This window comes from Cnephaeus nilssonii (genome assembly GCF_951640355.1).
Source record: "Cnephaeus nilssonii genome assembly, chromosome: 10".
NCBI lineage: Eukaryota > Metazoa > Chordata > Mammalia > Chiroptera > Vespertilionidae > Cnephaeus > Cnephaeus nilssonii.
In genome coordinates this window covers 19,699,354-19,949,117 of record NC_137081.1, presented here as the reverse complement: position 1 = coordinate 19,949,117, position 249,764 = coordinate 19,699,354, and the positions used below count along the sequence as shown (strand labels likewise).

General features: G+C 41.2%; 7 protein-coding genes across 16 annotated transcripts; 4 read left to right on the top strand and 3 right to left on the bottom strand.

The window, feature by feature from the left end:
* Nucleotides 1-12,459: 12,459 nt before the first annotated feature.
* On the bottom strand, nt 12,460-100,321 carry XRCC5 (X-ray repair cross complementing 5). 3 transcript variants are annotated; one of them, XM_079782329.1, is made up of 21 exons: nt 100,213-100,321; nt 96,085-96,198; nt 94,157-94,340; nt 93,184-93,232; nt 92,136-92,258; nt 88,610-88,801; nt 87,164-87,278; nt 86,335-86,473; nt 79,938-80,050; nt 75,883-75,945; nt 73,785-73,922; nt 73,018-73,108; nt 70,145-70,278; nt 68,856-69,052; nt 56,907-57,000; nt 55,409-55,478; nt 28,562-28,671; nt 26,200-26,296; nt 24,391-24,458; nt 15,002-15,076; nt 12,460-14,243 (listed from the first exon to the last, which is right to left on the bottom strand). In XM_079782329.1, the coding sequence occupies exons 1-21, from the start codon at nt 100,231-100,233 to the stop codon at nt 14,229-14,231; spliced, it is 2,202 nt and encodes a 733-aa protein (XP_079638455.1). In that variant the 5' UTR covers nt 100,234-100,321; the 3' UTR covers nt 12,460-14,228. The 3 variants fall into 3 exon arrangements, with proteins under 3 accessions (XP_079638455.1, XP_079638454.1, XP_079638456.1); XM_079782328.1 differs by lacking the exon at nt 100,213-100,321 and adding an exon at nt 100,052-100,206; XM_079782330.1 differs by lacking the exon at nt 100,213-100,321 and adding an exon at nt 99,794-100,041.
* Nucleotides 100,322-103,806: 3,485 nt separating this feature from the next.
* LOC307106268 (transmembrane protein 169) lies at nt 103,807-117,828 on the bottom strand. Of its 6 annotated transcripts, XM_079782608.1 has the most exons (4): nt 115,196-115,208; nt 112,694-112,773; nt 109,142-110,889; nt 103,807-106,917 (listed from the first exon to the last, which is right to left on the bottom strand). In XM_079782608.1, exons 3-4 carry the CDS (start codon nt 109,410-109,412, stop codon nt 106,295-106,297), a joined length of 894 nt encoding a protein of 297 aa, XP_079638734.1. In that variant the 5' UTR covers nt 109,413-110,889; nt 112,694-112,773; nt 115,196-115,208; the 3' UTR covers nt 103,807-106,294. The 6 variants fall into 6 exon arrangements, with proteins under 6 accessions (XP_079638734.1, XP_079638737.1, XP_079638738.1 ...); XM_079782611.1 differs by lacking the exons at nt 112,694-112,773; nt 115,196-115,208 and adding an exon at nt 117,734-117,828 and having other exon boundaries at nt 109,142-109,575; XM_079782612.1 differs by lacking the exons at nt 112,694-112,773; nt 115,196-115,208 and adding an exon at nt 117,734-117,821 and having other exon boundaries at nt 109,142-109,506.
* Nucleotides 117,829-117,899: 71 nt separating this feature from the next.
* On the top strand, nt 117,900-145,163 carry LOC307106265 (peroxisomal trans-2-enoyl-CoA reductase-like). Its single transcript, XM_079782601.1, has 8 exons — nt 117,900-118,065; nt 124,013-124,146; nt 124,469-124,634; nt 127,424-127,505; nt 127,973-128,069; nt 134,047-134,157; nt 141,690-141,801; nt 144,667-145,163. The coding sequence occupies exons 1-8, from the start codon at nt 117,942-117,944 to the stop codon at nt 144,750-144,752; spliced, it is 912 nt and encodes a 303-aa protein (XP_079638727.1). The 5' UTR covers nt 117,900-117,941; the 3' UTR covers nt 144,753-145,163.
* LOC307106263 (AT-rich interactive domain-containing protein 1A-like) lies at nt 129,250-132,196 on the top strand (the record flags this gene model as incomplete). The annotated part of the gene is given in 6 exon segments (XM_079782599.1): nt 129,250-129,318; nt 129,320-129,934; nt 129,937-130,983; nt 130,987-131,172; nt 131,176-131,860; nt 131,863-132,196. Coding segments are annotated over 6 exon segments (2,700 nt in total). The 3' UTR covers nt 131,961-132,196.
* Nucleotides 145,164-155,427: 10,264 nt separating the features above from the next.
* Nucleotides 155,428-158,535, bottom strand: LOC307106480 (transmembrane protein 169-like; the record flags this gene model as incomplete). Its single annotated transcript, XM_079783067.1, has 2 exons — nt 158,196-158,535; nt 155,428-156,050 (listed from the first exon to the last, which is right to left on the bottom strand). Exons 1-2 carry the CDS (start codon nt 158,464-158,466, stop codon nt 155,428-155,430), a joined length of 894 nt encoding a protein of 297 aa, XP_079639193.1. The 5' UTR covers nt 158,467-158,535.
* Nucleotides 158,536-166,066: 7,531 nt separating this feature from the next.
* On the top strand, nt 166,067-208,708 carry LOC307106267 (peroxisomal trans-2-enoyl-CoA reductase-like). Of its 3 annotated transcripts, XR_013814099.1 has the most exons (9): nt 166,067-166,202; nt 169,948-170,081; nt 170,404-170,569; nt 173,345-173,426; nt 173,854-173,950; nt 176,335-176,445; nt 184,924-185,035; nt 207,018-207,108; nt 208,664-208,708. XR_013814099.1 is itself a non-coding variant. In XM_079782605.1 (8 exons), exons 1-8 carry the CDS (start codon nt 166,079-166,081, stop codon nt 203,064-203,066), a joined length of 912 nt encoding a protein of 303 aa, XP_079638731.1. In that variant the 5' UTR covers nt 166,067-166,078; the 3' UTR covers nt 203,067-203,145. The 3 variants fall into 3 exon arrangements, 2 of the variants coding, with proteins under 2 accessions (XP_079638731.1, XP_079638732.1); XM_079782605.1 differs by lacking the exons at nt 207,018-207,108; nt 208,664-208,708 and adding an exon at nt 202,981-203,145; XM_079782606.1 differs by lacking the exons at nt 166,067-166,202; nt 170,404-170,569; nt 207,018-207,108; nt 208,664-208,708 and adding an exon at nt 202,981-203,145 and having other exon boundaries at nt 169,956-170,081.
* A 2,877-nt stretch (nt 208,709-211,585) lies between these two features.
* On the top strand, nt 211,586-240,120 carry PECR (peroxisomal trans-2-enoyl-CoA reductase). The gene is made up of 8 exons (XM_079782600.1): nt 211,586-211,774; nt 218,775-218,908; nt 219,231-219,396; nt 222,180-222,261; nt 222,726-222,822; nt 224,643-224,753; nt 236,843-236,954; nt 239,611-240,120. Exons 1-8 carry the CDS (start codon nt 211,651-211,653, stop codon nt 239,694-239,696), a joined length of 912 nt encoding a protein of 303 aa, XP_079638726.1. The 5' UTR covers nt 211,586-211,650; the 3' UTR covers nt 239,697-240,120.
* The last annotated feature ends 9,644 nt before the right edge of the window (nt 240,121-249,764 follow it).

Genomic DNA, 249,764 nt, shown 5'->3' with positions numbered 1-249,764 from the left:
TCATGGCAGAGGTCTATAGAAAAAAATGTGGAAAATGTGTGGAAACTGCAGCTGAATAATTATAAACTATTTCTGTCCCCTACCAAAAATTAGTTTACCTAAAAATTGATTTTTGATGTTGTCTAGATAATATTCTGGCTGAATGAAAGCCTGTACAATAGAAAGTTGGCTATTTCTAGATATGGAAGAGTTCAGAAAAGACATTGGACTTACTCCAACCAAATTTTATAGACAAAGGGCCAGGTTCCATAGGGACCACAGAGTCTTCTCCTTCTAGAAAACGAAAAAAAAAGTAAAAGCTTACCCTATTTATTAGGACTAGACTATTGGCCCTGGTTCCCAGTGAGTTGTGCAGAGTGGGGGTTCTAGTCATAGCCCACAAAACTTAGGATGACCCCACAATTCTGAAGCCTTGTCCCTATCTATTGGGAGAGTCAAATCTGTGACATCTTAGAGCACAAAACCACCAAAATTCTGGAATTTTTATGAGATAATTTACTACTATTTATTTTACGTATGAGATCCAACATGTACAACAGAGGACAGGGGCATGGTCTGGACACAACAATAACCACTTCCTAAGAGTCATGATGTGCTTTGTAAGCAGAGTCCATTGTATTGCGGGGGTGAGAGAAAGGAGGGACAGGACACATTATGCACTCTTCCTCATCACCGTTTCTCAAATTACCTGTTTATCCATGAATAATAAGCAATCAAGGATAACTTTTGCCTGTAAGAGTCTGATCCTGTAGCAGTGGTGCAAGGGTCCGAAGCCTTCTTCCCCCCACATCTCCATCCACCCCTAGTGAAAAAAAGGCATGTGGAAACTGGGAAGTGCTTGGGGTGCTATGGACAATTGGGTGACACTTTAAGACAACTCTAAATGGTGAGGATCTAGGGCTGGCTTCACCTCAGATCTGAGTCTGGGGTCTGGGCCACATTGGGTTGTCAGCCAGCTGGTTGGCCAAGCATCCACTTGTCCTTCCTCATGCTGCCTCTTTCCCGCTCTAGCATGTCTTATCTATTCCTCACCCCTTGCCCATGCCCAACCCGATGAGAAGTGAAGCCCTCAGCACCCTCCTGGACCCCTGCCACTCAACTGATACGAGCTACTTATTTCTGGGACAGGGTGAGGTTAAAAGAATGTGCAGTGGAAATATCTGTTTATGTGGTTAGAATTTTAATAATCAGAATGAATTCATGTAATATTTATGTAATTAACAAAACTATGGTACATATATTGAGTGGTACATTGAGGAACCATTGAAAACAATGATTAAAAGCTCTTTACTTGGAGGAGGTCCTCGCTCATTTTTCCTAAGAACTTTTCTTTGAATGAGGGGCAGCCCTGCAGGAGTGGAATAGAGGACTCCTGGGGGCTTCCACGTTTCTGTGTTCCCGTGATAAGGAAATTTACACTTGAGAGTTTATTTGCTGATCTATCAGAGGGAGGGCAAGGACAGGGAGGAAGGTCTCAAGTTGTACTGAAGACCTGGCCTCCCACACCTTCGCTGGTCTCCACAGGCCTCCAGACCAGAGTTATTCTGAAGCAGCCCCTGGAGCTCCCAGAGATTGAGTTTTTGCTGCCAGCACAGCCGGGAGGAGCTGCCTGCTGAGAGGCACTGAGTGCAGCTGCAGCCAGGCGTCACAGGTGAGCGTGCCGCCTGCTAGCCCAGCTCTGCGTGCGCCCAAAAGAAGCTGCAGGCAAAGCTGGCCAGCATGGAGCCAGCAGCATCCAGGCTGCAGGCAGTTGGTTCTATCCCCTTTCTGTCCTACCTCTCTCTCTCACCTCCCTAGGCAGCAGCCGATTGATGCCTTCCAACAGCAGATGACAGAGTCTGCTGCCAGCGTCCCCTCCCCATGCTCACACCAGGCTTAGGAGCCAGTCGGTCCTCTGCCCAGGGACCTGTCAGCTGGAGATAGTCACTGAAGGCTCCTGCCTGTCCAGCCAAATGCCTGAAACCTCCAGGCATCTTCCTGGCCTGCGAGCCTGCCAGATGTGAGTCTGCAAAGTCAGTCAAGGGGACTGACAATGTGGAGAGACTCAAACAAACATGGTGGGGGCTCTGAGGCAGATGGAGACACGAAGTAATCAGGCAGAGTAAACAAACATCAAATGAACAAAGCCTTCTTCAGCAGCAACCACAAAAGAGAAGGTAAAACAAGAGACACACTCTTTTTCTGTGTGTATTGGAAATTTTTCATAATGAGATTAACAAATAGCCCTCATGACGTCACCCTCTGTGCCCTTGTGTGTGCCATCTCTCTGGCCTAGGCACCTCCTCTCCTACTGTCTGTGCATAAGTCCTACAGCTTCCACACGCCCCAGTCCAAACACCACTTTCTCTAGGAAGCCTTTCCTGATGCATCCTCCTTCCTCCACCACCCACTGGAAAGTAATCACACCTTCCTCTTTATTTCATTTTGATAGAACCGTTTTGATAGCAGCTATTCCATTCTCACTTATAGTTACCTGCATGCTAATCCCACCAACCAGCCTCAGAGTGCCTTAAAGGCAGGGAGTCTCGTTCATTAATACTCTATCTTCTGCACTATCACGTGGTCTAGAACAACTGGAGCTGATAAATGGATACACAGATCAATTGTTCATTTCATAAACACGTATACGTGCCCTAATATAGCAGGCACTACACTAGGCAATGAGGTTAACAAGACAGATAAGACAGTGGACTCATTGGCTTCATGGAAATGGAGGCAGCCATATAAACAGACAATTATAGTGAAGAGTTATTGGTGCAATCATGAAAAGTACATATAAGGTAGAGAGGAGGGTGGGAAGGAGAGAGGGTTCAATTCTAAAAAGAAGGTTAGGAAAATCTTTTTTAAAAAAAGAGGTGGTGCTAGGTTCAGGTTTATGGAAAAGCAGATGCAAAGAGAGGGTTAGACATGTGAGGGATTTATCTGTGGAGGGAGCAGAAGGCAGGAAGAGCCCTCAGACCACACTGCATGCCTGCTACCTGTGAGAAAGGAAGAGAGGATAGGAGGAGTCTCAGACTGCAGGGCAGTTCCAAGAAAGGTTTGGTCTGACCAATGGGGAGTCCTTGGACCAAAGCTACCCACTGGCAGAATCTCATATCTTACTGGACGGGGCCCACCGTGCTCAGGCATGGCCTGGGAGCAGCCCACAGGAGCCACGGCTTCGACATGAACATGGTGGCAGACCCAACAGGGCAGCAGCTGGGGGCATTGTCAACAACACTCTCTGCACTGTGAGGTATGGCTGCACATTTTCATAGCTTGGCTTCTAAGTAATATCAGCAGGCATATAGGTGAGGGAAAGTGGGAGAAGGCAAAAGGGAAGATGTTCCAGGATGGGGACCTGCATAAGAGAAGACTCCAAAGCAAGAAACAATGTGGATCATTAGTGGGCATGAACGGAATGTAGGCCGGGGTGTGGGGAGGGATGGTCAGCTGGTTGGAACAGTTCCGTCATGGGGGGTATTGCATGTGAGCAGTAGGGAGTTATTGACGATCAGGAGGGATCAGAGCAGCTTCAAGTTTTAAAAGAGGTTCTGGTGTTGTGTAGGGATGAGAGCTCAGAGGGGGGCAGGTGGGCCAGGCAGGTGACCCTAGCAATGGACTACAGCAGTGGTGCCATAAAGGAGAGGAAGAGAAGGATGAGTGAATGGGAGGATAGATGAATACAGAACTAAATGAGTGAATGAGTGCAAGTGATTAGACTGTGCTCTCATGGACAACTCCACTGTACTCAAATCCCTGAATTCTGCTCTTCGTGGGGATGGAAATGAAGCAGCTACTATAACTCCTTCCTGCTGAAGAGTTTCCATTAGGTGAAACTATGCCCTGATATATTATCAAGGGGGGAAAGTCTGTCCAACATCCTGCTCTGCGGAAATGTATTAACACCTGCCCACCCTCACCTGCGCTCCTGACCCAGGCTAGTCTCAGGAAGGCATGGACACGACTCTGCACCTAGCGGAGCACAAATCCCCAGGAGGCGAGGCCATCCTTTTCTGCTCCATTCATTTTCAGGGCCAGATGGTGTTTGCCTCATTGACTTCCACTGCTGATGTAGGCTTGTTTGCTGGTTTTTCACAGGTTGCTTCATTTCCTTTATTTCAATTCATTCTTCCACTTGCCCCTCTTTTGTGCTCTGTGTCACGTTCATCACGATGGCAGGGAGACAACTGGAGCTCTCAAGCAGGTGGATGTTTTTTTCAGGGGGCTGGCCAAACCTCGTTCCCACAGCTCAGCCCTCCCAGCTCTAGGGAAACATCCGCAGGAGCCCTGAGAACAAACAGAAAGCTCAGTTTTATTGAAAAACTGCTGATTAAGAAAGATGGCAAGGGCACCAACAACAGCCGTAACCAAAAAGATGTCTGCTGCCACCTTGCATCAAGACTAAGTCTAAAATGCAACTTCAAGGTCATTCCTCATCCAAGTGCTCTGTTTGGTCACCAGCAAGGACAATCAGCGTATGCACCTGCACTTACCATGCCTCCGAGCTTCAGGTGCCTTTCCCCAAATCTAAAGACTCCATCCTTCCTCCAGCCAAAGATATCCTCTTCCACCTTGAAATAGTTCTACTTTGTGCTGGTACCAACATTCCCAGCAGTCTCTGTTACATATGTCCACAGCCCTATCCAGTTGTGGCTAGTTGTTGACTTGGCTTTGGTCTAAGTTGAACACATTGAATATTAATTAGGGTTTCAGTTCTTTCTTCTTCCCCAGACTCTCAGATTCTCAAGAGGGAGAATGAAGACTTGCTCCTCCGATTGGGCCTCCAAACATCTGGGGAGTGAGCTGTGGAATGTCTGTAACTTGCAAGGCCTGACTTCTAGTTCTGCTCTGCTCTAGAAAGTGATCAACAATGGAAAAACAAAAACACACACACACCTGTCTTACATTTTTCACTACTCCTGTGTATCTTGATCCATGTCATTTGCCTTTCTTGGACCTCCTCCCTGTGTTTATGAAATTATGTAACTGTCACACATTTGGATTTAATGGATTCAAAGTGAATTGTTCCAAAACCTTTTATTAACTAGCACATGGTTCCCTAGGCCCTGACTCTCTGCACTGTGGTGGTGGTGGGAAGGAGGGAGGAAGGAAGGGAGGGAGGGAGGAAAGGGAGAGAGGGAGAGAGAGGGAGAGAGAGGGAGAGAGAGGGAGGGAGGGAGGGAGGGAGGGGGAGAGAGAGAGAGAGAGAGACAGAGAGACAGAGAGAGAGAGAGAGAGAGAGAGAGAGAGAGAGAGAGAGAGAGAGAGAGAGAGAAATTGAATTAGCGGAACTGAGAGAAAAAAACCCAGCAAGTGCCAACTGGCAGCCTCTCTGGATCAATAATATTAACGATTTCAGAGACTTCCAAAGAGCTACTGCCAACTCTTTTGGCTTTTTTCAATACTATTATCACTATTACAAGGACACCCCAAGGCCCTTTTACTTAAAGCCATGACAGAATGCCCCAAATGACAGCACTGTTGATTTCTGCCTTCAAGGGCTGCAACCTCAATGCTTCAGAGAGGTGGGTGGTGGGGCTAGACTTGGCTGTAATTTGAAGGTCAAGGTTTCAGAGGGAGGGATGGCAGTCTCCTGAGAGTTTGTTTTGTCTAGTAGCCATGTGACCACTTACCCTGCCTGACCCTGAGAATTTCCACTTGCCTCTATGAAGACGTTGATAAAAATCAAGGCCTTCACTGGAAAAACAAGGTTGTGCCTAAGTGCCTCTGCTCTGGCAGACGTTCTGGTTCCACTCTCTGCTCTGTCGTTGACCACGTCCTCCTCCAAGCCCTCCATCTCTTGGGGCCTCTATCTCCTGTGACTTGGGGTGTGGGAGCGGGAAAGCTGTCTAATGATGAATGATTGCTGAGAGTCTGTGGCGATCATTCATTGTAGGAGTAGGGAAGCCAGAGGGAGGGCACATGGCTCAAGGGAGAAGACAAAGGCCTGAGGAATCTGTGAAAACTAGTCATTCATTCATTCACTGAACATGTACTTCCTGAAGGCACACTCTGCATCAGGCATTATTCTAGGTTCCAGACCAATGCAGTCTAAGAGGAATTTCATGTGAGCCACATCTATAATTTTAAACTTTCTAGTTGCTACATTAAAAGAGGTTAAAAAAACCCAGGTAAAATTAATTTTAGTGATGTTTGTTATCCCAATATACCCTAGGTATTATTATTTCAACATATAACCAATATAAAATATAAAGTACTAATGAGGTATTTTATGTTCTCATTTTCATCCCGAGACTTTGAAGTCCAATGTACATTTGACATTTCTGGTGCATCTTAAATAATGGCTCCATGGGCTGTGACACCTGAGGATCTGGACGTGGAAGGAGCAGAGACAGCTAATATTTATTGAGTTCTCATTAGGAGAGAGGCATCATGCTAAGTACTTTCTGCACATTAAATAATTCCATCCTACAGCACAGCTAATAGTCACTATCTCCCACTTATTACAGAGATGAGGAAATGGAGACCCAGGAGCTCGAAGTTGTTCCAAACCATATGGCTGCTGAGTGGTGAGCCAAGGACCTGGTCTGTCTGGTGACATGTACTTGGGCAGATATTTACTATCCTAGTTACTGTGTCCCTTTAAGTCAGGCAGCCCATGTGAATCTGTAAACATGTTTCTTAGCTCTCAGGGCTGTTGTGGGGGATAAAATCAAACCATTGTAAGTGGTATGAACTGCCGGCTCTATCTCACGTAGACACCAGGAATGGGCACTTCCCTTTGAATCCTTCAATTTAGGTTAAAGCCATCTATAACCTAACAGACACTGTCACCCTTTGTGGCGGGGGGGGGGGGGGGTGTCCTCCTTGTCCCTGGGTCTTACAGAGTCCTAAAAGGGGATCTGTCTGGCTCCACGGCCACCTGCCACTGTCCCTGTGTGCCATGCAGGGTCTGGTGGGGTACTGGGCCTCTCCCAGCTGGAGCTGTTGGTTCACACTGAACTTGACCTTAGGTTACACCACAGGACACCACCCTCCACAGTGGGTTCTTCAAGTCATAGCTCAGGGGTAACAAGTGAATTTAAAATTTCAAACTTTTGAGCCCATCTTGAAAAATCAGGATATTTGACATAAAAATTGCTATTTATAATGCCTCAAAAAAATTTTTTAAATAGGATGACACTCAGTCTGGATTCTTACATGGCTACCACTGAGTAGCAATGGTCTCTTTCAGAGGGGCGTGTGCTACAGTGGACACAGTCCTTACCACTACCTACTGGCTGGCCCCTGCCACTAATGAAGATTCGAGGGTGTTTTAAAAAAATATATTTTTATTGATTTCAGAGAGGAAGGGAGAGGGAGAGAGAGATCAATAATGAGAGAGAATCATTGCTTGGCTACCTCCTGCACGCCCCCTAATGGGGATCAAGCCTGCCACCCAGGAATATGCCCTTGACCAGAATCAAACCCTGGACCCTTCAGTCCACAGGCCAACGCTCTATCCACTGAGCCAAACCAGCTAGGGCAAGATTCAAGTTTTCATTTGTCATCACACATGTGCCATTGACCCAGCTCTCCATGTAGGTCTCTACAAAATGGACCACACACAGGCTGTGTATGTCCTAAGAACAGCAGCATTATTGCTTTATTTACTCTTTTCTTACCTGGTCCCTTCCAACACCTGCCCTGCTCCTGGGTCCAGTCCCTCAGCCACACACACAGCCACTCTCCTCTCTAAAGGCTCTGTGCCAGGGCAGATTGCGGCATCCACTTGTAGAAAGAACCTGCAACCTCTAAGCCTCTTCCCAGCTTTGAAGAGCCTTTGAAATGCTAAGCATTCATTCTGTTCTCCAATGGTCCAGTATCAGTGGGTGAAGGTACTTCTGAAGAGCCAACCTTCAGAAGCCCAGCAGTCCATTCCTCCTCTGCCAGGAGCTAGGGAAAAATGACCGTGCAGCCGAGTTGCCGTCCTGAGGAGACCACGCAGTAAGGTGGCTAAGAGCACAGATTTGGAAGCTGGACTAACCTAAATCTAAGCCGGCTTGCACCCCTTACTGCTTGGGTGAGCTTGAAAATTTCACTCCGTGTCCCTGCCTTGTGTCAGGACCTGGCACAACCAGTGCTGTGTGGTTGCTATCATTCTTAAAGTGCAAATCAAGTTGTTAGCAGCTCGCTCCACTGTGACATTTAATGGGGAAGCCTAGCTCTTGTAGTTTCTGGTTTCATAGAGACTAAGGGCACGTTATCCCTTTTCCACACCAGTAAACGTTCATGAGGATGTGCTCCAAGGAAACAGGCCCACCCAAAGTCCTGTTTACTCTGCCGACGGCCCAGTTGAGAGGGAGACCTACAGCCCAGAGTACAGCAGACACCTGTCCCTTTGCACAGGTGAGGAGGCCCCGCAGGGCAGCAGGCATGGCTCACTGCCCAATCCCATCCCCAAAGTTCAGACTGCAACAAAGGCGCCCCCACATGAACAGTGAAGGAGAAAAGGGATTCTGCTCTGCAGACAAAACACAAATGCCACCCCAAAGGGCATGATAAAAATAGCAGGGGACTCAGGCCAACTGGACATTGAGCAGGCTGCTTTGAGTGACAGGTGAGCAGGTTGTGAAAGGGGCTTCAGGTGGCCTGGAAACAATGGAAGAATAGGGGGCAGGAGTCAGGAGACCTGAGTTCCAGGCCCACCTGGCCTACTGTCTAGCCCAGTGGTCGGCAAACTGCAGCTCGCGAGCCACATGCGGCTCTTTAGCCCCTTGAGTGCGGCTCTTCCACAAAATACAACGTGCAGGCGTGCACGTACAGTGCGATTGAAGGAGTACCCTAATTAAGTTAATAACAATGTACCTACCTATATAGTTTAAGTTTTAAAAATTTGGCTCTCAAAAGAAATTTCAATCGTTGTACTGTTGATATTTGGCTCTGTTGACTAATGATTTTGTCGACCACTGGTCTAGCCGAATGGCCTTGGGCGAGCCTTCCACTATGCTGGTCTCAGTCTCCTCAGCCAATGAGGGGACAGACCAGGTGTGCATACTGTCCCTTCTGGCCCATCCCTCGGCTTCTCATACTGGAGTGGCCATGCTTATTACATGTTCTGACTGACCTAGTCCTGACATAGTTCACTGTAATCCCCAAAGCAAGAACTGTCATTAAGATCCAGGCCCTATAGCAGGTGCTGTTTAGAACCTCGAACCTTAATTGGACTCAATAAAGGCTTTCCCCCGCTTCATAGTGGTAGCTTCTATGCTGAGCACCCCACACTTAATATTTACTTATCCATTCTTCCATTAATTCAGCATTTATTAAACTCGTGCCACTTATAACCGGGATGAATGAGACAACACAGGGCACAAAATCCAGCAATGTACCCACAGGGCATGACTTTGGACCTCTGAGAACTGGTGTCAAAGCATCCTGCCATGCCCCTGCTTAAGAACGCATACCATGCCGCCCCCCCCCCCCCCCCCCCGCCTCCCGTGTCACCCTAGCTTCCTGAGACAGGTGGGTGCAGAGGGTACCAGAGGGACAAGCCAATTTACAGCACCACTTAAAGCACCATCACGGCTTCTTGCTCTGGACTGAGTCACAGTCCCCTTCCCTCTCTTCTTACAAGGCAATGTATGGTCTGAAATCAGAACATTTCCACAGCTTTTCCCCAAACTGCACGTATCCTGGGCTCTGGTGTCAGGAGCCTCTTCTTTTCCCAGAAGCCGAGACGGCCTCCCACTGACAGAGCCTGATAATAAATGAGTTCATTACCCTGGCTGCTGGGGCCCATGACAGCCCATCTGCTGGCGTGATTAATTAAAACTCTGACTGGCGATGGAGGCGCCATCTCAGGGCAGGAAAGCAATTATTCGGAGCATCTTCCAGCCCAACTTTCCTGATGGATCCTAGAGAGGGACACTGGGAAGGGAGAGCAGGGTCTTTCCGGGCCAGTGCCACCGCCTTCCCTCCTTAGGTTCCCCGCAGAGTCTCTTCCTGGGACGGCCACTAGAATTAAGTGGAAGCGAGTGGTGGGCCAGATCCTCAAGTTCCCAAGTGCAGCAGGGGAACATTCCTTAGAAGAGGGTTTTTCCCCTCCTCCAGGAGCGAGGAGTTTTGGGTTCAGAAGAGGGATTCCCCCTGTCTTTGGACCCACGCTCAGGAACTCCCCACTTTCCACCTGCATGCGATGTGCTCGTCATCCTCTTGCCAGTTGAGTGTGAAGCAAGGGTGGGAGGCCAGGCCTCAGAGTCTCCAGCTGTGTACAGAGTCCTGCATTGAGGGGATGTTGGTGCGTTCCTGGTCATAAACAAGGCTACTTTGGTCCCAGCTGTCTGTGACAAGGTGTGCTCATCTCTGTCAGGACCTAGAGGAAAAGGAACGTCGCAAGCTCTGAGGAGACTCCACCACCTCTGGGAAGACAGAGACACAATGTCTGTCTATTTTGTGCTGCCCACAGTCCTGGGATGGCAGTGAGAGATCCAACGTGGGCTTTTCACTTGAATAAAACCACAGCAGGGACCTCACCACCTAGAAAACCATCAAGTTTGCCTTTGGTCTATGGAAATCCTGTGCCTGTTCTTCACCTTTCAGGCCTAGGGCTCTCCTACTGCCCTGGAACAAAACTCGCCCTGGAGCAGCATCCACACTAAAGGATAAGTACCTGATAACAGGTTAAACTATTATATTTATTTTATATATATAATATATATATTTATTGTTGACACTATTACAGATATCTCCCATTCCCCTCTCCCCTTTCCATCCCTCCTCCCAGCCCCAGGTCTTCATTACCCTATTGCCCATGTCCATGGGCTATGCATATAAGTATAGAGATTCTTTGGTTTAACTCTTCTCGTCCCCCCAACCCTACCTCGAGGTATGTCTTGCCATGCCTCCCTGGGTCTTACTTTATTGGTCAATTCATTTTGTTCATTAGATTTTGCAAATAAGTGAGATCATGTGATATTTGTCTTTCTCAGTTTGGCTTATTTCACTTAGCATAATACTTTCCAGGTCCATCCATGCTGTCCCAAAGGGTAAGAGATCACTCTATTTTATAGCTGCAAAGTATTCCATAATGTAAATATCCCACAGCTCTTTTATCCATTCATCTAATGATGGGCACTTGAGCTATTTCCAAATCTTAGCTATCCTATATAATAAAAGCCTAATATGCAAATCAACCGAACAGCAGAACGATCGGTCGCTATGTGACACACACTGACCACCAGGGGGCAGATGCTCAATGCAGGAGCTGCCCCCAGCCTGCAGGCCCCAGGCCAGCCAAGGTGGGTGCCAGTAGGGCCCCCCCCCCCCCCAATCACCCCGCTGGTTGCCCCACAGATGGGCCCTGATTGCCTAGGGACCCTACCCGTGCACAAATTTCATGCACCGGGCCTCTAGTTGTAAATAACACTGCTATGAACATAGGGGTGCATATATTCTTTCTGGTTGTTTTTTTTTTTTTGGGGGGGGGGTTAGGATATATTTATTAGGAGTGACTTCATTTTAACAAGGACCAAAGCCTTGAGCTATGGGAATGAGATGGGTGCACTTCAGAACCAGAACCAAACAGTGGAGGGAGCGAGCTTTTGGGTCTTTGGGACCTCCCAGAAATGAACTGCTATACCAGCAATTTTCCACCAGTGTGCCACAAGGATTTTTAAAACATGCAATACTTGACTATTTAATCAGGGGCACTGACCTCCTTTCCCTTAGATTGTCAAAAAAAAAAAGAAAAGAAAAAAAAGAAAAAAAAAAAGACAATAGCCATGTGGTGTGAATGAATCAAAATTATACCTATTTTTGGTCATATTGGCATATATGTTATTAAAAAGTATTCTTTTTGCTGTGCTGCAGAACTTTAGTAATTAGTTTATGTGTGCAATTAGATGGAAAAGGTTGAAAATTGCTGTTCTAAACTAATACACAAGGCTAGCCCCTCTCTTTTTCTATATCCTCAACACTAACTTTACTGGAGTTAGCATCATTTCATATTATCTCACCAGGAAGAAAGTAGGGTTCGGGGGTCCTCCACTGACTCTAGACTTAACCTTTTGCACTCAGATGTCGAGTGTGACTCGACACGGTTAGCATCGGTAGCAGCTCGAGAAAAAAGCAAGCGAGTGCAAAGGGTTAAGAGCCCTTCATTACACGGCCCTAAAAAGTCAGAAAAGACATATACAAGGCAGGACCAGACGGACACTTCCCTCTGCTTTGTTTGGAGGTTATTGTTTAATTCTGTGCACTGAGCACTCTTGCCTCACTGACTAGGACTTAATTTGGTAGGAGAAAAGAGAAAGGGGAGCGGTGAGGCGGGAAAGGGACAAAGGAAGAATCCTTGCTTTGTCCCCTGCAGCCCTGAGATGCAGAGACCACAGCCTCCAAGCTACCCAGGAGGAGCAACCAGACAGCCTTTCTGCCCGTGTCTCACCAGACACACAGAGGGAAATACTGCCCAGAGTAGGAGGGAAACACCAGGAGATGGTGCCCAGACTTGGTCACACATGGAATCAGCTGGGGATCTTTACTACTGATGCCGGCTCCCACTTTCTGACCCAATCAGCAGGCTGTGACCTGGGCAGCAGTAGTTTTTAAAGCTCCGGGGGTGATTCTATGTAGAGCAATGTCTGGGATGTGAAGCCCTGCCTGAGCCTCCCAACCAGAAGCCTCTGGGATTCTCACCAAGTGTGGGCCCCAGCATCCAGGCAGAGCTGCAGGGAGCTCAAAGGCACCCTGCACACCTGCAGCCCTCTGGTTACCTGGCTCGATGGGGTTTCCTGCTCCATGGGGCACAGGCAAAGACAACACAGACAAGAGCTCTGCAGGGGGCTGCAGAAGACAGGAGGTGGCTGATTGGAAGCACTTTCAAAGGGTCCAAGAGGGACGTACGTGGCTGAGGCAGGAGGTAGAGGGAAGGGTGTGTCACGGTGAAGCAGTGCCCCACACAATGCCGTAAAGGCAACATGAAAAGACAGGCCACATGTCTGGGATCAGACACTGCCCATGCATGTGGTCTCTTTCCTCAAAACATAAGAATTCATGAATAGGACACAAAGACACATACATATCAATAACAGGTAACATTTATGGAACACTCTATAGTTTGTTTCATATCCACATTCTCAATAAATGCAGACACAGATTTTTTCTTCACAATTCAGCAGCCTGACCCTTTCCACTCACACAGGATGTATGATCACCCCTCAGAGAGAGGCTCAGGTCACCGGCCAGCAACGCTGTGGCGGGTGTGCGGGGCCAGCCAGCGATCACCCTGCAGAGGGAGGCCCAGGCCAGCCAAGCGATCGCACCCCTGCCTGTCACCCGCAGAAGGAGGCAACCAGTGGCGGGAGGGGGGGGGGCAGTGCCGCACAGATGGCAAGCAGTGGCAGCAGTGGGGGCGGGGCCAGCTGCCAGCAGCCGGGGGAAGGAAAGCCCCAATAGGCCCTGATCACCAGCCAGGCCTAGGGACCCTACCCAAGGGGTCCCGGATTGTGAGAGGGTGCAGGCCAGGCTGAGGAACACCTTCCCCCCTCGGCCCCCCCCCCCCATGCATGATTTTCGTGCACCGGGCCTCTAGTGAAATGATAAAATCCTAACTACTGTGGTGAATTTCTTTTTTTTTTTTGGGGGGGGGGGGGGTCACTAACACGTCAGAGGGCCGAAAGAGCATCTTTTCTCCGTGAGGACACCGTCACTCGCTGCTTAGAATGGGTACGCAGGAGACTGCTTCCCCTCCCACCTGCTTATGGAAAACCACCTGCACAGGTGGGACTAAAAGGCTTACATAAAAACAGAAATGGGTAGGACCTACCCTACCCAACGCTTTCCAGACCCAGCTTTCTGTTGTAGGAAATGAAGGGCATCCGTGATCAGCGTGAGCTGTGACTGCTGAGAGGGACAGGCAATGGACCACACCTCCTGCGAGGGCTGAGAAACTCACCCAGGCCTGCCGTGGTTCTCGATGAGAGAGCTTCATGAGGGCTGCCACCCTTACCAACGCCCCAGGTCAGCAGGAAGCCCGTTTCCAGAAACTTCAAAGCGCATGTGCTATATACGGAGATCAGTAAGACCACAAGCAACAACACAGCAATCAGAAAACAAGGACACTTTATAAACGTGTGCGGGTCTAAACATCCCTCATGTGTATGTGCTCATTACACAAAGAATTAGGAGGTTCCTTCTGCGCAACCTCAGAGACTGTCTCCAGAGCTTCGGTCCCTCCAGGCTGTTCGGTGTAGAGGTCTCAGCACGACAGTAATGACGATTCGTGTCGATCCCCACACGTCCAGGACCTAAATCAAGTCCAGCTGCAACAGGAACAACATGTTCAGAAAGGAGCTGGGCCACTGCAGGCCACTGCTGCTCTGGTGAGTTTAATGACGATGGCTCTCTTCGCTGGCAACACGCACTGACGTGCATTCTTGTCCACCACTAACTATTTCAGGAGTTAAATACCAAGTATCTCCTCACTGTAATGCTAAGAGCTTCTCCACGGAAAGCTGACAGCTGTTACTGGATGGCTGTCATGTCATGTGAGCCTTAAAGGCAGAAAGTTCCCACACCTGAAAGATGGGCACAAAGGCCAACACCTGTACACAGCCCCAGGCACCGCAATGGGAGGAGGTCCAGAAACCCCCCAATGCCTGCCAGCCTGTCTTGCTTACATGAAGTTAAGTGAGAACATTTAAGAATTAGGCTTCTTAAAGGCTGTTTTTTTATTTGTCAACCCACACAAATCGCACGCTGTATCGCTTACTTAGGCTGAGAGCAATTTCAGGAACTGGGTCATTTTGCTATCACAGGAGTAGCCTCCCCGGCTCTCTTAGTCCTTCAAAGAGGAGGATTAAATTGGATGAACTATGTCACTAAAACCACTGAGCACAGGGACTCCCACTATGAAATCACCTGATTAAATCTATGATGGCAACAAATAACAGTGTGGGAGCTTCCGGTGTGTTAGGAATGAAAGCACAAGTAAGAAACGAGGCTATGACCAGCAGCCTCTGTGCTACACTCACAGGTCAGACGACTTCCAAGATTAGCCCATTTGTGTGAAAGTACTTACTAAATCATCCACATCACCACCTTCTTCAAAGAGGGCTGCTCTCTCTTCATTTGGATTTTCTTTGGGGGCCAGAAACTGTGAATATAAAGGCAGTCATGATACCAAATGACATTCCTCCTCTTGAGATGAAGATACAAACCGCTAGCAGGGCCACAGGCAAACCTGAGACCTGCTACTGATGGCTCCCAACAAGCGTCATCTCGCTATTTGCTCCTTTGTTTGTCTCTGGGTGAAAGACTAATTCTGAGGTTGAACTGTCCACACTAACTAGTCACCAAGAAAGTGCCTGTGAAGAGGGAGACAGTGACCCTGTGGAGTCCCACGTCAGGCAGGGAAGATGCCTGATGTTCCCACTTGTGCTCCCAGAGGAGATGTGCGGTGTCATTAGGGTTAAGAAAAGAACCAAACTCCCTAAACCAGTATGCCTTGGTCTCCTTTGAAGGGATCATAAAAATAAAGGGTCAGATTTAAAGATTATAATCCGCTATTCTCCAACTCCTCTCCTCTTTGGGCAAAAGAGGTAAAAGGAAGAATTTCTTGTCAATGATATGAAACAAATAAATGGGTGAGCTTGGAGGTTATTCAATTCATTTTCTGGAAACACATTTGTGTTAGAAACTGTTTGAAAATAAGTGGATGAGAAAACTTCTTGTGTATCCGTCTGCTCAGCAGCCACGCTCCAGACCTGAAGCTTCTGAAAGGCAGAGCCACAGCAAAGCCAGGGCCTGAAAAGAAGTCTGCAAGAATCTGGTAATAAAACTCAGACTTTAAAAGGGTAATGAGAGCCCTTGAAAATGATCTGCACACCCCTGCTCTCATCCTGTCCCTCCGAGAGATAGCAGTGGGGACTCTTTTTCTTCAAGGCACGTGGTAACCGCATCTAAGAGCTAGGTTTTATCAACCACTTATCTATGCTAACACAAGAAGTGATCTTCTGGCAGCGTTAAGTACTTAAAATGGCAGCAGAGACGAGCCTGCAGGAGCGAGTGCTTTTAAAAGGGGAGGTGGGAGGTGAGCACGCATCCCATCAGCATTCCTCGGGTCAGTGTACACAGAGCACGCGTGTGGTGCGCAAACCCGCCCGCCCACTCTTGCTCTCCTGCAGCTGCCTCCACCCAAGAGGGAGCAGTGTAGTTGTACTTTCCTCACTTCCTCAACATGAAAAAATGCAAGAATTGCTTTCCCTATGTGTACATTCCTGTTATTTTTATGGTGCAATGGATATAATTGAGGCCCCTGAAACCTAAAACTTATAGACTCAAAATATGTCTCTTCAACAAGTCACCCTTTAAACATGAGGCTGTGCACAGCAAGTCTTAGAAAGCAAGTGCTGCACGCCTTCCATTCCCCACGGGCAAAAACTCCCACACAGTTAACCAAATGGGCACAGTGCAGAACTGGGCGGTGCCCTTGTCAGCACCCTGGACAGTGCCGTGGCAGCTTGTTTTTCATGCAACCTCCCCTGAACTTGTAACCCACAGTCAAAGCAACCCCACTATTCATTATCTTCAAGTCAGACCGAGAGATTAAGGGATTTACATTTTTCTAAAGACATTTATGGATCTTTCCATTGCCCTTTGTTGACCCTAAATTGGACTGTGTTCAGTGCTACAGTCAATGGGAAAGATAGAAAATGCTAGCAGTAGGGGTACAGTCTAGAACAGAACTGTAATGCAGCTTCCATACCATTAATCCTATTTATTTATTCTGGCTAATTATTAATGAAGATATCTGAGGGTCAAATACAGATAAATAAGAAATCTACATGTGTATTTGCATATGGTTTATGTCTAAAGATTATATACTCTGTTCTATCGTAGATTCCCAAATTAATCTTTATTTAAGATTCTAATTATTATAACTATTAAAAAAGATTTTTATTTTGTTTCTTTTCTCATTTCCCCTGTGTCAGTAATTTAATGGCTAAAGGATAAGATATCTGGTTGGGTGAAGAGAATAAAAAGTAGAGCTGTGTCTTGCTCTAAACCTCTGTGAAGCCACAAATGCCCAGCATCTTCCAAATACAGACAAACTGCAGGCCAAAGGCTCCACCGGCCACTGCATCTTCCATTACCCCTTAGGAACCTGGTCCATGGTGGGTGCTTACTGAGGAAACCAGAAAATCCCTCATGTTTTTTGGCACACAGCCCTAAAAAATCCATATTACCATCCTCTCCCCACCTGCAAAGCCCCTTTCACGCTGCAATTAGAGGATAAATTGAGACAGGACTATCTGCACAGTAGGATGGAGATCTATATAATTAAACACAAATGGCACATCTCTGAGACTAGGCCAAATTCCTAGGAAGAGAGGAACAGCAGCAAACAAACTTTCATCTCCATCCAGTGCGGAGCATCTGCAAGTGAGTGTCCTGATAGAGCTGCTCAACATTTCTGCGTAAGCAAATTGTGGCTAAAAGCTGGGCTGCCGTCCATTATCCTTCCCAAAGCCCCAGGCAAGGCTGATCTCTTACATGTATCACTCCTCCTCATCAGAGGTTTAAACTACCAGTGATTTCCAAGCTGCACAGTGACAAGGAGGTGAGAGACAGAGCAGAGAATTCAAGGGTGGGCCTGCTTTCTCAATAAAAGCAACAGATTCTCTGAAGGCAGCAAAATGGGTAGGCATCAACTCTCATCTTTTGTTGTGCTCTTTCCCTCTGCAAGATGCTGAAAAGGTAGAAAATAAATAGAAAGGGCACGTGGGTGACACACTCCTTCTTCCTCAGACCACCGTCACTCACTTGGGTCTCCCAGAGTGTCCTTACTCGGAGATCTTTAGGAGATGGATAAACTGTTACTTGTCAGGTACACAGAAATACAATCCTGGCCCCAAGCAGAGAAATGGAATCAATAACCTTTGTACAGAAATTTCCAGTTCTATCCCTCCGTTGAACTAGAAACTAACAGCCTCTGCTCAGACTCTCACCAATCCCCAAATCAAAGGCACATGGTTTCCATAGGGCTGATTCCAACATCAGCAGGTGATTATATACCCATAATCCAGATGTATAAAAGCAATAAATGTCAACAACAGTAAAGAAAGCTAAATTAGGCAGCTGTAAGAAAGCAAGTGCTAAAAAGCTATCCTCCTCCCCACAATAGAACTTGTACCAAATAATTATTTAGACTAGCTCAGCCTCTCTGAATTCCAAGAGAAATGATAGTCCAAAAGCCATTGGGATTAATCCCCTTCCCCATTGTTTTTAATATGGGGTAGAAAGAATGGAGGACTGGGGGTGGTCCTACAACTGGCTTCCTGGGCAATGACTTACCATGAGATCTCAGACAGATCATTTTACTTTTCAAGGCCCTAAGTTTCTTCATCCATAAAATACAGAGTTGGCACAAGATCAGTATTTCTCAGGTTCTGCCCCCTGGGCACAGGTGCTCCCGATCTGCCACTCCTATCAACTGAGGAGCACCACCTTTACCTGTTCCACATATCAGGCTCCCTTGTAAGCGTTCAGTTTAAAAAATAAAACTCAGCTAAGAGATCATTAGGATTCTTTCCAGCTGAGTAAAATTTTATGCAACATAAGCCAATGTCCTTGCCTTAGTTAAGAACTTGGCTTGTTTAGATTCTTCTAATCTAGGGCTTCTTGACAGTGTAATTATCAACATTTGGGGCCAGATAATTCCTTGTTGTGGAGCTGTCCTGTGCACTGTAGGATGTTTCAAAACTTGACCCACTGGGAGCCAGTAACACATTATCTACATTTCTCAAAGAACCCTCTGTTGTAACCACCAAAAATGTGTCTAGTCTGCCAAATGTCTCCTGGTTGAGAAGCATGTTCTCACCCTAACACAGCTAGCAAGAAGAAATCTAAAAAAGATAAAGAAGATAAACTTCAAGTGGGAACCAGCCTATCCTGACCTTTCACAAGGCACTGAGCTTTACTGACTGTGGCCTGGAGCAAAGGACTTCCCAGATGCTCCTGGAACCTGCCAGGATAAACAGCCACCCCTACCCACCACCACACCCAGAGGATAAACTGACGGATGAAGGGCAATAAGAGCTGGCTAAGACTTTACCAAACATCAAATGTCAATGGCATGTCTGAGAATAACCACCAGAAAGAGAAAAAAGTGCACTGAAAGAATTGACAGGTTATAATAACAATAAAAATGAATGTAAAAGTGGTAATATTTTTGTTGAGGCTTCAAAATGCAGTGAGAGTATAGGTATACCTAAAAGAAAGTGACCACTTATATCTAACTTTAGATATAATAGAAAGTCATGGAAGAACTTTCCATTTCTGCAGCATGGCTGACTTATCTACATTTCTCAAAGAATCCAAACATCCACACATTTCTAGAATACACCTGAAATTGCTGCCTCGCACAACTACTTCAAAACTACAACTAAAAGACAAAACGGACATCATCCAGAACCACAGGAAGGCTGGCTGAGTGGAAATTCTACAACTAGAAAGGAAGAGAAAAGCACACTGAGACTCAGAGGAGATGCAGAAGTAAAGGCAGAGGTACGGAGGCACGTGCGTGGAGAGGGCTGGCAACTGAGGATGCGGCTGGCTTTTTCAATCCGCAGGGAGACACAAGCTCGCGACTGCTCTAAACTCCAGTTCCGGGCGAGACTCTAGGGACCCAACTCATATGGGGAGAAACTGGACTGTCTGGCAGCGGGCGGAACTCAAGGGCAGCTTTCTCTCAGAGATGTTTGCAGTGATTATCGAGGGACACTGAGACCCGGGGGCCTCTCAGGGCAGGGCTGACGGGAAGCCATTGCTGTTTGCTCCGCCCTGAGACCCCGCCCCACCCAAGTGTGCACAGAGGCTTTTGCATATGAATGGCCTGGTCCTTTGAAATCTAAAATTAACTAACAAACTGCAGCTGAGTCAGAGAGACTCAGAACATCCAAAAGAAGGCCCAAGGCCCCATAGCAGCCTGCATTGCTTCACAGCTGGGTCTCATCTGGGCACCTCCAAAACCCAAACAAAGAAGAGGAATCTGCAGATCTCTCCGTAGCTCCTGCTGGGTGGCCTCAGGCAGAGGCTAAATTAGTACCCAGTGGTCAGAGTGGGACCATCCAGATTACAACTCCTCAGATCCATAAGGGACACACTCAGGGGGCAGACTCAGTGAGCACCAAAGCCCCACTGAAGCAAGTCTTACCTCATAAGGGTGTCTCCAGCACAGAAGTTCTCTCAGTGTAGACACAGCTGATCCTAACAGCCAATTGTTCTGGAGGTCAATTCCTCCCAGTGATACCAACAACAATCAAGGCTTAACTACAACAAGACTGTGCACACAGCCCACAAAGGGGTGCACCAAGAGTGTCTACCTCAGGTAACTGGGGAGGCTGAGCCACTGGGCCCTATAGGACACCTAGCACACAAAGCCACTCTTTCAACACAGGGAAGCAGCCAAAATGTGGAGACAAAGAAACAGGTCACAAATGAAAGAAATGGAGGAAAGCAAACTACAGGATATAGAGTTCAAAACCATGGTTATAAGGTTTTTCAAGCCAATAAATTTAGCGAGACCCTCGAGGATATGAAAAAGGACCAACTAGAAATTAAGCATACACTGACTGAAATAAAAAATAATATACAGAGATCCAACAGCAGACTAGAGGATAGCAAGAATCAAGTCAAAAATTTGAAATACAAAGAAGCAAAAAACACCCAGCCAGAAAAGCAAAAAGAAAAAAGAATCCAAAAATATGAAGATAGGGTAAGGAGCCTCTGGGACAACTTCAAGTGTACCAACATCAGAATTATGGCGGTGCCAGAAGAAGAGAGAGAGAAAGATATTGAAAACCTATTTGAAGAAATAATGACAGAAAACTTCCCCCACTTGGTGAAATAAATAGACTTACAAGTCCAGGAACCGCACAGAACCCCAAACAGAAGGAATCCAAAGAGGACCACACTAAGACACATCATAATTAAAATGCCAAGAGCAAAAGACAAAGAGAGAATATTAAAAGCAGCAAGAGAAAAACAGTTAGTTACCTACAAGGGAGTACCCATACGACTGTCAGCTGATTTCTCAACAGAAACTATGCAGGCCAGAAGGGAGTAGCAAGAAATATTCAAAGTGATGAATAGCAAGAACCTACAACCAAGATTACTTTACCCAGCAAAGCTATTATTTAGAATTGAAGGTCAGATAAAGAGCTTCACAGATAAGAAAAAGCTAAAGGAGTTCATCACCGCCAAACCAGTATTATATGAAATGCTGAAAGGTATTCTTTAAGAAGAGGAAGAAGAAGAAAAAGGCAATGATAAAAATTATGAACAACAAATACATATCTATCAACAAGTGAATCTAAAAATCAAGTGAATAAAAAATCTGATGAACAGAATTAACTGGTGAATGTAATAGAATCAGGGGCATAGAAAGGGAGTGGACTGACAATTCTCGGGGTGAAACGGGTGTGGGGGGTGCGGGAAGAGACTGGACAAAAATCGTACACCTATGGATGAGGACAGTGTGGGGGGATAAGGGGATGGGGTGGGGTGGAAACTGGGTGGAGGGGAGCTATAGGGAGAAAAAGGGGGAACAATTGTAATAATCTGAACAATAAAGATTTATTAAAAAAAATAAAAAAAAATAAATGCACTGTGAAGATTGCTCTTCAACCTCACTAATTATACTCAAGTTTCCTTAATTGATTATTTGAAAAGTGACCAAACTTAAAACACTTGCATAATAAAGGCAGCATAAATGACTATTTTAGTACACAGTCAAAAGTGACCATACTTCCCTAACCTGGCTAAGAGAAATAACTGACGCATGTCTCTCCCATTAAAATGGAAAGGAAACCCTGCCAGAAATTTCCAGTCCTATCCCTCCGTAGAACTAGAAACTAACAATGCACCTGTGCACCAAAGGGTAGCCAGTTTGATTTCCAAACAGGGCACATACCTAGGCTGTGGTTTGATCCCCAGTTGAGATGCTTACGGGAGGCAATTGATCAATGATTCTCTCTCACATCGATGTTTCTCTCTATCTTCCTCTCTCTCTAAAATCAATAAAAACATATCTTTGGGTGAGAATTAAAAAACACACACAAAACCCACAAGGAACCAGCTGCCATGAGCCAGAATCTCTCTCAGTAGTTCTCCTCATTATTGTCTGTATATGCACTCTCACTTCTACACTTCTCTTCAAAAACCAACAGGTGCCATTTAAAAACATTTCTAATACAAAAGATTAAATCTTCACCCTGAAAAACAAAGGTTCATATGACACTGAAGCAGGTACAGAATCATCATCTTGCAAACAAGCCAGTGTGCACAGGGGAGTCTGAATACTGGACTCGACTCTACTGTCCACCATGTTTTCTCTCTAGTCAAGGATGAGGTGTTCAGAATTACAACCAACTGAAATCAGTTCTGCTGATATTAGAATCATGTGAGGACACCAACCCAGACATAGTCATTAACTGAAATTCCTCTCTATAGCTACATTATCAGACAGCAAAATTCCTGATGGGGAGGCAACACAGAACAAGCCTCAGACAATTTGCAAGAAGCATATGATCCCCTTCCAGGTGTCTCTCTGCTTTAACTTTAACGCACTGGATCCACTGGGCTGTGACACTTCCGTGAGGAAAACTACCCTTTTAGATCAGTGTCCCTTCTTCTTCTAATAACTGTAATATGTACTCAAGTCTCACCTAGATAATAGATATTTTAATGCAATAGTGACTAAAATTAAAGTATTTGTATTGACTAATTTTATTTGTTTAGCAAAAACTGATTGACAAGCCTTCAGGCTATGTGGTGGTTAATTTTAATTTTAAGTGTTAACTTAGCTAGGCCATGGTGCTCAGCTGCTTTGTCAAATGCCCGTCTAGATGTTGCTGTACATGTGGTTAACATTTACAATCAGCTGACTTAAAGTAAAGGTTCCCTCAATAATGTTGGTAGACTTCATCCAATCAGTTAAAGGAATTCTGCCTTAAGACTGTAAATAGAAATCCTGCCTGAGTTTCCAGCTTGTTGGCCTGCCCGACAAGTTTCAGATCTGCCAGCTTCCACAATCATATGAGCCAATCCCTTAAAATAAATCAATCTCCCTTCTACCACACACATTCTACTGGTTGCCTCTGTGCAGAGCCCTGAATGATACAACCCAGTTAGAGGGCGAAATATCAGCAAGCCATTGTATAAAGTAACAAATAGAAATAAAACACAGCCGCTGAATGACATACTCTCAAGTACTGGCAGCCTCATAGTACGGATTATGGCAGAGAGGGTGCAGACAACCCCTCCTGAGACAATAATCAGCATCTTAGCGTTTGCTTCTAAAATTCCAGCATATTATTTCCTGAAAACAAAAGGCTTTTGCCAGGCAAAGTGCTTTAAAAAATTCCTGCATATTTAGACTAACTGTTCTTCCAAACAACATTAGAGTTTCTACCAAATCACTCATAAAAATTCAAGGTGTTTTTGATTTGGCCTAAACTTAGCCGTAAGATGAATATTTCCAGCCTTGTTCCTGCCATTCCCTTAACAGATTCCTGTCTGCCACTCCAGACCAAGCTCTCCCTCCACGGTACAGTGTTTTCTGAGTCTCACTGCCTCCCTCTGCTACCTGTAACTGCTCCTTTCGGTTTCAGAGGACAGGGGTGCTGTCTTACCATCAGCACAGTGCCTAGCAGACAGCAGAGGCTTAGGACACAACTGGCAGCGGCCAGGCGCTGTGCTGACAGGACTGGGTAAATCAGTGACAGAAACTGAAGCTCAATGCTATGAACCATACACTTTTGAGCTATTCAATTTAATTCCATTAAAATTTTATCAAAAACCTAGGTATAATGAAGGATTATTGACCTACATAGCCACACCTATTTGACTCACAGCTGAATCAGATTCAGTACTCATACACAACAGGGAGACCTTGGCCTAACTATATGGGTCAATACGAATCTCCTGGGTCTCACACATGGGGTCTTTTAACTTACCGAAAACTTCTAGATGTGCCTTATGCCAGAACACCAATGTTCTGCCACCTTGCTGCAAAATTACAAATTCAAAACCATGCCTAGGACCCATCTCAGACAAAAAATATCTTGGGGTAGGGGTTTGGCCATCAGTATATTTTGTAAAAAAATAGCTCCTCAGCCAACCAATGTGTGGCCGGAATGGGGTCTAGGTATGCACTATGGACGTCAGCAGCCCTGGAGCTACTAAAGCTGGGGTCACAGGAGAGTTCTGAAACATTACCACAGTCTACGGAACACTAAGTGAGATTATAATTTCCCCCACAAGGATGCTGCAATTTGCCTGTTAACTGAATAAAAATGGGTACACTAAAAATAGTTACCCTCAAAAATGTAACTTCTTCAAATAAGAATGGGTAAGAAAATAACGTTCACTGCAATAATTGATCTAAAGATAGGGAGCAGTCAGTACCTTTTTGGCTTCCTCAGCCGTGACAGAGCTTCCAGGGGCTTCATCTTTGGTGATCAGAGTAATTCCATCTAAAAAGTAATTCAGAGTAAAATCTAAGTACAGAATCAACCCCGGTCCCACCTTCCTTTCCACCATACCTCTTCCCATTTAGAACTGGAGATTTTTAAAACTATGATTGTGCTCTTCTCTGTAAGGAATATAAAACTATAAAGACATTTCATTCACCTAATTCCTTCCATCTTACATTACCCTTTCTCCTAGTTTTGCCTGTGTAAAAGTCACATCGCAAATGCTCTGTGAAGCCTTCCTTGCTTAAATCCAGATAGAAATAATCTCTCCTTTAGAATTCTCAGATCACTTTGTTCATGCCTTTGAAATGGCTCTCATCATATCTTACCCTGTATAACTTACCCTGTATAAATTTCATCTCTTCTATTGGGATGCTACACTTTTCTCTAGGGCAGGTTTTATTCATCTTTATATTCCCCTCAATGTAGTACACAGAAGCTCAGTAAATAAGTGATAACTGAATGACTGTATGCTCTGGTACCCAATATGGGAATCTGCAGACATTTTGACTTCCAGGAGTGTTACTGGCTATTGATGGAACAGCAGGAAGGCCAAGGTCGGGAGGAAACATCTCTTACAATGGCCATGTCTATCATTTAGCACAGCACATCAATTTTAGCTCAGTGAGAGCAAGTCAAGGAGAGAAAATCTACCCTTTAGTTTTCTCTTCTTCCTAAGATTTTCTCCTGCCTCAAATGGCTAATGCGTGAAATACTTTCAGAAAAGCACATGCATTTAATATCCATTTGTACCTAGAAATGGCACAAGTCATGTGTATTCTCTCAATAGGATATAAGCTCTCAGAAAATATGTATCTTGTGTATGTCCTGTAAGTTTCTTTTCAGCAAACAATATGCTGGAGGCATTCAATAAATACCAAAACCAATCTCTTTCATCTACCAGGTCGGCAGCAGAGACACAAGAGTGATTTGAGGAAGCACCATTTGCCACCTATTCTAATTGCTTTTGCTCCCGAGTGTAGAAGTTAAAGGGCTGAGAAATGAACTGTCAGGGAAATGGTTGCCTGTGTGATGAAAAGCTGCCCGTTAGAAGCTGGATAGATAGGTATGTAACTCCTTCCCACAGAAATGCACATAAAGCAGGCTGAAGGTAATTCTGGGGCCCTATTTCAAGTGAAAAGTTTCATACTTTTTAACATCATTGTTTTTAATGGCTTGTACAGAATACTTGGGTTCTGAAAAAATATCAAGTCTGCTTAAAAAAGTGGGCAAAGGGCATGAAGAAAATCAAACACAAAGCTTTAAAAAAGTGTATTACCTTCTTTCTAGGTTTAATTTGCATTGGTCACTGTAAATAACTGAGGAACTGAGTGGCCAAATTTGGTGCATGAAGATGCTGGTCTGCTGCTATGAGAAGCCCAACAACATGGTAATGAAAAGTAGCAGGTGAGGCCAAGGAAAGTGCCATGGGTCCAGCAGGACTCAAAGTATCTCAGAGTCTGGGGAAGGGGGCAATTCTACCCTCACAGCTTCCTTCATCTAACAGAAAGGTGTGATCTTTGAAACAGGCCAGGCTACAGTTTCATGTGGGACTTACATGCATACTTATTATTTACCTCTTTGTATTTAGGCTTATTAAATTATATTTTTAGTTCATTGAATCCTGAGCTGTTCCCAAATACACATCAAAAGTCATCACACAACACAATATATATATATTAGAATTTGTATTTATATTTAGAAAAAATAGCATCAATATTTGAAGAAAATGATAGCTTACCCTGAATGATGATTTCCCAGAAATGATTTAATTGTTTAATTTCCACTTTCTCTTGAAGGTCTTTCAGGAAATTGTTAAAGCGCTGAGCTTCTGAAAACTGTGGGGGCAAGTCAGAGCAAATATAAAAATAAGTCCTCCCAGGCCAAAGTACTATATATACTGAATTAGTCATTTATAACAGACAGTATATATATTACAATTATACATATATGTGTATATTTATACATGTTAAATATATGTTATATATTTGTATATAGTATTAAATATATATAATATATATCTATAATATACATATTTCTTTGGTAAATGGAAAACTGTTATTTCCAATTTCAACTTCGTTTGATAGGAACCTGAAATCTTTCCATCTGTGGAAGGTACAGAACCTTCCAAAGCCACACAGTTTTTTAGTGGCCTGGTACTTTGTTTTTTAACTTTTAATATAGACATATTCAAACAAAAATAGAGAATAACTCATTGAACACTCATATACCCATCACCCAGCTTCAACAATTAGCAGCTCGGCCAATCTTCTTTCATCTATACCTCCACCTGCTCCCACAACTCAGACTGTTTTGAAGAAAATTTCCATCATATTATTTCATCTATAAGTATTTCAATACACAATATCTAAAATATATAGATTCTTTAAAATGTAGTCATAAAATTTAATAAGAATTCCTTAATAGAAGCAAATAACCCATCAGTATTTACATTTCCCCAATCTATACTAATAAAAGGGTAATATGCTAATTAGACCGGGTCGACCAGCCATCTTCCGGATGTCTGACTTCCTTCCGGACAAAGCCATGGTGGTGGGGGCCAAGGCAGAGGCAGTTAGGGGTGATCAAGCTGGCAGGGGAAGGCAGTTGGGGGCGAGATCAGGCCGGAAGGGGAGGGCAGTTAGGGGAAAGATCAGGCCAGTAGGGGAGGGCAGTTGGGGGAAGGATCAGGCCAGCAGGGAAGGGCAGTTGGGGGCAACCAGGCTGGCAGTGGAGAGCAGTTGGGGGCAAGATCAGGCCGGCAGGGGAGGGCAGTTGAGGGCGAGATCAGGCCAGCAGGGGAGGGCAGTTAGGGGCGATCAGGCAGGCAGGCAAAGAGGTTAGAGGTGATCAGGCAGGTAGAGGCAGGCCAGCAGTCGGACATCCCCCAAGGGGTCTCTGATTGGAGAGGGTGCAGGCTGGGCTGAGGGAACTCCCCCCACCCCTGTGCATGAATTTCGTGCACCACCACTAGCTATTCCATAAAACATTAAAAACATTTTTTTACAATTAGAAATGTCTTTACATTAAGATTAATTGATATAATTTTAACGTCTCTTTTGATTCTCCTCCAACTCTTTTTTTATTTTTCCTTTTTTTTTTTTTTTTTTTTTTTTTTTAAGAAATCTATCACCGGGTACTTTTAAGGACAAGTTGTGGCAGGAGTGCATAGAAATGTCTTCAGACACCATCTAGCCTGGGGGAGCAGTGTTACTTAAAAGCAATATTTTTTTACTGCCTTTTTCCACCTAATGAAATCTTTCTCCACCCGACTGAGTCACCTCCGTCTTCTTCTGACTCTACTCTGCCAAAAGTTTTTCTTTTATCTGTAGGGCATTTGGGTCACCTACTACTAAATGTCTTATTCTATTCTAACTGTAATCATTGTCCCATTTCTTATTCTTTGCAAGTATCTAAACTACTCAAGAATTATACTGCTCATTCATTCAGCAAATATTAATTAGTACAAGACATAAGAACTACAATTGTGCCTCCTTTTATAATTTAAACTTGCTTACTCTTGCCTAGAGCTTATGTATAAAAGCCTAGAAATAATTTGGAAGATTTTTTGAAGTGTTTTATAAACATTTCCAATAAAACACACCAACAAAAACCCACACAAAAGGCAGGATAGAGGTACTGAGTAATTAATTTTCAGTGTTCTTTTACACCCTGGCATTCAGATCCCTACTCCTGTCTTCATAAAATCCTTTTCAACAATTACACAATATATATTTCCCATCAATACCCTTAAATAATTAGTCCACCCTTTACAATAATGACTGGACCACTAGGGGTACAATGGAACTCTCCTGTTTGCCTAATAGAAACCATACAGCCAGGGCTATAACATAACAAAAAGCTCATTCCCAGGGATAAAACATTCCACTCTTCCACCCCTTATTCCCCCTCAGAAATGACACTGACAGTAGGATGAGTTAGTCATCTCCACTTCTCTTGGCATACATTGCTATTCATAGTGAGACTGATTGTTTCCAAAGCCCAGGATCCAAAGCCCAGGCTTATTTGTGGGTGCTAGATGTGTCTCCCCTGTGATGATGGCCAATGGTTTAGGGTGAGGAGACAGGCTAGGATAGTATTACCTGAATGGCTTCTTCCCTGAAGGCTTTGATGCAGTCCACGCTCTTCATAAAATACGGTGTTTCGTTAGTATCCAAAAACTGTTCAATGTGACTTACAAGCTGGCGACTCGCTAGAACACAAGACAAGTTTTATTTTTCTCTATTCAAGTGATGCTTGTTAGAGAGAATATATCCTTCTGTGTGGCTATCTTCTTTTCTGGAGATGCAAAATGCTGATTCTAGATGTCTTTATTTGAAAAGTTTGGGTGGTACTTACTGATATTTGTCAAGAAATAAAATTTAATTTCTAAAATGCTTAGAATTATAGCTAAATGTTCCATTTGGGACTTCAAATACTAAATTGTTGGGTTTTAAAAAAATTATTGGTTTTGCTTTTTATTCTCCCTTCCTTAGAATTTAGGAACCATTGGGGTAATTTAAAACTGCCTTTACAGATATATTTATAAAAGATAGGTCCTCTAGTCCCTCCCCTAATTACACTTAAGATAAATGTCAAACAGAGCAAGACAGTGGAAAATAATGAGGCAGGGACACCTCATCTTCTACTAATCCCAGGTCAAATTAGAAAAGACCAGCCTCGTCTTAATTTAATAATATCCTTTAGGATGGGAAGTCATTGCTACAGATCTTCTGCCCTCAGCTTAACCCAAATAATCTCTATGCTGTTCAACAGTCTACAAGCCATAATAAACACTTAATAAACAATAACTGTCAGCCAGCAATGTCATAAATGCTACAGAAAGAGAAAACACATTAATGTTATCATTTCCAAGGTGGACTGAAATTTGGGGCTGCCTTACAAATAGACAAACAATTCTTCAGTATAAAAGCAGAGAAAAATAGAAACACAACGTCATCAGAAAACTTTAAGTTGCTGAGCAGATTAAAACTGACCCTTATGATCTGTGCAGAACAAACCACAGAGACATGCACCTTCATGGCCTAACGGCTCCTTCTCACTCAGCCCCTGAAACCACTCCCTAGGGCTGGCAGCAATTTATGCTGAATGGTCAAGATGTTCTAAGACTGCGTGTCTGCCGTGGTCATGGCCTCATCTGAGCACTCTAACAGTTATGAATGTGTGCATACAATACTAATGAAAAGTACTTTCAAGGCTCGCCTGTAAGGACCACTAACTGAATCACAGTGACCTGACCAATGCTAGATGCCTTATGAAAGACAGGAAACTCAGTGCCGCCCACTTATTTCCTAAGGCTCTTGCAGCATGTGGAAAGGATTATAAACTGGATGAAGTATTTTCCAATATAAAAATTCTGCAGCAAGAGAAAATATGCCCGGTAACCATTTCATCTCTTCTACCAACTAGGAGATTATGATCTCCATTATAAAAAAAGTACTTAATGAACTTGAGGGATTAAGGAAACACTTCCTTGCAATTTTGAAAATCTTTACCAATGTATCCTGCAGCAGCAGTAAATTAATATCCAACAGCAATTCAAAGGAAAGAAAGAACACTCGGATAGGCCTTTTTAAACAAGGTAAACAATACAACCCTGATTAGTAGGCACAGCAGAAAACCATCGACAGAAGCTCAAAGCAACAAAAGCTATCTCTCTTTTGCAGCTTGGAAAGGTGAAGGAACAAATGTTTGATATTTCCTATTCCACTTAAAGCAGGCTTCTTTATCAGACAGTTTGATATAAAGTTCATTCAGAGTTATATATCTGGGCACAAATAAGAGCCTTTATAGGTCAATGGCAGTAAATCCCAGAGATTCCAAGTTTCTCATTTCCTTTGAATGAGAACGAGGGATCTTTCAAGCTATAATGTAAATGTTCCTCTATGCTTGATTTAGTGATCATTTTCATTAATTTAAACCTGGTATATATTTATTGTGTAACTGCTACGTATAAGACACTATGCTATGGTCTGTGGAAGATTCAATTAAGTTGAAGATAAGATTCTTGTTTTTAAGGAGTTCACACTCTAATAGAGGATATAACACACATACACAAAAATAATAGACGGTAAAAGTGAAGAATGTTGTGGGAATATATCAATTGATCTGAATTTTTAAAAATTCATGAATTAACATGTGGTTTTTTTTAGCTGGCAATGAGAAATAAAATTTAGCTGTCATATAGCAGGAAACAGATTGAGCAGAAGTCGGAAGAATAGAGATGGGAAAGCACATGTTATGTTTGAAGAAAACAAATGATCCAGTATATGGAGTCCATGGACAGACATACAGGAAGAAACAAGAGAAAAGGGAGCTGATGAAGGAGGCTAAGAAGAAAAGGACAGGAGATGGATAAAAAACAGGAGGCTATGGCGTCACAGAGACTAAGAGAAGAGAAGCTTGGAATAGCAGGGTTGTCTGCTGTGTCATAAGGTATTACATAAATAATGTTACATACTATCTATATATATAAGAGCCCAGGGACTGTTATGGTGGAATGACCAGAACGACCAGTCATTATGATGCATACTGACCACCAGGGGGCAGACGCTCAATGCAGGAGCTGCCCCTTAGTGGTCAGTGTGCTCCCACAGCAGGAGCACCACTCAGCCAGAAGCTGAGCTCACGGCTGGCGAGCGCAGCTGCGGCGCACAAGCCTCTCTCGCCTCTGGAAGGTGCAATCTCCAGCAAAAAGACTGCAGTCCCAATGCCTGGGTGGTGGGGGTGTAGACGGAATGACCACAGATCAGCCACCACCGGCCCCTGGAATTCTCCCTTCAAAGCCTGCGGCTGCCTATTGCCCTCTGGGTCTCTGGATGCAGGCTTGGGAAAACCCCACAGAGGCACTTCACGCACATACTGCCTGGGCCAGCCCCCATCTCGAGAATGAGCGCCGGTGAAGTCCAGCCCAATGACAGACACCCACGCATGTCTGTGGGCAAGCCCTTCGCAACTTCCACCTACCACCCGGCCCCGACCCCATCTCCCAGAAAGGTTAGCGTCCTGGCACCGAATACCGGCTCCTGGATCCCTGCAGAGTGCTAGTTGGCTCCAGTGGGCGGAGGGGCACCAGCAGGTGTGAACCCCCACACTTGGGCCATGAGTTGCATGAAAAAATCACCCCCTTCTGCATGTACAATCTACTGCCGAACAAATGCAGCATGGAACATTTGCACGTGACCAGGATTACCTTGATACTGACGCTGGCCCCCTGGAACTCCCCCTCGGGCATCAGGGCCAGGTTCCACTCCTTAGCTATCGCCATGTGTGCAACTGAAATACTAAGAACACACCTTACCCTGGACTGCAATCCGCCTCTCCCTCTTTCCTTCCTACCACCCCAGATGCCACTTCCAAGCAGACTGGTCCCCACCTCCGGAGAGAGTCCCGGAAAAAGTGAGAAAATCCCAATCTGATGAGCGGATCTCCTATGCGTGTCCACGGTGGAGCCCATGACACCCTTCCTGGGCCTGGCCTGCATCCAGGCTCCCATGTTCCCCCCAAATCCCTGGCGGCTCCCGCGGGCAGGTGGGCCCACGGATGGTGGCTCCCACGGATGGACCCCTCCCCCCCCCCATGCGGTGCTGGTACCCACCCCGAGGACACCCACAGCTCAGCCAGAACTTGCCATGAGGCACATACCCCATAAACCTACAGGTACAATCTCCGGGGAACGGATGAAGTGCAGATACTCGGAGTAACCGGGACGAGCCTGATATCGCCGCTGGGCTCCTGGAACTATGTCGTGGGCATTGAGATCAAATCTCATCTCTTACTTATTCCCTGAGCTACAGAGGAAGGCAGCAATATAAAAATGGCCACAAGGTGGCGACTGACAATTGGGGTAAAAGTCAGAGAGATGGATCTGAAGGGTGGGGGCGTGGGTGAGAGAGCACCCCCGCCCTCCAAGATCCCAAACTTTGTAGTGTTCACCTCTAAGCGTCTCTTATCCGGCTCCGAGTGGTGGAAAGCATCCAGCACAGCCCAAGGTGTTCACTGGGGACCTCCTGGCCAGCAAGGCGTGACCCTGGCCGCAGAGGGGACATTTGGAAATACTTTTTCAGGAAGCTGTGGGGAGGAGGACAGACTCCCCACCTGACTTCCTGGTGGTTCAGGGGTCATGGAAACTCCCCGGGCACATGGTCCCAGGCTCCTGATTTCCTTTTAATGTGCACGAATCTGTGCACCAGGCCACTAGTTACAGCATAAAGACTGCAAGGAAAGAGTAGTTGAGATTAAGGACTGAAAATTATGGAATCCTCAGACCCAGGAGTCTATGCAGCAACTAAATAGGTACTGAACTGCTTTGCAAAAACACAGCTTTCTGACCCATTTTATCTTGAAGCATGATGGAACACACACACACTTGCCATCTTACAGAGAAAAATATCCAAAAGAAAAAAAATATTCAAGAGAGACTAAAATAAAGCAAATAAAAAAGCCAACAACCCATTTGCAATAATGATAGGGGAAAGAAGGAATTCAAAGAAAAGGAAGTAGAAATGTCAAGACCCAGTTTCTATTTAAGAATGAAGTTTTTAAGTACTGTATTTTCCGGCGTATAAGACGACTGGGCATATAAGACGACCCCCAACTTTTCCAGTTAAAATATAGAGTTTGGGATATACCCACCCTATAAGATGACACCCAGCGTATAAGATGACCCCCGACTTTTGAGAAGATTTTCCTGGGTTAAAAAGTTGTCTTATATGCCGGAAAATACAGTATTTCTGGGCTTATTTGGATACTAGTGGCCTGGTGCACAAAATTCGTGCACTTGGGGGGTGGGAGGTCCCCCAGCCTGACCTGTGCCCTCTCACAGTGCAGGAGCCCCACGATCAATTGCCCAAAAAGGTAGGCCCCGCCCACCCCTCTGGGGCTCCCGGATGGATTGCCACAAGAGGTAGGCCAGAGCCAGGGGTCCTGCCTCCGCAGAGAGCATGGGGCCATGGGACCCCCAGCAGAAGCCGCGTGGAGCAGCTGCCAGGACCCGCCCCCATACCACACACACAGCACCAAGCCCTGCCCACCCTGGTGATGGATTGTGACAGCGTGAGGGTGTGATGACCACCTACGCTTTTATTAGTATAGATAGTTTTCTTGTTTGCATATTAGACTATTCTATGCTTTCCTCCAGAAGGTTCAGGAACACAGATAAACATAGCCAAACTTTCGACAGACCCAATGATTACAAAGAACCAGATTTTTCCCTTCTAGAAACAATCGGTCACATAGTCTGAGCATCTGACCCATGATTCTGAATTCTGTCCCTCTCCCTAGACTATTTTGAGTTTGCTGACTATAATGAATCATTTAACACTAGCGAATACATATGATGCTTTAATACATTGATTATGAGAATGGAATGTGAATAACAGACTTCCCTTCCCAAATATAGTGGCATTTCATATTTTCCTGTCACTTTTAATAAAAGTAAAATTCAGAAAAGGCTAAAAATAATATCCTTCACTGGCTAAATTATGCTTTGACTCCCCCCTTCCTCTCCATCCTACAAAAAGGAAATGCTGATCATCAGGGTGTTTTTGGCTGCTTCTACATCAATTATAGGGCTAAGGAATAGTCTGCCAGTGTTCATACTCAGTAAATCACACCGCCAATTATTACCAAAATGGTTTTCAGAATTAGTCAAAGGCTCAGTAACACTCATTAGTAGCTAATATAAAAAATGGCCCAGTCAGACAAGATCTGTCTTTTATCTCAATGAGTCTTCAAAATCAAAATGTCTATTCTGAATTTCAAAAATGTCTGTTTTGGATTTTGAGGTTTTAAATATGGGCATTATATATTAACCCAGCATCTTATAAGTACAGACTGCTGATACACAAAATTAGTCTCAAAACAATAATACTGTAGTGTTATATTAAAATGCTATCCAGATTCAGAAGGGTTATGTAAGAGGAAGTTTTCTTGTTTAATCTGAAATGTATGTTCTGCTTCTCTAGAGAAAACATTCAACACCATCCAAAGGCCTATACACTGAATCACATCTCTTCTAGTCGTACAGTCACAAGGACCAAAACACCCGGGGCCACATGCTTGATAGCCTCTGACTTACATTCACTCACCACCTCTGCCCTCTGCCAAGATGTTTCTAACAAAGTGAAAGGAAGTCATTTACCGTGGGTTCTTCCCTCCATCAGTCAGAGTCACAAAAGCAGTAGGTTCACTCATCTGTCACACACTACACATAAAGGACTGGAAAACTATTTCAAATGATTGTGCTGAACCCAAGCATCATTCAAGATGTTTCCCAATTTAATTCTTCTCATCATCTAAATGCTTCACATGAATTTTGCTTATTGAAGAAGTGCACATTTTGCAGTCAGCAGTTAAATCATTTTTAAATGTTAAGAACAGATTTACATAACCAAGTATAAGATATCTTTATAAACAAAATGAAAAAGTGACAATAAATGTCAAGCATCTAAATAAAATAAGCTCCTTGTCAGGTCAGTCATTAAGAGAATAAAAGGAAACATTATCTATCAGCAAATAAAACTCTAAGCAAGTAGTACAATCTGCCACCAATTAAATCTATATGTAAATTATAACCACTGTTTTAAATCAGAAACTTACAAGAAACATTTGCCTGATAAGAAAATGAGTCTCTTCTAGCACAGGCAACTAAAACAGAAACGGATCACAAACAGGCTTCCTTATGTCTCTTTACTATCCTATCCTATATAATAAAGATTTAACATGCAAATGGTCGTCACACCGTCCTCACGCCTTCATGCCTTAACGGCTCAGACACTCAACACTGAGGAGAAAGGAATGGGGACCAGCCAGGCACAAATGAGCTCATGAGAGAGGAATGGGGACCAGCCAGGGTGTGGTCTGGAGAGGGACAAGCCACCCGCCTCGAGGTCCCGGTTGCCAACAGCTGCGCCTGCGGCCTGGGAGAGGAACAAGCCACCTGCCCACGGTCCCCTGCAGCTGTGGCCAGCCTGGGCAAAGCTGGCTCGGGTCCTGGGTGCCTGTGGCTGACCAGAGGGAGGGATGCCCGGGTCCCGAGTGCCTGCGACTGGCCAGAGGAGGGAATCCTAGGTCCTGTGTGTGGGGTGAGGCAGAGGTGGTAAGGGGCAATCAGGCCAGCAGGCGAGCAGTTGGAGCGATCAGGCAGGCAGGCAGAGTTGGTTAGGGTTGATCAGGCAGGCATAGGTGGTTAGGGGCGATCAGGAAGGCAGGCAGAGGGGTTAGAGGTGATCAGGCAGGCAGGCAGGCAGGCAGGTGAGCGATTAGGAGCCAGTGGTCCCGGATTGCGAGAGGCAGGCAGATATCCCCTGAGCGGTCCCGGATTGGAGAGGGTGCAGGCCGGGCTGAGGGACTCCTCCCATGTGCATGAATTTCGTGCATCGGGCCTCTAGTAGGATATAAATTGGCCACTGTGGCTAGAGGCTGTGTCAGGACTCAACAAGAATAATAGAAATCACTGAATATTTAACCCAGAAAGTTTAATGCAGGCAATTATTACACAGGTAACTAAAAGCTATAATGACAATTGAGAATGGTGCTACAACCCAAAGATTAGGAACAGCAAATAGCCCTTAGCAGACCTTTGGCAGTGTGTGGAAGAAGAGGAGAGGGAAGCAGAGGGGAGAAAAAAGAAAGAAGAGTGTACCTAGGCCTCAGGGGGTTCAAATTTAACACGTTTGTACTTAAATTTGTACTTAGAGAGTTACACTATGTAGGCTTTCCACAATTGGGTCCCACCCAATTACAAAGAACCAATGGGAGCCAAAACCATGAAGAACTGCCTAACACATCGGGTGGGACCCAATTGTAGAAAGCTTACATATTGTAACTTTATAATTAAGAAGTATAACTGTCCAATGGGAGCCAAAACCCTGGAGGATTGACTAACACATAAGGGAGATGCTGCCTAATACATAAGGGAGAAAGAGGAATACCCTGACTCCCCACCTCCCTTTTTCCTGCCCACCAATCTCCCACCAGGGTCTTCCATTGGCTGAACCCAGTAGGAAACCAGTAGATGTAGAATCCTGGGAAATGTAACCTGCTCTTCCCTACTCCTCCCTCCTCTGGTGCACAGGGAAAGGGTGAGGAGTGGGCCTAGGAGCAAGGGGTTCAATGTGTTATTATAAACCTACTAGAGGCCTGGTACACGAAATTCGTGCGGGGGGGGGGGGGGTTCCCCTGCACCCTCTCCAATCTGGGACATCCCTCTCACAATCCGGGACCGCTGGCTCCTAACCGCTTGCTTGCCTGCCTGCCTGATCACCCCTATAACTGCCTCTGCCTGCCAACCCAATTGCCCTTAACTGCCCCCCCCCCCCCGCCAGCCTGGTCATCCCTTACTGCCCTCCCCCCTGCTGGCCTGGTCGCCCCTAACTGCCCCCCCATGCTGGCCTGGTAGCCCCTCACAACCCCCCTGCTGGCCTGGTCGCCCCCAACTGCCCCCCCTGCTGGCCTGGTTGCCCTTTACTGCCCCCCCATCCCCCCCCGCCCCCCCGTCAGCCTGGTCACCCCACACAGCCTGCTGTTTAGTTGTTTGGTCATCCCTCACTAACCCCCCTGCCAACCTGATTGCTCCAACCTGCTATTCAGTCGTTTGGTCGTCCCTCAGTAACCCCCCTGCTGGCCTGGTCGCCCCACGCATCCTGCTGTTCGATCGTTACTATGAGGGCGCCCTGACCAATTTGCATGTTACCCTTTTATTAGTATAGATAGAGATGGACATCCCATTTAATGCACTGAATATTTCCAGGAGATAGAAATTAAGAAGGTATTCTTTAAATAATAAGGGAAGATAAAGTGTATAGATTTTTTTCTTTTTTTCCAGCAAGGTAGGATACAATGAAATTTAGTAAGAAGTTATTGAAAAGGTTCACAAGCATATTTAAAGCCATTTAAATGTTTTTATATTTCTACAAAAACAGTTATATAAAAAATATGACTTTCATTTCTACTTCAACATCTTTAGAACTACATACGCTTCCCTTTCCTCCAGGTTTAACATTTGAAACACAGCAGAGTTGCCACACTGTGTAGACTATGATGATAAACCAGAGGAACTAGAAGTGACTGAATCTTCCTAGGGCAGTGATGGGCAACCTTTTGAGCTTGGTGTGTCAAACTTCGCCAAAAAACTGAGCATAACTCGGGTAGTGTGTCACTTTGAGGAAAAAACATTATTTCGCAAATGTTTCATCCTCAGGAGCAGCAAATGTTTCATCCTCGGCATGCGGCCGCCTCAGCGGCCGCGTGTCAGTGTCATCAGAAATGGCTACACGTGTCAGTGCTGACACGCGTGTCATAGGTTCGCAATCACTGTCCTAGGGTGTCATGTCCTTTTGGACGTCAAATGTATTACTTCTTCTAAAAATTTAAGTACAAGAAGAAGGTATCTAAATATTTTCCCTCTAAATGACAAAAGATATGCCAATTAATTTCTTAAATATCTTTCTGCTTCCATTCCAAAAGAGTTCAGTTCTAATATCCAGGAATGTTTGCTTCCTTGGTCTAATATTTTTGTTTTTCGTTTTTGTAGTCTTTAATGAAAGCCTTATTGGGGAAAAAGAAGTCAATGGGTGGCAACAAAAGAAACTGAGAACTAAGAAAAAGGTAGAAGCTTTTGAACCTGAAAAGGATATTCAAATGTTATCTTGGTTTTTTTTTTTTTTAATATTTTTTATTGATTTTTTACAGAGAGGAAGGGAGAGGGATAGAGTTAGAAACATCGATGAGAGAGAAACATCGATCAGCTGCCTCCTGCACGCCCCCCCACTGGGGATGTGCCTGCAACCAAGGTACATGCCCTTGACCAGAATCGAACCCGGGACCCTTGAGTCCGCAGGCCGACGCTCTATCCACTGAGGCACACCGGTCAGGGCTGTTATCTTGTTTTTAAGCAGCTTGCCTGTGAAGGTGACACAGCTCTGTCCTGCTCTTTGCCCCTCGCCTGTCCTTTCTCCTTTTAGAAATTGTTCTGTCAGATTTCAGCCTGGCTTCCTCACCTGCCAGGCAGGAGGAGTCCGTGGATACCACACAGAGAACACCACAGCCATCATATTATGCATGACCAGCAGTACAGGAAATTGCACTAAGGTACATGAAGTGCTGACCACCTCAGCCGTACAGATACAGCCCTGGTTGTTTATTATTTTTTTCTTACCAATAACTAAAAAACTCAATTAAAACCTCACCATTTAAACTCCACAAGTTCAATTACAGCCCATTTTTTTCATGCTTAACGATTTTCTCATTAAATGCTGTAATTTCTTACAAATTGCACTAATAAAAGTTAAGTCCTGCTGAGTATTTTCCCCCTTGGTAAATGCAGCCTTTTCATTGATGTGTTAAATTAAAACCCCAGGCACAAGGACAGAGTAAATGCAAAGCCTTTATTGTCAGAATCCACTCCTGCAGACTATGAGTTCTCTGTTTTATTTTTGTTTTTATTTGAGCTAACTGTGAGTCTCTTGGTCTTAGCATACTCTAAAAAATAGATGATGGTGTAAGCAATTGAGAAAGTAGAGAAATGGCATCCAGTTAGTCTACTGGTTGTAAGCACACTTCATGTAAGAGAACATTATGAAAAGTCTTTTTCATTCTGCATGAATAATATTTCTCATCTTAAATAACTTGGTGTATAAGACCAGATCTGTTCCCAAGTCAGCGGGAAAAATTTATTTCCTGGTCAGTGGGTGGGTTTCATGACATTCTATGCTCTTTAATTTTTTATTAAAAGCATTCAATCTAACCATTAAAGACCCACTGCACATGTCCCACAAAACCTGAAGGTTATCAATTAACATTTACAGGGCATATAGCAGTTAACTAAAGACCAAAGAAAATCCATTCTAGTGTAACTAATTCCCCCAATCCAGAAAGGATTGCACTTAAAGTACAAAACTGGGACATGAGGCTAGATAAGAAAGAAACTAAAGGAAGATCTTCTCATCAAATGAGAAGGTGATTTCTTCAGCTTGTTTATGTAATGCATATGCCATATGCTTGAAAGTATGTGGTGGGGGTGGAGGTAGGAAGTAGAGAAACAGAGAAAGAAGGTCTCCACAATTTTCTAAGGTCCTAGAATTCTAAAACTTGGCAAAGCTCAGTAAAATAAAAGTGAGATAGAAGAATTAAGAACCTCACCATCTAAACCTGATCCCATTCCAGATGGGCAGTAGGAGGGAGGCGAATGCAAGATGACAGTGTTTGGTTCTGTAGAAATTCTACAGTATCTGTCTAGCTTCATACCTGAGTGGATGTCATCAAGCTAATGCAGAAAGTAGCAGAAAAAAAACAAGTAGCCATAGTAACAGTGCAGCCAAGAAGAGATGCTCCGGAACAGGAGACCAATCTGGCAATGGGCTCCAATTAAAAGCTGGTAATTGAATGGAACTGAAATTCTTGTATTAGCTGAAGAGCTACAGTGAATGATGAGCCAGACTCCTCAGCAAGGAGAGAAGCAGGTGGCCACTGATTGACTGTGCTGTCGTGGATGATGGAGGAGCAGGAGGCGGCATACAATGCTTTATGAGACCTCAAAAATGTGACTAATTCCTTAAAGGAAATATCAAGTACCAGAAATTTTAAAACAACTGTACTCCATGTGGTAAATCTTTCTAAAAATTGATAAATAATGATGTCCAGTGTTTATACTAGTATAGAACCTTTCCTTTAAGGACCCTCTCAGATCCTTTTTTTTCCCCATTTAATTTTTCCCTCTATCTTTTTCTGGTTTTGTGAAGAAAGTTACATATTGTAAAGCTCAAAATATAGACATGTTATTTTTCTCTACTTCTTCTTTGATGGGGCTAAAATTTATGAAATGATCTTACCTGAGAATTAATTCTGCTGTAATTCAAAAATTCAAATTGTTATTATTCCCAAGCACTGCTTTGTTAAAATCAACAATGGAAAGAAACAAAAAAAAATTACTATTAGCCAGAAGTACTTAGAAAAGGAAAACAGATGGAGGTTATTTGACAGCAGGCTAGCAGCAGCATCTTTGATAATGAGTCATACTACAATAAAACTACTACTCGGTATTGGCATCCCAGGATATGTTAACTCTTAAATCACAAGCATCTCTTTAGAATGGGATTTGGGAGTGAGAAAAAAGAATGGAGCTTTGTGGAAGGAATATCATGAGCAAACATACAGAAGTAGGAAAGCCACTGTCACAAGGCTATTAGTAGGAATACAGTTTGGTTTGGGTTCAAGGTTCACAAAGGGGACCTGTGAATGAATCTGGAATGGCAGGGTGGAAACGATAGTGGAAAGCCTAGAATGGGGCATTAATTTTAAAGACATGGGGAATAATTAAGAAGGGATGACCCATAATCAAATTTGTGCTATAAGAAGCTAAATCTAGACAACATATAGGATGAGGTGAACGAGAACAACTCCAAGGATAATTAATATAGAAGAATGCTGTAACTGTCCAATGTGAAGTAATGAAAACCTGAATTAGAATAGTGGTAGTTAGGATGGAAAGGAAGAGACAGATCTAGAAGATGATGAGAAATTAGGAGAGAATTAGAAATGGGTACAAAGTGGTAAGAATTGATCAACAGTAAATGGGAATGGGGGGTCCCAAAATGTGCTGCCAATGGCTATAACCTCAAGTTATCATACCCTAAAACAGTGGTCGGCAACTGGTGGTCCACGGACCACTGGTGGTCCGTGAGGTCTGAAAAGTTGGTGACCGCTGTCCTAAAACAATTAACCATCTTGACTAAAATAGAGAGCATTAACAGGGTTATTCTAATGAAGAAAGAGTAAGAAAGCAAGGTAAGGAATGTGGATATCAGGAGGCTTTGGAAGAGAGGGGAACAATGAAAGAGGAGACTTCCCCCTTTTAACTTTATGTACAACTACATTACTATTTTTTTTCCAATGAGCACATACTTATTTTTTAATGAGGAGAGGCCACAGGAGCAATTAAATCATCTTGTGACATACAAGAGGCTATCATATAAGTAGACAATAAAGAACTGTTTCTATTTCTAGTGAGTCCTAAATGGAAAGACATTTTTCATGGGTTGGTATTTATTAATGATGAAGCTCAAAATCCTTGTAGTTCATTGATCTTTTTTTCTTTTATTCTTTCTGAACCACTTACTTTTTTCTGTTTATTACTCATATACTTAAAGGGTAGTATTAAAAAGGGACCTTATAAAGTATTTAATTTCACCCACTGCTCTCATGAAAGTCTACCAATTTGAACCAGTTTTGCTACAGGCAAATTTTATTTTTGGATTGTAGATTCAACCCTCCCTGTAATTAAACACATTTAAAATTCCAATATATGAGTCTTGCTGGCTGCATCATAGTCCATCTAAGGAGTAATTAGAAATGGGAACAATTACAGAACAATCCAACCTTAGCTATTCCATATATCTTCTTCTCAGTGTAGTAGATAAATAATGAATCAAACAAAATAAACCCTGAGAAATGGCACCAAAGAAGAAACAAATGAAAGGAGGGAATAATGAATCTAAAAAATTTCTAAATCTATACACACTGATGTAAGACAAAAATGCCTATTGTCAAAAAAATAAAATAGCATTCCTATTGTCACTAAAATGTAAATTGGGTTTCATTACTCACAACTAATCACCTCTATGCTCTAACAAGTTCCTGAAATCTACACAATTTTTCCTGTACTGAGTGAGCTTGTCATTTACTAATGTAAATGAATTTCTCCCATGAAGCAGAGGATTCTGAAATACAAACATAATTTTGCGATACATGTATCTAGTGTGTTTTTTTTAATTCCCATACCTGATGACCTTTATTTAATGTATACTTTATTACCTGAACTGACAATGTTTTCTTTATTGGTACTCTGTAAAAATTCACTTGGGTCTCTAGATTTTTGTTTAGATAGGTGAGGCAAAAATTATAAAGGTCTTACTAGCCCACAAAGTCTCAAGATGAGTAACTTTCTATACTCAAAACATCATAGAGAACAACTAGACAGAAAATCAACAAAGATATAGATTTGAACAAAGTATCAACCTAAATGGCCTGACATTTACAGAACCTTCAACTGAACAACAGCAGCATACACATTCCTTTAACGGACATATGGAACATTTCTCAGAAAAAGACTACATGCTAAGCCATAAAACAAGTCTCAATAAATTTAAAAGGGTTGAAGCCATCCAAAATGTTTTTCAATTACAACAGAGTTAAATTAAAAATCAATAACAAAAAGAAATTTGGGAAATCTTCCATATTTGGAAATTAAACTACACTCTTCTAAATAATCCAAGGGTCAAAAAGTAATGACAAAAGAAATTAGAAAGCATTTTAACTCAATGAAAATGAAAATACAATGTACCACAACATCACAAATTATGATGTGCAGCTAAAGAACTGGCTAGAGGGAAATGTGTAGCTTTAAACAACTATATTAGAAAAGAAACAAGGTTTCAAATCAATAATCAAAGCTTCTAAAGAAACTAGAAAAAGAAGCCCAAATTAAATCTAAAGCAAGCAAGAGGGAGGGAATAATAAAGATAGATTAGAATCAATAAAATTAAAAAATGATAATGGGTAAAATCAATAAAAGTTAGGATCTTCTATAAAAGATAAACAAATTCATTGTTAAAGTTAATAAATGAAACCTCATCTAAAAGCTGAGTTGGGAAGGCCTGTAGAGGGAGCTCTCACATAATACTGCTCAGAGTCAATTACAGCCTCCAACAGGAAGAGACTACCTTGCACGCCCAAACAGGAAGTGCAGCTACTTTACTACTCCAGCAGGAAGGAGGATTTTTCTTTGGCTCAGCAACAAGCCCAGTCAATGGAAATACCACAGCTCAGCCAACAAAAAGCCATTGTCACCTGAACTCTTTCCTTCCTTGAATGAATTTTTTTTCTCTTGCAGATGACTTTCCTTGTCCCACCCTCCTTTCTATAAAAGTTCTGTCTTGTTTAACCCCTAGGAATATCTCTCTGCTTGCTAGATGATGAGATGCCAGCTGGATTCTTGACTCAGTTAACAAAGCCAATTAGATCTTCAAATTTACTCAGTTAAATTTTGCTTATTACACTGATAAAGGTTTAATCTCCAACATCTACAGGCAGCTTATGCAACTTAATAAAAGGAAGATAAATGATCCAATAAAAAAATGGGCAACGGACCTAAACAGAATATTTTCAAAAGAAGACAGAAGGAAGGCCAAGAGACACATGAAAACATGCTCAAAGTCACTTATTATCCGAGAGATGCAAATCAAAACAACAATGAGGTACCATCTCACACCTGTCAGAATGGCTATCATCAACAAATCAACAAACGACAAGTGTTGGCGAGGATGCGGAGAAAAAGGAACCCTCGTGCACTGCTGGTGGGAATGCAGACTGGTGCAGCCACTGTGGAAAACAGTATGGAGTTTCCTCAAAAAACTGAAAATGGAACTCCCATTTGACCCAGTAATCCCACTCCTGGGAATATATCCAAAGAAACTAGAAACACCAATCAGAAAGGATATATGCACCCCCATGTTCATAGCAGCACAATTTACAATAGCTAAGATTTGGAAACAGCCTAGGTGCCCGTCAGCAGATGACTGGATCAGAAAACTGTGGTACATCTACACAATGGAATACTATGCTGCCATAAAAAAGAAGGAATTCTCATCATTTGCAGCAACCTGGATGGAATTGGAGAATATTATACTAAGTGAAATAAGCCAGTCAATGAAAGAAAAATACCACATGATCTCACTCATTTATGGATAATAAAGAACATTATAAACTGATGAACAAAAAGAGAGTTACAGAGACATTAAAGCAACAAACAGACTTTCAAATTACAGGGGGAAAGTTAGGGAGAGGGGGGGTAGATAAGAAATCAAACGAAGGACTTGTATGCATGCATATAAGCATAAACAATGGACGCAAAACTCTGGGGGGTGAGGGCATGTGTGGGTGTGGGGTGGGGGGGTAATGGTAAGATATGTACACATATAATACCTCAATAAAAACAATAATAATAATAAAAAAAATAAAAAAAAATTTGCTTATTAACATCATAAACCTTTACTTTGACCAATTAAAAAGCTAAGATACAAATTATCAAAATCAGAAATAAAAGAGGGGACATCACTATCAACTTAGAGAACTTAAAAATATTATAAGGAAAAAATAATATGAACAATATTATGTCAACAAATTAGACAACTTAGATGAAATGAATAAATTTTATAAAGACACAAACTACTACAACTGACTGAAGCAGAAATAGAAAGTCTGGCTAAATCTATAAGTAAAATAACTGAATTAGCATTTTTTTTTTTGAAAAACCACAATTACGATGTTTATTAAACAAAATAAATTTAAAGAAAATTTTCTATTAAAAAACATAATAATCATACCCAAATTTTAGCTTCCCCATCTTCTTTGGTATTGAAATCAACGTTCAGGATATAAAATATTTTATTTTGAAGTTTAGTCATTGGGTCCACAACAAGTTTCCATATAAAGAAAATAGGAAATCAAGTTATCTGAAATTGTCTTATTTGTTGAATAACCAATGGATGCATAAAAGCAATCAGTTATGTGTGTGCAGTGATAAACATCATTAAGCAAATAGTCATTCATACATACATGTATTCTACTGGAAATATATTTTAACTTTTTAATGATTTTTCTGCCATAATTTTACCATGTTATCTGAATAATAATTCAATATACAAGTGCTGCTAGTCACTTAACTAAGGAACTACTCTCCCAGGAATGAATTTGTATTGAAAACCTTCCCACAAAGAAACCATGCCCAGATCACTGGCAAATTCTATCAAATACTAGTATTTTAAAAAGAAATAATACTAATCCTGAAAATGAGGAAAGAATACATCCTAATTCATCCTATGAGACCTATATTTCTCTGGTATCAAAGCAAAAGACACCACAAAAAAACTACATTAAAATATCCCTCATGAACATACACAAAAATCCTAACAAAATATTAGTAAAATGAATTCAAGAACATACCAAAAACCTTATATACCATGACTGACTGGAATTTATCTGTGCAAGAAAGGCCAGTTTAGCAACTGAAAAATCAATGAATATAATATAGCATATTAATAGAAGAATCAAACCCACACGATAATCTCATAGATGTAGAAAATGCATCTGACAAATTCAACATCCATTCATAATAAAAACTCTCAACCAGCCTGGCCAGCATGGCTCAGTGGTTGAATGTCAACCTATGAACCAGGAGGTCACAGTTTGATTCCTGGTCAGGGCACATGCCCAGGTTACAGGCTCGATCCCCGGTGTGGGGTGTGCAGGAGGCAGCCAATCAATGATTCTCTCTCATCATTGATGTTTCTATCTCTCTATCCTTGTCCCTTCCTCTCTGAAATCAATAAAAATATATTTTAAAAAACCAAAAACAAAAAACTCTCAATCAACTTGGAATGGGAGAAGTCTTCTTTAAACTGATAAAAGGAATCTGAGAAAAACTTAGAATTAACATCATATTGATAGTGAAAGACTAAAAGCTTTCCCCCTAAGACCAGGAACAAGGATATTCACTCTCACTATTTCTATTCAATACTGTACTGGATGTTCCAGCCAGAACAATCAAGGAAAAGAAATTAAAGGCATACAAGATAGAAAGAAGTAAAACTGCCTTCATTTGCAGACAGCATGATCCTGTATATAGAAAATTCTAAGGAGTATATAAAAGCAACTAGAATAAACAAGTTTAAAATGGATGCAAGATATAAGATCAATATACAAAAATCAGTATTTCTATATACTAAAAAAAAAATCCAAAAAATAACTTCAAAAACTTCCATTCACAACAGCATTAAAAATAATAAAATACTTGGCAAAAACTTAACAAAAGAAATGCAGGACTTAAACAATAAAAAATACAAAACACTATGGAGAGAAAGTAAATAAGATCTAAATAAATGGAAAAATATTCCATGTTCATGGATTAGAAAACTCATGTTAAGATGGCAATTCCCCCTTCATCATATACTTAGTGCAATCCCTATCAAAATCCCAGTGGGCTTTTGTTTAGCCAAACAATTTTAGAAAAGAACAAAACTGAAAAACATATTACAGTATTTTAAAACTTATTATAAAGCTAAAGTAATCAAAACACTGTATTAGTGAAGGACAGCCATAGATCAATGTAACAGAATTGAAAAGTATAGAAATAACTCTTACATTTATGGTCAATTGATTTTCAACAAGGTGCCAAGGCAATTCGATGGGAAAAGGACAGTCTTTTCAACAAATGGTGCTGGGACAATTGGTTATCCCTATGAAAAACAATAAATCTAGGTAATTACCTCATACCCATTTACAAATATCAACTAAAACTGGATTACAGACCTAAAACTTTCAGAAAAAACATAGGAGAAAATCCTTGTGAGTTGGGCTAGGCAAAGATTTCTTATATAAGACAACAACATGCTAGTCCACAAAAAAAATAATAATAGATAATCAAAATTAAGAAACATCAAAGACATCATTAAAAAGACAAACCACAGACTGTAAAAAATATTTGCAAATCATATATCTTTAGAAGCCTTTTATCCAGAATACATACAGAACTCTTGACATCTCAATAAGACAATCCCAATTAAAATATGAGCCAAAAAAGTAAAAGATTGAAAAGACATTTCACCAAAGAAGATATAGGAATGGCTAATAAGTACATGAAAAATGACCAGCATTGTTAGTCATTAAAGAACTGCAAATTAAAACCACGAGATACCTATACACTGCCAACAGAACAGTTTTAACTGAACATTGACAACACAAGTGCTATCAATAATGTGGGAAAGTAGAACCCTCATTCACTGCTTTTGGGGATGAAGAATGGCAAGTGGCTTTAGAAAAGAGTGGCTATTTCTTAAAAAGTTAAATATAAATCTTCCATATGGCGCAGAAAAATGAAAACATCCAAAGATTTGTAGGCAAATGTTCACAGAAGCATTATTTGTAATAACTAAAAACTGAAAACAATCCAAATATCCATCAATTGATGAATGGATAAATAAAATGTGGTATATTCATAAAATTGAATATTATTCAGCAATAAAAATCAATTATTGATACATGCTATGGCATGGACAAATTTCAAAAACATTGTGCTAAGTGAAAAAAACCAGAGGCAAAAGACTGAATACTGACTGATTCCATTTATGTGAAATTTCCAGAAAAGGCAAATATACAGAAACAGAAAGTGGTCTCTTGGGGTGATAGTGGGGAAAAATAATTGACTACATAAATGATTATGTGGAACTTCTAGGGGTGAGGGAAAAGTTCTTTAACTGGACTATGGTGATGATTGTACAATTCTGTATATTTACAAATGATCACTGAATTGCCTTTAGAATGAGTACATTTTATAGTAAAAATCTACACTTCAATAAACTATAAAAAATTGGCAATAAATACAATCCATTTAGCAAAGAAATTTGTGGAGATTTACCACAGACAGAAGGGAGACACTAGATGTTTCTACTTCAGGATAACTACTAAGGCGCAGATAGTAAACTTATCCTCACTGTCCGAAAGAAACACTATTAGGTTCCAAGGGCAAGGGATTATCAAAGGTAGTTCTCATCTGGGATATGGCTCCTGACTCTAACAGGACTATCTTGAGTGTTATACTTGCCGCTCATTATCACTGAAAGGCATAGAGAGATAAACTACATAAGTTCAGTAATTTAATCGGACAAAGGAAATGAAATGAGCCTGTATTAGTTAAGTTCCCATAACAAAATACCATGGACTATGTGGCTTCAACAGCAGAAATTTATTTTCTCACAGTTCTCCAGGCTAGTGCTGGCATGGTCAGGTTTTGGTGAGGGCTCTCTTTTCCTGGCTTATAATCACCTTCCTACTGTATTCTCAGTTGACAGAGAGAGAAAAGACAGAAAGAGGAGAGGAGAGAAGTTGAGAGCACAAATTGGTATCTCTTCATATAAGGGCACTAATTCCATTATGAGGGCTACACTCTCATGACCTCATCTAAATCAAATGACCTCCCAAAGACCCCATCTCCAAATACAATCACATTAAGGGATAGGGCCTTCACATATAAATTTGTGTGTGTTGGGGGGATGGGGGGGGCGGGCATAGGGGAAGGTAATTCAGTCTACAGAAGGTCCTTTAATCATAACTATTAACTAAATACTTTTCTTCAAATATTTTTTGTCCATATGAAACCGCAAAAAATACAATAAAATAAAAAGTTAACCTTTCTCCTATGTCCAAAGACAACTATGCTGATACTATTTCAAGTCCTGCTGAACTGTGTTCTGTATCTGAACCAAACCCCCTTCCCTTTTCTGGCCAAACAAACATGCATACCAGTTTTTAACGTCTCATGAAGACATGAATAACAGACAGGACTAACCATGCCAAATTACACTTGCCACTTCTTTCTATGTCAGCACATTTTTTGCCTTGGGCTTGCAATTTAAAAGGGGAGGACCAAAACACTTTTATTGTATTGAAGTGGGACTCCAAGCTGTTTCTAAGCTCCTCTTAACACATTTCAGCTGATTAGTGACTATTTTAACAAAAGCCAAACATCCATCCCTAAAGATCTTAATTGGTTAAGAGCTTCTGTTGTTTGCCACAAGTCCCTGATTAAAGCAGTTTGCACATCAGCACAATCTGAAATCAGTTTCCTTTTTCAACCAGCTGGGCTTAAGAAGCAATCTTGAAGCAGCCCAATTCCAGGAGAACCAAGGGCAATGCCCCGGATGACAAGATCTGCCATGCAGGAAGAATTGTAGGATTTATAGGAGGTATAAGGAAGAACCAAGAGTAAGAGAAGTACCTACTTCAACAGTTCTCTGCCTCACAAATCACTCTCATTAGCACACACTGCAAGGGTGAACTCCAGCAGCAAGTTGGAGAACCATAGCCTTTCTCCAAAGCACCCAGTCTAATTTTGTGTTGCCTTTAGAGTCAGCTGTGAGCACTTGCCTTGATGCACTGCTGGCACGGGTTATCAGTGCAAGCCGACTGGTGACCATGTTAAAAGCAGGCTGGAACAGATCCTGTGCGTTTCTAGTTGTCTGGACATGGAAAGCGTTCATAGGAGTTCCACATATTCAGCCAGAGGGGGAAATATCCTTTCTATGTTTAACATAAAAAGGAAAAAATACTCAGCAGCTTTAAGGCAAGCAACTTTACCACCTGGGATGAGAAAACAAACCAGTGGGAGAAAATAGGAACACTGTCATGTGCCACATATCGACGTCCTCTAATGCTCTCAGGAGAAATCTTAGTGTTACTGAGAACACAACTAGAGCAAACAGCCTTTTATGCTTATGCTACCAGTAGGCTCTCTTTCCTAACAGATAGCCAGCTACATTAGACATATTCTGATCTTGAAAGGATTTCAGAAGCTGATTAAGAAAGGGTAGAACCATTTTGGGGAGAGTTGCTGAAAACTGAAAATACTTTAAAGTGGTTAAGTATGATGGTCTTTGGTTTCTATGTCATGTCTTTTTTATTTTTGTCTTCATTTCAGTGATTTCATTTTAATTATTTGGTTCATGAGTTTTACTATGTTAAAATGCAAACTTTAGGGTGTTGTGCCATCTAGTGAAATGTATTGAAGCAACAGTGAAGAAGTTAAAGCCACAAGAGACCAAGAACTGACTAAACCTCTAGAATCTGGAATCTTGTATTTTTTTCTTTCATGATTAGATGAATCAATGCTTTTTTGGGAAAGGACTAAGAAAGTATGTCAAACTGTTAAAAACAAAACTTTTATGGAGGTAAAAATGTTTAAACTTTTAGTTACTATTTGTATTTAGTATCCTTCAAGATGTTCAAGGTATTTGACAGAACGTATTTTTTAAAAATTTTACCATCTCTGTGCAAAACAACAGCTAAAGGCCATATTTTTACCTTCTTATTTCTGGAAAGAGCTATGATCAGTTACATAATTCATACCCAAGATTACATAAATCAGGGCCCTATAAAAAAAAGAAAATACACAGGAAGTTTCTTAGTCCCAACTCTTGAGAAACCACAATTTAGAGCTTGATTCAATGGCAGAAAAATCATCCTATATAATCCTATATAATAAAAGCATAATATGCTAAGTGTCTGACCAATCGACCAGTCGCTATGACGTGCACTGACCACCAGGGGGCAGACACTCCCACTAGTAGGTTAGCTTGCTGCTGGGGTCCAGCTGATCCAGACTGGGCCAGAGGGCCAGACACGCCCTGGAGCCTTCCCTCCATTCCTCCCTGGCCAGCTGGCCCCATCTGTCCCGATCGCTGGCCAGGCCAAGGGACCCCACCCATGCACGAATTCGTGCACTGGGCCTCTAGTATAATATATGTAAGTAAACTTCTGTGAAAATGGGATAGTGCTCTACCATACAAAAAACAACTGAAAAAAATTGTCTATTTAGCTTTGATGAACGATATAATTTTATCACTAATTATACCACAGTCTATCTAGTGTTGGAAGGTTTTGCTTAACTAAATTTTAAGAAATATCCTTTAAAATGGAAAGGATGTTGTTTGATGAATAAGGTAAGTTGGAGAACAAAGGCCAAAAGACTTGAGGATGAGATGTGTCCAAACACAGCGAGAGGAAGAGATCTGAGAGAAAATGAAATGCTTCAGCAGCCACAGAATAAAGTGACCATCATGTAATCAAGCAGATATGTGCACTTTATTGCTCACTTGTACATAAATCTAATGTTAACTATCAGACTCCAAATAGGAGTCCCTACCGTTTCTACTTAGGATGTTTTCTTGACAGATTTGTTTTTTAACCAATCATGCCCCTGTGAATTCAATTTGGTGGAATGGAGCTCCGCCACCCTGTCACTACTCAGAAACCTAATTGATATAGAACCTACAATCTAAGTGGCAAAAGTATGGTTGATGGAAGAATCATCTCATATTATAAAAAGTTACATTCCATCCTTTTATTTCTCTCCAAATATCCATCTTTTCTGGCTTTTAAGGTCCTCAGAGAACCTGTTTTTGATACACTAGGTACCTTTCAGTTACTTTACATAGTATTTCATACTCAGTGGAAACCTGTAAGTTCAAAGCTATCTCAATCATATAGGAATCATTTGGAGGACTGAAGTAATGTGGCTTTTCTTTCTCCAATTTGCTGTCATCTTTTGACCACTTTAGCACTCTCCCTAAGTAAAAGCAGGGAAGGGACAAAGAATTGGAAATCTATGGTGTTCTTCCTAAGAAGCTCTGACGATGAGCTAGTGGAGAAGGGTGTTCATATAAGTAGACTAGAGGCCTGGTGCATGAAATCATGCATGGGTACGGTCCCTAGGCTTAGCCTGCAATCAGGGCCATCTCACCGCCACCCACCCCGGTTCCCTGATGGCCAGGGGAGGGACTGAAAGGTCAGCCGTTGCTGCCCGTTTGCCGGCCCCACCCCCGCCGGTCACCCTCTGTGTGTGGGGCAACCAGCAGGGCGGGGTACTTGGCCTGGTGCTGCCCACATCCCCCACCACCCACCCCAGTGGTTCCCGTCCGCCATTGGCAATGGGAGCCTGCCAGCCGGGAAAAGGGACCAAGAGGTGGTCAGTACACCTCATAGCGACTGGTTGAGCAGTCGTTCTGCCATTATGGTCTCTAGGCTTTTATTATATAGGATAACTCTGATTCGAGGAGTCTGAGAACTCTGTGGACTGAGGTTCTTCCAATAACCTACAACTACAGATCCCAGGTGCACTATGAATTGTGCGTGAGGGAAACAACTCCACTTTCACAATTATTACATATACACCTGTGGTCAAGAATTTTTTTATTGTAAACTGTAGTGATAGCATGTTAGGGTGGGTAAGAAAGGAGGATAGAGACCAGCAGAAGAAGGGCACTTAAGAATCAAAGACAGCTTACAGGAGCATCAGCGGCCAGGAAGAACACATTCCTGGGGTTCAGTGTTATCTCCTCTATGCCAATAAACTTAGGACAAAAAATATCCCTCACACCAAAAAAACAGAAGATAAAATGTGTAGCTGCCTACTTTGGACAACTGATGTCAAGGGAATAGATCACAATTCTCTCAATTTGACTTCACCATTATTAGGCCAGACAGAATTACACCTGTATATTAGTTTATAGCAACAGGTGAAAGGGCCAAGTTCTAAGGGTTAAACAATCTTACTAACGCTTATTGATCATGGTATTGGTAACTGAATTTTTAAAAATAGATATAATGGAGAAAAGAGCAAGGCTTCTCCCTCCCTTGCCCTAGTCAGAGAAGTCCGGGAGGGATAATGATCGATACCAAGGAGGCAGCTGAAAGACTGGAGAACGACTCTAGGCTTACAGGGGAAGTGAGTCTTGGCTCACAAAGGGCCTTGGCTAAGACATGCACAAGCAAAAGAACAAAGGTAGGAAAAGCATCGAGGAAACAAAATTTCTGAAGCTTGAATCCAGAAAGGGAAGGCAAGTTAGGACCACAAAAGAGAAGTAGTTAACAAGTGGGTGGTCCCATTTTCCCATAGATTGCTTTTGTGAGGCCACTGGAGGGATCTAACTGACCAAGTCCTAGACAGAGGCACAGAGGGACATTTCACCATCACAACACTATAGCACTCAATCACATTCAACATCAAAGGACAGTCTACTCACCAAAAGTCCTATCTATAGACACAAGCTTTAAAATTCATGACCCTATAATGTATAAACAAAAACCATGTAGGAAAGGAGGCCATTAGGATTAGGAGAAACAATAAGACTAAGTAGAAAAATCTAGTATTTAAGAAAAAAATGGGTTTGGATCCTTGTGTGATTTGGGGGAAGTTCATCTCCTCCAGTTTTACAGTTTTTCCATCTGTAAAGAGGGGATAATATTACCTATTTGTAACCTATGTGCCATCTAGGGGTCACTGCCCTTATTTTCATACATCTGCTTCAAATGCCCAATTCCATGGCCTCAGGGAAACATGTTTTCCTCAATGTGAACATTCTGAGGAGTTTCTTTCTCATGAGCTCTTCAGACTCTGGCCTCCTGTGCTCTGAGGTGCTTTCTCTGCTCTGCCTGAAATAATTCAAGACCCAAAACTCTGCCTCTTCACCAGAGCACTCAAGCCAAGCATTCTGATTTTACTGACTCTGAGGATCTGCAGTCATAAGCTGGGAACGTATTACAAAACTCTGTGCCCTCACCTAATTCCTTTACCTCCTCTCCCTCTTAGCTTTTATACCTTTCTCCTCTCCTGACTAAACTCCAGTTTGCCTACTTCTATGATGCTAGTAGCTACTCTCTCCTCTGAACTCCAGTACTGGTTAACAACCAAGCCTGGGACAGAGCCTATTTCTACCCTAAGCACTTATCAAAGTAGTTTCCCAATTAAAACAATGGAAGAATTTTCAGCAAATTCTGGCACCAGCTGTTAAAGCTCTCACATTTTCTCCACTTGCTCATGTGACTGTGGGACGGCTCTGTGGGGTAGGTAACTAAGACAAAAATATAACCAAGTGGGTGCACAATGCTTGAACATAGTAGACACTAGTGGCTACCTTCATAATGGTGATGATCCTGGACTCAGCCCCCTGAAGAGAACATGCCTACATCAACCAGGGAGGCCAATCACTTCCACAGGGAGGACCCTTGACTTTGGCCAAAGTAACTGACAACATATAATCAAAAGCTAAGAAGGCCATAACCTTTCATCAAAAACACAAAATCTTCTTCGATCTCAAAACATAAAACACCCATGACCCACATAAAAGAATTACCATGGTGACAGAGCTGGTCTTCCTCAGGAAATTCTCAGAGGTCTGGCCTTTGGTGTTGCTGTCAACAAACTTTGGCCTGGTGGATTACATGCTCTCTCTGAGGCTTAGCTGGTTATGACTGCTGCTGGGCAACAGCACAGCATGTCCAGGCATCTTGCTAGGATTCTCAAACTCGAAGTACTAAGGTACCCTACACCTATGCCTGGCACTATAGATATTAAGCTAAAATGGTGAAGTGTTCTAGACATTTCTCCCCCTAAAACAACAAGATGTGAGAAGAGAAAGTTCTGTGCACGCATTAACACACACACACAGAGGGTGGCTCACAGACAGGCCTGATCCTGGGCAGCACTGATGACTACTACTGTGTACACCAAGCTGCAGGACTACAAGTGCTAGCTGCTACTCTTTAAAAGGCAAGGGAGGGGAACATCCACCCGTGGGCCACATAAGGCCTGAAAAATCATTTGTCTGGCTCTACAAAGGCATTAGGGGTGAGTTAATTAAATGTTTGACCAAATATAGCAGGCTAATTTTTAAGTTGATAATTTTGTATGGCCTTTGTTATAAATATCCAAATGGACCTTGGCAGAAAAAAGTTTCCCCACTCCTGCTTTAAGGGGTGAGTGAACAGGAATCTAAACGCATTCAAGTATATGAATGTCAGTTCAAGACCCTCTATTCATTCTGGAAGCCATTTTAAATACCCAAGCCTAAATGAAATTCTAGGTTATATCTGATAAGAAAACTGTGAGAATGTAGTCAATTTCAGAAGTATTGAATCAAGGGGCAGCAGCAAGGTCTTTCTGGGTTGTAAAGGAGCTCAAACCCTTAAGCCTGGACTAAGAAAACATGAAGATATGACACAAAATTGTTTTATTCCAAGCTCATTCACAGTAACCCAGGAAGTTCAATGAAGTAGAACTAAAAACTCCAAGGTTCTCGCCCACAGTTTTCTTAACAAATTAGTCCTCTGTTTGGGCAGACCTGTACTGAGTTTATCTTCATTGCTCATAATATCTCAATGAGCTCACTAATAAGTAACAACACAGCCACAAGAAAAGAAAACCACTATATATAGAGGTTATAACATTTTAATAAAAGGCTACACTTCTTAATCTCGATTTTAAATCCATTAACCCAATTGAACACCTTCCCTAAATGCAGAGCCAGTGGCATATCACTCACCTTCCTCAAAGCTGGCATTCTTCTGCCTCACCAGAACACGGAAGTTTTCAGCAGGATTCACACTTCCGACCTAGAATACACCCACAGAAAATAACCCTGCAGATCACCCCAGGCAAGAAAAGATGGCTTAATGTCGGAAGTGTCCTCTTATAAAATAAAACCAAAGCCAGAGTGAAGGCCCTTCCTATTCATTTTCATTTCCAGGGTTCTGTTCAAAGCTAGCAGATAGAGTTGCCGACTGTACTTTCACTTACCTCCCTTTATGCAAGCTGACTTCTTTCCAGAGAGGTCAGAAGTATTACTACCAAGCGACTAGCCAGCCCAGCTTGAAGGCTTTATGTGGCAAACTGCCTGTGCATCCTGACACCCAACCAATTAGGAAGGGGAGGATTCTGCAGTGTGAGGCCAGTTCCAAATATCTGTCCTATGAAGATGGTGTGAAAAATAATAGCCTGATGTTTGATTCTCAGACCTTCCCCTTTTAGGGGGGGGGCGGGGGGGAGGGACTGCTGCTAACCCTTTGGCATTGAAGTTTTGGTAGAATATAAAAATGTGCCCAAACTGAAGATATCACCCAACAGTACAAGCAGATCATGTGTCAAGGTTTATTGCAGTACTAGTTTCAAAGATGGAAATCTCTGCCACACTATATGGCACTTTCTGATCAAACTTATGTCTTTAATCTTCCAGTCCCAACCTAAACAGGGCCTAAGTATCATTCAACTTAAAGGAAGAAGACAACAGGGCTCTATTATGGTTGGTAGACTTTGGCACAAAACATACTAAAGTTTCCAGTTTGCTCTGGTAAAGCAGTCAGAAAAGCTCTCTAAACAAATAAGGTCATAATTTTTTCCCTTCACTATAAAACATTGAAATAAAACCCAAATCATTTTTCAGACATTTAGTTTTTCTGAGAGCATTTCTTTTTGAAGAAGGGAAAAGGCATTCCCTAGTGCTGACCTTCCCAGTGTACTTGGCTAGTAAGGGACAATTTTTTTAAGACCCATTGATTCAAACTAATGACAAAATAAGGCAATTATCTTCAAGTTCCAAAAACCTTTCCATTAAATAAAGAAGATCTCAGGTGTCTGAAGGATATTTGGTTTGGAGAAATCCCAAACTTGTGAAACCTGTTCTGAAGTTGTATATCAGAAAGAAGAGTTAGACTCAAATTTTATATACTTGGAGATTAAGACTCATATCATCAACCCCTATCATTTTGACTAAACAGAAAGCTGCAAAGTAAGTCAACAAAAAAATCTCTACAAAAAGTACTCCCACGGCAATGTTCCACGCTCTGTGTATTACATAGTGCTCTGTGCACTGTGTATCATACAGATCATTCTATAGGCAATTCACTGACAGTAATTACTTCCAGGAAGAAGTATGGGATGCCGCTGCATGGCTTACATGTTGGAAGGACTAACAAACACTGATGCAGTCTCCGTCAGCCCATCTTCCTGCAATGGGGAGAGCACGCTGGAAAAGTTCTGCTCACCTTGGTGACCGTGCCTTCAGCCAAGCTGGAGAGACTAAAGTGGGCTTCCCCTTCCTCAGTCTTCAGTTTTTTAGAGGTAGGTCCCTCCTCACTCCTGGAAAATAAATAAATGGGGTCTCCCCTTAAAACAAAGCAAACAATACAAAACCCAGAACTAATGATGTGAAAAGTACGACTTTATTTTTCAAGTGTCAAAAATAAACAGCTGCACTTGATCCTCCTTTACAAAGAGCCTGGCTCGCTTTCCCAACCTCAGAGCTCCCAGCCTGACCCTGACCTGAGCAGCCCTGGCTGCTTCACAGCATAGAGGTCACAGTCAGCAGTTGCATCACAAAGCCCTCTCACAGATGCAACTGCAAGCACAGGTCATAGAAATGGTACATTTCAATAAGAAAGAATGTTCAATAATATCTGCTCTTCAGATATTATTCGCTGGTTTCTGTCTCAGAATTGATAGCTATTAGCTTTCCATGTGCACAGAAGATTTGGGTCTTCCTCATCATGTGAGAGCTTTAGAAACTTCCTCTTACAGCTTCAAAGCTTACAAAATAATCCTTGATCAAATATGCAAGAGCTAATTCTTAGAGAAGTCAAGCTATAAAAAAACTAATTCTGTGTTGGACAGTATGCTAACAGAGTCTAATAGCATCTGTGTGGTGAGGGAAAGATGACTCCAAGGAAGTGTATCAAACATCTTTCTTCAAGCAACATTCTGGCTTTAACAGCCTGTCTAGAAGTCAGGAGGAGGTCAAGTTAATTGCAAAGGAGAAGAAAATTCAAATAAAAAGGCTCTGCCCATAATCTCCCTTAAGCTACTGAACACTGAGATATGAAGATTTCCCTCCCAGACAAATAATCAATCCAGGGAAAAAGCAGCTGTCAAGAAATGGCTGAATGAGAAGGGAAATTTCTAGGATTTAGTATTTCTAAATGTGATGTGTTTTTGTTCAAAAGCCCAACCTTCAGACAATGAGGCATGAAGAAGAGGTTATCCTAAAATTAAAGCAAAGAACAATAAGGCATGAGCTGGCTTATTCAATGCTGTTTCAATAATGAATCTCCTCTTACAGCTAGATGAACTACAGTAATCAGAGCCTTACAAAAACATGAATTAAAAGTTTTAGTACTTGACATCTTTCCCATTCACCACTTGCCTTTTTCCCTTTGAGAAGCAAAAAAATAAAAATAAAAAATAAAAATAGATAGAAGACAGAAGGATGGGGCCCAGGAATCATTAAAAGGGGTGAATCATCCTGAGCTCTTTCCTTCAAATAGAACAGAAACTGAGCACACAATGCCTTGATGGCAAAAATGGAGGAAGATGCATGAACCCAAAGAAGCATGAAATTTCCCCAGAATTTGAGTCCATTCAAAAACCTTGCAGTCATCTCAGTTCAACTTGGCCAGGTGTCTATGAGACAGACAACATGGTACTGCTGAAGATTTGGAAACCAAAGAGCTAGATTCTAGTCTCTGTTTCAACACTCCCTAGCCCTGAAATTTTATGCCTTCTTAAAAATATTGATTTCATATTAATTCTAGTATATCTAGAGTTTAGACTCTAATAAGTTACTAGACTCTCTGATCTTCAGTTTGCTCCTCAGGAAAACACTACGATAAAAAGTACCATGAGTATATCAACCATGTACCTATTCTCTTCCAAAGATACAAATCTATACTAATAAAGAGTAATATGCTAATTAGACCAGGTTGACCGGACATCTTCCAGACTTCCGACTTCCTTCCGGACAAAGCCACGGTGGCGGGGGCCGAGGCAGAGGCGGTAGGAGTGATCAGGCTGGCAGAGAAGGGCAGTTGGGGGCGATCAGGTCGGTGGAGAGGGGGGTAGTTAGGGGCGATCAGGCAGGCAGGCAGAGGCGGTTAGGGGCGATCAGCAGGCAAGCAGGCAAGCGGTTAGGAACCAGGGGTCCCAGATTGTGAGAGGGATGTCCAACTGCCGGTTTAGGCCCTATCTTGGGATTGGGCCTAAACCGGCAGTTGGACATCCCCCAAGGGGTCCCAGATTGGAGAGGGTGCAGGCCGGGCTGAGGGACCCCCCCCCCACACTGTGCACAAATTTCGTGCACCAGGCCTCTAGTTAACTTATAAGATTGTATTAAGAATAATTAAATATGCAAAGCACTGTGCTAAGTTCTCTGAGAATACAAGTTTGAATCACATAAGAGAATTTCTTAAACCTTCCAAGATAAGATTCTTGGGAAAGAAGGATAAGAAGATATAAATTCTAGTTCTTCAGAACTGAGCAGGTGAAGGCAGGCCCAGGAATAAGCAGAAAGTAGTGAAATTTTAATATGATTAATATTATCAAGATTAAATCATTTAATAGCATTATTAGGAATTCTACATATATTGAACTCAGACTGTCTATTTGAAGTGGAAAAGGGCAATGACTCTCATCTTCCTTATGAAGGAGTGGAGCCCTGGGAGGTAGAAATTATCCATGCAGGATCACAGTAGACATACAAATGTTAGGAGCTGCTGCATTTGGATGTTGGGACCATAGGTAATTCATTGTTCCTTCTCCTCTTCTCATTTTCTTTTATAAATATGTATAAATTTTGTAATTCATTTATTTAGCCAAATATTTACCTAATACAATGTGTCAGCCATTAAAACTAAGCAGAACTCTAGATACTAAAAACTAGTATACAAAAATTAATATTCAATCAACACCTTTAAGAAGTTCAGCAAAATAAAAAAGATAAAATATATAAACAGGCAATTAACAAAACATTGTGGCAAGCAGCACATCCCTGTGAGAGGATAGCAAGTCGCTGTGTTGGGCTGGGGCATGAGGTGCATGCTGGGAAGTAGTGAGAGATGAGGAAAGAAAATATCTAAATTACTAGAGGCCTGGTGCACGAAATTCATGCACGGGGGAGGAGGGTGTCCCTCATCCCAGCCTGCACCCTCTCCAATATGAGACCCCTCGAGGGATATCTGACTGCCCGTTTAGGACCACCGGGATCGGGCCTAAATGGGCAGATGGACATCCCTCTCACAATCCAGGACTGCTGGCTCCCTACTGCTCGCCTGCCTGCCTGCCTGCCTGCCTGATTGCCCCTAACCACTTCTGCCTGCCAGCCTGATCAACCCCCTAACCACTCCCCTGCCAGCCTGATCGACGCCTAACTGCTCCCCTGCCGGCCCAATTGCCCCTAACTGCCCTCCCCTGCTGGCCTGGTCACCCCTAACTGCCCTTCCCTGCAGGCCTGGTCCCCCCCAACTGCCCGCCCCTACAGGCCTGGTCCCCCCCAACTGCCCGCCCCTGTAGGCCTGGTCGCCTCCAACTGCCCTCCTCTGCCGGCCCAGTCACCCCTAACTGCCCTCCCCTGCAGGCTTTATCACCCCCAACTGCCCTCCCTTGCATGCCTAGTCCCTCCCAACTGCCCTCCGCTGCTGGCCTGATCGCTAACAACTGCCCTCCCCTGCCAGCCATCTTGTGGTGGCCATATCGTGTCCACATGGGGGCGGCCATCTTTGACCACATGGGGGCAGCCATTTTGTGTGTTGGAGTGAGGGTCAATTTGCATATTACTCTTTTATTAGATAGGTTAGATTCAGCAACTGTGAAGAAATACACTGTTTTCTAGTTTCTCTAGGTAGCTGGATTATGGATCAATACTTCTTTTCTTTTTGCCTGAGTTTTCTCATTCGTATAACAGTTTGATCTTAAGCTGAAGGTAATGCAAAGCCATTAAAGCAAAGGTTTTTAATCAGGGGTCGAAGGATGGCATTAAGGAATGTGTGAATGCCCTGAAAATATACGCAAAGCTTAGTATGTTAGGGTATGTTTCTGGGGAGAGGGGTCAAAGTTTTTTTTAGCAGATTATTAAAAGGGTCCATCACACATACGTATGCATACACACACACACACAGATATTAAGAATCATTACATTAAAGAATTTTAACAAGGGGGTAATGTGATCAGATTTGTTTCTTTAAAAACCATTCAGATACCTACTTAATAAGATATGACATCTAAGCAGACTTTAATATCACCTGTATCTTAGAGTGGGAAAGTAATGTCAATGACTACAGCAAAGGCAATTCCGGTTACATCTTTACTACTATTAAAAGGATATGAAACTGATGAACAAAATAGATCCAAAGACACAGAAGCATGGGACAGACTGATGAATCTCAGAGGGAAGGTGGGGGTGGATGGGGAGAGATTAATCAAAGAACTTGTACACTTATATGCATAACCCATGGACACAGAAAAAAGCGGGGTGAAGGCCTAGCAGTAGGAGTTGGGTGTAGGGCAGTGGGGGTCAATGAGGAAAAAAGGGGGACACCTGTAATACTTTCAATAATAGAGATAAATGTAAAAACAAAACAAAACACTCAGGTAGCAGAATGGACTAAAAAGGGATAAGAGTGGAATGAGGGAAATTAGTTAAGGGGTTATCTCAGGAAAGCAGACTAAACTGAGGTCTAGATAAAAACAATGGCAGTGGGTGATGATAGCAAGAGTTAACCTTTTTAAAATGCTTACCATGAGCAATACTTATATCTGACAAAATAGATCTCAAAGTGAAGGCCATAACAAGAGATAAGGAAGGCCACTTCATAATACTAAAGGGATCGATACAACAAGAGGATTATAACCCTGGTAAACATATATGCACCCAATGCAGGATCACCCAAATACATAAAAAAAACTCCTGGAAGATATCAGGGGGGGGGGGGGGGGGGGATCGACAACAGTACAATCATAGTAGGGGACTTTAATACCCCACTGACATCACTGGATAAATCCTCTAGACAAAAAATCAGCAAAGAAACAGCAATCCTAAATGACTCACTAGATCAGATGGACTTAACATTTCACCCCAAAGCCAAGGAATATACATTCTTCTCAAGTGCACATGGGACATTTTCAAAGATAGACCACATATTGGGTCACAGGCAAAGTCTCTCCAAATTCAAGAAGATTGAAATCATATCAAGCATCTTCTCAGACCACAATGGCATAATATTAGAAATAAACTACAATTAAAAAAATTCAAACATTTGGAAGCTGAATAGCATGCTATTAAGCAATGATTGGGTTACCAAAGAGATCAAAGAAAAATTAAAAACATCCTGGAAACGAATGACAATGAAAACACAACGATCTAAAATCTATGGGACACAGTGAAAGCAATCCTGAGAAGGAAGTTTATAACTCTACAGGCCTACCTCAAAAACAAGAAAAAGGTTAATAAATCATCTAACTCTACAACTTAAAGAATTAGAAAGAGAGCAAGAAAAACCCAGGGTGAGCAGAAGGAAGGAGATAATAAAGATCAGAGCAGAAATAAATGACATAGAGACCAAAAAAAAAAAAAAAAGCAATACAAAAGATCAATGCCACCAAGAGCTGGTTCTTTGCAAGGATAAACAAGATGATGAACTTCTAGCCAGGCCCACCAAGAAGCAAAGAGAGAGGACCCAAATAAGCAAAATCCAAAATAAAAGAGGCGAAAGAACAACAGACCCCACAGAAATACAAAAGATTGTTAAAAAATACTATGAACAACTCTATTCCAACAAACGAGACAACCTAGAGGAAATGAACATACTCCTAGAAAAATACAACCTTCCAAAACTCAATCAGGAAGAATCTAAAAATCTCAATAGGCCGGTAACTATGGAGGAAATTGAAGCAGTCATCAAAAAGCTTCCAGCAAACAAAAGCCCAGGGCCAGATGGCCTCACAGGGGAGTTTTACCAAACATTCAAGGAAGAACTAAAACCTGTCCTCCTCAGACTATACCAAAAAATTCAAGAGGAAGGGACACTTCCAAGTTCATTCTATGAAGCCAGCATTACCCTAATACCAAAACCAGATAAAGACAACACAATGAAAGAGAATTACAGACCAATATCCCTCATGGACATAGATGCCAAAATCCTCAACAAAATTCTAGCAAATCAGATCCAGAATTACATCAGAAAGATCATACACCATGACCAAGTATGATTTTTCCCCAGGATGCAAGGATGGTACAGTATCCGCAAATCAATAAACATGCTACATCACATAAACAAATTGAGAGATAAAAATCACATAGTCATATCAATTGATGCAGAAAAAGCATTTGACAAAATCCAACACCCTTTCTTGATAAAAACCCTCAGCAAAATGGGAATGAAGGGATCATACCTCAACATAACAAAAGCCTTATATGACAAACCTACAGCCAACATCATACTCAATGGGCAAAAACTAAACCATTTCCCATAAGAACAGGAACGAGACAAGGATGCCCACTTTCACCATTCCTGTTTGACATAGTACTGGAAGTGCTAGCCATAGCAATTAGACAAGAAGAAGAAATAAAAGGTATCCAATTGGAAAAGAAAACGTAAAACTGTCATTATTCACAGATGACATGATACTGTACATAGAAAACCCTAAAGACTCCATCAAAAAATTATTAGACTTAATAAATGAATTTGGCAATGTAGAAGGATACAAAATTAATGCCAAGAAATCTATGGCATTTTTATACACCAATAGTGAACTTACAAAAGAAGAGATTTAAAAAATAATCCCATTTACCATTGCACCAAAAAAATTAAGATACCTAGGAATAAACTTAACTAAGGAGGTAAAAGACCTCTACTCTGAAAACTACAGGACACTGAAAAAAGAGATAGAGGAAGACATAAACAGAGGGAAGAACATACTATGTTCATGGATTGGTAGAATCAACATCATTAAAATGTCCATACTACCCAAAGCAATCTACACATTCAATGCACTCCCCATTAAAATAACAACAGCATATTTCATAGACCTAGAACGAACTCTCCAAAAATTCATCTGGAATTAAAAAAAGACCCCGAATAGCTGCAGCAATCCTAAGAAAGAAGAACAAAGTAGGAGGGATCTTAATACCAGATATCAAGCTGTACTACAAAGCCACTTTTTTCAAAACTGGTACTGGCACAAGAACAGACATATAAACCAATGGAATAGAATGGAGAACCCAGAAATTGACCCAAACTACTACGCTCAATTAATATTTGACAAAGGAGGCAAGAACATACAATGGAGTCAAGACAGTCTCTTCAATAAATGGTGTTGGGAAAACTGGACAGATACATGCAAAAAAATGAAACTAGACCACCAACTTACACCATACACAAAAATAAACTCAAAATGGATAAAGGACTTAAACACTAGACGGGAAACCATAAAAATATTAGAGGAATCCACAGGCAGCAAAATCTCAGACATAAGCCGAAGCAATATATTCACCGATACAGCTCCTAGGACAATGGAAACTAAAGAGAAAATAAACAAATGGGATTACATCTAAATAAAAAGCTTCTGTATAGCAGAAGAAACCATCAACAAAACAACAAGAAAGTCCACTGCATGGGAGAACATATTTGCCAATGTTATCACCGATAAGGGTTTAATCTCCAACATTTACAGGGAACTCATACAACTTAACAAAAGAAAGATAAACAACCCAATCAAAAAATGGACAACGGACCTAAATAGACACTTTTCGAAAGAGGACATAAGAAAGGCCAAGAGATATATGAAAACATGCTCAAAGTCACTAATCATCCAAGAGATGCAAATCAAAACGACAATGCAGTACCATCTCACACCTGTCAGAAAGGCTATCATCAACAAACGACAAGTGCTGGAGAGGATGCGGAGAAAAAGGAACCCTGGTACACTGCTGGTGGGAATGCAGACTGGTGCAGCCACTGTGGAGAACAGTATGGAGTTTCCTTAAAAAACTAAAAATGGAACTCCCATTTGACCCAGTGATCCCACTTCTAGGAATATATCCCAATAAACTAGAAACACAATTAGAAAGGATATATGCATCCCTATGTTCATAGCAGCACGATTGACCATAGCTAAGATTTGGAAACAGCCTAAGTGCCCATCAGCAGATGAGTGGATTAAAAAACTGTGGTATATCTCCACAATGGAATACTACACTGTGGTAAAAAAAAAAAAAAAAAAGGAATTATTACCATTTGCAACAGCATGGATGGAACTGGAGAGCATTATGCTAAGCGAAATAAGCCAGTCAGAGAAAGATAAATATCACATGATCTCACTCATTGTGGAATATAATGAACAACATAAACTGATGAACAAAAACAGATCCAGAGACAGAGGAGCATCGATCAGACCATCAAACCTCAGAGGGAAGGTAGGGGAGGGCAGGGGTAAGGGGGAGAGATCAACCAAAGGACTTGTATGCATGTATGTAAGCCTAACCAATGGACACAGATACCAGGGGGGGGAGGGCATGAGTGGGGGAGGGGAGGGCGGAGGGCAATAAGGGGATAAGGACACATATGTAATACCTTAATCAATAAAAAAATAGAAAAATAAATAAAATAAAATGCTTACCATGTACTAGTCACTATGCTAAATGTATTTAAAGTATCTCAGTTAAACTTCACAACAACCCTATGTGTTAGTTATTATTATTGTCTTTTACAAATGAGCAAACCAAGGTTTAAAAGGGCCTGACCTTGTCTAACGCACAATTAGTAAAGGGTCCACAACTAGTCCTCAACTCATAGTAACCACTCTCCTATGCAGCCTCCGGAAAGGCAGGTGTCTGTGATGGCCACTTGACACAGAACCACTTGCCAATTTTAACCTCTATTAAAGGGAAATGCTTGGGTCTGATCCAAATGTATCCGATTCCAAAATCAATGCTATTAGACACTATATTAACCCCAAGTGAAAGGAGTGGGTTTGAGGTAAATCTAATATATCTTGGTAAACCAACTAGATATGGAAAGTAAAAAAGTGATGACTTCCTGGAAAATAGGAGTCATTCACTAAAACAGAGAATAAAAAATAGCATGAATTGGGGTTTAAAAGGAGCATGGAAGAAAAAAGAGGATGAAGTCATTTCTGGACACATTAAAGTTGAAATAATGACAGATACTTAAGATACAGTGGATAGGCTGGAAATCTGTCAGGATGGACAGATACTTAGTAGTTTGTGAAGATGTGCATGTGAAATAATCAAAGGTCCTAGAACGTGCATTGTGAAGGCAACGTGGCACAACGGGTGAGAGTGCAAGCTCTGGAGCTGGACTGCCTGCATTTAAATCCTCACTCCAACATGTAGTCAGCTGTGATCTTGGGCAAGTTTCTTGTCTTCTCTAAGCTTCAGTACCCCCAGCTTTGAGATGGGGGTTATAAAAGAACCTACTTCAGAGGATGGCCCAAAGGATCTAAAAGGTAATACATGTCAAGCAAAGCATTCAGCACATACCTGCGTCCAGTAAGTGTCAGCTCTTTGTGAGGAAGAGTCCTACAGAACATCCACATTTAAGGTTGGTGGGGAAAGAAAGCAGCCCCCAGAGGAATCGAAGCAGGAGCTGTCAAAGATTTAGACAGAAACACCTGGAGAAGCTGAAGTTAAGGAAGATATATGAGTTCCAAGAGGCAAAGAAAAACTGACAATGTCAAGTGCTACTAAGAGGTGAAGAAAGAAAGGGCTGCCGAGCTAAAGTACATTTAAGCAGTTGGTGTCTTTTGGAAGAACAGTTTCAGGGAAGCAGTGGGGGCAGGAACCCGAGACAATGAGTGCCCAATAAAGAATCAAATCAGTAGACTATTCTGCCAATTAGCCTGGCTTATGGAAGGAAAGAAAATGATAGGTAGTAACTAGAGGGGGAAGCGAGAGATTTATTTTATTTTGTTACAGAGGAAAGAAATATAGTGTTAATGTGTAGAGGGAAAGACTGGTACAAAGGGAGAAGCTGAAAATACAGAAAGAGGGAAGAAATTAGTATTGGACTAAGGTACCAGATGAGAAAGGAGATGACATCTCAGGACACAGGTGAAAGGATTAACTTGGGACAGCATGATATTATTATCACTTTGGGTTTTGACTACTGCCCTCCCTTCTAAATAGTTCAAAATGCTTATTAAATTAAATATTAATTTAAGAGATATTATTACGATATCTGTTGAGATGCTGTTTTTAGATGGAGACACTCTCATAAAGGTAAAATTATTTAACCAAAATCACATAAAGAGTTCAAAGCTGGAATGAAGACTCATGATTTCCAGTCCATGGCTCTTTGTGTTGGCCTCTGACACTTCCTGAACTGACATGTGCTCACTCCCCAGTCTTTGACCCTTGCCCCTATATAGGAAATATGTACCCTGGATACAGAGATACTGAATATACACAAAAGTATAATTAGTTTTTAGCAATTTTCTTCTCTTAGGGGAGACCACCTCCAAAGCTGATGGGTACCTTACCATAAAAATTAAGGGTTTTAATAACCTTGCGGAAGGGGCTGAATCTTTCTTATTAAATATAGAAAGTACTCAATAAATATTTGTTAAATGCATCATTTCTGCAGTTCTTAAAAACAAAGATTTCTGAAGAAAGGTAGAGAATGGGAGTGTGAGTGGGTGTGTGTGAGCGAGATAATTCTCAGGCGCCAGGAGACACTCAAGCTTCCAGAAAGAGTGAAGGGTAGGATTAGAGCTGAAGGTGTCATCACAGCAGGGACCAAATCACAGAACAACAGCCACTCGGTTGTTGTTTTTTAAGTCAGCTAATATACATTTTAATCAAGGGGAGAAGGGGAAATGACCTCTTTCTTTCCCACAACAGCAGAAGGTAATCAGGATCAGGAACTGGAGCCTTAACACAGAGAATAGCTAATGACTGTGGTGAGGCCAAAGCAAGGCTGCCATAGGAAGAAAAGGACTTCAAATTTCATTAAACTGTTCTAAAGTCCTAATCCCAAGGGATATAGGTATATGAGGCCAGCAGAGAGAAAGTAAACTTCCATGACAGCCTTTCTATGTAGAAGAAAGCGTGACAGGCTAAAGAGAAACAACTCTCCAGAATGTATCAGGAAAGCACGTGATAGAATCTATCAATCCCATGATTATTATTATTTTTTCAATTCTAACAAAGCCGGGGGTATTAATCTCTAAAAAGCCACAGAAAGTAAAGCTTTCTATTCAACTTGGAAGATAATTCATTAAATTAGCAATTTACAGAACCCTGTGAAGGTTTTTGGAAATTACTCAGTACTCTTCCAATGGGGTATTTACAAATAAGCTTTACTTGTCAATAAAGATACAGCTGTGGGAAGGAAGAAAAAAAAATGTGGACTAAATCTAGATCACAGAATCCAATCTAAATAAATGAACAGATCATTTTGATTTGGGAGGAAATGTCACCAATAACCAAACCTAAAACTGGTAAAAAAAAATCAATGTTATACACCCAAATGATTCTGGATAATAAAAAACAATTTCTTATGGTTTGTTTTTGTTTTGTTTTGAATGGAAATTGATACAGATTCTGAAAAGAATTTGCTGAGGGAAGAAAAAACGTAATAGCTTCCTGAAAGCTTGATTTGATTTGAGAATTATATGAAAAGCATTTTGCTATCCATCAATGCAAACAACTCACTGATGCTTTAACCAAGGGCATCACTGACACAGGGCCAGGTTTTTTCATTCCCCTTCCCACTTTTCCTCCAAAAATCTCACTGACATTCTCCTGATACCAAACCTCCCAAACAAAAAACCTTACGACCTTCACCCCTCTCCTCTCATCCCTAGCACCCTACTTTAGAAAATGGTAAAATTTAGTATTAGATAATCAAAACTGTTTAGCCTTAATATACATATACATATATGTGTGTGTGTGTATGTGTATGTGTTAAGCAAGAATTTGATGCTGATTAAAAAGCCAACAGCCCAGAAGGTAGCTCTCCATTCCAGGTGAATAACAAGAATAAAATAGACCTACAATGCACAGATGAGAAACCAGTATTTTCAAGGCCAGGGTCAAATAACCAAAAGTTTCTTCCTCCCACAACCAACTGTCAGTCCTGGAGCCCCAGTCTATGACTACCACCAATCTTATGTTGTCTAATGTGAAATGCAACCATAGCATTACTTACTTGTCTTGGAAAATGTCCTGAGCAGTCAGTTGATCCTTTTTCTTGATGGCTTCAGTCAGAGGGAATAGGGTCTTTATTTTGGAGAGAGGAATCTCACAGTTAGCTGTCACCTCAGTGGGGGGATCCAGCATATTTAGAACATGCTGCTGAACTGGGGGCAGAGGCTCCTGAGGATGTAGAGCTCTGTGCAGTAGACACTGTGGGGTAAGTACAAGGATTTTAAAATGCAAGTAAATGGCAAAGGCCATTTGACGTCCAGTTGTCAAAAACTTCTAAGAACTTATACTTGATTACACTGAGACTACTAAAGCATTCCCTGAGTCAGGCCTTACATATTAAGCTTTATATTTCTAATTTTAGAACAAAAGTTGTTCCCCCTATCCCCCCTCATTATTTAAAGGAATTATAAACATTTAAAAAAAAACCAGGCACTTTCTCTTGTGTAGAAGATCCCTCAAAATTACAGCGGGCCCTCATATGGACCTGAGCTAGCTAAGGATGTTTTAAGAAGTGAGTTAAGAGGGAGTCGAGGGTGTCTCCATCCACAGCCCCCACCCCCTCAGAAATAGGCCTTCACTGCTCTGTGAGGAAGAGTTTGCCTGAAAAAGCTGCATGTGATCATTTTCAGTTTTGGGGGTTCAGAAAAGCCTATGTCCTGCTGTCACTGAGTTAATCCAGGACTGGAATACTCCTTCCCTTCAACCCTGGCCTATGCCTCCCCTTGCTCAGCATAAGTCAGCTCTCTTTTCAACTTCCCGTTTCCCTTAATCCAATCTACACCTCCCAATTCCTTTGGCACAAGATTCAGAAATTCATATTTCCCTGTATCTTAGTTACTCTTTAATAGTTTCATACTATAACCTCTTTATCTGACCTTTATGCTACCTTTAATTATGAAATTTTTGACAAATGTGGCACTGGAACACTTCTTCCCTAATAGTGATTATTATAAACTTCATTAAAACTCTACTATTTGGATATTTTAAAAAAGGAGAAAAGCCTGGAAAACACATAAAAGGAAAATCGGCTTTTTATTAAGCCCTCCTGAAAAAACAACAGCCTTTCTCCAGAAAGAAATTAAAAGCACCCTAACTTGACTTCTTTCTTTCCAAAAGCTCAGAGTATTTTTCTCTTTTAGTAGAAAGAAGGTGACTTTCTTCCATTAAACATATAGAGCAACTGAGGGGATTACAAACATTTGCTAGTGACTGGTCGGTCAATTACCCTAATTTTTCACTCAATTCTCTTTCATTTAAAAAAGTATGATTGGTTCATCTTTCCTTTCTCACCTGAAATAATCTCTGAAATTGAGGATTTGGGATTTTGGTGGTTGGAAATAAGTCTTCAATGGTGTCCCCCTCTTCATCTTTCTTGACCAAACTCATGGAGTCAATTAGAGCATCGACAGCACTTAACTGTGCCTCTAAAACAAGGATAAACAAAGAAGCAGAAAGAAAAATAGACTAACTCTATTATTTTCCACTAAAACAAATGCTTCCCACTCATAGCTATTCATAGCAATACTGGCAGGTTACACAGCCCTGGCTCTGCCAAATATAGTCTCTAGTTATGCAAATCATTTACCTTGGTCTTGGTTTTCTTTTATGTAAAAATGAGTTATTTAGAGTAACTGGTCTCTTAGGTCCTCCCCAGTTCTACCATTCCGTGAACTTTTGACAATGGAAATCATATCAAAAGCGAGAGAGGTTAGCCCTGGCCAGTGTGCCTTAGTTGGTTGAACATTATCACATGCACCAAGAGACTGCTGTCAGGGCACATGCCCAGTTTTTGGGCTCCATCCCCAGCAGAAGGTATGCAGGAGTCCGCTGAACGATGTTTCTCTCTCTTCGATGTTTCTCCCTCTCCCTGCCTTCCTCTAAAATCAATAAAAACATATTTTTAAAAAATTAAAAAAAGCAAAAGACTTTGTTTCAGTGGAATGCCACACAAACCACAGACCACAGCCACACAAAACCCAACCTGTATATGACAACTCAAAATATTCAGCATTCAATGAATTAATATTAAAAAGAAATTAGTAATTAAATGAGAAAAACATTTAAAAAGCCCTGGCCAGTGTGGCTCAGTTGGTTGGGCATGGTCCCGTGCATTAAAAGGTTGCTGGCTCTATTCCCAGCACATGCCCAGGTGGTGGGCTCAAACTCCAGTAGGGGGTGTGTGGGAGGCAGCCAACTGATGTTTCCCTCTCACATTAATATTATTCTCTCTTCCTCTCTAAAAATCAATATAAATGTTTTAAAAAAGAAAAGAAAAAAGCATTAATTTTATAAGGATTTAATAGAACTTGTATCACAGGAAGAAAACATTGGAGCAGAGTGAGCAGATTCCTTCACAACCCCCCGCCCCGCCCAAGTCAGAAGGGGCCCTTTCCTCTCACAAACCTCATGGCACTAAGCACACTCTGCATATATGCATACTTGTGTTCATGCCTTATTCAAACTCTAAAGATCCTTAAGAGCAAAAACATGACTTCCTTTTCTTTACGACTTTTCTAAAATCTAAAAGAAAGCAAGTGCTCCTCAATAAAAATCGACCTAGTCAACAAAAATGACATGCCCCACGGCAATGTGGATGAAAGGCAACTCTCTCAAAAATGCTTCTACTTAAACTACCATGTGTCACTTTCATGCTGCTGATTCATACAGCAGTTCAGTTCCTAAATGCTGAGGTGCTAATTTTGGATCATCCACAGTCACTAGACAAAAGGTAGAAAAGAGTAAGCGGTTCCTGAAACACCCATTATGCTTTTGTCCGTCACTGCTACAAATTTCCCTTTTGAACAGCTACTACAGAAGGAAAGAGCATGCAGATATTTATCATAAAACTTCCTATCCCATTCTTGGACTTTCTAGGGGACTTCAGGCACTGGCACAGCCATCACCATCGTAAGCTGACTACGTAAGCAACATAGTAGGTGGTACTTGTGTATGAACATGCAGTGATTTTCATTTGCCATTACAAGCTATCAGGCCGTATCAGGCCAGATCACTCTAGCACTGCACACCCCTACATAAATATCTACTTGGGAAATATGCCAAACAGTTTTAATAATACATTTTTCTAATGGAGAAAATGCAAACAAAAATGTCAACTCACAGAAAATAAATCAACAGGTCAAGAGATATTTAATGTTTTAGGTCCTGAGTGAATGGTGTCTGTCCATAATTTCTCAACCAAGTTCTCTTTTTTAAATGTTCTGCTCATTTAAAGTTTGGGATTATTAAGAGGTAGGGATAGACTACTCTAACATATGGACAGCTTCTGCATGTTGAAGTCCTCGCCTGGCTCCCCCATGATGCAGTGGGACTCATTTATAGAAGAAGGGAAAGACACAAGCCCCAGAAGCCCATTTGTTTCTTGGCTTTCCTACTGCACACTTCTCCCAAAAGGTCTAACCAAAGAAACACAGAGAGAAACCAGCTCTGAGAGTCACCTACTATTCCCTAATCCTACACTGACACAGAGAAAAACTTGTAAACTAAAACATCTACTTGTCGTTTTTGTTCTTTGTGGTATGTTCTCTACATCTGGCCCACTACTATATTTTGTTACAACTGTCTTAAACTGTGAGCTCTCTGGAAGACAGGATCTGCATCTGTGAGACTCATTCTGTGCAGCCCCTGACATTTGCAGCCAGATGCTTAATAATGGCCTTTCCACGCCAAGCTCAAAGTAACTCCTGGAAATGAGGAACAGTGCGACTTAAACTGTTACCATGAAACTACAAAGAAAGGGCAAAGATAATTTCCAACACTATCACTCTTCAAGTCAAAGTTATAACATATTTTATGTATGACACTAAAGTCCCAGGTTTAATACTATATGTCAACTCACTTCCGTAAAGGGCAAACCTGCTCACAACTAGAGAATGTACATCCATTTCTAACAAGCTGCTTCCTAGATATAAATCCTAAGTCAGAAGGGGGAACCTAGAGAGTGTTTGGAGAGTTCAGGGCAAACCTATCCTTATTACTGGAAAAACACATGATGAACCACCTTCATTACTGTGTATGATGCTACTTGGACCCAACTAATTCCATCCTGTGAAACCTTGGCCCCAGCCAATGACTGCAGACAGGTGATTTCCCAAGAACAGTTTGTGTTCAGAGCCAATTAGTGAGCAAAATGGAAATAAACTCACCCGTGGGAGTGTATTTCTTATTATTTTTCAATGATGAAAACATGTATTGCCGCAAGTCTTCCATGAAAGGCAGCTGCACATACACCAAACACTAATGAGAAAGAAAGGAGGAAAAAGCAAAAACAATCCAATTAATAAAAAAATATAAAACTGGTCCCAAATGCTGTGAAAATGGCACAACAAAAATATTTCGAAAATCAGAAGGCCCAATGCTGGTGCATGGAAAGTACAGTGTTTTGATTACTGTTATTATCTGTATCTGGACTGATGAGAGGGCACAGTCTTCTCGTGGCCACGTGCAAGTCCCAGCTTGGAGGGCAGAGCCCTCCCAGCACAATTATAGCCAACAGCTATAGGTATAAGCTTGAACCTATGGTCCCCACATGCCTAAGTGATATAGGCTGCAAGTAAACAAAGCTTGATCAGGTGCATATAGTTGAGTAGGATTGAAACTCACGAGAATGTTGTAAATATCTTGACCACGCCCTTACTTTGCCTCGTGGCATCTGGCTATAAAATAAAGACTCGGCTTGTAGTCCGTGGTGCTCTCAGGAAGCTGCGTCCCACCGAGACCCAGCTTTCATTCTTTTGTCTGTCTTTTCTAAGCCTTTCAGCCGCCCCCACTCAGGTTCACCTTTGGCCGTGCCGGCGTGGCACAAACAAGCTGTCCCAAGTGATTCCCACACACATTAACAGTTGAGAAGCACTCTTTAGAATAAAGAAACTGAAGGGGAAAAAATCATGAATAAGAGCCCTGTGGGTTGTACCTCATAGGTGTCCTTGATATGAGGAAAAGCCACGCCAACCTGAGGATTAGATCTTCTGTCGTAAGCATAGCGAACTATGGCCACCATGGCCAATTCATCCAAAGCACGAATCAGGGAGGAAAGGGCCACCGCTGCTGCCTAGTAAGAAAGATGCAGCATTAACACATATCCAACACAGGAGAGTTTTCACAACGGAACCAAATACTCCTAAGACTGTTCCACTGTCTTCCTGTTTCAGATTTTTAAAAATTTTATTTTTAATCCTCACACGAGGATATTTTTCCATTGATTTTTAGAGAGAGTGGAAGAGAGAAGGAGGAGCCTGCAACCAAGGTACGTGTCCTTGACCGGAATCAAACCCAGGACTCTTTGGTCTGCAGGCTGACACTCTATCCACTGAGAAACACCAGCTAGGGCTCAGATTTTTTTTAAAAGTGCACCTTCACCCACTTCAAGGCCACACTCTACCCATTTGCATTTGATCACATTTACTTTACCTCTTCCAGAACTTTACTTCATCATCTAAATCCTCTCTCTTATCACTTCAATCTTCGTTATCCTCTGAATTCATACCCTCACCCTCTACATAAACTCAAGTCTTAGCCTTCCTCAACAAAATCTTCCTTTGTCCCCCTTTCTCCATAAATGACTACATGTATCTTTCTTTCCTTTCACCTCTAAATTCCATGAAATAATCATCTTGTTGTTGTCACTGCTTAGCACAAGATTGTTCTTCAATCTAATCCATCTACTGACCTGACTGTCTTACTGAAATTATCTTCTGAAGTCACCCATGACCTCCTAATTGCTAAGCCCTTGGATCCCATTTTACTTGACCTCTCAGTAGCATGACCATCCCCTTTCCATGCACTTTCCCCTTTGGCTTCAGAGTAACACTCTCTCCTGATTATTATACATTGTGAGCCACTCCTCCCTTGGTTCTTCTCTTCCTCCAACTAACTTGACACTCTGCTCTTGACCTTTCCCTCCTCCTCTTACTCTAAAGCTCTACTTGGGGATTATTTTATCCAGTCTCATGAGTTGATGAATCATAAGTCTGTATATTCAGCTTTAACATTCTTCTAAAATCCAGACTTATATTCAGCAGAAGTTAACAATGCAGTTAAGATGTGTTGACAATATATCCCAAAACTGCATGATTACCAACAGGATCTGATTTAGGAGAAACCCAGGAACTCGGATTTTTAAATTGGAGGATTCACATATTAGAGCCTATTGTGCTCTAGTGAATCTGTGCAGTACCGAGTGTTTTCTCCTAACGTCAAGTGTTCTGATGGAATAATGGCATATCCATTCACTAAATTTGCAGCCAGCTACCCTTCAGAAGTGAAGAGAAAGAGAGGATTAAGAGGACTAGATCTTGTACACCATCATCCTCCCCTTCCCCCAAAACAAGCCTTCTACATCTACTAATTTTAAATACAAATATTTGGAGACCTGCTTCAGTAGTCTTAAAAAGACACTATATTCTAATCTTCCAGCTTAGATCAGCATCTCCAAGGAAATAAGTTCTGACTTGGAAGCCACACAGAAAATATTTACAGAGAGGGCAGGTTTACGTGAGTGTAGGATGCAAGAGTCATGGGTTGTTAGCCAGGCAGAAACCAGCCTGAAAACAGAATCTCTCGGGAAGGTGGGGAAAGAGTGCAAAGAGATGGGGGTTGGAAAAGACAAATTTCTCAATGACAGAAGTGGTCCAGAGAGTCAGTGAAGCTCATCTCCAGGACACTAGAGCCAGTACTAAATGTCCAATATCCATAATAATGAAAATGTCAACCTGACCCCAACCTTTCTTATCATGGGACCCTGAGATCCCCATACTAAATGCATGTGTTCAAATATTTTTGTTTTTAACATTCACCTGCTGTCCGATGGTAGGACTATTTCCTAAGGTCTTGTGCTCATGCTATGACAAATTCATTAGTCACTTCTTCATTTTCAGAGTTAAAGGACAATGAATTTCCCCACTGCCGTTACAATAATTAATGTCATTTTAAACTATAAATGTCCCAAACAATTCACTTAAAATGACAATTTAATTCTGTGACACTACCTCAAAGACCCATTGTCAACTCACCTCATCGTCTTTTGCTGCAAAGACTTTTAGAACTTGATTTCCCATGAAATATTTCCTGTGGACCTAAAAGAGTAAGTGAGAAAAGAATCAGTTATGATCCAAAATAAGTTATACATAAAACCATAATGCCACAGTTTGCTAAGAAATTCCATTCAAAATGTTCTTACTGAAAAACACTGACAAGTACTAGAAACAACATATTACTTAAGATTCAACACAATAAATATATGAGCATTTAATATGCATCAACATTGTTCTGGGCACTATAAACACAACAATGAATAAGATACAGATTGTCCTGAGGAGCTTAGATAAATATTAAATTAACCACAGTGCAGTACTAACATTCAGTGCTACAAGGACACAAGAGTAGTCTTATAATACAGTATTACAGTTTGGTGCCACAAGAGTACATAAGAAGGGCATCTAGTTTGGTCATGAGGGCTCAGGCAAGGCTTCTGCAAATGGTGACACCTAAGTTAAGATTTAAAGGATGTGTTTTGAACTGAGATAAAAAGTCTGGCCACAAATACCCTGGGCAGAGATAATAGTGTGTTAGTCCAGAGTGACATAAAACACAGGAAGTATATTTGGGCAACTGTTTCTGGAGTAGTACATTGCCACAGTTCAAGGGGAAAGGGGGGAAGCTAGCGAGATTAACAACAACCAATCATGAAGTCTCTTATCAGCAAAATTAAGTGGTCCTAAGAGCAATGAAGAACTGCAAAGAGACCAGAGCAAAGAACTCAACAGAGGGGGAGCACTGGAGGGAGGGTAACTAAAGCAAAAATAAACACTATGTGTTCTTTTGCCCCCTTTAGTTACTCATCTATCACAGTATCAAAGGGGTCAAAGATGAGAAAATGAACACTGAAGAGTTCCCACCTGCACCTATTGAATAAGATGAGAAAACTTCCCTCTCATTTAGGGGCCCTCGAGCCTGAAGCTTATTTATAAGAACATGCCACATGCTGAATGAGGCAATGCTTCTAAAATGTTTTGGGTTTCTTTTGCCCTTCCACCTCTAAAGCTGAGAAATTATGAGCACTGTCATAGTAGCTCAAGGCTAAGTCTCAAAGGTATGGGTGTGAGGCCCATGTAATTCAAATTCCCTCCATCTCCACTTCCATTCCCCATTTGAGAGCCATTATTTGAAGAAATATGGGAATAATCCTATATTTTTAGTTTGCTATATTTATATAAATTTGCCCTCCTATTAGAATTTGTAATAGTTCTTGATTGATTAAAGAAGAGCTAATGAAATCTCTTCCTAAGGCACCTAAATGACTTTTCAAAAGACAGCCAGACATTTAGGGGAAGTTCTGGCTAAATTCTTATCCATCTATAATTACATATCCAGAACACTGACAACTTGGAGAAAGACAAATTGAAAGGACTCTTGAAATTTTTAAAAAGAAAAATAATTCACATTTCAAAAAAAGAAAAAAATATCCCAAACCAAAAATCCTATTTTATAGAATGAAAACTTTCACATTATTTCAATCCAGAAATGTTAGTTTCCCTCACTTTAAGGGAATTTGAAAACTATGTGATTTTATCAATTTAATGATAATTACTCATCTGTTACAAGGTGCATGCTTATACTTTCTTAGTTGACAAGATGATGTGTATACATTTGTTAAAATAATACACAAAAGCAGGTCTGTAAAACTTGCTGTTTTACAGACTGTTCAAAAATAAGGCTGTCCATCTGGTGGGCAGATTACAACTGATCAATGGCAGAAGCTTTGGAATCAGAGACCTGACTCAAAGCCCACCTCTATCACCTTCCAGCTAGGTGACCTTGGCCCAGTTATTTAACAGCTCTGAAGCTCAATTTCCTAATGTATAAAATACATATCATAGCATATACCTATGAGGGTCACAAAAGAATGAAATGGGAATTTATATAAAATGCTTAGTATAACGACAGGAGCATTATAATCACTGGATAAATGATAGCTATTATGTTATCTTCATTGTACCTGTCTGAGATTATACTTAAGATAAAAATAGTTTAGAGCTTAAAAACAAAAAGTCTATTTAGAAAAATAATTCATGACTTAAAAGTTAATAAAAATCTTTTTAAAAGGTGAAGGGATTAAGAAAAACAACAACAACAACAAAAAACCTCATAGACACAGACAACAGTACAGTGATTACCAGCAGAAAAGGGGGACAAGGGGAGGTAGAAGAGGGTACAAGGGGAATAAATGGTGATGGAAGGAGACTCGACTTGATAATAAATACACAAATTATGTATTATAGAATTGTATACCTGAAACCTATATAATTTTATTAATCAATACCACCCCAATAAATTCAATAAAAAGTTTCTAAAAAATGGAAAATGTACTTTTTGTCCAGCTCATTCTTCCTTGCTTTGTCATTCACTAAATAGGCTCCCCCAGTCCCAGCCAGGCATAGATAATTTCAATTGTTTGAGTTCTGAATTACACTTGCAGATTTTTTTGGTCTTATTTTATTATTGTTTTTAATATATTTTTATTGATTTCAGAGAGGAAGGGAGAGGGAGAGAGAGATAGAAACATCAATGATGAGAGAGAATCATTGATTGGCTACATCCTGCACACCCTCCATTGGGGAATCCAGCCGGCATGTGCCCTTGACTGGAATTGAACCCTTCAGTCCGCAGGCCAACGCTCTATCCACTGGGCCAAATGATAGGGCTGCAGATGTTTTGAGTAGGTCTTTTCTGCCTGTCTGGAATTAGGAAGGCCACTTTCCAATAGGCCAGTTTGTACAAACAGGTCTGACTAAAGGTCCTGTTTCACTGAAAAGACTCATAAGCACTGCCATTAATAACCACAAATTTTAAGTTTACATACCTCCCAAAGTGAGTTCACTCTGAGAAGTAAATAAAGCATATTTAGTATAATTTGTTAGAAAATTATTAGAGACTCTCAAATCCCAAAAAGTATTCTCACCATTAAAATTTCATCAACTTTAAGTAAATCTTCCCAATTTTCAGCTTATGAGTCTTAAAAATGTATCTAACAACTGACACATATCATGAAAACGATTCTCCCAACTTCAATGAATTATACTAACACTGAATTACACAGGGACTATATACTTAAGCAACATGAAGAAGTTCAAGCCCAATATACTGGGTAATATTTATTTTTATTATAATTCTCAATTGAGTTCATCTAGAATCAACAAAAATCTTTATCCCTATAGAGCCTGAAAAGATACATTTTATACTGATTCATTTTCATTCACCTCACGAATAATTTTATCTAAGATATCCAGGAATCTTTAATAACCCTTTCTAGGGCAGTATATGGTATCCGAGGGCCTTCAGTGAATTACTGCATTTCCCACTGTCTATTTTGTGTATCTCTGCATTGGTATCTAAAAAGCATATGACATGAACAAATTTCACATCTTGGACCTCTCTGCTGGGCATTGAGATGAACGGTGACTGGCATAAATCAATGATATTCTAAGAGGTCTATTGACATTCAAAACCAAGCTAGACCTTCATTCCTATAAACACTCCATTATACATGACAGTTTCGAAAAGGCAATATAATAGCAAAGAACTAGATACTGTTTCTTTAAGGCTACTATGAGCTATGACTGACAGCAAAGCTAAAAAGTGACTTTCAATTAAATCTCTTCTTCTGACTTTTCTCCATCTTGATTTTCTCTTCAAAAATCAAAGATAGTGTCCTGGCCAGTTTTGCTCAGTGGATAGAGTATCAGCCTGCAGACTAAAAGGTCCCGGATCAATTCTGGTCAGGGAGCATATGCCTGGGTTGCAGTCTCCATCACCCCACTGGGGGTGTGTAGGAGGCAGTTGATCATTGATGTTTATCTCTCTTTCCATTTTCCTTCCTCTCTAATCAATAAAATAATATTTTAAAAAAATCAAAGATAGTGACACTAATGCCCAGACTACATTTTAGAAAAACTAAGTTAAATAAACATATTATAAATAAAAGGACCCATCAAAATCACACCATCTCAAATAATAACAAGAAAAAGGTTACTTATTTTGTTCATAATTAGTAAACTAAGTCCTGTACCTGAGAAGATCTACAAAATCCCAAAACAGAGAAACACTTCCCCTCTGATTTGTATTTCATTTGTTCCTCATCCACTTTAGAGAAAGGAATGATATCACTCCCATAGCGAAACCCTAGAGAACAAGAGAAGAGCATCTGTTAAGCATATGGGGCCTCATTCTCTACGAGCTGAAATTAGCCCTCCGCATACACTAACAATACATGCACACTCCAGATCAAGCCTCCATATACCATTCCCTAAAATCAAATTTCTGCCCCTTGTGATGGAGAAGCAGCAGCAGCAGATACACAAACGACATCTACAAAAAGAGTCGATTAAAATCCAATTACATTTTTTAAGTATATATTCTGCAATTTAGTTACTTAATGATTATCCAGCCTAGAGGAAAGAATATAGCAAATGCAATAAACTAGTTATTCTCTAAAGATAAACTATGGTTGACTAAAATATAATCATGATTTGTAAACATAATAACATGAACATATTTCTTCAGAAACCTGGAGAACCACAGAGAAAAATGCCCACAGGAAATTTTCAAAACAAAATGTTATCAAAAATTCATACAAGAGCCTAATGGAAGAAGCCAAAACCTTTCTATTTAGAGACATTCAATTGATAAATTAAATATTTTTCTGCATTTAAATTTATTTTATTTCTGGGATTGGATTGTCTATTTTTTTTTAATTACTTAGGTTGCTCATATAAATATAGGCTCTTGGTTTCTTTTTTGTTGTTAATCCTAATCCGAGGATATCTTTCCATTGACTTATAGAGAGAGTGGAAGAGAGAGGGAAAGACAGAGAGAAACATCAATGTGAGAGAAACATATCGATTGGATGTCTAACCAGGGCCTGCAACCAAGGTACATGCCTTGACTGGAATCGAACCCGGGACCCTTCGGTCAGCAGGCCGACGCTTATCCATTGAGCCAAACTGGCTAGGGTGGCTCTTGGTTTCTAAAAAAAACAAACACAAAGCTCCCTCTCTGTCCAAGGCCTCTGCTCTATGGGAGGTCATGCTCTTTCAATATACAGTGTTATATATTTTGTGGGGAGAAGGATCATCAAAATCCAAGGATTCTGGCTTTGGGTAAAAGGAAAGGAAAAGTATATGCACCTTTACTCCAGGAAACAAAGAAACTTGTGTGTTTGAGGCAGAGTGGTGATCCAGCATTTATTTGTTCCTGTCAATCTGTTGATATCATATATTAAATTTTTAAAATTTTTTTCTACTTTTATATATGTCTTTTTAAAAACTTCCAACAAAAAGTTAACAGGGAAATGTATGGCACATGATTAAGAGTGGTATCAAAACCAAATGTTTTTTTAGCTTCTCTGTCATCAGACATCTTCTTACTTAAATTGTTTAATAGTAACGTGAAAATTCTAATGAAAACTGTTCTGGGTTTTTTCATTCATCTATTTAAAAGGTAAATCAGTAACTCTAACTTTTATACATAGCAAAAAAGATAGAATAGACTACAACATATGACCCTATTCCTTTGCCCACATATACTAGTCCTTCTCTCTAAGAAATAGAACTCTACATATTTGGGAGTAGAGAGTGGAGGACAGGCAAAGGGAGTATGTGAGTAACTGCAAAAAGTTTAAGAGACATAAGTTGCACATCTATGCTCTTTGAACTCAAACCATATTCAACTACTAGAGGCCTGGTGCATGAAATTCATGCATGGAGGGGGGGTGGTTCCCACAGCCCAGCCTGCACCCTCTCCAATCGGGGACTCCTTTAGGGATGTCTGACTGCCGGTTTAGGCCCAATCGGGTACATGCCTTGACTGTCATAGTAAGTCCAGAGAATTTCCTTGGGAGTCTTAGCAAAGTTGGAACCACTTCATTGTTCTATGGGGAGACACTGCAAACCCTCTGTCAGACAGGTCGGGCCTAAACCGGCAGTCGGACATTCCTCTCGCAATCTGGGACCACTGGCTCCTAATCACTCACTGGCCTGCCTGCCTGATTGCCCCCAACTGCTCCCCTACCGGCCTGACCGCCCCCAACTGCTCCCCTGCTGGCCTGATTGCCCCTAACTGCCTCTGCCTTGCCCCGCACCCGGGACCCAGGCTTTCCTCCCTCTGGCCAGCCACAAGCACCCAGGACCCGGGCCAGCTTCGCCCAGGCTGGCCGCAGCCACAGGGGACCGTGCACGGGCAGCTTCGCCCAGGCTGCAGCCGCAGGCACCTGGGACCACAGGGCGTGCAGCTTGTCCCTCTCCTGGGCCGCAGGTGCAGCTGCTGCTGCTGGCACCCAGGACCGCGGGCTGGGCAGCTTGTCCCTCTCCCGGACTGCAGCCCCAGCTGCTGGCGCCCAGGAGTGCAGGGCGGGCGGCTTGTCCCTCTCCTGGGCCAGAGGCGCAGGTGCAGCTGCTGGTCCCCGGGACCCTGGAGCGGGTGGCTTGTCGCTCTCCCAGGCTGCAGCCTGGCTGGTCCCCATTCCTCTCTCCCCAGTGTTGAGTGTCTGAGCCGTGATGGCATGAGGGCATGATGACTATTTGCATATTAGCTCTTTATTATATAGGATTTTAACTTGTCATGGTCTATCTTCAAGTGGATATTATACCACTTCATATCTTATATAGAAACTTCACTTTAACAAAATTTCATTTTTCCCAGACAATCTTTGTGCTATTGTTGTCATGTATTTTACTTTCACAGATGTTATAAAACACCAAAGACAGTAAATGCGTAGGAAAAAATATAATAGAACTTTCTTATTATTTAAGTATATTTAAAGATAATTAACTATTTAAACAAATAATGTATTATTATTATACATTAATAAAAAATGTATTATTACTTGTTTAAATAGTTAATTATCTTTAAATATACTTAAATAATAAGAAAGTTCTATTATATTTTTTCCTACGCATTTACTGTCTTTGGTGTTTTCCATTTCTTGGCATAGATCATTATTTGTATCTAGCAAAATTTTATTTCTGCTTGCAGGATTTCTTTTAATATTTTTTACACTACAAATCTGCTGGTGATAAAAAAAATTCAATCTTTTATATATGAAAAATATATTTTAACTATTTTTAAAAATATTTCCACTCAGTCTAGAATTATAAATTGAGAGGATTTCCCCCCCTTGTGAGTACTTTAATGATGTCGCTCTACTATCTTCTCCCGTACACTGTTTCTGATGAGGATTCTTTTGTAATCCTTATGTTTATTCCTGTGTATAGTGTGTCTCTTTTCTTCTGACTACTTAAAAGATTTTTCTTTTCATCATCGGTGTTGAGCAATGTGATTTTTATGTGTCTTGATGTAGCTTTCTTTATGTCCTGTGCTTGCTATTCACTGAGCTTCTTTGATCTGTGGGTTTATATTTTGCTAAATTTGGAAATTTTTGAATCATTCTTTCTTCAGATGATTATATATATATAAGTTAGGGTCTCTAGAAGGGATTGGGGAGGAAGAGGAGTGAACCAAACCATAGGGTCAGGACCTCGGCAGGCAATTGAGTACGGGGACAGCTAGCAGGACCATCCCTGCAGTGGCCAGTTCATGACCAGCTGCTTGAGACTGGCTTGTTCCTGGGCTGGGGAGTTTCATGCATCTGCTCCGTGCTGCCCAGCAGTGTGGTGCACAACGGGGCTGTGCATAGCTTACGGGGAAGGCATGGCCTGGGGAGTTGGAGCCTTGATCCCACGCAGTAACCAGATCCGGGCATTGGGAATGCGGCCAGTTCTCTGCACCCTGAGTCACCCCACTGTTGCGTCCCCAGAGCAGTTATGGTGCCTCTTCCATCACGGTCCCCTAAGCTCGCAGCAATGGAGGTGTGCTGTCATAAGTTTGGGTGAACGGGACATGGAAGACCCGTGGGTGATAGTAGGCATGAGGTGCTGGCTGGGGAAGCGGTCGTGTGGGTTTGCGTGAAGTGCTCACAGTCACAGCTTTGGAAGCCTCTTTCTTAGTTTCTCAGAGAGCTCGATGGTGAGGAAATGCAGGTCTTGTCCTCCATTGCAGTTTCTGTGGAAAACCTCGCCATTGGGGGTGTCAGAGGGGTTGACCAGGAGCGCCTGCGGCAGAGAGACACCCTTCTCCCGTAACCTCTTTGCAGGCGGACTGGTCGCTGGATGCCCAGGAACTGCTCAGCGGATCCCTGCTGTCCCACAGAGTTCTCTGAGCAGCCGTCCATCTTGCACAGGAAGAAAGGTGTGTGCTTGTGCACGGTCACTGCCCGGTCCCGGGCCGGCAGGGGCACCCTGGCCCTGGATGTGTTCTCCTGCTGGGTTCGCAGAGGTTGGACAATCATTGTCCAGAATTCCCTTGTTTAACAAAGAAAGTTAAGTTCCCAGTGAGGCCCCTGGTTAGGAAGAGAGGGGTTTGGGGAGAGGAAGAGGAGCCGAGCTGTCTCTTCCCCACCCGCCGGAAGGCGCGGAGCTGAGGCATGATCTCCAACCTGCTCACCTGCCCCAGGAGGCTGCTTCCAGAGAGACCATGAAGGCCGGGCTCTGCTCCTGTGTCCTGGTGGGTCTGAAAGGCAGGAGGCAGAGCCGTGCTCTCACCGGTGCCTCAGGGCAGCGGCCTCCTGGCTCGGCAGAGACGGTGGCCCTGGGGTCTGACCACTCCTCAGTGGTTGGAACCGTGTGTAGGAGCCACCGGTGCAGGACCCCCTGGGAGGCAGATACAGCGGGCAAACCATCAGACCTCGGTTGCCCAGGCGACGATGCCAACGTCCAGCCCCGCCCCCGGCCGCTCAGTACCTGTGCGTGTGCGCACTGCCCACAGGCCTGCCATCTTTGTCGGGTTTATTTGCATACTCACTCCTGATTGGCTGTGGGCGCCACGGAGGTACAGTCAATTTACATGTTTGTCTATTATTAGGTAAGATTCCCTCTCCATTGCTCAATCCAAAAGTTTCCCTTTTGCCTAAGATAATCAGAGCTGCCTTTTTTGCTTGCAACCAAAATAATGGGCACCCTCAACTCTAATCTCTTCTCCTTCCAATCTATCCTACACCCAGCAGTCACATTAATCTTCCTACATCACAGACCAATGACAACCTGCTCCTCAAAACTATAAATAATGCCATGCTGCTTTCAAAATTAAGGCTAACCTCTTCGGCCTATCATTCAAAGCCCTTCCTAAGTCAGAATAGCATGTAACAACACAGACTCTGAAGCAGGACAGCCTTGAGTTTAAGTTCTGCTAGTTTGCTAGCTATGTCACTTTGAATACATTAATGAAAGTCTTTTGGTCACAATTCCCTTATCTATAAAATGAAAGTAACAAGAGTGCTTCATTAGGCTGTTGAGAAGATGAAAAAATACAGGCTATCTATGAGATACTACCCTCCTTACTAATCTGTATGTGCCCAATACACCAGCAACCCAACTACTTGACATCACTGAGGAGGCCCTCTACTTTCCTGGTCTGCACCTTTCATCATGCTATTCTTCCTACTATGGGTGGGTCACTACTCTAGGATCAAATGATTTGCAAATGATGGAGCCATAATTCTATCCTAGGTCTGACTCCAAAATTCATGTTCTTAACTACACTACGCTACTGAATGGAATTTTTTTTAAAGAATTAGTAGAGCATGTAGGGTACTGATTACAGTCTACCACCAGGAGAAAGAAAGAAACCATAACCACCACCACCACCACCACCACCACCTTTAACCAATTTCCCCTATTGCCCATACAACACATACAAATATCCACAAACACTGCAACACAGCACCACAGATGAAAGGTATTTTTTTTCAAGGTTTGCCAACTAAAACTATGCTGTGCAGCACATAGTCTGGCAAGACATCTATATAAAGACCCTGGTTTCTAACTTAAAACATCATTTGGTATCTTCTAATCTTAACTCCTGAACATTCAGACACTCTCAGCTAGTTTCTAAGCCCCCTGGATAGAGATGCCATCTAGATACACTATACAGATCAAATGGGTATAGTATAAAAAGGAAACTTCAAAGAGCCTAGCGAACATAAAAAACCCAATAAACACAAATGATTTTTCTTATGCCCTAAATTACTTCAAAAAGCATATCTAGCACTTAAAAATAATCTTAAATTGGCACTCAGAAAAATAATCATCATGGAAGTAAAAACTAAAATAGAGTAAATAAAAAAACTTCAAACTTTAAATTTCAAACTTGAAAACAAAGCCAAGTATTAAGTTCTGTCACATGAGACATTTAAAGCTCAGAGAGATGGAATACCCAAGTGCACTCCTAGGAACCATCCTGCCTCACACCGAACAGAAGAGCTAAAGGATCTATGTCTCATGATCCCCTTAAAGAGCTGTGTCTCCAGACACAGAGAAATATCTCTAAACAATAATAATACAAATCCCAGCCTGCCTCCTATCACCTTGAAGAACAGCTCTTTTAAGCAAAAGTGGATACTCTTACTGTAATACCTTGAATAGTATCTTCTTTTGGAACTTCAGTTTCATCATCGTCATTCAAGCAATAAACGGTTTCTTTTTGTACATCTTCCTTTTTTAGGGTTCTTGCATCCACAATTGTCCAAGACTTTTTAACTTTCTCCTGTAAAATCTTATTTCAAACAATCAAGAAAACAAGTAAATACATAAATAAATGCAGAGAAAGCAAGGATTCCAATTGACAAAAGGTGACAATCTGATATGCTCTCTCCTTTACAGAAAATCATCCATATCAATTAATCTAGCTGAACTGCTTTGTTTGCTCTTACCTACGGTGGAAACTTTAGTTTACTTCATAATTCTTTCTACATTTCATCTTTCCCCCAAGGTAAACCACAGATAAACATTAATATTAGTATGTATTCAAACACTTTCTATATTAAACCCTCAGACCAAAAAAATAAAAGAGGACATACATCTTGTTACCACAGTTTTCATTAAAAAAGGGGAGACGTCTATCAGTAGTCAGAAATCAGTAAGAAAATTTGAAAGAAAACAAAAGCTAGATACTATAATGATAAAACTTTATGCATTCCAGAGAAAGAAAGGCCTGGAACTCATGATTAACAATTATAGAGAGAAAGAAAAAGGAGGGAATCAATCTCCATCAGAGATAATTCATAAAGCTTCCTCTTCTAGCATGCCTTTTCCTAAAAGATAGAGATGATACAAATAGGGAGAGCAGTTAAAGAAGCAGTAAGTACAGTATGGAGTCACCCACTCATGAATTGTCAGTTCCTTATGTAAGCATATTTGTCTGCCAGGTACCATTTCTGTAAAAATATGTGTACCAACTACTTACCGATTTATAAGCCAAAATCTTTATCGACAAATTAGAGCCGATGGTCAGTTGACAGGGCCAGGGCATGGAAGACCTCTCAATTTTCTTAAAGACACACAGTTGTCTCAGACTCTCACTTAATTAAAAAAAAAAAAAAGGCAATCTGTAATACTTTTAACAATAAAGATAAAATAAATATACAATGAAAGCAACAATTTTAAAATGTTAATTGTGCTGAAATGATGCGCTTAGTTTTCTAGAAGGGGAAGTGAACTGTTGTCGATCATAAAGAGAGGAGGAATAGCTGGGGATGGCAGGAATGTGGCAAGTTGGGAGAGAGCCAGGTACAACTGAGTTGGCTTAGTGACAGGTAAAAACAAACATCTCTATCTTCCTCTATTCAATCTTTTCTTTCAACTCAGTCAGTTGTTCTTAACTTTTTTTTTCAGGACCAAGGACATTTTGAGGCTATGATAAAAGCACATTCATAAATAAGTTTTCACACAATAGAAAGCATTCACCAAACTCCCTGAAAAACACGGACCTGAGGATAAGAACTCCTATCTAGGGTATCATGGGGTGGGCATCACCCTATAACATCACTACTCACAACTCTGCAATTCTTATTTAATTCCAATTCTCCCAAATAAAAGGCACGTGTATCTGTACAGAATGGAGAGAGTTAAATAAAGACTCTCCAGGGGATAAAGGAACTTCGAAGTCCATATTTTAGTTTTAAGGCAAAGCAGATAGAAAACTCTAGGTTTCTTACTGGGGAGAGAGGGGAGAACTTAAGGGGTAGCAAACACAATGTAAAGTGTTAGTTCATGAGAACATAAATCCAGATCAATTCTACTTTTATCTGGCCCCCAAACAACAGAGAAGATGACAGATGATATCTGGAATTTGTGGTATTCCCTAAAATAAGGAAAAAAGGAATTAATGACTGAACACATTCAAAGCATACAGTCTAGACCTGTGGTCGGCAAACTGTGGCTCGCGAGCCACATGCAGCTCTTTGGTCCCTTGAGTGTGGCTCTTCCACAAAATACCATGGCCTGGGCAAGTCTATTTTGAAGAAGTGGCGTTAGAAGAAGTTTAAGTTTAAAAAATTTGGCTCTCAAAAGAAATTTCAATCGTTGTATTGTTGATATTTGGCTCTGTTGACTATTGAGTTTGCCGACCACTGGTCTAGACCAGCAGTCGCCAACCTTTCGGACCTCATGGACCACTAGTGGTCTAGACTATGATTGATCCCCTTGGTACAGATGAATTATGTGACATTATCCAGAGATTAAAAAAGATTAGGGACTGGTATACTATTTCTTTAATGAAATCAGAATATTTATTAAAGAACTGCTTATTCAAGAGTGGCCCAGAAAAAGGAAAACATTAGGAAGCCCTATGATCAAAAGAGAAATTTATATAGTACAATTGAAAGTTGTAATCAAGGTTTTCACTTCTCACCTGAAAGAATAAATTTCATCCAGCCCATCTTCACCTTCTAAGGACATCATCACCTTTTTCACCATCCGAATACCTTCTTTTTGCTGCTCAGTAATTCCTTTTAAAGGAAAGGAGGGCCCATGGTTGTCCAAGGGCAAGTTGCCATCTCCTCTGTCCCCAGTTCCATCTTCCTTGCCAATTGGGAAAGGCAAACTATCAGGAAAAGATCAGCATTAGTTAAGAACACAGGCTCTGAAGCTAGGCAATAAACTGGGTCCCAATCCTGTGCCTGTCTCACTAGCTATGAGAAAATGGGTATGTCAACCTCTCTGAGCTTTAAATTTCTCATCTGTCAAATGGCACTTATCTCTTATCCAACATTCTATGAGGATTTTTTAATTTATTGATTTGAGAGAGAGAGAGAGAGAGAGAGAGAGAGAGAGAGACAGAGAGAGAGAGAGAGAGAGAGAGAGAGAGAGAGAGAGAGAGAGAGACAGGGAAGGAGGGAGAGAGAGAGAAACATCAATTTGTTGTTCCACTTAGTTATGCATTCATTGGTGATTCTTGTAAGTGCCCTGACCGTGGATCAAACCTGCAACCTTGGTACATCAGGACAATGCTCTAACCCAGTGGTCGGCAAACTCATTAGGCAACAGAGCCAAATATCAACAGTACAACGATTGAAATTTCTTTTGAGAGCCAAATTTTTTAAACTTAAACTTCTTCTAACGCCACTTCTTCAAAATAGACTCGCCCAGGCCGTGGTATTTTGTGGAAGAGCCACACTCAAAGGGCCAAAGAGCCGCATGTGACTCGCGAGCCACAGTTTGCTGACCACTGCTCTAACCAACTGTACTACCCGGCTGGGGATCTATCAGTTTTAAGTAGCCGAAGCCTCTTTAATTTGGTAAAAACAAAAAATTTATTGGCTTAAATGACCAAATAATTGAAAAGGCAGAGTTGCAGGTGGCCCTAGGATGATTAGTCTCAAACACCATGCAGGTTATCTGACCTTCTGTCTCCATACTTAGTTTTCATTTACTTTTATGCTGGCTTCACTCTCTTAGACAGGCTTTCTCCACATTGCCCCTGAACCACTCAAGCTCACATTACTCAACTCCACTACCAAAAAGCAACTGGTTGTTGCTCTCTCTCAAATTAAAAAAATATATATAGGAATCACTCTCAAATAAAAAATAAAAAAAATCTGATTGCCTCGGGGCCAGATGTAGATGTCAGACCTCTATCATTTTATTTGCTATAATTAAAATAGGGCTTCCTGTTTTAATTTTTCTATGTATAATAGCATGACATATCTGCATATACTGTATTACCTATCAGATAAAGAGCTTCCAGGGAGCAGGGTGTGGGACACAGAGTTTGCATCAGGCTATTGCTATTTCCATAACACCAACCAGGAAAAAGGGAAGAATGATAGGAAAATGAAGGGTCAGGAAAAAGTTATAATAACAGGTCTTTCTACCCTGCATTAAACCAGAAATAAACTTTCTTAGTTAGAAGAACCTAAAAACTAGGTCCAAGGAACAGTCCTGCTCAGAACACAATGCTTCTTTGCCCTGCCTGTATTTTTTCGGTCCACCTAGAATAACCAAATATACACAAGATACACACAACAATAAAACCAAAATTTTACTTCATATGCTGGAGGTTTGTAGCACAGGAAGAAACTACCACCACACACACACACACACACAAATACAACTGGTCAAATAGTGAGCAAGTAGAAGAAAAGGCTGTTTCCCTCTTCAGCATGCTTTACAGTACTGTTCATACGAAGTAAGTCAGAGAAAGACAAGTACCATATGATTTCACTCATATGTGGAATCTAATGAACTAACGAGCAAAATAAAGACAGATGACAGACTCATAGACAGAAAAGGCAGGATGATAGCTGTCAGGGGAGGGCGTTGAGGGATTGTGCTGGGGGTGGAGGAATTGAGCAAAAAAGAAAAAACAAAGAAGAGCCCAGCCAGCATGGCTCAGTGGTTGAGCGTCAACCTATGAACCAGGAGGTCATGGTTCGATTCCCAGTCAAGGCACAGGCCAGGGTTGTGGGTTCAATCCCCGGTGGAGGGGGGGGGGGGGGGGGGGAGTGCAGGAGGCAGCCAATCAATGATTCTCTCTCATCACTGATGTTTATATCTCTCCCTCTCCCTTCCTCTCTGAAATCAATAAAGATACATTTTTTTAAAAAGAGAGAGAAAACTCATGGACACAAATAACAGTGCGGTGATTGCCAGGGAGAGGGGGAGTGTGAGAAGTGAAGGAGGGTATAGGGGGATAAATGGTGATGGAAGGAGACTTGACATGGGGTGGTGAACACACAATACAGTGTACAGGTGATGTGTGTGGAATTGTGTACCTGAAAGCTGTATAATTTTCTTAACCAGTGTTACTCCAGTAAATTCAATAAAAAGAAAAATAAATACAAGTGCAGTATGCTTCAGCCATGTAAAAGCATCCTAAGGTTATGAACAGGGAGCAGAAACCAAGTTGGGCTTTTGAAGTGCTGGAAAAAAATCTCAATTCAATAAGAGAAGTGTCACTTTAAAAGCACTTAATTTCTGTGAGGTATCGTTTTAACAAGTTTCAGTATGATGGGTTATTCTGAACTACTTTTCTACAGAAAGGAGATGCCCCTCCACAGTTCTAAGAGGTACATACAAGCAAGGAGGTGCTTCATTCCCCATGGCAGGCATTTTAAAGCCAAAGGCTTACCACTCTGAGCTGGAGACTTTTTAGTAGAGCTCTCAGTCTGAAAAAAGGAGTGTCCCCAGAAGCCTAATAATTCAACATCCTATAATATCACTCTGCTTTCACCAAAAATAGGACAAGAAAAAATAGGCTACAGACACAGCAGGAAGGATTAGTGTAGTCAAAGAACTTTCATAGAAGATAAACAATGGAAATGCCTACCTGGGAAATTCAAGTTTTTGGGGAGGGATTCTCTCCCCAACAAACTGTGAAATATATTTCCCCTCTCTATTCATATTCCTCATCTCTAAATACACACAAGCAAATTACTTTTCTATACATGTGTGTATCCTTTAGATCTGAAAAACAGTTAGAAATAAGCATTATATATGTTTAAAATGATTCCCAAGTTGACATTTCTCTTTACCCCAAAAATATCTACTGTAAGACACAGTTCTCTTGAGCTGTTTAAGAAAGAACTCCATCAAACTGGTCATTGTTTGGGTCAAATCCTCTAAGTAGGCAAGCGATTAACTGAATATGCTCAAAATTTTCCTTTAATTCCTCAATTCTTTGAGTCTAAGAATAGTGAACCATCTGCTATTAAGCTAAATTCCTGTTTCACTGTGAATTTCATCCCTTTATCACCAAAACTCAGAAGAGTTCCTGGAACATGGAAAGTAATCTGAATATTTGCTGAAGTCAATCATCTGACAGATCCCAAGTCAAAGCAGAGCAAAGACTCCTGGGAACCAAGCACCCTATAATGAGGCCCACTCATTACATGTGAGAGCACAGGGTTTGTCTACAAGCATTATTCTTACAGTCTTACAAGAATTGCAGGGAGATGCTGGATTTCTTCAAGTTATGAATTATAGTATCCAGCTGATCTTTGCTGAATGGGCTGCTGAGGTCAGTGAACACTTCAATATGCCTCTTCTCAAACTTCTTTCCTCTACAAGAGAGAGTTATCACATTAAGAAATCATCCTCCTGAATTAGTTCCTACAGATTCAAATGCACTTCACTTGTTTGCTAAGCAGAAAGAGGCTAAGGAATGAATCTAGATACAGTTAACAAATGTAATTACCTTCCTTCTAGAAGTCCACGTATTCTTGATACTCAGTTAAGTTTCTACCAAATATCTAATCACCTAGTTATAACTCATACTTTTAACAACTTAGGCAAAATTTCTTAGTAATTTGGAATTATGTCCCTCATTTCATAACTCTATCTTCAGGTAAAGATGTGGTCATTGTGATTAAAAAGAACCCCTTCCAGCCTCCAGATAGGCAGAAGGTAAGTAGGGAGCGCTCCCAGTGTGCTACAACGTCAGCCTTGTAAGGGTTCAGTTGCCAAACACCCTGGTCTGATTCCTCTCACAGGGCTAGTGCAAAGAATGTATAAAAATTGAGAAATTATAATACAAATTTTGGCCTGAGATTTTTGTGCAAATCATTATTCCTAAAAGTCAAGGGATGTGTTTGTGTATTCCAAGACACATATTTTAAAAGCACAGTAATTAAAAAGTAATGAATTAGAAAATTGGCCAGAGTTGTTACTATGCATCTAATTTCAATATTGGACCACACTATTTAGTATTTCTAAAAATTTCAGGTAATTAGCTAAGTCCAATAGGAAGGAACCTGTAATAAGCCAAACTTTTATTCCTCCCAGAGAAATTCCCTCCCAATATATTCCTTCCTCCTTTTAAACTTCTATGAGAGTTTGAACTCAACCACTGAATTCTATCGAATGTTTCCTTAGCCACACAAACATGCCATCTGATTAACAATGAATCACATAGTGCACAGAATATATCAAGCCATACAGTTTTTGCAGAAAGGCTCATTTCCAACTCTCTCCAGTTGAGACACTTACACAGTTTCTTGTTGAATCACATCCATGCACACAATGAGTGCATCCAGGACTCAGCTAGTTAAGGGCAGAAGATCTGACCAAACAGTCCCTTTATTCCAAGAATATGCAACTTTTTTTTCCAATAAAGTCCATAGTGTTAGAAACTGTAGACACTGGGTTGACTGTGTGATGATTTCAAAGTACCTGCCCAATGACCCTTCCTCCAAAGTTTATTTCACCAATAATACACTCACATAAGCTATATATCATACTATACATCCTGAAACATATAACCATGAGAAATAAAATAATCCAAAAGGTAATCTAACATATTTCACTCATTTAACCAAAAATGATGATGCCATTTTACAATGACTAGAACCCAATTTTTGTGATTAACAGTCCAATTCTTAAAAATTAAGTGAGCCATAATGTAGCATTTGTAAGTTACTCCCAGCACAGCAGCACCTCCTAGTGATCAGGAAGGCAGTACGAACTGTTACAAAAATAAGAGTAACCCCTTTAAATCAGGGCACCTGTGGAAGAAACAGGAAGTCTCACAATTTGGCTATGGGGATATTTTTGACACAGAGATATCCTCCATCCAGGAAAGCATGGAGAATGCTAATGTTATACTCTTCTAGAAATACCTTCTCTATGTCCAAACATTTCTGACCCACCACTATCAAACCCTCTGCACATCGTTGATACACACGTATACCCCTTGGTATCTTCCCCTTCCTATGCCTCCCAACCTCTCAATATCACTAGTGCAAAGAAGGAGCAAGATTCTATTCTGGAGGACCTGGAATCCAGGCACCCAACCCAATCCAATTAATTTCCCATTGAATCCTAACACACATCACCTCCATGTCCTCAGAGCCAAAAATGCCATTATAGTCAGAGCTGGGACTCAGAGAACCTCACCAAACTAAATTATGATTCCATAGATTAAAGAAAATTTCTTAAGTGTCCTTTGGCTGAAAAAGGATACAGTCAGCTTGTTGAGAACCTGGTTGGATTTTGCTTTCAATGTCCTCCAGCAAGTCAAAATCTGGTAGCATCAGGTGTCTGTGCACTGTGATGTTCTGATACTGATCCTCACAAGCAAGGGCATTCTCGGTGCCATCTGTACCAAAAAGGACTAATGCAATTTCATCTTTGCTCTCAGCAAACACCTAAAGAAGAATGTTAGAAGGTTGAAAACCATATAGTACCACCTGGAAGCCATTAGATACCTATCCTTCAGGGAGAGAGACAACCAGACCTCCCCATGGCAGGTTCCTGGGACCTTCGTCAACAACAGTTCATTGGGCTGGATGGCCCATGGGACAAAGACAATTCCTAGGTTCTAAGCCAACGTTTTCATGAACTATATAGGTACCACCCTTCATTTCAGCACAATTCAGGGTGGGGAAATAGTAGGATGGTAACTGTTCTTAAAGAATTCTAGCAAAATCAGACTCTAATTCTGAATGAAAACTAATTATGGTTAATTTGAAAAGATTTTTGTCTGTCTTTCTGGAATGACTACTCAAGGTTTACATTTTCCAGAGATTAAAAAAAATGTTTCCTGGATCTCATCCTATAGCCCAGGAATTTCACTTACAGGTGTATATACCATAGAGAAATTCTTACACATGTACACAAGGACACAACGAGCAAGAAAATTCACTTCAGCACTATTTATAACAAACAGGGCAACACTGGAAACAAGAGAACCATCCATCAACAGGAGAAGGCAAACAAACATTGCAGAATATTTATACAATGGAATATTACTACCTAGTAAAAAACAAAAAAATTGTGCAATGTTTATCAACAGAAATAAATGTCAAAAACATATGGTTGAGAAAAAAAAGCTGCAAAATTACATGCACCTTATAATAACATCACATAGTTTTGAGAGCTGCACACAACACTAAATATTATTTATGAATATACTTATGTCCAAAAGTATAAAATAAGCATGGTAATAACCATACAAATTCTGAGAAAAAGAGGGGGGAAAAGAGGAAAAAAGAGGATTGGAAAGGGATATACAAAGGGCTTCCCATTTATCTGTAATATTTTATTTTTTTAAGAAAAAAAGAAAAAGAAATATGGCAAAACTTTAGGGTTGTATATTGCTAGACAATGGGGAAATATGTTCGCATTATATTCTCTGCATCTGCCTCTTTTATGAAACATTTCATAATCAAACAAAAAAACAACAACAGTATCTAACACAACAGGCAGTCTTGTTCCCATCTATGATTAAGCCTTTTACATCAATAGGGAGAAAGCTGCATGGGGAGAAAATGAAATTCTGGCATTCTTCGTTTTTGTTTGGTCTGTTAAATTCCCCAGTCTCTTAACAACTCATTATAATCCCTAGTTGTACATGGAGAAAAGGTCCCAGTTGCTGGGGTTCAAACATGTCCAGCACACCAGTGGGACATGTTTAAATGATATCTTAGATGATATCTTTTAAAAAATCATCTCTCATGATTCCATGGGACTCTCTTGAGGCCTGTTTAAAATAGAGATAGCATGTTACCAGCAAAAGGTAATTGGAATAGGCACGAAGTTGTTGAAGGACTTGTTCAAGATCACGAGATTAGTAAATGACATGTTAGAGCAAGGATTCAAACCTAGGCCATCTGGCTCTAGAGACTGTACTTTTAAATATGACTCAACATTGCCTCTTGTGTCTGGTAAAAACTGTAATAATCAGTGGAGGGGCCAAAAATAAGAGAAGGAAAAACTATCAGGCTCTAATGATAGTTGAACTTGCATGGGAGTATATGTAAGAAAACTACTCAAATTCCAGAAAACACTGAGCCTGGACATTGTAAACAGGCCGGTACCTTGTATTACTAAAGTGGAGGCAACAAGCAGCTAGAACATGAGTTACAAGTTCAAGGCCAATCTGGCTCTTACCTGTCGCTGCACAAACATGGTCATCACCTTCTTTGCCAGTTCGAATGGAGATTCTTCACCAGGAAAGGAGTTACTCATGGCAAAGCCCACATCCATACACAGCACAACAGCTGCCTGGAAACAAGGTCCCAAAGAATATTTGAAAAATGTTAATAATAGCCAATAAAAAAGGAAAGAAAAGAGATATGTCCTTTGTTCATTTCACCCAGATAACCTGTACTGATCTTTAGGGGATGCATGATGAAGGGAGAGGAAGTGTTCTACTTAGAGAATAGATGTAAGACATAAATTTTTACTATAGAGAAAGTTTAAATAGTCCTAATGCTTTCTAAAAGCTAGAAAGTATCTGTCAGGAAGGAGTATGCTCCAGGCAGGTGCTGCTCCTTTAGCCTCAGCCCAAGAGTAAACCCAGGGGAAGCAGATTTGCAAACAACCTGTAAGCTTGAGCTAAGTCCAGACCAGTTGAGCCCCAAATACATCAGAAAACTGCAGTTGATCTGCAGAACCACAAGCTTTTGTTGTAAGCCACTGATTTAGGGCATAGTTTTTCATAAAGCATTTTGTGGCAATAGGTGACTACTACAATTTATATATGCAAAAGTGATCACACACTTTGCATTGGTTTATAAACGGAGGATCTAAAATAAAGATCAAGACACCAAATCTATTCTAGTAGCCGACAAAGACATATAAACAAACAATACCAGAACAATGTTCCATGACAGAGATATGCAGTGGGCACTAAAGCACACACAAGGGAGGAGATACAGGAGGGATAAGGAGGCAGAAAAAGCTGCCTGGATATGAAACTTGGGTGAGTCTTAAAGAATGAGTAGGAGTCAGTCATGTAAACAAGGAAGTTACAGATAGAGGGAACCACATAAAGACATCTAGTCATCAGATAGCAATCATGTATGTAGGGGATGAAGAAAATAGGGAAAACATAAACTAAGAGGGATACACATAAAATCTATATTTGGCATCCAAAATTTAACTGAATATGAGTTGGAGACCTGAACAAACAGCAACTAACAATTTCAGAGTGGATTATAAAATGAGTCACTAGTATGACATGGCTACAGCACTACATCCCCCACACCTATCTAATTTCATCCTCCAAAACATTTTAGGTTGTGTCAATGGCTTATTGAATCCCAAGTAAAGAAAAGAAAGGGCTTATGGTGAAAAAAAAGACTGGATTAGCAATCTGGAGACCTGAGATCCAGTTTCCATCTTTATTATCAACTAGTGGCCCAGTACACAAAATATTGCACATTGAAAGGAAATTAAATAGAAGAAATATTTTAATATCGCTATTCACCCTTTCTCTATAATAGAAGTGTCCACCAAATTCACGATCGACAATGATAGATCACAACACATGCGTGTGACTGGCGCCATCGAGAGCTTTATATGTATTGCACATGAGTCAACTTAGCCTTTTATATATATAGAAAATAAACTTGCTTAATTAGACCTGCTTTCTGATTTAGCTAAACTTTTTCCAACCCAGTGAAGCACCCCAATTTCTCTTTCAGGTAACTGTCAGCAACACAGCAGTAAATATCAATACGAAGCAGATTATTATTGTAGATCACACAGGGAGAACAAAGGGTAAAATATTTAACTGCAGCAGTGTTTGATTATATTCTGTGCAGTGAGAGAACCTGAAATCATTTTCAAGGTCCACCATTTCTTACTTCTTGTCAGTTGGGTCATGTTTCTAAGCTTTCTAAATCTCCATTTTCCAGCTAATGAAAAGAAAATAGGATCCCACCAACTCTCCTATCTACCTACTCCAGGACTTCTGTGAGGATCAAATGAGATGAGGCATGGGAAAACACTTTGCTTCATAAACACTTGGTTACAGTGTGAAATGTTTGCACCTGGCTATAAAGCAAGTCATGTTCCTGGGCTGAGGAAACTGCAAGAAGGCTAGTAGCTAGGGAGAGGACGCCGGATATTGCTACGTGACGTCATTACCCTGATGATCGGACACTTTGCATATTAGCCTTTTATATATACAGATTAGCTCCGAGTCCTTGGATTCCCAAGGACTCCCACTTAACTTCACCATTCCCACTTAAACTCACTATTAATTAATGGAGGCAGAAAGCAGCATTGGACTAAATGAGATCTAGTCTTTTCATAGTTAACATTCTTTGACAGTTTCACCTGTGCTTTGTACCAATCAGACATTTGACAAACTGAGAGTTCAGAGCATCACATCTTAAAGGAAGATTATTAAAACTGAATATGAAATGAGCAGGTTAAAGAAGAATCTGAAGAACATGTTATTTGAAAAACAGTTTGAAAAAAAAAAGGGGGGGGATATTTAAGCCAAATGAGAAGATTAGGGGAACATGAGAGTTCCTTCCAAATATTTGACAGCTGTGTTATAAAAGGATTGGTCTTTGGGAGAGATAGATCAGCAGATGGAAGTTACTGGGAGATTGATTTGACTTCATACAAGGAGGAAAAAAGAACATTAAAAGTGATCCATAAAAGAACCAGTTTTCAGAAGCAATGATCTCTTGCCCCTAGAAGTGTCTGAAAAACCTGGATGAGCTCCTATCAGGGAAGTTATACATGATTTCTAGACTTGGTTATATTGCAGGCAACACCTGGAAAAGGAAGACTAAGTTTTTCCCTAGTTTATATTATAAATAGTAAACTTAATGTACTAATATTAAAGATTTCTGGAGTAAAGATAGCATGTTTGGAGAAAAGGAGGTAATAAACTACAAAATTCCTATGAGAATAAAATTTACATCCCATAGTTTCAATGCCTTGAACATAAAAAATATTTAAAAATTTAAGAGTCCCAAAATATGTTGCTGCATTTATTTAATACATTCATAAAAACTACTTTTAAACAAGAAAGCCTTTTGCTAGGAATCAGGTATCCAAAAAGTGGCATTAAAGAGTCTCACAATATAGAACTTCTTGCATGGAAGCAGAAGAACTGTCTATGTAATATTTCAAGTTCCTTTCTGGCAGCAATAAGACTACCAGGAAAGAGAAACTGGGCAGCACAGCAACTAGGTTCACTTATACACCAAAGCAATACAGTTAGAATTTTGCTGCAAGCCCACCTGCCATAAACAGCTGCTCCACTAAAGCTGCAGTTTTCAGCCGCTGAAAGAAGATATACAAAAAAGGGGGGTGGCAACATACATTCCTAATCGTGTCAACATGTCTTAACAGAAGATTGAGGGGGTATAAGGATCAGCTGCTCAAAATCCTATCTTGTTTGTCAGTATTATCAGATACCTCCCATAGGGCCTTGCCTTTGGGTGAGTGAGCCACTCCCTGGAACACATCTCCCTCTAGTGACCCTTCCAGACAACTACCCCTCTACCTATATTAAAGAACTCATTTACAAAATCATTTTAATGTCTGTTGTTAATTTGGAACACTGAAGGTCAAAGATTCCTAGCAACACAGAAATTCTCCAGGACTCTGAAACCAGACCACCTGGGTTCAAATCCAAGTTTTACCAATTATGGATTGGGTGACCTGGGCTAATTAATCACTTCAACATTTTTCATGCCTGTAAACTGGGGTTAATAGTTTTCACTTCAGGGCTTGTTAAGATGAAGTGAGATAGGAATGAAGCATTTAGATCAGTGTCTCACACAGAGAAAATTGTATTATTACAGAGGCAATAATATGACATTTTCTATTCAAGTGATTTTACTCACAGTACCTCTTTGAAGTTTTACAAATCTGTGGAGTAGGTGCTCACCATGGCTAACTACCATTCTCATACAGATTTAAAAAAACCCGGGCTCATAAGTAATGAAGGAGGGTTAGGGGTGGACTAGAGGGGTAAGAGAGGAGTAGCCGATATGGGAAGGAGGTGGGATGGAAAGGAAGTGAGAGAATGGAAGGGCAGAGGAGGGGGTGGGGAGTAGGCAAGGCTCAAATTCAGGTCTTAGGACTCCAAATCTCCAGCTTTTCTCACATTGTATCTCTCGGTCCAGGCCCTGCTGATCCAGCCCATGAACCACCATGATCTCCCCTCTTTCCTCACTCCTTGACACCGCCGTCATCCTATGATTCCTGCTTCTGAAACACCCTTTCCATCATCAGCGCGGGCAACGCGCAAGCCCATGCTTCCTCTACCTTATTCCCGGACCGCGCCATGTTGCCGCTCAGCAGGCGCCCCGGTGGTCTCTTCCGGGCGGGAACCTGCAGCGCCGCAACACAGTTCCCGCGGACTCGGAACCAGGTGAACCGGAAGAGCGGCTGGGAGACTGGGAGACTGGGAGGGGCGGGGACACTGTGCGCCGACCTCTGAGCATGCGCAGATTCCCTGTGTGCGGCCCTGGTGCGGAGGCGCTTGCGGTCTTTGAGTTACCCACGTGTCTAAATACAAACCACTTATCCGAAAGATTCATTTCCCTTTCCTCTCACTGAAATCGACACACACGGCTTTTAATTCGAACTCAAGGAGTTCTTTGAAAACTCAAATATTATTTTTAAAACTTTTTATATGACACGTAAGTAGAATTACTGGAGACTCACCATGGTGAAGGAAATTTGCATGCTTTATGTCCATAATTTTGTCTTCTGTATAGTCTCTCCTTTCTCTTTTCTCTCTCCCCCTATCTCACACCCACACACCTTCCAGTACAGATTTGTCTCCTGGGAGAAATAAAAGAGATTCTAGTACCTGTGTTTGTTTGCTTCTTAGCCATCCTTAGAAACGTCTTTGGAATCACCCACTTCCAGGCAGCGAGGCAGTTGTGGTGCTGAGAATGGATATGGACTTTAAGCACTGCTTTCACTGGCAAAAGGCCTCCCCTAAGGGTGAAGAGGCAAATATTATTAATGTAAATATTAATGTAAATATGTTCAGATTTGTATGCTATGTAATTGGGTGGAAAGAGGGAGGACAAGAGGTTGATGAGTTATGGCTGGTAGAGAGAAAAAGGACATTTTTTTGAAGAGAGATGCAGGAGAGCTACAGTCACAAATGAAGAAAATGGATGCAAGGAGAATGACAATGTTATTTGGGTGCCCCTCATGAGCCATGTCTCCCAATTTGGTTAAGTTTTCCTTTTACTAGTCTAGGCATTTAGGTACCTTATTAGAGCCCTTTTGAAATGATTTTCATTTACAAGCCTACTTCTTCCACTAGGTGGCGATCCCAACTAGGGTGGGGGCCATGTCAACTTCATCTAGATGTGTCCCTTGGGCCTCATCCTCACCCCAACCTCCTCCGTTAAACTATGACCTCCTTACCTTGCCCTAATTAGAACTATTTTTGGCCTTGGCCATTGATTTCCCTAACCCCAGAAAAGTGTGGCAAAGGTGTTTGCAACTTCCTAATGTATGCTTAAGTAAATATGTGACTGTGGAAACAGTCCACCTAAACCAAATCTCCATAAATTAGGGGTACTGATAGGGGGACTTATGATAGATAGAGCACCTGAATTAATCTGAAAAATAATCATAATATTTTTAATCTTAGAACACATATACTTATGTGAATAGGGGGTTAAGTTTCTCATACGTGAATAGGGGGTTAAGTTTTTTCTTAAGTTTCCTTTTCAAGGCCTGTGTGAAGCAATTGATAAGGTGACTCAGCTGTGAATCCAGCAAGCAGAACTGATAAGCATGGTCAGACCGACACACCAGAAGTCAAAACATCATCTCATCAACATCATCTCATCACCTGATGACTAAAGGACAATAGCTGACATCCATTCCCAGACTCACCCTAGCCCCATGGTCAGCAAACTTCGGCTCGTGAGCCACATGCGGCTCTTTGGCCCCTTGAGTGCGGCTCTTCCACAAAATACCACGGCCTGGGCAAGTCTATTTTGAAGAAGTGGTGTTAGAAGAAGTTTAAGTTTAAAAAAATTGTTTCTCAAAAGAAATTTCAATCGTTGTACTGTTGATATTTGGCTCTGTTGACTAATGAGTTTGCCGACCACTGCCCTAACCCTTTATATTCCTGTCCCTTGCACCTTGCAGTAAAACAGGATTTGAATGCTTGTAAACACCCTTTCTTCTTGGTTGGCTGGCCTCCTCCATGAACACCTTAATGATTCAACCTTGCCTTCATTATTGGACACTGCAACAGGCAACCCGAGCTCAAGTGGGGGTCTCCCGGTAATAGTACAGGGAAAGAGTCAAGACATAAGGATTCAGATTAAGATTATACATATACTAGAGGCCTGGTGCACGAATTCGTGCATGGGTGGGGTCCCTTGGCCTGGCCAGCAATTGAGGCCGATCAGGGCCACCTCTCCCTGTCCTGGGAGAGGGAAAGCAGGAGGTTGGCTGTGGGAGCTTACTGACCACCAGGGGGCAGCTCCTGCATCGGGCATCAGCCCCCTGGTGGTCAGTGCGTGTCATAGCGACCAGTTAACCAGTCTTAACAGTCGCTTAGGTTTTTATATACTAGTACTAGAGGCCCGGTGCACAAAATTTGTGCATGAGAGGGGGGTGTGTCCCTCAGCCCAGCCTGCACCCTCTCCAATCTGGGACCCCTCAAGGGATGTCTGACTGCCCGTTTAGGCCCGATCTCACTGATTGGGCCTAAACGGGCAGTCAGACATCCCTCTCACAATCCAGGACTGCTGGCTCCCAACCGCTCGCCTGCCTGCCTGCCTGATTGCCCCTAACCACCTTGGTCTGCCAGCCTGATCATCCCCTAAACACTCCCCTGCCAGCCTGATCAGCCCTAACTGCCCTCCCCTGCCAGCCTGGTCAGCCCTAACTGCCCTCCCCTACAGGCCTGATGTGGGGAACGGGCTGTAAGCTGACACGGTCCTTGCACCTGTAGGGGCTAGCAAGGCTGGCACCCTACCCGCACAGATTTCCCAGGCCTGTTTGGATGGCAACTAATCAGTATAACGAGAGCAACCCCTGACTACAGAGCTTTCCCAGGGTTTGTTTATATGACTGCTATCAGTAGGATAAGAGCTACTTTCATGGCTTACCAAGAAATATGTATCCAACTAGTGAGATTTATTGTAACAAGAAACCTGTCCTTCAACTTATCCCTCCAGTAGTGATTTTAGAGAAACAAAGAATGTTTTCCTTGTGAGTAATTCCCTGCTTAGTGTCTTATGTATAAAAAGCACTGTATTACTAATAAAAGTTGCCAGAGCTTCTCGAGAGTTCTGGACCTCCTGACCCCGCTGTTGTTTCTCTTGCTTTTATTTCTCTTATTCTTTCTATTTCTCAATTCCCACCTCCCTACCTCAGCCCGGTTCAATTGTCAGGCTGGACCTGACAGCCTGATTCCCCCCAACTGCCCTCCCCTGCAGGCCTGATTCCCCCCAACTGTCTTCCCCTGCAGGTCTGGTTCCCCCCAACTGCCCTGCCCTGCAGGCCTAGTCACACCCAACTCCCCGCCCCTGCAGGCCTGGTCACCCACAACTGCCCTCCCCTGCTGGCCATCTTGTGGTGGCCATCTCGTATCCACATGGGGGCGGCCATCTTGTGTGTTGGAGTGATGGTAAATTTGCATATTACCTCTTTATTATATAGGATAGAGATAGAACAGCCACCATATTTACTCTATTTCTGCAAATTGTTGCATTCAAAGCAGTTTGGGAGAAACTCAAAAACAAAGTGAGCAGATTTTAATTATATTTTATTTTTATTTTGTTTTTATTTCAATTGTTTACATCTCTGTAAAAGTGAAACTGGGGAAACAACCCACAGGCTTGGCTGCCTGCCACCATGAAAGCTAATACTCATGAGACAGGTATGGTAAATAAGGATAGAGGTTTATTCAGGTGCCAGCAACCTGAGAAGATGGTGGACTCTTGTCCTTAAAAACAATCTTAGCATCTCAGTGCAGGAAGGGGTTTTTATAAGGAGGGAAAGGAAAACAGAACAAAAGGATTAAGGGGAGGAGGTTGAAAAGTTTTTTACATGCAGACCAGCATAGTCCATTCCATTAAGAATCTCAAAACTAGTCAAGTGATGGTCTGGGTGTATCATCCTGGTTTTACAACTGAAGATCAGCAAATATTCAGGAGCTGGAATGCCTGAAGGTCAGGGTCATCCCTCAATGTATGCCAGCAGACATCTGCAATTTTATTGCAGCAGTAGCATTCCTTACACCCGAAATAGGTTGTTCAATTGTAATGAGAACTTGGCCAGAGGTGAAAGCACATACACTCTGATTTGTTACAGAATACATAACTTTAATCACTAGATTGGTGATATTAAATATGGTTACAAAAGCACCAATGAGCACCAAATTTATCTTCAAAAATGTTGAACAGAATTTTGTTTTTGTCAAACTAATAATAGTTATTTAAAAGGTGGGGTGTTGCCCTGACTGGGTGGCTCAGTTCGTTGGAAGTTCAAAAGATTGCCAGTTTAATTCCAAGTCAGAGCACATACCTAGGCTGGGGATTCAATTCCAGTAGGGGCACATACAAGAGGCACCAGATGGATGTTTTTCTCTCATATCAATGTTTCTCTGCCTTCTTCTGTCTCTAAAGTCAATAAAAATATCCTTGGGTGAAGATTATAATAATTGTGGGGAATCTTCTGAAGGTGGATTTCAGCACCATACGTTAAGCAAATGTCCCTGGCCTTCTGTGGGAGACCATGCCCAACCAGTCTGGTTTGCTTCATAGCAGTTCTTTCAACTTCTTCCTGAGATATGAATAAGAAACAAGTGCCAGCTATTCTTGTAAGGCCCCAAACCTCCAAAAACTGCTTGATCTGTGATGATTCAATTAAAAAAAATTATAAATACACCTTCAGGAATGAATTTGTTTTTAAGTTTAAAATCAATCTAGATTCATCTGCTTTACACTCCCTGGTGACCAGGAAGACAGTCTTCCAGCTCAACAAACATTGGGTTTGTTGTTAAACTCCAGAAAAGTGTGAGTGAGTGAGGCTCTGAGTGAGGTTTTTCCAAACAACAGAAAAAAAACTCTACCTTCTTCCTGCTTGGGCTACCAATCCCTGTTGTGGGGATGAGGGGAAGGCAGTGGGGAATGACAGATGCAATCCCTCCCTGCACAGTCTTTAATCTTAGAGTAAATTAAATATTGCCACCCAGTCCCACCTTCACTACCAGGGGAAAAGGTACACTACTGTGATATAGTTGTACTCAACTGTTTACTCTTCGCTTCTAAAAAACCCTGAAACCACTGACATTACAGTCATTTAATTGCAAAGTACAAGATACTAATATCTATATATAGCTTATACATAGTATATAGAGCTAGTATCTATATATAAAATCTCTAAGATTTAGGCATAAATAAATAAATAAATAAATAAAACTATATTAGCAGTTTGGGATCTGAATATATTTAAATAATGACTGATATTCTTCCTTGCCAATCAAAATAGCCATTCTTCCTTTTCCTCTTAAATTTGCATAACCCCCATATTTACCTAGTGTATAACTGCCAAAAGACTACATTGTGGAGCCTATTTTGCTTGTTAGATCATTTGATGAAGGTCTAGCCCATGAAATGTAAGAAGTATTGAGTGTGACTTTGGGAAGCCTCCTTGAGCACAGAAAATATGCTTTTCTTTGCCCCTTCCTCTATTCTGCCAGAAACATGGACTAGATGGCTGCAGGTGTAGTCAGCACTGGGGTGTGGAAGATAAAGCTTATGAGGGTCATATTTCACCAACGGTAGGGAAATAAAAGAAGCCTGGATCCAGGTAACTCCATCAGGTCCCCTGATGGTCTGCCTCCAGACTTCTTCTATAGAAGAAAGAAGTAAACTTCTATTTGTTTAAACCACTCATGTTTTGGGATGTCAATTATATGCAGCGAAATAAAACTCTAAGTGATGCCTACAAAGCTTTACATTCTGCTACACCATGGTAAATCTGCTTCCTAAATGTTTCACTCAACCCCTATTATTTTATTGGTCCCCCAAGGCCTCCTTATCCTCCCTGTCACACACACATACTCCCCTGAGTTCCAAGCACCAGTAACACCTTCAAGCACCAGAACTGACATAAAACTGAGCTTTTTATCCCAGATGAATGGTCATTTTAGGGCAGGGGATGAAGAAGAGTTTGTCCATTGTATGGCCAACTTTTGTATAAATTGCCTTTGTGTTCCCTGCTCTCATAGAACCATCAAAATAGTTGGGCAGTTCAGTGTGGGCTAGACTTTTCTGGAAGCACTGTGAGGGGCAGGGAAATTGGAAGATGATATACAGGCTACAGGAACCAGAAGAGGAAATAAGATGTTCAAAGTTTAGACAGTGGAAGTTTCTACTTCCTGGGTAGAGTCCTTGTTAGAGAGATTGCCTGAAATATTATCACATTCCAGCAACTCCACAATGCTGTAGGGAGAACAGTCCTCCAGACCCAGCTTGCTGCAGAGCCAGCCACAGAAGCCTTTCTCCATGTCCCGGGCAGCTTGCCACCATGCTCCCCAGGACCACGAGAGCTGAACCACAGCAGCATAGAGGCCCAGGGAAGAGGCCATGGCCATGATGAGCACTGGGTAGAAGAGAATGAGGCAGGGGCAACATGAGATCTTATGCCAGAAGGTCCTCTCCTCATTGTACACAAGGAAGATGTTGTACCAAGTGATAGTGCCATAGTAGAAAGAGACAACGAAGGAGAGGATAAAAACCACAGGCAGGCAGACCAGCGTCCAGAGGACCACGTGGGGCCCACGGTCTGCTGACATCTGGCAGACCTTTCTGCCTTCAGGTGTTGTTTCTTTCAATGACTCTTTAGGCTTGGTCAATTCCTGCAGCTCCTTTTCTGTCAAAGTGACATGGATGTCCACCATCTGACCCTTTTTCTTCCCTCGTGTGATGGTCCCAGTTAATGTGACATAGCGGCTGTCCAAAGGCATGTTCCACATACCTGCAATGCATAAAAGAGGTGAAGTCAAGATGAGAAGAGTGGAAGAGTGGACATTTCATTACAGTGTTGTTCCTTGAGGCTGTGGCTGATGACCACAGTGTCTACTTTAAAAAAAAAAAAAGTGTTACTGATTTTGGAGAGAGAGTGAGGGAGAGGAAGATAGAGAGAAACTTCGATGTGGGAGAGAAACATTCATCAGTTGCCTCCCATATGTGCCCTGACCCGGGATGGATCCCACAACCTAGGTATGTGCCCTGATTGGGAATCAAATCAGCAACCTCCCGGTGCACAGGACAATACTCCAACCAACTGAGCCATACCGGCCAGGGCTAGTGTCCAGGTTTATAGCATCTGTCATGGCACTGGAGACAGTGATTCAATGGTGGACTGAATTGTTTTTCATGTTCCTTCTCCACTTTCTGGGCCTCAGTCTTGACATAATCACTGTGCTTGGAAGAGTGTGAGGAAGTTACTACAGACACAACTTTATAGTGATCTTATTTCCAGCTTACAAGCACTGTGAAAATATTGCTTATTAATATCAACTACTATGCTTCTCTGAGAGGGGGCCTCCTCACAAGCCTGTGGACATCCCAGCCCTTGTTGTATAAGTTTTGTTCACACACACACACACACACACACACACACACACACAACACAAACACCACATACAGACATACCACACACACATACAAACAACACCACTACCACCACCACCAACAACAACCAAACAGCCATCCTTTGGCCACTCTGGAAGTGAGGTTGAAGACACTGAAATAGGGAAGCCCGTGGGCCTTGGTAGGTGAAATGTATTCTGCAAATGAAGGAGGTGGGCACAGTACAAGCTTTAGGTTGGCATGTCTCCAACATCCTGTTTGACTCCTTTCCGGTCAGGGCACATGCCCAGGTTGTGGGCTCAATCTCTGGTAGGGGGTGTATGTGCAGGAGGCAGCTAATCAATGTTCCACTCTCACATCAATGTTCCCTATCTCCATCTCCCTTCCTCTCTCTCTAAACATCAATCAAAAAAATATTTTTAAAAAATCCTTTAGTGACTTCCCCTTGAACTTACAATAAATCCTAAACTGTTTACTATGACCTGCAAGGCCCATTGCGATAAGACCCTGCTGACCTTTCTGACCTCGCACCATTCTCTACACTCACTAACAGAAAATACTCTATTCTAGAAACAAGCAATGGTGTTCCCACCTTGGGGTCTTTGCCCTTGCTGTTCTCCCTCCTCTAAAAAAGCTCTGCCCAAGATCTTTTCATTGCTGATTCCTTCATGTCATTCAGATCACCTCAAACATCACATCCTCAGAGAGCCCATGCACATCCATGTAATCTCTCCCCCAGTTACTCATCTTCCCATCACCATGATTTATTGTCTTGGAAACTTGAACCACTACCTGAATTATATTTTATTTGCTGACTTGCTCACTGTCTGTCTTCCTTCCATTAGAAGGCCAACTGCATGAAAGCAGGGTTGTTGCTTGTTCACTGTGGGTATATGTTTGGAGATGAATCCATCTACACAAATAGATCTGCCTCATCCATTTGTTGTTACACAGTGATGCTCAATACAGACACTCCACAACTTCATTAGCAGCAACAAATATTCTTACACATGCCTCCTTATGCACATGGGCATAAATTGCATGGGGTAGATACTGAGAATTTCCAGGGCATAGGAATGCATATTTTGAATTTAATAAATATTGACAATTTTCCCTACAAAGTGGTTAAAGCAGATTCCACTTCCACTTGAGGTGTATGAGCATATGTACACTTCCTCACATTGGTGTTATCAGATTTTACCCAATTTTTTGCCAGTCTAAATGTGAGGGAATACTATAACTCATTGTTGTTATAACTTGCATTTTCCTGATTATTATGAAAGGCAACTATTATTGTTTCTTTATCTTACATGTATTAAATGATTAGTACAGTATGGCTTGTATTACTAAATTTTGTGTATAAGCCCGTCTCTTTAATTACACTAGAAGTTCCAAAAGGGCGGAGTTCTCCTCCATATTACCGAGAAGAGAACATAATAAGTGCTCAATAAATATTGTCGATTCATTAAATGAAGACTGCACCTTTGTGAAAGAAATGTATCAACAAGAAGAAGTACGTCAGTGATCAAATGCCTGTCTGTCTTCTGGAGGATCCTCATATGGTTTCCTTCCCATGGCTTTAAGCTAGTGGCCCCAGAGAGACTTACCATCATCGGCAGGATAGTCTAGGAAGTCAGCTCCTTCCTCCTCTTTAGGCTGGTCTCCACCTTCTGATTCCCCAGGCTCCTCATCCACTTTCTCACTCTCTGACCTGTAGATGATAATAGATTCTGGGCGGGACTCCTTCCTCTTCTTTTTCCTGCGACCTATTGTGGATTCCCCATCCAGGGCCAGGGCAGCTGCCACGGCCTTCCTCAGAGAGCCATGGTGGGGGCTTGGGAGCTGGCCCTGACTTTCTACTGGTGCCAACTCTTCCATTCTAGTCCTCACGTCTGGTTATTCCTTGTGAAGAGTCCAACTTGCGTGGGCAAATTTACAATCCACACATCCTAGAGCTTCTTCCTGGATGGGGCTATGCAAAGATATCCCAATGATGAGTTCAAGTTGAAAGATAGGAAAGCAGAGCCATCAACGGGGTGAGCTGAAAAGGAATTTGGCAAATGATCCTCAAATTGGCAAGTCTTCACCTCCTTTTACATCTCATAACACTTTATTTCACTTTACGTCTCATAACACTTTATTTCTGCATTTAAAATTTTTTAAAATCTATTTTTATTGACTTCGGAGAGAAAGGGAGAGGGAAAGATAGAAACATCATTGATGAGAATCATCCATCACCTGCCTCCTGTACGCCCTCTACAGGGAATTGAACCCACAACCTAGGCATGTGCCTTGACCAGGAATTGAACCCTGACCTTCTGGTTCATTGGTCGATGCTCAACCACTGAGCAACACTGGCTGGGCTATTTATGCAGTTTTGAGTGCTGCAGAGATACTTTTACAAGGCTGGATTGTAGTGAATAAAATTTTATGTGTTGCAATGATGTTGGTCATTTACAAAAACATATATTATGTACTGGCAAACCCATCAATCTAGACAAGTATAAGGAAATTGGGTGAGGAAGCCTTACAACAAATGGAAGTTAAGAACCATTTTTACTCCCACCATAGATGGAGATTCAGATGGCTGCAACCAATACTCCAGGCTTCTGGCTATTGAGTCAGACATTACAAGCATACTCAAATGGATGAATGAATGCAACTTTCAGTGAGGCACCCAAAGATGGCACAACTTCACCAACCACTTATACCCTACTGTTCTACAGAGCACACCTCTTTCCTGGCTTCTTGTTGGCCCAAGATCCCAGAAAGTTCCTGGGATCTGTCCTACCACATGCTGGGAAACCGGTGGAGAGGATGCACGCTTTTCCCTCTTAACAGTCTTTCTTCTTCCTCATTTGTTTGTTTACAAGGTAAAGAGAGTTTGTGGATTGATTGTAGAATTTTAGCAATCAGGAACAATCTTACACTTTCTCATGTCCAGTGGAAAGACCCCAGGACTCATGTAGCAGATACTTAGGGTATACTTGTTGACCTGATAGTACAGAGGAAAAGGGAAAATACCTATTTAAAAATAAGGTAAGAGCAACTGTTAAGAGAGAAAGGCTTAATTATCTCACCAGCTTTATATACTTTATTGTGCTCTTAGTGTTTTATCTGGGAACTAGGTTCTGAACACTTCTCCTTCCTTTTAGATTCCATAAGCTGGAGGGTAAAAAGAATTTTCTCAGTTCCAAGACTTTCATCTGTAGAATTAAGAGAAAGGACTGCTCTTTTCCCTGGAAGTTGGGCTTCACCCATCCTCATGTCCACTCCCAGTCTGAAGATGGTCAGTGAATGTGATGCTGCACAGGGTGACCTTCAATAAATCATTAGCTCCAGATTCTCAGTCATCCTAGGGGGCAAATAAATATTAAACAACATGCTCAGACTCTAAAACTCATGCTTCAAATAACTGGTTTTAAGCATTCTTGAAGGCAACTTTCCATAATTTTTAACTTCATCTACCACTTTTCCCATACCCATTGTTATACCACTTTGGTCTACTAGCCATCATCTCTTATCTATGGTTCTAATAAAATGTTCCTTATCTTCTGGCTTCTACTCCTGCTGTCTTCCAATCAATTCTTCACTCAGTAGTTAGATAGATCTTTTGAAAGTGCCGGAAGCCACTGCTTTCCCTATACTGTCATAAGAGTGCACCAAGGAATGAGGAAGGTCGATGGACCTTGGGCGTTAGCAGAACTAACATCAAGCACCATTGTTCTGTTGAGATAGTGGTGGCTGGAAGCAATTTCCTGACCTAATAGCCTCAAAGTAAATGTTTACTGAACCTTAATGATCTTTACCTACTTTAGAGGCAGTCTTTCTGCTACCTGTTTGCCATGCTTTACTGAGGGCAAGATGTGTATCTAAAATTGAATAAAAAGTGGATAAGGCCACGTTTCAGTGTGCCTCTCCAAGAGAGAGTCTCCACCTGGCCCGCCATGCCTTCTAAATGCATATGTCTTATATAGTATTTTCATTTGTGCATTGGCCCCACCTTCAGATCCTGAACCCTAGCCATGCAGGTTGTAGCAGAAAGCATTAATACAATCACCATCAATTTCACATAAAGTTTAAAGCTTAAAACCCTCCAGGTACTCTCCACTGTTATAAAAAGAAACCCACATGGCCTGACCCAGCCTCTTCCTATCCTGCTACTCTATGCGCTACCACTTTTTTAATGCTTTATCACACTGGGTGCCTATTATTCTTCAAGAGCACCAATTGCTTTCCCTCTTGAAGTCTTTAAAAAAAAAAATATATATATATATATATATATATATATATATATATATATATATATATATATAGATTGATTGATTTCAGAGAGGAAGGGGGAGGGAGATATAGAAACATCAATGATAAGAGAGAATCATTGATCAGTTGCTTCCTACATACCCCACACTGGGGATCAAGCCTGCAACCTGGGCATGTGCCCTGACCAGCAATTGAACTGTGACCTCCTGGTTCATAGGTTGATGCTTAACCACTGAGCCAAACTGTCCGAGCCCTCTTGAAGTCTTCTTAATGCTGTCTACCACAGGGCTGGTTTGTTGCTCCACCCCTGGCCCTTCACATTGCCATTGCCTTTGTATCCCCCATGGCTTTCCTGACACCAAACCTAAAATAGGCCCCCTGCTCTGCCTTTCATTATTCCTTTTCATTATAGCCTATTTCTTGTATACTACATCAACATTTGTAATTAAGTCTCTTTTGTTATTTTACTTGTTTGTTGTCTATCTCCTCTACTAGACAATAAGCTCTATAAAGTAGACTATAAGCTCATACAATTAAGCCAACAAGTAGGTTTTCAACAAAATATTTTAAGTTACTGTATTAATAATTTTTGGGGGAGTGACATGGTAGCAATTAAGAATTAGCCTGATTTTGTCAAAGACCAAGATTAAGGAAAAGTTTAGTAAAGAGACATTAATAATCTCTTTCATGCTTAATAAGCTCAATTATGGTATAATTGTTAAGTGCTACATCTATATCTATTTTCTTCTTTAATAATGGAGGTTTGTAGCTGGTCACATGACTTCCCCGGTAAAGATAATATTTCCTAGCATTCCTCAAAGATAAGTGTGATCATGACTAGTCTTTGGCCAATGGGATGCGAGTAAATGTGATATGTGCAACTTCCACATCTGTACCCCTCTTTCCTCTTTTCACTTTCTTGAGGGCTGGAATGTGAACTTGATGAGTCATCTTCAACCATACAGACAAGGAAAACCTGTAGGGATGGCATAGGAACGAGGAAGAAGGATTAAGAGCCACCCTCTTCCTCTGGACTGTAATATGAGAAAAAAATATATTTATTTTGTTTTAATCCATGGTTATTTTGACCTCTTGAGGCAGCCACACAGAAATCTTAACCAATACATTGGGATTGCCCATGGTTATTTTATGTCCCAACCCCTGTTCTGTGTTCCAAGTTATCAGCCCCGGGGCATAAGCAGATTTTGATATGCACCTCAGAGTTAGATCATAAAAAGGCATCACCCACTTTATAGTTCAAGCAGTTTTGATTCTTCTGGGTGGGCCAGGAATCCTGAAACCCAGCAGGTCAATACAAAGGATACTACATTGATGCTGGCTCAAGCCCCACCTGGAACCCACTGGAGAGCTCAATACACTGTATGATACTGTTATGGGCTGAATATTTGAATCCCTCTCAAATTCATATGTTGAAATTTTAACCTCTAATGTGATGGTATTAGGAAGTGGAGTCATTGGGAGGTGATTAGGTTATGAGGAGGCACCACTCATAAATGAGATTAGTGTAAGGTGACCAGATTTTAACATTGGTAAAGCGGGACACCATTGAACCATTGACCGGGTCTGTGGGGGGGGGGGGGGGGGGGCGGGTTCCTTGATTAAAAATTTGGTCTATATGGAGCAACAAAAATTTTCATAGAACACAAAAATAGTGTTGTAATATATTTTTAAAAATTTCAACATAAGTACAATTTACAAATATAATAAATAAAAAATTATGTATAGTATTATTTTATTCTTTGGCATATTTCTCATTTGAGTGAATTTTTTTTATTAGATTTCTGTCGTTGTTTAAAAGGTCATGAATTTGCCGTAATGTAAGTCATAAGTGTCACTTTCAAGGCCGGCGCTAGACTTTTTGCCACCACTATAAAATATAAATAATACGAGTACTGTCTGCTAAACTCAAGAAAATTTATGTATTTATGAAATAAATAAGTTACCTAAATTATCTGAATAGCTGATTTGTAATGACATCACTTGTTTAACTAGCTTAAAAGCACGCAGTACGATGTATACCGTCTGAGAGACAGTTACAAAATATTTTCGTCGTTGCCAATCCCCAAAATTGCCATTGTTCATTAAGTCCAAACAATGGTGGTCGAATTCTAACAACTGATCAACAATGCGAACTTTGATAAGCAGTTCTCAATAATCAGTTCTCAACAATTATTTGTTATTATTAAAGTTTAACATTATAAAAATAACAAAAATAATATAAATCTCATATCCTGGCTAAATAGCCACATGGCCGCCGAAAACCATATATTCCCTTCCCGTTCTCCCACCGTTCCCTAGCTTGTCGTGCATTCTTTCCAAAAATCAGGACTTTTTTAAAATGCCGCGGGACGCGGGACAAATTGTTAAAAATAGGGACTGTCCCGCCAAAAGCAGGACGTCTAGTCACCTTAGATTAGTGCCCTCATGAAAGAAACTCCCAAAGTTTTCTTATTCTTTCAGTCATGTGAGGTCAGAGCAAGAAGCTGGACACCTATGAACCAAGAAGATGTCTATGAACCAGTTCCTCACCAGACACTGGATAGGCCAGCACCTTGATTTTGAACTTCCCAACCTTCAGACTATGAGAAAAAAATTTTCTTTAAGCTACTTGTACTTTTATTATAGCACCCTGAACAGATTGAGACAGAGACTCTTCTCTGCTTGTAATGAGCTGGCCAACAGTGCTTTCTTGGAGAAATGCAGGTCCGTTTAGCATGGGTTGCCTGAAATTTCATTTGAAAAATTCTAACTTTAATTTTTGCAATTAGTCTAAATTCAAATAAATTGCCAAATGGACAAGAACCAAAACAAAACACAAATAGGCTGTCACTTTGTCACCTCTGGCTTATAACACTTCCAAATCAGGGTGGCCTGCTCCAATGGTTTAAGAACAATTAGGAGTTGACTTCTTGCACTTTGACCCATATGGGCACATCTCCCTCTTTCAGAGAACTTGAACTGGGGCTGGGTGGGTGGGGTAGCATCATTTTCAACTTAATTTACCACTACAGTGAACTGTCTTGCTCCAGCCTGCCATGCTTCCAATTCTTCTGATTTGTGTATGTGTCACCCAAAGGGCCACATATTACCTGTCTGGGGTGGCCAGACTCTCCCAATAGCATCTTGATTCACCACCATTATGTATAGGAGGCCAACTAGGAAATAAAACTTACCATTTTACCACTGAAAATTACCCTCTCAGGGAGACAGTCTCACCAATGTAAAAATGAAAGGGAATTTGGCTTAGAGGGTGTCAAGTGACTGGAACGATGATGGAACAGCAGCCTCCAGTCAGTTGCTGTGAATTGGCCAGGAGCAAGGGTAGCCTGTTCCTCTGTGGTCACGTGATAGTATTTCTCTTGTCATTGCCAACTTACCTGGTTCTGAAAGGTTCTCACACGGAGACAGGTTCTTTACTGAGGAAGGATCTGGCCATCTACAGAGGAAACCATTCCTGGCAGCAAAAGTAGTTGGTTACAAGGAGCTGGAGCATGTTCTTATTGCAAGATATGATCTTCACTATCTGACCTTTTGTTTGCTCATGGCACACATAGCCTTTCCACCTCCCATTCCTGCTCCGAACATGCTTATAAACTCTACCGAGGCAGGGACACCTAAATGTCTTGTTCTCTGTACTGTAGAGAATAGTACTTGGCACATGGCAGGTGCTCAATAAATATTGGCTGAATATTGTGAACTGGTTAAGAGTTTTATTTATGTAAACCGGGCTCTTACTTCAAGGTGGGATGGAGCTAGAGGCCTCATTGACATTCCTTCTGCATGGAGAGCCTGTGAGTCTGAATGTTGAGAATCCCACAGGGCCCTGTCAGTCTGAGCCAGCAGCTGCTTTGCAGAAGGGAGAAAGTGAAGTTACCATGCAGATGGGGCGGGAAGTTGGGTGAGAAAGAATCTCAGAAGATGAAGGGAGTCAGCGCTAATGGGGTATGACAGGGTGGGAGTGTGGAAGGATCAGGGCCTTGAGGATGCCTTTTTCCCCAGGACAAAGAGGGTAGTGGTGCAGAGTGCAGGGAACAGCCGCACTTGATTCACCAGGGGAGCAGTCAGTGCAGCTTGGCGTGGCTGCCCTGAGGCGAGATGGCTCCATCAGGGGCCAGAGTTGAAATCTGGAAACAGAAAGCCTCTGAGCTGCAGAACTACCACTGGGCCCTCAGGCCTTATGGGGTTAGAGTCTAAACCCTGGCTGAGGTCAGAGGCAGAGGAGACATGCCTCTTTATTTTTAACAAAAGTCCTCTCAGCATGGGCTCTCTTGGACTGTGGAAAACAACTTTCTGATTGCTCATGCTGCCACTTCCTTGTTGCTGAGGACTGGCTCCTGTCATCCTAGGCAGTCAACACTGGCTTGAAGCCAGTGCAGCCAGCTTTTCACTGGAGGACCACAGAGCCCCTCTCCCAGTCCACACAGGGGCTGTGGTGCAGCCAGGCGCACACTGACGCGCCCAGGCAGAGCTCCATGAAGCCACAGGTGCAACCCAGTCATAAAACACACAAAATTATATCTTCATAATAGTATTCTTAAAAGAAACGTCAAGTGTTCCTTGTGAAGAAAGAAAGCCTGGAATTTTCTGGAATAAAGGAAATTCCTCAGAACCAAGTCAATATTCCTCTTCCTGTTAAAATAAATATTTTGTTGTTGGGATTAAAGCACCAGGAATTAATTTTTCTGCAATAGAACTTTGAACTTTACTATATAAATTTAATTCTTCGTTATGGAGGTGACAGTGTCATTCTTAAAAATGTGGTCATAACCACATACCTGATTTAATAGTAGATGTGACTCCTAGATAAACCATCTAGCAAATGGAAAGAGGAAGAGCTTTCTTGCCTTTGGTACTGAGCATAGATTGAAATCTGTCAGTAACAAAGGTTAAGGGGCAAGTGTGTCTCAAAGGAGGTCTGAGAAGGGCCGGGGATGGAGGAAGAGGAAGGAAGATGTCTAAGTGCACTCTCAATCATTCCCAGTTTGCTTTTGTGATTAGGTGCCAACCAAATCTTTGGGGCCAACCAAAGAGTAATGGTATTTGTTTGCTTTTACATAATGTTAATAGCCAGCAGAGGAAAATACAGTACTCTGATAACAGACTTAGAAATAGCATCCTGCCTGGATTGTTAGACCACAGCACCTGACACAACCCCTGGATCTGCCAAGTTCTTAGGCAAAGTCTCTCCAGGCCAGTCCAGGTGTGATCTCACTCTGGTGGGTTGACTGAACCAGGCCAGATGAACAATAAGAAGGAGAATCTGAATAATGAATCACTATGACTGGGCACCCAAACACGGATGAGAAATTTCCCCCATCCTCAGCAGGCTCGCCCCCCTGCATGAGGAATGAGCTGGAGGATAGGTTCTCAAACACACACCTAGGATGCTTTCTTGCAGCAAGCATGCACCCTTCAAGGACTCATGGGTTTACGCAGCCTGGCTGAAATGGATCAGATCTGGAATCTGGTAAAGGTTGCTTCTTCCTTTCATTCCTGAGGGGGAGATGAGGTGGAGATGGGCTCGAGTTAATTTTTAAAATCATTTTCTTGCGTCTGCGGATAACTGCACGGGGGCCCTCCTCCCAGCACCGCTCCTACCCTCCCCGGGGTCCCTTCCTGAGGATGAAAGGATCTGGAAGCGGATTTCTTCCTCTCAGCTGGGCCAGCCCCTTCTCTTCCCAGCCAGCCGCACACAGCATCTGGGGCCAAGCTGCAGCCTCTCTTTGCCCAGATGCCCTGGAGATTTAATTTTAATTAACCGTGGGAGCTATAGCACTGAGGATTGGATTTTTCAAAATACAGCACACTCCCGCCTTTTGTCTGCTTCCCTTCTGCCATCCCCCACCCCCGCCAACACCTCCCATGGCATCGAAATAAAAAACAAAAAACAAACAAACACAAACGAGATGTCTCACCTACACCTGCCTGGGGCAGAGACAGTCAGAGGACAGGGTGTTCTGGAAGCCACTGCCTGGGAGTGGTCTTTCCGCAGCTGCGGCGGCGGCGGCGGGCGGGGCGGGGCCTGGCAGTCACGTGGGCTCTTAGCCCTGCCCACGTCCAAGGACCAGGGGACTCATCCACCCCAATTGGCCCTCCCTGGGAGCACTCAGAGGCTCCGCAGCCATGGCAGTGTGGGCTAAGGGCAAGAGCTGCCTGGCGGCCGGCTTGCTGCAGAATCAGGTGGCGATCGTCACCGGCGGGGGCACGGGCATCGGAAAGGCCATCGCGACCGAGCTCCTGCAGCTGGGTGCGTGAGTAGGACCCGGGGCCCGGGGTCTCTGGCGATGCCACCTGCTGGCAGGGGGCGCTAGGTCAGGTTGCGAAAGTGTGGCTTGCAAAGCAAGGAGGTACAGATGGGGGAGAAATTGTAACTTCTCTGGGTCCCAAGTAGGGAATAAGGAGACCTGTGGAAACATGTATGGAATTAATCATGGAAAACGAATCCTTTTCTGTAGTCTGCCTCATGAGGGGTTAGGACACAGGAGGACTTCATTTAACTTGAAAAGTTTGTAACATTGAGAGGCTCCCATCATCTGAGGTTTCATAACATTTACTGTAAGGAGTGAAGGGAGGACTTTATTTATTTATTTATTTATTTATTTATTTATTTATTTTTGCTAATCGTCACTCAAGGAAATTATCCGCCTTTGGAAATGTTAGAGAGAGTGGATGGGAGGGGGGAGACAGAGAAACACTGAGCTGAGAGAGACACATGGAGTGTCTGCCTCCTGCAGGAGCCCCAACCAGGGCTGGGGATGGAGCCTACAATGGAGGTAGGTGCCCTTGACTGGGATGGAACCTAGGACCCTTCAGTGCACCAGCGGAAGCTCTCTTCACTGAGCCAAATAAGCTAGGGCTACAGGGAGGACTTTGTCAGCACATGAACAAGGAAGTAAGGGAAACCACGAAGGAGAAAACTGATAAATCTATCCACATGAAAATGTAAATCGTCATTGAATTAAAAAAAACAATGTAAGGAAATATTAAAGGCATATGAAGAAAAATGCTTACAATATACAATAAATGTATGACATAAAGAGCTCTCACAAATACATAAGGAAAAGATCTAACACACTGCTAGAAAAACTGGCTAATGATATGGACCAGGTGAACCAAATGGAGGCAGGATAGGGCGAAGCCACCACCCGGGCTGTGGTGCAGCCAGGGGCACACTGACCCGCCCAGGCAGAGCTCCATGGAGCTACTGGTGCATCCCAGTCACAAACCACATGAAATTACATCTTCATAAAATTATCCTTAAAAGAAACTTCAAGTGTTCCTTGTGAAGAAAGAGAGTCTGGAATTTTCTGGAATAAAAGGAACTCAGAACTGAGTCAACATTTCCCTGGCCAGTAGAATGGGAAAACTGACACAGATAGCTGAAATACTGGTTGAGCAATTGACAGCCAGATATAGAAAGTCACCTCCTTAGAGATAACATCTAGGACTCAGTAGTATTGCAGCCCCAGGCCCAGAAAAGCAGCAAAACCAGGTGGGCAATGCCAGGATCAGGAGCAATGACTGAGGACCCCCTGCCCTGGCACTGACCAATCAGTAGAGACCAGGACCCTAAAAGAACACACCTGGAAAACTGATGAATATTCTGCTGAAACCCTCCCCTGAGGCCTCCCCTATGACTCCCACCCGAAAGAGAGAAAAAGCCTCAAGACAACCCTAGCTGGTTTGGCTCAGTGGATAGAGTGTAGGCCTTGGTCAGGGTGCATGCAAGAGGCAACCAATCCATGTGTCTCTCTCACATCGATGTTTCTCTATCTCTTCACCTCCCTTCCACTCTCTAATAATCAATGGAAAAATATGCTCAGGTGAGGATTAATTAAGAAAAAAAAAAAGGGCTCAAGACAAAGTACTCAGGGTGAGCTCTCCCTCAGAGGAGCATGAGCATGCCATTCCCTTCCTCCTTTTCTCCTCCCATCTAACTCTAAGTGACCCCAGGAGACTTGCAACCAGGGGAGCAATGGACAGTGGCAACACCTCCCAGGCTAACCCCCTGAACTTGTCTCCAAGGCACCCTTTTCTCCTCCTTTCCAGTGAGCTAGGGCAGCCCAGCGTGGGCTCTCCTGCTGCTTCTTCTATCCTAAGTCCTTCATTGTTTCACTGTTTGCAGCTTTAATAAGTACCCTCATAGTCACTTGGACTCATACTGTGAAATCTTTCCTCCACGAAGTCAAGAACTCACACACTACCAGCCCTCCCTGGGCAGACCCGCTCAGGACCAGGTCCCCGGTCCAGCCATGAAGAACTTTAAATAGGCAATAAGTACATGGGAAGCAATGAACTTTATTGGCAATAAAATGCAAAATAATAAGATCACATTGTTTTTCTAACAAAATTTTTAAGCATCGAAGAAAATAAAATGTTGGAGTGAAAAGGCTGGCAATAATGTAAATGATTAGAAGCCTCCTAAAGGGCAATTTGAAAAAAAGAATCCAGAAGCTTTAATAATATTCATGCTGTATGACCCGGTAACTTCTCTCTTAGGGATTTCCCTTAAGAAAATTATCAGAGACAAGCATAGATTTATGTACAAGGAAGTAGTGGTGAGTAGGGAAACATTCGTAATAACCTAAATATTCATTATAAGAGAAATAGATAAATCAGAAACAATGAAATACTATGTTGCTATTTAAACATCTTTTAAAAAAATTTAATTTATTTTTTAAATTTTTTATTGTTTAAAGTATTACATGTAGTAGTACATATATCTACTTTTTTCCCCCATTGACCTTCCCCCAGCCTCCTCTACCACCTGCCGCATGCCCTCATCCCCCCTCCACATTTAAACATCTTGCTATTGAATACTTTATGTAGAGAAATGCATACCTTCTAATTCAACAACAACAACAAAAAGCAGGATTCTAAACAAATATAACATTCTACATTGTTAATGAAAAATAGAGTATATATGCCAAAAAAGACTGGAAGTTTATAGTATTGTTAACAGCAACTACTTTTTCTGGAAATAATTTGAATTATGGGGGATTAAACTGCCATTTTTTAAAAAATCCTCTCCCAAGGATATGCTTATTGATTTTTTTAGAGAGAGGAAAAGGGGGGAGGGAGAGAGAGAAGGGAGAGAGAGAGAGAGAGCGAGAGAGAGAGCGCATAGGAGTGCAAAATATTTGATTCCTAGTCAGGGAGTGTATGGGAGGAAACCAATGGATATTTCTCTGACATTAATTTCTCTCTCTCTCTCTCTCTTCCTCCCTTCCCCCCTCCCTCTGTGTTCTTTTCTCCTCTCTCATCAATAAGGATGCCCACGGGTGAGGATTGAAAAAAAAAAAAAAAGAGTTGGAATATAAAAAGCAGGAGATGAAAATAACAAGTGGCTCAAATGGTCAATTGTTGAAATCAACCAAGATCTCTAAAACAGAGGAGCCTGAGTGAGGGGAGGTGACCTGGCTCTTTATCTTGTCTTCTGGCTGGCACTGTATTTATTTGAGACTAGAGGCCCAGTGCATGAAATTCGTACACTCGGGGAAGGGGGGGGGAGGGGGGCTGGGCTTCCTCAGCCTGGCCTGCACCCTCTGGCAGTCCAGGAGTCCTTGGGGAGCAGGGAGCGGGCCTAAGCTGTCAGGACATACTTAGTGCTGCTGCCAACTCCGCTGCCCTTGAGACTTGAGCCGGTCTTCTGGCTGAAAGGCTCACCCCTGTGGGAGCACACTGACCACTAGGGGGAAGCTTCTGCATTGAGCGTCTGGCCCCTGGTGATTAGTGTGCATCATAGCAACCAGTTCTGCAGTTCAGGTGACTTGCATATTAGCCTTTTATTAGATAGGATAGCCTTCTTTGAATTGGATGCCTTGACAATCAAAGCTTAAATTAGGCATTTACATTACAAAACAAGAAACAAACAAAAGCCTGTGGGGTTTACACCAAATCTATTACTAACACCAGGGACCTAGAAAATACTTAATAAATGTCATACTTTGATTTGAAGATTAAAAGGAATCAGTGTCAGCCCAAGTAGGAAAGCAATTGCCTGATGTAGAAATAACTCCTTATCTGCAAGTTAGTTCTCTATCTTGTATCTAAACAAGTTTAGCTTTCTGAATTTCTCTAGCTACTCATACAAACAAACCAAGTTTATTCAAATTATTTAGTGTAGGATTTGGAGAAGAATTATATTTAATACATTTCTAGTTTATTATAAGGTAATATAAGTACACTGTAATAAATTCAAGTAGTATTGAAGTATATAAAAGGAGAAAATTAGTTTCCCCATTTTTCTCTTATTCTAAATCTCCTTGGAGATTTTTCTATGAATCTACCCAAATGCCCACATATACACACACATATGTAATATGTTACTTTCAAAACTGGGACCACAGTATTTTTACTGCTCTATAATTTTTTTTATTCCTGGCTAGTACATATGGTAATATCTCATTCTTTTCAAAGTTACATCATATTCCATAGAATGGGTGTTCAATAATTTATTTAACCATTCCTTTCATGGAAATTTGGATTTCTAGTGTTTTGCCCAGCATTGAAGTTTGTTTTTTGTTTTTTTTCTTGTATTACCTTTGCACACTAGTTCAAGTTTGGATCCCAAACCCAGGTTTGACTGCCTGCTGCTTGAAAGCCAATTCTCTAGAGCAGTGGTTCTCAACCTTTCTAATGCCACGACCCTTTAATACAGTTCCTCATGTTGTGGTGATCCCCAACCATAAAATTATTTTCGTTGCTACTTCATAACTGTAAATATCTATAAAAAATGTGTTAAATATAATTGTAATGTAAATATCTGTGTTTTCCAATCATCTTAGACCCTGCTGTACAGCCTAAGACCGTCAGAAAACACAGATATTTACATTATGATTCATAACAGTAGCAAAATTACAGTTATGAGGTAGCAACGAAAATAATTTTATGGTTGGGGGTCACCACAACATGAAGAACTGTATTAAAGGGTCAAGGCATTAGAAAGATTGAGAACCACTGCCCTAGAGACAGGTGCTGATGGAAGGAAAGCAAGAAAGAGCCTGCACCTTGAGAAGATGGGGGACTCTCATCACAAATACCATCTTAGCAACTCAGTGCAGGCAGAGGTTTTTATGGGCAGGGAAGGGGAAGACAGAACAAAGGTGACAAGAGTGGTTGTGGATCTCTTTGAAGGTGCTGTGTGGTAGTTGGCACAGTCTGCTCCAATAATGATCTTGGAGCCAGTCAAGTGATGATCTGGAAGGTAAGCAAATCTGGAGCCAAAATGCCTGAAGCCTGGACTTAGCTTTCTTTGAGGTTAGCACCTAGAATCCTTTAAGCAAACAGGCAGTTTATCAGCAGCTACCTGTGAGTTTACAAGTCATCATTTACCAAAACAATGTGAAAAGAATGGTGGGGTGGGTTACCATTTGTATGTGGTGACAAACTCTATCAGTTAAAGTAAATAACTTTTTAAAATTGTGTTTCAGTAGAGCTCTACTTTTATTGCATAACTTTGCTGAAGCATTCAGGGCTCAGATAATAGGTAGTGTTAATTTAGAAAATGTTTGATTTGATAATTCATGTGAAAAATCCTACTTATACTCTCATTCTATGTCTTTTTTTTGTTTGTTTTTTGTTAATCCTTACCCGAGGATATTTTTCCATTGATTTTTAGGGTGAGTGGATGAAAGAGGGAAAGATAGAAACATCAATGTGAGAGAAACATATCTATTGGTTGCCTCCTGCACAAGGCCCCTACCAGGGGTCCGGGCCAGGGAGGATTTTGTAACCCAGGTAAGTGCCCTTGACCAGAATGGAACCCAGGACCCTTTTGTATTCAGGTTGACGTTCTATCCACTGTGCTAACCAGCTAGGGGAAACTGTATGTCTTTGTTTGCGGCATTGGACAAAGTCAGGCATTAATCACTTTAGTATCCTGAGTTATTGTTGTTTTGTTGTTGCTGTGTTGTTGTTTTTGTTGTTGTTATTTTTTAAAGATGCTCAATTTCTTAATATGGATTTAGGAAGAGTTACAGATATGAGTGTTTGTTTTTTCATCCTCACATAAGGATATGTTCATTGATTTGATAGTAATCCAGTTCCTGTTATTCCATCTTGACCAGAAGCAGAAGTCCCAGTTCATCGTTTTTATGGGAACACATGAAATATTTGGTAAACATTATTATTTGTGGGATTTTGCCAACCAATGAAAGCATATTTACTTGTCCTTTGGCTGTTTCATTCCTCAGGTTGTAATGTGGTTATTTCATCCCGTAAGTTTGGTGTATTAAAATCTACTGCAGATGAAATGAAGACCACCCTGCCTCTTACCCACCAGTCTCAAGTCACTCCCATAAAATGCAACATCCGTAAGGAAGAGGAGGTACTGCCACTATGTCCATGTCATTTATTCGTTTTTCATCTATAGCAGTGGTTCCTAAACTTGAGTGTGCTTCAGGTTTTCTCATGTTACCTGCCTCAGATGAGGTTCAGGAGAAGCAGAGCCTGTGAAGGAGGTTCTTCGCTAATGATCTATTGAGTAAGTTGCCTCAGGAGAAGGAGAGAGGAAGGGAAGCAAAATTATACATGTAACTTTATGATGTGTGGACATTGTGGTGAGAGATTGTAAGCTCTCCTGGAGCAAACCATCCACCTGAGTAGTAAATTAGGTCATTAACCAGTTTACTTTTAATGTTTTTCTTCAGGTAAATAATTTGGTCAAATCCACCTTAGATATTTATGGTAAGATCGATTTCTTGGTAAACAATGGAGGAGGCCAGTTCACGGCTCCCGCTGACCACATCAGTGCAAGGGGATGGCATGCTGTGATTGAAACCAACCTGACAGGCACCTTCTATATGTGCAAAGCAGGCAAGTGTGATCACTAACCCCAATATTCAAGGTGTCTTTGTTTAAAGATCATAGAGAATCCTGAAAGAGAAACTGTTAGGGGCTCAGAAAGCTCCAGTTGTCAACATTCACTGCCCTGATTTACTCACACACAGGATTGTAAATTGCTACATTTCTGGCTAGTAATTTGGCAGTATTTATAAAATATGGAGATCTTTTGATCTTATAATTTTATTTTCATGAATTTCCCATGAGAAAATTATTAAGGATCTGTCCAAAGAGATAACTAGAGTTGTTTATAAAATTAAATAAAACTCTCACATTTACTTTGTTTTTAAGAAATAAATCTGTTATAAGGAACTGATAAGCCAGTAAGGTTCTTGGGAGAATACCAGACAGAGTCCACATCCTTTAGACTAACAACTAATGAGCATGGCATTGTCTTTAGATTGTAGGTTATATTTCAATCATTAAAATGTCATACTACCCAAAGCAATCTATAGATTTAATGTAATTTCTATTAAAATACCAATGGCATATTTCACAGAACTATAATCTAAAATTTATGTGGACCAACAAAGGACCCCTAATACACAGTGATCTTGAGAAAAAAGAGAACAAAGTTGGAGGTTTTACACTACCTGATATCAAACTATACTACAAGTCTATAATAATCAAAACAGCATGGTACTAGTATAAAAAGAGACACATAGATCAATGGAACAGAATAGAGAGCCCAGAAATAAACCCATACTTATATGGATCGTTAGTATATGACAAAGGAGGCAGGAACATACAATGGGGTAAAGATAGTCTATACAATAATGTATGTTGGGAAAATTGAACAGCTACAAGACAAAACATGAAACTAGATCACCTTTTTACACCATATACAAGAATAAACTTGTAAGTGGATTAAAGACTTATATGTATGGCTCAAAACCATAAAAATCCTCGAATTAAACATAGGTAGTGAAATCTCTGGCATGCCTCTTGGCCATATTTTTTTGTGATATATCTTCTTGGGTAAGGGAAACAAAGAAAAAAGAAACAAAGTGTATATGGAAATGCAAAGGATGCAGAATAGCCAAAAGAATTTTACAAAAGAAGAATTTTGGAGGACTTATGTTTCTTGATTTCAAAACACCGTGGTACTGGCATAAGGATAGATGTATAGATAAGTGAAAAAGTATTGAGAGTCCAGAAATAAAACTCTATCTGTGGTCAATTGATTTTTGTCAAAGGTGCCAACAATTCTATGGGGAAATGATAGTCTTTTCAACAAATGGTACTGGGACAGTTGGATCTCCATATACAAAAAGACCCTTACCTCACACTATAAATAAAAGTTAACTAATAGTCCAAAATGGATCATGGAAAAAGTAAAATTCTGAAACTTTTAGAAGTAAACAAAGCAGAAAATCTTTTTGATCTTAGGTTAGGCAAAGAGTCCTTGGAACCACCACCAAAATTCCCATTTGTCCATAAAATATAAAATTGATAAACTAGACTTGAAATTAAACATGTTTATGCTTCAAAAGACACCATTAAGAATGTGAAAAGATAAGCCACAGACTGGGAGACAATTTTCCAAATCACATATCTGATAAAGAACTTGTATCCAGAATATATGAAGAACTTTTATAATTTGATAATAAGAAAGCACCCCAATTAAAAAGTGGAAAAAAAAAGATTGGAGTAGATATTTCATCAAAAAAAGATATAAAGAAAGCTAATAAACGCATTAGAAGATGCTCAGCACCATGGGTCACTAAGGACATGGAAGTCAAAACCTCAGTTAGGTACCACCTCATTTCCACTAGAATGGCTGTAATCAGCAAGTCAGACAATAATAGTGTGGAAGAACTGGCATCCTCATGCATTTGTGGTAGGAATATAACATAGTGGAGACACTTAAAAAGTCTGGCAGTTCCCTGAAAAGCTAAATATAGAGTTACCATATGAATGCGATTTTACCCTTAACATGAGAGGAACAAAAGCATGTGTCTACATGAAGACATGTTCATAATCACCCCAAAGTGGAAATAATCCAAATGTTCATCAACTGGTGAATGGATAAATATAATATGGCGTATCCATACAATGGAGTACTATTCAACAACAAAAAGGAGCTATTAATATGTGTTACAACGTGGATGAACCTCACAAACATTCTAAGTAGCCAGACATAAAAAGTCCACATACTGTGTGGACTTTGATTCCATTGATGTGAAATATTCAGAAGAGTGGAATCTATAGAAACAGAAAATGAATGAGCATTTGCCCAGGGATGGATTTGGCTGCAAATGGGCACAGAGGAACTTTTTGGGGTGATGGAAATGTTCTAAAACTGTATTGTGTTGATATTTGCACAACTAGCATATATTTTTGAAGGATTTTATTGATTTGTAGAGAGAGAGGAAGGGAGAGAGAGAAAGAGGAACATCAATGTAAGAGTGGAACATCGATGGGCTGCCTCCTGCACACTCCCTACCAGGGATTGAGCCCGCAACCCGGGCATATGCCCTGACCACTATGGAACCAGCAACCTTTTGGTGCACAGGACGACACTCCAACAAACTGAGCCACACTGGCCAGGGCAACTATGTATACATTTAAAAAATTATTAAATTGTACTGATAAAGTAGATGGCTTTTATGATGTGTAAATTATACCTCAGCCAGGCTTAAAAAGAAAAGAAATATAAATATGGATTTAAAACATACCACAAAAGGAACATGCTGGAACAGGGGACCAGAGAAGGGCCAGCACACTGTTTAATATGACTGTCATCTGTCTGTTTCCTTCAGTTTACAGCTCTTGGATGAGAGAGCATGGAGGATCCATTATCAATATCACTTTTCCTACTGAAAATGGATTTCCGGGATTTGCGTAAGCATTTTTATATTTTTTTTTCCTATGTGTCAAAGGTTCAGAAATAGCCAAAGTAAAACAAACAAACAAACAAAAAATCACTGAAATCGTAATCAGTTAAAAAATTTACTGTGCACACACCAAATTTACTATGCACACACCAAAAAGACTTGTAACCCTGAAATTATCAACTTGTATTTCCTCATAATAAAAAAGTTTTCAATGTTCCTCTTAAGTCCCTGTGAAGTGGGGGAATCTTATGTGGGCCTACACAGTGAGATTTGACAATCAGACAGCTGTGGTTTGGCTCTAATATGGGAGGACCCAATTCTTTCCCATTTTACAGACAGACTCACACACACAGTTTCATGACAAGAGTGTTCTTGTGGGGTTCTGACAGGCCATTGACACACCTGTCAGTTTAGTTAATGAGAGAAATATTCAACAAAAGCTAATTATACTGTTTACATTTTTGTCTTTTAAAGCCATAGTGCAGCTGCCAGAGAAGGTGTTTACAACCTCACCAAAACCTTGGCTTTGGAATGGGCCAGCAGTGGAGTTAGGATCAACTGTGTTGCCCCTGTAGGTAAATGTTCTATATGAACAAGTTGTGCTCTTCTGATTCCATTTATGTTGTTGATAGAGGTATTGTCACTGTCTGTATACTAGGAAAGATTGGCTTTTGAAAATGGATGTGTATATTCTTGAATTTACCAATATTCTTTGGTTAGATTGTTAAGGTTAAATTAAGCCAATGATTCTCAATCCTGTCTGTATATTAGAATTATCAGTGAAATGATTAACCTTTTGCACTCGGATGTCGAGTGTGACTCGACATGGTTAGCATTGGTAGCAGCTCGATGAAAAAAGCAAGCGAGTGCAAAGGGTTAAAAAATAGTTATACATAAGCTTGGCTCCAAACTGTGGAATCCAAGCATCAGTATTTTTAAAAACCTCCCAAGAGACTCAAATGCACTGTGAAGGTTGAAAAATCGCTACTTTAAAGAATGAATTTTTCTGGATTGTTTTGTTATTTCTTGGTTTATTATTAATCTTCTGTTAAGAGAGAGAGAAACTTAAAGTCAAAGTTTTAGGAGGAAACTCCCAGTTAAAGAGCAACTAGAAGTAAAGAGAAAATTTCTCTGAAACCTAATGTAAATGATGGGGGGAAATCACAATATGTTCAACTTTAAAAACTATCATTTTTGTGTGAAGTAAGATATAGCTTAATCTTCCTTGAGTATTACACGTTGGCCATGTACTGAGACATTAAATGAAACATTTCACTCATCCTGTAAAAGTCAGCTCAAATGCTCTTCTCTGTGATGTTTCCTGGTCATTGCTAAAATATAGGAATCGTTTCTCAATCTGAAACTGTAATATCTGTGGATATTATCTGTAACTCTATCTTTATACTACCTATAGATATTGTTATTCATGCTACTCAGTGCATGAACTGACTTGTTGACGTTAGTAGAAAATCTCCTATTTAACAAATTGCAGGCTCCTAGCCAGAAACTTCATTTCCCTTTAGTCCTTCATAGCTGAGCTTACCTTACTCAAATTACATGCAAATATTTATAAAATAAATTAAATATTAGTCCCATTCTTAATGTAGCTACCTTGCATAACTGGCCTCCCAAAGTGCATTTCTTGAAAACCTTTAGTGGATTATTAGTGTGATAAGCACCTTATTAAAGTCATGTTTTTCCTCCTGAGACATTTTTAGGTTTAAGGTCTAAAACTTCATACTTCTAGGGAGATGTACAGTGTGCCATACAGCACTGGGCAGGGCAGCCCCAGCAGCACCCGTTGCCCCCAGCCCAACCCAAGCCCAGCCCCAGCCCACCAGCCAACAACAAGCTGTCCAGCCTTCCCCTCAGCAAGATGTATGCAACCAGTATGGCAATACTTATCCTACCACTGCCACTGCTGCTACTGAGCACCGGCCAGAAAGTGGCCCCCAGAACCAGTTTCCATTCCAGTTTGGCCGAGACCGTGTCTCAGCACCCCCTGGCTCCAGTGCCCAGCAGATCATGCCACCACAAAGGATGGGTGGCCCCATACAGGCATCTGCTGAGGTTGCTCAGCAAAGCACCACGTGGCAAGAGCATAATGACATGACCTACAATTACGCCAACAGGCAGAGCACGGGCTCTGCCTATCTTGACATGAACCGAACAGATGAAATGCTGCATACGGATCAGAGGGCCAACCATGAAGGCTCATGGCCTTCCCATGGCACATGCCAGCCTCCATATGGTCCCTCTGCCCCCTTGCCCCCCATGACAAGGCCCCCTCTTTCCAACTACCAGCCCCCACCAAGCATGCAGAACCACATTCCTCAGGTATCCAGCCCTGCTCCCCTGCCCCGGCCAATGGAGAACCGCACCTCTCCTAGCAAGTCTCCATTCCTGCACTCTGGGATGAAGATGCAAAAGGCAGGGCCCCCCCCGTACCTGCCTCTCACATAGCACCTGCCCCTGTGCAGCCCCCCATGATTTGGCGGGACATCACCTTCCCACCTGGCTCTGTTGAAGCCACACAGCCTGTTTTGAAGCAGAGGAGGCGACTCACCATGAAAGACATGGGAACTCCAGAGGCATGGCGGGTAATGATGTCCCTCAAGTCTGGGCTGCTGGCAGAGAGCACATGGGCATTAGACACCATTAACATCCTGCTGTATGATGACAATAGCATCATGACCTTTAACCTCAGTCAGCTCCCAGGGTTGCTAGAGCTCCTTGTGGAATATTTCCGACTTTTCCTGATTGAGATCTTTGGCATTTTAAAGCAATATGAGGTGGGTGACCCAGGGCAGAGAACACTACTGGACCCTGGGAGATGCAGCAAGGTGTCTAGTCCAGTCCCTGTGGAGAGGGAGGAGGAGGAAGACCTTCTAGGTCCTAATCTAGAAGAGAAAGAAGAAGAGGAAGTAGTTGAAAATGATGAGGAGATGGCCTTTTCAAGCAACGACAAGGCAGCCTCAGAGAATAGTGAGGAGAAACTAATCAGTAAGTTTGACAAGCTTCCAGTAAAGATCGTGCAGAAGAATGACCCGCTTGTGGTGAACTGCTCAGATAAGCTTGGGCGTGTGCAGGAGTTTGACAGTGGCCTGCTGCACTGGCGGATTGGTGCGGGGGACACCACTGAGCATCTCCAGACCCACTTTGAGAGCAAGACAGAGCTGCTGCCGACCCGGCCTCATGTGCCCTGCCTACCAGTCACCCGGAAGCATGTCACAGCAGCAGAGGGTACATCAGGGACAACAGAACAGAAGGGCCCCCCACCTGATGGCGCTCCAGAAAAACGGATCACAGCCACTATGGATGACATGTTGTCCACCCGATCTAGCACGTTGACTGAGGAGGGAGCTAAAAGTGCAGTGGCTCCCAAGGAGAGCAGCAAGTTTCCATTTGGCATCAGCCCAGCACAGAGCCACCGGAACATCAAGATCCTAGAGGATGAACCCCACAGTAAAGATGGGACCCCACTGTGAACCCTTCTGGACTGGCAGGATTCCCTTGCCAAGCGCTGCGTCTGTGTCTCCAATACCATCCAAAGCCTGTCATTTGTGCCAGGTAACGACTTTGAGATGTCCAAACACCCAGGGCTGCTGCTGATCCTGGGCAAGCTGATCCTTCTACACCATAAGCATCCAGAACGGAAGCAGGCACCACTAACTTAGGAGAAGGAGGAGGACCAAGAGGTGAGATGCAACAAAGTAGAGTGGTGGTGGGACTGCTTGGGGATGCTCCGGGCAAACACCTTGGCCACACTAGCCAACATCTCGGGGCAGTTGGACCTCTCCCCGTACCCTGAGGGCATTTGCCTGCCTGTCCTGGATGGACTCCTACACCGGGCAGTCTGCCCCTCAGCTGAAGCCCAGGACCTTTTCTCCACCCTGGGCCCCAGTGCCGTCCTCTCCCCCCAGAGACTGGTCTTGGAAACTCTCAGCAAACTCAGCATCCAGGACAACAATGTGGACCTGATCCTGGCCACGCCCCCCTTCAGCCGCCTGGAGAAGTTGTATAGCACCATGGTGCGCTTCCTCAGTGACAGAAAGAACCCAGTGTGCCGGGAGATGGCCTTGGTACTGCTGGCCAACCTGGCGCAGGGAGACAGCCTGGCAGCCCGTGCCATCGCCGTGCAGAAGGGCAGCATCGGCAACCTCCTGGGCTTCCTGGAGGACAGCCTTGCTGCCACGGAGTTCCAGCAGAGCCAGGCGAGCCTGCTCCACATGCAGAAACCCCCCCCCTGCCCCCCCCCCCCCCGCCCCGCATTTGAGCCAACTAGTGTGGACATGATGCGGCGGGCTGCCCGTGCTCTGCTGGCCCTGGCCAAGGTGGATGAGAACCACTCAGAGTTCACGCTGATGAGTCACGGCTGTTGGACATCTCCGTCTCACCATGGATGAACTCATTGGTTTCACAAGTCATTTGTGATGTACTGTTTTTGATCGGCCAGTCATGACAGCCGTGGGACACCTCCCTCCCTGTGTGCGTGTGCGTGTGTGGAGAACTTAGAAACTGATTATTGCCCCTTATTTATGCAAAACCACCTCAGAATCCAGTTTACCCTGTGCTGTCCAGCTTTTCCCTTGGGGAAAAAAGTCTCCTATTTCTCTTTCTTCCCAGTTCTCCTCACCTTTCTACCTTTCTGTTCCTTGTCCTCACTCCCTCAGGACCCTACCCTATTTGAAAAGACAAAGCTCTGCCTACATAGAAGACTTTTTTATTTTAACCAAAGTTACTGTTGTTTACAGTGAGTTTGGGGGAAAATAATAAAATAAAAATGGCTTTCCAGGTCCTTGCATCAATGGGATGCCACATTTCATAACTGTTTTTAATGATAAAAAAAAGGAAAAAAATACCAAAAAACCCCTCTGAAGGACAAAAAAGGTGACTGCTGAACTGTGTGTGGTTTATTGTTGTACATTCACAATCTTGCAGAAGCCGAGAAGTTCGAAGTTGTGGACAGACCCTGTTCACTGGAGAGGCCTGTGCAGTAGAGTGTAGATCCTTTCATGTACTGTACTGTACACCTGATACTGTAAACATACTGTAATAATAATGTCTCATATGGAAACAAGAGAAAAAACCGCTGGGTCAGCAGCAAGCTGTAGTTTTTAAAAATGTTTTCAGTTAAACGTTGAGGAGGAAAAAAAAAGGCTTTTCCCCCAAAGTATCATGTGTGAACCTACAACACCCTGACCTCTTTCTCTCCTCCTCGATTGTATGAATAACCCCAAGATCACCTCTTAGAACTGGTTTTAACCTTTAGCTGCAGCCACTGTGCTGCCACGTGTGTATATATATGACGTTGTACATTGCACATACCCTTGGGTCCCCACAGTTTGGTCCCCCTCCCAGCTACCCCTTAATAGTATGACGAGTTAACAAGTTGGTGACCTGCACAAAGCGAGACACAGCTATTTAATCTCTTGCCAGACATAGCCCCTCTTGGCGAGATGCTGTACAGGTCTCTGTAAAAAGTCCTTGCTGTCTCAGCAGCCAATCAACTTATAGTTTATTTTTTTCTGTTTCTTTTTTGTTTTGTTTTTTTCTAATCGAGGTGTGAAAAAGTTCTAGGTTCAGTTGAAGTTCCTGATGAAGAAACACAATTGAGATTTTTTTCAGTGATAAAATCTGCATATATGTATTTCAAACAAGGTAGCTAAAACTTGATGTAAATTCCTCCTTTTTTCCTTTTTTTGGCTTAATGAATATCATTTATTCAGTATGAAATCTTTATAGTATATGTTCCACGTGTTAAGAATAAATGTACATTAAATCTTGGTAAAAAACAAACAAACAAACTTAATACTTCTAAAAGATGTCATCCTCTTTAAACAAAAGGTTGCAAATTTTTTAATGGGAAACTAGTATATCATCCCCCTATCATTTGGAGTAATACCACACAATTTCCTCATCTTTTACACCTCATGTTCCTCTTCTCCTCCCTATAATCTCTGTTGTAGTTTTGACCAGTAACAAATAGCTTTATCCTGTGTTATACAGGCTTTGAGTACTTTTCCTGGCTTTATAAATCCATGAAAGCTATATAGGAGAATTCTTAAACAATTACATTTTTCGTGTCTTTATATTAGATTCACATGCCTTATTTGTGATTTTACTTTAGGTGAAATCCATGACAATATTGCATTTTCTAAGTCTCGCATAACCATAGCTCAGTCTTGTGTTGTGAAACAGAGAAGCCCAGTGGAAGATAAAATAGACTCCCCTGTCTCATGGTTTGTCCCATTTAAGAGCCCACTAATCTGCTCATATAATTATGCTTTCAGAAACCAAGTCTTTTATGAAAAAATCCAGGGCTTAACTGGTTATTAACAAAGGTGAAGTCACAAAAATGAGCATTCAAATAATTCATTGTAGTAGTCAAACACTATTAAATTTTCTCAATATTAGCAATGTTACCTTTTCTATTACACTGAAGCCACTTAAGTTTTGGTATTGGTCGATAGACTTTCTTGATGTCTTTACAATTAAAATTTAATCTTATATACTTTTCCTTTTTCCTATTTTATATCTAAACATAGGGAATCATTTATTCCCAGACTGCTTATGACAACTATGGTGATTTGGCAAAAGACTTATTTTGGGGGTCCTATCAGAAAATTCCAGCTAAAAGACTTGGATTTCCTGAGGAGGTAAGGTTTATTTCTAACACTGATTAGAATGACTTTATTTCATACTTTGGAACTTAGTAACATTTTGTTGTCTTTTTTACATAGTGTGGTGGGCTGATAGAGATGATAGCTCCCTCTGCCACCAAACCATTTCCCTGGACTTTCTGGATCTGGGGGAATATCCTGGTTCTGCTTTTGTAACCGGACAACCAAGGAGTCCGAGCTACCTGTCACTCCTTCAGCCAATTAAGCAGAGTCAGGGTTGAATCAGATATGAGCGTTTATGCCAATAATGCTGGCTGTATGGGAAAGGGGCAGGTCATCACAAAAGTCTGCTCTGACCCCCTCACCAGTTGGCTGGTTATATACACACGAGGGAGAAGATAGCTACGTGCAGCTGCAAGCTACAAGTGTAACGTGGAAAGGGAGGGTAGTATCTGCAGTCCGGCCTTCAGGAGCTCCAAGTCCGATAACAAGGTGGCTAATCTTCTATGATGTTACAAACAGCTCAGCCTGTTCCTGGGACCTGAGAATGGTCAGTTCCTGAGATAAACTCCCGGAGGGGGTCAGGGTCCAGGCACAGCAACCAAATCAAAGCACGCCCTGTCCTTGGTCTGTTCTCAAAATGTATTTCTTTTCTGAGTAATAGACCCATTGAGGCATCTTATCTTTTTACAGCCTTGTTTCACCCTCCAGTTTCCGAGGATCTGCAAGAAAACGACTAATCTATAGTTAGTGAGGTGAATAATTATTAGACAACTGTCGCTCTATTCTTATTACATGTCCTTCCCCACGATCACTTGGAATGCTCACAGCAGTCGTTTATTTTTTCTCTCATAAATTTTTATTGATTTCAGAGAGGAAGGGAGAGGGAGGGAGAGATAGAAACATCAATGATGAGGGAGAATCACTGATGGGCTGCCTCCTGCACACCCCACACTAGGGATCGAGCTCACAACCTGGGTATGTGCCCTTGACCAAATCAAACCTGGGACCTTTGCCTCTAACCACTAAGGCAAACCAGCGAGGGTGCGCATAGCAGTCTTTATTCAGGAGGATATGCCGTGTGAATTAAAAAGAGTGTGTTTTTATTGTTTCATTGCACTTTTTCAACTACGTTATTTTATCACGTGGCAGGACCCTATGCAAGTCAGACTATTATGACTCCATACACAACTTTTGTAAGGTGGTCAGATTTAAGTATGAAAAAATTAATAGCTTTCATAAATGTTAGCTATATCAATCTTAAAATGTAATGAAAAAAAGTTATCGTTTTCATAAGAATAATAAAAACTAGAATACCTGGAGTCTACTTAGCTCTGAACAAAAAACATTTTATTACTAAAGACCAGAATAGAGAGACATGTCATCTTCCTCAATGGAGAGAATCAATGTTATTGAAATCAGGTTTTTCTAAATTAATGTATAAATTTAATATATTTTTTGGAATTTAACACTCTGATTCTGAAGTTTGTTTAGAAAAATATTTATGCAAAAAAAGCCAAAAATGTGTTGAAAAAGAATAATGGGGGGACTTGATCTTCCTGACATCAAAACATACTGTAGTGCAATACTTATTTACAACATCTGGTGCTGGTACTGGAATAGGTTAAAATTAGTGGAATATAATGGACTCTTGTATCAGTACCATGTATCTGTGGGAGTTTATAGGATAAAAGCAGCATTTCAGGTCTGTGGGGAAAGAACAGATCATTCAGCAAAAGTTTTGCAGCAATGCGCTGTTCATTTAGAAATAAATTAGACCCCTCTCTCACATCACATATATACAAAATAATTTTTAGATATATTGAAGTGCTAAATATAACAGCAAAAGCATAACATTCTTGAAGAAAATGTGTTTTAATTCCTAGAACTACCTTTCATTATCAGTTTGATGTATATATTTCCAGAAATTTACTATGCACATGCAAAAATATCCATATTTATATACCTTTTAAAAAACAAAAACAACAAGGGATCCTACTCTGTTCTTTTCTTCAGTTTGCGTTTAGTCCTCAGCTCGACACTCAACCACTGAATCATGGCAGCAATACTATTTTAAATGAAAAATAACTATATTTTCAAAAACAAAAGAAAACATTTTTTTCACATTTATACAAATATCTTTAATGTATGGCTTACTAGAATACAGCTGGACTTTCATATCTGCCTCGGCATCCAATCTGTTGCAATACATTGTTTTGGTTAAAGCGTATGAAGAAAATCTGGCCTCTTACACATGGACAGTTGGAAACAAGGCACATTTATTAATATTAGCATTTTCAGATAATTGTGAATATTCTTCTTTACTATTCAAAAAGTGGCAGTTTTTATTTTAATTCATTATTTTTTAAATTAAAAATGGTTTTATCGGTTTTGGAGAGGAAGGGAGAGGAGAAATAGAAACAGTGATCAACCACCTCCTGCACTTCCCCTGCAGGAGATCGAGCCCACAACCTGTGTATGTGTCCTGAGTGGGAATTGCATGGTGACTTTCTGGTTCATGGGTCGATGTTCAAGGCAAGTTGTCATTGATTAAACAGGGTAAACCGAGTCTGGTGGTTAACATTACCATGGCTCAGATCTCTCTACCCTCTCCCAATAATGTGGGAACTTATAAATTATTGATTCTAAAATAAATATAGCTCGGCTGGTGTGCTTCAGTTGTTGAGCATCGACCCAGGAACCAAGAAGTCACAGTTTGATTCCTGGTCAGGGCACATGCCTGGTTTGCAGGCTCGATCCCCGGTAGGGGGTATACAGGAGGCAGCTGATCATTGATGTTTCTTTCCCATTAATGTTTCTAGCTCTCTATCCCTTTCTCTTCCTCTGTCTCTCTCTCTCTCTGTCTCTCTCTCTCTCTAAGAAATATCAATAAAATGAATATAAAAACAGAAATAACAATAGTCACATATGTAATCTTAAGCTTCTTGAGCCACACCGACCTGGCAAAAAGGGGCAGTTTTTAAAGGTGAGTTGCAGTGTGGAACCTGGAACCATGTCAGTGAACTTTTTGTACTCTGTTACATTAAAATCTATTGGTCTTCCTTGCAATTATTCTGGGTCTCTGACCCAAAAATGATTTTTAACATCAGTCATTAATCTTTTGGAAAATATTGCTTCACTAAGTTATGCATATTTTCTAAATGTTGACACACAATTCTAAGTGTTGACGTACATTAACAAAATTCCAATTTTCACCTGAAAGCTCAAATCTTACCATTGGTAACAGATACTGTCAGTCATTTCCCTTTGAAGTGACAGTCTCACTGTGTTCATTTTTGAAAAATGTCTGCCCAGTATCCAAGATCATTAACTGCACTTTGCTCTTTCAAATAAAAAATGGTGTTTCTTGGAAAATGTGACTATTTCAGCTCACAACTCAACTGCACATTCTTTTCCTTGAGGCAACCATTTTACTTCTATATGCAGCAGAGCTTAATGTGTAATTCCTCTTTCATCATGCAGGATATCAAAATGGTGTAGGCTCAGTGGTCGAGATTAATAATTTTTCCTGCTTCACCAAGGACATTCTAACGTGAACCAGGCTGCCCCCCACCACCATAAAGTACTTGCCGGTGAAGGATATAATGACTACTGGTATAAGGATCACTAGGTCAGTTTTGTGTTCCTGCCATGACTCATGCTGAGGCTCCAGCAGTCTTTCCCACCATTGCTTTGGCACCATTAGCACAAATGTCAACAAAGTGAAAAATGCAAAAAAGACGTAGTATTATTTTGAAAGTAGTTTTGACCTTGCCAATCCCCTTAGGTATACCCAGGGTTTTGCTGATCATGCTTAAACTAACAATGTACCAGGTGTACCGGTTAATAATGCGGATTTTTTTCAATAGATGGAGTTACACATATGTTGATATATATGCGATTTGATAATGTATGCTACTTTGTTGTATTGACAACAAGCTTCAAAACTTCATATGTCAAATTTGCTGAAGGTGTTAACATCATAGATATTTTTACACTTAAAAATGTCGAATTTCGTGCCAAAAAAAGAGCATTTGTAGGAAGTTTTATTTCATTACTTTATTTTGAAGAAAAGTGCTGCTGAAAGTTATCGTATACTTCAGGAAGCTTAAGGTGAACATGCTCCATCTCAAGATACTTGTAAACGCTGGTTTAAATGCTTTAAAAGTGATGATTTCTATGTGAAAGACAAAGAACGCCCAGGTCAATTTGAACCATGCTTTGGTCATAAAACGACCAGAATGGGTCAGAAGACAAGGCAAAGTAATTTTGCTTCATGATAACGCACCATCACACACTTCAAAACCAGTTAAAGACACGTTAAAAGATCTTGCCTGGGAAGTATTAACCCACCCACCGTATTTACCGGACCTTGCTCATTCAGATTACTTGTTCCAATCGATGCCACATGCACTTTCTGAGCAGCACTTCAAAACATATGAAGAAGTGGAAAATATGGTCTCTGAATGGTTTGCCTCAAAACAAGACAAGTTCTACTGGGACGGTATCCACAAATTACCTGAAAGATGTGGGGAATGTGTAGCTAGGGATGGACATTACTTTGAAGAAAGCACTTTTGATGTTTCTCTTGAAATTATCATGTTTTCTTTGATTATAAAATCCCCATTATTAACCGGTACACCTGGTAGATCAAGCCTGTCAATCTCGTGGCCTGCGGGCCACATGCCTCGTTTATTTGTCCCGTGTTAGCCTTTGAGTTTGACATGCCTGAAGTAGATGTTACCTTCAAAAGGTTTGGTTGTGAAGAGAAGCAGAGATGATGGTGGCTATCGTGAGATGCAGAATAAGGAGAGACTTTTGGCTTCTGCTTGATTGTGTCCTAGCATCCCTAGCTCATGTTTCCAAGATATTCTGTTTGCTTCAGTTAATCATCAATGTTCCGTTTTGGGCAGAATTTTCACACAAGGCCATTGGCCCAACTGCTTAACACTGAGTTGCCTTCCTTTAATTGATGGTCCCTGGGGTAATCAGGGGGTCAGAATGTAGTTGTCGTTTCAAAAGGAACTGCCTTGACCTCTCCTGGTGTCTGTCAGTATCTCTCAGAAAGGGAATGCAGCACATGGCAGGCCTTCAATTGGCTTCTGAGATCCTGCACACTCATTTTAACAAATTAAGCAACTAAGGGCCAATGGGGTTCAGTAATCAGCTAATGCCATTCGGAGATCATGGTGCTGACATTCTAACCCAAGCCTATTTAAAGGTTTCCTGATGTGATCTTTGATAAACAGAGCTGAACATAAACAGGTAACTGAGCTAAAAAAGGTGTTGGCCACATAAAGTTGATGCAAGTTGCTAGTCTCTATTCGTGTTTTTTGATTGATAAAACCATAGTGAATGGCTTACTACATTAAGTCCATCCATCAAATGGATTCCATAAAAATGAAAGTTAAGAAGACTTCATCTGAAAATAAAACAATAGTGCCTAGTTAATTTGGTAAATATCAGAATTTCATTAGTTCAATTTAGCTCCATGTTGAGTTCCAGGTAAAAAGTAAAGCAGGCACCATGAATAGTTACATGTCTTTTACCTAGCAGATGGCTTCCATTCAATTCAGGATTATTTAATGGTGGGCAAAGACTGGATTAGGAACTAGGTAATGCAACATCCCCGCCTTTAGGGGAAAGAGAGGCATAAAGATTTCTTCATTCCGTATATATTTATTAAGTGCTTATTTTATGCAAAACACTGTCAAAGGTCATAGTTATATGTGTGAAAGGGTTGTTCTGTGGCTAGATTTAGAAAGGAGCTTATTGAAGAGAGTCTTCCTAACTGGCTGACTTTTAGAATCCAGGAGCTTTCATTGATTGGTTGACTAACAAAACATGTTCACAAGGCAAGTTGTCATTGATTAAACAGGGTAAACCGAGTCTGGTGGTTAACATTACCATGGCTCAGATCTCTCTACCCTCTCCCAATAATGTGGGAACTTATAAATTATTGATTCTAAAATAAATATAGCTCTGCTGGTGTGCTTCAATTGTTGGGCATCGACCCAGGAACCAAGAGGTCACAGTTTGATTCCTGGTCAGGGCACATGCCTGGTTTGCAGGCTTGATCCCCAGTAGGGGGTATACAGGAGGCAGCTGATCATTGATGTTTCTTTCTCATCAATGTTTTTAGCTCTCTATCCCTTTCTCTTCTTTTGTCTCTCTCTCTCTCTCTAAAAAATATCAATAAAATGAATATAAAAACAGAAATAAAAATAGTCACATATGTAATCTTAAGCTTCCTAGTAGCCACATTAAAAAAGTTAAAAATAAGTGAACTTAGTTTTGACAATATATTTATTTAATCCAATATATTTAAAACATCATCACTTCAACATATAATCAATATAAAAATGATTAATGATATCTTTTACATTCTTCTTTTCATACCAAGTCTTCAAAATCTCTTGTGTGTTTTACACTTACAGCACATCTCAATTCAGACTAACCATGTGGAAAGTGCTTTGGTAGTGTCATATGGCTAGTGGCCTCCCTTTTATACAGTTCAGTTTTATTGTAGCTGCTGGGGACACAAGGATGGAGAAAACGCTATGCCTGGCCTCCAGGATCTCAGAGGCTCAAAACACCATAGCCACATGGCTACAGTGCTAAGTACAGGACCAGGACTAGAGTGAGGCAAACAAGCTGTGGACACAAATTTAAGAACATGCTCACCCTCAGGGTTGTGCAAGTATAGGGTCTGCTGCAAGACTAAGCACCTCCTTCAATGCTGCACCCTAAACTCCTTAGTAGCCTCACCCAAGTTCCAGCCCTGCTTGGGAGCCTGATAAAATGGTAGATTCTGGGGCCCCAACCCCAGAGCTTACATTGCAGAAGCTCTCATGTAGGGTCTAGGCATCTGGAGTTTCAATAAGCATCCCTAAGCATTCCAGTGCAGGTGCCTAAAATCACCCTTTGAGGAACTTGGCCTGTGCCAACAGCCTCCCACGAGAGTGCCTTTACATCATGTGGAGCGATTTCTCTCTTTCTCTCTGGTTTTTGGGATAGATGTTGCTGAACTCATCAGTGAACTAGCTGAATTTTTAGAGGATTCTGAAGTGTTTTTCGCAGAAAGCTTCTATAGTCTGAGTTGCTGGGCTTTTGGCCTGCAGGACCATAGACTAAACCGACAGGCATGCCATGTTATTGTTCAAAGGCACATTGACTATTTCAGGGACACAAATATAAAAGGCACGTGGGAGTGACGAGAAGTATGGTTGTGGTGGGCAATGAAAGGTGTAGAAGGAGCTGAGTTGTTTGAAATGGAAAAGAGCCCAAATTGAGCCCTGTGTTTACTTTGCCTTCTTCACGTTGTGTAGCTTATTTGATGCCTTCAAAGGCTCTGTCCTATCTTGCTGTCTTCACCGTAATCTCTTACCTGATTTGCATGATGCTCAAATAAAAAAAGGCCGCTGTCTATGTTCTGCCCACTTATGGTGAACATACACCTTGGAATTCATGTTGTAGTCGTGTGCTCTGAGATGCGTTCAGGTTTGGGAAGCAGGCAAAGAGGAGACTCATCAGCTTTTCTGTAAGCCTGTGTGTGTTTCCATTTCCAGATTTCCCCCTTGGTATGCTTCCTGCTATCTCCAGCAGCTTCCTTCATCACCGGACAGTTGGTGGACGTGGATGGGGGCCAGTCTCTCTATAATCACATGTTTGATGTACCAGGTGAGCAGTCAGGCAATGAGTAGTCACTACCCTTTTCGTGTTCATAGTTTCAACATGTCTTAAGTAATTAAGAGATGGGAGTTTTCTCTTTAGCACATCAAAATGTGCAATTTGTTTATATTCATGATATGATTTTTAAAGGAAATATTCCTCATCATAGAAAAATATCTAAATATATTTATTTATAGAATTTAGCTTTATATGTATTTTAAAATGTTTTTTTTTCTGTGTGTGTAAGTTGGTAGAATTTGAACCTTGAAAAATATTCTCAATATGATTATATATGTTCAGGGAAGAGATAGAAAAATGGCAAGAAGATGCCATATTATTTTTTAGATCAAATTCCTCTTAATTCCTCCAGTAAGTTGCTTGTATATCTGAGCAGAAGAATCAGACATGTTAGGTGAAGATGGGTTATGGTGCTGTTTTACACTATCTTTGGGATATATATAAATGAAACCATATGAATTTACTGTATTCATTTTTGATGTATAAAACAGTAGTTTTGTAAAGCTCAACCAAATGTAGATATTACACAGAAGTGTGTGTGTGTGTGTGTGTGTGTGTGTGTGTGTGTGTGTGTGATGACTAGTCCAGAGATTGAAAGGGTCCTAAAAAAATCATTCCAATATCCTAATTTTGCAAATGACAAAACAAATTTATAGAAATTAAAAGGCACATTCAAGCTAACCACTCCCAAAATATAGAAAAAGATATAAAATTCAAATGTATTCAAACTGTTGCTCAAGATAGTTGACTAAGTGTCTACTAGCAAATTAAAATGTGGATTTGTCTTTGAGTTTCATATCAGGGACCCAGGCTCAACCTACCTTTTCATGTGTTAACAGTCTGATCAAGAGTAAAGACCTTTGTATTGATAAATGATTAGTATGGAACTATAATATTACTTATTATTTTCCCCTCCCATATATATTTCTTTACACATAGCATCAATGGTAATGGACATAAGATACTTTGGTTTTAAGAGTCTCAGTTATGAACACAGAAATGCCTACATGGTATGTGGGATTGTTTTCTGATAGTATTTAAAGTAGCAAGAGTGGGAGAGAATCTTTCCACTTCCCTCACCAGAGTTGAGTCAGTAGTATTTGTTCAGGTGAATTGCACTGTTTTTCTTTTATAAAGTGCAAGAACTCCAGGTGGCTGCTTCTCCAGGCCCCAGTGTAATGATTTTCTTTTGTAATTCTAACACTGTTTTTATCATTACAAAAACATGTTTTAGGACTTAATAAAATATATTCTTTTATTTATTTCATGGAGGAAGGGAGAGGGCGAGTGAGACAGAAACATCAATGATGAGAGAGAATCATTGATCAGCTATATCCTGCATGCCCCCCCATGGGGATCGAGCCTACAACCCTGGGCATGTGCCCTGACCAGGAATGGAACTGTGACCTCCTGGTTCATCGGTCCATGCTGAACCATTGAGCGACACAGGCTGAGCCATTTTTTAGGTGTTTAAGTAAAGCAGTCACATCTATTTTTAAAGAAAATACTCCCCCCAAATTATGAGTAGTAATACTTAGCCTTTCCTTGTAGTGTTTTCTTTACGATTGCCAGCCCTGGTGAGAATGCCTGTGATGGAAAGCTGACTATACCCTTATTAGCTACATTACCTAGGGAAAATTAATTTCTGTAAGCCTTCACATCCATCAGTTGGGTTCACTTATGCAGGCGTCCTCAAACTACGGCCCGTGGGCCACATGCGGGTGTTTTTGCCGTTTTGTTGTTTTACTTCAAAATAAGATATGTGCAGTGTGCATAGGAATTTGTTCATAGTTTTTTTTAAAACTATAGTCCGGCCCTCCAACGGTCTGAGGGACAGTGAACTGCCCCCTGTTTAAAAAGTTTGAGAACCCCTGACTTATAGTATTAATTTTGTAAGCTGTTGGGAGGATCAAGTTAGATAATGCACATTTAAAGTCCTGGGTGAGATGGGATGCTTTCAGGTGCAACTCAAACTGGTTTGAGCCAAAAAAAGAATTTGTTGCCTTGAATAACTGAAAAGCAGGTGAGACGTGTCTCAGCAGCTCAGTAGTCTCACCAAGGACATTTTTTTCCCCTCTTACTTATGTTTTTCCTTCTATGATGTTGTCTTTAAGACTAACACTCCTGGTTGCAGGATGGCTGCCTGCTGCTCCTATAACTTCATGCTTCTTTTTTCACATCCATCTGGACAGAGAGAGAGGGGAGAGGGGAATGACTTTCTTTCAACATTTCTAACAAAATTCTGAGATCCAATCTGCTTTGGACCAGTTTATGCAAATGACCATACCCAGCCAATAACCACTGTCAGGGCAATGGAGTGCATTGGTTGACTTAGATCAGTCAGTCATCAGTCAGTGTTCTAAGTGTGGTCACTTCCTCAGAACCTCTTGGAATTGTAAGTGTAAACAGGCTACTAGAAAGAGAAGATGAGGGACTGGATACTGGGGAGGCAGCTAAATGTGCCTACTACAAAGTAAGCACATTGTTTTAAAATCATCATCATTAAGGAAGTAATATTTATTGAATGTCTGCAGTATGCCAAGTGCTGTACATAGGGTGTCACATTTAATTCTCACAACTTGAAAAGATAGATGTGGTTATCCCCTTTAATAGATGAGAAAACCGAGTTTCTGAAAGAGTAACTTCTCCCAATTCTAAAAATCTAGTAAGTGGCAGAGCTGGGACTCAAACCCAGGATTTTCTCAAAACCTGTGCTCCTTGTCCTAATAATTTCTTTTTTCTTTCTGCAAAAAGGGGTGAACCAGGGAAAATAACAAGAGGGTTTGGTGGAAACTGGGAGGACTTGTAAGGTTAATAGATTTGCAAGTGACATGAGGTTTTCCACTTACTTAACAGATCATGACAACTGGCCGGAGGGAACAGGGGACTTTTCTGTTGTCAAAAGGATGAAAGAGTCTTTAAAGCTTAAAGCCAATCTCTAAACTAAAGAAAGAAGGAGGTGTCTTTTTTCCCAGAATGCCTTAACATCTTAAGAATGCATTTTTGTACTTAATAGGAGCATGTAATTTGTATAGAAAAATCACTTTGTGTTTGTTTTTAATGTTTTCAATTTTGGCTATGCAAAACTATTCCTGACATAAATGCATTTTTAAGTACCAACTAATACTATTTAACCTGTAGTTTTTTTTTAAATTAAGAATGGAAATTAACATACTTTATGATTATACTTTTAATTCCAAGAAAGGTATTTAAAGAGTGGAATACTTTCTAATTAATAATAGAGATATCATTTTCTTCTAAAAGGTTTAATTGTAATAAATCTAAATTGCAACACCACTGTGATTCCAACAACTGGAGTTATATAGTTACTCGTTTTACCTGGCAAACACTTTTGGACCAATAAAGCTTTATGGTAACTATTGATGTGTGATTTGTTTTCATGAAGTCGAATTTCTATAAACCTTCTTAACACAAAAGCTTGGTTAGTAGGAAGTAAAGAGGACTTTAAAGAACATGGAAATAGCTGTTACCAGGAACAGCTACTAATCTACTGGGACTGAGATGAAGAACCCTACTCCCCACACCCACCTCCCAGCTGACATCCAAACCTCGTTAGGAGGGCACGGGCTGGCCCACTTGATGGCTGGGCAGTCACTGTGGTGTTCTGCTGGTGGAACTTGCTGGAAATGTGCCCTCTGGAACTTGCCCGAGAATATCCACCATCTAGGGTGCCAGGGGAAACTTCACGGGAGGTGTCACATCAGAGGCTCTGCTGCACAACTACCTGAGGGAGGTGCCAAGGACACTGGTGATGCAGCTACTGCTGGCTGCCCTGCACCACCACCAAGGCCTGCAGACTGGATCTGGAGAGGAAAGCCTTCACCTCCTACAGTGTCTCTCCATCGCCCTCTCCTGACAAAGCTCAGTGTCAGCTGGCAAAGGAAAACCTGAAGGGCCCAGATCCATTGTCACAGAGCTGAGAAGCAATGAATCTATCACTGGCCCACTTGGGTCTTGGTGTCAAGCAGCCTGTCACTTTCCTTAAGGAACAGTGCCACTTCGGGGCTCAGTGTTGGTCTCTACGGGGACCGGGTGGACATTTAGAGGCAGCTCCAACTGCATAGGCTTTGCTTAAGTGGGAGCCCATGATGTTGGGCCTGTTTGCAGTTTTCCTTCACTCTTGTGCCCATAGGCCAGTTCTGTGGTGGCAGGCGGTGGGGGCTGGGGAACTCCAACTGACTGAGTCATCTGGTCTCCTTGGTGTTCTGTGCCTCTCTGGGGGCATGAATGTGTGAGACAAAAATAGCACTTTGTGCCCACTCCTCAGTGTTTTGTCCACATGCTTCTGGCCCAGGCCTTCTCATCCAATTTTTCTGTCCTTTTCCTTTCAGGTGCCTGGCTAAACCACATGGCTGTAGGCCATCTGTATATATTCTCACTTAGGGCCATTTTCCTTTCCAGCGTGAATACAGGTTGCACTGCCTACAGATTGTTTATTAGAAAGGTTTTCCCTCACTGCCTCACAGGGCTTCCTCTAAATACGGCTGTAATGAAGTTCTGACAACTGTGAAGGAAGAATTTCAGACCAGGACACAGTCCAGGAAAGGGTCAACCAGGCAGATGGGAAGTCCTTGAGCCAGTCACCCATTGGTTGGCCCCATGGCTCACAGGAATAGGCCTGAGTTAACAACTTGGCTGTGTTCAGTTTTTGGCTGGGAGCATCCCGAGGGCAAATGCACTGGTGCATCCAGAGCTGTCAGTCAACTGTGTCCCCCAAAGCAGGGATCTACACTGTGCATTTTCATGGCTGCCACATGACTATATCCTGTAACTGTTTTGGCCCCATTTACTCTTAACACTACCCAGGAATTTGGCACAAAAAAGTGTCACCTTGTGTCTGGACACAAGTGCCTACTTGGGATTCCAAGACTTAGTTGCAAAGCTTCATCTTGAACTTTTGTTTCTGCTGTTAGTGTTTCTTCTGTGCTCTTCGTTTACAAGAGTTTCACTTCACTGAAGTAGCTGCCTAAATAAGATCAACTAGCAGAAAGATTCAAAGCCATTTTCAAAAAAGGTGTATTAGATCAAAAGCTAGTGATTATCTAGCTCTTGCCTTAAGATGGGTATGCATAGTTTGAATCTTATCTTGTGAACAAGTCTCGTTATGGTTTGTCTGATAACCAAGGCTCTCTGTTGGTTAGTGGCAGTTTTCACCCACCACGTAGAGTGAGAAGCATGTGTGCACCCTGCCCTAGTGGGAGTCAGATTGTGGGGATCTGCCAAGTCCTACTGCTGTCCATGTCAACATTGCTTCACAAAAAGAATGAAGGATGAAAGGTTTGACCTGCAGGCATTTTAAGAGAATATAGTTGCTCACTATAGCTGGCCTTGGTAGGCCTGCTTGGTAAACCGATAAGACTGATCTCTCATTATGACCTTCATGAGACAAATTACAATAGTACAGAAACAGCAAGGCAGGAAGGGCCTGAAGATAAATAAGAGAGATAGTCCATCTGTCACCTTTCCAGGTGTTCAGCACGCCACAGTCAGAAGAGTCACACTGAAGGTTAGAGGGTACTTTGCATTATCAACAATTCCATTAGTGGGGCCTGAAAAGCAGTTTTATTATTTTTCTATTTAGATCTCCTTAAGTTGATCAAACAACAGCATATCTGCTAAATTTGAGATGATTTTTGTGATAAGGCTTTCATGGATGGGAATGCATGACCTTGTTTTCCCTTTCATTAATGGGAAGAGCCAGTCCTTTCCGAGTTGGGGTTTCTGCTGGTAAGAATAGAGCTAATTCTTTTCTTTTCTTCCTCTTCTTGCCCCACTCTGCCCAAAGCAGTAACAGCGATAGAGCCATATTATATATACTTAAGGGCTGGTGCATGAAATTTGTGCATGGGGGGGAGGGGGTGTCCCTCAGCCCAGCCTGCACCTCTCCAATCTGGGACCCCTCGAGGGATGTCTGACTGCCCGTTTAGGCCTGCTGGCTCCCAACTGCTCGCCTGCCTGCCTTCCTGAATGCCCCTAACCGCTTCTGCCTGACAGCCTAATCACCCCCTAACCACTTCCCTGCCAGCCTGATTTATGCCTAACTGCTCCCCTGCCAGGCTGTTTGCCCCTAACTGCCCTCCCCTTCAGATCTGGTCACCCCTAACTGCCCTCCCCTGCAAGCCTGGTCACCCCTAACTGCCTTCCCCTGCAGGCCTGGTCACCCCTAACTGCCCCACCCTGCAGGCCTGGTCCCCCCCAACTGTTCTCCCCTGCAGGCCTGGGTCCCCCCCCCCCCCCGCCAACTGCCCTTCCCTGTAGGCCTGTCGCCCCCAACTTCCCTCTTCTGCCGGCCTGATCATCCCTAACTGCCCTCCCTTGCAGACCTGGTCCCCACCAACTGCCCTCCCCTGCTGGCCATCTTGTGGAGGCCTTTTTATGTCCACATGGGGGCAGCCATCTTTGACCACATAGGGGCAGCCATGTTGTGTGTTCAAGTGATGGTCAATTTGCATATTACTCTTTTATTAGATAGGATAGTACACCTCTTTCTCCACTGTCCGCATGCCTAGGGCCTGTGAACATGTGGCAGGGGCTTGAAGGGGTGTTTGGAGCTGAGCCTGGCAGCTCTTTCTGGGGAGCTCCTTTTCTCTGCCCCATTTGTCTTCACTTTTGAAAAGTTGGTAGAGGAGGCAACGTGAGCTACAAAGTACTCTGAATAGACACAGCTCCAAAGTGGCCCTTAGTGGCATTTCTGTGTTATTCTTGGACCTGTGTGAGGAGCCATCCAGAAGCCTTTTTCTTCTCCTTGCCTAAGAAATGAAATCAAACCTACTTCTAGAGGAACTCTGTAACCAAGACAGACAATCAAATAAATAATATGAATACGTGATTTTATACATAAAATCATTTGATATATCTCTGTTCATGATGCTTCTTTTTTTAAATGCAATATATATGTATACATATATATACACACACAAGGTATATATGTATATACTAGAGGCCTGGTGCATGAAATTCATGCACGGGGGAGGGGGTGTGTGTCCCTCAGCCCAGCCTGCACCCTCTTCAATCTGGGACCCCTCAAGGGATGTCCGACTGCCCATTTAGACCTGATCCCACTGGGCAGTTGGACATCCTTCTCACAATCCAGGACTGCTGGCTCCCAACTGCTCACCTGCCTGCCTGCCTGATCACCCCCTAACCCCTCCCCTGCCAGCCTGATCGACCCCTATCTGCTTCCCTGCCAGCCCGATTGCCCCTAACTACTCTCCCCTGCCAGCCTGGTCGCCCGTAACTGTCCTCCCCTTTTTACCCAGTCACCCCTAACTGCCCTTCCTGAAGGCCTGGTCGCCCCCAACTGCCCTCCCCTGCAGGCCTGGTTCCCCTCCAACTGCCCTCCCCTGAAGGCCTTGTTGCCCCCAACTGCCCTCCCCTGCGGGCCTGGTCCCCTCCAACTGCCCTCCCCTGAAGGCCTGGTTGCCCCCAACTGCCCTCCCCTGAGGGCCTGGCTCCCCTCCAACTGCCCTCCCCTGAAGGCCTGGTTGCCCCCAACTGCCCTCCCCTGTGGGCCTGGTCCCCCCCAACTGCCCTCCCCAGCAGGGCTGGTCCCCCCTAACTGTTTTCCCCTGCAGGCCTGTTCACCCCCAACTGCCTTCCTCTTCTGGCCCGGTCACCCCTAACTGCTCTCCCCTGCTGGCCTGATTGCCCCAACTGCCCTCCCTTTCAGGCCTGGTCCCTCCCCTGCTGGCCAGATTGAAACACACGTGTGCGATTGGCGCCAGCGAGAGCTTTATATGTAGCCTTTTATATATATACTAGTGACCCAGTGCACGAAATTCGTGCACATTAAAAGGGGATTAATTAGAGGAAATAATTTAATATTGCTATTTGCCCTTGCTCTATAATAGAAGTGTCAGAGATGAAAGAAAATTAGTAAAATGTATATAAAAACCTTCCTCCTGTCAGAGTCTGGGCCACACCACGGGACCCAGAGTCAAGTCCCCGCCCACCCACATGCGCCTCAAAATCGTGTGAGATCCAGACCCGGCCGCCCCTCCCCCCCCCATTGGGATAGATCCAGACCTTCCCAGTCCCACCCTTGTCAAGCCCTGCAGGGCAGGGGGTGTAGCCTCAGGTCCCCTGGCTTGGCGCCAGAACGGGGGTCGTGGCCTGAGGTCCCCCAGCCCAGACCGGGGCAGGGAGCATGCTTTCAGGTCCTCCGTTAAGCCCTGCCAGGTGGGGGACACGGCCTGAGATCCCCTGTCAAGCCCCACTAGGCAGGGGGGCGCATCCTCAGGACCCCTGGCGTGGTGCTAGGGCGGGGTGTGTGGCCTGAGGTTCCCCAGTCTGGTGCCAGGGTGGGGGGCACAGCCTGAAGTCCCTGTCAAGCCCCACCTGGTGGGGGGCGTGGCCTGAGGTCCCCCGGCCTGGTTCCAAGGCAGGAAGTGTGGCCTGAGGTCCCCCAGCCTGAAACCAGGGTGGGGGGCACGGCCTGAGGTCCCCCGGCCTGGTACCAAGGCAGGAGGTGCGGCCTGAGGTCCCCCAGCCTGGTACCAAGGCAGGAGGTGCGGCCTGAGGTCCCCCAGCCTGACACCAGGGCAGGGAGCACAGCCTGAGGTCCCCTGTCAAGCCCCACGAGGGCAGGGGAAGGCGTAGCCTCAGGTCCCTGCTGATTGCTCCTTAAGGCTCCTTATGGGAACTTGGCCTCAGCTGTGGGTGCAGCCATCTTTGTGATGTAGTGATGGTCAATTAGCATATTCCCTCTTTATTAGATAGAATATACACATGGTTTTAAAATGTTCTTATATTTTCTTCTTCAAATTTGAAATGCATATAAAAGCATTTCATTAATAGTTCTATTCATTTTGCCCACAGATGGGATTGTACATCATAGACTCTTTGAACCATGCTTTTTTTCCACCTAATATATTTTGGACATTTTTTCATTTCAAGATGCTTAGATTTACTTTATTGCTTTTGAGAGCCTTCTAGGATTCTCTTGGATGGATTTATCATCATTGAATCAACCAGTCCCTATGGATGGTTAGGTTGATTCATGTTTTTTTGCTTTTAGAAACAATGCCACAGTGGATATGCATGTGTACTTGCATGACCTTCCATAATTTTTCCTGGACCAAAGAATATGCGCATTTAAAATGCTTCTGTCTTGGAGGAACCTATGACAAGCACTTCAGGGGGGCAGAACTGAATAGCATTGGGAGTCCACACTGTGTTAAAGGGGAGCAGCTACTGAACTCCAGATAGCTGTGTGCCATGCCGAGAATATGGACCCGCAAGTGCCAGGACGTTTGATTTTAGGAGAAGCTGAAAATACAGATTTGCATATACTAGTAAAGTGTCCAGATTTTACAATGACAGGCTCACGTTAAAAAAAAAAAAAGTCAGCTAAACAAAATACTGATCAATAGGGAACATTTATAACAAGGATTACCACTGCTTATGTTATGTCCAGTGTGACTGAAAACTGAACTCACCATTAATTTAGAAGGTGGAAGTGGGAAGCTGCTCCTTAGGCAGCCCATGTGGCTCATGAGTACAGACTGGGTCCACCCTCCAGAAATACTTGTCATGTTTTAACTACAAGTTATATGAGGTGTTTAAATCTGAACAAGTTCCATATCTATTATTATTGCTGATTTCCTTTTCCACCCAGGAGGAAATTGGTGTAAATTTTAATAAAACAGAGGATTTTAGTTTTGAAAGAAAAACAAATTCTACCTAGGAACAAGGAGCCCTAGATAATTTGCACAATACAGTTTGGAAGCTCAAGCAAGGTATTAAGGAAAACTGAACATTATGCTTTTCCTTAAGTAGCAATAGCACGAAAGAACCCAGGAACATCCATATTTGGATTTCTCTGAAAAATAATTTCAAAACAGTGTGTGTGCTACTTATATTCCCCTAATGAATCTGAAGCTGGAGGAGGAAGGGCAACAAACAGATAAGGCTGAATTTGCAGTGTTTTCCTAAATTGAAAAAAATGTATAGTAGGACACATGGGAGAGTGAATAATGAAGCAAAGGCATGAACTTAAAAGTAACTCGCAGTGTCAGAAAATGTAAAGAGGAACATTATTTTAATCTAATGGAATCCACTTTTCATTTACACAAGCCTTCGAAAGCTAATGGAAAACTGATTTTCAGCAGAAGAAATAATGCATTGGAAAAATAATGTAGTGGAAAAATTATTGCTCTTGTCTTTGAATGATGTAAAATATTTTAATTTGACTGAGCAATAGTAAACAACCTCAAAGTCATGGCACTAAATCATTCTTCTTACGTTCATTCTCATTAAGCCAGCTGTACTTCACCTAACACACTCTGTTCTAGGGGGCTTAATAATGGTTAGTGAAATGTCAACGCACCTTATTTATTTGTGTAAATAATGTAACCAAATGGAAAGCTCTTGTCCTCCAAGATATTCATAATAATGAAAATAGGGCCAGGCACAATTCAACCACTTTACATATATTAACTATGTCCTTTTCACAGCCCAGTGAGGTCGGCACCATTATTTCTCTTTGAAGGGACTTGTCCAAGGCCACACAGCTGAAAATGTGGAGTCAGGATTTGAATCTAGGCTTTGTGAATCCAGAGACATAATATACAATGAGCACCATGAATGAAATTGGAATTGAGGAACAGATATCACTTGAGATTCAGTGTCCATTTTGCAATGCATGAGCAAAGTGTGTCCAAAGCCCGTTTCTGTGACTTTCTGCTGATGCCAGTGATAGGAAAGGCATTCTCACCCCTGGGGAGCGAGAGCTGAGTTTGGTTTGAGGATCCTGATCTTGTTTCAGGAAGTGTCCCCTTCCCTAAGTTATGGTTTTCCATGCTGATTGCCGCCGGTTAAGACTCCTGTTCTGGGCTTCTGTGTTATTAGCTCAGTTGTTTCATCTTTCTCCTTTCCATCCCTTCTTCACTTTGTTTAGTGTTTGGTCTCTGACCTCTGTTCATTGGTGTCTCCTCCGATGGTTCCATATTGGTTCCTTTAGGACTTTGTGTGTGGCGTCAACATTTTTACTCTGCTGAAAAAGACTTTTACATTTCTGATTATGAAAATAAATGCTAAGAATCAAATTGTTCTCATAAATACTGAACCACAGCACCATTTGGTTCAAAATAGGTGATGTCCATTTGGCGTTATCGGTGATAGAAATTCCATGTCTATTTTTAAGATGATTACATCACTGCATGCTCAGAAGGGTATGTAGTTCCATGACGAGGGCCTGTCTCCCTGTCACTGAGCAACGCAGGGCCCGCGGGAGCACCAGATGCTGTGGGGCTGGAGTGACCTGTGAGACATGCAGACCAGCTTAGTCCATTCCGTTAAGAATCTCAAAACTGGACAAGCGATGGTCTGGGTGCATCATCCTGGTTTTACAATTGAAGATCAGCAAATAATCTGGAGCTAGAATCTCTGAAGATCATAGTCATCCCTCAATGTATGCCAGCAGACATCCGCAATTTTATTGCAGCATTATTATTCCTTACACCCAAAATAGGCTGTTCAATTGTAATGAGAACTTGGCCAGAGGTGAAAGCACATACACTCTGATTTGTTACAGAATACATAACTTTAATCACTAGATTGGTGATATTAAATTATGGTTACAAAAGCACCAATGAGCACCAAGTTTATCTTCAAAAATGTTGAACAGAATTTTGTTTTTGTCAAACTAATAATAGTTATTTAAAAGGTGTGGGGTTGCCCTGACTGGGTGGCTCAGTTGGTTGGAGGTTCAAAAGATTGCCAGTTTAATTCCAAGTCAGAGCACATACCTAGGCTGGGGATTCAATTCCAGTTGGGGTACATACAAGAGGCAGCAGATGGATGTTTTTCTCTCATATCGATGTTTCTCTCTCTGCCTTCTTCTGTCTCTAAAGTCAATAAAAATATCCTTGGGTGAAGACTAAATAATCATCATAATAATTGTGGGGGATCTTCTGAAGGTGGATTTCAGCACCATACGTTAAGCAAATGTCCCTGGCCTTCTGTGGGAGATCATGCCCAACAAGTCTGGTTTGCTTCATAGCAGTTCTTTCAACTTCTTCCTGAGACATGAATAAGAAACAAGTGCCAGCTATTCTTGTAAGGCCCCAAACCTCCAAAAACTGCTTGATCTGTGATGATTCAATTAAAAAAAATTATAAATACACCTTCAGGAATGAATTTGTTTTTAAGTTGAAAATCAATCTAGATTCATCTGCTTTACACTCCCTGGTGACCAGGAAGACAGTCTTCCAGCGCAACAAACATTGTTTTGTTGTTAAACTCCAGAAAAGTGTGAGTGAGTGAGGCTCTGAGTGAGGTTTTTTCAAACAACAGAAAAAAAAACTGTCTTCTTCCTGCTTGGGCTACCAATCCCTGTTGTGGGGATGAGGGGAAGGCAGTGGGGAATGACAGATGCAATCCCTCCCTGCACAGTCTTTAATCTTAGAGTAAATTAAATATTGCCACCCAGTCCCACCTTCACTACCAGGGGAAAAGGTAAACTACTGTGATATAGTTGTACTCAATTGTTTACTCTTCACTTCCAAAAAACCCTGAAACCACATGACATTACAGTCATTTAATTGCAAAGTACAAGATACTAATATCTATATATAGCTTATACAAAGTATATATAGCTAGTATCTATATATAAAATTTCTAAGATTTAGGCCTAAATAAATAAGTAAAACTATATTAGTAGTTTGGAATGTGAATACATTTAAATAATGACTGATATTCTTCCTTGCCCATCAAAATAGCCATTCTTCTTTTTCCTCTTAAATTTGCATAACCCCCATATTTCTCCTAGTATATAACTGCCAAAAGACTACATTTTGGAGCCTATTTTGCTTGTTAGATCATGTGATGAAGGTCTAGCCTTGAGATATAAAAAGTATTGAGTGGGACTTTGGGAAGCCTCCTTGAGCACTGAAAATATGCTTTTCTTTGCTCCTTCCTCTATTCTGCCAGAAACATGGACGAGATGGCTGCAGATGTAGTCAGCACTGGGATGTGGAAGATAAAGGTTATGAGGGTCATATTTCACCAATGGTAGGGGAATAAAAGAAGCCTGGATCCAGGTAACTCCAATAGGTCCCCTGATGGTCTACCTCCAGGCTTCTTCTATAGAAGAAAGAAGTAAACTTCTACCTTGTTTAAACCACTGCTATTTTGGGATATCAATTATATGCAGCTAAATAAAACTCTAAGTGATGCCTACAAAGCTTTACATTCTGATACACTGTGGTAAACCTGCTTCCTAAATGTTTCACTCGACGCCTGTCTATTATTTTATTGGTTCCCCAGAGCCTCCTTATCGTCCCTGTCACACTTACTCACATACTCCCCTGAGTTCCAAGCACCAGTAACACCTTCAAGCACCAGAACTGACATAAAACTGAACTTCTTGTCCCAGATGAATGGTCATTTTAGGGCAGGGGATGAAGAAGAGTTTGTCCATTGTATGGCCAACTTTTGTATAAATTGCCTTTGTGTTCCCTGCCCTCCTAGAACCATCAAAATAGTTGGGCAGATCAGTGTTGGCTAGAGTTTTCTGGAAGCACTGTGAGGGGCAGGGAAATTGGAAGATGATATACAGGCTACAGGGACCAGAAGAGGAAATAAGATGTTCGAAGTTTAGACAGTGGAAGTTTCTACTTCCTGGGTAGGGTCCCTGTTGGAGAGATTGCCTGAAATATTATCACATTCCAGCAACTCCACAATGCTGTAGGGAGAACAGTCCTCCAGACCCAGCTTGCTGCAGAGCCAGCCACAGAAGCCTTTCTCCATGTCCCGGGCAGCTTGCCACCATGCTCCCCAGGACCACGAGAGCTGAACCACAGCAGCATAGAGGCCCAGGGAAGAGGCCATGGCCATGATGAGCACTGGGTAGAAGAGAATGAGGCAGGGGCAACATGAGATCTTATGCCAGAAGGTCCTCTCCTCATTGTACACAAGGAAGATGTTGTACCAAGTGATAGTGCCATAGTAGAAAGAGACAACGAAGGAGAGGATAAAAACCACAGGCAGGCAGACCAGCGTCCAGAGGACCACGTGGGGCCCACGGTCTGCTGACATCTGGCAGACCTTTCTGCCTTCTGGTGTTGTTTCTTTCAATGACTCTTTAGGCTTGGTCAATTCCTGCAGCTCCTTTTCTGTCAAAGTGACATGGATGTCCACCATCTGACCCTTTTTCTTCCCTCGTGTGATGGTCCCAGTTAATGTGACATAGCGGCTGTCCAAAGGCATGTTCCACATACCTGCAAAGCATAAAAGAGGTGAAGTCAACATCAGAAGAGTGGACATTTCATCACAGTGTTGTTCCTTGAGGCTGTGGCTGATGACCACAGTGTCTACTTTAAAAGTTTTATTGATTTTGGAGAGAGGGTGAGGGAGAGGAAGAGAGAGAGAAACATCGATGTGGGAGAGAAACATTAATCAGTTGCCAGGGATGGATCCCACAACCTAGTTATGGGCCCTAATGGGAAATCAAACCAGCAACCTCCCGGTGCACAGGACAATGCTCCAACCAACTGAGCCATACCAGCCAGGGCTAGTGTCCAGGTTTATAGCATCTGTCATGGCACTGGAGACAGTGATTCAATGGTGGACTGAATTGTTTTTCATGTTCCTTCTCCACTTTCTGGGCCTCAATCTTGACACAAACTCTGTGATTGGAGGAGTGTGAGGAAGTTACTACAGACACAACTTTATAGTGATCTTATTTCCAGCTTGCAAGCACTGTGAAAATATTGCTTATTAGTATCAACTACTATGCTTCTCTGAGAGGGGGCCTCCTCACAAGTCTGTGGACATCCCAGCCCTTGTGTATAAGTTTTGTTCACACACACACACACACACACACACACACACACACACACACACAACACCACTACCACCACCACCCCCAACAACGGCCAAACAGCCATCCTTTGGCCACTCTGGAAGTGAGGTTGAAGACACTGAAATAGGGAAGCCCGTGGGCCTTGGTATGTGAAATGTATTCTACAAATGAAGGAGGTGGGCACAGTACAAGCTTTAGGTTGGCATGTCCCCAACATCCTGTTTGACTCCTTTCCGGTCAGGGCACATGCCCAGGTTGTGGGCTCAATCTCTGGTAGGGGGTGTGCGTGCAGGAGGCAGCTAATCGATGTTCCACTCTCACATCAATGTTCTCTATCTCCCTCTCGCTTCCTCTCTCTCTAAACATCCATCAAAAATATTTTTAAAAATCCTTTATTGACTTACCCTTGAACTTACAATAAATCCTAAACTCTTTGTCATTACCTGCGAGGCCCAATATAATCTGACTCTGCCAACCTTTCTGACCTCTCACCATTCCTTATTCTCTACACTCACTAACAGAAAATACTCAATTACAGAAACAAGCAATGGTGTTCCCACCTTGGGGTCTTTGCCCTTGCTGTTCTCCCTCCTCTAAAAAAGCTCTGCCCAAGATCTTTTCATTGCTGATTCCTTCATGTCATTCAGATCACCTCAAACATCACATCCTCAGAGACCCCTTGCACATCCATGCAATCTCTCTCCCCTGTTACTCATGTTTCCATCACCGTGATTTTTGTTTGGAAACTTGAACCACTACCTGAATTATCTTTTATTTGCTGACTTGCTCACTGTCTGTCTTCCTTCCATTAGAAGGTCAACTGCACGAAAGCAGTTGCTTGTTCACTGTGGGTATATGTTTAGAGATGAATCTATCTACATAAATAGATCTGCCTCATCCATTTGTTGCTATACAGTGATGCTCAATACAGACACTCCACAACTTCATTAGCAGCAACAAATATTCTTACACATGCCTCCTTATGCACATGGGCATAAATTGCATGGGGTAGATACTGAGATTTTCCAGGGCATAGGAATGCATATTTTGAATTTAATAAAAATTGACAATTTTCCCTACAAAGTGGTTAAAGCAGATTCCACTTCCACTTGACGTGTTTGAGCATATGTATACATTGGTGTTATCAGATTTTACCCAATTTTTTGCCAGTCTAAATGTGAGGGAATACTATAACTCATTGTTGTTATAACTTGCATTTTCCTGATTATTATGAAAGGCAACTATTATTGTTTCTTTATCTTACATGTATTAAATGATTAGTACAGTATGGCTTGTATTACTAAATTTTGTGTATAAGCCCGTCTCTTTAATTACACTAGAAGTTCCAAAAGGGCGGAGTTCTCCTCCATATTACCGAGAAGAGAACATAATAAGTGCTCAATAAATATTGTCGATTCATTAAATGAAGACTGCACCTTTGTGAAAGAAATGTATCAACAAGAAGAAGTACGTCAGTGATCAAATGCCTGTCTGTCTTCTGGAGGATCCTCATATGGTTTCCTTCCCATGGCTTTAAGCTAGTGGCCCCAGAGAGACTTACCATCATCGGCAGGATAGTCTAGGAAGTCAGCTCCTTCCTCCTCTTTAGGCTGGTCTCCACCTTCTGATTCCCCAGGCTCCTCATCCACTTTGTCACTCTCTGACCTGTAGATGATAATAGATTCTGGGCGGGACTCCTTCCTCTTCTTTTTCCTGCGACCTATTGTGGATTCCCCATCCAGGGCCAGGGCAGCTGCCACGGCCTTCCTCAGAGAGCCATGGTGGGGGCTTGGGAGCTGGCCCTGACTTTCTACTGGTGCCAACTCTTCCATTCTAGTCTTCACGTCTGGTTATTCCTTATGTAGAGTCCAACTTGCTTGGGCAAATTTACAATCCACACATCCCAGAGCTTCTTCCTGGATGTGGCTATGCAAAGATATCCCAATGATGAGTTCAACTTGAAAGATAGGAAAGCAGAGTCATCAACAGGGGTGAGCTGAAAAGGAATTTGCGAAATGATCCTCAACTTGGCAAGTCTTCACCTCCTTTTACGTCTCATAACACTTTATTTCTGCATTTAAAATTTTTTAAAATCTATTTTTATTGACTTCGGAGAGAAAGGGAGAGGGAACGATAGAAACATCATTGATGAGAATCATCCATCACCTGTCTCCTGCATGCCCCCTACAGGGAATTGAGCCTGCAACCTAGGCATGTGACCTGAACAGGAATTGAACCCTGACCTTCTGGTTTATTGGTCGATGCTCAATCACTGAGGTCACTGGCTGGGCTATTTCTGCAGTTTTGAGTGCTGCAGAGATACTTTTACAAGGCTGGATTGTAGTGAATAAAATTTTATGTGTTGCAATGATGTTGGTCATTTACAAAAACATATATTATGTACTAGCAAACCCATTAATCTAGACAAGTATAAGGAAATTGGGTGAGGAAGCCTTACAGACAAATGGGAGTTAAGAACCATTTTTACTCCCACCATAGATGGAGATTCAGATGGCTGCAATCAATACTCCAGGCTTCTGGCTATCGAGTCAGACATTACACGCATACTGAAATGGATGAATGAATGCAACTTTCAGTGAGGCACCCAATGATGGCACAACTTCACCAACCACTTATACCCTACTGTTCTACAGAGCACACCTCTTTCCTGGATTCTTGTTGGCCCAAGATCCCAGAAAGTTCCTGGGATCTGTCCTACCACATGCTGGGAAACCGGTGGAGAGGATGCACACTTTTCACTCTTTAACAGTCTTTCTTCTTCCTCTTTTGTTTGTTTGTTTGTTTACAAGGTAAAGAGAGGTTGTGGGTGGATTGTAAAATTTTAGAAATCAGGAACAGTCTTACACTTCCTCATGTCCAGTGGAAAGACACCAGGACTTATGTAGTGGTTACTTAGGGTAGACTTGTTGACCTGATAGGACAGAGGAGAAGGGAAAACACCTATTTAAAAATAAGATAAGAGCAACTGTTAAGAGAGAAAGGCTTAATTATCTCCCCAGTTTTATATACTTTATTGTGCTCTTAGTGTTTTATCTGGGAACTAGGTTCTGAACACTTCTCCTTCCTTTTAGGTTCCATAAGCTGGAGGGTAAAAAGAGTTTTCTCAGTTTCCAAGACTTTCATCTGTAGAATTAAGAGAAAGGACTGCTCTTTTCCCTGGAAGTTGGGCTTCACCCATCCTCATGTCCACTCCCAGTCTGAAGATGGTCAGTGAATGTGATGCTGCACAGGGTGACCTTCAATAAATCATTAGCTCCGGATTCTCAGTCATCCTAGGGGGCAAATAGGTTTTAAAAAACATGCTTAGACTCTAAAACTCATGCTTCAAATAACTGGTTTTAAGCATTCTTGAAGGCAACTTTCCATAATTTTTAACTTCATCTACCACTTTTCCCATACCCACTGTTATAATACTTTTGGTCTACTAGCCATCATCTCTTATCTAAGGTTTTAAAAAATGTTCCTTATCTTCTGGCTTCTACTCCTGCTGTCTTCCAATCAATTCTTCACTCAGTAGTTAGATAGATCTTTTGAAAGTGCTGGAAGCCACTGCTTTCCCTATACTGTCATAAGAGTGCACTAAGGAATGAGGAAGGTCGATGGACCTTGGGCGTTAGCAGAACTAACATCAAGCACCATTGTTCTGTTGAGATAGTGGTGGCTGGAAGCAATTTCCTGACCTAATAGCCTCAAAGTAAATGTTTACAGAACCTTACTGATCTTACTGATCTTTATTGACCTTAGAGGCAGTCTGTCTGCTACCTGTTTGCCATGCTTTACTGAGGGCAGGATGTGTATCTAAAACTGAATAAAAAGCGGATAAGGCCAGGTTTCAGTGTGCCTCTCCTAGAGAGAGGTCTCCACCTGGCCCTCCATGCCTTCTAAATGCATATGTCTTATATAGTATTTTCATTTGTGCGTCGGCCCCTCCTTCAGATCCTGAACCCTAGCCATGCAGGTTGTGGCAGAAAGCATTAATACAATCACCATCAAGTTCACATAAAGCTTAAAGCTTAAAACCCTCCAGGTACTCTCCACTGTTATAAAAGGACCTGCATGACCCAGCCTCTTCCTGGCCTGCTACTCTATGCTCTACCACTTTTTTCATCTATACCTCCAATGCTGGATCACACTGGCTGCCTATTATTCTTCAAGAGCACCAACTGCTTTCCCCTCATGAAGACTTTTTAAAAATATATATATACTTTTATTGATTTCAGAGAGGAAGGGAGAGGGAGAGAGATAGAAACATCAATGATGAGAGAGAATCATTGATCAGCTGCTTCCTGCATACCCCACACTGGGGATCATGCCTGCAACCCGGGCATGTGCCCTGACCAGCAATTGAACTGTGACCTCCTGATTCATAGGTCGACGCTCAACCACTGAGCCACACTGGCCGGGCCCTCTTGAAGTCTTCTTCAATGCTGTATACCACAGGGCTGGTATGTTGCTCCACCCCTGGCCCTTCACATGGCCATTGCCTTTGTATCCCGCAAGGCTTTCCTGACACCAAACCTAAAATAGGCCCCCTGCTCTGCCTTTCATTATTCCTTTTCATTATAGCCTTTTTCTTGTATAAGACATAACATTTGTAATTAAGTCTTATTTGTTATTTTACTTGTTTATTGTCTATCTCCTCTACTAGACTATAAGCTCTATAAAGTAGACTATAAGCTCATACAATTAGGCCAACAAGTAGGTTTCAACAAAATATTTTAAGTGACTGTATTAATAATTTTTTTGAGGGGGTGACATGGTAGCAATTAAGGATTAGCCTGATTTTGTCAAAGACCAAGATTAAGGAAAAGTTTAGTAAAGAGACATTAATAATCTCTTTCATGCTTAATAAGCTCAATTATGGTACAATTGTTAAGTGCTACATCTATATCTATTTTCTTCTTTAATAATGGAGGTTTGTAGCTGGTCACATGACTTCCCAGGTAAAGATATTTCCCAGCATTCCTCAAAGACAAGTGTGATCATGACTAGTCTTTGGCCAATGGGATGTGAGTAAATGTGATATGTGCAGCTTCCACATCTGTACCCCTCTTTCCTCTTTTCACTTTCTTGAGGGCTGGAATGTGAACTTGATGAGTCATCTTCAACCATACAGACAAGGGAAAGCCTGTAGGGACAGCAGAGGAACGAGGAAGAAGGATTAAGAGCCACCCTCTTCCTCTGGACTGTAATATGAGAAAAAAAAAATATTTATTTTGTTTTAACCCAGGGTTATTTTGGCCTCTTGAGGCAGCCACACAGAAATCTTAACCAATACACTGGGATTGCCCACGGTTATTGTATGTCCCAACCCCTCTGCTATGTTCCAAGTTATCAGCCCTGGGGCATAAGCAGATTTTGATATGCATCTCAGAGTTAGAGCATAAAATGGAATCACCCATTTTATGGTTCAAGCAGTTTTGATTCATCTGAGTGGGCCAGGAATCCTGAAACCCAGCAGGCCAATACAAAGGATACTACATTGATGCTGGCTCAAGCCCCACCTGGAACCCACTGGAGAGCTCAATACACTGTATGATACTGTTATGGACTGAATATTTGAATCCCTCTAAAATTCATATGTTGAAATTTGAACATCTAATGTGATGGTATTAGGAAGTAGAGTCATTGGGAGGTGATTAGGTTATGAGAATGCACCACAAATGAATGAGATTAGTGCCCTTATGAAAGAAACTCCGGAGAGTTTTCTTGCTCTTTCTGTCATGTGAGGTCTGAGCAAGAAGCTGGACACCAATGAACCAGGAAGATGTCTATTAACCAGGTCCTCACCAGACACTGGATGTGCCAGCACCTTGATCTTGGACTTTGCAATCTTCAGATTATGAGAAAAAAATAATTTCTTTCAGCTACCCATACTTTTATTATAGCAGCCCGAACAGATTGAGACAGAGACTATTCTCTGCTTGTAAAGAGCTGGCCAATAGTGCTTTCATGGAGAAATGCAGGTGTATTTAGCATGGGTTGCCTGACATTGCATCTGAAAAATCCTGACTTTACTTGTTGCAATTAGTCTAAATTTAAACAAATTGCCAAGTGGACAACCAACCAAAACAAAACACAAATAGGCTGTCACTTTGTCACCTCTGGCTTATAACACTTCCAAATCAGGGTGGCCTGCTCCAATGGTTTAAGAACAATTAGGAGTTGACTTCTTGCACTTTGACCCATATGGGCACATCTCCCTCTTTCAGAGAACTTGAACTGGGGCTGGGTGGGTGGGGTATCATCATTTTCAAGTTAATTTACCACTACAGTGAACTGTCTTGCTCCAGCCTGCCATGCTTCCAATTCTTCTGATTTGTGTATGTGTCACCCAAAGGGCCACATATTACCTGTCTGGGGTGGCCAGACTCTCCCAATAGCATCTTGATTCACCACCTTTAGATGTACTAGGCCAACTAGGAAATAAAACTTACCATTTTACCACTGAAAATTACCCTCTCAGGGAGACAGTCTCACCAACGTAAAAATGAAAGGGAATTTGGCTTAGAGGGTGTCAAGTGACTGGAACGAAGATGGAACAGCAGCCTCCAGTCAATTGCTGTGAATTGGCCATGAGCACAGGGTAGCCTGTTCCTTTGTGGTCACGTGATAGTATTTCTCTTGTCATTGCCAACCTACCTGGTTCTGAAAGGTTCTCACACGGAGACAGGTTCTTTACTGAGGGAGGATCTGGCCATCTACAGAGGAAACCGTTCTTGGCAGCCAAGGTAGTTGGTTATAAGGAGCTGGAGCAAGTTCTTATTGTAAGATCTGATCTTCACTATCTGACCTTTTGTTTGCTCATGGCACATATAGCCTTTCCACCTCCCATTCCTGCTCCGAACATGCTTATAAACTCTACCGAGGCAGGGACACCTAAATGTCTTGTTCTCTGTACTGTAGAGAACAGTACTTGGCACATGGCAGGTGCTCAATAAATATTGGCTGAATATTGTGAATTGGTTAAGAGTTTTATTTTTGTAAGTCCGGCTCTTACTTCAAGGTGGGATGAAGCCAGAGGCCTCATTGACATTCCTTCTGCATGGAGAGCCTGTGAGTCTGAATGTTGAGAATCCCACAGGGCCCTGTCAGTCTGAGCCAGCAGCTGCTTTGCAGAAGGGAGAAAGTGAAGTTACCATGCAGATGGGGCGGGGCAGGGGCGGGAAGTTGGGTGAGAAAGAATCTCAGAAGATGAAGGGAGTCAGTGCTAATGGGGTATGACAGGGTGGGAGTGTGGAAGGATCAGGGCCTTGAGGATGCCTTTTTCCCCAGGACAAAGCAGGTAGTGGTGCAGAGTGCAGGGAACGGCTGCACTTGATTCACCAGGGGAGCAGTCAGTGTGGCTTGGCGTGGCTGCCCTGAGGCGAGATGGCTCCATCAGGGGCCAGAGTTGAAATCTGGAAACAGAAAGCCTCTGAGCAGCAGAACTACCGCTGGGCCCTCAGGCCTTATGGGGTTAGAGTCTCAAACCCTGGCTGAGGTCAGAGGCAGAAGAGACATGCCTCTTTATTTTTAACAAAAGTCCTCTCAAAGAGACCCCATGTCTCTTCAGCATGGGCTCTCTTGGACTGTGGAAAACAACTTTCTGATTGCTCATGCTGCCACTTCCTTGCTGCTGAGGACTGGCTCCTGTCATCCTAGGCAGTCCACACTTGCTTGAAGCCAGTGCAGCCAGCTTTTCACTGGAGGACCACAGAGCCGCTCTCCCAGTCCACTCAGCCACCACACAGGGGCTGTGGTACAGCCAGGCACACACTGACCGGCCCAGGCAGAGCTCCATGAAGACACAGGTGCAACCCACTCACAAACCACACACAACTATGTCTTCATAATAGTATTCTTAAAAGAAAATTCAAGTGTTCCTTGTGAAGAAAGAAAGCCTGGAATTTTCTGGAATAAAAGAAATTCCTCAGAACCAAGTCAATATTTCTCTTCCTGTTAAAATAAATATTTTGTTGTTGGGATTAAAGCACCAGGAGTTAATTTTTCTGCAAGAAAACTTTGAACTTTACTATGTAAATTTAATTCTTTGTTATGGAGGTGACAGTGTCATTCTTAAAAATGTGGTCATAACCACGTACCTGACTTAATAGTAGATGTGACTCCTAGGTAAACCATCTAGCAAATGGAAAGAGGAAGAGCTTTCTTCCCTTTGGTAATGAGCATAGATTGGAATCTGTCAGCAACAAAGATTGAGGGGCAAGTGTGTCTTAAAGGAGGTCTGAGAAGGGCCGGGGATGGAGGAAGAGGAAGGAAGATGTCTGAGTGCACTCTCATCATTTCCAGTTTGCTTTGTGATTAGGTGCTGGGGCCAACCAAAGAGTAATGGTATTTGGTTGCTTTTCCATGATGTTAATGGCCAGCAGAAGAAAATACAGTACTCTGTTAACAGACTTAGAAATAGCATCCTGCCTGGATTGTTAAGACCACAGCACCTGACACGACCCCTGGATCTGCCAAGTTCTTAGGCAAAGTCTCTCCAGGCCCGTCCAGGTGTGATCTCACTCTGGTGGGTTGACTGAACCAGGCCAGATGAACAATAAGAAGGAGAATCTGAATAAAGAATCACTATGACTGGGCACCCAAACACGGATGAGAAATTTCCCCCATCCTCAGCAGGTTCGCCCCCCTGCATGAGGAATGAGCTGGAGGATAGGTTCTCAAACACACACCTAGGATGCTTTCTTGCAGCAAGCATGCACCCTTCAAGGACTCCTGGGTTTACGCAGCCTGGCTGAAATGGATCAGATCTGGAATCTGGTAAAGGTTGCTTCTTCCTTTCATTCCTGAGGGGGAGATGAGGTGGAGATGGGCTCGAGTTAATTTTTTAAATCATTTTCTTGCGTCTGCGGATAACTGCACTGGGGCCCTCCTCCCAGCACCACTCCTACCCTCCCAGGGGTCCCTTCCTGAGGATGAAAGGATCTGGAAGCGGATTTCTTCCTCTCAGCGGGGCCAGCCCCTTCTCTTCCCAGCCAGCCGCACACAGCATCTGGGGCCAAGCTGCAGCCTCTCTTTGCTCAGATGCCCTAGAGATTTAATTTTAATTAACCGTGGGAGCTATAGCACTGAGGATTGAATTTTTCAAAATACAGCACACTCCCGCCTTTTGTCTGCTTCCCTTCTGCCATCCCCCCACCCCCGCCAACACCTCCCATGGCATCGAAATAAAAAACAAAAAACAAACAAACAAAGACAAACGAGTTGTCTCACCTACACCTGCCTGGGGCAGAGACAGTCAGAGGTCGAGGCATTCAGAAGCCAATGCCTGGGAGCGGTCTTTCCAAAGCAGAGGAGGCAGGCGGTGCGGGGAGAGACCCTGACAGTCACGTGGGCTCTTAGCCCTGCCCACGTCCAAGGACCAGGGGACTCATCCACCCCAATTGGCCCTCCCTGGAAGCACTCAGAGGCTCCGCAGTCATGGCAGTGTGGGCTAAGGGCAAGAGCTGCCTGGCGGCCGGCTTGCTGCAGAATCAGGTGGCGATCGTCACCGGCGGGGGCACGGGCATTGGAAAGGCCATCGCGACCGAGCTCCTGCAGCTGGGTGCGTGAGTAGGACCGGGACCCGGGACCCGGAGCCAGGGGTCCGTCGAGAGGCTGGCTGGCAGGGGGCGCTAGGCCGGGTTGCGAAAGTGTGGAGTTGCAAAGCAAAGAAGTACAGATGGGGGAGAAATTGAAACTGCTCTGGGTCCCAAGTAGGGAATAAGGAGACCTGTGGAAACATGTATGGAATTAATGATGGAAAACGAATCCTTTTCTATAGACTGCCTCATGAGGGGTTAGGACACAGGAGGACTTCATTTAACTTGAAAGTTTGTAACATTGAGAGGCTCCCATCATCTGAGCTTTCATAACATTTACTGTAAGGAGTGAAGGGAGGACTATATTTATTTTTTTATTTTTGCTAATCATCACTCAAGGAAATTTTTGGCCCTTGGAAATGTTAGAGAGAGTGGAAGGGACTGGGAGAGACAGAGAAACATTGAGCTGAGAGAGACACATGGAGTGTCTGCCTCCTGCAGGAGCCCCAACCAGGGCTGGGGATGGAGCCTGCAACAGTGGTAGAGGTAGGTGCCCTTGACTGGGATGGAACCTAGGACCCTTCAGTGCACCAGCGGAAGCTCTCTTCACCGAGCCAAATAAGCTAGGGCTACAGGGAGGACTTTGTCAGCACATGAACAAGGAAGCAAGGGAAACCACGAAGGAGAAAATTGATAAATCTATCCACATGAAAATGTAAATCGTCATTGAATTAAAAAACAATGTAAGGAAATATTAAAGGCATATGAAGAAAAATGTTTACAATATACAACAAATGTATGATATAAAGAGCTCTCACAAATACATAAGGAAAAGATCGAACACACAGCTAGAAAAACTGGCTAATGATATGGACCAGGTGAACCAAATGGAGGCAGGATAGGGCGAAGCCACCACCCTGGCTGTGGTGCAGCCAGGGGCACACTGACCCGCCCAGGCAGAACTCCATGGAGCCACTGGTGCATCCCAGCCACAAACCACATGAAATTACATCTTCATAAAATTATCCTTAAAAGGAACTTCAAGTGTTCCTTGTGAAGAAAGAGAGTCTGGAATTTTATGGAATAAAAGGAACTCAGAACTGAGTCTATATTTTTCTGGCCAGTAGAATGGGGAAACTGAGACAGCTGAAAAACTGGCTGAGCGATTGACAGCCAGATACAGAAAGTCACCTCCTTAGAGATAACATCTAGGCCTCCATTGTATTGCAGCCCCAGGCCCAGAAAAGCAGCAAAACCAGGTGGGCAATGCCAGGACCAGGAGCAATGACTGAGGACCCCCTGCCCTGGCACTGACCAATCAGTAGAGACCAGGACCCTAAAAGAACACACCTGGAAAACTGATGAATATTCTGCTGAAACCCTCCCCTGAGGCCTCCCCTATGACTCCCATCTAAAGAGAGAAAAAGCCTCAAGACAACCCTAGCTGGTTTGGCTCAGTGGATAGAGCGTGGGCCTTGGTCAGGGTGCATGCAAGAGGCAAACAATCCATGTGTCTCTCTCACATCGATGTTTCTCTATCTCTGTCTCTTCACCTCCTTTCCACTCTAAAAGTCAATGGAAAAATATCCTCAGGTGAGGATTAATTAAGAAAAAGGAAAAAAAAGAGGGGGCTCAAGACAAAGTACCCAGGGTGAGCTCTCCCTCAGAGGAACATGTCCATGCCATTCCCTTCCTCCTCTTCTTCCCCCAGGAGACGTGCAACCAGGTGGGCAATGGACAGTGGCAACACCTCCCAGGCTAACCCCCTGAACTTGTCTCCCAGGCACCCTTTTCTCCTACTTTCCAGTGAGCTAGGGCAGCCCAGCGTGGGCTCTCCTGCTGCTTCTTCTGTCCTAAGTCCTTCATTGTTTCACTGTTTGCAGCTTTAATAAATGTATCCTCATAGTCACTTGGACTCATACTGTGAAATCTTTCCTCCACGAAGTCAAGAACTCACACACTACCAGCCCTCCCTGGGCAGACCCGCTCAGGACCAGGTCCCAGGTCCAGCCATGAAGAACTTTAAATAGGCAAGAAGTACATGAGAAACAATCAACTTTATTGGCAATAAAATGCATTCCTTTCAAAGTTATGTCATATTCCATAGAATGGGTGTTCAATATTTTATTTAACCATTCCTTTAATGGAAATTTGGATTTCTAGTGTTTTGCCCAGCATTGCAGTTGTTTTTTTTCTTGTATTATTACCTTTGCACACTAGTTCAAGTTTGGATCCTGAACACAGGTTTGGCTGCCTGCTGCTTGAAAGCCAATACTCTAGAGCAGTGGTTCTCAACCTTTCTAATGCCGTGACCCTTTAATGCAGTTCCTCATGTTGTGATGAACCCCAACCATAAAATTGTTTTCATTGCTACTTCATACCTGTAATTTTGCTACTGTTATGAATCATATTGTAAATATCTGTGTTTTCCGATGGTCTTAGGCAACCCTTCTAGCGATTCTCTGCTGTAGAGCCTAAGACCGTCGGAAAACACAGATATTTACATTAGAATTCATTACAGTAGTAAAATTACTTCCACCAGAGTCTGGAGGCAGGTGCTGATGGAAGGAAAGCAGGTTTATTCAAGAGCCAGCACCTTGAGAAGATGGGGGACTCTCATCACAAAGACCATCTTATCATCTCAGTGCAGGCAGAGGTTTTTATGAGTAGGGAAGGGGAAGACAGAACAAAGGTGACCAGAGGGGTTTGGGGTCTTTTTGAAGGTGCTGTGTGCCATTTGCACAGTCTGCTCCAATAATGATCTTGGAGCCAGTCAAGTGATGATCTGGAAGGTAAGCAAATCTGGAGCCAAAATGCCTAAAGCCTGGACTTAGCTTCCTTTGAGGTTAGCACCTAGAATCCTTTAAGCAAACAGGCAGTTTATCAACAGCTACCTGTGAATTTACAAGTCATCATTTACCGAAACAATGTGAAAAGAATGGTGAGGTGGGTTACCATTTGTATGTAGTACAAGCTCTATCAGTTAAAGTAAATAGCCTTTTAAAGTTGTTTTTCAGTAGAGCTCTACTTGTATTGCACAACTTTGCTGAAGCATTCAGGGCTCAGATAATAGGCAGTATTAATTTAGAAAATGTTTGATTTGATAATTCATGTGAAAAATCCTACTTATATTTTTACTCTATGTCTTTTTTTGTCTGTTTTTTGTTAATCCTTACCCGAGGATATTTTTCCATTGATTTTTAGGGTGAGTGGAAGAAAGAGGGAGAGATAGAAACATGAATGTGAGAGAAACACATCGATTGGTTGCCTCCTGTACAAGGCCCCTACCAGGGCCCAGGCCAGGGAGGATCCTGCAACCCAGATAAGTACCCTTGACCAGAATGGAACCCAGGACCCTTTGGTATGCAGGCCGACATTCTATCCACTGTGATAACCAGCTAGTGCTCACTGTATGTCTTTTTTGAGGCCTTGGAGAAAGTCAGGCATTAATCACTTTAGTACCCTGAGTTATTGTTGTTTTGTTGTTGCTGTGTTGTTGTTGTTTTTAAAAAGATGCTCAATTTCTTAATATGGATTTAGGAAGAGTTACAGATGTGAGTGTTTGTTTGTTTTTTCACCCTCACCTAAGGATATGTTCATTGATTTGATAGTAATCCAGTTCTTGTTACTCCATCTTGACCAGAAGCAGAAGTCCCAATTCATTGTTTTTATGGGAACACATGAAGTATTTGGTAAACATTATTATTTGTGGGATTTTGCCAACCAATGGAAGCATATTTACTTGTCCTTTGGCTGTTTTTGCCTCAGGTTGTAATGTGGTTATTTCATCCCGTAAGTTTGGTGTATTAAAATCTACTGCAGACGAACTGAAGACCACCCTGCCTCTCACCCACCAGTCTCAAGTCACTCCCATAAAATGCAACATCCGTAAGGAAGAGGAGGTACTACAACTATGCCCATGTCTTTTATTCGTTTTTCATCTATAGCAGTGGTTCCTAAACTTGAATGTGCTTCAGGTTTTCTCATGTTACCTGCCTCAGATGAGGTTCAGGAGAAGCAGAGCCTGTAAAGGAGGTTCTTCGCTAATGATCTATTGAGTAAGTTGCCTCAGGAGAAGGAGAGAGGAAGGGAAGCAAAATTATACATGTAGCTTTATGATGTGTGGACATTGTGGTGAGAGATTGTAAGCTCTCCTGGAGCAAACCACCCATCCATGTTTCAAATTAGGTCATTAACCAGTTTACTTTTAATGTTTTTCTTCAGGTAAATAATTTGGTCAAATCCACCTTAGATATTTATGGTAAGATCGATTTCTTGGTAAACAATGGAGGAGGCCAGTTCTTGTCTCCTGCTGACCACATCAGTGCAAAGGGATGGCATTCTGTGATTGAAACCAACCTGACAGGCACCTTCTATATGTGCAAAGCAGGCAAGTGTGATCACTAACCCCAAAATTCAAGGTGTCTTTGTTTAAAGATCATAGAGAATCCTGAAAGAGAAACTGTTAGGGGCTCAGAAAGCTCCAGTTGTCAACATTCACTGCCCTGATTTACTCACACACAGGATTGTAAATTGCTACATTTCTGGCTAGTAATTTGGTAGTATTTATAAAATATGGATATCTTTTGATCTTATAATTTTATTTTTAGGAATTTCCCATTAGAAAATTATTAAGGATCTGTTCAAAGAGATAACTACAGAGTTGTTTATAAAATTAAAGAAAACTCTCACATTTACTTTGTTTTTAAGAAATAAATCTGTTATAAGGACCTGCTAAGTCAGTAAGGTCCTTAGGGAGAATACCAGACAGAGTCCACATTCTTTCAACTAACAACTAATTAGCATGACATTGTCTTTAGATTATAGGTTATATTTCAATCATTAAAATGTCATACTACCCAAAGCAATCTATAGATTTAATGTAATTTCTATCAAAATACCAATTGCATATTTCACAGAATTATAATCTAAAATTTATGTGGACCCACAAAAGACCCCTAAAAGACACAGTGATCTTGAGAAAAAGAGAACAAAGTTGGAGGTTTTACACTACCTGATATCAAACTATACTACAAGTCTATAATAATCAAAACAGCATGGTACTAGTATAAAAAGGGACACATAGATCAATGGAACAGAATAGAGAGCCCAGAAATAAACCCATACCTATATGGACAGTTAGTATATGACAAAGGAGGCAACATACAAGGGGGTAAAGATAGTCTATACAGTTGGGAAAATTGGACAGCTAAAAGCAAAAACATGAAACTAGATTACCTTTTTACACCATATACAAGAGTAAACTCTTAAGTGGATTAAAGATTTGTATGTATTGGTCAAAACCATAAAACTCCTAGAATTACATATAGGCAGTGAAATTTCTGGCATGCCTCTTAGCCATATTTTTTTATATATATATATCTTCTTGGGTAAGGGAAACAAAGAAAAAAGAAACAAAGTATATATGGAAATGCAAAGGAAGCAGAATAGCCAAACAATTTTACGAAAGAAGGATTTTGGAGGACTTATATTTCTTGATTTCAAAACACAGTGGTAGTGACATAAGAATGGGGTATAGATATGTGGAAAAGCATTGAGAATCCATAAATAAAACTTTATTTATTGTGGTCAATTGATTTTTGTCAAAGGTGCCAACAATTCTATGGGGAAATGATAGTCTTTTCAACAAATGGTACTGGGACAGTTGGATCTCCATATACAAAAAGACCCTTACCTCACACTATAAATAAAAGTTAACTAATAGTCCAAAATGCATCGTGGAAAAAGTAAAATTCTGAAACTTTTAGAAGTAAACAAAGGAGAAAATCTTTCTGATTTTAGGTTAGGCAAAGAGTCCTAGGAACCACCAACAAAATTCCCATATGTCCATAAAATATAAAATTGATAAACTAGACTTGAAATTAAACATGTTTACGCTTCAAAAGACACCATTAAGAATGTGAAAAGATAAGCCACAGACTGGGAGACAATTTTCCAAATCACATATCTAATAAGGAACTTGTATCCAGAATATATGAAGAACTTTTATAATTTGATAATAAGAAAGCACCCCAATTAAAAAGTGGAAAAAAAGATTGGAGTAGACATTTCACCAAAAAAAGATATATGGAAAGCTAATAAGCACATTAGAAGATGCTCAGCACCATGGGTCACTAAGGACATGGAAGTCAAAACCTCAGTTAGGTACCACCTCATTTCCACTAGAATGGCTGTAATCAGCAAGTCAGACAATAATAGTGTGGAGGAACTGGCGTCCTCATGCATTTCTGGTAGGAATATAACATAGTGGAGACACTGAAAAAGTTTGGCAGTTCTCTAAAAAGCGAAACATAGAGTTACCATCTGAATGCGATTTTACCCTTAACCTGAGAGGAACAAAAGCACGTGTCTACATAAAGACGTGTTCATAGTCACCCCAAAGTGGAAATAATCAAAATGTTCATCAACTGGTGAATGGATAAATAAAATATGGCGTATCCATACACTGGAATACTATTTAACAACAAAAAGGAATTATTGATATGTGTTATAACTTGGATGAACCTCACAAACATACTAAGAAGCCAGACATAAAAGACCACATATTGTGTGATTCCATTGATGTGAAATATTCAGAAGAGTGGAATCTACAGAAACAGAAAATGAATGAGTATTTGCCCAGGGATGGATTTGGCTGCAAATGGGCACAGAGGAACTTTTTGGGGTGATGGAAATGTTCTAAAACTGTATTGTGTTGATAGTTGCACAACTAGCATGTATTTTTAAAGGATTTTATTGATTTTTAGAGAGAGAGGAAGGGAGAGGGAGAGAGAAAGAGGAACATCAATGTAAGAGTGGAATATCGATGGGCTGCCTCCTGCACACTCCCTACCAGGGATTGAGCCCGCAACCTGGGCATGTGCCCTGATCACTATGGAACCAGCAACCTTTTGGTGCACAGGACGACACTCCAACCAACTGAGCTACACTGGCCAGGGCAACTCTGTATATATTTTTAAAAATTATTAAATTGTACACATAAAGTAGATGGCTTTTATGATGTGTAAATTGTACCTCAGCCAGGCTTAAAAAAGAAAATAAATATGAATTTAAAATGTACCACAAAAGCAGCATGCTGGAACAGGGAACCAGAAAAGGGTCAGCACACTGTCTAATATGACTGTCACCTGTCTGTTTCCTTCAGTTTACAGCTCTTGGATGAGAGAGCATGGAGGATCCATTGTCAATATCACTATGCTTACTAAAAATGGATATCCGGGATTTGCGTAAGCATTTATATATATTTTTTCCTATGTGAGAAATATCTAAAGTAAAACAAACAAAAAATCACTGAAATCGTAATCAGTAAAAAATTTACTGTGCACACACCAAAAAGACTTGTAACCCTCAAATTACCAATTTGTATTTCCTCATAATAAAAAGGTTTTCAATGTTCCTCTTAAGTCCCTGTGAAGTGGGGGAATCTTATGTGGGCCTACACAGTGAGATTTGACAATCAGACAGCTGTGGTTTGGCTCTAATATGGGAGGACCCAATTCTTTCCCATTTTACAGACAGACTCACACACACAGTTTCATGACAAGAGTGTTCTTGTGGGGTTCTGACAGGCCATTGACACACCTGTCGGTTTAGTTAATGAGAGAAATATTCAACAAAAGCTAATTCTAGTGTTTACATTTTTGTCTTTTAAAGCCATAGTGCAGCTGCCAGAGAAGGTGTTTACAACCTCACCAAAACCTTGGCTTTGGAATGGGCCAGCAGTGGAGTAAGGATCAACTGTGTTGCCCCTGTAGGTAAATGTTCTATATGAACAAGTTGTGCTCTTCTGATTCCATTTATGTTGTTGATAGAGGTATTGTCACTGTCTGTATACTAGGAAAGATTGGCTTTTGAAAATGGATGTGTATATTCTTTGATTTACCAGTATTATTTGATTAGATTGTTAAGGTTAAATTAAGCCAATGATTCTCAATCCTGTCTGTATATTAGAATTATCTGTGAAATGTTTAAAAAATAGTGATAAATAAGCTTGGCTCCAAACTGTGGAATCCTAGCGTCAGTATTTTTAAAAACCTCCCAAGAGACTCAAATGCACTGTGAAGGTTGAAAAATCGCTACTTTAAAGAATGAAATTTTCTGGATTGTTTTGTTATTTCTTGGTTTATTATTAATCTTTTATTAAGAGAGAGAGAAACTTAAAGTCAAAGTTTTAGGAAGAAACTCTCAGTTAAAGAGCAACTAGAAGTAAAGAGAAAATTTCTCTGAAACCTAATGTATGTGATGGGGGGAAAATCACAATATGCTCAACTTTAAAAACTATCATTTTTGTATGAAGTAAGATATAGCTTAATCTTCCTTGAGTATTACACGTTGGCCATGTACTGAGACATTAAATGAAACATTTCACTCATCCTGTAAAAGTCGGCTCAAATGCACTTCTCTGTGATGTTTCCTGGTCATTGCTAAAATATAGGAATCGTTCCTCAATCTGAAACTCCGTAATATATGTGTATATTATCTGTAACTCTATCTTTATACTACCTATAGATATTGTTATCCATGCTACTCAGTTCGAAATAAGCATGAACTGAGTTGTGGACATTAGTAGAATTCTCCTATTTAACAAATTGCAGGCTCCTAGCTAGAAACTTCATTTCCCTTTAGTCCTTCATAGCTGAGCTTACCTTACTCAAATTACATGCAAATATTTATAAAATTAAGTATTAGTTCCATTCTTTTTTTTCTGTTTTATTTATTTTTTTATTTAATTTCTTTATTGATTAAGGTATCACATATTTGTCCTCATCCCCCATTCCCATCCCAAACCCCTCCCCACGCATGCCCCCACGCCCCTTTGTCCATGACCACTGGTTAGGCTTATATGCATGCATACAAGTCCTTTGGTTGATCTCTCTCCCTTTCCCCCACCTTCCTCTACCTTCCCTCTGAGGTTTGACCGTCTGATCGATGCTTCCCTGTCTCCGGGTCTGTTTTTGTTTATCAGTTTATGTTGTTCATTATTTCCCCTAGATGCGTGAGATCATGTGATACAAGAAATTCATTTATAAGAACCGAATATGAGACAAGCAATAATGGTTATGATGAGAGGCAAATGAATCAGTCTGTAGTGAGTTTCTTTCTGGGCCAACAGTTCTTTTGAGTCCCAATTTCAATGTCAAACAGTTCCTTATGTGTACATGTCAGCAATGATATTTCAGTTCTGGATGGTGGACAAATAGTGGCAATGCAGGTCCGACCCTCTCTGGTTTGGTCCTGGGCAACCTAGTTCCATTCTTAATGCAGCTACCTTGCATTACTGGCCTCAACAAGTACATTTCTTGAAAACCTTTAGTGGGTTGTTAGTGTTATAAGCACCTTATTGAAGTCTTGTTTTTCCTCCTGAGACATTTTTAGGTTTAAGGTGTAAAACTTAATACTTCTAGAAGATGTCATCCTCTTTAAACAAAAGGTTGCAAATTGTTTAATGGGAAACCAGTATATCACCCCCCTATCATTTGGAGTAATACCACACAATTTCCTCATCTTTTATACCTCCTGTTCCTCTCCTCCTCCCTATAATCTCTGTTGTAGTTTTGAGCCATTAACAAATAGCTTTATCCTGTGTTATACAGGTTTTGAGTACTTTTCTTTGCTTTATAAATCCATGAAAGCTAAATAGAAGAATTCTTAAACAATTACATTTTTCATTTCTTTATATTAGATTCACATGCTTTATTTGTGATTCTACTTTAGGTGAAAAACTATGACAATATTGCATTTTCTAAGTCTCGCATAATCATAGCTCAGTCTTGTGTTGTAAAACAGAGAAGCCCAGTGAAAGATAAAATAAACTCCCCTGTCTCATGGTTTGTCCCACTTAAGAGCCCACTAATCTGCTCATATAATTATGCTTTCACAAACCAAGTCTTTTATGAAAAAAATCCAGGGCTTAACTGGTTATTAAGGAAGGGGAAGTCACAACATGAGCATTCAGATAATTCATTTGTAGTAGTCAACCACTATTAAATTTTCTCATTATTAGCAATGTTACCGTTTCTATTACACTGAAGCCACTAAATTTTTGGTATTGGTTGGTAGACTTTCTTGATGTCTTTACAATTAAAATTTAATCTTATGTACTTTCCTTTTTTCCTATTTTATATCTAAACATAGGGAATCATTTATTCCCAGACTGCTTATGACAACTATGGTGATTTGGCAAAAGACTTATTTTGGGGGTCCTATCAGAAAATTCCAGCTAAAAGACTTGGAGTTCCTGAGGAGGTAAGGTATATTTCTAACACTGATTAGAATGACTTTATTTCATACTTTGGAACTTAGTAACATTTTGTTGTCTTTTTTACATAGTGTGGATGGCTGTTAGAGATGATAGCTCCCTCTGCCACCAAACCATTTCCCTGGACTTTCTGGATCTGGGGGAATATCCTGGTTCTGCTTTTGTAACCTGACAACCAAGGGGTCCGGGCTACCTGTCACTCCTTGAGCCAATTAAGCAGAGACAGGGTTGAGTCAGATATGAGCGTTTATGCCAATAATGCTGGCTGTATGGTAAAGGGGCAGGTCATCACAAAAGTCTGCTCTGACCCCCTCACCAGTTGGCTGGTTATATACACACGAGGGAGAAGATAGCTACGTGCAGCTGCAAGCTGCAAGTGTAATGTGGAAAGGGGAGGGTAGAGTCTGCAGTCCGGCCTTCAGGAGCTCCAAGTCCGATAACAAGGTGGCTAATCTTCTATGATGTTACAAACAGCTCAGCCTGTTCCTGGGACCTGAGAATGGTCAGTTCCTGAGATAAACTCCCGGAGGGGGTCAGGGTCCAGGCACAGCAACCAAATCAAAGCACGCCCTGTCCTTGGTCTGTTCTCAAAATGTATTTCTTTTCTGAGTAATGGACCCATTGAGGCATCTTTTTACAGCCTTGTTTCATCCTCCAGTTTTTCAGGATCTGTAAGAAAATTACTTATCTTTAGTTAGTGAAATTAATAATTATTAGTCAAGTGTTGCTCTATTCTTATTGCATGCCCTTCCCCACGATCACTTGGAATGCTCACAGCAGTCTTTTTTTTTCTTTTACATATATTTTTATTGATTTCAGAGAGGAAGGAAGAGGGAGAGAGAGATAGAAACATCAATGATGAGAGAGAATCACTAATGGGCTGCCTCCTGCACACTCCACACTAGGGGTCGAGCTCACAACCTGGGCATGTGCCCTTGACCAGAATCAAACCTGGGACCTTTCAGTTCGCAGGCCAACCCTCTAACCGCTGAGGCAAACCAGCTAGGGTGCCATAGCAGTCTTTATTCAGAAGCAAATGCAGTGTGAATTAAGAAGAGCGTGCTTTTATTGTTTCATTGCACTTTTCCAGCTACGTTATTTTATCACGTGGCAGGACCCTAAGCAGGTCAGACTATTATGACTATCTGACATTCCATACACAATTTTTGTAAGGTGGTCAGGTTTAAGTATGAAAAAAAGAATAGCTTTCATAAATGTTAGCTATATCAATCTTAAAATGTAATGAAAATAAAGTTTTCATCTCCATAATAATAATAAAAACTAGAATTCCTGGACCAGAATTAGAGAGACATGTCATCTTCCTCAATGGAAAGAATCAATGTTATTGAAATCAAGTTTTTCTAAATTAATGTATAAATTTAATATATTTTTGGAATTCAGCATACCGATTCTGAAGTTTGTTTAGAAAAATATTTATGCAAAAAAAGCCAAAAATGTGTTGAAAAAGAATAATGGGGAGACTTGATCTTCCTGACATCAAAATATACTCTAATGCAATACTTATTTACAACATTTGGTGCTGGTCCTGGAATAGGTTAAAATTAGTGGAATTTAATGGACTGTTGTATCAGTACCATGTATCTATGGGAGTTTGTAGGATAAAAGCAGCATTTCAGATCTATGGGGAAAGAACAAATCATTCAGCAAAAGTTTTGCAGCAATGTGCTGTTCATTTAGAAATAAATTAGGCCCTCTCTCTCACATCACATATATACAAAATAATTTTTAGATATATTGAAGTGCTAAATATAACAGCAAAAGCATAACATTCTTGAAGAAAATGTGTTTTAATTTCTAGAACTACCTTTCATTATCAGTTTTATGTGTATATTTTAAGAAATTTACTATGCACACACAAATATCCATATTTATAGACATTTTTTTAAACAAAAAGGGATCCTGCTCTGGTGTTTTCTTCAATTTGCTTTCAGTCCACAGGTCAACACTCATCCACTGAGTCACGCCAACTGGAAAGCAGTACTATTTTTAATAAAAAATAGGTACATTTTCAAAAACAAAAGAAAACATTTTTTTTTTTTTTACAATTATACTAATACTAGCGTTCCTGTTGCAGGAAAAATCCTGCAATAGGGTTTCCTGCTGCACTCTACCCCGCCCCGCCTGCTGTCCTCCCTTCTCCCCTGCCCCGCCTTCTCTGCCAGCCCGCCTGCTTTTCTCCCTTCTCCGCCAGCCCGCCTGCTCTCCTTCCTTCTCCCCCGGCCCTGCCTCCGCTCCTCCCTTCTCCTCCCACCGGCTTGCTTTCTTCTCCGCAGCTTTGCTCCCTTCTGCAGCTCTTGGCTTCTTTCTACGCTGTCTTGATATGCAAATTAGCCGCCATCTTGGTTGGGGTAATTTGCATACTCGTCCTGATTGGTTGGTGGTCGTGGCTTGGCTGGTGGGCATGGCTTGGGCGTAGCGAAGGTGCGGTCAATTTGCATATTTGTCTATTATTAAGTAGGACTAGAGGCCCGGTGCATGAAATTCGTGCATGGGTATGGGGGTGTGTGTGTCCCTCAGCCTAGCTTGCACCCTATCCAATCTGGGATACCTCAAGGGATGTCCGACTGCCCACGGGGATTGGGCCTAAATGGGTAGTCGGACATCCATCTCACAATCCAGGACTGCTCTCTCCCAACCATTCGCCTTCCTGCCTACCTGATTGCCCCTAACCGCTTCTGCCTGTCAGCCTGATCACCCCCTAACCACTCCCCTGCCAGCCTGATCGGTGCCTAACTGCTCCCCTGCTAGCCCGATTGCCCCTAACTGCCCTCCCCTGCCAGACTGTTTGCCCCTAACTGCTCTCCTCTGCAGGCCTGGTGCCCCCCAACTGCCCTCCCTTGAAGGCCTGGTCACCCCAACTGCCTTCCCCTGCAGGCCTGATTGCCCCTAACTGCCCTCCCCTGCAGGCCTGATCGCCCACAACTGCCCTCCCCTGCTGGCCTGGTTTCCCCCAACTGCCCTCCTCAGCCGGCCCGGTCACCCCTAACTGCCCTCCCCAGCTGGCCTGATCACCCACAATTGCCCTCCCCTTCAGGCCATCTTGTGGCGGCCATCTTGTGTCCACATAGGGGCATCAATCCTTGACCACATGGGGGCGGTCATCTTGTGTGTTGGAGTGATGGTCAATTTACATATTATTCTTTTATTAGATAGGATCTTTAATGTATGGCTTATTAGAATACAGCTGGATTTTCATATCTGCCTCTGCATCCAATCTGTTGCAATACACTGTTTTGGTTAAAGCATATGAAGAAAATCTGGCTTCTTACCCTTGGATAATTGGAAACAGAGGCACATTTATTAATATTAGCATTTTCAGATAATTGTGAATATTCTTTACTATTCAAAAAGTGGCAATTTTTATTTTATTTCATTATTTTTTTAATGAAAAAATGTTTTTATTGATTTCGGTGAGGAAGGGAGAGGAGAAATAGAAACAGTGAACAACCACTTCCTGAATTCCACCTACTGGAGATCAAGCCCACAACCTGTGTATGTGCCCTGACTGGGAATCATACGGTGACCTTCTGGTTCATGGGTCGATGCTCAATACTGAGCCACACCGGCCTGGCAAAAAGGGGCAGTTTTTAAAGATTAGTTGCAGTGTGGAACCTGGAACCATGTCACTGAACTTTTTGTACTGTTACATTAAAATCTATTGGTCTTCCTTGCAGTTATTCTGGGTCTCTGATCCAAAAATGATTTTGTAACATCAGTCATTGATCTTTTGGAAAATATTGGTTCACTGAGTTATGATTATTTTCTTTTTTTTAAAAAAAATATATTTTATTGATTTTTTACAGAGAGGAAGGGAGAGGGATAGAGAGTTAGAAACATCGATGAGAGAGAAACATCGATCAGCTGCCTCCTGCACACCTCCCACTGGGGATGTGCCCGCAACCAAGGTACGTGCCCTTGACCGGAATCGAACCCGGGACCCTTCAGTCCGCAGGCTGACGCTCTATCCACTGAGCCAAACCAGCTAGGGCGAATTATGCATATTTTCTAAATGTTGACACACAATTCTAAGTGTTGACGTACAATAACAAAATTCTAATTTTCACCTGAAAGCTCAAATCTTACCATTGGTAACAGATACTGTCAGTCATTTCCCTTTGAAGTGACAGTCTCACTGTGTTCATTTTTGAAAAATGTCTGCCCAGTATCCAAGATCATTAACTGCACTTTGCTCTTTCAAATAAAAAATGGTGTTTCTTGGAAAATGTGACTATTTTAGCTCGCAACTCAACTGCACATTCTTTTCCTTGAGGCAACGATTATACTTCTTTATGCAGAAGAGCTTAATGTGTAATTCCTCTTTCATCATGCAGGATATCAAAAAGGTGTAGGCTCAGTGGTCGAGATTAATAATTTTTCCTGCTTCACCAAGGACATTCTAATGTGAACCAGGCTGCCCCCACCACCAAAACGTACTTGCCGGTGAAGGATATAATGACTACTGGTATAAAGATCACTAGGTCAGTTTTGTGTTCCTGCCATCACTCATGCTGAGGCTCCAGCAGTCTTTCCCACCATTGCATTTATTTTTCATAAATGTCAACAAAGTGAAAAATGCAAATAAAGACTTAGTATTATTTTGAAAGTAGTTTTGACCTTGCCAATCCCCTTTGGTACACCCAGGATTTTGCTGATCATGCTTTAACTAAATAAAAATGTACCAGTTGTACCAGTTAATAATGCGGATTTTTTTCAATAGATGGAGTTACACATATGTTGATATATATGTGATTTGATAATGTATGCTACTTTGTTGTATTGACAACAAGCTTCAAAACTTCATATGTCAAATTTGCTGAAGGTGTTAATATCATAGATATTTTTACACTTAAAAATGTCAAATTTGGTGCCAAAAAAGAGCATTTGTCGGAAGTTTTATTTCATTACTTTATTTTGAAGAAAAGTGCTGCTGAAAGTTATCTTATACTTCAGAAAGCTTATGGTGAACATACTCCATCTGAAGATACTTGTAAACGCTGGTTTAAACACGTTAAAAGTGATGATTTCAATGTGAAAGACAAAGAACGCCCAGGTCAATTTGAACCACGCTTTGGTCATAAAACGACCAGAATGGGTCAGAAGACAAGGCAAAGTAATTTTGCTTCATGATAACGTACCATCACACACTTCAAAACCAGTTAAAGGCACGTTAAAAGATCTTACCTGGGAAGTATTAACCCACCTTGCCATATTCACCAGACCTTGGTCCTTCCGATTACTAGTTCCAGTTGATGGCACACGCACTTTCTGAGCAGCACTTCAAAACGTACGAAGCAGTGGAAAATTTGGTCTCTGAATGGTTTGCCTCAAAACAAGACAAGTTCTACTGGGACAGTATCCACAAATTACCTGAAAGATGGGGGAAATGTGTAGCTAGGGATGGACATTACATTGAAGAAAGCACTTTTGATGTTTCTCTTGAAATTATTGTGTTTTCTTTGATTACAAAATCCACATTATTAACCGGTACAACTGGTAGATCAAGCCTGTCAAACTCGTGGCCTGCGGGCCACAAGCCTCGTTTATTTATCCCGTGTTAGCCTTTGAGTTTGACATGCCTGAAGTAGAAGTTACCTTCAAAAGGTTTGGTTGTGAAGGGAAGCAGAGATGATGGTGGCTATCGTGAGATGCAGAATAAGGAGAGACTTTAGGCTTCTGCTTGATTGTGTCCTAGCATCCCTAGCTCATGTTTCCAAGATATTCTGTTTGCTTCAGTTAATCATCAATGTTCCGTTTTGGGCAGAATTTTCACACAAGGCCATTGGCCCAACTGCTTAACACTGAGTTGCCTTCCTTTAATTGATGGTCCCTGGGGTAGTCAGGGGGTCAGAATGTAGCTGTCGTTTCAAAAGGAACTGCCTTGATCTCTCCTGTTGTCTGTCAGTATCTCTCAGAAAGGGAATGCAGCGCATGGCAGACCTTCAATTGGCTTCTGAGATCCTGCACGCTCATTTTTACAAATTAAGCAACTAAGGGCCAATGGGGTTCAGTAATCAGCTAAGGCCAAGCGGAGGTCATGGTACTGACATTCTAACCCAAGCTCATTTAAAGGTTTCCTGATGTGATCTTTGATAAACAGAGCTGAACATAAACAGGTAACTGAGCTAAATGAGGTGTTGGCCGCATAAAGTTGATGCAACTTGCTAGTCTCTATTAGTGTTTATTGATTGATGAAACTATGGTGAATGGCTTAGTACTTCAAGTCTATCCATCAAATGAATTCCATTAAAATGAAAGTTAAGAAGTCTCCATCTGAAGATATAACAATAATGCCTAGTTAATTTGGTAAATATCAGAATTTCATTAGTTCAATTTAGCTCCATGTTGAGCTTCAGGTAAAAAGTAAAGCAGGCACATGAATAGTTACATGTCTTTTACCTAGCAGATAGCTTCCATTCAATTCAGTATTATTTAATGGTGGGCAAAGACTACATTAGGAGCTAGGTAATGCAACATCACCTCCTTTTGGAGGAAGAGAGGCATAAATATTTCTTCATTCCGTATATATTTATTAAGTGCTTATTTTATGCAAAACACTGTCAAAGGTCATAGTTATATGTGTGAAAGGGTTGTTCTGTGGCTAGATTTAGAAAGGAGCTTATTGAAGAGAGTCTTCCTAACTGGCTGACTTTTAGAATCCAGGAGCTTTCATTGGTTGGTTGACTAACAAAACATGTTCACAAGGCAAGTTGTCATTGATTCAACAGGGTAAACTGAGTCTGGTGGTTAACATTACCATGGCTCAGATCTCTCTACCCTTCCCAATAATGTGGGAACTTATAAATTATTGATTCTAAAAAAATATATAGCTCGGCTGGTGTGCTTCAGTTGTTGAGCATCGACCCAGGAACCAAGAAGTCACAGTTTGATTCCTGGTCAGGGCACATGCCTGGTTTGCAGGCTTGATCCCCAGTAGGGGGTATACAGGAGGCAGCTGATCAATGATGTTTTTTTCTCATCAATGTTTCCAGCTCTCTATCTCTTTCTCTTCCTCTGTTTCCCTCTCTCTCTCTTAAAAAATATCAATAAAATAAATATAAAAATGGAAATAACAATAGTCACATATGTAATCTTAAGCTTCATAGTAGCCACATTAAAAAAAAGGTAAAAAGCAGTTAACTTAGTTTTGACAATACATTTTATTTAACCCAATATATTTAAAACATCATCATTTCAACATATAATCTATATAAAAATGATTAATGAGATCTTTTACATTCTTTTTTTCATATCAAGTCTGTAAAATCTCGTGTGTGTTTTACACTTACAGCACATCTCAATTTGGACTAGCCATGTGGAAAGTTCTTTGATAGTGTCATATGGCTAGTGGCCCTGGATTTAGACAGTTCAGTTCTATAGTAGCTGCTGGGGACACAAGGTTGGAGAAAAGTTATGCCTGGCCCCCAGGATCTCAGAGGCTCAATGCACCATAGCCACATGGCTACAGTGCTAAGTACAGGACGAGGACTAGAGTGAGGCAAGCAAGCTGTGGACACAAAATTTAAGAACATGCTCACCCACAGGGTTTTACAAGTACAGGTTCTGCTGCAAGACTAAGACCCTCCTTCAATGCTGCACCCTAAACTCCTTATTAGCCTCACCCAAGTCCCAGCCCTGCTTGGGAGCCTGATAAAATGGTAGATTTTGGGGCCCCAACCCCAGAGCTTACATTGCAGAAGCTCTCACGTAGGGTCTAGGCATCTGGAGTTTCAATAAGCATCCCTAAGCATTCCAGTGTAGGTGCTTAGGATCACCCTTTGAGGAACTCGGCCTGTGCAAACAGCCTCCCATGAGAGTTCCTTTACAGGGAACTTTACAGCCAGTGGAGTGATTTCTCTCTTCTCTCTGGTTTTTGGGAGTTGATGTTGCTGAACTCATCAGTGATCTAGCTGAATTTTTAGGGGATGCTCTGGGATTCTGAAGTCCCTCTTGCAGAAAGCTCCTATAGTCTGAGTTGCTGGGCTTTTGGCCTGCAGGACCATAGACTAAACTGACAGGCATGCCATGTTATTGTTCAAAGGCACATTGACTATTTCAGGGACACAAATATAAAAGGTATGTGGGAGTGATGAGAAGTACGATTATGCTGGGCAATGAAAGGTGTAGAAGGAGCTGAGTTGTTTGAAATGGAAAAGAGCCCAAATTGAGCCCTGTGTTTACTTTGCCTTCTTCACGTTGTGTAGCTTATTTGATGCCTTCAAAGGCTCTGTCCTATCTTGCTGTCTTCACCGTAATCTCTTACCTGATTTGCATGATGCTCAAATAAAAAAAGGCCGCTGTCTATGTTCTGCCCACTTATGGTGCACATACACCTTGGAATTCATGTTGTAGTCGTATGTCTGAGATGTATTTACTCAGGATTGGGAAGCAGGCAAAGAGGAGACTCGTCAGCTTTTCTGTGAGCCTGTGTGTGTTTCCATTTCCAGATTTCCCCCTTGGTATGCTTCCTGCTATCTCCAGCAGCTTCCTTCATCACCGGACAGTTGGTGGACGTGGATGGGGGCCAGTCTCTGTATAATCACATGTTTGATGTACCAGGTGAGCAGTCAGGCAATGAGTAGTCACTACCCTTTTCGTGTTCATAGTTTCAACATGTCTTTAGTTACTTAAGAGATGGTAGTTTTCTGTTTAGCACATCAAAATGTGCAATTTGTTTATATTCATGATATGATTTTTAAAGGAAATATTCCTCATCATAGAAAAATATCTAAATATATTTATTTATAGACTTTAGCTTCATATATATTTTAAAAGGGTTTTGTGTTGTTGTGTTTTTTTTTTCTGTGTGTGTAAGTTGGTAGAATTTGAACCTTGAAAAATATTCTCAATATGAGTATATATGTTTAGGGAAGAGATAGAAAAAAGGCGAGAAGTTGCCATATTATTTTTTAGATCGAATTCCTCTTAATTCCTCCAGTAAGTGGCTTGTATATCTGAGCAGAAGAATCAGACATGTTAGGTGGAGAGGGGTTATGGTGCTGTTTTACACTATTTTTGGGATATATATTAAATGAAACCATATGAATTTACTATATTCATTTTTGATGTATAAAACAGTGTGGGATCCCTTGTCACGTCCTGCGTGTTTCAGGGTTCCCGTTCAGGTCCGGTTTCTGGAGAAGGCCCTAATCAAAATGAAAAGTAGCTAGAAAAGAATCAATTTGGGTAAATGGGGGGCCAGGCGGGAGCCCACCTCTAGTGGGAGGACTACTCACTGCTCTGGCCTTTGGCATCCCTTTTATTGGGGTTCTGAGATACACCCATATCCTTTAGGCAGGAAATTCCAATAATAGACAATCAGCAAAAATTTACATATGATTAACAGGTGAGAGTTGCTTTAACTACCAATGTCTCAACTAAACAATGAGTGACTAGCTCTGACCTTTCAGAGCGATTAAGGTTGACCAAAGCATTCCGGATTCCCTTTTCACATTTAACTTCCAATGTCTCAATGTTTGGTTTCCGGCATCTCCCCCCAATTCCTTCCTTAAAAAATCTTGCATTTACAGACCAGAAATAAACATATAAGAACAAAATATGTTTGAGTCCCAATTTCATTGTCCAAAAGTTTTGAGTCCAAAGTTTCAATGTCCAAAAGTTCTGAGTCCAAAGTTTAAATGTCCAAAAGTTCCTCAAGTGTACATGTCAGCAACGATATCTGGATGGTGGACAAACGTTGGCGATGCAGGTCCGACCTCTGTGGTTTGGACCTGGGCAATCTGCAGTGACGCACATCTGCTGACTGCTAGTATGGCAAGGCATGGTCAGCGTCTTCCATCTCTGGACTATTTCTCCTCTTGTCTTCATGGCTGGAGCATTCCTGTTAATTCCTCTCTGTTGCAGGAATCCACATGATCTCGGAGTTGTTTTCTGAAAATATACAAACATATTCTCGACCAAAAGTTAATAAAGGAATCTTTTCTATAAATTTTTCTTGGGATCCTATTATTTTTTGCCCAAACAATTTTCCTTTGGCTTATTTTGACACCATGTATGTTTTTCATGGGTGTCCTGCTGTATGAAAATTAATTTTCAAAGTAAAATTTTTCAAGATGTAATTTACTTACAGGATATTTTTTCTTACATGGTATTTTTCCACTATCCCCCTTTTTTTAATTTAATGTTTAGGAGGCTTTTGGAAAATTTTTATAATGCAGTCTTGATAACTTTAAATTTTTGCACAAAAATATGACTGCTTTAGGTTCATTGCATGTTAAGTAATTTTACCATGAAATGAACTACCAATAGAAATTTTGTTTAATACTTTAGGAACAGCTTTTTGTACAATTAAATTTTCTTGAATATTCACTTATTTCATTTAGCCAATTTAAATTAACCTGAAAACTTGACTATTTTACTGTCAAATTTAATACTCTAACAAAAATCTTAGTTTACACTGTAAATATTAATGAAAAGGATTATTTTGCATCCTTGAGAAAGCCCTGAGCATTTCTGGATTTAGGCTGGATTTAGATATAGGGCAGCTGCCATCAGCCAACTCTCTGTTGCCTGGGTCTCAATCTAAGCTGGGCCAAGTCTCTGTTATCTGGGTCTCTTCCCGATCTGAGCTGGGCCAAGTCTCTGTATGTTGCCTGGGTCCCGATCTGAGCTGGCATGGGAAGCGCGAAGCAGCCATGGGGCAGGAGACCTCCCTCAGAAGGGGCGAGTGTTCAAGCCCCTGCAATGGGGGGGGGTGAGGATCTGTGCCCCACCTCTGTTGACCCCCAAGTTCTCTCCTGATGGCCTCTCTGCGACTGTGCCTGTCTTAGGTTGTTCCTCCCTTGAGGAATCTTACCAGTCTTTGACTAACCAGCCATCCTCCGGGGCCAAGCAGGGTGATGTGAGGTTCAGTTCTGTCTCCTTGGTAGCCTATGCCCCTCTGGCCTCCACGCCCAGCACCTGCCTTGGGATCCCCTCACCTGCTGGCGGGGCCCCGGCATTGATCACATATCTTGGGGAACCCAGGTTTCTTCTCCAGGGAGGGCCCAGCTCACGCCATTGTGCGAGAGATAGATCCATGGTACCAGCCACCACGAGGCTTCAACCTCAGCATGAACTGAAAACTCAGGCAACAGCTGTGGGCAATTGGATTGTGAGAAGAGGGTCCCTCTTGGCAAAAAGGGCAAGAAGGGCCAATATAGAATGCTCAAGTGCTTTCCCAGGGGGCCTTCCACACAGTGGAAGGGATTAAATCCTTTCATGTCCTTATTAAATTGTTGCCAAACATTCAAAAAATTAGATTTTTAAGTTTGTTTGGGATAATTGTACAATATGCTGTTGTAAAACATCAAAAATTATAATGACATTGTAGAAATATATCATGTAAGGATATTTTTGCTCTAGGCATGGCAATTCATTTTCAAAACTGGCTGTCAATTTCTTTTTGTATGGACAAGGTCTTAGGTACATTTTCTGCACCTCTCTTTAATTTTACACACAAAGAGGCAGTGGTTTGATTTTGTGTCATACAAAAGGGAAGCTGGGTGGGGACACCTGTGTAATTATACTTCCTTGCCCCAGCCATTTTCCTCCTGGATGACCAAGGTGTTTGGTATTATTGGTGACTACATTAGTCAGGGGATCAGCCCACGTAAGGGTTCTTACCCATGAAGGGTCAGGAACATAAGTCCAAAACACTTCCACATTTGTCCCAGGTAATATTACCGTACAGATGATTACTGCTAGCGTGGCAAGAAAGACGTTCTCAGGCGTCAGGCATCTGTACCGTCTTCTTTACCATGCCCCAGGAGACCTCCGAGCTGTTTGTTGTCCGGCTTGTCCTCCTCATGCTCCTCATCTTCAGTTGACTGCTTGGAGTCGCTGCCCTCTGTGGCTGAGGTAGTTGATTGTCTGCAGCTGCATGGTGTGGCTCCAGGCGCAAGGTCCTCATTAGTCTGGTTAGTTTCTCTCTTGGATCCCTGTTGCAGTTTAATATTTCTAGCAGGAATCCACATGGGTTTGGAAAAATTCTCTGGGAATATACAAGCATACCCTCTGCCAAAGGTTAATAATGGATCAGGTCCCTTCCATAAACCAGATTCGGGATCCTTCCATTTAACTAGACCATTTTCTTTTGTTTTATTCTGGCACCAATGTAGTTCCATAGGTGTCCTTCCTTCATCATCACAAGTGAAAAAATTTAAAGTAATTAAGTCTTGGTGCAGCCTACCCGCAGGTGATTTCTCCATCATCCCCCCTTTTTGTTTTTTCAAGTTGGGATTTTAGCCGCTGATGCTGTCGTTCAATAATGGCCTGTCCTTGGGAATTATATGGTATTCCTGTAATATGCTGAATTTTCCACCTTTTACAAAATTCCTGGAATGAATTGACAACTTGTGTAAGCAGGCCCATTATCAGTTTTAATAATTTTTGGAACTCCCATGACAGCAAAAGCAGCTAGGCAATGATTAATAACCTGTTTTGCCGTTTCTCCTGTAGATGCAATAGCCATTAGGACTTTTGAAAAGGTATCTATAGACATGTAATGCCCCTAGGTGTCCAAAGGAATTATAATGCTTTACATCCATTTGCCATATATGGTTTCTTAGCAGACCTCTAGGGTTGACTCCTGTGTTAGGCTTTTGAGGTAGATGTAACATGCAAGTTGGACATTCCTTAATAATAGACAGCATTTTGGCAGGCTGATGTAAAAGCTGATGAGATTCTAAGGCTTCTTTTAATAAAGCAACCAATTGATCAGCCTGTGCATTTCCTTTTGTTAAAGGACCAGGTAAGACACTATGAGCCCTGATGTGAGTAATATAAAAAGGATATTGTCTCTGTTGTGCAATCTGCTGAACTTGTTTGAATAGTAAAAATAAACTTTGGTCACTAAGCCATTTCAACCGGGCAGTTTCAATTCTATTCGCTAAGTTCGCAGCATAAAAGGAATCAGAGACAATATTAAGAGGCTCTTGGAAATCCTGCAATGCAGCCTTAATAGCTCCTAGTTCAATTCTTTGTATAGAAGTATGACTGGTCAGTATGACTCGGTCTGAATTTATTGTATGATAGGCAGCTTTCCCATTTGATGATCCATCAGTAAAAACAGTTAAAGCTCCAGGAATAGGTTCCTGCCTAGTATTTTTTGGTATAATGATGGAGGTATTTATATAAAAATTGTAGTAATTTATCTTTTAATAGGTTACAGCTAAGTTCCCCTGAATATCCACTTAACCCAATTTGCCAATTTATATCATTCTGAAATAACATTTCTATTTGCTTCCCAGTGAGGGGGAGGTAGATACACTGAGGCTCTTCCCCTCTAAGCTGTTTACGTTTCCTAATTTGAAACAATAATTGGGCTAATAGTTCTACATATGTAACTGCAGTTTTAGAGGATTGATGGCCTAGGTGGACCCATTCAATAATGGCAGGAGAATTTTTATTTTGGAAGATGACTCCAGTGGGACTATTTGCAGTAGGATTAATTTGTCCCAATAAAGGTAATTCGGGCTGTACCCGTGCTACTTGAGCTAAGGAAATTGCCAGCTCAACGCTTAGCAACTCATTCCTAGCTTCATCTGTTAAAGTTCTGGGAGAGGAAAGATTAGAGTCACCTCTAAGTAAACTAAATAAATTTGTCATTTCTCCTGTAGAGATCTTCAGATAAGGTCTTAACCAGTTAATGTCCCCTAATAATTGCTGAAAGTCATTTAAAGTTTTAAGACAATCTTTTCTTATCTCCACCTTCTGAGACCTAATGCATTGGCTATCAATTACAATCCCTATGATATTTGAAGGAAACCTCTCTTTATTTCCTTCCAAAATAATTTTCAGGCTATACAGTTTCATTTAAAAATCTTTGCCACATGAAACAATTTCTCTTAAGGTTATGGTGACCACTAGTATGGATTAGATTTAATATTTTAATAACAATCCTCAGTTTATCCTGGAATACCAGTGAAAGAGATTTCAAAATTTTCAAATTTCTCCTTTTTATTAAGCAAGAAATTTATTTTTAAGAGTATTCCCATTAGCTAATTTGCATATACAGAGGGATCATGGGAAGCCTTCAGTAACTTCCTTAAAAAACTTATTTAAATTGCTTACAAAGACATTGGCTTAAAAGAAGGAGGTTGGCCTTTGTTATTTCAAGATGACGGGCAGTAAGCCACGTGGCTGTCATGGCGGCTGCTCAATCTGTTCTTTCAAAAGAAAGTCAAAAATCACATTGCAGACAATCACTAGCTGTTTCTGGTCTTTATTAGAATTATTTATAAAATATTGGCTTTTCATTTAACTGAAAATCTTGATTATAATTTAATAAGCTAATTTAAGTAATTAAAGTAGGTACCTTCATTTAAAAAATAAAGCAAATTTACATCTGAATTCACAAGCCGAATATGTTGCCCCACCTCTAGCTTAATTAAAAATGCAGGGGGCTACATAAAGTTAGGATTCAATTACTTAAAAAACATTGGCTTCTCATGTAACTTAATTTATATGAGACCTTGATTATATTTTAAAAAGTCTAATTTATAAAGTAATTAAAGTAGGTACCTTTAATTAAAAAAGCAAAGAAGCTTATTCAGTAAACTTATTTGATACTTTATTGGTCTGATCCAAAAGTATAAACACTGTCCCACCTCTAGCCGATTCAAAAATGCAGGCTGCTTGAGGCTTTTGTCTTTCTAGAAATTCTACTGCTGTTGAAAATGTTGGCTATATTTAAGAAATATATTGTTTTTGCCCTTCTTACAGGCAAAAACTTCCATAACATTTAATATATATGTATATAAGTAAAATATATTAATTAATTTTTATTTGATAAAGCTTTCCATGCGATTTTAAGTATCAATTGGTTTAATTAAAAAATATATTTCTTTTAAGAGAGAATAGACTTTTGTAATACATTTCAGGGCCTGTGAAATGTCTTAAAAGCTACTCTCAAAACCTTGAAATACCTTGGAAAGATCAAACATATAATATATATATGTATATATATATGATTTAAGATTATATACTTAAATTATCTTAAAGAATATCAATTAAATTTAAACTGTATCACAGAATTAATTCTCTTTTTTAAATCAGACCAAGAAGTAACATATTTTGAATTCCTAATTATTTAAGAGAAAACATTTTATTTTCTCAAAAATACATTTTACTACACTCTAGGCATTTAGTTACCACAATTATGTAAGTTCTCCCAATTCAATCTGAACCTTAAACTTCCAGAGTTTGTAAGTCAAATATTTAGCAGCTCTTTATTAATAACCCTTTATATTTTTAAGAATAAATTTTAAAATCTAATAATTAACTTTAAACCATGTTTTTTCTGCCTGGGGAAACTGAGAAGCAAACTTGTAGGTCCTTAAAAAATGGCTACTTGCGGAAATTGGATTACCTGTTCTTCTGGGGGAAGGGCGTAGTCTACCCCTTCCGCCATTAACAAAGGGTGTAGCTTTAAAAACTTTTTCATTGCAAGGAGACCTTAAAGTTCCAGAGCTTTAAATTTTAGGTAGCAAAATTAAATACTTAGCATTTCTCAAATCAATAATACTTTTACATTTTTAAGGATACATTTCAAATAAAATATAAGGCATATTCAATTAATAGAGTAACTTATATCATCTAGACTTCATACTAGACATACTCAGATCAACATTTCATTATTTTAAATTTCAATACATTTAGATCATTTGAACTTAAAAGTTTTAAATTTCCAGCCAATAGGCCTGGCACAGCTGCTAAATTTTTAAAAGAATTTTTCCTGCTGGGGAAGTCAAGAAACAAACCCATAGCTATTCACATGTAAATTTCAATACATTTTCTTGGGAAACTAGCCTGTATTTCTTTCCCGGTTCATCTCCGCCATTTTTAAGGACAAAACAGTCTCGGGTTTTTATTCTGTACACAGCAAAAGATCAAGTTCAGCTCAAAACTATGCGCACTCGTTTTTAAACTGGCCCTTTCCCCTTACATGTGCACAGAAATCCCGGATGCATTTATGAATTTGTAAAAAGCTTTAAGTCATTAGCTGGAAAATAAATAAAGATGGCGAAGATGAGGCAAAGAAGTGGCTTTCTTGGGGAGTGGCGTCCATATTGGATCACCACGTGTCTCCCTTCCCCCACATCCTACTTACTTCGGGGGGAAGTTTCAGCAACAGATCTGGCCGAATTTCTTTTCATGCTTAAGACAGATAGATCTTAAATTTTTTCTTTCTTTTTTGCTTTCCAAAATAATAACTAACACCCAATTTGGCCAAGATTTGAACTTCTCTACGAGTTCTTTTATAATTTTTAAACAAAGCATTGAGTAATCTCATTGCGGGAGAGCAGATAGCCTTGCCCTCTCCTGCCACCTTTGAATTTCTCTGCACCAGAGGCGGCTTCAGCAGTGGAGTTTCATTTCTTATTACAGATTTTAAATTCCAAATACAAACTAAGATTTTAATTTGAACAAGAAACCACATTCTTTAAGCATACAAACCAAAATTCTATAATAAAGTTTACTTTATATTTATAACCTAATTCTTCCCCATTAGCCTGGTTGAAAAAGACATTCCCACCCTACTTACAGATCACGACTCTGCAGCTGGCTGTGGGCTTTTGAGTGCGGTGAATTTCCCTCACCTTTTTCCGGTGAATTTCCACACCTTTTCTCGGTGTATTTTTCCTCCTTCGCTCTAGGCGAAAAATATCATCTCCTCCAGAAGCTCCGCGTGGGCGCCAGATGTGGGATCCCTTGTCACGTCCCGCATGTTTCAGGGTTCCCGTTCAGGTCCGGTTTCTGGAGAAGGCCCTAATCAAAATGAAAAGAAGCTAGAAAAGAATCAATTTGGGTAAATGGGGGGCCAGGCGGGAGCCCACCTCTAGTGGGAGGACTACTCACTGCTCTGGCCTTTGCCATCCCTTTTATTGGGGTTCTGAGATACACCCATATCTTTTAGGCAGGAAATTCCAATAATAGACAATCAGCAAAAATTTACATATGATTAACAGGTGAGAGTTGCTTTAACTACCAATGTCTCAACTAAACAATGAGTGACTAGCTCTGACCATTCAGAGCGATTAAGGTTGACCAAAGCATTCGGGATTCCCTTTTCACATTTAACTTCCAATGTCTCAATGTTTGGTTTCCGGCAAAACAGTAGTTTTGTAAGGCTAAACCAAATGTAGATATTACACACAAATGTGTGTGTGTGTGTGTGTGTGTGTGTGTGTGTGTGTGTGTGTGTGTCTCATGACTAGACCAGAGAACTTTGGGATTGAATGGCTCCTAAAAAAAAATCAGTCCAATATCCTAATTTTGTGAATGACAAAACAAATTTATAGAATTTTAAAGGCACATTCATGCTAATCACTCCCAAAATATAGAAAAAGATATAAATTCAAATGTATTCAAACTGTTGCTCAAGATAGTTGACTAAGTGGCTACTAGCAAATTAAGATGTGGTTGATGTAATGCATTTGTCTTTGAGTTTCATAACAGGGACCCAGGTTCAACCTACATTTTCATGTGCTAACAGTCTGATCAAGGGTAAAAACCTTTGCACTGATAAATGATTAGTATGGAACTGTAATATTACTTATTATTTTCCCTCCCATATATATTTATTTACAAATAACATCAATGGTAATGGACATAAGATACTTTGGTTTTAAGGGTCTCAGTTATGAACACAGAAATGCCTACATGGTTATGCGGTATTGTTTTCTGATAGTATTTAAAGTAGCAAGAGTGGGAGAGAATCTTTCTACTTCCCTCACCAGAGTTGAGTCAGTAGTAATTGTTAAGGTGAATTGCACTGTTTTTCTTTTATAAAGTGAAAGAACTCCAGGTGGCTGCTTCTCCAGGTCTCCAGTGTAATGATTTTCTTTTGTAATTCTAACACTGTTTTTATCATTACAAAAACATGTTTTAGGGTTTAAAAAACATTTTTTTTTTATTGATTTAAGGAAGTGAGAGGGAGAGAGAGACAGAAACGTCAATGATGAGAGAGAATCATTGATCAGCTATATCCTGCATGCCCCCTATGAGGATCGACCCTGCAATGCCAGACAGGTGCCCAGACCAGGAATTGAACTGTGCCCTCCTGGTTCATAGGTCCATGCTGAACCACTGAGCCACACAGGCTGAGCCATTTTTTTTAGGTGTTTAAGGAAAGCAGTCACATCTATTTTTAAAGAATATACTCCCCTAAAATTATGAGTAGGAATACGTAGCCTCTTCTTGTAAAGTTTTCTTTAAGATTGCCAGCCCTGGTGAGAATGCCTGTGATGGAAAGTTGGCTATACTCTTTTTTTTATATATATATATATTTACCGGTTCATTTATTGAGGTATTATATGTGTAAATATCTTACCATTGCCCCCCCACCCCACACCCATACATGCCCTCACCCCACAGAGTTTTCCGCCCATTGTTTATGCTTATATGCATGCATACAAGTCCTTCATTTGATTTCTTATCTCCCCCACATCTCCCTAACTTTCCCCCTGTAATTTGAAAGTCTGTTTGTTCCTTTACTGTCTCTGTATCTATCTTTTTGTTCATCAGTTTATAATGTTCTTTATTATCCATAAATGAGTGAGATCATGTGGTATTTTTCTTTCATTGACTGGCTTATTTCACTTAGCATAATGTTCTCCAATTCCATCCAGGTTGCTGCAAATGATGAGAATTCCTTCTTTTTTATGGCAGCATAGTATTCCATTGTGTAGATGTACCACAGTTTTCTGATCCAGTCATCTGCTGACGGGCACCTAGGCTGTTTCCAAATCTTAGCTATTGTAAATTGTGCTGCTATGAACATAGGGGTGCATATATCCTTTCTGATTGGTGTTTCTAGTTACTTCGGATATATTCCCAGGAGTGGGATTACTGGGTCAAATGGGAGTTCCATTTTCATTTTTTTGAGGAAACTCCATACTGTTCTCCACAGTGGCTGCACCAGTCTGCATTCCCACCAGCAGTGCAGGAGGGTTCCTTTTTCTCCGCATCCTCGCCAACACTTGTCGTTTGTTGATTTGTTGATGATAGCCATTCTGACAGGTGTGAGATGGTACCTCATTGTTGTTTTGATTTGCATCTCTCGGATAATAAGTGACTTTGAGCATGTTTTCATGTGTCTCTTGGCCTTCCTTCTGTCTTCTTTTGAAAATATTCTGTTTAGGTCCGTTGCCCATTTTTTTATTGGATCATTTATCTTCCTTTTATTAAGTTGCATAAGCTGCCTGTAGATGTTGGAGATTAAACCTTTATCAGTGATAGCATTTGCAAATATGTTCTCCCATGCAGTGGGCTTTCTTGTTGTTCTGTTGATGGTTTCTTTTGCTGTAAAAAAGCTTTTTATTTTGATGTAGTCCCATTTGTTAATTTTCTCTTTAGCTTCCATTGCCCTAGGGGCAGTGTCAGTGAAGAAGTTCTTTTGGCATATGTCTGAGATTTTGTTGCCTGTGGATTGCTCTAGTATTTTTATGGTTTCCCGTCTTATGTTTAAGTCCTGTATCCATTTTGAGTTTATTTTTGTGTATGGTGTAAGTTGGTGATCTAGTTTCATTTTTTTGCATGTGTGTGTCCAAATTTCCCAACGCCATTTATTGAAGAGACTGTCTTGACTCCATTGTATGTTCATGCCTCCTTTGTCAAATATTAATTGAGCATAGTGGTTTGGGTCGATATCTGGATTCTCTATTCTGTTCCATTGATCTATATGTCTGTTCTGTGCCAGTACCAGGCTGTTTTTAGAACAGTAGCTTTGTAATACAGCTTGAAATCTGGTATTGAGATCCCTCCTACTTTATTCTTCTTTTTCAGGATTGCTGTGGCTATTTGGGGTCTTTTTTTATTCCAGATGAATTTTTGGAGAGTTCTTTCTAGGTCTGTGAAATATGCTGTTGGTATTTTGATGGGGAGTGCATTGAATCTGTAGATTGCTTTGGGTAGTATGGACATTTTAATGATGTTGATTCTACCAATCCATGAACATGGTATGTTCTTCCATCTGTTTACGTCTTCCTCTATCTCTTTTTTCAGTGTCCTGTAGTTTTCCGCGTATAGGTCTTTTACCTCCTTAGTTAAGTTTATTCCTAGGTATCATAATTTTGTTGGTGCGATGGTAAATGGGATTGCTTTTTTAGTCTCTCTTTCTGTAATTTCACTATTGGTGTATAGAAATGCCATAGATTTCTTGGCGTTAATTTTGTATCCTGCTACATTGCCGAATTCATTTATTAAGTCTATTAGATTTTTGATGGAATCTTTTGGGTTTTTATGTACAATATCATGTCATCTACAAATAAGGACAGCTTCACTTCTTCTTTTCCAATTTGGATGCCTCTTATTTCTTCTTCTTGCCTAATTGCGATAGCTAATACTTCCAGTACTATGTCAAACAGGAGTGGTGAGAGTGGGCATCCCTGTCTTGTTCCTGTTCTTAGGGGAAATGGTTTTAGTTTTTGCCCATTGAGTATGATGTTTGCTGTGGGTTTATCATATATAGCTTTTATCATGTTGAGGTATGATCCTTCTATTCCCACCTTGTTCAGAGTTTTTATCAAGAAAGGGTGTTGGATTTTGTCAAATGCTTTTTCTGCATCTATTGATATGACTATGTGATTTTTATATCTCAATTTGTTTATGTGATGTATCACATTTATTGATTTGCGGATATTGTACCATCCTTGCATTCCTGGGATAAATCCTACTTGGTCATGATGTATGATCTTTCTGATGTATTGCTGGAGCCGATTTGCTAGGATTTTGTTGAGGATTTTGGCATCTATGTTCATGAGGGATATTGGTCTGTAATTCTCTTTCATTGTGTTGTCTTTATCTGATTTTGGTATTAGGGTGATGCTGGCTTCATAGAAGGAGCCTGGAACTGTTCCTTCCTCTTGAATTTTTTGGAATAGTCTGAGGAGGATAGGTTTTAGTTCTTCCTTGAAAGTTTGGTAAAACTCTCCTGTGAAGCCGTCTGGCCCCGGGCTTTTGTTTGCCAGTAGCTTTTTGATGACTGCTTCAATTTCTTCCATAGTTACTGGCCTGTTGAGCTGTTTAGATTCTTCCTGATTGAGTTTTGGAAGGTTGTATTTGTCTAGGAATATGTCCATTTCCTCCAGGTTGTCCAGTTTGTTGGAATAGAGTTGTTCGTAGTATTTTGTAACAATCCTTTGTATTTCGTCGGGGTCTGTTGTTATTTCACCTCTTTCATTTCTGATTTTGTTTATTTGGGTCCTCTCTCATTGCTTCTTGGTGAGCCTGGCTAGAGGTTCACCAATCTTGTTTATCCTTTCAAAGAACCAGCTCTTGGTTTTGTTGATCTTTTGTATTGTTTCTTTGGTCTCTATGTCGTTTATCTCCGCTCTGATCTTTATTATTTCTTTCCTTCTGCTTACACTGGGCTTTTCTTGTTGCTCTCTCTCTAACTCTTTGAGTTGTTGGGTTAGGTAATTTATTACCATTGTTTTTTGTTTTTTGCAGTAGGCTTGTAGAGCTATGAACTTCCCTCTCAGGACTGCTTTCGCTGTGTCCCATAGATTTTGGATTGTTGTGTTTTCATTGTCATTTGTTGCCATGATGTTTTTTATTTCTTCCTTGATGTCTTTGGTAACCCAGTCATGATTTAATAGCATGCTGTTTAGTCTCCATGTGTTTGATTTCTTTGGGTTGTTTTTATTGTAGTTGATTTCCAGTTTTATGCCACTGTGATCTGAGAAGATACTTGATATGATTTCTATTTTCTTGAATTTGGAGAGACTTTGCCTATGTCCTAACATATGGTCTATCTTTGAAAATGACCCATGTGCACTGGAGAAGAATGTATATTCTGTGGTTTTGGGGTGAAATGTTCTGAAGATGTCGATTAATTCCATCTGGTCTAGTGAGTCATTTAGGATTGATGTTTCTTTGCTGATTTTTTGTTTAGAGGATTTGTCCAATGGTGATAGTGGGGTATTGAAGTATCCTACTATGATTGTATTGCTGTCAATCTCTCCTTTGATATCTTCCAGGAGTTTTTTAATGTATCTTGGTGCTCCTGTATTGGGTGCATATATGTTTACCAGAGTTATTTCTTCTTGTTGGATTTCTCCCTTTAGTATTATGAAGTGGCCTTCATTATCTCTTGTTATGTCCTTCACTTTGAGATCTAATTTGTCAGATATAAGTATTGCTACCCCAGCTTTTTTTCATTTCCATTTGCCTGGAAAACCTTTTTCCATCCCTTCACCTTCAGTCTGTGTGCATCTTTTTTTTGAGGTGGGTTTCCTGTAGACAGCAGATATATGGGTTTTGTTTTCTTATCCAATCTGTTACCCTGTGTCTTTTGATTGGGGCATTCAATCCATTTACATTTAAAGTTATTATTGATAGGTACTTATTTGTCACCATTTTTATTCTATACCCCTGTGTTCCTTCTTTGCTTCCTATTTCTTTCTTTTCTTTTTTTTTTACAGCAGACCCTTTAGCATTTCTTTCATTGCTGGTTTGGTGGTAATAAACTCCCTTAGCCCTTTTTTGTCTGTGAAGCTCCTGATTTCACCTTCAATTTTGATTGATAGCCTTGCTGGGTACAGTATTCTTGGATTGAGACCCTTCCTTTGCATGACTTTGTATATTTCATTCCATTCCCTTCTGGCCTGATGAGTTTCTGTTGAGAAATCAGTTGCTAGTCTGATGGGGGTTCCTTTGTATGTAACTTTCTGTCTCTCTCTGGCTGCTTTTAAGATTCTTACTTTGTCGTTGTTGTTTGCCAACTTAATTATAATGTGCCTTGGCGTCGGTCTTTTGGGGTTCATTTTGCTTGGAACTCTGTGAGCTTCTTGGATTTGTGTGGGTTTTTTCTTCCCTATATCAGGGAAGTTTTCTGTTATTATTTCTTCAAACAGGTTTTCTATTCCTTGCTCCGTTTCCTTTCCTTCTGGTACCCCTATTATCCTGATGTTGTTTTGTTTTGTGTTGTCCCGAAGTTCCCTTAGGCTCTCCTCATGCTTTCTAATTTTTGTTTCTAGAAGCTGTTGTAATTGGGTATTTTTTTCCATCTTGTCTTCTAGCTCACTTATGCGGTCCTCTGCTTCTTCTAGTCTACTCTTGATGCTTTCTATTGAGTTCTTTACAGCAGTGATGTCATTTTTCATTTCTTCTTGGTTCTTCTTCATTTCCTCTTGGTTCTTACTCATATTGTCGAATTTGTCTTCCATCCTTTTCAGCCACTTTATGACCATTTCTCTGAATTCTTTCTCTGATAGGTTGTTTGCCTCTAATTCGTTTACTTCCTTTTCTGGTGATGCCTGCTTCTCTTTCCTATGGGGGCTATTTCTTTGTCTCCCCATGGTCTCTCTTCTCCGGATGTCTGGTTATATAGTTCTCTCTCTCCGGCGTTGATTTAAAGGTACAAAATACAACACAACCAGGCACAACACACAAGGCACTGAACAGAATTGTATTCACGATATTAATAACCTCCAATAAAGGTAACCACCAGAGAAAGACAAATTAGGGAATAGGAGTGGAAGAGGGAGAGAAAAAAAAAATAAAGAGTGTGAATCTGAACTTGGGAAAAGAGCAGAAAAAAAAAAAAGAAAAGAAAAAAAAAGTAAGAGAGACAAGAACAATACTAAGAGAGAAAATGGGAACAAACTATATATATATGGGGAGTAAACTCCACTAGAACAACCACTAATCCCAGCAAATTCCAGCAACACGAGCCTGGAGATTAATACAAACTGCAACACCAAATAATATCAAGTGAGGCAAGGGAAGACAAAAGTAAAAACAAACAAAAACAAAGCAAACAAAAGAACCAACCAAACAAACAAAAAGAATAATCAAAACAATCTCATAAAAAAGCATAAAAATTCAATCTAATCAACATTCAAGCAAACAACAACAAAAGGCCAGAGAGAAAAATAATTTTTTTAAGGTAGCGTAGAGAGAGGTATGTATGGATTTGGAGCAGGGGGTTGGGAATTAGATATATAAGTAGGGTGAAATTTTAGCAGAGGGTCAACTGAAAAAGTAGGGAAAATCTAAAGCCAGAAAGGGTTAAGATAAACAGGAGACCAAAAGGGGAAAGGTTAGGAGGAGAGTGATGGCATAATGTTAGCATTGAGATAGGGTAAGGGAAAGATGCAAATAGAATGTAGGACACTAATCCCAAAATAAAGAAAGAGAAAATCAAATGACATTAAAAAAAAAAAAAAGTACAATAATAGTAATAGTAATGCTGATTGAAAATAAAAATGTAATAATTAAAAAGGTGAAAATCGAGTGGGGAAAAAGAAAAAAATTTAGTTTCTTAAGTAAAAGATGCAAAAAATGAAAATAAAAAAATTAGAATAAAAAAATTAAAAAAATTGAAAAAAGAATTTAAAATTAAAAAATAGGAAGACTAAAATGTGCAGTAGCGGCTGTCATTCACTTCCTCTATTATTCTGTTTGGTATGCCTGTTTCCCAGTCTGGGCAGTATTTCAGTTCAGCTTCGTTCCTCTGCTCCTCAGTGTTGTAAGCCAGTCCTGCTTTTTAAGCTGGCCGTGTCTTAATTTCTCGTATTTATTTTTGATTACACCAGAGACAATTAGCGTTTCAGCCCCTGGGTGGCAGTGTTTCTGAATTGACTTCCGGGGCTCTCTAGCTTTTTTTTTTTTTTTTCCTCTCTATGGCACTCACTACCGGTTTGTGGAGGTGTGCGCCTCAGAGCTGCCTCTCCGATGGTCACACCCAGCTCTGCTCCCCAGGTTCCGAAAAAACAACTTCCCCCTGCAGTCTTTCAGGGTTTTTCCACCTGGGTTTTCCTATGTATTGGGCTTAGTAATCAGAGTCGGAAAGAGCCCAAGTGTGCGGACAGTGGGTCTGTGCGCCAGACTAAGGAGCCTGCCCTCCTTTGAAAATTCTTAGTCTGACCCTCCTCGTCAGATTAAAATGAGTTGCTTTTAAGAGGACACTTCTGTTAGCAGCTCAGAGGACCCCCTTCCACATTTACGGATCACGGCAGCTCCAACTGCCGCCGATTTTTCTAGGCACAGACCTCCCGGTTCCTGCCAGTCCTGTGGCTCGAGCGCTTCCCTCCCACCACAGGGATTAGAAACCACACCTTATTTCAGGCGAAATCTGACCTTTCCGTGGTGCAGTGAAGAGTTCCTTTGAATCCGAATGTTTGCGCCGATAGGGGACCGGTGTTCTGGTGCTCGCAGCTGTTCAGTGTTTGCAGTTGTTGCGGAAAGTCAGGTTTCCAATAAAATCCTCCTTTCCTTGCAAGATGGCGAGGCGCCCGGTGAGCCCGCAGCTCCGGGAGGGGAACCAGCCCCTGTGGGTGCTGCACGGTCAGGGGACCCCTGCCCAGCACTCCCCCGCCTTCTCCTGGAGTTTAGCTGTCCCTTGGCTTGCCAACATACACTCCCCCTGCGAACCTCCGCTGCTCCCACTCTCCGCCCCAGGACCAGACTCCAAACACGACTCTATTCCTTCGCCATTTTTTCGCTTTTTTTCAGCTATACTCTTATTAGCTACATGACCTTGGGAAAATTAATATCTGTAAGCCTTCACATCCATCAGTTGGGTTCACTTATAGTATTAATTTTGTAAGCTGTTGGGAGGATCAAGTTAGATAATGTACATTTAAAGCCCTGGGTCAGATGGGATGCTTTCAGGTGCAACTCAAGCTGGCTTGAGCCAAAAAAAGAATTTGTTGCCTTGAATAACTGAGAAGCAGGTGAGACGTGACTCAGGCGCTCAGTGGTCTCACCAAGGACATTTTTTTGCTCTTACTATGTTTTTGCTTCTATGGTGTTGTCTTTAAGACTAACTCTTCTGGTTGCAGGATGACTGCCTGCTGCTCCTATAGCTTCATGCTTCTTTTTTCACATCCATCTGGACAGGGAGAGAGGGGGGAGGGGAATGACTTTCAACATTGCTAACAAAATTCTGAGGTCCACTCTGCTTTGGACCAGTTTATGCAAATGACCATCCCTAGCCAATAACCAGGGTCAGGGGAATGGAGTGTATTGGTTGACTTAGATCAGTCAGTCATCAGTCAGTGGTCTAAGTGTGGTCACTTCCGCAGAACCTCTTGGAATTGTAAGTGTAAACAGGCAATTAGAGTAGATGAGGGACTGGATGCTGGGGAGGCAGCTAAATGTGCCTGGTACTAAGTAAGCACACTGTTTTAAAATCATCATCATTAAGGAAGTAATATTTATTGAATGTCTACAGTATGCCAAGTGCTGTACATAGGGTGTCACATTTAATTCTCACAACTTGAAAAGATAGATGTGGTTATCCACTTTAATAGATGAGAAAACCCAGGTTCTGAAAGAGGAACTTCTCCCAATTCTGAAAAGCTAGTAAGTGGCAGAGCTGGGACTCAAACCCAGGATTTTCTCAAAACCTGTGCTACTTGTCCTAATAATTTCTTTTTTCTTTCTGAGAAAAGGGGTGAACCAGGGAAAATAACAAGAGGGTTTGGTGGAAACTGGGAGGACTTGTAAGGTTAATAGATTTGCAAGTGACATGAGGTTTTCCACTTACTTAACAGATCATGACAACTGGCCGGAGGGAACAGGGGACCTTTCTGTTGTCAAAAGGATGAAAGAGTCTTTACAGCTTAAAGCCAATCTCTAAACTAAAGAAAGAAGGAGGTGACTTTTGTCCCAGAATGCCTTAACATCTTAAGAATGCATTTTTGTACTTTATAGGAGCATGTAATTTGTATAGAAAAATCACTTTGTGTTTTTTGAATGTTTTCAATTTCGGCCATGCAGAACTATTCCTGAAATAAATGCATTTTTAAGTCCCAACTAATACCATTTAACCGGTAGGTTTTTTAAAAAAAAATTAAGAATGGAAATTAACATACTTTATGATTATACTTTTAATTCTAAGAAAGGTATTTGAGGAGTGGAATACTTTCTAATTAATAATAGAGATATCATGATCTCCTAAAAGGTTTAATTGTAATAAATCTAAATTGCAACACCACTGTGATTCCAACAACTGGAGTTAAATAGTGACTCATTTTACCTGGAAAATACTTTTGGACCAATAAAGCTTTATGGTAACTATCAATGTGTGGTTTGTTTTCATGAAGTCGAATTTCTATAAACCTTCTTAACGCCAAAGCTTGGTTAGTAGGAAGTAAAGAGGACTTTAAAGAACATGGAAATAGCTGTTACCAGGAACAGCTACTAATCTACTGGGACTGAGATGAAGAACCCTACTCCCCACACCCACCTCCCAGCTGACATCCAAACCTTGTTGGGAGGGCACAGGCTGGCCCACTTGATGGCTGGGCAGTCACTGTGGTGTTCTGCTGGTGGAACTTGCTGGAAATGTGCCCTCTGGAACTTGCCCGAGAATATCCACCATCTAGGGTGCCAGGGGAAACTTCACGGGAGGTGTCACATCAGAGGCTCTGCTGCACAACTACCTGAGGGAGGTGCCAGGGACACTGCTGCTGCTGGCTGCCCTGCACCACCACCAAGGCCTGCAGACTGGAGTCTGGAGAGGAAAGCCTTCACCTCCTACAGTGTCTCTCCATCGCCCTCTCCTGACAAAGCTCAGTGTCATCTGGCAAAAGGAAAACTAAAGGGCCCAGATCCATTGTCACATTTGTCTAAAAACAACTTGTTACAATTTAAAAATTGTAGAAGGACATCACAAGGCTTGTTTTTTTCTGGCACCAGGGAATAAATGAATTAGTTTCTTAAGTTGTGGGCAGATTTCATACATCACTATTTTTCATTTGTCACTTTAGGTTCTGTTCTTTGGGGTCAGGTGTTAAAGAGGAATTAAAATTCTTCTCTTACTATTTATTTTACCAAAACTCAATTCTTAAGTAAAACCCTACCCAAGCTTCTACTTGTATCAAGACTTTAAATTTTGCACAAAACTTCCAGTTACTTTCATATGATTACCCATGACTAGTCTGTCAAAAGAGGATAGTAATAATATGGATATAGGAAATGCATGGTTTCATACCACTAATCTAAACAAGCACATATCATGTGCGGGTCCATCCTTAGCAATTTGTAAATGTCCTATTATTGCTTCTCCATCAAACACTTTATCAGAGTCACAGATGCTGCAACTGAATGAATTTGTGTAACATTCAGTGTTGGTATTCAGGAATAGCAAACAAATCCACAAAACTGGTAGATGGACAGCAGGAAGAGAAAGATTTTTATTTTTTTAAAGTCTGAAGCCTGGATTACCCAATGATGAATGCGTCTCCGAAAAATAGAGATTTGGTCTCAGGCATCAGCCTAAGAAGCTCAAAGAAAAATTAGCAGACCTCTAATCGCAAGTTAATGAAGCCACCTAGTGATTTGTTACAAAATTTAAGGTTGTGTGACTATATCTCAGGATTGATTGTGTGAGGCTCTTAGTCACTATGACTTAGAATTTAACTACTTTTCATTTCATCCAGCAAGGAGGAGGGTCAGTGTCACTGAGAATAAGCACAGTGCTGCTCTGTGAAATATTTTTATTTATTTATACTCTTCTTTTTATTAAAAAGGACTTATTGCAACTCACCTGAAAAATAGCGAGATAGCACACACTAGAAGATAAGAACAAACATGAATGAAGACAGAAGCATAGTCGAAAATTTTGATGATTCAAAATACCTCTAAGTTTTTCATGAAATGACTCCACATTTTTATGTAAGTGTGGAAATTGATCATTTACAAAATTCACAATGTCCAGAAAAATGAACTAATTTCCTGGAAAAGTAAAATTGTACCTGATGCCAAGAGCAGAGAAATTTTTCTTCTGGGGATCCTCACAAATGAGATTCTGCATCCTGCAATCTATAATGTCCTCAGTCCTCGTAATAGAAATCATGCCGAGTGTTGGAGGATTGTTTCTCTATTGTGTCCACACTATGTGGAGGAGGATAGGCACCAAACTCCGTTTTCCGGGTTTGCATGAACTCATTTGATCCTCACAATAAGCACATGAGGTAGGTAGCATAACTATCCCTGCATTGCACATGAGGCCCTGAGACAAGTGAGGTTATGAACTTGCCAAGAGTCAGTTGTTAATAAATATTGCTTCCAAGATGCTGAATGCTGAATGGCCAATTTAGTACAATAGGCCCATCCAATGAAAACCATAATACATGAGTTTCCCCCTATGACTTAAACAGTCTCTAGGGGATTATACAGGTGTGCTTTAACATGATGATAAAGATGAGGTCAGGGTTGCATATTTCTGAGATGATTCAGTTAATCTTACTCTCTTCTAGGGCCACAGATTTTATCCCTGATTCCAATCACCACTCTGGAGTACATGCAAGTGTGTGTGTGCCTTTGATTGATAAATAAATAAATAAATACATAAATAAATAAATAATAGGACCAGGAAAGGGTATTCAAATGTCCCACTTCCTGACTTTCAATAAACAGCTAAAATCCATGAGCTCATGCTGGCATATCTTCAGATAGAGATCTAAAATGAAGTTATAACAAAACACACTTTATTTTGCTAGTTTCCTTTTCCCAAGTGGTATCTTTAATGTTTTAAATGGCAGTTAAATTGATTTCTCTTAACCAGTTGAAAGTTGATTAGCAGTGAGCAAGGCAAACCTTGAAAGGAGCCTCGTGGGAAAATAATAGCATCATTGAGAGGAGTCAAACTATCATAAAACTTGAGTCTGAAATTGAGCCTTTTAGAATGATGTTCTTTTAAGCTGTGCTAGATAGTTATGTGGTTTTGCTAAGAGAAAAAGGTGTATTTTATAAAATGACTGTTCCATATAGATAGAGCCCCTTAAAAACAATTTCAATGGCATTTAAGAGAAATGCTTAGTAAAGTAAAGAGTCTAATGCTTCTGAAAGATTCAAGTTCAATTTTGGTGTCAACATGATGGCCTATGACCCACAAGACTGAAGTTTTCAGAATGATAACCTTATAATAGTTCTGCTCAGTGCTTGAAAGATTCATTCTATCATGGGAATGGAAATGAAAGAAAGTGATGCTGAGATATGATAAGGGAAACATTGGCTAGGAATCAAGAAACTTGGGAATCCTAGCTCTACTTTATCACTATAATAAAGGATGACATACATTCTTTGTATGTCATTTTTCTAATAAACTGAGGAGTCAAACCTGGATTCAAATACCAATTCTGATACTTATTAACTGGGCGATATTGGATTTGCAGTGAACTTCTTTGGGTCTCAGATTCTTCATCTATAAAATGGCTTTAATAATACATGGATTTTCTTGGTGCACACCATGTGCGTGCATTGTGCTTTGATATACCTTTACCTTTACAACATTAAATGTATATTCACATTTGTTATCCCCACTTTACAGGTGAGATCATTGAAGTTGAGAGAGTAGGTAATTTGAAGGGTTTAATTAGGATAATTAATGAAATGTGTCATATCTCCTGTTACGAAGTAGATTCTCCAGAAATGGTAGCCAGTGTTTTCCTATCGACTCTTCTCTTCTATTAGATATACTTCAAAGATGAGTGAAGAGGAGATACACATGTTTAAACAGCTTAAGTTTGGGAATTAGATAGAGGCCACAGAGTGAAAATAACAGTGAATTTTTATTCTCCTACAGGAGTGGCAAAAACTCAACTATGATATCTACACCCTGCGACAGATTCGAAGGGAAGTGAGAAACAGATGGAAACACGCTTTAGAAGGTTTAGGTGAGTCTGTACGTGATTATGAAATGGTAAAAATAAGCAGTGGTGATCATTCCTCTTCACTTTCTTCACGAGGGTTTTTGTGCAAGGAGTGTCAGTAATTGACAACTGAAGACTACTGTGCATGAATTCCCCCCCGCCCCCCCCCCCCCCCCGCCGCCCAATCCTGTCCTCCTGTCTCCTCCAGCATAAACATCTGTCACTTTTATTATCACCGGCCCGGGTCTTGAGGACATGTTTTGCCATGTGTTCCTCCATCTGTCCTCAGTATCAAGTTGCACAGAGCAGTGGAATCATATGGGTACTACTTATTTTTTTGGAGTTGTGCATCGATTGAATTAGATGGGAGTGATTGGCCAATTAGTAATAGCTTCTATGAGGTGAGGCAGATTGGGAGATATTGTTTGTAGGCAACCTTATTTTTTTTTTAAGAGTACAGCAAAATTCAGTGTAAACTTTCAGAAGCACTAAAAGGCAGAAAAGCTTCAAAGTTGGGGAAAATCCCTGTGGCGTTTGAGGAGATATTGGGTATAGGTTTTTCTGAATTCTGCAGGGTTGCAATACAATAACCATGGCCTTCACATTATAAAATAAGCTAATTTTAATGGTTAAAAGTGAATATATCACCTTTGAAGTCTTCAGTCCTTCTGCTTTGAAAGGGAACATGTCAGCTTGGCATCATAACTTTTTAAAAGTGGGGTACCAAATTGCTAGCCTCTATTGCTTTACTTGGGATACAGTGGGATGGGATGGACTTCTGCCCAAGTGGACTTTACTCACTAAGTATTGGTGGGACTTAATAGTCTCCTTTTTTAAAATGTCATTTACTCCAGGCAGGTTTAAATCTATGAGTCTTCTCTACCTTTGGTAAGTAATTTTAAGCAGCCAATCATATTGCTTCAGGGAAGGGAATGTGGACTTGGAGCAGGAGGGACCTGGGAGTGACCACCTTTTGGCTTCCAAGCAGCAAAGGCAGGTTGGAATTCTGGGGCTGGGGGAGGAGAGGAAAAGTAGGGTGTGGGAGGAGGGTTTCACACCAAAACAAGGGAAACAAGCAGTCAGCGGATGAGCATGTGCGGCTTAACTCTGCAGAAAAAGTTAACAAAAGAAAATTAAACAAGAATAAATATCAAACGAATTTTAAAAATATACACTTTTATTGATTTCAGAGAGGAAGGGAGAGGGAGAGAGAGATAGAAACATCAATGATGAGAGAGAATCATTGATTGGCTGCCTCCTGCACGCCTCCAACCAGGGATTGAGCCCACAACCCGGGGTGTGCCCTTGACCACTGAGCCCAGAAGTCTTCAGTCCGCAGGCCAGCGTTCTATCCACTGAGCCAAACTGGCTAGGGATCAAACAAATTTTAATGAAACACACCACCAGCAGGTCACCCTGAGCTGGAAAGCAGCCCACGGAGCAGTGCCTTTGGCTTCAGTTTTCCCATGCTTGTTCAGAATCCACATCCGGGTCCCTCCACCTCCTGCAGGGCCTGTGCTGCAGGGCAGTCCCTTCCTGTGACTACTTTACTTGACAGGTACTTTTTTGTTTACCTTAGGTTTTCAAAAGGAAACAGACTCTGTTGTCAGTGACGAAACTCAGCACCATCAGTGACTCTAAAAACACAAGGAAAGCTCGAGAGATCTTGTTGAAACTGGCTGAAAAGACCACTATTTTCCCAACAGGTTGGGAGCTCTCTGAGAGATACCTCTTTGTGTGGTGAGTGGATGCATTTTTCATCTGCCCTGATTTTGCTTTCAATTTTTTGCTTTTCTGTTAATCTATATACTCCTCATTCCAACACCACCGGCAACCCCACAATGTGAGGTAGCAGATGGTGCTGGCATCTGTGGCCAGTAGCACGAGCCACCTGGAGAGTGTAGGATTCAGATTTGAGGCTTGGGTTGTGACTCAAGAATCTGTATTTTTGCCCTAACCAGTTTGGCTTAGTGGATAGAGCATCGGCCTGTGGACGGAAGGGTCCCAGGTTAGATTCCAGTCAAGGGCACATGCCTGGGTTGTGGGCTCGGTCCAACGGGCAGGAGACAGCCAATCAATGATTCCCTCTCATCATTGATACCTCTCTCTTCCTCTCCCTTCCTCTCTGAAATCAATATATATGTTTTATTTATGTAAACCGGGCTCTTACTTCAAGGTGGGATGGAGCCAGAGGCCTCATTGACACTCCTTCTGCATGGAGAGCCTGTGAGTCTGAATGTTGAGAATCCCACAGGGCCCTGTCAGTCTGAGCCAGCAGCTGCTTTGCAGAAGGGAGAAAGTGAAGTTACCATGCAGATGGGGCAGGGGAAGGGCGGGAAGATGGGTGAGAAAGAATCTCAGAAGATGAAGGGAGTCAGTGCTAATGGGGTATGACAGGGTGGGAGTGTGGAAGGATCAGGGCCTTGAGGATGCCTTTTTCCCCAGGACAAAGCGGGTAGTGATGCAGAGTGCAGGGAACGGCCGCACTTGATTCACCAGGGGAGCAGTCAGTGCAGCTTGGCGTGGCTGCCCTGAGGCGAGATGGCTCCATCAGGGGCCAGAGTTGAAATCTGGAAACAGAAAGCCTCTGAGCAGCAGAACTACCGCTGGGCCCTCAGGCCTTATGGGATTAGACTCTCAAACCCTGACTGAGGTCAGAGGCAGAGGAGACATGCCTCTTTATTTTTAACAAAAGTCCTCTCAAAGAGACCCCATGTCTCTTCAGCATGGGCTCTCTTGGACTGTGGAAAACAACTTTCTGATTGCTCATGCTGCCACTTTCTTGTTGCTGAGGACTGGCTCCTGTCATCCTAGGCAGTCAACACTGGCTTGAAGCCAGTGCAGCCAGCTTTTCACTGGAGGACCACAGAGCCCCTCTCCCAGTCCACTCAGCCACCACACAGGGGCTGTGGTGCAGCCAGGCGCACACGGACCCGCCCAGGCTGAGCTCCATGAAGCCACAGGTGCAACCCAGTCACAAACCACACAAAATTATATCTTCATAATAGTATTCTTAAGAGAAACTTCAAGTGTTCCTTGTGAAGAGAGCCTGAAATTTTCTGGAATAAAAGAAATTCCTCAGAACCAAGTCATTATTTCTCTTCTTATTAAAATAAATATTTTGTTGCTGGGATTAAAGCACCAGGAGTTAATTTTTCTGCAAGAAAACTTTGAACTTTACTATGTAAATTTAATTCTTCGTTATGGAGGTGACAGTGTCATTCTTAAAAATGTGGGCATAACCACGTACCTGACTTAATAGTAGATGTGACTCCTAGGTAAACCATCTAGCAAATGGAAAGAGGAAGAGCTTTCTTCCCTTTGGTAATGAGCATAGATTCAAATCTGTCAGCAACAAAGATTGAGGGGCAAGTGTGTCTCAAAGGAGGTCTGAGAAGGGCCGGGGATGGAGGAAGAGGAAGGAAGATGTCTGAGTGCACTCTCATCATTTCCAGTTTGCTTTGTGATTAGGTGCTGGGGCCAACCAAAGAGTAATGGTATTTGTTTGCTTTTCCATGATGTTAATGGTCAGCAGAAGAAAATACAGTACTCTGATAACAGACTTAGAAATAGCATCCTGCCTGGATTGTTAGACCACAGCACCTGACAAGACCCCTGGATCTGCCAAGTTCTTAGGCAAAGTCTCTCCAGGCCAGTCCAGGTGTGATCTCACTCTGAACCAGGCCAGATGAACAATAAGAAGGAGAATCTGAATAAAGAATCACTATGACTGGGCACCCAAACACGGATGAGAAATTTCCCCCATCCTCAGCAGGCTCGCCCCCCTGCATAAGGAATGAGCTGGAGGATAGGTTCTCAAACACACACCTAGAATGCGTTCTCTCAGCAAGCATGCACCCTTCAAGGACTCATGGGTTTACGCAGCCTGGCTGAAATGGATCAGATCTGGAATCTGGTAAAGGTTGCTTCTTCCTTTCATTCCTGAGGGGGAGATGAGGTGGAGATGGGCTCGAGTTAATTTTTAAAATCATTTTCTTGCGTCCGCGGATAACTGCACGGGGCCCTCCTCCCAGCACCGCTCCTACCCTCCCCGGGGTCCCTTCCTGAGGATGAAAGGATCTGGAAGCGGATTTCTTCCTCTCAGCGGGGCCAGCCCCTTCTCTTCCCAGCCAGCCGCACACAGCATCTGGGGCCAAGCTGCAGCCTCTCTTTGCCCAGATGCCCTGGAGATTTAATTTTAATTAACCGTGGGAGCGATAGCACTGAGGATTGGATTTTTCAAAATACAGCACACTCCCGCCTTTTGTCTGCTTCCCTTCTGCCATCCTCCCGCGCCAACACCTCCCATGGCATCGAAATAAAAAACAAAAAACAAATGAACACAAACGAGATGTCTCACCTACACCTGCCTGGGGCAGAGACAGTCAGAGGACAGGGTGTTCTGGAAGCCACTGCCTGGGAGCGGTCTTTCCGCAGCTGCGGCGGCGGCGGCGGCGGGCGGGGCCTGGCAGTCACGTGGGCTCTTAGCCCTGCCCACGTCCAAGGACCAGGGGACTCATCCACCCCAATTGGCCCTCCCTGGGAGCACTCAGAGGCTCTGCAGCCATGGCAGTGTGGGCTAAGGGCAAGAGCTGCCTGGCGGCCGGCTTGCTGCAGAATCAGGTGGCGATCGTCACCGGCGGGGGCACGGGCATCGGAAAGGCCATCGCGACCGAGCTCCTGCAGCTGGGTGCGTGAGTAGGACCGGGACCCGGGGACCAGTAGCGTAGGCCTGGGCCTTGGAGACGCCGCCGCCGGCTGGCATACCCTGAGGTCGGGAGCCAAGGGGCACTAGGCCGGGTTGCGAAAGTGGAGTTGCAAAGCAAAGAGGTACAGATGGGGGAGAAATTGAAACTGCTCTGGGTCCCAAGTAGGGAATAAGGAGACCTGGGGAAACATGTATGGACTTAATCATGGAAAACGAATCCTTTTCTATAGACTGCCTCATGAGGGGTTAGGACACAGGAGGACTTCATTTAACTTGAAAAGTTTGTAACATTGAGAGGCTCCCATCATCTGAGCTTTCATAACATTTACTGTAAGGAGTGAAGGGAGGACTTTATTTAATTATGTTTTTATTTTTGCTAATCGTCACTCAAGGAAATTTTTGGCCCTTGGAAATGTTAGAGAGAGTGGAAGGGAGGGGGGAGACAGAGAAACATAGAGGTGAGAGAGACACATGGAGTGTCTGCCTCCTGCAGGAGCCCCAACCAGGGCTGGGATGGAGCCTGCAGCAGAGGTAGGTGCCCTGGACTGGGATGGAACCTAGGACCAGTCAGTGCACCAGCGGAAGCTCTCTTCACCGAGCCACATAAGCTAGGGCTACAGGGAGGACTTTGTCAGCACATGAACAAGGAAGTAAGGGAAACCATGAAGGAGAAAATTGATAAATCTATCCACATGAAAATGTAAATCGTCATTGAATTAAAAAAAAACAATGTAAGGAAATATTAAAGGCATATGAAGAAAAATGCTTACAATATACAACAAATGTATGATATAAAGAGCTCTCACAAATACATAAGGAAAAGATCGAACACACAGCTAGAAAAACTGGCTAATGATATGGAGCAGGTGAACCAAATGGAGGCAGGATAGGGCGAAGCCACCACCCAGGCTGTGGTGCAGCCAGGGGCACACTGACCCGCTCAGGCAGAGCTCCATGGAGCCACTGGTGCATCCCAGCCACAAACCACATGAAATTACATCTTCATAAAATTATCCTTAAAAGGAACTTCAAGTTTTACTTGTGAAGAAAGAGAGTCTGGAATTTTCTGGAATAAAAGGAACTCAGAACTGAATCGATATATCCCTGGCCAGTAGAATGGGGAAACTGAGACAGAAGGCTGAAAAACTGGCTGAGCAATTTACAGCCAGATACAGAAAGTCACCTCATTAGAGATAACATCTCGGCCTCCATTGTATTGCAGTCCCAGGCCCAGAAAAGCAGCAAAACCAGGTGGGCATTACCAGGACCAGGAGCAATGGCTGAGGACCCCCTGCCCTGGCACTGACCAATCAGTAGAGACCAGGACCCTAAAAGAACACACCTGGAAAACTGATGAATATTCTGCTGAAACCCTCCCCTGAGGCCTCTCCTATGACTCCCATCTAAAGAGAGATAAAAGCCTCAAGATAACCCTAGCTGGTTTGGCTCAGTGGATAGAGCGTGGGCCTTGGTCAGAGTGCATGCAAGAGGCAACCAATCCAGGTGTCTCTCTCACATCGATGTTTCTCTATCTCTGTCTCTTCACCTCCCTTCCACTCCAAAAGTCAATGGAAAAATATCCTCAGGTGCGGATTAATTAAGAAAAAGAAAAAAAAAGGGCTCAAGACAAAGGACCCAGGGTGAGCTCTCCCTCAGAGGAGCATGTCCATGCCATTCCCTTCCTCCTCTTCTTCCCCCAGGAGACGTGCAACCAGGTGGGCAATGGACAGTGGCAACACCTCCCAGGCTAACCCCCTGAACTTGTCTCCAAGGCACCCTTTTCTCCTACTTTCCAGTGAGCTAGGGCAGCCCAGCGTGGGCTCTCCTGCTGCTTCTTCTGTCCTAAGTCCTTCATTGTTTCACTGTTTGCAGCTTTAATAAACATACCCTCATAGTCACTTGGACTCATACTGTGAAATCTTTCCTCCACGAAGTCAAGAACTCACACACTACCAGCCCTCCCTGGGCAGACCCGCTCAGGACCAGGTCCCCAGTCCAGCCATGCAGAACTTTAAATAGGCAAGAAGTACATGGGAAGCAATGAACTTTATTGGCAATAAAATGCAAAATAATAATATCACATTGTTTTTCTAACAAATTTTTTAAACATTGAAGAAAAGAAAATCATGGAGTGAAAAGGCTGGCAATAATGATTAGAAGCCTCCTAAAGGGCAATTTGAAAAAAAGAATCCAGAAGCTTTAATAATATTCATGCTGTATGACCTGGTAACTTCTCTCTTAGGGATTTCCCTTAAGAAAATTATCAGAGACAAGCATAGATTTATGTACAAGGAAGTAGTGGTGAGTAGGGAAACATTTGTAGTAACCTAAATATTCATTATAAGACAAATAGGTAAATCAAAAAGAATGAAATACTATGTTGCTATTTAAACATCTTCCTATTTAAGACTTTATGTGGAGAAATGCATATCTTCTAATTGGAAAAAAAAAGCAGGATTCTAAACAAAATATAATATTCTAATTTGTTAATGAAAAAAATAGAGTATATATACCAAAAAAATACTGGAAATTTACAGCATTGTTAACAGCAACTATTTTTTCTGGAAATAATTTGAATTATGGGGGATTAAACTGTCATCTTTTTTTTTAATCCTCGCCTAAAGATATGCTTATTGATTTTTTTAGAGAGAGAGGAGGGGGAAGAGAGAGAGAGAGAGAGAGAGAGAGAATAACAGATGTGGAAAACATTAATCAGCTGACTCCCATACACGGCCCAACCAGGGATAGAACCGTAACCTATGTATGTGCCTTGACTGGTAATTGAACCCACAACCTTTTGGTGCGCTTGACGATGCTCCAACCAACTGAGTAATCCAGCCAGGGCAAACTGTCTTCATTTAAAAATGTTTTATTAACATGTAAACTGTCTTTGCTTACTATTGTGTTTCTAATGCCTGTCACATAGTATAAACTAAAAATGAAACTCAAAAAACATGAAAATATTTATCTCTTTAATGAGAAAAAAATGGAAATTAATATTTCTTTTGTGGCCCTGGTGTAGCATCATTGCCTTTATTGCCTATTCCACTCACAATATCAAACTCTACATCCTATCAAGAATATTCACAGGAAAAGTAGAATCAGTCATCATTTTATGTGAACATCTCATACCCTGCAGGCTTCACCAAAGATTTGCCAGATCCTGGCTCAACCTTGCAGACCATTTATGCGATTTTATATATTTGAATTCTCCTGCTTGGTAAGTTTGCATTGGCCAAACACTAGATTTGCATTGGCAGGCTTGATTTTTAATAGGGCAGGATGAAATAATAGGACAATGATCTCTTGTAATCTTTTGGAGGTCCGATGGATCCTTTTGAAATTCCAGTGAAAGAGATGAGTGCCTCCCTAAAAGTATTTTGTACCCTTAAAAAAACACCTGTATATATAATGCTGTATTGTACTGGAAATGGATTTCCTCCAGTGAAATAATATACAATAACTTATATTGTGACTTTTTAAGCTTTTTTTTTTAAAGGAAAGTTCTCAAGAGCAGAATGCCAAACATTGGAAACAGTGAACATTTTTTTTAAATTGATTTTTTACAGAGAGGAAGGGAGAGGGATAGAGAGTTAGAAACATTGATGAGAGAGAAACATTGATCAGCTACCTTCTGCACACCCTGTACTGGGGATGTGTCTGCAACCAAGGTACATGCTCTTGACCGGAATCGAACCTGGGACCCTTTAGTCCGCTGGCCGACACTCTGTCGACTGAGCCAAACCGGTTAGGGCTAAGCTTTATTTTTTGTAATGCCGGAATTAATAATGCTATGTCCCGAAAATTGTTATAAGCCCCAATTGGGCAAATAAATGCTAGCCAATTCTGTTTCCAGTGAAAAGGCTACTGTATTTTGGTGTGAATTACAAGTTGAATTTTTAGACAGGCTTTTAAAAATGCTGATTGCTGTGTTGTCTTATACATCCAAATGATCTTAACTGTTCCTTTTTCCAAAAGGATGCCAAAAGCACTACCTCACAAGAGTAGGATATAATGAACAGGACTGGAACTTCTTTGTTTCACAGATGCTGTTAGGCAGGACATCCTGATTCCATTAAGGAATACTAAGATCATTTAAGTTGAATTCAAGTCAGTTCCTTCTCTTTGCTCTTGAGTTAATCATTCTCTTTCTGTAACCACAGCAGACATTAGGTACAGTGGGTAAAATGGAAATAAGAAATCGAGAGGCAAGACAGCACCTTTTCTTGCTCCGCTGACTAGGCTTGTTATGGTCAACCTATCAATAACCAATTTTGAGGTTGGACCACCTTTATGGTTCTCGTTATGATTACAAGACACCCTTTAGTAATAACTATCAGGAAATGTTGAAAAAAGAAATGTTCAAATATATGAAAACTCACAAACGGTCTGCAAGGTTGAGCCAGGATCTGGAAATGTCACAGCATACCTGAGGCCTCACAGTGAGGGCACCACTGGAGGGAGGGGGATGGGGCACAAGTGCTTGGGGTTCTGCTTTAATTGGGGTCAAGAGTGGGGACCTAGGTTCATTGGCTCACTCTTCATTGATGAATTTAAAACCTAAGAGCTGGCCCCTGGCCAGTATGGTTCAGTTGGTTGCAGTGCCCTTTTGTACACTGAAAGATTGTGGGTTTAATTCCTGGTCAGGACACATATCCGGGTTGCAGTTTTGATCCCTAGTCAGGGAGTGTTTGGGAGGCAACCAATGGATATTTCTCTGACATTAATCTCTCTCTCTCCTCCCTTCAATAAGGATGTCCTCGGGTGAGGATTGAAGAAAACACATAAGAGTTGGAATATAAAAAGTAGGAGATGAAAATAAAAAGTGGCTCAAATGGTCAGTTATTGAAATCAACCAAGATCTCAAACACAGAGGAGTCTGAGTGAGGGGAGGTGACCTGGCTCTTTATCTAATCCTGTGGCTGGCACTGTATTTATTTGAGATAGTCTCCTTTGAATTGGATGCCTTGACAATCAAAGCTTAAATTATGCATTTACATTACAAAACAAGAAACAAACAAAAGCCTGTGGGGTTTACACCAAGGCTATTACTAACACCAGGGACCTAGAAAGTACTTAATAAATGTCATACTTTGATTTGAAGATTGAAAGGACTCTGTGTCAGCCCAAGCAGGAAAGCAAATACCTGATGTAGAAATAACTCCTTGTCTGCAAGTTAGTTCTCTATCTTATATCTAAACAAGTTTATCAAGCTTTCTGGATTTCTCTAGCTACCCTTTATAAACAAAAAAAAATGTTTATTCAAATTATTTAGTTTAGGATTTGGAGAAGAATTATATTTAATACATTGCTAGTTTATTATAAGGTAATATAAGTACACTGTAATAAATTCAAGTAGTATTGCAGTATATAAAAGAAGAAAACTCGTTTCCCCATTTTGCTCTTATTCTAAATCTCCTTCTTGGAGATTTTCTATGAGTCCACCCAAATGCCCACATACACACACACCTGTATATTATGTTACTTTCAAAACCGGGACTACAGTATTTTTACTGCTCTGTAACTTTTTTCATTCCAGGCTAGTACATATGGTAATATCTCAATCTTTTCAAAGTTATGTCATATTCCATAGAATGAGTGTTCAATAATTTATTTAACCATTCCTTTAATGGAAATTTGGATTTCTAGTGTTTTGCCCTGCACTGCAGGCTTTTTTTTTTTCTTGTAATACCTTTGATCACTAGTTCAAGTTTTGATCCTGAATCCAGGTTTGGCTGCCTGCTGCTTGAAAGCCAATACTCTAGAGACAGGTGCTGATGGAAGGAAAGCAGGTTTATTCAAGAGCCAGCACCTTGAGAAGATGGGGGACTCTCATCACAAAGACAATCTTAGCATTTCAGTGTAGGCAGAGGTTTTTATGGGTAGAGAAGGGGAAGGCAGAATAAAGGTGACTAGAGGGTTTGTGGGTCTTTTTGAAGGTGCTGTGTGCCAGTTGGCACAGTCTGCTCCAATAATGATCTTGGAGCCAGTCAAGTGATGATCTGGAAGGTAAGCAAATCTGGAGCCAAATGCCTAAAGCCTGGACTTAGCTTCCTTTGAGGTTAGCACCTAGAATCCTTTAAGCAAACTGGCAGTTTATCAGCAGCTACCTGTGAATTTATGTCATAATTTACAGAAACAATGTTAAAAGAATGGTAGGGTTTGTTTGTAGTGACAAGCTCTATCAGTTAAAGTAAATAGCCTTTTAAAGTTGTGTTTCAGTACAGCTGTGCTTATATTGCATAATTTTATTGAAGCATTCAGGGCTCAGATAATAGTGTTAATTTAGAAATTGTTTGATTTGATAATTCATGTGAAAAATCCTACTTATATTTTCACTGTATGTCTTTTTTTGTTTATTTGTTTGTTTTTTGTTAATCCTCACCTGAGGATATTTTTCCATTGATTTTTAGGGTGAGTGGAAGAAAGAGGGAGAGACAGAAATATCAATGTGAGAGAAACACATTGATTGGTTGCCTCCTGCACAAGGCCCCTACCAGGGCCCGGGCCAGATGGGAGCCTGCAACCCAGGTAGGTGCCCTTGAACAGAATCGAACCCAGGACCCTTTGGTATGCAGGCCGATGCTCTATCCATTGGGCAAAACCAGCTAGTGCTCACTGTATGTCTTTTTTGAGGCCTTGGAGAAAGTCAGGCATTAATCACTTTAGTACCCTGAGTTATTATTGTTTTGTTGTTGCTGTGTTTTTGTTGTTTGTTTGTTTCTTTTAAAGATGCTCAATTTCTTAATATGGATTTAGGAAGAGTTACAGATGCTTATTTGTTTTTTCATCCTCACCTAAGGATATGTTCATTGATTTGATAGTAATCCAGTTCCTGTTACTCCATCTTGACCAGAAGCGGAAGTCCCAATTCATTGTTTTTATGGGAACACATGAAATATTTGGTAAACATTATTATTTGTGAAATTTTGCCAACCAATGGAAGCATATTTACTTGTCCTTTGGCTGTTTCATTCCTCAGGTTGTAATGTGGTTATTTCGTCCCGTAAGTTTGATATATTAAAATCTACTGCAGACGAACTGAAGACCACCCTGCCTCTCACCCACCAGTCTCAAGTCACTCCCATAAAATGCAACATCCGTAAGGAAGAGGAGGTACTACAACTATGCCCATGTCTTTTATTCATTTTTCATCTATAGCAGTGGTTCCTAAACTTGAGTGTGCTTCAGGTTTTCTCATGTTACTTGCCTCAGATGAGGTTCAGGAGAAGCAGAGCCTGTGAAGGAGGTTCTTCGCTAATGATCTATTGAGTAAGTTGCCTCAGGAGAAGGAGAGAGGAAGGGAAGCAAAATTATACATGTAACTTTATGATGTGTGGACATTGTGGTGAGAGATTGTAAGCTCTCCTGGAGCAAACCATCCATCCGAGTAGTAAATTAGGTCATTAACCAGTTTACTTTTAATGTTTTTCTTCAGGTAAATAATTTGGTCAAATCCACCTTAGATACTTATGGTAAGATTGATTTCTTGGTAAACAATGGAGGAGGCCAGTTCACGGCTCCCGCTGACCACATCAGTGCAAAGGGGTGGCATGCTGTGATTGAAACCAACCTGACAGGCACCTTCTATATGTGCAAAGCAGGCAAGTGTGATCACTAACCCCAAAATTCAAGGTGTCTTTGTTTAAAGATCATAGAGAATCCTGAAAGAGAAACTGTTAGGGGCTCAGAAAGCTCCAGTTGTCAACATTCACTGCCCTGATTTACTCACACACAGGATTGTAAATTGCTACATTTCTGGCTAGTAATTTGGCAGTATTTATAAAATATGGATATCTTTTGATCTTATAATTTTATTTTTAGGAATTTACCATGAGAAAATTATTAAGGATCTGTTCAAAGAGATAACTACAGAGTTGTTTATAAAATTAAAGAAAACTCTCACATTTACTTTGTTTTTAAGAAATAAATCTGTTATAAAGACCTGCTAAGTCAGTAAGTTCCTTGGGGAGAATACAAGACAGAGTCCACATCCTTTAGACTAACAACTAATTAGTATGGCATTGTCGTTGGATTACAGGATATGTTTCAATCATTAAAATGTCCATACTACCCAAAACAATCCATAGATTTAATGTAATTTCTATCAAAATATCAATGGCATATTTCACAGAAATATAATCTAAAATTTATGTGGACCCACAAAAGATCTCTAATAGATACAGTGACCTTGAGAAAAAGAAAACAAAGTTGGAGGTTTTACACTACCTGATATCAAACTATACTACAAGTCTATAATAATCAAAACAGCATGGTACTAGTATAAAAAGGGACACATAGATCAATGGAACAGAATAGAGAGCCCAGAAATAAACTCATACCTATATGGACAGTTAGTATATGACAAAGGAGGCAGGACATACAAGGGGTAAAGATAGTCTATACAATAAAGTATGTTGGGAAAATTGGACAGCTAAAAGCAAAAACATGAAACCAGATTACCTTTTTACACCATATACAAGAATAAACTCTTAAGTGGATTAAAGACTTGTATGTATGGCTCAAAACCATAAAACTCCTAGAATTAAACATAGGCAGTGAAATCTCTGGCATGCCTCTTAGCCATATTTTTTTGTGATATATCTTCTTGGGTAAGGGAAACAAAGAAAAAATAAACAAAGTATATATGGAAATGCAAAGGAAGCAGAATAGCCAAACAATTTTACGAAAGGAGGATTTTGGAGGGCTTATATTTCTTGATTTCAAAACACCGTGGTATTGCCATAAGGATAGATGTATAGATAAGTGGAAAAATATTGAGAGTCCAAAAATAAAACTATATTTGTGGTCAATTGACTTTCGTCAAAGGTGCCAACAATTCTATGGGGAAATGATAGTCTTTTCAACAAATGGTACTGGGACAGTTGGATCTCCACATACAAAAAGACCCTTACCTCACACTATAAATAAAAGTTAACTAAGAGTCCAAAATGGATCATGAAAAAAGTAAAATTATGAAACTTTTAGAATTAAACAAAGCAGAAAATCTTTCTGATCTTAGATTAGGCAAAAAATCCTAGGAATCACCACCAAAAATACCCATATATCCATAAAATATAAAATTGATAAACTAGACTTGAAATTAAACATGTTTATGCTTCAAAAGACACCGTTAAGAATGTGAAAAGATAAGCCACCGACTGGGAGAAAATTTTCCAAATCACATATCTAATAAAGAACTTGTATCCAGAATATATGAAGAACTTTTATAATTCGATAATAAGAAAGCACCCCAATTAAAAAGTGAAAGAAAAGATTGGAGTAGATATTTCACCAAAAAAAGATATATGAAAAGCTAATAAGTGCATTAGAAGATGATCAGCACCATGGGTCACTAAGGACATGGAAATCAAAACCTCATTGAGGTACCACCTCATTTTCACTAGAATGGCTGTAATCAGCAAGTCAGACAATAATAATGTGGAGGAACTGGCGTCCTCATGCATTTGTGGTAGGAATATAACATAGTGGAGACACTGAAAAAGTTTGGCAGTTCCCTGAAAAACTAAACATAGAGTTACCATATGAATGCGATTTTACCCTTAACCTGAGAGACACAAAAGCATGTGTCTACATAAAGACACATTCATAATCACCCCAAAGTGGAAATAATCCAAATGTTCATCAACTAGTGAATAGATAAGTAAAATTTGGCGTATCCATACAATAGAGTATTATTCAGTAACAAAACGAGCTATTAATATGTGTTACAAGGTGGATGAACCTCACAAACATTCTAAGAGGCCAGACATAAAAGTCCACATATTGTGTGATTCCATTGATGTGAAATATTTAGAAGAGTCAAATCTACAGAAACAGAAAATGAATATTTGCCCAGGGATGGATTTGGCTGCAAATGGTCACAGAGGAACCTTTTGGGGTGATGGAAATGTTCTAAAACTGTATTGTGTTGATAGTTGCACAACTCTGCATACATTTTTAAAGGATTTTATTGATTTTTAGAGAGAGAGGAAGGGAGAGGGAGAGAGAAAAAGGAACATCAATGTAAGAGTGGAACATCGATGGACTGCCTCCTGCACACTCCCTACCAGGATTGAGCCCGCAACCCGGGCATATGCCCTGACCACTATGGAACCAGCAACCTTTTGGTGCACAGGACGACACTCCAACAAACTGAGCCACACTGGCCAGGGCAACTCTGTATGTTTTTTTAAAAATTATTAAATTGTACTGATGAAGTAGATGGCTTTTATGATGTGTAAATTATACCTCAGCCAGGCTTAAAAAATAAAATAAATATAAATATGAATTTAAAACATACCATAAAAGTAGCATGCTGTAACAGGGGATCAGAGAAGGGTTAGCACACTGTTTAATATGACTGTCATCTGTCTGCTTCCTTCAGTTTACAGCTCTTGGATGAGAGAGCATGGAGGATCCATTGTCAATATCACTATGCTTACTAAAAATGGATTTCCGGGATTTGCGTAAGCATTTATATATATTTTTCTCCTATGTGTCAAAGGTTCAGAAATAGCCAAAGTAAAACAAACAAACAAACAAACAAAAATCACTGAAATCGTAATAAGTAAAAAATTTACTGTGCACACACCAAAAAGACTTGTAACAACCACACTTGGAACCCTCAAATTACCAATTTGTATTTCTTCATAATAAAAAAGTTTTCAATGTTCCTCTTAAGTCCCTGTGAAGTGGGGGAATCTTATGTGGGCCTACACAGTGAGATTTGACAATCAGACAACTGTGGTTTGGCTCTAATATGGGAGGACCCAATTCTTTCCCATTTTATAGACAGACTCAAACACACAGTTTCATGACAAGAATGTTTTTGTGGGATTCTGACAGGCCATTGACACACCAGTTGGTTTAGTTAATAAGATAAATATTCAAAAATAGCTAATTATAGTGTTTATATTTTTGTCTTTTAAAGCCATAGTGCAGCTGCCAGAGAAGGTGTTTACAACCTCTCCAAAACCTTGGCTTTGGAATGGGCCAGCAGTGGAGTAAGGATCAACTGTGTTGCCCCTGTAGGTAAATGTTCTATATGAACAAGTTGTGCTCTTCTGATTCCATTTATGTTGTTGATAGAGGTATTGTCCCTGTCTGTATACTAGGAAAGATTGGCTTTTGAAAATGGATGTGTATATTCTTTGATTTACCAGTATTCTTTGATTAGATTGTTAAGGTTAAATTAAGCCAATGATTCTCAATCCTGTCTGTATATTAGAATTATCTGTGAAATGTTTAAAAAATAGTGATAAATAAGCTTGGCTCCAAACTGTGGAATCCAAGCATCAGTATTTTTAAAAACCTCCCAAGAAACTCAAATACACTGTGAAGGTTGAAAAATCGCTACTTTAAAGAATGATTTTTCTGGATTGTTTTGTTATTTCTTGGTTTATTATTAATCTTTTATTAAGAGAGAGAGAAACTTAAAGTCAAAGTTTTAAAAAGAAACTCCCAGTTAAAGAGCAACTAGAAGTAAAGAGAAAATTTCTCTGAAACCTAATGTAAGTGATGGGGGGGAAATTACAATATGTTCCACTTCAAAAACTATCATTTTTATATGAAGTAAGATATAGCTTAAACTTCCTTAAGTATTACACGTACTGAGACATTAAATGAAACATTTCACTCATCCTGTAAAAGTCGGCTCAAATGCACTTCTCTGTGATGTTTCCTGGTCATTGCTAAAATATAGGAATCGTTCCTCAATATGAAACTCTGTAATATCTGTGGATATTATCTTTAAGTCTATCTTTATCCTACATATAGATATTGTTGTCCAAGCTACTCAGCGCGAACTAAGCATGAACTGACTTGTTGACATTAGTAGAAAATCTATTTAACAAATTGCAGGCTCCTAGCCAGAAACTTCATTTCCCTTTAGTCCTTCATAGCTGAACTTACCTTACTCAAATTACATGCAAATATTTACAAAATGAATTAAATATTAGTTCCATTCTTAATTCAGCTACCTTGCATTACTGGCCTCTACAAGTACATTTCTTGAAAACCTTTAGTGGGTTGTTAGTGTAATAAGCACCTTATTGAAGTCATGTTTTTCCTCCTGAAATATTTTTAGGTTTAAGGTGTAAAACTTAATACTTCTAGAAGATGTCATCCTCTTTAAACAAAAGGTTGTAAATTGTTTAATGGGAAACCAGTATATCAACCCACTATCATTTGGAGTAATACCACACAATTTCCTCATCTTTTACACTTCCTGTTCCTCTCCTCCTCCCTATAATCTCTGTTGTAGTTTTGAGCCAGTAGTAACAAATAGCTTTATCCTGTGTTATACAGGTTTTATGTACTTTTCTTGGCTTTATAAATCCATGAAATCTATACAGAAGAATTCTTAAACAATTACATTTTTCGTTTCTTTATATTAGATTCACATGCTTTATTTGTGATTTTACTTTAGGTAAAAAACGATGACAATATTGCATTTTTTAAGTCTCCCATAACCATAGCCCAGTCTTGTGTTGTAAAACAGAGTAGCCCAGTGGAAGATAAAATAGACTCCCCTGTCTCATGGTTTGTCCCAGTTAAGAGCCCACTAATCTGTTCATGTAATTATGCTTTTAGAAACCATGTCTTTTATGAAAAAAATCCAGGTCTTAACTGGTTATTTAAAAAAGGCAAGTCACAAAATGAGCATTCAGATAATTCATTTGTAGTAGTCAACCACTATGAAATTTTCTCAATATTAGCAATGTTACCTTTTCTATTACACTGAAGCCACTTAATTTTTGGTATTAGTTGATAGACTGTCTTGGTGTCTTTACAATTAAAATTTAATCTTATGTACTTTATTTTGTTTCTATTTTATACATAAACATAGGGAATCATTTATTCCCAGACTGCTTATGACAACTATGGTGATTTGGCAAAAGACTTATTTGTAAGGTCCTATCAGAAAATTCCAGCTAAAAGACTTGGAGTTCCTGAGGAGGTAAGGTATATTTCTAAATCTGATTAGAATGACTTTATTTCATACTTTGGAACTTAGTAACATTTTGGTGTCTTTTTTACATAGTCTGGTGGGCTATTAGAGATGATAGATCCCACTGCCACCAAACCATTTCCCTGGACTTTCCTGGTTGTGCTTTGTAACCGGACAAGCAAGGGTTCTGGGCTACCTGTCACTACTTGAGTGAATTAAGCAGAGTCAGAGTTGAATCAGATATGAGCGTTTATGCCAATAATGCTGGCTGTCTGGGAAAGGGGCAGGTCATCACAAAAATCTGCTCTGACCCCCTCACCAGTTGGCTGGTTGTATACACACGAGGGAGAAGATAGCTATGTGCAGCTGCAAGCTGCAAGTGTAACGTGGAAAGGGGAGGGTAGAATCTGCAGTCCGGCCTTCAGGAGCTCCAAGTCCGATAACAAGGTGGCTAATCTTCTATGATGTTACAAACAGCTCAGCCTGTTCCTGGGACCTGAGAATGGTCAGTTCCTGAGATAAACTCCCGGAGGGGGTCAGGGTCCAGGCACAGCAACCAAATCAAAGCACGCCCTGTCCTTGGTCTGTTCTCAAAATGTATTTCTTTTCTGAGTAATGGACCCATTGAGGCATCTTTTTACAGCCTTGTTTCATCCTCCAGTTTTTCAGGATCTGTAAGAAAACTACTTATCTTTAGTTAATGAGGTTAATGATTATTAGACAACTGTTGCTCTATTCTTATTGCATCCCCTTCCCCACTATAACTTGGAATGCTCACTCACAGCAGTGTTTTGTTTTGTGTGTTTTTTTACATATATTTTTATTGATTTCAGAGAGGAAGGGAGAGGGAGAGAAAGAGAGAAACATCAATGATGAGAGAGAATCACTGATGGGCTGCCTCCTGCACACTCCACACTGGGGATTGAGCTCACAACCTGGGCATGTGCCCTTGACCAGAATCAAACCTGGGACATTTCAGTCCTCAGGCCGACACTCTATCCACTGAGCAAAACCAGCTAGGGCGCTCACAGCAGTCTTTTTTTTTATGTATATATATTTTATTGTTTAAAATATTACATATATTAGTAATATATCTCCTTTTCCCCCCGCCATTGACCTTCCCCCAGCTTCCCCTACCTCCTGTCGCATGCCCTCATCCCCCCCCCCCCCCAGTGTCTTGTGTTAATTGGTGTGCTTATATGCATGCATAAAAGCCCTTTGGTTGATCTATTTCCCTCCCTCCCCAACACTCCCCAGCCTTCCTGCTGTAATTTGACAGTCTGTTCGGTGCTTTACTGCCTCTGTATCTATCTTTTTATTCATCAGGTTATAATGTTCTTTGTTTTCCGTAAATGAGTGAGATCATGTTGTATTTTTCTTTCATTGCCTAGCTTATTTCACTTAACCCTACCAGGCCTGAGGCCCTGAACCTAACTGTTCCCTATACCTGGGCTCCTGAGCATTAAAGAGAAAAAATCAACATGATATAGAAAAATGTTAGTTACATGCAAACAAGTGGTTAGAATAAGATGGAACTTGGAGACATTGTAGAAAATAGGTCTACCTTTCATCTAGCGCCAATATTCCACCTTTGTGTGCCAACCCACGCAGCAGGATGAGCCTTGTTTCACACAGAGGTACTTCTTGCAAAGTGAGCACCAGATGTTGCTCTTCACCTTCTTGCAGGGATTGTCTTTGTAAGACACTCCGGGATTTTGCTTGTTGTACCTGGAGTGCTTTTCTATGCACAAAACACAGATATGATTAGACGATGTCCCTGGGGGAATCTCTGGAAAATGATTGCCTGGGGTCATCCGTTGAGGGCAGGGTTCCTTTTGTGGGTAGTGGTGGGCTGATGTCCTGTGTCCACCAGTAAGTTGCAGGCACAGTTTCTGTATATATCTGGTGAAATAAACTGGCTTTTTTGAAGCAGCTTGCTGCTTTGAAGCATACAAGATATAAGAATTATAACTGGCCCACATAAAAAATTGTATGAAAAGCCGCCGGGGCCAGCGGTAATGACGATGAGACCGGTGAAGGCGGGTCATCTGGTCATTTTTGTCACAGCCACCCATATATTTATTATAGTCCTTCACCAGCTGTGGCATCTGTATTTCTTGCACACTGCCATCTTTATTTCTTCTGTTTATTACTGCATTTTGGGCTGGATCGTGGTAGTTCAAAATAAATGTGATGGGCTTTCTATCCTGCCAAAGTAAACATGTTACACTTTCTTGACATAGATAGCGACTGTCACCCCTAGCAAGTTTTTTTTACACTTTTCAGGGACTTAGGAAACTGCTTCCTATTTTGCTGCAGGGTTCCCACAATTCCTGTGTGTAATTCTGACAGTGCATATTTAGCAAGGGTTACAGAGTTGTAGAACCGGTCCATGACAAGCACATGAGATTTATTTTCCATTGCACATGAGGTCAGGAGACAAACGACTGTATTTCCTACTGCGCCCACGTCTTTTCTAGGCATTGGTGCAGCACCAGTGTAGATTTCTGCATTCAAAATGTAGCCAGTCTCACCTTCACAGAGAAGGAAAGACTTGATGCCCCACTTTGTGGGCTTATCCTTGATATACTGCTTGATGGCCAAGCGGTTTTTTGTCGGGATCATCCCCTCATCTAGGCTCAAATGTTGCTTTGGCAGATAGAAGTGGAGAAACTTGGGGAGCAGACTTTCCAAGAAAGGCCTAACTTTATATATTCTATCGGTCTTATCGTTATCTGTGTCTTCCTCATCAATTATGTGTAAAAAACTCCTAAGGGCCAAGAATCTGTCTCAAGTCATAACATTTCAAAATCCGGGAGTAAACCCAACAAAGTCAGAGCCCTCATTTGTCCAATAATCCCGATAGCTGGGCTTTATACATAAGTATTCCATATAAACCCTCAGTCCAAGAAAAGCCTTCATTTCTTCCACTGTGGCATCCTTGAAATTTTTGGCATTGTAGAAGTTGGACTTTGCTATATGCAATTGGTGGGCCTGGAGGTTGGTTTTCTCTGTCAAATTTTGCCAGAAAGTATCATCCAAAAACAAGAATAAAAAGTCAATCGGTTCACTCTCCTCTGTGATAGATCCAGGAATGTTCACTGGGCCTTTTCCATCCTCATTGAAACTCAGATCTGTATTTGGTGATACAAAATTCCTTGTCCAACCTTCATCACCACCTAGATCTCCCCCATCAGCTGTTTGAGGGACACGCCCCCCTTCTCTTACTATCGATCTAGCTCTAGATCTATAAGGTTCAAGATTCTCCTCATCACTCGAGCTCTCACTGTCTGTGTCACTTGAACTGGAAACGTATTCTTGATGAAATTCTGACTCCTCAGAGTCTGAATCAACCAAAGTATTGATCACCTGTTGGACTGTGATAAGCCTAGACCTACTTCGCTTTCCTGTTGAAGTGCTTGGTTCATCAGCCGCTAGTTTCATTGTGAATTTTCAGAATTTTTTCACGTCAAACCACAGAAAGTCAATTCAAACACATGGGGGCAGACATTTGCAATGGCTAACCATGAGGTTTGACCACGATTGGTTGGTTATTTTTAGTTGTGATGCATTTTTTTCACGTACTAGGCAAAGTACCGAAAATTAGGTACAGAGGTATAGCGGCAGATTCGGAAATTACCGAAAAATCGGTACAGCAGTCTGGTAGGGTTAACATAATGCTCTCCAGGTCCATCCATGCTGCTGCAAATGGTAAGAATTCCTTCTTTTTTATAGCAGCGTAGTATTCCATTGTACAGATGTACCATAGTTTTCTAATCCACTCATCGGCTAATGGGTATTTAGGCTGTTTCCAAATCTTAGCTATGGTGAATTGTGCTGCTATGAACATAGGGGTGCATATAGCATATATCCTTCCTGATTGGTGTTTCTAGTTTCTTGGGATATAATCTTAGAAGTGGGATTACTGGGTCAAATGGGTGCTCCATTTTTAGTTTTTGAGGAAACTCCATACTGTTCTCCATGGTGGCTGCACCAGTCTGCATTCCCACCAGCACTGCAAGAGGGTTCCTTTTTCTCTGCATCCTCGCCAACACTTGTCGTTTGTTGATTTGTTGATGATAGCCATTCTGACAGGTGTGAGATGGTACTGCATTGTCATTTTGATTTGCATCTCTCAGATAATTAGTGACTTTGAGCATGTTTTCATGTGTCTCTTGGCCTTCCTTCTGTCTTCTTTCAAAAAGATTCTATTTAGGTCCGTTGCCCATTTTTTTATTGGATCATTTATCTTCCTTTTATTAAGTTGTATAAGTTCCCTGTAGATGTTGGAGATTAAACCTTTATCAGTGATAACATTTGCAAATATGTTCTCCCATACAGTGGGCTTTCTTGTTGTTTTGTTGATGGTTTCTTTTGCTGTGCAAAAGCTTTTTATTTTGATGTAGTCCCATTTGTTTCTCTTTAGCTTCCATTGCCCTAGGAGCGGTATCAGTGAAGAAATTGCTTCGGCATATGTCTGAGATTTCTCTGCCTCTGGATTCCTCTAGTATTTTTATGGTTTCCCATCTTATGTTTAAGTCCTGTATCCATTTTCAGTTAATTTTTGTGTATGGTGTAAGTTGGTGCTCTAGTTTCATTTTTTTGCATGTATCTGTTCAATTTTCCCAACACCATTTATTGAAGAGACTGTCTTGACTCCATTGTATGTTCATGCCCCCTTTGTCAAATATTAATTGAGCATAGTGGTTTGGGTCGATATCTGGATTCTCTATTCTATTCCATTGGTCTATATGTCTGTTCTTGTGCCAGTACCAAGTTGTTTTGAGAACAGTGGCTTTGTAATACAGCTTGAAATCTGGTATTGAGATCCCTCCTACTTTGTTCTTCTTTCTCAGGATTGCTGTGGCTATTTGGGGTCTTTTTTTATTCCAGATGAATTTTTAAAGAGTTCTTTCTAGGTCTGTCATTGGTATTTTAATGGGGAGTGCATTGAATCTATAGATTGCTTTGGGTAGTATGGACACTTTAATGATGTTGATTCTACCAATCCATGAACATGGTATGTTCTTCCATCTGTTTATGTGTTCCTCTATCTCTTTTTTCAGTGTCCTATAGTTTTCCGAGTATAGGTCTTTTACCTCCTTAGTTAAGTTTATTCCTAGGTATCTTAATTTTTTTGGTGCGATGGTGAATGGGATTGCTTTTTTAGTCTCTTTTTCTGTAAGTTCACTATTGGTGTATAGAAATGCCATAGATTTCTTGGCATTAATTTTGTATCCTGCTACATTTCCAAATTTATTTATTAAGTCTATTAGTTTTTTGATGGAGTCTTTCAGGTTTTTTATGTACAATATCATGTCATCTGCAAATAAGGACAGCTTTACTTCTTCTTTTCCAATTTGGATGCCTTTTATTTCTTCTTCTTGTCTAATTGCAATGGCTAATACTTCCAGTACTATGTCAAACAGGAGTGGTGAGAGTGGGCATCCCCGTCTTGTTCCTGTTCTTAGGGGTAATGGTTTTAGTTTTTGCCCATTGAGTATGATGTTTGCTGTGGGTTTATCATATATAGCTTTTATTATGTTGAGGTATGATCCTTCTATTCCCACCTTGTTGAGAGTTTTTATCAAAAAAGGGTGTTGGATTTTGTCAAATGCTTTTTCTGCATCAATTGATATGACTATGTGATTTTTATCTCTCAATTTGTTTATGTAATGTATCATGTTTATTGATTTGCGGATATTGTACCATCCTTGCATTCCTGAGATAAATCCTACTTGGTCATGGTGTATGATCTTTCTGATATACTGCTGGATCCAATTTGCTAGAATTTTGTTGAGGATTTTGGCATCTATGTTCATGAGGGATATTGGCCTGTAATTCTCTTTCATTGTGTTGTCTTTATCTGGTTTTGGTAATAGGGTGATGCTGGCTTCATAGAATGAGCTTGGAAGTGTTTCTTCCTCTTAAATTTTTTGGAATAGTCTGAGGATGATAGGTTTTATTTCTTCCTTGAATGTTTGGTAAAACTCCCCTGTGAAGCCGTCTGGCCCCGGGCTTTTGTTTGCAGGAAGCTTTTTGATGACTGCTTCAATTTCTTCCATAATTATTGGCCTATTGAGATGTTTAGAATCTTCCTGATTGAGTTTTAGAAGGTTATATTTTTCTAGGAATAGGTCAATTTCCTCCAGGTTGTCCAGTTTGTTGGAATAGAGTTGTTCATAGTATTTTTTAACAATCCTTTGTATTTCAGTGGGGTCTGTTGTCATTTCTCCTCTTTCATTTCTGATTTTCTTTATTTGGGTCCTCTTTCTTTGCTTCTTGGCTAGAGGTTCACCAATCTTGTTTATCCTTTCAAAGAACCAGCTCTTGGTTTTGTTGATCTTTTGTATTGTTTCTTTGGTCTCTATGTCGTTTATCTCCGCTCTGATCTTTATTATTTCCTTCCTTCTGCTTACACTGGGCTTTTCTTGTTGCTTTCTTTCTAACTCTTTGAGTTGTAGAGTTAGGTAATTTATTACCATTGTTTCTGTTTTTTTGCAGTAGGCTTGTGGAGCTATGAACTTCCCTCTCCAGACTGCTTTCGCTTGTTCCAATCCATAGATTTTGGATTGTTGTGTTTTCATTGTCATTTGTTGCCATGATGTTTTTTATTTCTTCTTTGATCTCTCTGGTAACCCAGTCCTTGTTTAATAGCATGCTGTTTAGTCTCCATGTGTTTGATTTTTTTGGATTGTTTTTATTGTAGTTGATTTCCAGTTTTATGCCACTGTGATCTGAGAAGATGCTTGATATGATTTCTATCTTCTTGAATTTGAAGAGACTTTGCCTATGACCCAACATATAGTCTATCTTTGAAAATGATACTTGTGCACTTGAGAAGAATGTATATTCTGTGGTTTTGGGGTGAAATGTTCTAAAGATGTCAATTAATTCCATTCTAATTTGTCAGATATAAGTATTGCTACCCCAGCTTTTTTTTCATTTCCATTCTTCTTGAAAACCTTTTTTCATCCCTTCACCCTCAGTCTGTGTGCGTCTTTTTTTTCTGAGGTGGATTTCTTGTAGACAGCAAATATATGAATCTTGTTTTCTTATCCAATCTGTTACCCTATGTCTTTTGATTGGGGCATTTAATCCATTCACATTTAAAGTTATTATTGATAGGTACTTATTTGTTGCCATTTTTATTCTTTACCCCTATGTTCCTTCTTTGCTTCCTATTTCTTTCTTTCTTTCTTTCTTTTTTTTTTTTTTTTTTACAGCAGACCCTTTAGCATTTCTTGCATTGCTGGTTTGTTGGTAATAAATTCCCTTAGCCTTTTTTTTTGTCTGTGAAGCTCCTGACTTCACCTTCAATTTTGATTGATTGCCTTGCTGGGTATAGTATTCTTGGATTCAGACCCTTCCTTTGCATGACTTCGTATATTTCATTCCATTCCCTTCTGGCCTGATGAGTTTCTGTTGAGAAATCAGTTGTTAGTCTGATGGGAGTTCCTTTGTAGGTAACTTTCTTTCTCTCTCTGGCCACTTTTAAGATTCTTACTTTGTCATTGATGTTTGCCAATTAATTATAATGTGCCTTGGCGTCGGTCTTTTGGGGTTCATTGTGCTTGGGACTCTGTGAGCTTCTTGGATTTATGTGGGGTTTTTCTTCCTTATGTCAGGGAAGTTTTCTGTCATTATTTCTTCAAACAGGTTTTCTATTCCTTGCTCAGTTTCTTCTCTTCCTGGAACTCCTATTATGTGGATGTTGTTTTGTTTCGTGTTGTCCCAAAGTTCCCTTAGGCTCTCCTTCTTCTTTTTAATTTTCTTTTTCTAGAAGCTGCTCTACTTGGGTATTTTTTTCCTACCTTGTCTTCTAGCTCACTGATGCGGTCCTCTGCTTCTTCTAGTCTACTCTTGATGCTTTCTATTGAGTTCTTTTCAGCAGCAATGTAATTTTTCATTTCTTCTTGGTTCTTCTTCATTTCCTCTTGGTTCTTACACATATTGTCGAATTTGTCTTTCATTCTTTTCAGCCACCTTATGACCATTTCTCTGAATTCTTTCTCTGGCAGGTTGCTTGCCTCCATTTCATTTATTTCCTTTTCTGGTGATGCCTGAGTTTCTTTCATATGTGGGCTGTTTCTTTGTCTCTCCATGGTCTCTCTTCTCCAGGTGTCTGGTTATGTAGTTCTCTCTCTCCTGCATTGATTTAAAGGCACAAAATACAACATAACCAGGTACAATGCTGAAGGCACTGAACAGAAATGTATTCACGATATTAATAACCCCAAATAAAGGTGACTACCAGAGAAAGGCAAATTAGAGCATAGGAGAGAAAGAAGAAGAGAAAAAGAAAAAAAGGAGTGCAAAAGTGAAACTGGGAAAAGAAGAAAAAAATAAGAGAGAAAAGAAAGAGAATATGAAAGAAGAGGGGAACAAACTATATATATGGGGAGGAAACTCCAATAGAACAGCCACTAATCCCAACAAATTCCAGCAACAAGTACCTGGAGATGAATACAAACTATAAACAACAACTAATATCAAGCGAGGCAAAGGAAAACAGAAGCAAAAAACAAACAAAAACAAAACAAAATAAAAAAAAAGAATAAGCAAAACAATCTCCCACATAAGCATAAAAAATTGATATAATCAACAATCAAACAACAACAAAAGGATAGAGAAAAACAAGTTTTTGGATAGTGAAGACTGAGAAGAGTGAGGTGTGTATGGACTTGGAGTAAGGGATTGGAAATTAGATATATAAGTAGGGTGAACTTTTAACAGGGGGTAAAAAGATAGAATAGGGAAAATGTAAAGCAGGAAAATGATAAGAGAAATAGGACAACAAAAGGGGAAAAGTTAGGAAGAGAGTGATGGCATAAAGGTAAAGTTGAGATAGAGTAAAATGAAGCTAAAGGGAAGATGAAAATAGAATGTAGAACACTAATCCCAAAGTAAAATAAAAAGAAAATAAAATGATACTTTTTTTTATAAAAAGGTAAAATAGTAGTAGTAATAATACTGATTGAAAATAAAAATGTAATAATTAAAAAGGTAAAATCAAGTGAGGAAAAAAGAAAAAAATTAGTTTCTTAAGTAAAAGATGAAAAAAAATGTGCAGTAGTGAAGGTCATTCACTTCCTCTACTGTTCTGTTTGGCATGCCTGTTTCCTAGTCAGGACAGTATTGCAGTTCCCTGCATCCCACTGCTCCTCAGTGTTGTAAGCCAGTCCTGATATTTAAGCAGGCAGTGTGTCTTAATTTCTTGTATTCCTTTATTTGTGTTTACCCAAGAGTCAATTTGTGATTCAACCCATGGGTGGCAGTGTTTCTGGATTGACCTCTGAGTCTACAGGTCCTCTCTAGCCAGTGCTTAGATCCTGCTTTCCCTGTGGCATTCAATACCAGTTTGTGGGAGTGGGTTGCCCCAGAGCTGGTTCTCTGATGGTTATTCCCCACTCTGATCCCTAGGTTCCAATAAAACAACTTTCCTCTACAGTCTCTTAGGGTGTCCCCAATTGGGTGATCCTATGTATTGGGCTTGGTAATCAGAAGCAAGGATTTAAAGGAAAAAGAAAAAAACAAACAAAAGCAAAAAACAAACAAACAAAAGCCAGCTTAAGTGTGCGAACTCCAGGACTGCGCACAAGTCTATGGCAGTCTTTTTTTCCCCCTTGGGTCTAAGCAGCCAGCACACTTTTAAAATTTTTAGGCTGTCCTTTTGTGTCATTTCAAAATGGGTTGCTTTTAAGAGTTCCTTTCTGTTAGCAGCTCTGAGGACCCCCTTTCACATTCACAGATCACGCCAGCCCCAACAGCCATGGATTTTTCTAGGCGCAGACTTCCCCAGGTCCTCCAGCTCCCACAGTGAGCGTGATTCTCTCTCCTGCTGAGAGCAGAGATCTCACCTTATCCCAGGCGAAATCTGACCTTTCCGTGGTGGAGTATAGAGTTCCTCTGAATCCGCGTGTTTGTGCCAATTGGGGACTGGTGTTCTGGGGTTCGCAGCTGTTCAGTGGGTGCCGTAGTTGTTGATTTACAGGCTTCCTGTAACATCCACTTTCCCCTTCAAGATGGCGCAGTCTCCGCATCTGAGCCGGTCACTCCGGGAGGGAACCCAGCAGCAGTGGGGGCTGCCCGGTCAGGGGAGCCCCTTCCAGCAGTCCCCCACAGTCTTCTGGAGTATAGCTGTCCCTCAACTCACCAACAAACATTCCCCGTGCGACCCTCAGCTGTTCTTTCTGTCTGCTCCGGGACAAGGCTCAGGACACATCTCTCTATTCCTCCGCCATTTTTTCCTCCTCCCACAGTAGTCTTTATTCAGGAGCAAATGCAGTATGAATTAAGAACAGCCTGTTTTTATTGTTTCATTGACTTTTCCAGCTATGTTATTTTATCACGTGGCAGGACCCTAAGCAAGTCAGACTATTATGACTATATGACATTCCATACACAACTTTTGTAAGGTGGTCAGATTTAAGAATGAAAAAAATAATAGCTTTCATAAATGTTAGCTATATCAATCTTAAAATGGGATGAAAATAAAGTTATTGTTTCCATAATAATAATAAAAACTAGAATACCTCGATTCTACTTAGCTCTGAACAAAAAACATTTTATTACTAAAGACCAGAATAGAGAGACATGTCATCTTCCTCAATGGAGAGAATCAATGTTAATGAAATCAAATTTTTCTAAATTAATGTATAAATTTAACATATTTTTGGAATTCAACACACTGGTTCTGAAGTTTGTTTAGAAAAATGTTTATGCAAAAAAAGCCAAAAATGTGTTGAAGAAGAATAATGGGGGGATTTGATCTTGCTGACATCAAAACATACTCTAATGCAATACTTATTTACAATATCTGGTGCTGGTACTGGAATAGATTAAAATTAGTGGAATTTAATGGACTCTTGTATCAGTACCATGTATCTGTGGGAGTTTGTAGGATAAAAGCAGCATTTCAGATCTATGGGGAAAGAATAGATCATTCAGCAAAAGTTTTGCAGCAATGCGTTGTTCATTTAGAAATAAATTAGACCCCCTCTCTCACATCACATATATACAAAATAATTTTTAGATATATTGAAGTGCTAAATATAACAGCAAAAGCATAACATTCTTGAAGAAAATGTGTTTTAATTCCTAGAACTACCTTTCATTATCAGTTTGATGTATATATTTCCAGAAATTTACTATGCACACACATATATCCATATTTATAGACTTTTTTCTTTTTAAATAAAAAGGGATCCTGCTCTGGTATTTTCTTCAATTAGTTTTCAGTCCACAGGTTGACACTCAACCACTGAGTCACTCCAACTGGGCAGCAATACTATTTTTAATGAAAAAATAGCTGCATTTTCAAAAACAAAAGAATACATTTTTTTTACATTTATACAAATATCTTTAATGTATGGCTTACTAGAATACAACTGGACTTTCATATCTGCCTCTGCATCCAATCTGTTGCAATACATTGTTTTGGTTAAAGCGTATGAAGAACATCTGGCATCTTACACATGGACAGTTGGAAACAGAGGCACATTTATTAATATTAGCATTTTCAGATAATTGTGAATATTCTTCTTTACTATTCAAAGAGTGGCAGTTTTTATTTTATTTCATTACTTTTTTAATGAAAAAATGTTTTTATTGATTTCGGAGAAGAAGGGAGAGGAGAAATAGAAACAGTGAACGACCATAACCTGTGTATGTGCCATGTCATTGTTCAAAGGCATATTGACTATTTCAGGGATACAAATATACAAGGGACTTGGGAGTGATGAGAAGTATGGTTGTGGTGGGCAATGAAAGGCATAGAAGGAGCTGAGTTGTTTGAAATGGAAAAGAGCCCAAATTCAGCCCTGTGTTTACTTTGCCTTCTTCATGTTGTGTAGCTTATTTGATGCCTTCAAAGGCTCTGTCCTATCTTGCTGTCTTCACGTAATCTCTTACCTGATTTGCATGATGCTCAAATAAAAAAAGGCCGCTGTCTACGTTCTGCCCACTTATGGTGCACATACACCTTGGAATTCATGTTGTAGTCGTGTGCTCTGAGATGCGTTTACTCAGGATTGGGAAGCAGGCAAAGAGGAGACTCGTCAGCTTTTCTGTGAGCCTGTGTGTGTTTCCATTTCCAGATTTCCTCAGTGGTATGCTTCCTGCTATCTCCAGCAGCTTCCTTCATCACCGGACAGTTGGTGGACGTGGATGGGGGCCAGTCTCTCTATAATCACATGTTTGATGTACCAGGTGAGCAGTCAGGCAATGAGTAGTCACTACCCTTTTCGTGTTCATAGTTTCAACATGTCTTAAGTAATTACTTAAGAGATGGGAGTTTTCTCTTTAGCACATCAAAATGTGCAACTTGTTTATATTCATGATATGATTTTTAAAGGAAATATTCATCATCACAAAAATATCTAAATATATTTATTTATAGGACTTAGCTTTAGGTATATTTTAAAATGTTTTTTTGGGTGTGTGTGTGTGTAAGTTGGTAGAATTTGAACCTTGAAAAATATTCTCAATATGAGTATATATGTTTAAGGAAGAGATAGAAAAAAGGCAAGAAGTTGCCTTACTGTTTTTTTAGATCGAATTCTTCTTAATTCCTCCAGTAAGTGGCTTGTATATCTGAGCAGAAGAATCATACGTGTTAGGTAGAGTGGGGTTATGGTGCTGTTTTACACTATCTTTGGGATATATATTAAATGAAACCATATGAATTTACTGTATTCATTTTTGATGTATAAATCAGTAGTTTTGTAAGGCTCAACCAAATGTAGATATTACACACAAATGTGTGTGTGTGTGTGTGTGTGTGTGTGTGTGTGTGTCTCATGACTAGACCAGAGAACTTTGGGATTGAAAGGTCCTAAAAAACATCAGTCCAATATCCTAACTTTGCAAATGACAAAACAAATTTATAGAAATTAAAAGGCACATTCAAGCTAATCACTCCCAAAACATAGAGAAAGATATAAAATTCAAATGTATTCAAACTGTAGCTCAAGATAATGGACTAAGTGGCTGCTAGCAAATTAAAATGTGGTTGATATAATGTATTTATCTTTGAGTTTCATATCAGGGACCCAGGTTCAACCTACTTTTCCATGTGCTAACAGTCTGATTGATTAGTATGGAACTGTAATATTACTTATTATTTTCCCCTCCCATATATATTTCTTTACAAATAGCATCAATGGTAATGGACATAAGATACTTTGGTTTTAAGTGTCTCAGTTATGAACACAGAAATGCCTACATGGTATGTGGGATTGTTTTCTGATAGTATTTAAAGTAGCAAGAGTGGGAGAGAATCTTTCCACTTCCCTCACCAGAGTTGAGTCAGTAGTATTTGTCAAGGTGAATTGCATTGTTTTTCCTTTATAAAGTGAAAGAACTCCCCGTGGCAGCTTCTCCAGGCCTCCAGTGTAATGATTTTCTTTTGTAATTCTAACACTGTTTTTATCATTACAAAAACATTTTTAGGGTTTAAAAGAATATATTTTTTATTGATTTCAGGAAGGAAGGGAGTGGATGAGAGAGACAGAAACATCAATGATGAGAGAGAATCATTGATCAGCTATATCCTGCATGCTCCCTATGGGTATCGAACCTGCAACCACAGGCATGTGCCCTGACCGGGAATTGAACTGTGACCTCCTGGTTCGTAGGTCCATGCTCAACCTTGAGCCACACACGCTGAGCCATTTTTTTTTAGGTGTTTAAGGAAAGCAGTCACATCTATTTTTAAAGAATATATTCCCCAAAATTATGAGTAGGAATACTTAGCTTCTCCTTGTAGTGTTTTCTTTAGGATTGCCAGCCCTGGTGAGAATGCCTGTGATGGCAAGCTGGCTATACCCTTATTAGCTACATGACCTTGGGAAAATTAACTTCTGTAAGCCTCCACTTCCATCAGGTGAATTCACTTATAGTATTAATTTTGTAAGCTGTTGGGAAGATCAAGTTAGATAATGTACATTTAAAGCCCTGGGTCAGATGGGATGCTTTCAGGTGCAACTCAAGCTGGCTTGAGCCAAAGAAAAGAATTTGTTGCCTTGAATAACTGAGAAGCAAGTGAGACGTGTCTCAGCAGCTCAGTAGTCTCACCAAGGACATTTTTTCCCCTCTTACTTATGTTCTTGCTTCTATGATATTGTCTTTAAGACTATCTCTCCTGGTTGCAGGATGGCTGCCTGTTGCTCCTATAGCCTCATGCTTCTTTTTTCACATCCATCTGGACAGGAAGGGGGGGAGGGGAATAACTTTCAACATTTCTAACAAAATTCTGAGATCCACTTTGGTTTGAACCAGTTTATGCAAATGACCATCCCCAACCAATAACAGGGTCAGGGGAATGGAGTGCATTGGTTGACTTAGATCAGTCAGTCATCAGTCAGTGGTCTAAGTGTGGTCACTTCCGCAGAACCTCTTGGAATTGTAAGTGTAAACAGGCCATTAGAAAGATTAGATGAGGGACTGGATGCTGGGGAGGCAGCTAAATGTGCCTGGTACAAAGTAAGCACGTTGTTTTAAAATCATCATCATTAAGGAAGTAATATTTATTGAATGTCTACAGTATGCAAGTGCTATACATAGGGTGTCACATTTAATTCTCACAACTTGAAAAGATAGATGTGGTTATCCCCTTTAATAGATGAGAAAACCGAGGTTCTGAAAGAGTAACTTCTCCCAATTCTGAAAAGCTAGTAAGTGGCAGACCTGGGACTCAAACCCAGGATTTTCTCAAAACCTGTGCTCCTTGTCCTAATAATTTCTATTTTCTTTCTGAGAAAAGGGGTGAACCAGGGAAAATAACAAGAGGGTTTGGTGGAAACTGGGAGGACTTGTAAGGTTAATGGATTTGCAAGTGACATGAGGTTTTCCACTTACTTAACAGATCATGACAACTGGCCGGAGGGAACAGGGGACCTTTCTGTTGTCAAAAGGATGAAAGAGTCTTTACAACTTAAAGCCAATCTCTAAACTAAAGAAAGAAGGAGGTGACTTTTGTCCCAGAATGCCTTAACATCTTAAGAATGCATTTTTGTACTTTCATGTAATTTGTATAGAAAAATCACTGTGTTTTTTGAATGTTTTCAATTTTGGCCATGAAAACTATTCCTGACATAAATGCATTTTTAAGTCCCAACTAATACCATTTAACCTGTAGTTTTCTAAAAAGTTAAGAATGGAAATTAACATACTTTATGATTATACTTTTAATTCTAAGAAAGGTATTTGAGGAGTAGAATACTTTCTAATTAATAATAGAGATATCATGATCTCCTAAAAGGTTTAATTATAATAAATTTAAATTGCAACACCACTGTGATTCCAACAACTGGATTTATATAGTGACTCGTTTTACCTGGCAAACACTTTTGGACCAATAAAGCTTTATGGTAACTATCAATGTGTGGTTTGTTTTCATGAAGTCGAATTTCTATAAACCTTAATGCAAAAGATTGGTTAGTAGGAAGTAAAGAGGACTTTAAAGAACATGGAAATAGCAGTTTCCATGAACAACTACTAATATACTGGGACTGAAATGAAGAACCCTACTCCCACCACCCCACCTCCCAGCTGACATCCAAACCTTGTTGGGAGGGCGCGGGCTGGCCCACTTGATGGCTGGGCAGTCACTGTGGTGTTCTGCTGGTGGAACTTGCTGGAAATGTGCCCTCTGGAACTTGCCCGAGAATATCCACCATCTAGGGTGCCAGGGGAAACTTCACGGGAGGTGTCACATCAGAGGCTCTGCTGCACAACTACCTGAGGGAGGTGCCAGGGACACTGCTGCAGCTGGCTGCCCTGCACCACCACCAAGGCCTGCAGACTGGAGTCTGGAGAGGAAAGCCTTCACCTCCTACAGTGTCTCTCCATCGCCCTCTCCTGACAAAGCTCAGTGTCAGCTGGCAAAGGAAAACCTGAAGGGCCCAGATCCATTGTCACAGAGCTGAGAAGCAATGAATCTATCACTGGCCCACTTGGGGCCTTGGCGTCAAGCAGCCTGTCACTTTCCTTAAGGAACAGTGCCACTTCGGGGCTCAGCGTTGGTCTCTATGTGGACAGGCTGCACATTTAGAGGCAGCTCCAACTGCATAGGCTTTGCTTAAGTGGGAGCCCCTGATGTTGGGCCTGTTTGCAGTTTTCCTTCACTCTTGTGCCCATAGGCCAGTTCTGTGGTGGCAGGCGCTGGGGGCTGGGGAACTCCAACTGACTGAGTCATCTGGTCTCCTGGGTGTTCTGTGCCTCTCTGGGGGCATGAATGTGTGAGACAAAAATAGCACTTTATGCTCACTCCTCAGTGTTTTGTCCACATGCTTCTGGCCCAGGCCTTCTGGTTTCCAACTTATCTGTCCTTTTCCTTTCAGGTGCCTGGCTAAACCACATGGCTGTGGGCCATCTGTATATATTCTCACTTAGGGCCATTTTCCTTTCCAGCGTGAATACAGGTTGCACTGCCTATAGATTGTTTATTAGAAAGGTTTTCCCTCACTGCCTCACAGGTCTTCCTCTAAATACGGCTGTAATGAAGTTCTGACAACTGTGAAGGAAGAATTTCAGACCAGGACACAGTCCAGGAAAGGGTCAACCAGGCAGATGGGAAGTCCTTGAGCCAGTCACACATTGGTTGGCCCCATGGCTCACAGGAATAGGCCTGAGTTAACAACTTGGCTGTGTTCAGTTTTTGGCTGGGAGCATCCCGAGGGCAAATGCACTGGTGGATCCAGAGCTGTCAGTCAACTGTGCTCTCTAAAGCAGGGATCTACACTGTGCATTTTCATGGCTGCCACATGACTAAATCCTGTAACTGTTTTGGCCCCATTTACTTTTAACACTGCCCAGGGACTTGGCACAAAAAAGTGTCACCTTGTGTCTGGACACAAGTGCCTACTTTGGATTCCAAGACTTACTAGTAGCTGCAAAGCTTCATCTTGAACTTTTGTTTCTGCTGTTAGTGTTTCTTCTGTGCTCCTCGTTTACAAGACTTTCACTTCACTGAAGTAGCTGCCTGAATAAGATCATCTAGCAGGAAGATTCAAAACCATTTAAAAAAAAAGGTGTATTATACCAAAGCTAGTGATTATCTAGCTCTTGCCTTAAGATAGGTATGCATAGTTTGAATCTTGTCTTGTGGACAAGGGTATTTATGGTTTGTCTGATAACCAAGGCTCTCTGTTGGTTAGTGGCAGTTTTCACCCACCACATAGAGAGAGAAATATGTGTGCACCCTGCCCTAGTGGGAGTCAGATTGTGGGGACCTGCCAAGTCCTAATGCTGTCGATGTCAACACTGCATTCCTGGGGGACATCTCCCCACATCTAGCAAGGCTCTCTGACCTGTATCCATCTGTAGCCTCCAAACTTGCTCTCCTTGAAGTTGTCAGTGCCCTACAAGGAAAGACCTTGAAGATCCCTTCTGATTGAGACCACTCTGCTGAAGCTACTAACAAACCTTTCTGCTTACTGCTCCTTGCATGCTTATTTTGGCCTTCAAAATACAGCTACACTTCTGCCATAAGCCACCCTTCTGCTCATTAAGTCCTCATGCTTATTTTGGCTTTCTCTGTCCATTTCTATAAAGCTATTGGTAGACTCTTTCCATAAGTTATAGATTTTAGAATCTGCTACCTGGGTTGAAATCCCAGCTTCTACCACTTACTCGCTTTTATAACAGCTTAGAGACAATTGAGGAATTTAAATATGAGTTGCATATGAGTAGATAATATTTAAAAATTACTGGTCATTTTGTTAGATGTGATAATAGCATGGCAGTTACTTTTTACAAAAGTTACCTACCCATCAGGGAAGAATTGTTGGTATTTGGGATTTGCCTTCACATACTTCAATTTTTAAAACAAGTGGGGGAGAGGAAGGAAGCAAGAGAACTGAGAGGGAAACATGGTAATAGTCGTTTAAGCAGCGTGACATCCATCATACATTATATGGTTGATTCTACTATTCTCTCTACCTTTGAGTAAGTTTGGGAATTTCCCAGGTAAAAAACTATAAAAATTAAAGTGATCTCATTACTTACTTAGATAGAGGGTAATATGGGAAAGAGTTACCTGGTTATACATAAAGGTTATTTGGGAGAAACATGATGAGTTTCCACTGGATGTCAATAGTTTTGGGGGGTTCATGGGTGTGGGAGACCAGGTTCCAAATGGTGGTGATATGGTCGTAAGCAGCTAGTTATTAATAATAGGAAAGGAGCAAAAGGGGAAACCAGACATTATAAGTATGGCCATTTGAGCAGCTTCACCAGGAGATCCTTACTTTCTTCTTTTTTTATGTGGCAAAAATATATGTAACAAAAATTTGCCATTTCATTAAGCAATTTTTAATTGTTTGTTTGGAGTGTGCCTTTCCAAATAGATAACCATTTTGGAGGTTGTTACACGGGATCTCTGAACATCAGTTTTATATCAACTGACTTTTAAGTCTGTATGAATCACAACACTTCAAATTCTTTTTGTAGAAAAATATTCTTTTCTTCTAAACAGAAATTCCCTCCACATTTAAATGAATTGCTCATACTCATACATAATTTTTTATATCTACTACTTGAGTATTCAGTGTCTACTACTTGAATAGGATGCTCAATTTTAAATACAAATAGTTTTACCTGTAAATTTACTATGAGGGCACAGTAACAACATTTTGGTAATTTCTCAGAAGTGAGGGCTCCTACAGTGGAAAGTTAATTTTAACAGAACAGACTGCTTCCAAGAAAAGAGTTATTTTTTACCCATTTTCAAAAAATGTAGGTGATATTGACGTAGCATAAAATTAACTATTTTTAAATGAATGATTCAGTGGCATTTAGTATATCCACAGTGTTATGCAACCACCACCTCTATTTGAAAATATCCTCCAAAGGAAACCCTATACCCACTAAGCAGTTGCTCCTCAGTCCCCTCCCCCAGCCCTGGTGACAACTATTTGGCATTCTGTCTCAATGGATTTACCTATTCCAGATATTTCATGTAAATTGGATCATATAATATGTGACCTTTTATGTCTGGCTTTTTTCACTTACCATAATATTTTTGAGGTTCATCCACATATTGTAGTATTTATTTTTAATCAATATTGTGAGTGAGATTTCCTCACTAATGGTTGACAGAATTTCCTGAACCTTATTTCTAGCATGTCCCCTCCTAAGAGTAGAAGGCTTTATTAATTAATAATGCCTGGAGAACTTAATATATTTACTATAATAATAATAATAATAATAATAATAATAATAATAAAGAATCTAAGCTGATGAAAGAATCCCTGACATTTGGAGAGGAAGGACATTCTAAACTTGTGGGAGAACTCAGGGATGGATTAAGGTCTAAGGATGGCCAGGCAGTGGGTTCTGAGATGTGCCACACGGATCCCCCTGCAGGAAGGAAGGAGTCACGAGGCCAGCTTCTGGAAATGCTGCCAGCACTCTGCCCTCATCTGTCAGCCCTGCTCCTGGACAACCTCAGCGGAAGCTGCCTCACCCAAGGTCATGTTCCCTTTCCACGTAACCCTCATCCCTCATCCAGAGATTGATTGTCATGAGAATATAAAGGCCAATCCCCCTCACCCTAACTCAGAAAAGCTTAGAAGGTCATTCTGAGACAGGCGGAGCCTCTCTTAAGATGGATGGGAGTGTTCATCAGTTATTATTTTTTTGAGCCTCTCCTAGGTAAGATTAAAGGTTCTTTTCAGGCACTCCTCAAACCAATGCATCTGTGCCTGCACCAGCCAATGCCAGCCTACCCTACCGCCGGAGCCTAGGGAACAAAGAGAGCCACTCTGTGCCTGCACGAAGAAACCCAGAAACCCAGTGCTATAAAGCCAGACCCCAGCTCACTTTAGGGAACCATGCTCTCTGCTAGTGTGCGCCCCCTTGATGCACCAAGCCCTTTCTCCCCTCCCTCCATCTTGTTTTCAGTAAGCCTCTTTTTTCTTTCTAACTGGTTTTTCTCCTCTCTTGATTTCTGTCCTGTGGGGTGTAGAGGGGCGGGGGTAAGGGTGTAAGACCCCGTCACCAGTGACAGTTCTATCTCAGAACTCTCCTTAGGGCTGTCCCAGGCCCAGTCTGCTCCCTTTTCTTCCCCTCTGTTCCCAGGTGTTGACTCATGAGCACTTCCTACTAAACCTCCTGGAAGCTAAGTCCACCTCAGAGTCCTGGGAACCCAGTGGGTGATACCAGGTTTCTTGCTTGATTATAGGAGGTGTCAGTGGAGGAATGCAGGTCCTCTCAGTGGAGAAGCTTTGCTCTTTTGCTCTGGGTTCTAGAGATCTTCTCTCCAAGTTTTCCAAGTTGTTCCTCTCAAGGTCTTTAATGCAACCTCTCTGGTATTTGGGTGGAGGGGATGGTGGGGAAGGATGTGCAAGATAAAGAGGGTGGCTCAGTGTAAAATTCCCATCTGGAGTGACAAGGCCTTTCTAAGCTGAAAGCAGCTGACAGCTGGTGGAGAGAAGACCCTGGTGATGCCCAGCACGGGAAGGGTGAATGGAGCTTATAGACTTAAGTTAGCAGACTTCACAAAGTCATGGAAAAGGGTGCTCGTGGCATATACTTAAATGGGGCCTCTGCTTTGGCTATGTAGACATGAAGCATCTACTTCCCTCATTCCTGCTTTGTCTTCTCTGTTCCGGCTTCTTCCCATTCCCTGCTCCTCACACCAACTTCCACCTCACCTCCGTTACTAGGCAGAACAATATAGTTCTCTTCTCTCCCTCTTAGAGCCCATTTATCAGAGGGAATGTTCACCAAAGACAGTTCTCCCTTTGGGGAATTGTGCTCCCACCTTTTGATTTATGTCATTGAGCTGCTTCCAAGACAGGTTTGTTTAAGTAGTTAAACAGCAAAATAAATAATAAAATTTGTAAACAAAAACTTATATTTAAATTATTTATTTTATTCTTTTACATAAGTTAAGAAATTTATGTAATGTCTTATGCACTTTTTCATGAATTTCAGGCTAATAAATGCTTACAAAGGTCAAATGAAATAGTAAAATGATCATTACGTGGTGCCTGCTAGCCAAGAGAGGGGAGGACTTATTGCTCAACTTAGCAGTGCCCTACCTAACAGGTTGAGTGTAGCCCAGAACCAGTTTAAACCTTCCATTTGAATATAGCTGATGGCCCTTTAAGATCTAAGTCTGCACAGGTATTGTAGCTGCAACTACTTTCCTCTGTTTAGTGACAGCTTTCTAACCCCGTGGTCAGCAAACTGTGGCTCACGAGCCACATGCGGCTCTTTGACCCCTTGAGTGTGGCTCTTCCACAAAATACCACGGCCTGGGCGAGTCTATTTTGAAGAAGTGGCGTTAGAATAAGTTTAAGTTTAAAAAACTTGGTTCTCAGAAGAAATTTCAATCATTGTACTGTTGATATTTGGCTCTGTTGACTAATGAGTTTGCCGACCACTGTTCCAACCAGTCAGATCCATCTCTGAAAAAGCTGTAGTTCATTTACAATGGATGTCCATGAGGGGGCAGTGTGGAGAACCACAGGAGGATTTGTTTGCTGTAATAATGGGGAACTTTACCTGGAGTTTCAGTTGTATAGAAAGTTGCAGGCTTCTGGTTTATGTCTCTGTGAGTATTATGGTAAATGCAAAAATCAAACACCAATGGCATATATTTGGTTATCTATTAACACTGAGATTGGTAGGATCTAGGCTTAAAGTTGGGGCAAACCTTTGGCCTTTCACAGAAAATATGAACAGTGTTCATGTATTTTCTAATATCATCATTTTTGATGTGTGTCTTCTATTTTGTAACGTAGTATCACCTTGCATATAGTAGATGCTTAGAAATGTTTATTAGGTAGAGTTTAATTGAATTAGGAAGAAGTGTGCTATGATTGATGGGTCCGGGTTTATGTTTAGTTTTAGTTAGGTATAATATGGAGAGACTTTGGAGATTATAGAATACTTGGGATTGTAGGGAGATGGAAAAGACCAGGTTCCAGGTCACATCAGAGAGGCTGTTCTGGGCATCTGAAAAGTGTTTGTTATAGCAGGTTAGCTGTGACAGTAGAGTTAGATATAGGCATATAGTTAGGTACAGGAATAGTGTTAGATAGAGCAGTATAGTTAGCTATGAGAGTATAGTTAGATATGGCAGGATACTTAAACATGGGAAAGTCAGGGTGAGGTAAGGAAGGGCACATTGTAAGAATCAAAAGAATGGGTATCTTGGGGCACAGATAATTATAGGACATTTCAGTATTATAAATTTCCAATTTTCCCCCTGATAGTACTCATACTATCCGGATGAGTACTGCACATTTTTCATCTTTGTATTCCACAAGAGGTTGAGCACCGTGCCATGCTTATAAAGTTAACATTCAATAAATGTTTGTTGAACTAAATAATTTTAGGTGGTCACAATTGGTTATGTGAGATGATGGGGTAGAGTCTGATTAAAGTATGTACAATTCATTAACAACAGTAATTATAGCTAACATTTACAGAGCATGCCCTGGATTCCATGAAATTGTACTAAGTGTTTTCTGTGTGTACTTAGCCTAATCCTGACCACGTGGGGATAGTGTGATCCTAGAGCCCATGCTCTTAACCATCTTGCTAATCGTTCTCAAACTTGGTGTGTGCATTAGTTAGCTGGGGCTGCCATAACAAGCTGCCACTTGGTGGCATAAGCAACAGAAATTTATATTATTATAGTTCTGGTGGCTAGAAGTTGAAGATCGAGGTGTCAGCAGGGTTGATTTCATTCTGAGGCCTCTCTCCTTGGCTTCTCCTATCTTCCCTCTGCATCTGTGTCCTAACCTCCTCTTCTTATAAGTAGACCCGTCATGTTGGGTTAGTAACCTCATTTAACCTTAATTACCTCTTTAAAGGCCCTATCTTCAAATAAAGTCACATGTTGAGGTACTGGGGGTTAGGACTTCAACATATAAATTTTGGAGGGGACAGAGTTCATGACAGTGTGCCAGAATTCTCAAGCCTCTGGAATAGGCCAGGACTAGGGCAAGGAAGGTTTGGGTGCAACATTTAAGGACGTGCTCACTCTCAGAGTTGTGCAAGTGTAGGTTCTGCTCCAAGAGTAAGCGCCTCTTTAAATGCTAAACTCCTCATCAGTCTCACCCAAGTCCCAGCCCTGCTTGGGAGCCTGATAAAATGGTAGATTCTGGGGCCCCAACCCCAGAGCTTACATTGCAGAAGCTCTCATGTAGGGTCTAGCAATCTGGGGTTTCAATGAACATCCCTAAGCATTCCAGTGCAGGTGCTTAGGATCACCCTTTGAGGAACTCGGCCTGTGCCAACAGCCTCCATGGGAGTTCCTTAACACCCAGTGGAGTGATTTCTCTCTTTCTCTCTGGTTTTGGGAGTTGATGTTGCTGAACTCATCAGTGAACTAGCTGAATTTTTAGGAGATGCACTGGGATTCTGAAGTCCCTCTTGCAGAAAGCTCCTGCAGTCTGAGTTGCTGGACATTAGACCTGCTAGAACCGTGGGCTGGAGTCCTTTCTGTTCATTCCAGTTGGCAGAGGTTCCTTGGACACACAACGCATTTGAGCCAGTGCCTCAGCAGCTACCATTACCGAGTGTAGTGGACATGGTTGTTTTTGCCTTGCCAGCATCCATTCCATATTTTTTGTGTGGCTCCAGTTGATTTTCCTTGGGAAACTCTCCCACTCTAGGGCTAACTGACTTTCTTTTCCTGTCTCCTCGTTCTTCCTCACTTGAGTACCACAAGGGTGCCCATGAGACTCAAGCCTGCTCAGTAGTTGCATTCCCTCCCTCTGAAAGAGCAACTGGTTCCATGTCAGGCCAAGGAAGACATGTCTAAGGCAGACAGTGCTCTTTAGATTTTCTCTCCTGGGTTTAGGCAACTCATACATAGATTCTTCAGAAATTAGATATAACTTTTCATGCAAACTCTGGGTTCACTAAATAGTTCTTTTTCTGTTTTCATACGTTTACTCAACACATTTGTTAATGTGCCTGCACTGTTGTTGGTGATGAGAATATTGCAAAGCACAAAACAAAGTCCCCGTCTCCATTAATGGAACCTACATTCTAGCTCACCATTATATCTCCAGTACCTGGCTCAATAAATATTTGTTGCATGAATAACTGAATGACACCAGCTTATGCTATGTTGCTGCAAGCATAGCATCTCTATGAAATGTACTAATGATGTGTTAGAGCTAAGTATTTTGATTTTCCATTTTTTTTTTCACCCTGCATATGCCTTTTCCTCCACCTCTCAGAAGTCATCAGTAAATTCTTAACGAAGGAGGATTTCAAACTACCCTAGTAGTTGTTTTCAAAGCAGACTCTAGAGTTTTCCCTGCCATGGAAAAATCTGAGAATATAGGCCAGCAGTTGTACTTAAAAAACAAGCAGCTGATGGGTCTCTAAGTCACCTGTCACCCCAGGGGACTGCCTACTCCCCCGACGCCAGGTGCCCAGGGGTTCTTGGTAAATGTCAGATGCTGCTGACTGTGATGCACGTGTTGGCATCAACTCAGGCAGCAGAAACAATCTAGCATCACCCTAAAAAAGGGAAAGCTCACTGCTCTCCAGCGAATGGTGTCTGAAACAGGAAACGAGGTTGCCAAAATGTGGTCTTAGCTGTCTAGAAGCTGAAGCTGGAAGATTTGGTGCTGTTGTTACTCCTATCAAAGGTACAATTTACCCCAAACCAGTGAAATCATGAAGGATTCAACTTCTGGGAAGACGAGTGCTATAAAAACATGCACAATTATCCTTAGAAAACTAAGAAATAGACTACATGAGCTTGAAAGAACAAGGTGTACTAATAAGAATAGATCTCTCTGTATTAATCGGGAAAAAAATTGCGGGTAGATTAATTAGTACCTTTATATCAATTAAAACAAAACTCACTACTTAAAAATTGACACACAATGATACTATATATACACCACAGGCACACATACATGTGTTTGTGTGTTCAGAAAAAATGTTATACCATATTGATAATAATGGTTGCCTTGGAGAGGGGACAGGACTATGGATTGCAGTCAGAGGGAACTTGAACTGTAATATTTCAATTTTTTAGAG

Bases quoted from the DNA above. Each gene is read 5' to 3' on its own strand.
- LOC307106265 (XM_079782601.1), top strand. From the start codon at position 117,942: ATGGCAGTGTGGGCTAAGGGCAAGAGCTGCCTGGCGGCCGGCTTGCTG. The intron at 124,147-124,468 runs GTACTGCCACTA...GTTTTTCTTCAG, and splicing joins ACATCCGTAAGGAAGAGGAG to GTAAATAATTTGGTCAAATC. The intron at 124,635-127,423 runs GCAAGTGTGATC...TGTTTCCTTCAG, and splicing joins CTTCTATATGTGCAAAGCAG to TTTACAGCTCTTGGATGAGA.
- PECR (XM_079782600.1), top strand. From the start codon at position 211,651: ATGGCAGTGTGGGCTAAGGGCAAGAGCTGCCTGGCGGCCGGCTTGCTG. The intron at 219,397-222,179 runs GCAAGTGTGATC...TGCTTCCTTCAG, and splicing joins CTTCTATATGTGCAAAGCAG to TTTACAGCTCTTGGATGAGA. The intron at 222,823-224,642 runs GTAGGTAAATGT...ACATAAACATAG, and splicing joins GGATCAACTGTGTTGCCCCT to GGAATCATTTATTCCCAGAC.
- XRCC5 (XM_079782328.1), bottom strand. From the start codon at position 100,090: ATGGGCTGGATCAGCAGGGCCTGGACCGAGAGATACAAT. The intron at 96,199-100,051 runs GTGAGAAAAGCT...CCTTGTTTCCAG, and splicing joins CCTGGACCGAGAGATACAAT to GCAGCTGTTGTGCTGTGTAT. The intron at 73,923-75,882 runs GTGAGTTGACAA...CTTTCTTACTAG, and splicing joins TTGCAGCAAAAGACGATGAG to GCAGCAGCGGTGGCCCTTTC.
- LOC307106267 (XM_079782605.1), top strand. From the start codon at position 166,079: ATGGCAGTGTGGGCTAAGGGCAAGAGCTGCCTGGCGGCCGGCTTGCTG. The intron at 173,427-173,853 runs GTAAGCATTTAT...TGTCTTTTAAAG, and splicing joins AATGGATATCCGGGATTTGC to CCATAGTGCAGCTGCCAGAG. The intron at 173,951-176,334 runs GTAGGTAAATGT...ATCTAAACATAG, and splicing joins GGATCAACTGTGTTGCCCCT to GGAATCATTTATTCCCAGAC.
- LOC307106268 (XM_079782611.1), bottom strand. From the start codon at position 109,412: ATGGAAGAGTTGGCACCAGTAGAAAGTCAGGGCCAGCTCCCAAGCCCC. The intron at 106,918-109,141 runs GTAAGTCTCTCT...TATGCATTGCAG, and splicing joins AGACTATCCTGCCGATGATG to GTATGTGGAACATGCCTTTG.